Source organism: Plecotus auritus, assembly GCF_963455305.1.
Source record: "Plecotus auritus genome assembly, chromosome: 3".
Classification (NCBI taxonomy): domain Eukaryota; kingdom Metazoa; phylum Chordata; class Mammalia; order Chiroptera; family Vespertilionidae; genus Plecotus; species Plecotus auritus.
The window spans coordinates 130,692,345-130,980,702 of record NC_137772.1 but is presented as its reverse complement, the minus strand read 5'-3'; the positions used below and the strand labels follow the sequence as shown (position 1 = coordinate 130,980,702).

The window sequence follows — 288,358 nt, the reverse complement described above, 5'->3', positions numbered from 1 at the left end:
TACATCAAATAATATATATTTTATACTTAGATTGTACCTCAATACTGACTTGCTATATTTCAAGTGCTCAATAGTCATAGAGGCTAATGGTTGCCATGTTCTGAAGAGCCAGAGTGATTTTTTAAAAAGTAAGTTGAATTACTTTTAATAACTTAGTGCTTAATAACTCCTTGGTGGCTTCTTGGTGCATTTGGGACAAAACCAAAACTCTTCACTGAGGCCTACAAGGGGATCCATGATCAAGCCCTATCTTGTCCACATATTCATCACCCTTGTGCCTCTTTTCTTGTTGTTCACTTTGCTCTAGCCACCTTGGCTTCCTTTCCGTTTTGAAAACACACCAAGTCTCTGTCTGTATGTATGTCATGGTTCCTTATCCTCAAATTTCAGCTTAAATATTATCTCCTCAGACAGGCCTTCCCTGCCTACATCTAAAAAGGTTCATCTGGCCCTAACCTGTTTGGTTCAGTGGATAGAGCATCGGCCTGTGGACTGAAAGGTCCCAGGTTCAGTTCCAGTCAAGGGCACGTACCCTGGTTGCGGGCACATCCCCAGTAGGAGGTGTGCAGGAGGCAGCTGATCAATGTTTCTCTCTCATCGATGTTTCTAACTCTCTATCCCTCTCCCTTCCTCTCTGTAAAGAATCAATAAAAAATATTTTTAAAAAATAAAATAAAAAGGTCCATCTATGTTATCATTTATCACAGTACTCTGTTATATTCATAGTGTTTTTTATTTCCAGTTTGTAATTATATTAATCAGTTTATTGTCTATTACCTCTATTGGGCTGTAAGTTTTGTGAAGGCAGGAATTATCTCTAGTGCTGTATACAAATCTTACCTCTAAGTGGCACTCAATAAATAAATATGTGAGCACCCTTCCCCCCTCACTAAGGGAATAGGAAACAAATTTATTTCAGTAGAGTTATGCATCAAATTATAATAAATGCATGATAAATAAATATATCATGGCTAGAAGATATTCTTTCCTATTAACCAAGGAAAGGTTTTAATGTAGGTAAAGCTAGATTTGGTTTATTATCTTTCTTTTTGAAGATAACTTAATAGTTTCTCTGCAGATAGGGCAATTTCCTTGAAAAATATTCTATTAAGGGGATGTGCTTCTGGAGCTCCCAAATCTTAATATAATGGTTCCTTGAAAGTGAAACTCTTACTCTATGAGACAGAACTAGAGACTCAAAACCTCTGGCTTTAGGGAAAGGTAACTGGAAGATGAATGGATCCTTGATGCCAACCTACAGTGATTACTTATTTGTTCACTCATTCAGCAAATGTTGATAAATGCCTTTATAGCAGGCACTGTTCTAGGCTCTGGGGATACAGAAGTGAGCCAAACAGACAAAAATTGCTGCTCTCTTTGAGTTTACATCCTTGTGGGGGAGATAGATAATTAAGAAACTAAATCTACAGTATGTTAGATGGTAGTAAACTCTACAAAGAAAAATAAAGCTAGGAATAAAAGTAGGGCATCCAAAACTTACAGTTTTAGATAGGATGACCCAAAAGGCCTCAGTGAGATAGTGATAGTTGCATAAAGAATTGAAGAAAGTAAGCCATGTGGCTAAGTTAAGAGAATTCCAGACAGCAAGGCCAATGTACCTGGTAGCTGGAGTAGAGTGAATGACAGAGAGAGAAGTTGGGAATGAGGTCAGAGATGTTGGGGATTGGTGAATAGATCAAATAGAACCAGAAGTCAGTCATAATAAGGCCTTGGGCTTTTACTCTGGGTAAGGTGAAAAATCAATGGAAGGCTATGAACAGAAGAGTGACATGGTTCTGATTTGCATTTTAGATGATCACTCTCACATATGTATTGGATGTGAGTGGATGAATGAGTGAAATCAATGAATGAATCAATCAACCAACCAATCAATTAATCAGGGCAAGAGAAAATAGGAGAACTAGTAGGCTTTGACTCAACTTGGGAACAAGAAACAATGTTTAGAAATAACCCCTAAAAAGCAGTGAACCTCCTGATTTCACTTTTTTGTTAGGTTAAAGACATAAAGACTCAGTTGAGGTGCCTGCACTATTTACTGCAGATCCTCTTTGGGCTTGTATCTATATCCTAAGGAGGGGCAGGCAAGACTCTTGAGCTTGTGAGAGGAAAGCAGCAGGCTGCTGGTGAGTATGGTGGAGGATCTCAAGCAGCTCCTTTGTCACTAGAAACCTGACTCCTTTTGGTTTAGATAGACAGTGACAGGCTTGGCTGGGGACCAATAGAAACCTGCCAAGTTTACAGTCTGCCTCTCTCAGCCCAAAGGTCGGCAAACTCATTAGTCAACAGAGCCAAATATCAACAGTAAGATTGAAATTTCTTTTGAGAGCCAAATTTTTTAAACTTCAACTTCTTCTAACGCCACTTCTTCAAAATAGACTCGCCCAGGCTGTGTTATTTTGTGGAAGAGCCACACTCAAGAGGCCAAAGAGCCGCATGTGGCTCGTGAGCCGCAGTTTGCCGACAAGGGCCTAGACAATTTTTGAGAAAGGAGTGTATCTTTTGAATTTGCAAAAATGAGACAGCAGAGGGGAGAACTAACATTTCTCATTAGAATAACACTCAGATTGTGTCAAAATGTGTTGCTGGATCTATTTTGTTCTAACTGTGAGAAAGCAAGACTTATCCATAAACAGCAGGGAAGATATAATTGTGGGGTTTGGAATTGAAGGAGCTCCAAAATGGCTCATCTAGAAAATTCATCTCTGCTAACCATTGTTTACCACTGCTATGTTCTTTTCTTTTCTTTTTTTAGAATGAAATGAATTTTCTAATTATAAAAAAATAATACATGTACATGGTTAAAATTCAAGTACAAAAGAGTAAAGGATGCTAAGAAACAATGTAGACATATAAAGTCTCAATAATATAAGCATGTAAAAATCTTCCTAAAATCAACTATGTATTTGACCCTATCCCAATATTAGAATATTTTTAGAATTAGACAAAGAAATGCTAAAGTAAATGCTGAAAAACAAATGTGCAAAACTAATGATGAAATTTCTGAAAAAGAAAAATAACAGGGCAAGATTAGCTTAATCTGATTCCTACCTCATTCCTTATGCCAAAACAAATTCCAGATGGATCAAATATTTAGATGTTAAAAATAAAATCATAAAAGTACTGGAAAAAGCATAGGAAAGTTTTAAAAAATAATCTTGAGTTATGTTATGATTAAATTGTGTTCCATCAAAATTCATATGTTGAAGTCCTAACTCCCAGTATAGAATGTGACTGTTTTTGGAAATAGAGTCTTAAAAAAGGTAATTAAATTAAAGGTCATTTGGATGAGTCCTAATCCAATCTGACTGGTGTCAATATAAAAGATGAGATTTGAAAATAGACACACACAGAGACAAGACCATGTGAGGACTCAGGGAGAAGGCAGCCATCTACAAGCCGAGGACAGAAGCCTCAGAAGAAACCAACACCTTGATCTTGGACTTCTAGGCTCCAGAACTAAGAGGAAATAAATTTCTGTTGTGGTACTTTGTTATGTCCAGCCTAGCAAACTAAAAACAGGTGACTGAAATCTTTCTAAGCAAGATATAAAATTCAAAAGCCATAAAATCAATTATTAATACATTTAATGACAGAATTTAAAACTTCTGCACAGAAATAAAAACAAACATCCAAAAGCCCACCACCCCCAAAAAATTAATAACCAGCTGGGAAAAATATTACTACCAAATGGCTAATTTCTTTAATTAAAGAAAAGAATGAAGGAACCCAGGATTGCCCGATTCTTCCTCCTTTTTTCCTTCCTTCCTTCCTTCCTTCCTTCCTTCCTTCCTTCCTTCCTTCCTTCCTTCCTTCCTTCCTTCCTTCCTTCCTTCCTTTCTTGTAATAGAAGCTGGAAATTCAAAGTCTTACGTGATATCACCTGATGGTTTCACATTGAATACTAATTTCCAATTTAAACACTGTATGGGCCAACGCTGTATGGGGCTCTGAGTTTAGAATCTCTAGTCTAGATTACCATCACAAGGGGCCTTCCCTTCAGCAGATCCATCCCAAGTGGGTTGTGAGTTCTTTTTAAGATCTCACTGCCATTGAGGGATGCAGTGTTTCTTCTTAGTCATCCAGAAGCATACTTACACACAAACACACACACATGCCACAAATGCATGCACACACACAGGCAAACCCAATTAATATTAACTCTCAAATACAGTAAAGGTTGGAACTACATTATAGAAGAAAACCATTTTCCAATATGCAAGATAATATTTACTAATCCTGCCATGCCCAAATGGGAATAGCTTTACATTTTTTTGTGCAGAGGTATGTCAGTCACTTCCTCTTCCCCTCAGTGGTAACACAGGTCAAGAGGCCTACCACGAGAAACAGGAGCCTTTACAGAGCTGTCTGTTGATTGATGGCTACACTGAGAACCTAAAGTAGCTTTTAAACACACACACACACACACACACACACACACACACACACACACACACACACACCCCTTCTCTGTTCTTTAATCCAAATCACATTCCCAAGCAGCCATCTCCAGAAAGGAGAGGAAATGAGAGAATTTATGATCTACTTGCACAAGAACCTCCTCCTATGAGTACCAGTAAGTGTGAGGCGAGGGATAGTGTGCCTGGGGTGGGAGGGTTATAAAAATTATAATTAAAAATTTTAACTATGGTTAATCGTGGGTAATAAGATTTGGGATGATTTTGCTTTTCCTCTACATAATTTTCTGTAATTTCTACAGTGAACTTGTATTGCTTTTAAAAACCAGAAAAAGAATAATAAATGTTATAAAAATAATTTTGTATGTTAATCTTATCTTTCTAACTCCTTTGAGTAAGGGGTCACATCTTTTTTTTTTTTGTATCCTATCTCATACTATAATTTAGGGCTCATGGTTGGCACTTAATATACTCTTGCTAATTATCATTAATTTGGAGTCTTTTCCACAGCTAGTCCTGATCAAAGCCACCTAGGCAGAAGTTTTGCCTGGGTAAGAATGATCCTCATGGAACTGTCTGGAAAGCAGAACCTATGGGGAGGATGTGTATTGCCTATTCGGATTTTATAGGCACTTCAGTGGGTAGCCAGCCTCATAATGCTGTATCCCAGAAATCTGCTCCAGGAGTCTATTTGGCATTATTTTAAACTTTTAATAGTACTTATTGGTTTAGAAGATTGCCATTCACAGATGTAATACTAGATGGTGTGCATATCATCCATCAAATGGAATATTATTTTATCCATGCTCTGATTTCCTCACCTAGAAGTAATCTTTCCTTCCTCTAATTTTTATTACACATGATTTCTAACTCCATATCATGCATCATTTTCTAAATTTTTGTTATAGTTATTTGTGCATACATCTTATCTCCCCTCCTTGATTCTGTATTTCCTGAATTGGGATTCCTTCTTCAGTCACCGTGTTTCTCCAATAAGAGAATAGCTACCTTTGATCAAGCAGTTGTTTGTGTGCTAAGCTCTTCATGCTATTGGTGGAAGTGTAGTTCTTGCGATGTCACAAGGAAAAGAATTTCCTGAGACTTGCATGGGAAGATGAGTAATATTCATTTGGGTGGGAATAAACCCCTGGGTTTCCAATGTTCCATTTCCCTCCAACCTGTCATGGAGAAAGTCCAACTGTGTCTTCAGCAGGGCCAGAATCAAGGCCACTGCCCATAGTTTCTGCTCCATATTAAAGTCCAGTCCAGTCCAGCATCCTGTGTATGGAGTCCACACAGCTATGGGTCATGTGGCTGCTAAGACCACATGGCTATGGAGAGAGAACGTGTGAACGCACAGGTGAGCAAGAGAGAGAACAAGAGAGAGGGAACAGAGAGAGGGAACTCTGTCTGGGGATTTTAATCAGGAGCTTCTTCAAACTAACCAATTAACTTTACAAGATTTTACATGCATCTCATGGGGTTCACCCCCTAGCCAATCCATTGTTCCCCAGGCTAGACTAACAGACAAGCACCTCCCCTGGGCCACCCCAACTTCTACTTCATATGTGCCTATCTCTCCTTTCTCCCCTCCCCACCCCAACAATCCAGTATAGGAGTTGGGGAGGGAGGGGTGTTAATTTCCTTGGAGAAACAATGCTGTGTGAAGCTGTAGCTTCCTGGTGAGGATTCCCAGGTGACCATGCTTATAATGTCTGACTTTTTACAATGTTTGCTTTCTTTCCTTTATTAATATTAACTAGCTAATTATGACGATAACATTCACATGGACAATCCCACTTAAACTTCATAACTACTCCTAATGAAGTAAGTATTCTTTATCTCTATTTTATAAGTGAAAACATGGGGACCTAAAAGATTAATATCTAGTACAGCAGATACCTGGTAGGTCACTAAGCAATGGAGCCTCGATTAAAACTCAAGTAATCTGACCTCAGAGCCTATGCTCTTCATTACTGGGCCATAGGATCACCTAATAATACTTCCTGCACATTGTAGGCAATAAAGATGTAGTAAATACTTGTTAAATGGATTCATTAATTAGTTAGTTAAACAGTGATACAAGAATGTTGGTCAACTGTTAGGAGACCTTCTCAGTTTCAGATACCTCCTCTGACCTATGGTATTGGGACTGTAAAGCATTTAGGAGCAAAATCAGGGGATATTCAAGGGTTAGTTATCTAGACCACCACCAAACCAAGTTCTACCAATACTAAATTAGTAACATTAGAATTAATTTAGAACACTGTTTCACAATCCTATGCAAACCTAGCTGAGATTGATAACTTACTAAAGAGGAAAGATTACACATCTTAAAGAACTAAATTTTGAACCTTGATGTTCAGGGGAGAGGGCAGATATTGATATATAGAGATATAATATCTATATACAATATAATATCTATATCTATATGTATCTTATAAGGTTATTTGTGAGGTTTATTGAGATAATGTGAAATATCCGTACAGTGTTGGGTACATAGTAGGAACTCCATGCATATCAGCACTACCCTACACTTTATTCTCATTTCCCACTTAGCAGTTAGGTTGAAAGAAGGCACAAAGCCAAAGCAGAGATGAATGGGTAACAGCTGGCAACAGGAGATGTTAGTCACATTCCACAGGACTGAGTGGTTGTGAATCAGAGGTGTTAAGGTTCACTCCCAAGATTCCAAAGAGCAGCTTTTAGTCTTACAAAAGTAGTTGGGAGGGTAATAAGTAAGAGGCCTACAAGAAGACAGAGAAAGTCTTATTCCTATTGGAGGGTGAAATTGTTTTTTAGGATTCCTTCAAGTAATGAGTGACTATTTTGTAGTAAGAATTGGGTTAGCCCAAGGCAATGCAGAAATGCATGTATCTCACTGGACCATCTGCATTTTACTGAGGAATAGAAAGATTAATTGCAGGCACCTGCCAGGCTGGTCATCCCACTTAGTGTAACCAACCCTGGAGAGTTCCTCTCACATTCCAGAAACTGCTCAGTCTCCTGCTTCTGTGAAGTTTATGTATCTGTCTGGAAAAAGGCAGTTCAGGCCACATTTTCCCCAAGTAATAGAAAAAACCTATCTCAACAAGCTAGAAGTTTGCTGACAAATCTAGGTTACTTAAGAGATATTTCAACAACCTATGTCTTTGGCACAGGTTCCCTGAAAAAGAGTCCTAGATGCAGATATACATGCAGGTTTTTTGTTGTTTTTTTTAATCTTTATTGTTGAAAGTATTACAGATGTCACTTTTTTTTTCTCCCCATTGTCTGCTCTCCACCCAGTTCCTGCCCCACCTCAGGCCTTCACCACTCTATGGTCTATGTCCATAGGTAATGCATATACTGGTATGCATATAAGATCTTTGGTTAATCTCTTCCTGACACCCACCCCCAAAACCCTTCCCTCTGAGATTTATCAGTCTGTTCCATGTTTCCATGTCTCTGATTCTATTTTATTCATCAGTTTATTTTGTTCATTAGATTTCTTGTTTGTTTATTTTGATTTTTAGATTCAATTGTTGATAGATATGTATTTATTGCCATTTTATTGTTAAGATTTTTTATCTATTTTTTTCCTTCTTATTCCTCTTCTTAAAGAATACCCTTCAATATTTCATGTAATACTGGTTTGGTGGTGATGAACTCCTTTAGCTTTTTCTTGTCTGTGAAACTCTTTATCTGACCTTCAATTCTAAATGATAGCTTTGCTGCGTAATCTTAATTGTAGGTCCTCGCTGTTCATCACTTTGAATATTTCTTGCCACTCCCTTCTGGCCTGCATAGTTTCTATTGAGAAATCAGCTGACAGTCATATAGGTGCTCCCTTGTAGGTAACTAACAGCTTTTCTCTTGCTGCTTTTAAGATTGTCTTTAACCCTGGACATTTTAATTATGAGGTGTCTTGGTGTGGGCCTCTGTGGGTCCACTTGTTTGGGACTCTCTGTGCTTCTGGACTTGTAAGTCTATTTCTTTCACCAAGTAGGGGAAGTTTTCTGTCATTATTTCTTCAAATAGGTTTTAAAATCTTGCTCTCTCTCTTATCCTTCTGGCACCCCCATAATGAGAATGTTGGTACACTTGAAGTTGTCCCAGAAGCTCCTTACACTATCTTCATATTTTTTAATTCTTTTTTCTTTTTCATTTCTGATTGGGTGTTTTTTTGCTTCCTCATATTCCAAATCATTGTTTGATTCTCAGAATCCTCTACTTTACTATTGAATCCCTGTAAATTATTCTTTATTTCAGTTAATGTATGTTTAATTCCTGACTGGACTTTTTTATGTCTTTGACATTCTCACTAAGATACTTGAAAGTCTCACTAAATCCCTTAAAGCTCTCATTAAGTCCCTTCAGTAACCTTATAACCATTGTTTTGAACTCTGTATCCAGTAGCTTGCTTGCTTCCATTTCTTTCATTTGTAACATGTTTCTTTGTTTCTGCATTTTGGCTATTTCCCTGTGTTTGTTTCTGTGTATTAGGTAGAGCTGTTATGTCTCCTGGAATTGATAGTGGCCTTGTGTAATAGGTGTCCTGTAGGGTCCAGTGGCTCAGCCACCCATGTCACCTGAGCTGGGCAATTGAGGTGTGCCTTTGTGTGGGCTGTGTGCACAGTCTTATTGCAGTTGAGCCTTGATTGCTGTTGGCATCATTGGGAGAAACTGGCTGTGAGGTCCAGATGCATCAGTCTCAATGCACTTTCTTCTTTATTTCTCTATTTGTAGGACTTCCTGAATTCAGCCAGATTTCAGGTGGTTCTGAATGATGGTTGTTCTGTATTTTAGCTGCAATTTTGATGTGGCTTTGGGAGGCAGCGAGTACCAGCATTTACCTACGCCACCATCTTGGTTCCTCAGGTTTTCTCCAGGGCTTTTTTGTTTTTAGTTTTTTTGGTGGGGAGTCTTCTTAGGAACAACACCTGTACAGGAGTAAGGGAAGCAGAATTGGGCAGAGAGAGAGAAGTTGAACTCCAATGCCCTTGTAACAGCTAAGCTTATAGAATGCTTGATAATAGTGCACAGTTGTCCCCAATAAAATAAGGTATGGCTTTTGTATCCCCTATTGAATACATTTGATTCTGGCTGCTTGGGGAAGGGGGTATAACTTGTGCATGGTAACCCCTTTGTTCAAGGCTATTCAGAAGGGGACTCAGCTGTAAACCACCAATAGCAAATACCTGCAGCTGTGGGAATCCATCCATTATAACCTGCTATGCCACTGGGAGTCATGTTCAAAATCTATGGGAGATTTTGACTCGTGATAATTTTCAAAGGTAGTAATAGAGGAAAAAATGAAGAGAACTGTTACCAGAGAGCTGCCTGAGTTAGAGGGGACTCTCCCCAGCTCAGCTCTTGTCACACTAGCAATAAAGAATTCATAGGAGTGACAGAAAGCAGTATTGAAACAAAGCAAGCAAATTTATTAAGAATACACTTGGACCCTGACTGGTTTGGCTCAGTGGATAGAACGTTGGCCTTCAGACTAAAGAGTCCTGGGTTCAGTTCTGGTTGAGGGCATGTACCTTGCTTGCGGGCTCAATCCCCAGTAGGGGGTGTGCATGAGGCAGCTAATCGATGTTTCTCTCTCATCAATGTTTCTAACTCTCTATTCCTCTCCCTTCCTCTCTGTAAAATCAATAAAATATATTTTTTAAAAAGAATACACTTGGCATAAAGCACAAGTGGGAAACTCAGGTAGTCTGAGCACCCTGCTTAGTGGGGGTTCAAGGGTTTTATACTTTACCCACTATTGGATTCAAGGTTCCCCTGCTGGATATCTTGGGCAAGAGACTAGGTTTCAAGGTCTCCCTTTTACATTATTGTGGCTTTTGCCAGAATTTATAAGAACATCTGGTGAATTTATCTTGGCAAGACCACTGACTTCTTTGTTCAGTTGGTGAGATGACTCCCCATTTCTTCCCACTCTCTTCCTCTCCCCCTGCCCTATCAGCTATCTATACTGCCTAACAAAACATCATCTAGAAGTTGACGTTTGGAAAGGGGTGAGATAAAGGGACATACTGTAATTTTCAACTTTCTGCAGCATAGACAAGCAGAGCAAGAATTGGATGACCCTCAGGGTACACTCCAGCTACTTTTATGGCTGATGGAGAAATCTGTGCATTTATTCTTGACTGCAGAAATTAGGGAAGTACAATAAGTGGATTTCTACACCTGGAAACTTAACGCAGTAGCCTAGAATTATAGACATCACAGAGAGTAGGTCCTCAATAAGTGTCTTTTTAAATTGAATTATAGTTCATTGATTTGGAGTTCCTAACTGAGGGATCCATTGTCTCTCTTTGCAGAAAGTGTGGAGAGAGATTAAAAATGGTGGTGGAGTAAGTGGATGCTACACAGACATGCTCCAAGGACCAAAATGGAATTACAACTAAAATACAAAAACAAACTAACAAACAAACAAACAAACACCTAAACAATCAACTGAAGACTAGCTAGAGAGAACCCTGATAATGAAGAATGTAAAGTGGAGACCACATAGAGACTGGTATGAAGGGTGGGGGCATGAAAGGGCTGGTTGTGCTCCCATAGACAGCTGCTGAAGTTCCAGAGAGATATCTCAGCTATGAGGAGCTTCCATTGAGAACTCTGAGGTCTAATCCCCAAGTTGGCACCCCCAGCAGAGAGCACCAGAATGGAGAAAGGTGCCCACATAACATCTGGCTGTAAAAAGCAGTGGGGTTGGAGAAACCAAGATGGCGGCATAGGTAAGCACCTAAACTGCTGCCTCGCACAACAATTTCAAAACTACAACTAAAAGACAGAACGGACATCCAGAACCACAGGAAAGCTGGCTGAGTGAAAATTCTACAACTAGAAGGAAAGAGAAAAGCTCACAGAGAATTGGAGGTACGGCAAAGGGTCTTTGTGTGCACAGAGAGGAAGGGCGGCTGAGAGCCTGGCTGACTTTCTCTGGCGGAAGGGGGAAGGAAGCCCCCGACCACACTGAACCCCAGTTCTGACTGCACTGAACCCCAGTTCCGGGTGAGCCCCTGGGGACCCACGCTCTTCTGGGGGGAATCTGGACTCTCGGGCGGAGACTCGGGAGCTGGGGAAGGCAGAGGTCTGAAGGCGCGCGCGTGCCAGTGCGCACAAAGGCTGTGGAGGTTGCCACAGGCTTTCCCTAGTGGAAGGGAATCGGAGGCTCCTGACGGCACTGAGCCCCAGTTCTGACTGCACTGGACCCCAGTTCCAGGCGAGCCCCTGGGGACCCATGCTCTTGTGGGGGGAGTCTGGACTCTCAGGCGGAGACTCGGGAGCCGGGGAAGGCAGAGGTCTGAAGGCACGCGCGTGCGCGCAAGGGCAAGGCTGACGGGAAGCCAAGACTGTCTGCTCCGCCCTGAGACTCCACCCCATCCAAGCTGAACACAGAGGCTATTGCAATTTGGCAAGTCTAATCCTATAAGGCTGTCTCCAGCACCGAACTTCTCCCAGCATAGACATAGCTGATCCTTACAGCCAACTGGCCTGGAGGTCAATTCCTCCCAGTGATACCAACAACAATTAAGACTTAATTACAACAAGGCTGTACACACAGTCCACAAAGGGGTGCACCAAGAGTGTCCACCTCAGGTTAACTGGGGAGGCCGACCCACTGGGCCATATAGGAAACCTAGCACACAAATCTACCCTACCAACTCAGGGAAGCAGTGAAAATGCGGCGTCAAAGAAACAGATCACAAACGAAAGAAATGGAGGAAAACAAACGACTGGATATAGAATTCAAAACCACGGTTATAAGGCTTTTCAAGAATATCCTAGAAAAGGCCGATAAATATAATGAGACCCTCGAAGATATGAAAAAGGACCAACTAGAAATTAAACATACACTGACTGAAATAAAAAATATTATACAGAGACCCAAAAACAGACTAGAGGAACACAAGAATCAAGTCAAAGAATTGAAATACAAAGAAGCAAAAAACACTCAACCGAAAAAGCAAAAAGCAAAAAAAAAAAATCCAAAAAGTTGAAGATAGTGTAAGAAGACTCTGGGACAACTTCAAGCGTACCAACATCAGAATTATGGGGGTGCCAGAAGAAGAGAGAGAGCAAGATACTGAAAACCTATTTGAAGAAATAATGACCGAAAACTTCCCCCACCTGGTGAAAGAAATAGACTTACAAGTCCAGGAAGCGCACAGAACCCCAAACAAAAGGAATCCAAAGAGGACCACACCAAGACACATCATAATTAAAATGCCAAGAGCAAAAGACAAAGAGAGAATATTAAAAGCAGCAAGAGAAAAACAGTTAATTACCTACAAGGGAGCACCCATATGACTGTCAGCTGATTTCTCAACAGAAACTATGCAGGCCAGACGGGAGTGGCAAGAAATATTCAAAGTGATGAATAGCAAGAACCTACAACCAAGATTACTCTACCCAGCAAAGCTATCATTCAGAATTGAAGGGCAGATAAAGAGCTTCACAGATAAGAAAAAGCTGAAGGAGTTCATCACCACCAAACCAGTATTATATGAAATGCTAAAAGGTATTCTTAAAGAAGAGGAAGAAGAAAAAAGTAAAGATAAAAATTATGAAGAACAAATACATATCTATCAACAAGTGAACCTAAAAATCAAGTGAATTAAAAACCTGAGGAACAGAATAATCTGGTGAATATAATAGAATCAGGGGCATAGAAAGGGAGTGGACTGATAATTCTCAGGGGGAAAAGGGTATGGGGGGTTCATGAAGAGACTGGACAAAAATCATACACCTATGGATGAGGACAGTGGTGGGGAGGTAAGGGCAGAAGGTGGGGTGGGAACCGGGTGGAGGGGAGCTATGGGGGGAAAAAGGAGAAACAATTGTAATAATCTGAATAAAGATTTATTTTTTTAAAAAAAAAAAAGCAGCAGGGTTGCTGTCTGTCAGGAAATGCAGGCACCCTCTTAAAGGGCCAACACACAAAATTTCATGTGCAGTCACTCACTTTGTACTCTGCCAGAGGGAGGGAAGAGTGGGCTGGATCTGTGTGAGCAGAAGCCAGGGGTGGGGTATCTGGGGTTAGAGATTGGAAGGCAGACACCCCAGTTTCCTGTGCTGAGTCATTCTGTCACACTGCAGAGGTCATCTTTCTCAGGCAGACCTTTGCTATTCAGGCAATTTTTGCCTAGGGGGGAAGACAGTTGACCCACCCTATTGGAAAATCCTTTTCCCCACCCTGTGGAGTTTCTGAGGTACATTAAGAGACTGAGAATAGGCCTAACTGGCTTGGCTCAGTGGATAGAGTGTCGGCCTGTGGACTGAAAGGTCCCAGGTTCAATTCCGGTCAAGGGCATGTACCTTGGTTGTGGGCACATCCCCAGTAGGAGTTGTGCAAAAGGCAGCTGAATCGGTGTCTCTCTCATCGATGTTTCTAACTCTCTATCCCTCTCCCTTCCTCTCTGTAAAAAATCAATAAAATATATTTTTTTTAAAAAAAGAGAGACTGAGAATAAAACAATTAGCCTCCAGGAAGAAGCAATTGCCCCACCCTGTTGGAAAACCTCTCACCCCACCTGTTGACCATTGCCTGAGGTTACTCAAGACTAAATCCAATCAGTCTGAAGGTAGAGGCAGGTCTTTGGAGGATTTGTATCTTTACCTGATCTAATTAGTCAGAAAGAGTGTTTGACACTGTCCTGCACTAGAGATTGGAAGGTGTAGCAGATCTGAGTAATACATAGTCACAAACCCAAACAGGAAGCCAAAATGGGGAGACAAACAAAAACAAAAACAACCCGCAAACAAAAGAACAAGAGAATTCTCCAGAAGCAGAGCTAAATGAAATGGAGATAAGAAATTTTCAGACATAGAGTTTAGAATAATTATGGAAAAGATACTCAACAGCATAAGAAAAGATATAGTAACTATGAAGAATGACATAGCACTAATAAAGAACATAGTGGAAGAAATACACAACAGATTAGGAGAAGTAGAGGATCAGATCAGTGAATTAGAAGATAGAGTAGAAAAAAATATGACACAATCAGAGAACCAAAAAGAAAAAAAAAACGATTAGAAAAACAAGAGGACAGTTTAAGAGAGCTGTGGGAAAACATGAAATGTAACAATATTTGCATAATAGGTGTACCCGAAGGAGAAGAAAGTGACCAAGCTATAGAGAATATGTTTGAAGAAATATTGGCAGAAAACTTCCTTAACATGGTGCAGGAAAAAGTCACACAAGTCCAAGAAGCACAGATAATCCCAAACAAGAAGAACCCAAACAGGCTAATGCCCAGATACATCATAATTAAAATGCCAAAAATTAAAGACAAAGAAAGAACTTTAAAGAGAGCAAAAGAAAAGCAATGTGTTACCCATAACTTACTGGCAGCCATCGCTGTTTGTCATCTGCTTTCTCATCAGAAACTCTATAGGCCAGAAGGGAATGGCATGAAGTACTCAAGGTAATAAAAAGCAAGGATTTGAAACCAAGACTACTACATCCAGCAATGCCATCATTCAAAATAAATGTTGAAATAAAGAGCTTCCCAGATGGAAAAAAAAGGCTAAAGAAGTTTATCACCACTAAGCCAGCACTGAAAGAAATGCCAGAGGGACTGCTGTAATGAGAAGAAGAAATAGAGAGAGAAACATAGGCATGCAGAATTAAAATGGCAATAAATAAGTACCTATCAATAATAACCTTAAATGTAAATCGATTAAATGCTCCAATCAAAAGACATAAAGTAGCTGAGTGCTTACAAAAACATGATTCAGGAGGATCCAAGATGGCGGCATAGGTAAATACCTAAACTGCTGCCTCGCACAACAATTTCAACACTACAACTAAAAGACAAAACATCTATCACCCAGAACCACAGGAAAGCTGGCTGAGTGGAAGTTCTACAACTAGAAGGAAAGAGAAAAGAGCATTGAGACGTGCACAAGCACTGAAAAGCTGAGGTATGGAGGCGCGCGAATTGGGCTGGCGGCGGGCAACTGGGAGCGCTGCTTTTTTCAACCCAAAGGGAGACAAGCTCCCAATTACTCCGAACTCCAGTTTCTGGGAAGACGCGGGGGACCCAAACTCCTACGGGGAGAAGCTGGACTGTCTGCCATTGGGTTGGAAAGTGAGGGTGGCTTGCTTGCAGGGCTGCACGCAGGAATAATTGTTTACTGCGCTGGGGCACGGGACGCGGGGACGCAGTCGGAGACGCAGAGCCGGCTTACTGGCAGCCATCACTGTTTGCCACGCCCTAGCCTAGTGACACCCTGAGACTACGCCCCGCACAATCTACAAACCCAACCAAGCTCCAAGCAGCGGCTTTAGCATATGAATGGCTTGCCCTATCACAGCTTAACCTAGCAAACTTGCAGCCCGGGTCAGACAGCTCCAAAGCCAACAAAACCCCAAGCAAAGAGGAGAAAACTGTAGTTCTCGCTGTAGCGCCTGCTGGGTGGCCTCAGATAGTAGATGACCTGCACCCCATTGGAGATCCAGAAGCCAGTGTACCTAGTGGTCAGTGTGAGACACCAGATTTCAACTCTTCATATCCATAAGTGACACATTCAAGAGCAAAAATGCCCCACTGAAACAAGTCCTGCACCATAAGTGCATCTCCAGCACAGCAGTTCTTCCATTATAGACACAGCGGGTCCTCACAGCCAATTGGCCTGGAGGTCAATTCCTCCCAGTGTACCAACAGCAATCAAGGCTTAACTAAACCAAGACTTTGCACTCAGCCCACAAAGGGGTGTACCAAGAGAGTCCACCTCAGGTGATTGGGGAGGCTGAGCTACTGGCCCCTATAGGTCACCTACCACACAAAGCCACTCCATCAACACAGGGAAGCAGCAAAATGCGGAGACAAAGAAACATGTCACGAATGAAAGAAATGGAGGAAAGCAAACTATTGGACAACATAGAGTTCAGAACCACATTTATAAGGTTACTCAAGAATCTTCTGAAAACCGCTGAGGAACTTAGTGAGACCTTTAAGGATCTTAATGAGAATGCCAAAAAAAATGGAAAAGGACCAGTCAGAAATTAAGCATACACTGTCTAAAATAAAGAATATACAGAAACTCAACTGTAGACCAACATACCCCAAGAATCAAACCAAAGATCTGAAATATGAGGAAACAAAAAACACCCAACCAGAAAAACAAAAAGAAAAAAGAATCCAAAAGTATGAAGATAGTGTAAGGAGCCCCTGGGACAACTTTAAGCATACCAACATCCGAATTTTTGGGGTGCCAGAAGAAGACAGAGAGCAAAATATTGAAAACCTATTAGAAGAAATAATGACTAAAAACTTTCCCTACCTGGTGAAAGTAATAGACTTACAAGTTCAGGAAGCGCAAAGAATCCCATACAAGAAGAATCCAAAGAGGACCACACCAAGACACACCATAATTAAAATGCCAAGGGCAAAAGACAAAGAGAGAATCTTGAAAGCAGCAAGAGAAAAACAGTTAGTTACCTACAAGGGAGTACCCATACGACTGTCAGCTGATTTTTCAACAGAAACTATGCAGGCCAGATGGGAGTGGCAAGAAATATTCAAAGTGATGAACAGCAAGAACCTACAACCAAGATTACTCTATCCAGCAAAGCTATCATTCAGAGTTGAAAGTCAGATAAAGAGCTTCACAGACAAGAAAAAGCTAAAGGAGTTCATCACCACCAAACCAGGATTACATGAAATGCTGAAGGGTATTCTTTAAGAAGAGGAAGAAGAAGAAAAAGGTAAAGATAAAAATTATGAACAACAAAATGACATCAAATACATACCTATCAACAAATGAATCTAAAAATCAAGTGAATAATAAATCTGAAGAACAGAATGGACTGGTGAATATAATAGAATCAGACATAGAAAGTGAGTGGACTGGCCCTGACCAGTTTGGCTCAGTGGATAGAGCATCGGCCTGCGGACTCAAGGGTCCCAGGTTCGATTCTGGTCAAGGGCATGTACCTTGGTTGCGGGCACATCCCCAGTGGGGGGTGTGCAGGAGGCAGCTGATCAATGTTTCTCTCTCATCCATGTTTCTAATTCTCTATGCCTCTCCCTTCTTCTCTGTAAAAACTCAATAAAATATATTTAAAAAAGAAAGTGAGTGGACTGACAATTCTCAGGGGGAAGGGGGTGTGAGGGGTGCGGGAAGAGATTGGACAAAAATCTTACACCTATGGATGAAGACAGTGGCAGGGGGTAAGGGCATGGGGTGGGGTGGGGAATCAGGTGGAGGGGAGCTATGGGGGGGGAAAAAAGAGGAACACCTGTAATAATCTGAACAATAAAGATTTATTTAAAAAAAAAAACACACGATCCAACTATATGCTGTCTACAAGAGACCCACCTCAAAACAAAAGACTCACACAGGATGAGAATAAATGTATGGGAAAAATCTCCCATGCAAATGGAAACAATAAAAAAGCTGGGGTATGCCCTAACCAGTTTGGCTCAGTGGCTAGAGCGTCAGCTTGGGGACTGAGGGCTCCCGGGTTCGATTCCGGTCAAGGGCATGTACCTTGGTTGTGGGCACATCCCAGTGGGGGGTGTGCAGGAGGCAGCTGATCGATGTCTCTCTCTCATCTATGTTTCTAACTCTCTATCCCTCTCCCTTCCTCTCTGTGAAAAATCAATAAATTAAAAAAAATAAAGCTGGGGTAACATTACTCATATCTAACAAAATAGACTTAAAAATGAAGGCTATCATAGGAGACAACAAAGGTCACTACATAATACTAAAGGGATTGATCCAACAGGAGGATATAACTCTGGTAAACATATATGCACCCTGTAAAGGAGCACCTAAATATATATATTTTAAAAACCTTCTACAGGGCTTTAAGGGAGAGATTGATAACAACACAGTCATACTAGGGGACTTTAAAAATATTTTTATTGATTTCAGAGAGGGAGGGAGAGGAAGAAAGATGAAAACACCAATGATGAAAGAGAATCATTGATTGGCTGACTCCTGCATTCCCCCTACTGGGGATTGAGCCCCAACCCAGGCATGTGCCCTGACTGGGAATTGAACTGTGACCTCCTGGTTCACAGGTTGATGCTCAACCATGGAGCCACACCAGCCAGGCATACTAGGGGACCCTAACCCTCCCCCCTACAACTTCACTGGATAGACCTTCCAGACAAAAAATTAACAAGGAAACAGTGAGTCTAAATGACACACTGGATCCAGTGGATTTCATTGACATTTATAGAACATTTTGCCCCAAAGCTGCATAATTTGCATTCTTCTCAAGTGTACATGGGTCATTCACAAAGATAGACTACATGTTAGGACACAAAACAAGTTTCTGCAAGTTCAAGAAGATTGAAATCATATCAAGTATCTTCTTGATCACAATGGAATGAAATTAGAGATCAACTACAATTAAAAAAAAAAACCACTCAAAAACATTTAAACACATGGAGGCTAAATAGCATGTTATTAAACAATGAATTGGTTATCAATGAGATAAATAATGAAATAAAAAACTTCCTGGAGACAAATGAAAATGAACACACAATAACCCAAAACCTCTGGGATACAGCAAAACACATCCCAAGAGAGAAGTTCATAGGACTACAGGCCTACCTCAAAAAACAAGGAAAATCAATAATAAATTATTTAACCCTAAAACTTAACGAATTAGAAAGAGAACAACAAGAAAAGCCCAGAGCAAGTAGAAGGAAGGAAATAAAAAAGGTTAGAGTAGAAATAAGTGACATAGAGACTAAAAAAAACAAACAAAAAACAAACAAACAAACCAACCAAAAACAAACAAAAAAAAAATACAAAAGACCAATGAAACCAAGAGCTTGTTCTTTGAAAAGATACGTAAAATTGATGAACAGTTAGCCAGACTCGTCAAGAAACAAAGAGAGAGGACCAAAATAAATGAAATCAGAAATGAAAATGGTGAAGTGACCACTGCCACTATAGATATACAAAGGATTGTAAGAAAATACTATGAACAAATAGATGCCAACAAGCTGGACAATGTGGATGAAATGGACAAATTCCTAGAAAAATACAATCTCCCAAAACTGAATTAGGAAGAATCAGAAGTTTTTTATTTCGTTATTCATCTCATTGGTAACCAATAACAACTGAGGAAATCGAAGCAGTAATAAAAAAACTTCCAGCAAACAAAAGCCCTGGACCAAATGGTTTCACAGGCAAATTGAAAGAAGAACTAACACCTATACTCTTCAAACTATTCCAAAAAATCCAAGAAGCAGGAACACTTCCAAGCTCTTTTAATGAGGCCAGCATTATCCTAATTCCAAAACCAGATAAAGACACTACAAAGAAAGAGAATTACAGGCCAATATCCCTGATGAACATAAATGCTAAAATCCTCAACAAAATATGAGCAAATCAGATCCAGCAATATATTTAAAAGATCATACACCATGACCCAGTGGGATTTATTCCAGGCATGCAATGCTGGTACAATATTCACAAATCAATAAACGTGATACATCACATAAACAAAGTTAAATACAAAAATCACATGATCATATCAATAGATGCAGAAAAAGCATTCAACAAAACCCAACACCCATTTTTTATAAAAACTCTCAGCAAAGTGGGAATAGAGGTATCATACCTCAACATAATAAAGGCCATATATGACAAACCTACAGCCAACATCATACTCAATGGGCAAAACCTAAAAGCATTCCCTCTAATAACAGGAACAAGACAGGCATGTCAATTTTCACCACTCTTACTCAACATGGTACTGGAAGCTTTAGCCACATTGATCAGACAAAAAGAAGAAATAAAAGGAATCCAAATAGGAAAGGAGAAAGTAAAACTCTCATTATTTGCAGATGACATGATATTGTACATAGAAAATCCTAAAGACTCCCTCCTAAAACTACTAGATTTAATAAATAAATTTGGCAATGTAGCAGGATACAAAGTCAACACCCAAAAATCAGTGGCTTTTTTATACATCAACTAGTGGCCCAGTGCATGAAATTTGTGCACAGATGGGGGGGTTCCCTCAGCCCAACCTGTACCCTCTCCAATCAGGGACCCCTTGGGGGATGTCTGACTGCTGGTTTAGGCCTGAGCAATCTGGGACCGCTGAATCCTAGCCACTCACCTGCCTGCCTGCCTGATCATCCCGAACTGCCTCTGCCTGTCTGCCTGATTGCCCCTAACCTCTCTGCCTGCCTGCCTGATTGCCCCTCACTGCCTCTCCCTGCCTGCCCTAACTGCCCTCCCCTGCCAGCCTGATCTCACCCCCAACTGCTCTCCCCTGCCAGCCTGATCTCGACCCCAACTGCCCTCCCCTGCTGGCCAATTTGGTTCCGATTGGTTGGTTTCTCTGCCAATCAGCGTCAAAAGCTCCGCCTCCTAGGCAGCCATTGGCTCCTAACAGTTGACCCAGATTTGGTTCTGATTTGTTGGTTTCTATGCCCATCAGCATCAAAAGCTCTGCCTCCTAGGCAGCCATTGGCTCCTCACAGTTGACCCAGATTTGGTTCTGATTGGTCGATTTATATGCCAGTCAGTATCTCCGGACCTATCTCCGGGTCTGATCAGAGAGGTAGAGCTGATCAGCAGCCCCCGTGGAGGCTCAGTGAGAAACAGAGGCGCAGCTGCTGGCAAAGCCTGGAGAGAAAGAGAGAGGCAACGGCTGATCAACAGCTGCAACGGAGGCTGTGGATCAGACCCTGCCTCTCTCTCTGGGCCTCTCTCCGGGCCTGATCCACAGCCCCCTGGGCAGTCAGTGCTGGGTTGCTGCGCCCACGCCAGTGGCAGTCAGTGCTGGGTTGCCACAGCAACCCAGCACTGACTGCAGGACTGACTTCAGTCGAGCCTTTGGTCGGTCATTACAGACCCTGGGTTTTTATATATTAGGATCATGAATTCTCAGAAAGAAAAACTAAACAAACAATGCCATTACCATTGCAACAAAAAAATTAAGATACTTAGGAATAAACTTTGGAGGTAAAAGACTTGTACTCAGAAAATTACAGGACATTAAAAAAAGAGATAGAGGAAGATATAAACAAGTGGAAGAATATACTGTGTTCATGAGTTGGTAGAATTAACATCATTAAAATATCCATATTACCCAAGGCAATCTATAGATTCAATGCAATCCCTATTAAAATGCCAATGGACTATTTCACAGATTTAGAACAAATACTCTAAAATGTATATAGTATAGAACAAAAAAACACCACGAATATCCACAGAATTCTTGAGAAAGAAGAACAAAGTTGGAGGATTTACAATATCAGTTATCAAGTTATACTACAAAGCCACTGTAATCGAAACAGCCTGGTACTGGTACAAGAATAGGCATATAGACCAATGAAACAGAACAGAGAACCCAGAAAGTGACCCAAGCCATTACGCTCAATTAATATTTGACAAAGGAGCCAAGGACATACAATGGAGTCAAGACAGTCTCTTCAATAAATGGTGTTGGGAATATTGGATCACATACATGCAAAAAAAAAAAAAAATGAAACTAGACCACCCACTTATACTATACACAAAAATAAATTCAAAATGGATAAAAAACTTAAATGTAAGTCATGAAACCATAAAAATTCTAAAAGAAACCATAGGCAGCATAATCTCAGACATCTCTTATAGCAATATGTTTATGGATACATCTCCTAGGGCAAAGGAAACTAAGGAGGAAATAAACAAATGGGACTACATCAAATCAAAAAGCTTCTGCACAGCATAAGAAACCAACAAGGGAGCCCACTGTATGAGAGATCATATTTGCCAATGATATATCTGATAAAGGGTTAATATCCAAAATATATAAGGAACTTATAAAACTAAACAAAAGGAAAACAAACAATCCAGTTAAGAAATGGGCAAAAGACCTGAATAGACACTTCTCCAAAGAGGACATACAGATGGCCAAGAGACATATGAAAAAATGCTCAAGGTCACTGATAATCAGAGAGATGCAAATTAAAATGATAATGAGGTATCACCTCACACCTGTCAGAATGGTTACCATCAACAAATTAACAAATGACAAGTGCGGTCAAGGATGTTGAGAAAAGGGAACCCTAGTATACTGCTGGTGGGAATGCAAACTGGTACAGCCATTATGAAAAACAGTATGGAGTTTCCTCAAAAACTTAAATATGGAACTGTCATTTGACCTAGTGATCCCACTTCTAGGAATATATCCTAAGAAACCTGAAACACCAATCAGAAAGTATGTATGCACCCCTATGTTCATAGCAGCACAATTTACAATAGCTAAGATCTGAAAACAGCCCAAGTGTCCACCATGAGTGGATAAAAAAGCTGTGGTACATTTATACCATGGAATACTGTGCAGCAATGAAAAAGAAGGAACTCTTATCCTTCGAGACAGCATGGAGGGACTGGAGAGTATCATGTTAAGTGAAATTAGCCAATCAGAGAAAGACAAGTATCACATGATCACACTCATATGTGGAATCTAATGAACAAAATGAAATGATGAACAAAATAGATCCAGAGACATAGGAGCATAAAACAGAATGCGGAATTGCAGAGGGATGAGGGGAGAAGATGGGAGGGTGGGAAGTGATCAACCAAGAACTTATATACATACTAGAGGCCCCGTGCACAAAATTTGTGCATTCAGGGCAGCGGGGGGAGTCCCTCAGCCCGGCCTGCACCTTCTCGCAGTCCCGGAGCCCTTGGGGGATGTCTGAGCTGGCAGTCGGAAATCCTTAGTGCTGTTAGCTGAGGCAGGAGAGGCTCCCGCCACTGCCACTGCGCTCGCCAGCCGTGAGCCTGGCTTCTGGCTGAGCAGCGCTCCTCCTGTGGGAGTGCACTGACCACAAGGGGCCAGCTCCTGCATTGAGCGTCTGCCCCCTGGTGGTCAGTGTGTATCATAGTACCGGTCGTTCTGCCATTTGGTCATTTTGCATATTAGCCTTTTATTATATAGGTTATGTATAACCCATGGACACAGACAATAGGTGATGAAGGCTTGGGGTGGGGGGCAGGGGCAGGTTAGAAGGAGTCAATGGGGGGGGGGCATTTGTAATACTTTCAACAATAAATTTTTTTTTAAGTGGGGAAATTTTTCTTGTAATATACATGCCCAAATATGACCATCCTGATATAATCTTACAAAGGTCCAAAAGTCTTATTTGTGTAATTTGTCAAATCCTAGGAAGAAAAGGTAAGAAGATGAGTGTTTATTATACTTTGGCAAAACAATGAAAAAATCCTAAATATCATCCAATCAGTTGTTCCCTCTGTACCCTTATATTGACCCCTTTAAATTAAGTCTCCATACCCAATTCCACTGTGTGTGTGTGTGTGTGTGTGTGTGTGTGTGTGTGTGTGGCAGGGGTGGGAGAGGGCGGCATCCCACACACAAACAAACAATTCTCAGATATCAGCAGGGTGCTTGAGAATCAACTCAATTCTGACTGACATTGTCTACCCCAAAATAGCATCAGATTCCACAGGTTAAGCATTCAGTCCTACTAGACTGCCCTCCACCTCCACATACTCTTCAGATGCCGGTCTCAAGCCCAGGCTTTCTGTGCTTCTGACCAACCAGCTATAGATTGGAGGTTCCAATGATCCCCTCCAACTCAGAATGCCTATCCCAAGTCCAAGTTGCTCCTGACCAGCTGGCTATAAATCAGAAGTTCCTACAATCTTCTTCTTGAGTTCAGTTGATTTGCTAACCAGCCCACAGAACTCAGATAAACATGTTACTAGATCACTGATTTATTGTAAAAGGAAATAACTCTGAAACAGTCAGATGAAAGAGAGGCATAGGGCAAGATATGTGGGAAGTGTCCTCTCTAGGTGTGCACCACTCTTCCCACATCTCCTTATGTTTACCAACTCAGCTCTCCAAATCTCTAAGTCCTCTGTGCTCTTCGGTTTTTATGGAAGCTTTCTTACATAGTCATGATTGATTAAGGCAAGCATGTCAAACTCAAAGGCTAACACGGGCCAAATAAACAAGGTTTAAGTTTATGTGGGCCGCAAAATAACAAAAGCTTCAATTTTCATAGAAATGTATGTTTATTTCGCCGAAACCGGTTTGGCTCAGTGGATAGAGCGTCGGCCTGCGGACTGAAGGGTCCCGGGTTCGATTCCGGTCAAGGGCATGTACCTTGGTTGTGGGCACATCCCCAGTGGGAGGTGTGCAGGAGGCAGCTGATCGATGTTTCTCTCTCATCGATGTTTCTAGCTCTCTATCCCTCTCCCCTTCCTCTCTGTGAAAAATCAATAAAATATATTTAAAAAAAAAAAAAGAAATGTAGGTTTATTTTGATAGAGACATGCTGAATACAAAGAGCTGAAATAAATGAGTAATCGTTAACATAAAATAATAGAACATTTTAATAAAAATTAGTATTTTTTTCTTGATCGTTAACTTACCAGACACTGAATAACTGCACAAATTAATAAGTGTAACGCAAATGAACCTATATTTCTTGTTCTCCGAAAGTGAAATATTTCCTGTTGCGCACACCAAACAAGTTAGTCCAAGACTAATGACGTGGCAGTTGGCTGCTAAAATACTCGCTGCTAGTATTAGTGGAGAGAAATGGTGCGCCTGCACATAATGTGTGTAAGGGAAATGAATGCAACAATATTATAGTAATCAGTCATCAGCGAATGTTGTAGTTTGTTAATATTTTTTCTTTTATATATATATATTTATTGTTTTCAGATAGGAAGGGAGAGGCAGAGAGATAGAAACATCAATGACAAAAGAGAATCATTGATTGGCTGCCTCCTGCATGCCCCCTAATGGGGATTTAGCCCGCAACCCCTGGCACATGCCCTTGACCGGAATAGAACCCGGGACCCTTCAGTCTGCAGGCTGACACTCTATCCACTGAGCCAAACCAGCCACTTATTAATATTAATTATTAATAACTAGTGGCCCGGTGCACAGATTTGTGCACAGTGAAAGGAAATTAATTAGAAGAAATATTTTAATATCGCTATTCGCCCTTTCTCTATAATAGAAGTGTCAACCAAATTCACGATCGACAATGACAGATCGAAACACATGCAAGCGATTGGTGCTAGCGAGTGCTTTATATGTATCGCGCATGCACAAGTCAACGTTTATTTTTAAATTGCCAGTGCTTGTCATATGTACTGGCTGGTCAGTCGGACGGTCGGATGGACTGATAGTTGGTCATTTAGCCTTTTTTATATATAGATTATGTATAACAGGATATTGTAAAAATTAAGTTACGAAATATTTATTAAAACGTTTCTTAGATCCTTTTATATTGTCTGGGTTGCAAAAATATTTGTTGTGGGCCCTAGCTGATTTGGCTCAGTGGATAGAGCATTGGCTTGCAGACTGAAGGGTCCCAGGTTCGATTCCGGTCAAGGGTATGTGCCTTGGTTGCTGGCACACCCCCAGTAGGGGGGTGCAGGAGGCAGCTGATCGGTGTTTCTCTCTCATTGATGTCTCTAACTCTCTATCCTTCTCCCTTCCTCTCTGTAAAAAATCAGTAAAATATATTAAAAAGAATATATTCGTTGTGGGCCTTATGCGGCCCACAGGCCACGAGTTTGACATGCTTGGATTAAGGCATTGGTCATAGGCAATTGATTCAACCTCCAGCCCTTCTACCCTCCCCAGAAGTGGGGGGTGGGACTGTAAATTCTAACCCTCTAATCACATGGTTGGTTCTCCTGGCAACCAGCCCCAAACCTTAGGTTACCTGGGGGCTTTCCAAAAGCTGCCTCATCAGCATAACAAAAGACACCTTTTTCATTGTCAACAATGAAAATTTTGAGTTCCAGGAGCTATGAGATAGAAATTGTAAATGAGAAATACGGATCAGTTGCCGCCTATATGTGCCCGGACAGGAGGTTGAACCTGAAATCTGGGTATGTACCTTGACTGGGAACCTAAACTTTGACCCCTAAGTGCACAGGATGACACTTCAACCAACTGAATCACACCGGCCAGGGCTATATTTTACAAGTCACAATATTGCACCTTATGTTCCCATAGTATTTTCCTCATATATATCACTTAATATCTGTCTCAAATTAAAGGATTTTTTGTTTTATTTTGTTTGTTTTTAGAGTTGGTGTCTACTTTTCTACTAGGTTATAAACTCCTGGAGAAGAAGATAACAACCTATCCCTCCTTGTTTTCCTCCCAGTCAAGGATAATTTTCAAAACAATTAGCACCCAGTACAGCACAGGCACCAATCAATTCAAATGGACACTGGTCTTAAGCAATTTGTATGGCCATACTGGGGTGTACAGCTGGATATGTTCTGCATACAGAAGGCATCTAATAATCAACTTTGGTTTGAATTTCCTTGGTTTGGTAATCTTGGCCCTGGCATCTAATGACTTTCTTTAAGAAGACAGGCTATATTTTTATTTCCAAAATATGATCATAACAATTTCTCCTCCTTGATTTAATCCTACAGAAATCTTTGAGTAATTTCGAAAACTTTGCAATAAACAGGACAATTCATCCACATCCACATTGTCTAATATGGTAGCCACTAGCCACATGTATAAAATATAAGACACTCAGTTAAATTTGAATTTCAGATAAATGAAAAATAATTTTGTAGTGTGTGTTCCATGCAATATTTGGGATATATTTCAAACTACAATATTATCTGTTGCTTATCTGAAATTAGTAATTAACTGGGGCCCTAGCCAGGTAGCTCAGTTGGTTAGAGTGTTGTCCTACTTCACCAGGGTTGTGGGTTCGAGCCCTGGTCAGGACATATGCAGGAATCAACCAATGAGTACATGAATAAGTGGAACAACAAACTGATGTTTTTCTCTCTCTCCCTTCCTGTCTCTAAATCAGTAAGTTAAAAAAATTAAAAATATATAAAATAATTAACTGGGCATCCTATATTTTTATTTGCTAAATCTGATAACCCTACACATGTGCATATCTAAATTCAGGTTAATTAAAATTTAATAAAAGTTTAAAATTTAGTTTCTCAGTCTCACCAGCTGCATTTCAAGAGCTTAATAGTCACACATGTGGCTAATGGTTACCATCTTGAACAGCAGAGATTGGAACATTTACATCATTGCGGAAAGCTATATTGAACACCACTTTTGCCAAGCAAAAAATAGAAGAAAAATTTTGTGCATTTTACAGGTTATAAAAAATTACATTTGGGGTTGGGAAATTGCCAGCAAACCCTAGGAGAGTCCTTTTAACATAGCCAAGAAGCCACAGTCTTTATGTTCCAGTCTGTTACTATGACTGCATATGCAGGATATTTGATTAAAAGGGAGGTGAGTCTATATAAGAAAAGCAGCTCTCATACATCTACATGGTAGATTCCCTTGTTCTGCTTTTCTCCTGGGACTACCAGGAAATAAGTTATCAGATCAGAACAAACCAAAATTTAAAAGATCCTAAATAGAAAATAAATGTGTTGTTATTTGACTTATTAATATCAATATTCATATATTTTCTTAAATTAATAATCAGAGAACATCATCAATTAGAATATCTGTTTATAAGCCAAGTCAGTGATGAACTTGGTAAACACAGAATTATTCCCTTTCTTAATTAGCCTTTTGGGAGAAACCTGTAGCCCTGTGAGTCTTATAAGAAGCAGGAGAAGATTAAAGTCTAGCAGAGATATGTGCTAAAAGCTGATTTTTATATATGACTTAGTGAATCTAAAAAATAAACTGGCTAACATACCAAATGTGACCAACTAAAAAGTGAGAAGATTGTGTAACCATCAAAGGCAGGAAACATAAAGGTCTTGACACAAACAAGTCGTTTGGTCATCCCACACTAACCCCCCTGCCGGCCTGGTCGTAGGCAGCCATCTTGTGAGGGTGTGAGGGTTAATTTGCATATTACCTCTTTATTATATAGGATACTATAAAGCTACAGTAATTGAGATAGGGTGATATTGGCATACAAATATACATATAGATCAATAGAATAGAATTGAGAGTCCAGAAATAATAATCCCTTATATTTATGATCAGTTGATTTTCTTTTTTTAATATTCTTTTTTATTTATTATTTTATTATTATTATTTTTAATCCTCACCCGAGGATATTTTTCCATTGATTTTTAGAGAGAGAGTGGAAGATAGAAGTAAAGACAGAGAGAAATATTGATGTGAGAGAAACACATTGATTGGTTGCCTCCTGCACCTGCCCCAGGAGGAGCCTGCAACTGAGGTACATGCCCTAGACCGGAATCGAACCTGGGACTCTTTGATCCTCAGGCCGATGCTCTATCCACTGAGCCAAACCGGCTAGGGCTATGATCAGTTGATTTTCAATAAGAATGTCAAGACCACTTAATGGAAAGAATAGTCTTTTCAACAAATGATGCTGGAACAACTGAATAGCCACAGGCAAAAGAATTAAAATGAATACCTACTTTACACCATTTATGAAAATTAACTCAAATCATAGACCAAATGTAAGAATTAAACTTGTAACACAGAAGAAAACATAGAAGTGAATCTTTGTGACCTTTAGTTAGACAATGGTTTCTTAGATGACACCAAAAGCACAAGCATCAGTAAAGAATAGATATATTGGACTTCACTGTTGGTAGAAATGTAAAGTGATGTAGCTGCTTTGGAAAACAGACTGGGACTTCAGTTACCATGCAATTCTAGCAGTTTCAGCTGGAATTAGGCTATTTAATATTTGATGAATGGCGATAAGAGGATAAAGAAGCTTAGGTAAATTCCATTCTAAGGTACATACCCAAGAGAAATAAAACAATTCCACACAAAAATTTGAACATGAATGTTCATAGAAGCATTATTCATAGTAGCCAAAAAGTAGAAACAACCCAACTAATGAATGGATAAATGAAATGTGGTATGTCCACACAATGGAATATTTTTGAAGCATAAAAAAGATTGAGGTACTAATACATACTATCACATGGGTAAACTTGAAAGCATTATGGATAATTTGCCATTAGTCCCATTCAGTACAGTCATCATCTCAGACATAGTTTTCATTTCTTTCTGTTTTTAATTTTTATTTAATGATTGACTTTAGAGAGAGAGGAAGGGAGGGAGAGAGAGAGACACATCAATTTGTTGTTCCACCTATTTATGTATTCATTGGTTGAGTCTTGCATGTGCCCTGACTAAGAATTGAATCCACAATCTTGGTCTATTGGAACAATGCTCTAACCAACTAAGCTACCCGACCAGGGCTAGTTTTCACTTCTAAAAGTTCAATTTGGGTCTTTCAAAATACCTTCCATGTCCTAATATACCGGTATTTAATTTTTCTCCTAGCCTTTGAACATATATACTAGAGTTATAATGCAATACTAATATCTGCATCAGTTCTGGGTCAGTTTGATTAATTACTTTCTTCATTATGGGCCATATTTATCTGCTTCTTGGTATGCCCCATAATTTTTAAAATATGTTTTGATTGATTTTTAGAGACAGAGGAAGGGAGAAGGATAGAGAGATAGAAACATTGGTGAGAGAGGAACATCATCGATCAGCTGCCTCCTCCATGCCTCCTACTGGGGATTGAACCAGCAACCCAGGCTTGTGCCCTGACTGGGAATCTAAGCGACGACCTCTTGGTTCCTGAGCCGATACTCACACTGGCCTGGCCAGTAATTTTTTTTTTTTTTAATTACACCATTCATTATGAATTTTCCTTGTTAAGTGCTGAATATTTTTATAGTCCCATAAATAATTTTGAGTTTGTTCTTGAGCACGGGTATTTGGAAACTATTTGATCCTATCAAGTCTTCCTTTTAAAAGTTGTTAGGCAGAACCAGAGCAGCATTTAAGGCCAACTTTGCTCCACAACAGAAGATCCTTCTGAGTATTTAACTCCCTGTGAATTATGAGAGTTTCAATCTGGCAAGTGGCAATAGGTGCTATGCTGGCCCTATGTGAGTTCTACTTATTGTTCCCACAATACTCTCCCAGGTGGTTCTTTCCCAGGCCTTGAATAATTTCCTCACATTTATGTGCTCGTGAATATTCAGCTGAGTACTTGAGGGGGACCCTCTAAAGATCTCTAGATTTTTGTTATTGTTAAGTCATTTTTTCTCTGTATGTAGTTCTTTTCTATCTGGTATTCTACTTTGCAACCTCTTGGTCTCCCTGGACTCTCAGCTTCATCTCCTCACCTCAAAGAAACTGTCAGGCTCTATCCAGAATCCATCTTTCTGTGCCACCATCTATAAATTCTCTTAAAGCAGTAAGCTGGGCGATCAATGGGGCTTACCTCATTTGTTTCCCATTTTCAGGGATCATTGTTCAACGTCTGATATCCATTGTCTTAAAAATGGTTGTGTAGTTTTTTTTTAAAGAAAGAAAATGGTTATTTTTTTAAATCATCACCCGGGGATACGTTTATTGATTTCAGAGAGGGGGGAAAGAAGAGAAAGAGAGAGGGAAAAAGAGAGAGAGAAGGAGAGAGACATCAATGTGAGAAAGAAACATCAATCGGCTGCCTCCGTAGGTGCCTAGACCTGGGATTGAACCTGCAAACTAGGCCATGTGCCCTGACTGGGAATCAAACCCACAACCTTTTTGGTGTACAGGACCAACTGAGCCAACCAGCCAGGGCAAGAAAATGGTTATTTAAATTGTTTCCTAGCTGGTTTGGCTCAGTGGATAGAGCATCAGCCTGCGGACCAAAGAGTCCTGGGTTTGATTCTGGTCAAGGGCACGTACCTTGATGGCAGGCTCCTCCCTGGCCCAGGCCCTGGTCAGGGGTCCTGCAGGAGGCAACCAACTGATGTGTTTCTCTCACATTGATGTTTTTCTCTGTCTTTTCCTCTCTCTGCTACTCTCCCTAAAAATAAAAATATCCTCGAGTGAAGATTAACAACAATAATATATCCTATCTAATAAAGAGGGAATATGCTAATTGACCATCACGCCCTCACAAAGATGGCAGCAGCCACAGCCAATAAGGAGGGAATATGCTAATTAACTGCCATGCCCTCAAAGATGGTGGCGCCCACAGCCACAACATGGCGGCGCTCAGTCCCCTCAGCCCTGCCGGTGTGGCAGGCGCACGGCATGGCTGGGCCTGCCCCCAGGTGGGTCCGGCTGCTCAGCGCACCTGCCTCCAGAGTCCCCCAGTCCCCTCAGCCTCCAAGCTGCCCGGGCTGGCCCAAGGTGCAGGCAAGCCTTGGATGTTGGCTGCCCAGCTGCCAGGGTCAGCCCGAGGGACGACCAAATGACTGAACAAGCAGGCTGTGTGGGGCGACCAGGCTGGCAGAGGGTTAGTGAGGTACGACCAAATGACTGAACAGCAGGCTGCGTGGGATGAACAGGCTGGCAGGGGGGGCAGTTTGGGGCGACCAGGCCAGCAGGGGAGGCAGTTGGCGGCAACCAGGCCGGCAAGGGGGGGCAGTTAGGGGCGACCTGGCCGGCAGAGGGGGGCAGTTGGGGGCGATTAGGCTGGCGGGGGGGGCAGTGAGGGGCGACTAGGCCGGCGGGGGGGAAATTGGGGGTGACCAGGCCAGCCTGGAGGCAGTAAGCAGTGACCAGGCTAGTGGGGGGGGCAGTTAGGAGTGACCAGGCCTGCAGGGAGGGGGCAGTTGGGGACAACCTGGCCAGCAGCAGGGGGCAGTTAAGGGTGACCAGGCCAGCAGAGGGGGAAGTTAGGGGCTATCAGGCCGGCATGCAGAGGCAGTGAGGGGTGACCAGGCCAGCGGGGGGGACAGTTAGGGGCTACTAGGCAGGCAGGCAGGTGAGCAATTAGGAGCCAGTGGTCCAGGATTGTGAGAGGGATGTCTGACTGCCAGTTTAGACCCAATCCTTGGGATCGGGCCTAAACTGGCAGTTGGACATCCCCTGAGGGGTCCTGGATTTGGAGAGGGTGCAGGCTGGGCTGAGGGGACCCCCCATCCCCCGTACACGAATTTCGTGCACTGGGCCTCTAATGTGTATACACATGTGTGATTCATATATATATTGAATCATATAAGGCATTTATTGAGAAGGCCAGGCAACCAAGAAGACAGAGTGCTTACAAGCATTCAAATCTTGTCTTCCCAGTAAGGTGTAAGGAACAGGATTATAAAGGGAAGGCGCTAGGGTGAGGCAGCCCTGGAGGTATGCAGAAGTCAGCTGGTATCCTTTAGTCATCAGGTGATGAGAGGATGTTGATGAGATGATGTTTTGACTCCTGGTGGGTTGGTCTGACCCTGCTTATTGGTTCTGTTTGCTGGATTCACAGCTGAGTCACCTCCTTAATCGCTTCACATAAGCCTTGAAAAGGAAACTTAAGAAAAACTTAACCCGCTACGCCAGTGGTCGGCAAACTGCGGCTCGCGAGCCGCGGTTTGCCACTCTGTTGACTAATGAGTTTGCCGACCACTATCATATACTACCCTTTATTTCTTTGCACACAATATGCCACAATTGCCTAATCCTCACAGCTTCCAACTACACGGTAACATTTAGTCTAGTCCAGTGGTTGGCAAACCCATTAGTCAACAGAGCAGTAAACTGTGGCTCGCGAGCCACAGTTTGCCAACCACTGCTCTACGCACATATAAGAAACTTAGCCCCTATTCCCATAAGTATATGTGTTCTAAAATTTAAAATAATGTGATTATTTTTCAGATTAATTAAGGTGCTCTATCAGATTATAGGTCTCCCCTATCAAATTCCTTCACTCCTCTTCCCCTTTACCACCACCCGCTGTCTGCCTGTTCTCTATGAGTCTGTTTCTATAGCTTGTTCTTTCTCTGACTGGCGTATTTCACTTAGCATAATGTTCAAATAAAGTTATTTGTGACATACCTTAAGGAGACCAAAGTGAGACTCCACTTAACATTTGCAAGCATAAACTTGAGTGCCTTTGTCCACCGCTCCTTCATGTTCAGGTGGGTTCTGATGGAGTAGAATTCACCAGTTCCCGGGTCTCCCATCAGGCCGCCCTTCACGTAGCCAGCTTGCCCTTCTATGCTTCCTCCTTGAACTGCTGCATGTAGTCCAGGAAGGCCACCATTGCCTCGTCAAACTTGTTATCCAGGAGAACGCTCTATCCCCAGGTGCAGAACAAGGGCAGCTCAATGGGGTCATCTGTTAATGACTTCATATAGGAGTGGTCTCCGCAGGGGTTGAGCCAGTACCTCTGAAACTGCAGACAGACTGTGAGGCCCAGGAGCAGCAATGCCATGTACCCCCAGGCTGCATTGATCTCACTCCAGCTCACGTGGGGAATCAGCTCGGCCTGAAGCTATTGATGATAGCCACGGGGCCATCACAGCAGATCTCAAACACAGCCTTGAAGGTGTCGGTTTTCTTCAGCCAGGTGAGCTGGGTCTGGGCATACAGCAGCAGGTCCACACTCCACAGCTCTTCGTGCAATTCCAATTGTTGCCATTGCAGTTCATTGAGGTCCCTGTAATAGTGCCTTTCCTGCTGCTTCAGTGTCTCCATCTCTGCCCAGGCTGCCTCCAGAGCCACAGCTGCCCTTTCTCAATTCTTCTCCACCTCCTCCATCTCCTGGACCAGCCTCTCTTCCTCCAGCTCCACGACCTTCAGCTCCTGCTGCAGTGTCTCCCTCGCATCCTCACTATTTAATCCACCCCTGGTCTCCAAACAGTGTTTTTAGTTCTGACTGTCAGATTCTGAGATCCTGAGCTGGGTGTCCAGCTGCTCTAGGAAACTGTCAGTACAGTCCTCGCATAGGGCGTGGTCCAGCTCTTCTTCACAGGTTAGGATGTGAAAAACACCCCTCGTGGCCCTCTGGATGCTACTGAGAGTCCTCCCAGAGCCCAGCTTCCTGAGCAGGGTGAAGGTGCTGGGACCATACCCCGAAATTTCATCATCACCAAGGATGGGTTCAGCCAGAGGCACTATCCTAGAGCTCTTCAAGGTCTGTCTCCATCCTGGAGGCAGAGTCTTCCTTCAGAGTTGCTCCTGGATCCCCCTGAGCTGAGGAGAACTTTGAAGCTGCAGGTTCTTGGCTGAGGTCAAGACCCAAAGTCTCCATGGAACTAGTCAGCTTCAGGGGCCCACAGCAGAAATGGCACAGGAAGCGGATGGAGGACATGGTGGAGGTTTTGTCCACTGCTCCTCCGTGTTGACTCTAAGTTTCCTCTATACTATAGTATAGAGTCTATAGTATATTTTAAAAATCAGAAATTGTGAATGCTTTAAAGGTATTCTTCTTTTTCAAGATTGTGTTTGCTATTCCCTTGAAATTCCATACAAATTTTAGGATCAGCTTATCAATTTTTTGCAAAGAAGCAGTTGGGATTTTGATAGAGATTATGGTGAATCTATAGTTTAATTGGAAAATATTGCCATCTTAAGAATATTAAGTCTTCCAATCAATAAACACAGGATGTCTTTCTATTTACTTAGGTCTTCCTCAATTTCTTTTCACAATGTTTTGTAATTTTTAGAGTATAACTAGTTTTACACTTCTTTTGCTAAATTTACTCATAAAAATTTTATTCTTTTTGGTGCTATTGTAAGTATAATTGTTTTCTAAATTTCATTTTTGGTTTATTCATTGTTACTGTATAGAAATACAATTGATATATTTTTTAAAATACATTTTTATTCTTCAGATTATTACAGTTGTTCCTCTTTTTCCCCCCCATAGCTCCCCTCCACCGGTTCCCACCCCACCCTTTGCCCTTACCCGCCTTCCCACACTGTCCTCATCCATAGGTGTACGATTTTTGTCCAATCTCTTCCCACACCCCCCACACTCCTTTCCCCCACTGAGAATTGTCAGTCCACGCCCTTTCTATGTCCCTGATTCTATTATATTCACCAGTTTACTCTGTTCATCAGACTTTTTATTCACTTGATTTTAAGATTCACTTGTTGATAGATAGGTAGTCGTTGTCACTTTATTGTTCATAATTTGTATCTTTACCTTTTTCTTTTTCTTCCTCTTCTTAAAGAATACCTTCAGCATTTCATATAATTCTGGTTTGGTGGTGATGAATTCCTTTAGCTTTTTCTTATCTGTGCACCTCTTTATCTGACCTTCAATTCTAAATGATAGCTTTGCTGGGTAGAGTAGTCTTGGTTGTAGGTTCTTGCTATTCATCACTTTGAATATTTCTTGCCACTCCCTTCTGGCCTGCATAGTTTCTGTTGAGAAATCAGCTGACAGTCGTATGGGTACTCCCTTGTAGGTAACTAATTGTTTTTCTCTTGCTGCTTTTAATATTCTCTCTTTGTCTTTTGCCCTTGGCATTTTAATTATGATGTGTCTTGGTGTGGTCCTCTTTGGATTCCTTTTGTTTGGGGTTCTCTGCACTTCCTGGACTTGTAAGTCTATGTTTTTCATCAGGTAGGGAAAGTTTTCTGTCATTATTTCTTCAAATAGGTTTTCAGTATCTTGCTCTCTGTCTTCTTCTGGCACCCCCATAATTCGGATGTTGGTACACTTGAAGTTGTCCCAGAGGATCCTTACACTATCTTCATATTTTTGTAAAAAGGCGAAAGATTTATATGGTCTGAAGAGAAACCAGAGCATCATATTTTTGGATACTTTTTTCTTTTTGCTTTTCTGGTTGGGTGTTTTTTGCTTCTTTGTATTTCAAATCTTTGACTTGATTCATGGGATCCTCTAGTCTACTGTTGGATCTCTGTATATTATTCTTTATTTCAGTCAGTGTATGCTTAATTTCTAGTTGGTCCTTTTTCATATCCTTGAGGGTCTTACTAAATTTATCAGTGGTTTCTAGAAGATTCTTGAAAAGCCTTATAACTGTGGTTTTGAACTCTATATCCAGTAGTTTGCTTTCCTCCATTTTTTTCATTTGTGACCTATTTCTTTGTCTCCACATTTTGGCTGCTTCCCTGTGTTGATAGAGTGGCTTTGTGTGCTAGGTGTCCTTTAGGGCCCAGTGGCTCAGCCTCCCTAATTACCTGAGGTGGACCTTCTTGGTGCACCCCTTTGTGGACTGTGTGCTCAGCCTTGTTGTAGTTAAGCCTTGATTGCTATTGGTATCACTGGGAGGAATTGACCTCCAGACCAATTGGCTGTGAGGATCAGTTGTGTGTATGATGGGAGAACTTCTGTGTTGGAAACACACTTATGGAGGCTCTGGGACTCTTTGACCCAGCTGCAGTATGTTAAGTTTCAGATTGCAAAGGGCCAGGCCATTCATATGCAAAAGCCTCTGTGCATATCTTGGATGGGGTTGTAAATTGGGTGGGGCAGGGTCTCAGGGAATCACCAGGGTGGAGCAAACAGCAATGGCTGACTGTAAGCCCTGCCTGGAAGAGGTCCTGTGTCTCTGTGTCCCGCGGCACCATGCAGGAACAATGATTGCTGCTAGCACCTTTGAGAGAAAGCCACCCTCGAGTTCCGCCCGATGCCAGACAGTCCAGTTTCTCCCCGTATGAGTCTGGATCCCCAGAGTCTCACCCAGAACTGGAGTTCAGAGCAGTCAGGAGCTTGTATTTCCCTCCCAATTGAAAAAGACAACAGAGTACTCAGTTGCCAGCCCTTTCCATGCGCCTCTGTACCCCTGCACTTCACTTCTGCACCTCTGCCCCTCCTCTGAGTCTCAGTGTGCTTTTCTCTTTCCTTATAGTTGTATAATTTCCACTCAGCCAGCCTTCCCATGGTTCTGGATGATACCCATTTTGTCTTTTAGTTGTAGTTTTGAAGTGGTTGTGTGAGGCAGCAAGTTCAGGCGTTTACCTATGCCACCATCTTGGTTTCTCCACAATTGGTATTTTTGTATTGATCTTGTATCCTGTGAACTTAATGAGCTTGATATTATTTCTCATAGTTTTTTAGTAAATTCATTAAGTTTTCTATATACAAGATTATGTCATCTGCATGTAGATATACGTAATTTTACTTCTTTCTTTCCAATCCATTCTTGTTTAATTGCCCTGGCTTGAACCTCCAATACAATGCTGAATAGACTTGATGAGAGCAGATATTTTTGTCTTGTTCCCAATCTTAAGAGGAAAGCATTCAATCTCTCATTATTAAGTATGGTGCTAGTTGTAGGTTTGCATGATGTTAATTTTTTTAAATTAAGCATTTTGATAAATTCATCCTGGTCCTCCACCAACATTTTACACACAACTTTGAGATTTACTAATCTCTCAATCATATATTGAATATTCAGAACAAACAGAACTAGTTTTATCCTTTGAATGTGATGTACAAATGCCTGAGCCCAACTAAAAGTTTGTTTCCATTTCATGCTGGCAGTAACACAAAAAAAAAATGATATTTTGACCACAACATTAACCTTCTTCAAGGATACATTAAGCTTAGTGCAAAATCAGTGGAGGCATGGTGTGGTTTTTATAATCCCTTTGTTGGCTATTTGGATGATCACAATAGGTAATGTATAATTGTGGGTAAGGGGAGAAGAGATAACATGGAAAAATAAAATTCAAAGATAATCCAAAATTCAAATTTTGGCCAGTAATTTTTTTCCCAGCATTTCACCCTTCATTTCCCCCCCTAAGCTTCTTTATATTTTCCTCTCCTTAATCAAATATATAAGTAGCTTAAAAGATAGCAGGCTGAGAAGAGAGGGAAAGGGTATAAGTAATCCACAAACAGTCTAAATATGAACCTGAATTATGAAAAGGAGCTGCTTTACAATTATATGATCTTATAACAAATCCTTACCATCGGCAGAATTAATTACCCATTGGGACTGGGAGTCTTTTTTTACTCAGTAAACATTTGCCAGTTTAAGAAGTAGTACTATGGATTTAACATGCCTGGCTAGTAGAAGAATGTCAGAATCTTGGGACAAATAATTTGGTTTCCTTAGGCCATAGTTTCTTTACCTATTTTTAAAAGGGAAGGGGGGTTCATTGGGGAATAAGACTAAATTATCTCTAAGGGCTCTTTAACTTCTTTCTAATGGCCTGTTTTATTATTCTGTTTAAGTTGTTGTGTCGTTTTTTTGGAAGGTTCTTTTTTGCATGTTTTATTAAATGTAATTTAAAAAATACAAGGTAGGTAAAAAATACTTTAAAAAATTGATTGAGCCCTAGCTGGTTTGGCTTAGTGGACAGAGTGTCAGCATGTGGACTGAAGGGTCCCAGGTGCCACAACCTTCATGGTGGGGGTTCAGGATCTGAAGGAGGGGCCGATGGACAAATGAAAATGCTATACAAGACATATGAATTTAGAAGCCATTGGGGGCCAGGTGGAGTCCTCTTTCTTAAAGAGACCCACCAACTTCTGGCCTGGTCCGCTATTTATTTACTTGAATACACATTTGCCCTTTAGCAATCATACAGGCAGATCAGAGGTAAAATTTGGTAAACAGTATAAGGATTATCAGGTTAACAAATTGCCTTGAGCCATTGAGCCTACAGCAGGGCAATATTATGCTGATTTTCAGCCTGCTGAATATCAAAATCCATGGGCCTTTTAATGATTCTTTTTGCATTTTTATGCTAACTGCTGTTTGCTTTAGCCTTTGGCACCGAGGTTCGATTCCAGTCAAGGGCACAAGCCTGGGTTATGGGCTCATCCCAGGTAGGAGGTGTGCAGGAGGCAGCCGATCAATGATTCTCTCTCATCATTGATGTTTCTACCTCTCCCCTCCCCCCATCTCCCTTCCTTTCTGAAATCAATAAAAATATATTTTTTAAAAAGTTGATTGAGAATTGGGCGACCACAGTGCGCCACTCTGTGTCCTATGGCACCATGCCTCCAAGTGTCACCTCCAGACCTGCTTGCTGAAATGGCCATGTCCACTCAAGGACATTTTGAGTCAGTGAACCTTGCAGAATTTGGTAAAAAGCAGCCAAGGTGGCGCAAACTGTTTGGCCAGGAATCTGGGCACTTGGCTGAAAAGTATAGTGTGGCAACCCAGCTGTTAATTGGAGGTGTCACTGATGGTGCACGGGTTTCATATTCCAGATGGTCGGAAAGTTGGCTGCAACAGCTGTGGGAGGAGGATGTTTTCTTCAACTTACAAACCATAATGGGTACAATACATCTAAGTTGACGGGCAACGAGTAGAGAACAACATGAAGAAAGCCAAGGAACAGCTGAAGATCCATGAGAACAACCACATATCTACAGAGGTGAAAAGCAAAGCTGACGAGATGGTGTCATTTGTGAAGAAGAACGTTCTAGTGACTGATGGAATTTTCAGAGGCTTTCTGCTTGTCATAGCATCCTAAGGAGGATGACTTTGCTTCCACAATTCCTGGTTTTTCCACCTACCAGCCTCTTCACTCCATCATAGAACATCGAGTCTCCTCTTCCTCCTTCTCTTCTGTGCCTTCCTCCCTGTTGTGGCATATCTGAATGGCTTCTATAAGCCTCTGTTGGTACAAACTGATACAGTCCTACTGTGAGCCTCACCACAAGAACAGAAGAGACAAATTCATGCTCTCCTCTCAGAAAACTTCCTACCTGACTAATCTGTAAGTCAGCAAGAATGTTCCTTTCCCCCTTACATAAGATACTACCAGTAGAACATAGTGCAAGATGGTTCACTCTGGAGGATGAGTTGATCCTCAAAGGTTGTCCCAAACTTGATATGGAAAAGGAATAACAATCACATAGATACCTTATTTTGTGCTGCATAGAAAGGAACTGGATACATTTGCCTTTAAGCATGACAGATTTTGGTGTCCACCATTTTTCCTTTTCTTTTCTTTTTTTTAATTTATTGTTGAAAGTATTATATATGTCCCTCTTATCCCCCCATTGACCCTTCTAAGCTCACCCCTGTCCCCTACCCCAGGCCTTCACCCCCTATTGTTTATGTTCATAGGTTATGCATATATGCATACTCTACTTATTTTTTAGTTGGCTTTAGATTACAGAAATATTTATAACTGCTATAATTATCCTAACAAAATGGCAGCATAAACACTATAATGGGAAAAATTATGAATATAGCATGAACTTGTGCTAATCGTATATATGCTGAACTGAAGATATTGTGTTTGCTGGGAAAATCTTTAGGGAAATCACCCAATGGATACATAATTGGATAACCAGACTTAATGAATCATTTAGGGGCATTAAGATGGTATCCGGGGATGGGAAGTTTCCACTATACAGGATAACACAGATCTCATGGCTATTCCCAAAGGGTTTATATATGGTAAAATAAGTGACTTTAGGTGGGATAAGGTGGAAGCTCTTGGATTTTTATTTCTTACAAATGGTTTTAAGCTTTGAAATGTGAAGTATTCTTGACTTATTTTCAAAGCATTAGACTAGAGGTAGTGATAGCTCCTCTGTGCTAATTCTATTATTTCTTTATCCAGTTAGTATAAATTATGTAATATTTGAACCAGAGTTTTAAATAGGTAGCATTCCAGGTATTCAGAATTGAGAATGGTGGCAATAGCACCTGTGAAATAAAATATTTCCACCATGAAATGTAAAAAATAAATTGTTGATTAATTTTAGAGAGAGAGGAAAAAATATTGATTTTTTTGTCCCACTCATCCATTCACCTACTGGTTCACTCCTGTATGGGGCCTGACCAGGGATTGAACCTATTATCTGACTAATATTGACAAGGATCAGGGAATGAAAGAATATTAGAGTATGAAGAGTCCTTAGTGGTCATCCAGACAAACCTACTGTCCCGTATAAAAATTCTTCTCAATAGCACTGACTAAAGATCAGTTATCAGCTTCTGTTTGAACATTTCCTGTAACAAGGAGTTCACTGGCTTATGACAGTTGATTCCAATTTAGGGCAACCTTAATAAACAATTTTTTGCTTAAATTAAGATGAAATCTGTCTCCTTGTAACTTCTACCTTTCTGATCTTTGGAGCCACATAGAATAAATATAATCCATCTTACACATGAGTCCTTTATTTAAAAATATTTTTTATTGATTTCAGAGAGGAAGGGAGTGGGAAAGAGAGATAGAAACATCAATGATGAGACAGAATCATTGATCGGCTGCCTCCTGCATGCCCCCCATTGGGGATCAAGTCTGCAAATGGGACATGTACCCTGACCAGGAATCGAACCAAGGCCTCCTGGTTCATAGGTCATCGCTCAACCACTGAGCAGCACTGTTTGGGCATCACACACAAGTCCTTTAGATGTTTGAAGAATGTTATATCCTCTAACACAAATTCTCTTTCCCAGATTTCTACAACTGTTATTGTTGTTGTTTTAATATATTTTATTGATTTTTTACAGAGAGGAAGGGAGAGGGATAGAGAGCCAGGAACATCAATGAGAGAGAAACATCAATGAGCTGCCTCCTACACACCCACCACTGGGGTGTGCCCACAACCAAGGCACATACCCTTGACCAGAATTGAACCTGGGACCCTTCAGGCTGCAGGCCGATGCTCCATCCACTGAGCCAAACCGGTTAGGACTCTTCAATTGTTTTTATAGGTCATGATTTCCAAGCCATTTGCCATCGTGGGCTCTATTAATGGGCACTTGTTTTGTTTTTGTTTTTTTAAATACATTTCTTCTTTAAAAAGATTGCTCAGAACTGAACACACAGTAGAATGGATTATTGGTTTGTAAGCTGTTTTTCTTTGACAGTAGAGGAGTCAAAGACACCTTTGGGAATCCAATGAAAACTATGCACCTTTTCCCTAAAAAAATATAGACACAAAATTCTTCACTTGCAAAGGCCATGCAGGGTGTTTGAGATTTGACTAAAGCCTATTCATAGGCCCCAGTTATTAAACAGTATTTATGGTCTATTGCTTTTTTAAAAAATATACATTTCTTTTATTGATTTCAGAGAGGAAGGGAGAGGGAGAGAGAGAGAGAGAAAAAAACATCAATGATGAGAGAGAATCATTGATTGGCTGCCTTCTGCACAGCCCCTACTGGTGATTGAGCCCAAAACCAGGCAAGTGCCCTTGGCTGGAATCAAACCTGGGACCCTTCAGTCTGCAGGCCGATGCTCTATCCACAGAGCCAAACCGGCTAGGGCTGGTCTATCACCTTTCTTATTTGAATATTAGAGGGCCGGTGCATGAAATTTGTGCACAGGGTGGGTGTCCCTCACCCCAAACTTCACCCTTTCCAATCTGGGACCCATCAAGGGCAGTCGGACATCCCTCTCACAATCCAGGACTGCTGGCTCCCAACTGCTCGCCTGTCTGCCTTCCTGATTGCCCCTAACTGCTTCTGCCTGCCAGCCTGATCACCCCCTAACTGCCCTCCCCTGCAGGCCTGGTCACCCCTAACTTCCCTCCCCTGCAGGCCTGGTCACCCCTAACTGCCCTCCCCTGCAGGCCTGGTCACCCCTAACTTCCCTCCCCTGCAGGCCTGGTCACCCCTAACTGCCCTCCCCTGCAGGCCTGGTCTCCCCCAAATGCTCTCTCCTGCAGGCCTGGGTCCCCCCCAACTGCCCTTCCCTGTAGGCCCGGTCACCTCCAACTTCCCTCCTTTGCTGGCCTGGTCACCCCAAACTGCCCCCCCCCAGCAGGCTTGATTGCCCCTAACCGCCCTCCCTTGCAGGCCTTGTCACCCCCAACTGACCTCCCCTGCTGGCCATCTTGTGGCTGCCATCTTGTGTCCACGTGGGGGCAGCCATCTTTGACCACATGGGGGCAGGCATCTTGTGTGTTGGAGTGATGGTCAATCTGCATATTACTCTTTTATTAGATAGGAAAGAGTCCTGTTGCACAGGTGGGGGTGCCAGCTGGTTTGCCCTGAAGGGTGTCCCGGATCAGGGTGGGGGTTCTCTTGGGGCGTGGGGCAGCCTGGGCGAGGGGCCTGTGGTGGTTTGCAGGCCGGCCACGCCCCCAAGCGACCCAAGCGGAGGCCCTGGTATCTGGGATTTATTTATCTTCTACAATTGAAACTTTGTAGCCTTGAGCAGAGCCAAGCCTCCTGCTTGCTCCATGGCTGCAGCCATTTTTGTTGGGATTTATTTATCTTCTATAATTGAAAGTTTGTAGCCTTGAGTGGAGGCCTGGGCCTGCCAGTGTGTGTGGAAAGCTTGGCTTCCTCCATTGCTGGGGAAACCCAAGCCTCTTGCTCTTCTGTGGCCACAGCCATCTTGGTTGGGTTCATTTGCATACTCGCTCCTGATTGGCTTGTGGGTGTGGCTTGTGTGTGTAGCAGAGTGATGGTTAATTTGCATATTACTCTTTTATTAGATAGGATTTGATAAAGTCTAAGGTTTGTTTTACACCAGGTTTATTCATTTGAGTATTTAGCTTGATAATTTTGGCAAATGGTGTCCTTTTACCTTCTTTCCTTCTTTCCTTCTTTCCTTCCTTCTTTCCTTCCTTCCTTCCTTCCTTCCTTCCTTTCTTCCTTCCTTCCTTCTGTCTTTTCTTTCTTCATTTCTTCCTTCTTTTTGTTGTTTTTAATATTTCCGCTTACTTGTGCAGATAATTATTATTTTTTAGTTTTTAAAATATATTTTTATTGATTTCAGAGAGAGAGAGACAGAGATAGAAACATTACTGATGAGAGAGAATCATTGATCAGCTGCCTCCTGAATGCCCCCCACTGGGGATTGAGCCTGCAACCAGGCATGTGCCCTGACAGGGAATGGAACTGTGACCTCTTGATTCATAGGTTGATGCTCAAACACTGAGCCACACCAGCTGGGCTCTTTCTTTCTTTCTTTCTTTCTTTCTTTCTTTCTTTCTTTCTTTCTTTCTTTCTTTCTTTCGGGGAGCGGGGGCTAATTATTTAAATGTAAGTTTGGAACTTTTATATTTATCTCTGTTAAATTATATTTTTATTATTTTGGCTCATTATCTAAGCCTGTTAAGATCTTTTAAAACCTTGGTTTGATGCTCATGGTATTAATCAGCAATCCCTCTAAGCATCATGTCATCTGAAATTTAATTTTTTTTATGTTTGTTGAAGGCATTGATTAAATTGTGGAATAACAGGTCAAGGACAGAGTTATGTAGCATGTGCCTGAAGACCTCCCTCCAATATGACAGTGATATTCTTCTGATATCTTTTAGTTCACATTTCTTTACCTTGTCCATAAAAATAAATAAGGGACTTTATAGTAAGCCTTGATAAAAATAAAAAGTCACTATGTCTTAATGGCACTTCCTTGACTTACAAGGTTAGTACTCCTATCAGAAAAGGAAATGAGGATTATTACAAGGAGTTAATTTTAGGGCTGATACATATTTATCATTTTATGCAACAGTTGCATTCCTAAGAAGATTCATGCAAATAATACCATATTAATAATAATGAGTTGTTATATAGATAGAACTTACAGTCAAGGACTGTTCTAAATTTTTTATATCCACTTACTTATTTAACCTGACAACCCTATGAGGTAGGAAAAAGGATGAGGGAGGTTAAGGTACTTGCACAAGTTAAGTAGCTATTAAGTGACAGTCAAGGTTTGAGCTCAGTTTGTCTAGAGAATTCATGTATTTATACAGCCTTGTATTTTAAAAATTCCAGATTCAGTGTAAAGAAAACTCTTGGGTCATTTTCTGCACATTTAGTTTCCTCTCTCAGGATTTCTACCCTGGTTCCACATTACATATCAATCCAAGAGAATGAATAGAGCACCCTTAGTACTTGCTATTTGCCCAGAAAAGTATGTTTTGAGATAGGCAAATTTCTTTCTAAGCAGTAAGTATGAGAGGGGGGAGAGGATCCTAGGATTCACTAAGACCCAATGCCTTGATGGAGTAATTTGGACATTAGATAACCTAGTCAAATTTAGTCACTGGCTGGGCCAAACTCCTCCCCTTTCTGTGTCACAGTTTCCCCATCTGCTTTATCCCATTCTCCTCCCTTCCTTAGAGGGATTGTGAAATGAAAATAAGAGTATGACTATGTGAAGAGCTTCAAGTTTGAAAGATACTAGGAAAATACAAAATGCTATTAGAATTTATCTGCCCTGACAAATTAACACACTTTAACTATTAAAACTAATTTGATTATACCACTGCACATCACCTTTTTAAAAACATAGAAAAACTATTTAATCCTAAATTAAATGTGAGGATTAGGACTCTTGGCCTAATTTAAATTAAAGGTCGTGTAAATTGCCAGCTGCAAGTTCAGGGACTATTATTAATGCAGGATTTTAACTGTAGAATAAATTCTTATCAAGATTAGGCAGGTGATAGTTTACTTGATACAACATTGACTGTCCCTGGTGCCTTCATTTTTATCTGGGGAATAATATAAACATAAATATAAATATAAATATAAATATAAATATAAATATAAATATAAATATAAATATAAATATAAATATAAATATAAATATAAATATAAATATAAATATAAATATAAATATAAATATAAATATAAATATAAATATAAATATAAATATTGTGTCCCAAGAAATGTATACACACTTGGAATAATTATAAAGTCAGTGTTTATTAATTTACAGTTCATTTTCAAAATTTAAAAGAATCTACAGAAATAAAATCTTTTTTTTGGTCAATGCCTGTTTTCAAACTGATGACCATTCTGGTCAGGCACTGCTGATAATGCAAAGCAATGGAATCACAAACATCAAGAATCATTTTGGCCCTAGCTGGTTTGGTTCAATGGATAGAGTGTAGGCCTGTGGACTGAGGGGTCCCAAGTTCGATTCCGGTTAAGGGCACATACCTGGGTTGGAGGCTCAACCCCCAAAAGGGGCTGTGCAGGAGGCAGTTGATCAGTGATTCTCTCTCATCATTGCTGTTTCCATCTCTCTCTTCCTCTCCCTTTCTTTCTGAAATATATATATACTAGAGGCCCGGTGCATGAAAATTCATGCACTGGAGGGGAGTTCCCTCAGCCTGGCCTGCCCCCTCTCACAGTCCGGGAGCCCTCAGGGGCAGGAGGCAACCCGGCGATCAGGGGAAGGCAACGCCCCATCACACCTCTGCTGCTCCACTGCCGGCAGCGCAAGCCTTGGCCAGCCCTGGTTACCTGAGCCCCGGACGGCCCTGGGCAGCTGGGCAGCCACCATCCGAGGCTTGCTTTTGCCTTGGGCTGGCCCTGGGTGGCTGGGGGACTGAGGGGATTTGGGGACTCCGGAGGCAGGTATGCAGAGTGGCTGGGCCTGCCTTGGTGCGGGCCCGGCCTTGCCGTATGCCTGCGGCCCCGGCGGGGCTGAGGGGACTGGGCACCACCATCTTGTGGCTGTGGGCGCCGCCATCTTTGAGGGTGTGGCAGTCAATTAGCATATTCCCTCCTTATTGGCTGTGGGTGCCGCCATCTTTGAGGGCAGGGTAGTCAATTAGCATATTCCCTCTTTATTAGATAGAAATATATATAAAGAATCATTTTGTTTAGTACTTGTGTGTATATATAGGGGGTCCCCCAAAATGTATAAATGCCTTGAATAATTATAAAGGCAGTGTTTGTACTTCAACAGCATTTTCAAACTTCCAGTAGCATTTTAGGATAAATTTTCATTGTCCAAAGCTTAGTCTGGCTGAAAAGAAAAAAAGACATCAATTAAGCTATCAGCTGTTAAAGTGTATAAACATGTATACCTGCCTCAAAAACATGTGTATACACTTTGAATAATTATAAAGTCGGTGTTTATTAACATACAGCTCATTTTCAAAATTTTTTAAAAGAATCTACAGAAAGAAATAATTATGTGTGTGTGTGTGTGTGTGTGAATGTCTGTTTGTAAACTGATGACCATTCTGGTCCAGGCACTGCTGATAACTCAAAGCAATGGAATAGCAAAGAACTTAGATACATATATGCATAACCCATGGACAGAGATAATAGTGCGATAGGCTGGAGCGGTGCGGGGGGGGGGGGGGGGGAGCATGGGCAGGGTGGAGGGGCTCAATGGGGGGAAAAAGGGAACATCTGTAATACTTTCAATAATAAAGATACATTTTTTTAAAAGCATCATTTCATTTGGTATTTGTGCTCCCTCAATTGGTCAACTGTTGTCAGTTTTATACCGCGAAGTATATTTTATGTATCACCATAAAAAAAAGTTTAGTGGCACTTTAGGATAAATTTTCTTTGTTCAAAGCTGAATCTGGCTTCCCCCATTATTTCTAATCAGTTAAACCTGAAAAGACATGAAAATTAAGTGAATTATCAGCTGTTAAAGTGTGTATACATTTTTTGGGGGACATATATATATACACACATACATATATACACACACTGACTGACTGGGAAGACTTTTAAAAACCCCATTTAGTATTAAATAACACTAAAAGATAATAGTGTGTTAGAAGCTGACAAGGTATCATACTATCTAAATGGATTTGTTGACCTTTAAAATAGACCTTGGCTCTCATGTCTGTTTGTCACAATTTCCTACTTATTTCCTTCCCCACCTTTTCCTCATTGTCAACTCTTGTTATTCTCAGTGGTCATGGAAAAAAGGTCATGAGGGCCTTAATGTGACCAAAACAACATAGCCTGGCTGGTCATCTCTCTTCCTTACTGAATTATTTCTTTTTCTTTTTGTTAAATATATTTTTATTTATTTCAGAGAGGATGGGAGAGGGACAAAGAGATAAAAACATCAATAATGAGAGAGAATCATAGATTGGCTGCCTCCTGCATGCTCCCTACTGGGGATCGAGCCCGACACCCAGGCATGTGCCCTGACTGGGAATCAAACCGTGACCTCCTGGTCAACCACTGAGCACACCAGCCAGACTGAACTATTTCTTTTTCTAAAAATGTTTATTAAGGGATAATTGATGTACAACATTATATTGGTTTCAGGTATACAAAATAATTCAATATTTGTATATATTGTGAAGTGATCACCACAATAAGTTTGGTTTAATACCTGTTTACTAAACTATTTCTAATTGGACTCATTACAAAACTTCTAACAGTAAGAGTAAAAGCCTTTTAAACACAAATCTTGTACCAATAAACAGGATTTCATTAAGAAGTTCATTTGGTGCAGGAGCACCCAAATACATAAAAAAAACTCCTGGAAGATATCAAGGGAGAGGTCGACAACAATACAATCATAGGAGGGGACTTTAATACACCACTGACATCACTGGCTAAATCCTCTAGGCAAAAAATCAGCAAAGAAACAGCAATTCTAAATGACTCACTAGATCAGATGGACCTAATTGACATCTTCAGAGCATTTCACCCCAAAGCCATGGAATATACGTTCTTCTCAAGTGCACATGGGACATTTTCAAAAATAGACCATATATTGGGTCACAAACAAAGTCTCCCCAAATTCAAAAAGATTGAAATCATATCAAGCATTTTCTCAGACCACAATGGCATAATAGTAGAAATAAACAACAATAAAAGCATTACAAAAAATTCAAACACTGGGAAGCTGAATAGCATGCTAATAAACAATGATTGGGTTATCAATGAGATCAAAGAAGAAATTAAAAACATCCTGGAGACTAATGACAATAAAAACACAACAATGCAAATACTATGGGACACAATGAAAGCAGTCCTGAGAGGGAAGTTTATAGCTCTACAGGCCTAGCTCAAAAAACAAGAAAAAATGGTAATAAATAATCTAACTCAACATCTCAAAGAATTAGAAAGAGAGCAACAAGAAAAGCCCACAGTGAGCAGAAGGAAGGAAATAATAAAGATCAGGGCAGAGATAAATGACATAGAGACCAAAAAGACAATACAAAAGATCAACAAAACCAAGAGCTGGTTCTCTGAAAGGATAAGCAAGATTGATGAACCTCTAGCCAGGCTCACCAAGAAGCAAAGAGAGAGGACCCAAATAAACAAAATCAGAAATGAAAGAGGAGAAATAACAACAGACCCCACAGAAATACAAAGGATTGTTTAAAAAAATACTATGAACAACTCTATTCTAACAAACTAGACAACCTGGAGGAAATGGAAACATTCCTAGAAAAATACAACCTTCCAAAACTTACTCAGGAAGATACTGAAAATCTCAATAGGCTGATAACTATGGAAGAAATTGAAGCAGTCATCAAAAAGCTTCCAGGAAACAAAAGCCCGGGGCCAGATGGCTTCACAGGGGAGTTCTACCAAACATTCAAAGAAGAACTAAAACCTATCCTCCTCAGACTATTCCAGAAAATTCAAGAGGAAGGAACTCTTCCAAGCTCCTTCTATGAAGCCAGCATCACCCTAATACCAAAACCAGATAAAGACAACACAATGAAAGAGAATTACAGACCAATATCCCTCATGAACATAGATGCCAAAATCCTCAACAAAATTCTAGCAAATCGGATCCAGCAATACATCAGAAAGATCATACACCATGACCAAGTAGGATTTATCCTGGGGATGCAAGGATGGTACAAAATTCACAAATCAATAAACATGATACATCACATAAACAAATTGAGAGATAAAAATCACATAGTCATATGAATTGATGCAGAAAAAGCATTTGACAAATGCTTGATAAAAACTCTCAGCAAGGTGGGAATAGAAGGATCATACCTCAACAAAATAAAAGCCATATATGACAAACCCACAGCCAACATCATACTCAATGGGCAAAAACTAAAACCATTTCCCTTAAGAACAGGAACAAAACAAGGATGCCCACTCTCATCACTCTTGTTCAACATAGTGCTGGAAGTACTAGCCATTGCAATCAGACAAGAAGAAGAAATAAAAGGCATCCAAATTGGAAAAGAAGAAGTAAAACTCTCCTTATTAGCAGATGACATGATTCTGTACATAGAAAACCCTAAAGACTCCATCAAAAAACTATCAGACTTAATAAATGAATTTGGCAATGTAGCAGGATACAAAATTAATGCCAAGAAATCTATGGCATTTCTATACACCAACAGTGAACTTACAGAAAGAGAGACTAAAAAAGCAATCCCATTTACCATCACACCAAAAAAATTAAGATACCTAGGAATAAACTTAACTAAGGAGGTAAAAGACCTATACACGCAAAACTACACGACACTGAAAAAAGAGATAGAGGAAGACATAAACAAATGGAAGAACATACCATGTTCATGGATTGGTAGAATCAACATCATCAAAATGTCCATACTACCCAAAGCAATCTATAAATTCAATGCACTTCCCATTAAAATACCAATGGCATATTTCACAGACCTAGAAAGAACTTTCCAAAAATTCATCTGGAATAAAAAAAGACCTCGAATAGCTACAGCAATCCTGAGAAAGAAGAACAAAGTAGGTGGGATCTCAATACCAGATATCAAGCTGTATTACAAAGCCTCTGTTCTCAAAACTGCCTGGTATTGGCACAAGAACAGACATATAGACCAATGGAATAGAATAGAGAACCCAGAAATCAACCCAAACCACTATGCTCAATTAATATTTGACAAAGGAGGCAGGAACATACAGTGGAGTCAAGACAGTCTCTTCAATAAATGGTGTTGGGAAAATTGGACAGATACATGCAAAAAAATGAAACTAGACCACCAACTTACACCATACACAAAAATAAACTCAAAATGGATCAAGAACTTAAACATACGACGGGAAACCATAAAAATACTAGAGGAATCCATAGGCAGAAAAATTTCTGACATATGCCAAAGCAATTTCTTCACTGATACTGCTGGTAGGGCAATGGAAACTAAAGAGAAAATAAACAAATGGGACTACATCAAAATAAAAAGCTTTTGCACAGCAAAAGAAACCATCAGCAAAACAACAAGAAAGCCCACTGCATGGGAAAACATATTTGCCAATTATACCAACGATAAGGGTTTAATCTCCAACATTTACAGGGAACTCATGCAGCTTAACAAAAAGAAGTTAAACAACCCAATCAAAAAATGGGCAACTGATCTAAATAGACACTTTTCAAAAGAAGACAGAAGGAAGGCCAAGAGACATATGAAAACCTGTTCAAAGTCACTAATCATCAGAGAGATGCAAATCAAAACAACAATGCGGTACCATCTCACACCTGTTAGGATAGCTATTATCAACAAGTCAACAAATGACAAGTGCTGGCGAGGATGCGGAGAAAAAGGAACCCTCATGCACTGCTGGTGGGAATGCAAACTGGTGCAGCCACTGTGGAGAACAGTATGGAGTTTCCTCAAAAAAACTAAAAATGGCACTCCCATTTGACCCAGTGATCCCACTTCTAGGAATATATCCCAAGAAACTAGAAACATGAATCAGAAAGGATATATGCACCCCTATGTTCATAGCAGCACAATTCACCATAGCTAAGATTTGGAAACAGCCTAATTGCCCATCAGCAGATGAGTGGAATAAGAAACTGTGGTACATCTACACAATGGAATACTACGCTGCAGTAAAAAAGAAGGAGTTCTTACCATTTCCAACAACATGGATGGAGATGGAGAGCACTATGCTAAGTGAAATAAGCCAGGCAGAGAAAGATAAATATCACATGATCTCACTCATTTGTGGGATATAATGAACAACATAAACTAATGAACAAAAATAGATCCAGAGACAGAGAAACATCAATCAGAACGTCAAACCTCAGGGAAGGTAGGGGACAGTGTGGATAAGGGGAAGAGATCAACCAAAGGACTTATATGCATGCATATAAGCCTAATCAATGGACACAGACAACAGGGGGCTGGGGGCATGAATTGGAGGTGGAGGGTAATGGGGGAATAAGAACACATATGTAATACCTTAATCAATAAAGAAATTAAAAAAAAAAACACAAGTTCAAAAAAAAAAAAGTAGTTCATTTGGTCTTCCCCCCAACTCCTCAAGAGAATGCTCTAATGATAATATTCAGTCCAATATAAATTTTCTACATGCAATTAAATGCAACAGGATTATTAGATTGCAAAACTTGGAAGTGGTCATTTTATGAAGTAAATTGTATGAAGAGAGAAAACAATTTTTAGAAGAGAAGAATGAATATAAGATGAGTTAGGACAAATTGACTGTGAGAGTCAAGCTGGAATGGAGAGGTAGAGAAAACGAAGCTCTGTATTTTATATTTAGTATTTAAATAATAGTTCTAAATTCTTTTTTAAAGGAGATCTGTTAATGTGCCAAGCCTGGAAGAGAGGGAGGAGTTCTCTGTGACAGTGGTGTCAGTTTACATTTACCCTATGTCAATTCCGCATTACATGTAACTTCCACTTAAAGACCTGGGAATAGAGACAGATCTCCCCCAAAAGTATCTTAAAAACAGCAAAATATTAGTAACAAATTAAAAGTCTAAAATTGAGGTAGTGTTTAAACAACTTTTGGTTCAGCCATGTGATGATAGCCTATGCTATCCTTTAAAATGATATTGTTAGTAAAAAAAATAGTAAAAATTTTATAAAAATACTAGAGGCCCCATGCACCAATTCATGCATGGGTGGGGTCCCTCAGCCTGGCCAATTGGGGGCATCTTGACCAGTCCCAATTGGGGCCAATGAGAGCCAGCCAGCTGGGAAGGGGCCACGGGAGGGCTCCAGGGCATGTCCAGTCCATCTCACCCAGTCCCGATCATCTGGAACCCAGCAGCAAGCTAACCTACCGGTCGGAGTGTCTTCCCCTGGTGGTCAGTGCATATCATAGCAACTGGTAGAGCAGTCGACCAAATGGACACTTAGCATATTAAGCTTTATATATATAGAAGATGACTGTTTTGTTAGGTAAAAAATATAAAACAGCATGTACAGTAAAAAACAAAAGAAGAAGAAACATATACATAAAAGCATAGAGAAATATTGGAAGAAATATATCAAAATGTTAATGTGGTTATCTCATCAATCAGGCTGGCAGGGGAGTGGTTAGGGGGTGATCAGGCTGGCAGGGAGAAGCAGTTAGGGGCAATCAGGAAGGCAAGCAGGCGAGCAGTTGGGAGCCAGCAGTCCTGGATTGTGAGAGGGATGTCCACCAGGATCGGGCTTAAACGGGCAGTTGGACATCCCTCATGGGGTCCCAGATTGGAGAGGGTGCAGGCTGGGCTGAGGGACACCCTCCCCACCCCCCCAGCACGAATTTCGTGCACCAGGCCTCTAGTGAAATAAATAAATAAGAATCTTTCCTGAACTTTAAAGTGAAAAATAATGTAATTTTAAAAGTTTGTCTTTTACTATTATGATGAACAGAATTTATTTAAAACCTAGTTTGTTGTGTGTATAAATATGTGTGTAGGGGGTGGTCTTGGATACACAAGGTTACATTTAACATTTTTTTTGTATTAAATATATCTTTATTGATTTCAGAGAGGAAGAGAGAGAAAGAGAGATAGAAACATCAATGATGAAATAGAATCATTGATCAGCTGCCTCCTGAATGTCCCCTACTGGGAATCAAGCCCACAACCCAGGCATGTGCCTTTGACCGGCATCAAACCTGGGACCCTTCAGTCTGCAGGCTGACACTCTATCCACTGAACCAAACCAGCTAGGGCACATTTAACATTTTAAGTTAATTACATAGTTAACAACCCTCATAGATTTTGTAGAAGACAATTCATTATGAGACACAGAACTTGTTTTCAGCAGGCTAACATCTGATTGTGGGAATAAGGTTTAAACATGTGGAAATGTCAATAATAATCCCCATGGCTACCTGGTATGTTTTTCTACAAGTCATCACACGATGTTTTATTCTCATAACTTCATGACCAGAAGAGTATTTTTGTTCATCAGTTTATGTTGTTCATTATATTCCACAAATGAGTGAGATCATGTGATATTTATCTTTCTCTGCCTGGCTTATTTCACTTAGAATAATGCTCTCCAGGACCATCCATGTTGTTGCAAGTGGTAAAAGTTCCTTCTTTTTACAGCAGCACAGTATTCCATTGTGTAGATGTACCACTCTTTTTTAATCAACTCATCTGCTGATGGGCAATTAGGCTGTTTCCAAATCTTAGCTATTGTAAATTGTGCTACTATGACCATAGGGGTGCATATGTCCTTTCTGATTTCTTGGGATATATTCTTAGAAGTGGGATCACTGGGTCAAATGGAAGTTCCATTTTTAATTTGTTGAGGAAACTCCATACTGTTTTCCACAGTGGCTGCACCAGTCTGCATTCTCCCCAGCAGTGCAAGAGGGTTCCTTTTTCTCCACATCCTTGCCAGCACTTGTCATTTGTCAATTTGTTGATGATAGCCATTCTGACAGGTGTGAGATAGTACCTCATTGTTGTTTTGATTTGCATGTCTCGGATGATTAGTGACTTTGAACATGTTTTCATATGTCTCTTGGCCTTCTGTATGTTCACTTTTGAAAAGTGTCTATTTAAAGTCCTTTGCCCACTTTTTGATTGGATTATTTGTCTTCCTTTTGTTAAGATGTGAGTTCCCTATAAATTTTGGTGATTAGGCCCTTATCAGATACAACATTGGCTTTCTTGTTGTTTTGTTGATGGTTTCTTTTGCTGTGCAGAAGCTTTATATTTTAATATAGTCCCATTTGTTTATTTTCTCCTTAGTTTCTATTGTCCTGGAGCTGTATCGGTAAAGATATTGCTACAACAAATGTCTGATATTATGCTTATGGCTTCTTCTAAGATTTTTATGGTTTCCCATCTTATGTTTAAGTCCTTTATCCATTATGAGGGGTTTTTTTTGTGTGTATGGTGTAAGTTGGTGGTCTAGTTTCATTTTTTTTTTTTGCATGTATCTGTCCAATTTTCCCAACACCATTTATTGAAGACACTGTCTTGACTCCATTGTATACTCTTGCCTCCTTTGTCAAATATTAATTGAGCATAATGGTTTGGGTCGATTTCTGGGTCCTCTGTTCTGTTCTGTTGGTCTATATGTCTGTTCTTGTGCCAGTACCCAGGCTATTTTGAGAAGAGTGGCTTTGTAATATAGCTTGATATCTGGTATTGTGATCCCTCCAACTTTGTTCTTCTTTCTCAAGATTGCTGTGGCTATCTGAGGTCATTTTTATTCTATATGAACTTTTGGAGAGTTTGTTCCAAGTCTTTGAAGTATGCCATTGGTATTTAAATGGGAATTACATTTAATCTAAAGATTGCTTTGGGTAGTATGGACATTTTAATGATGTTGATTCTACCAATCCATGAACATGGTATGTTCTTCCATTTGTTTATATCTTCCTCTATCTCTTTTTTCAATGTCCTATAGTTTTCTGAGTATAGGTCTTTTACCTCCTTAGTTAAGTTTATTCCTAGATATCTTAATTGTTTTGGTGCAATGGTAAATGGGATTGTTTTTGTTTGTTTGTTTCTCTTTTCTTTGAGTTCATTATTGGTGTATAAAAAAGCTATAGATTTCTGGGTGTTAATTTTGTATCCTGCTACATTGCTGAATTCATTTTTTAGGTCTAGTAGTTTATTGATGGAGTCTTTAGGGTTTTCTGTGTACAATATCATGTCATCTGTGAATAGTGACAGTTTCACTTCTTCTTTTCCAATTTGGATGCCTTTTATTTCTTCTTCTTATCTGATCACTATGGTTATCACTTCCAGTACTATGTCAAACAGGAGTGGTGAAAGTGGGCATCCCTGTCTTGCTCCTGTTCTTAGGTGAAATGGTTTCAGTTTTTGCCCATTGAGTATGATGTTGGCTATAGGTTTGTCATATAAGGCTTTTATTATGTTGAGGTATGATCCCTCTATTCCCACTTTGCTGAGTTTTTAATCAGGAAAGGGTGTTGGATTTTGTCAAATGCTTTTTCTGCATCAATTGATATGATTATGTGATTTTTATCTCTCAATTTTTGTGTGTGATATATCACGTTTATTGATTTGCAGATATTGTGCCATCCTTGCATTTCCAGATTAAATCCCATTTTTTTCATGGTGTATAATCTTTCTAATGTAATGCTGGATCCAATTTGCTAGGATTTTGTTGAGGATTTTAGCATCTATGTTCATCAGGAATATTGGCCTGTAATTCTCTTTCTTTGTAGTGTCTTTATCTCGATTTGGGATTAGGGTAATGCTGGCTTCATAGAAAGAGCTTGGAAGAGTTCCTTCCTCTTGAATTTTTTGGAATAGTCTGAGGAGGATAGATTTTAGTTCTTCTTTGAATGTTTGGTAAAACTCCCCTGTGAAGCCGTCTGACCCAGGGCTTTTGTTTGCTGGAAGTTTTTTTATTATTGCTTCAATTTCCACCATAGTTATCAGCCTATTCAGATTTTTTTATTCCTCCTGGTTGAGTTTTGGAAGGTTGTATATTTCTAGGAATATATCCATTTCTTCTAGGTTGACCAGTTTGTTGAAATAGAGTTGTTCAGAATATTTTTTACAATCCTTTGTATTTCTGTGGGATCTGTTGTTATTTCTTCTCTTTCATTTCTATTTTGTTTATTGGGTCCTCTCTCTTTGCTTCTTGGTGAGCCTTGCTAGAGGTTCATCAATCTTGTTTATCCTTTCAAAGAACTAGCTCTTTATTTTTTGTTTTGTTTCTTAATTTAATAAATTTTTATTGTTCAGATTATTACAATTGTTCCTCTTTTTTTCCCCCATAGCTCCTCTCCACCCGGTTCGCACCCCACCCTCTGCCCTTACCCGCCCCCCACCACTGTCCTCATCCATAGGTGTATGATTTTTGTCCAGTCTCTTCCCGCTCCCCCCACACCCTTTTCCACCCAAGAATTGTCACTCCACTCCCTTTCTATGCCCCTGATTCTATTATATTCACCAGTTTATTCTGTTCATCAGATTTTTATTCACTTGATTTTTAGATTCACTTGTTGATAGATATGTAATTTGTTGTTCATAATTTTTATCTTTACCTTTTTCCTCTTCTTCTCTTCTTAAAGAATACCTTTCAGCATTTCATACAATACTGGTTTGGTGTTGATGAACTCCCTTAGCTTTTTCTTATCTGTGAAGCTCTTTATCTGGCCTTCAATTCTGAATGATAGCTTTGCTGGGTAGAGTAATCTTGGTTGTAGGTTCTTGCTATTCATCACTTTGAATATTTCTTGCCACTCCCTTCTGGCCTGCATAGTTTCTGTTGAGAAATCAGCTGACAATCGTATGGGTGCTCCCTTGTAGGTAATTAACTGTTTTTCTCTTGCTGCTTTTAATATTCTCTCTTTGTCTTTTGCTCTTGGCATTTTAATTATGATGTGTCTTGGTGTGGTCCTCTTTGGATTCCTTTTGTTTGGGGTTCTCTGCACTTCCTGGACTTGTAAGTCTATTTCTTTCACCAGGTGGGAGAAGTTTTCGGTCATTATTTCTTCCAATAGGTTTTCAGTATCTTGCTCTCTCTCTTCTTCTGGCACCCCCATAATTCGGATGTTGGTATGCTTGAGGTTGTTCCAGAGGCTCCTTACACTACCTTCAAATTTTTGGATTCTTTTTTCTTTTTGCTTTTCTGGTTGAGTGTTTTTTGCTTCTTTGTATTTCAACTCTTTGACTTGATTCTTGTGGTCCTCTAGTCTGCTGTTAGATCTCTGTATAATATTTTTTATTTCAGTCAGTGTATGTTTAATTTCTAGTTGGTCTTTTTTCATATCCTCGAGGGTCTCGCTAAATTTATCGGCCTTTTCTAGGAAATTCTTGAAAAACCTTATAACTGTGGTTTTGAACTCTATATCCAGTTCTTTGCTTTCCTCCATTTCTTTTATTTGTGATCTGTTTCTTTGTCTCCGCATTTTCTCTGCTTCCCTGATTTGGTAGAGTAGCTTTGTGTGCTAGGTGTCCTATAGGGCCCAGTGGCTCAGCCTCCCGAGTTACCTGAGGTGGACACTCTTGGTGCACCCCTTTGTGGACTATGTGCACAGCCTTGTTCTAGTTAAGTCTTGATTTTTGTTGGTATCACTAGGAGGAATTGACCTCCAGGCCAGTTGGCTGTGAGGATCAGCTGTGTCTACTCTGGGAGAACTTCTGTGCTGGAGACACCCTTATGAGGTAAGACTTGCAAAATTACAAAAGCCTCTGTGCTCAGCTTGGATGGGGCAGAGTCTCAGGGCTGAGCAGACAGCCTTGGTTTCCCATCAGCCCTGCCCTATGAGGTCTCTGGGTCTCAGTGTCCCTAGGTAATTGCTGCAAGCACCTCTGAGAGAAAGCTGCCCTCGAGTTTCACTCGCTGCCCGACAGTCCAGTTTCTCCCAGAATGAGTCTGGGTTCCCAGAGTCTCGCCCGGAACTGGAGTTCAGCGCAGTCGGGAGCTTCCGTCTCCCTCCCGCTTGAGAAAGCCAGCCACACACTCAGCAGTCAGTCCTCCCCGTGCGCGCGCCTTGGTACCTCTGCCTTTCACAGCTCCCCTGAGTCTCAGTGTGCTTTTCTCTTTTCCTGACAGTCCAGATTCCCCCATATGAGCCTGGGTCCCCAGGGTCTCACCCGGAACTGGAGTTCAGCGCAGTCGGGAGCTTCCATCTCCCTCCCACTTGAGAAAGCCAGCCACGCACTCAGCTGCCAGTCCTCTCCGCGCGTGCATCTCTGTACCTCAGCCTTTTGCACTCCTCTGAGTCTTCGTGTGCTTTTCTCTTTCCTTCTAGTTGTAGAATTTCCACTCGGCCAGCTTTCTTGTAGTTCTGGATGATGTCCGTTTTGTCTTTTAGTTGTAGTTTTGAAATTGTTGTGCGAGGCAGCAGTTTAGGTGTTTACCTATGCCGCCATCTTGGTTTTTCCCAGCTCTTGGTTATATTGATTTTTTTTTTTTTTGGTCTCTATGTCATTTATATCACTCTGATCTTTATTATTTCCTTTCTTCTGCTCACTCTGGGCTTTTCTTGTTGCTCTCTTTCTAATTCTTTAAGTTGTAGAGTTAGATAATTTATTACCAGCTTTTCTTGTTTTGTTTTGTTTTAAATATATTTTATTGATTTTTTTACAGAGAGGAAGGGAGAGGAATAAAGAGTTAGAAACAATGATGAGAGAGAAACATCTATCAGCTGCCTCCTGCACACTCTCCACTGGGTATGTGCCCACAACCAAGGTACATGCCCTTGAATGGAATTGAACCTGGGACCCTTTAGTCCGCAGGCCGACGCTCTATCCACTGAGCCAAACCGGTTAGGGCTGTTTTGTTTTTTTAAGTAGGCCTGTAATGCTATGAACATTCCTCTCAGGATGGCTTTCACTGTGTCCCAAAGATTTTGGATTGTTGTGTTTTCATTGTCATTTGTTTCCAGGATGTTTTTTTATTTCTTCTTTGATCTCTTTGGTAACCCAATCATCTCTATAATAAAGAGCCAGGGTGTAACACCATTGCCACCGAAGCTCCACCAGACCAGAAGTCAACCCAGCCTTTACTCCTTCCGCTACAGGCACGATGCCCCAGCACTGAATGCTGAGGGGGCTGTGAATCAGGGCCAGAGAGAGACCTGAAGAGGGAAGCAGGGACTGATCTGTTGCCTCTGTGGCAGCTTTTGACCAGCACTTGCCTCTCTCTTTCTCTCCCAGTCTGGCCAGCAGCAGTGCCTCCATTTCTCTCCAGAATTCCACCCAGGCTGCTGACCAGCCCCGCCTTTCTGATCAGGCCCCGTTGGTAGGCCCAGAGATGCTGACTGGCATAGAAACTGACCAATCAGAACCAAATCTAGGGGCTTAGAGGTGTTTCTGTTCAGGGAGAGCGTTGATCCTGAGGCTGGCTCCAGCAATGGCCCTGGAAAATCTACAGAAAGTGCTCATCAGTGACAGCCTGGACCCTTGCTGCTGGAAGATCCTGCAAGATGGAGGGCTGCAGGTGGTGGAGAAGCAGAACCTGAGTGAAGAGGAGCTGATAGCTGAGCTGCAGGACTGCAAAGGCCTTATTGTCCGCTCGGCCACTAAGGTAACCGCGGATTTCATCAACGCAGCAGAGAAGCTCCAGGTGGTGGGCAGAGCCGGCACTGGCGTGGACAATGTGGATCTGGAGGCCTCCACGAGGAAGGGCATCCTGGTCATGAACGCTCCCAATGGGAACAGTCTTAGTGCTGCGGAGCTCACCTGTGGGATGATCATGTGTCTGGCCAGGCAGATTCCCCAAGCGATGGCTTCGATGAAGGATGGCAAATGGGACCAAAAGAAGTTCATGGGAACCAAGCTGAATGGAAAGACCCTGGGAATTCTTGGCCTGGGGAGGATCAGGAGAGAGGTGGCCATCTGGATGTAGTCCTTCGGGATGAAGACTGTAGGGTACAACCCCATCATCTCACCAGAGGTCTCGGCTTCCTTTGGTGTTCAGCAGCTGTCCCTGGAGGAGATCTGGCCCCGCTGTGACTTCACTGTGCACACCCCTCTCCTGTCCTCCATGACAGGCCTGCTGAATGACAGCAACTTTGCCCTGTGCAAGAAGGGCATGCGTGTGGTGAACTGCGCCCGCGAAGGGATTGTGGATGAGGGTACCCTGCTCCGGGCCCTGCAGTCAGGGCAGTGCTAGCGCGCAGCACTGGACGTGTTCACGGAGGAGCCCTCTCGGGACTGTGCCTTGGTGGACCATGAGAATGTCATCAGCTACCCCCACCTGGGTGCCAGCACCAAGGAGGCCCAGAGCCACTGTGGGGAGGAGATCGCTGTCCAGGTTGTGGACATGGTGAAGGGGAGAGCCCTCGCGGGGGTCGTGAATGCCCAGGCCCTCACCAGCACCTTCTCTCCGCACACCAAACCTTGGGCCAGTCTGGCAGAAGCTCTGGGGACTCTGATGCGAGCCTGGGCAGGGTCCCCCAAAGGGACCATCCAGGTGGTAATGCAGGGCTTATCCCTGAATAATGCCAGGAACTGCCTGAGCCCCACAGTCATTGTCGGCCTCCTCAAAGACGCTTCTAATCATGAGGTTGTGAACTTGGTGAACGCCAAGCTGCTGGTAAAGGAGGCCGGCCTCAATGTAACCACCTCCCATAACCCCACTGTGCCAGGAGAGCAAGGATGCAGGGAAGGCCTCCTGAGTGTGGCCCTGGCAGGTGCCCCATACCAGGCTGTGGGCTTTGTCCAGGGCACCACACCTGTGCTGCAGGCACTCAACGGAGCTGCCTTCAGACCAGAAGTGCCTCTCAGCAGGGGTCTGCCCCTGCTCCTGTTCCAGGCTCAGCCCTCTAACCCTGCTATGCTGCATACCATGATTGGGCTCCTGGCAGAGGCAGGCGTGCAGCTGCTGTCCTACCAGACCTCGGTGGTATCCGATGGGGAGACCTGGCATGTCATGGGCATCTCCTCCCTGCTGCCCAGCCTGGATGCCTGGAAGCAGCATGTGACCGAGGCCTTTCAATTTCATTTCTGACCTTGGGGCTCACCAGGACCAGCCTTGGGGGCTTTGTGATCAACATTGACACATCACATTCCCGGGCTGACACCACTTATGTGGTCTGACCCTTGTAATAACCATTTAATAAACAGCCCACCTTCCACTCCCCCCCAAAAAAAGAACCAAATCTGGGTCAACTGTGAGGAGCCAATGGCTGCCTAGGAGGTGGAGCTTTTGACGCTGACTGGCATAGAAACCGACCAATCAGAACCAGATTTGCTGGCAGAGGAGGGCAGTTGGGGGCAACCAGGCCAGCAGTGGAGGGCAGTTGGGGGCGAGATCAGGCCGGCAGGGGAGGGCAGTTGGGGGCAACCAGGTCGGCAGGGGAGGGCCATTGGGGGCGAGATCAGGCCAGCAGGGGAGAGCAGTTGGGGGTGAGATCAGGCCGGCAGGGGAGGGCAGTTAGGGGCAATCAGGCAGGCAGGCAGAGGGGTTAGGGGCAATCAGGCAGGCAGGCAGAGGCAGTTAGGGGTGATCAGGCAGGCAGGCAGGTAAGTGGTTAGGAGCCAGCAGTCCCAGATTGTGAGAGGGTGCAGGCTGGGCTGAGGGAACCGCCCCCCCCCCCCCCCCCCGCCGCCCCCATGGACAAATTTTGTGCACCGGGCCACTAGTTGTTTAATAACATGATATTTTACCTCCAAGTTTTTGAATTTTTTAATTGTTTTTTTATTATAGTTTAATTCTAATATTATGCCATTGTGATCTGATAAGATGCTTGATATGATTTCAATCTTCTTAAATTTGAAGAGACTTTGCCTGTGTCCCAATATGTGGCTTATCTTTGAAAATGTCCCATGTGCACTTGAGAAGAATGTATATTCTGTAGCTTTGGGGTGAAATGCTCTGAAGATATCAATTAAGTCCATCTAATCTAGTGAGTTGTTTAGGATTGCTCTTTCTTTGCTGATTTTTTGTGTAGAGGATTATCCAGTGATGTCAATGGGGTATTAAAATCCCCTACTATGATTGTCCTACTGTTGATATCTCCTTTGATATCTTCCAGAAGGTTTTTTTTGTTTTTTTTTTTAATGTATTTGGGTGCTCCTGTATTGGGTGCATATATGTTTAACAAAGTTATATCCTGTTGTTGTATCGATCCCTTTAGTATTACAAAGTGGCCTTGCTTATCTCTTGTTATGACCTTCACTTTGAGGTCTGTTTTGTCAGATATAAGTATTGCTACCCCAGCTTTTTTTTTTTTTTTTCATTTCCATTTGCCCAAAAAACATTTTTCCACCATTCACTTTCAGTCTGTGTGAGTCCCCTGTTCTGAGGTTGGTCTCTTGTAGACAGCATATGTATGGGTCATGTTTTCTTATCTATTCAGCCACTCTGTTTTTTTTATTGGAGCATTTAGTCCATTTACATTTATGGTTATTATTGATAGGTACTTGTTTGTAGCCATTTTTATTCTTTATGCCTGTGTTCCTTCTTCCCTATCTATTTCTTCTTTTCACAATAGTCCCTTTTGCATTTCTTGCATTGATGGCTTGGTAGTGATAAACTCCCTTAGCCTTTTTTTGTCTGCGAAGCTCCTGATTTCCCCTTCAGTTTTGAATGATAGCCTTGCTGGATAGAGTATTCTTGGATTTAGTGCCTTGCTTTGCATCACTTGGTATATTTCATTCCATTCCCTTCTAGCCTGATGTGTTTGTGTTGAAAGAAATCATTTGATAATTGAATGGGAGATCCTTTGTAGGTAATTCTCTGTGTCTCTCTGTGGTCTGGAGTGGGGCATGCTCTGGGTTGCTGCGGGTGGACCTGATATCAAGTCCTGGGGCTTGGTGTGGAGTGGATGCCAGGTGGCTCCGGCTAGCAGCAGGGTTCTGGGGTCCGAGGCGTGGGTGGGGTACAGGGTTCCCCCTGGCTTGCACTCACTGCAGGGTCTTGGAGCTAGATCCTAGGACGCTGGTGAGAAGGCCTGGTGCGGGAGCTCACTCAGGCAGCATGTGCTCCCTGCAGACATCTGGGAGCCTGCCAAAAGGTGCTGCGCCACTTACTGCCAGCACGGTGGTGGTTTCACGCAGGTTATGGCTGGCAAGCGGTGTTCTCTAGGCATCCTCTGCCCTTCCTTATTGAAAATTGTTTCCTCAGCTGTGTCTAATTTGTTAATTCAGGGTGGATGTTCTCCGACTTAGTTGCTTTTCTGGCCTGGCTCTAGGAGAAAGTGCACCACACTGCTGCCTGTCAGCCGCCATTTTCTACCCTATCTACACTAATTGTTTTTGTATAAATTGATTTTTTGAATCTTGGTGTAAATAAAACTTGGACAGAATGTATTATCCTTTGTTAAAAATATTGCTGGATATAAGTTACTAAAATTTTGTTCATTTTTGCATCATGTTCAGGATAAATATTGGTCTCTAGTTTGTTTTTTATGTAATGCCTTTGTCTGACTTTGGTAACTGGGTAATGCTGGCCCTTTAGTATGAGTTGGAAATCGTTTTCTACTCTTCTGCTTGCTATAATTCACCAATTAAGCCGTTTAAGCCTGGAGTTTTCTTTGTGAGGAAATTACCTATAAATTTAATTTTGTTAGTATAAAACCCCAGTTTTCTTTTTCTTTCCTTCAGTGAACTTTGATAGTTTGTGTTTAAGACATTTCTTCATTTCATCTTATTTGTTAAATGTACTGACATAAAGTTATTCATTTGTTCCAATTATCCTTTTAATGTCTGTAGGATCTGTCATGATGTCCTCTCTCTTGTTCTTGATATAGGTAAGTTGGTTCCTGTCTATTTTTTATTAGTTTGGCTAGAGGTTTATCAATTTTATTAATCTTTCAAAGAAACAGTTTGTGATTTCATTGAGTTAATCTTTTGTTTTTCCACTTTTTATTTCACTGATTTCCATTCTTGATTTATTATTTTCTTATTTTTGCTTACTCTGGGTTAATTTTTCATTCTCTTTCAAAAATTTTAGGGTAGAATCTAAAATAATTAATTTTAGACGTTACCTCTCCCATATAAACATTTAATGTTATACATTTCCATCTAAGCACTGCTTTTAGGTTCATCTTATACATTTTGATATGTTGTACCTGATATTCTTAGTTTTATTTTTAATTTGCTCTATTAAATAATGAATGAGGAATTTTGAAATATCCAACTATAATTGTGGCCTTTTCTATTTTTTTCAGAGTTTTCACTTAATTTTTAAGCTCTGCTTTTAGGTGCCCACATATTTAGGACTAAAATGTGTTCTTGAGGAATTGACCCCTTTATCATTATGAGATATCCCTCTTAATAGTCCTTATTTTGTATTAATATATCCACTATTGTTTTTTTTAAATTAGAATTTGCTTGGTACAACTTTTTTCATCCTTTTCTTTTTCACCTGTCTTCATATTTAAAATGGTTTAAAAAATAGGCAGATATTATAGGATGTTGATGTTTTTAATCCAATCTGGGGTCCGACCTTTCAGGACTGAGTGTGATGGGCTGGACACACCCTGGAGCCCTCTCACAGTCCTTCCCCAGCTGACCAACCTCCCGTATCCCTCCCCAACCCCGATTGTGCACCAGTGGAGTCCCTCGGCCTGGCCTGCACCCTCTTGCAATCTGGGACATCTTGGGGGATGTCAGAGAGCTGGTTTTGACTCAATTCCACAGGCCAGGCCAAGGGACCCCACTGGTGCATGAATTTGTGCACCAGGCCTCTAGTAATTGATAATGTTATATGATGGAATACTATACAGCTATTAAAAATGATGCTTCCAAAGCATATTTGATGACATCAGAAATGTTTATAACATAATTATAAACTCTTTTTATCAGTCTGGAAATATACATAAATATCAAGGTTTGATATCTATGGCTAGAAAAATTGTTGGTGTTTTTTACTTTCACATTCTGTTTTGTACTTTTCAAAATGTCTGCAATAAGCAAGAATGTATTAAGAAATTCACAAAATACAGTTAAGAGTACTCCCCATAAGTACCCCCCTTCTTTTCATTTTGTTGTGTACTGCCTGGACTTTTCTCTGTGCATTTAAATATATAGACAGACATAATATTTTTAATACAACATATGATCTAGTGCATATTATTCAGTAACTTGAGTTTTTCACTTATTTTTATACCACCAAATATATATTTACCTCCTTCTCTTTTATTGCTGTCCAAAATATGAAAATGTGTAAAAATGGGAATCCATATCATGTGTTGCCCAAATTGGATATATCATACTTTAACTATTTTCTTAAAGCTGTACATGCAGATTCTTCTTTTCTTTCTTTTTGGGGGAAGTGGTAACAGACAAAATTGTAGATCTTATAGATATTTTTTAGTGCACATATTCAAGTTTTATTGTTTTTGTTTTACTGATTTCAGAGAGAGAAGAAGGGAGAGAGAGAAACATCAATTTATTGTTTCATCTATTTATGTACCCATTGATTGATTCTTGTATGTGCCCTGACCAGGGATTGAACCCACAACCAGGGCCACAAGTATTTCTTCTTTTCTCTTTTTAAAATACGAAACACTTCACGAATTTGTGTGCCATCCTCATGCAGAGGGCAGGCTAATCTTCTCTGTATTGTTCCAATTTTAGTATATGTGCTACAAAAGTGAGCACCTCCCAAATATTTCTTTAAGATAGGTATCAAAAAGGGAAACTGCTAGGTCAAAGGCTATGCGCATTGTATATTTTAATGAGCCCTACCAAATTGCCTTTTAAAAAGTTGTACTAATTTGTTTTTTATTTTATTTTATTGTTTAAAGTATTACATATAGTAGTACATATATCTCCCTTTTTCCCCCCATTGACCTTCCCCAAGCCTCCCCTAGCCCCTGTCGCATGCCCTCATCCCACCCCCCCAGTGTCTTGTGTCCATTGGTGTGCTTATATGCATGCATACAAGTCCTTTGGTTGATCTCTTTCCCCCACTTCCCAACACTCCCCAGCCTTCCCGCTGTAATTTGACAGCCTGTTTGGTGCTTTACTGCCTCTGTATCTCTCTTTTTGTTCATCAGGTTATAATGTCCTTTATTTTCCATAAATGAATGAGATCATGTGGTATTTTTCTTTCATTGCCTGGCTTATTTCACTTAACATAATGCTCTCCAGGTCCATCCATGCTGCTGCAAATTGTAAGAACTCCTTTTTTATAGCAGCGTAGTATTCCATTGTGTAGATGTACCACAGTTTTCTAATCCACTCACTTGCTGATGGGCATTTAGGCTATTTCCAAATCTTAGCTATGGTGAATTGTGCTGCTATGAACATAGGGGTGCATATATCCTTTCTGATTGGTGTTTCTAGTTTCTTGGGATATAGTCCTAGAAGTGGGATTACTGGGTCAAATAGGAATTCCATTTTTAGTTTTTTGAGGAAACTCCATACTGTTCTCCACAGTGGCTGTACCAGTCTGCATTCCCACCAGCAGTGCATGAGGGTTCCTTTTTCTCCACGTCCTCACCAGCACTTGTCGTTTGTTTATTTGTTGATGATTGCCATTCTGACAGGTGTGAGATGATACCTCATTGTTGTTTTGATTTGCATCTCTCTGATGATTAGTGACTTTGAGCAGGTTTTCATATGTCTCTTGGCCTTTCTTCTGTCTTCTTTCAAAAAGATTCTATTGAGGTCCGTTGCCCATTTTTTTATTGGATCATTTATCTTCCTTTTATTAAGTTGTATAAGTTCCCTGTAGAAGTTGGAGATTAAACCTTTATCAGTGATAAAATTTGCAAATATGTTCTACCATACAGTGGGCTTTCTTGCTTTGTTGATGGTTTCTTTTGCTGTGTAAAAGCTTTTTATTTTGATGTAGTCCCATTTGTTTATTTTCTCTTTAGTTTCCATTGCCCTAGGAGTGGTATAGGTGAAGAAACTGCTTCAGCATATGTCTGAGATTTCTCTGCCTGTGGATTCCTCTAGTATTTTTATGGTTTCCTGTCTTATGTTTAAGTCCTTTATCCATTTTGAGTTTATTTTTGTGTATGGTGTAAGTTGATGGTCTAGTTTCATTTTTTTGCTTGTATCTATCCAATTTTCCCAACACCATTTATTGAAGAGACTGTATTGACTCCATTGTATATTCATGCCTCCTTTGTCAAATATTAATTGAGCATAGTGGTTTAGGTCAATATCTGGGTTCTCTATTCTATTCCATTGGTCTATATGTCTGTTCTTCTGCCAGTACCAGGCTGTTTTGAGAACAGTGGCTTTGTAATACAGCTTGATATCTGGTTTTGAGATCCCACCTACTTTGTTCTTCTTTCTCAGGATTGCTGTGGCTATTTGGGGTCTTTTTTTTTAATATGTATTTTATTGATATTTTACAGAGAGGAAGGGAGAGGGATAGAGAGCTAGAAACATTGATGAGAGAGAAACATCGATCAGCTGCCTCCTGCACACCTCCAACTGGGGATGTGCCCGCAACCAAGGTACATGCCCTTAACTGGAATCAAACCCGGGACCCTTCAGTCTGCAGGCCAACGTTCTATCCACTGAGCCAAACCGGTTTCGGCCTTTTTTTATTCCAGATGAATTTTTGGAGAGTTCTTACTAGGTCTGTGAAATATGCCATTGGTATTTTAATGGGGAGTACATTGAATCTATAGATTGCTTTGGGTAGTATGGACATTTTAATGATGTTGATTCTACCAACCCATGAACATGGTATGTTCTTCTATCTGTTTACATCTTCCTCTATCTCTTTTTTCAGTGTCCTGTAGTTTTGCGGGTATAGGTCTTTTACCTCCTTAGTTAAGTTTATTCCTAGGTATCTTAATTTATTTGGTGTGATGGTAAATGGGATTGCTTTTTTAGTCTCTCTTTCTGTAAGTTCACTATTGGTGTATAGAAATGCCATAGATTTCTTGGCATTAATTTTGTATCCTGCTACATTGCCAAATTCATTTATTAAGTCTGATAGTTTTTTGATGGAGTCTTTAGGGTTTTCTATGTACAGAATCATGTCATCTGCAAATAAGGACAGCTTTACTTCTTCTTTTCCAATTTGGATGCCTTTTATTTCTTCTTCTTGTCTGATTGCAATGGCTAGTACTTCTAGCACTATGTCAAACAAGAGTGGTGAGAGTGGGCATCCCTGTTTTGTTCCTGTTCTTAAGGGAAATGGTTTTAGTTTTTGCCCATTGAGTATGATGTTGGCTGTGGGTTTATCATATATGGCTTTTATTATGTTGAGGTATGATCCTTCTATTCCCACATTGCGGAGAGTTTTTATCAAGAAAGTGTGTTGGATTTTGTCAAATGCTTTTCTGCATCAATTCATATGACTATGTGATTTTTATCTCTCAATTTGTTTATGTGATGTATCACGTTTATTGATTGCGGATATTGTAACCATCCTTGCATCCCTGGGATGAATTCTACTTGGTCAACTTGTATGATCTTTTTGATGTACTGCTGGATCCAATTTGCTAGAATTTTGTTGAGGGTTTTGGCATCTATGTTCATGAGGGATATTGGTCTGTAATTCTCTTTCATTGTGTTGTCTTTATCTGGTTTTGGTATTAGGGTGATGCTGGCTTCCTCTTGAATTTTTTGAAATAGTCTGAGGAGGATAGGTTTTAGTTCTTCCTTGAATGTTTAGTAAAACTCCCCTGTGAAGCCATCTGGCCCCGGGCTTTTGTTTGCTGGAAGCTTTTTGATGATTGCTTCAATTTCTTCCATAGTTATTGGCCTATTGAGGTGTTTAGATTCTTCTTGATTGAGTTTTGGAAGGTTGTATTTTTCTAGGAATATGTCCATTTCCTCCAGGTTGTCCAGTTTGTTGGAATAGAGTTGTTCATAGTATTTTTTTTTAACAATCCTTTGTATATCTGTGAGGTCTGTTGTTATTTCTCCTCTTTCATTTCTGATTTTGTTTATTTGGGTCCTATCTCTTTGCTTCTTGGTGAGCCTGGCTAGAGGTTCATCAATCTTGCTTATCCTTTCAGAGAACCAGCTCTTGGTTTTGTTGATCTTTTGTATTGTCTTTTTGGTCTCTATGTCATTTATCTCTGCCCTGATCTTTATTATGTCCTTCCTCCTGCTTACACTGGGCTTTTGTTGTTGCTCTCTTTCTAACTCTTTGAGTTGTAGGGTTAGGTAATTTATTACCATTGTTTGTTTTTTTTCAGTAGGCTTGTAGAGCTATGAACTTCCCTCTCAAGACTGCTTTCACTGTGTTCCATAGATTTTGGATTGTAGTGTTTTCATTGTCATTTGTTGCCATGATGTTTTTTTATTTCTTCTTTGATCTCTCTGGTAACTCAGTCATTGTTTAATAGCATGCTATTTAGTCTCCATGTGTTTGATTTTTTTGGATTGTTTTTATTGTAGTTGAGTTCCAGTTTTATGCCACTGTGATCTGAGAAGATGCTTGATATGATTTCTATCTTCTTTAATTTGAAGAGACTTTGCCTGTGACCCAATATATGGTCTATCTTTGAAAATGACCCATGTTGCCAAAACCGGTTTGGCTCAGTGGATAGAGCGTCAGCCTGCGGACTGAAGGGTCCCGGGTTCGATTCCGGTCAAAGGCATGTACCTTGGTTGCGGGCACATCCCCAGTAGGGGGTGTGCAGGAGGCAGCTGATCGATGTTTCTCTCTCATCGATGTTTCTAGCTCTCTATCCCTCTCCCTTCCTCTCTGTAAAATATCAATAAAATATAAAAAAAAAAAAAGAAAATGACCCATGTATACTTGAGAAGAATGTATATTCTGTGGCTTCAGGGTGAAATGTTCTGAAGATGTCAATTAATTTCATCTGGTCTAGTGAGTCTTTAAGATTGATGTTTCTTTGCTGATTTTTTGTTTAGAGGATTTGTCCAATGGTGATAGTGGGGTATTAAAGTCTCCTACTATGATTGTATTGCTGTCAATCTCTCCCTTGATATCCTCCAGGAGTTTTTTTATGTATTTGGGTGCTCCTGTATTGGGTGCGTATATGTTTACCAGAGTTATTTCTTCTTGTTGGATTGCTCCCTTTAGTATTATGAAGTGGCCTTACTTATCTCTTTTTATGTCCTTCATTTTGAGATCTAATTTGTCAGATATAAGTATTGCTATCCCAGCTTTTTTTTCATTTTCATTCACCTGAAAAACCATTTTCCATTGCTTCACCCTCAGCCTGTGTGCATCTTTTTTTCTGAGGTGGGTTTCTTGTAGACAGCAGATATATGGGTCATGTTTTCTTATCCAATCCGTTACCCTATGTCTTTTGATTGGGGCTTTTAATCCATTTACATTTCAAGTTATTATTGATAGGTACTTATTTGTCACCATTTTTATTCTTTACCCCTGTGTTCCTTCTTTGCTTCCTATTTCTTTTTTTTTACAGCAGACCCTTTAGCATTTCTTGCATTGCTGGTTTGGTGATAATAAACTCCCTTAGTCCTTTTTTGTCTGTGAAGCTCCTGATTTCCCCTTCAATTTTGATTGATAGCCTTGCTGGGTACAGTATTCTTGGATTCAGACCCTTCCTTTGCATGACTTTGTATATTTCATTCCATTCCCCTCTGGCCTCATGTGTTTCTGTTGCATAATCAGTCGCTAATCTGATGAGTGATCCTTTGTAGGTAACTTTCTGTCTCTCTCTGGCCACTTTTAAGATTCTTACTTTGTCATTGGTGTTTGCCAATTTAATTATAATGTGCCTTGGCATCAGTCTTTTGGGGTTCATTTTGCTTGGGACTCTGTGAGCTTCTTGGATTTGTGTGGGTTTTTTCTTCCTTATATCAGGGAAGTTTTCTGTCATTATTTCTTCAGACAGGTTTTCTATTCCTTGCTCAGTTTCCTCTGCTTCTGGCACCCCTATTATGTGATGTTGTTTTGTTTCATGTTGTTCCAAAGTTCCCTTAGGCTCTCCTCCTGATTTTTTATTTTTTTTTTCTAGAAGCTACTCTATTTGGGTATTTTTTCCTACCTTGTCTTCTAGCTCACTGATGTGGTCCTCTGCTTCTTCTAGTCTACTCTTGATACTTTCTATAGAGTTCTTACAGCAGCGATGTCATTTTTCATTTCTTCTTGGTTCTTCATTTCCTCTTGGTCCTTACACATATTGTCGAATTTGTCTTCCATTCTTTTCATCCACCTTATGACCATTTCTCTGAATTCTTTCTCTGACAGATTGCTTGCCTCCATTTCGTTTACTTCCTTTTCCGGTGATGCCTGCTTTTCTTTCATATGCGGGCTGTTTCTTTGTCTTCCCATGATCTCTCTTCTCCGGGTGTCTGGTTTTGTAGTTCTCTCTCTCCTTATCCCAGTCGAAATCTGCCTTTTCTGTGAAGGAGTGTAGAGCTCCTCTGAATCCGCATGCTTGTGCTGCTCGAGGACCAATGTTCTCGGGTTCACAGCTGTTCGGTGGGTGCTGTAGTTGTAGATTCCTGAGATGTGATCAGATCCAGACATCTAAGACAGGAAACCTGTGACCAGCGTGCGCGAGCTGGGGAACCCGTGGGGGTCACAACCTCCGGGCGAACCCGCCACTAATTCATCCTGAAGCCAAGTTGTACTAATTTGTGCTATCATTAATAGCACCTGAGTTTCTCCACAACCTTTCTAACACTTGATATTATAAACCCTTAATAATTTTGCTAATTTTATGAGCAAAAAATGTATACCTTATTTTAATTTGTATTTCCATAGTTATTAACCTTCAGCATTTTTCAAACTTATTTTTGTCCTTTGCATTTCCTCCTATCTTAGTTGTCTTCATATCCTCACCACCTTTTCTATAGGGCTGTTTCTTTCTTTGTGATTCAAGGTGTTAGTTTATATATTATGGATATTACTCTTTTGTTACACAGGTTCCATGTTTTTCTGCCAGTTTATCATTTGTGTTTCATTGAACAGAATTGTAAATTTTGATACAGTCAAAATAGTCAACTATTTTTCTTTATGGCTGAAGTCCTTTCCTATCCCATGTTTTCCTTAAAAAAAAATTCTTAGAGCTCATTTTTTAAAAAGTTAGCTCTTTCAACTATTTGGATATTAGTTTTGTGAATGGTGTGAGGTAGACATCTAACCTAATTTGTTTTTCAAATAAATAATTGTCCAAACACTGTTTATTACCTTTCCCTACTGACTTGAAATGCCATTTTCCTCATATATGAAATTCCCATAGATACATGAGACTATTTCTATACTCTGTTCTGATCCACTATATATGCTTATCTCAATACCATACAGATTTACTCTTATGGTTTTATAATGTGTTTTTTTTTAAAAGAAATCTTTATTGTTCAGATTATTACAGATGTTCATCTTTTTCCCCCCCATAGCTCCCTCCACCCGGTTCCATTCCCACCCCATGATCTTACCCCCCCCCCTCACTCTCCTCATCCATAGGTGTAAGGTTTTTGTCCAATCTCTTCCCATACCCCCCTGACCCCCTTCCCCCCAAGAATTGTCAGTCCATTCCCTTTCTATGCCCCTGATTCTATTATATTCACCAGTTTATTCTGTTCATCAGATTTTTATTCACTTGATTTTTAGATTCACTTGTTGATAGATATGTATTTGTTGTCACTGTGTTGTTCATAATTTTTATCTTTACCTTTTTCTTCTTCTTCCTCTTCTTAAAGAATACCCTTCAGCATTTCATATAATACTGGTTTGGTGGTGATGAACTCCTTTAGCTTTTTCTTGTCTCTGAAGCTCTTTATTTGACCTTCAATTCTAAATGATAGCTTTGTTGGATAGAGTAGTCTTGGTTGTAGGTTCTTGCTATTCATCACTTTGAATATTTCTTGCCACTCCCTTCTGGCCTGCATAGTTTCTGTTGAGAAATCAGCTGACAGTCGTATGGGTACTCCCTTGTAGGTAACTAACTTTTTCTCTTGCTGCTTTTAAGATTATCTCTTTGTCTTTTGCCCTTGGCATTTTAATTATGATGTGTCTTGGTGTGGTCCTCTTTGGATTCCTTTTGTTTGGGGTTCTCTGCGCTTCCTGGACTTGTAAGTCTATGTCTTTCACCAGGTAGGGGAAGTTTTTTGCCATTATTTCTTCAAATAGGTTTTCAGTATCTTGCTCTCTCTCTTCTTCTGGCACCCCCATAATTCGGATGTTCACTTGAAGTTGTCACAGAGACTTTTTACACTACCTTCATATTTTTGGATTATTTTTTCTTTTGCTCTCCCAGTTGGGTGTTTTTTGCTTCCTTGTATTTCAAATCTTTGACTTGATTCTTGGGATCCTCTAGTCTACTATTGAATTTCTGTATATTATTCTTTATTTCAGTCAGTGTATGCTTAATTTCTGACTGGTCCTTTTCCATTTTTTTTTTTTTTTTTTTTGGCATTCTCACTAAGATCCTTGAAGGTCTCACTAAGTTCCTCAGAGGTTTCTAGAAGATTCTTGAGTAACCTTATAACTGTGGTTTTGAACTCTATATCCAGTAGTTTGCTTTCCTCCATTTCTTTCATTTGTGACATGTTTCTTTTTTTCCGCATTTTGGCTGCTTCCCTGTGTTGATAGAGTGGCCTTGTGTGCTAGGTGTCCTATAGGGCCCAGTGGCTCTCCAATCACCTGAGGTGGACACTCTTGGTTGCACCCCTTTGTGGGCTGGGTGCACAGTCTTGTTGTAGTTAAGCCTTGATTGCTGTTGGTATCACTGGGAGGAATTGACCTCCAGGCCAGGTGGCTGTGAAAACCAGCTGTGTCTACAATGGAAGAGCTGCTGTGCTGGAGATACGCTTATGGGGCAGAACTTGCTTTAGTGGGGCTTTGGTGCTCACTGAGTCTGCCCCTTGAGTGTGTCACTTATGGATGTGAAGAGTTGTAATCTCGTATGGTCTCACATTGATCACTGGGTACACTGGCTCTTGGCTCTCCAAGGAGTTGCAAAGTCAGCCACTGCCTGAGGCCTCCCAGCAGGAGCTACAGCAAGATCTGCAGACTCCTCCTCTTTGTTTGGGGTTTGGAAATGCCCAGATGAGGCCCAGCTGTGAAGCAAGGCTGGCTGCTGCTTCTGAGCCTTGGGCCTTCTTTTGAAAGCTTTGGAGCTCTCTGACCCAGCTGCAGTTTGTTAGGTTTTAGGTTGCAAAAGGACAGGCCATTCATATGCAAAAGCCACTGTGCACAGCTTGGGTGGGGTTGTAAATTGGGTGGAGTGGGGTCTCAGGGAATCACCAAGGTGGAGCAAACAGCAATGGCTGCCTGTCAGCCCTGCACTGGGGAGGTCCCTGCCTCTCCGTGTCCCGCACCCCCATGCAGGAACAATGATTGCTGCAAGCACCTCTGAGGGAAAGCCTCCCTCGTGTTCCGGCCCAATGCCAGACAGCCCAGTTTCTCCCCGTATGAGTCTGGGTCCCCAGAGTCTCGTCTGGAACTGGAATTTAGAGCAATTGGGAGCTTGTATCTCCCTTCCAATTGAAAAAAACAACAACAGCGCATCCAGTTTCCTGCCTGTTTTGCACACGTCTCCCTACCTCTGCACCTCCGTACCTCTGCACCTCCTACAGTCTCAATGCGCTTTTTTCTTTCCTTCTAGTTGTAGAACTTCCACTCAGTCAGCTTTCCTGTGGTTCTGGATGATATTTGTTTTTGTTTTTTTAGTTGTAGTTTTGATGTGGTTGTGAGAGGCAGCAAGTACAGGTGTTTATCTATGCTGCCATCTTGTTTCCTCTCCTATAATATGTTTTGATATAGGGCACTCCCACCCCTTTTATTTCATTTTAATAAAAAAGGGTTTGCCTAACTGGTGTGGCTCAGTGGCTGAGGTTTGACCTATGAACCAGGAGGCCCTGGTTAAATTCCCGGTCAGAGCACATGGCCAGGTTGCAGGCTCAATCCTGAGTGTAGGAGGAAGGGGTGGCGGGGGGGGGGGGGGGCGTGCGTGCAGGAGGCAGCCAATCAATGATTCTCTCTCATCATTGATGTTTCTATTTCTCCCTCTCTCTTCTGCTCTGAAATAAATAAAAAAATATTTTTAAAAGGTTTTTAAAAAAACATTCTTCATTGTTTAACTATCTGATTCTCCAGTTTTCATCTTGAGTTCTAGATGACAAGAAGGTAAAATTAAAATTATCCACAGGCAAGACAAAGATGTATGAGAAATGAGGGAAAGGAGGAAAAAATAAAGAGAAATGCTTTCAAAATGATATTTTCCCTCTTACACTTCAAGAAGCTACCCTATGAATTATGTGACATATGAAATAAGGTATATCTTATGTGTTCAGCAACTGTCTAAGTCAAAGCTGGCTCTGGCTTTCATTGCTAGCTAGTTACAAACGACAGGGTGAATGGATGGGAAATACAAAGAACATGACTTTATGTGAGAAAATAAACAAGGACAAAAGTGAATAAAGAACGTGGTGTGAGAAAATAAATTACATGTATTCTTTTTATGGACCTACCTGTCAGGAAATCAAATCTCTGAGTTTAGTGCATCCATTGTGTCCTGGGGTCTTTTTGCTACCTCTTCTTTTATTACTTGACTAGAGGCCGGGTGCATGGATTTGTGCACCAGTGGAGTCCCTTGGTGTGCCCTGTGGAGATTGGGCCAAAACCGGCAGTCCAATGCCGCCTGCCGCTCCTGCCTGCCACTCCCGCTCATCCCAGCCCCGCTGTGCCTGCTGTGGGCTCGTGCCCAGTCAGTCCGGACCGGGAGAGGCTCACATCGCCACAGCGGCGCTCACCAGCTGTGAGCCCTGAATCTGGCGCCCGTCAGTCTGCTGAGCAGTGCTTCTGCTGTGGGAGCGCACTGAACACCAGGGGGCAGCACCTGCGTTGAGCGTCTGCCCCCTGGTGGTCAGTGTGTGTCATGGTGAATGGTTGACCGGTTGTTCGGTTGCTTAGGCTTTTATATATAGACTAGAGGCCCAGTGCATGAAATTCGTGCATGGGGGGGTTGTCCCTCAGCCCGGCCTGCACCCTCTTGCAATCCGGGACTGCTGGCTCCTAACTGCTCACCTGCCTGCCTGCCTGATCACCCCTAACCACTCTGCCTGCCTGCCTGATCGCCCCTAACCACTCTTCCTGCCTGCCTGATTTTCCCTAACTGCTCTGCCTGCCTGCCTGATCACCCCTAACTGCCTCTGCCTTGGCCCCCGCCACCGCAGCTTCATCTGGAAGGACGTCTGGAATGACGTCCAGAAGGTCATTCGGCTGTCCTGTCTAATTAGCATATTATGCTTTTATTATTATAGATCATTATAGATAGATGTTTTATGTAGAGTACAGAGGGATCTGTTCTTTACTCGATAATTGAAATGACAGAGAAAAGAAAAATACTCTTAGGGATATATTAATAAGTAACAGAAAATATGTTAATTGAAAGTTGGTAAGCATTAAAAAGGTGTCTGTAGTAAAATAATTACACTAAACATTTTAACCTTTAAATCTAACCATTGTACACAATATAGTTATACTCAACTTATAGTTGTACCTGTTTTCATAGTAAAGCTAATGTTGCACAAATAGGAAAGTCTGTCATGTGGGCAAGCAGGGCTTTCAATCAAGTTAATTATTTACAATATATTTAATTGTTCCTGGTTGAACTTACGTGTTGATAGGACATGGTGATTGTCCAGGGACTTGTGTCCAATGCATTGTGGCCAAAGTTTCAATGCAGAGTAAACAGGAATAGGCAATAATAAAGTTTTTAAATGACCATTCACACAGAAATAGCATCATTTTTTGTGGTGCCAACATTTGAACATTGTGATTTACTGATCTTCTTTTAACTCACCAATTTATAATTACTTGGATTATGTTTAAAATCAGACTATTTTTTCTAGTAAAGCAACAACTGAGCAAGTCCTAAGAATCTGCCTCAAGACGTACAATAAAAAAGTACTTTAAAGTCATTTCTTCCCTTGCTTTACATTAAAATTTAGGATTGGAGACAAACCACTAATTACATATACCATAATGAAATTTACCATTACCATAGCAAATGAGTTAACGATATATTTTCTAATAAATGGAACTCTACTATTTTAATACTCGAGTTGCCCCTACTGAATTTGTATTTTAAAATGTTCATAATCTGCTAGCTTCATGAAACCTAACAAATTGGTTTTAAAACAAACTTTTGTATGTCTGAAAGTGTAGCTTTTGATAAAGAAAAAAGCTGTAAACGTGTATAACTATTTTACTTAACAGGTAAATTAATATGAATTATATAGCAAACTTCTCTAAGTGGAGCTCATCCAGATAAGTTGTGGGCGTTTCCTAGGAAACTAGTGTTAACCAACGAATCTTCTGTCAAGTTGCATCTAAACTACTCGTAGTCTTAGCGTGGTCCTCCGCTAGACTGTGCGCTTCTGAGCTCCTTCCACAGTGGGCGCCGAGGAGAGAGAGAAAGGAGTGTGTTGCCGCTCTGATGCCCTTGCATACATTTCAGTGCTTCCCGCTCTTTCCTGTCGGGCTTAGACATTTTTAACTGCCATCTGGCTCCCCACCCAGGCTTCCAACTCTGTCTGGTGCCCCCTAGTGCTCATCACCTGTATAATCCTGAGTAGTTGTGAGAAGCAAAGGAGGCCAGAGAGCCCAAGGATACTTTCCATTACTGTGATGTGTGGATCCAAATTTCCTCTATGTCTAAAGCCATACATTACATGTGTACTTTCATACACCCCTAGAGAAAGAGGGGATGTTGTTGTACTAAGCCACCAAAGGAAAGATGGAAATTAGGTTTCAACCAACTACACAGAAGTCAACTCAGCTCTCTCAAGACGCCAAGTTCCACCTCCCTCCCTCCCCACACCATCTTTTTTATTCTGGCAAAGAGTTCACTATGATCCAAAGTAGGGTAGCCCATCTTTGAGAACCCGAATGTCTTGGAGCTGGAGCTGAGAATGCCCACAACTCATCTTGATTGCTATGGAATCAAGGAGGATAGAAGATAATTCTCCCTGTTTCCTTCCTCAACCCATTTAATCAATAGTAATCTCATGCGCAATCCACAAAGTTTCTTTTAACCTGCGGAAGGAGTCGTTAGATCTTCTGGCTGAGCCTGGGCTCTGGTTCTCCTGCTTTGCGTTCCCCCTCCACCCCAACAGCCCTACAGTCACTCAACACTTCAGCAGCTTTCTCCATTAAAGATGAACAACAGATCATTTTTCTTTGCATGGCAACTCTAAGAGTTTTCTCTAGCTTCAGTAGAACATGATGGGAATCTCTTCTCTCGCTTGCCTCCCTTTTCTTTCTTTTTTTTTTCCTTCCTTCCCTTCTTCCAGAATTAACCCCCAAATAATGATTTTCCCAGCTAGCGCTGATTTAAGGATAGGGTTTAGCGACTCACGGCGACGCTCCCATCAGCCTTCCAGAAGGGGCGGTTTCCAAAAGAAAACTACAATTCCCATGAGGCATCAAATTAAACTGCCGCAAGGCATCACGGAAGTCGTAGGCTCCTTCCGCCTGAACCCCTTTCATTCCTTAAGCGAGTAAACTACAAGTCCCAGGAGCCTCGGTACTGGCACGCCTGCGCGAGAGTCCTGAGAGTGAGGTGGGGGTGGGGCTGCCCCGGGCGGTGGGGGGCGGGGTCCGAACGGGCTGTGTGGAGCCTTCAGACTCCCGGCGCCATTTAGCGCGGCGAGTTTCTCTGTTGGACGCGCCTCTTCATACTCGACCACTCTGCACTCCAGTCTTCGGTGACAGAAGGTGCCTGTTGGGGTGACTACTCTTTTCTCTCCCTATCCCCCTCCACCCAGTCCTTTCGGTCTCCTCTGCTCTCGGCCCAGAGAAGCAGCGGAGCTCGGGCCCCGCGGCGAGCGGCCCTCCCCTCCCCACCGTTCCCTCCCTCCGTCAGCCCCCGGCACCGGCCCGGGAGGAGACGGGGGTTTGCCAGGCCCGGGGCGGGCGGGGAGGCCTCGGGGAAGGGGGGGCCCGCTTTTCAGGCACCGAGGCTTCGACCCTTCAGTCCCGGCGATGGACGCCTTGTGAGACTGGTCCCCCTCTCTGGGGGCGCGTTTGTGAGGCGGCGACCGACTGTCCGGGAGCCCCCGGGCCCGGCCCTCCCTCGCCCTCCTCGGCCCCTCCCACTCTCTTTGGCCCTGGAGCTGCCACCGCTCGGGAGTCCGTGCTAGTCCCTGCCTCGGGTTGCCGCCGCCCTCCGGGCCTAGCCCGCCCAGTCCGCGCAGCGGCGGCGGCGGGGAGCTGGAGTCGCCGCCGCATCCGCCGCATCCGCTTCTACTCGGTGCCGGCTCTTTGCCTTGCCCCTCATGACTGCGGCGTCTCTGCTGCTACAGCCTTCCCGCCCGCGGCTTGCCGCAGGATGGCTGCGGATCGCGAGGCGCTAACAACCCCTGTGGCTCAGCTCCTCGATAGACCGCCGACGAGCCCGCCTTGTGAGCCAAAGCAGCAGTCGCAGCAGGGCCGGGTGTCCCGCCTCGCCTTCGGGGTGACTTGTCAGTTCTAAGTGAGGAGTGGTCCGGTTTGATCCTAACCCGTCGGGAGCAGGATCCGTCGTAGCGGTACCTGCCGACCTGCACCTCTCCTCCAGGTCGACCCCTCACCCTCTCTTCATTCACAAATTCGACCCGGCTCGCCTCGCTCCAGGGGACCGACCATGTCCGGAGGCGCCGCGGAGAAGCAGAGCGGCACTCCGAGCTCCCTGTTCCTCTCGCCGCCGGCGCCCACCCCCAAAAATGGCTCTAGCTCAGATTCCTCTGTTGGGGAGAAACTGGGCGCGGCGGGGACAGACGCTGGAACTGGCAAGACTGAGGAGTACCGGCGTCGCCGCCACACTATGGACAAGGACAGCCGTGGGGCGGCCGCGACTACCACCACCACTGAGCACCGCTTCTTCCGCCGCAGCGTTATCTGCGATTCCAACGCTACGGCGTTGGAATTGCCCGGCCTCCCGCTTTCTCTCCCTCAGCCCAGCGTCGCCGCAGTGGTTCCACAGAGTACTCCACCAGAGCCCCATCGCGAGGAGACCTTGACCGCTACTGTCGCTGCTGAGGTAGCCCAGCAGCCTCCCGCCGCTGTTGCTGCCCCGAGGGAATCCGCTGCCCCGGGCCCTGCAACCACGACTGCCCCCAGCGCTATCAGCAAAGACCGCCAAATTTCCCAGCCCGACCATGTGGGGAGCAAAGAGGAGCCTCCATCAGCGAGAAGCGGCAGCGGCGGCAGCAGCGCCAAGGAATCGCAAGAGGAACGGAGCCAGCAACAGGATGATATCGAAGAGCTGGAGACCAAGGCCGTGGGAATGTCCAACGATGGCCGCTTTCTCAAGTTTGATATAGAAATTGGCAGAGGCTCCTTTAAGACGGTCTACAAAGGACTGGACACTGAAACCACCGTGGAGGTCGCCTGGTGTGAACTACAGGTATAGCCCCGCCTACTTTATTATACGGTGGTTTGGATCCCAAATGTGCTCGGTTAAGCCAGTTTATCGAGTTCACTCTTTACTTGTCATTCTTTAACTGTTCGCTCTGACTGGGGGGAGGCCACCTTTTGAAAGAGATTGAAACTAGATTTTGGGGCATTATTGATAGCCAGTGAGATTTGCTACTAGAGAAGGAGTGGTGAAAATCTTCGTACAAACGCATTGCCTATTTGTTATTATAGTATAGTGTCTGGCAGGAAACTTGGAATTAGTGGGGACGTTTTTGAGTTAGGAAAGTACAGTCTTCTTGACTTGTACATTTCAGACTCATCAAAGGCTCTGCAGTGATGACTTGCTGGTGTGTTACTGAGATCAGACTGTTCTTTTTTAATAAGAACGACCTTGTTCATGAATGACCTTCCTTTGGCTATATCTTTGTTGGCGGTTACACAGGCATTTAATAATAACTACTATAAAAAAGACTTTCTTCTCTGGCCAAATGCCTTGGGACTAGTAAGGTACAATAAGTATTCGATGTTGTACCACCTAATGATGCTTATGCCTTATGCTAGCTAGCAGTGATCTTACCTTGTTAATTAAAACTAATATGTCTTTAGCCCATAAACTATACAATGAATAGTACGAGCCCATGCAAAATTATTATTTTAATTTTGTTATAAAAGATTTTTAAGCCAAACTTTCCCAAAAGTTTATAGGAGTTACAATGCTTCCTTTTTAATCTCTTTGGGAGGTTTTCATGGTGTAAATAATGGTGTGTCATTCTGGTTGACAAGTATATTCTAGGTTTAAATACCTGGTTTTGGGTTACTTGTTGTTTGACCTGTATGAGCTTGATTTCCTCATCAGGAAGTGAACATAGGTTATTGGAAGAAGCAGTGTTTACACTGAATGGAAAAGGCAGGGTTTTTTGTTGTTGTTTTTTTCATGAAGAATGCCATTATCCATATTCTTTTTTTGCCAAGAAAAAGGACCAAGCTGAAATACGATATGAAAGTAACTGAATGATCTAGGAATTTTGATTTATCTAGTTAATAATACGGAAAATCAACTTAACGTGGAAGAAAATAAATTTAAAAACTGACAAGTTCTTTAGAACATAATATTGTAGGTTTTACAGCTAATGATATAGAACTTCTAGGCATTGTGAAATAACTACTCAGTTTTATAGTGGTTTAGAGTTGGAAAGGTGACAGATCTTTAAAAAAAAAACTTGTCAAACTGTAATTTTATTCTTATTGGTCAGTCTTATTCAAAAACTTAGGTCTGCCTGGCTCTACTGTGTGGGCAGTGGTTGAGCTTCCATGTATGAACCAGGGGATATGCGGGGTTGCAGGCTAGATCCCCAGTAGGGGGCATGAAAGAGGCAGCCCATCAGTGATTTTCTCTCATCATTGATGTTTCTATCCCTCTCTTCCTCTCCTTTCCTCTCTGAAATCAGTCAAAATATATTTTTAAAAAAACAAAACAAAACCTTAGGTCTGATTTCTTTTGGTTTACAGCAAAAATTAAGCTTACAGACACCTATTTCTTTTTTGTATCCAGGGTGCCTAGTGCTACTGAGCCTGGATTTTATTCTTTTGTTATGGTTTCATACTCGAATAGGTGGTTTTAAACATTTTTTTTCATTAATTGGTTACATTACCCTTTTAAGACTGGACCCAATAAATGTTGAGCATTTTATGGATTGACTTAGGTAGTTTCAATTATTTAACTTCTATATGTGTGTTTATCACCTGGGATTTTCTAATAGTTTATTATATTGGAACTAATGGTACAGTGGAAAACACTCAATTTATCTAATATCACAATAAGAATTATGTCCAAGCATCTCAGTTTTTCTTAGAACTCATGACTTTGGATTTTTGTTCTCTGTCTAGGCATGGACATGATCAAACTAAAGAATTCTTATCAGGATTTGGCTGCAGAACCTCTAGCTCATTGAGCTGTACTCTGGTTTAGAAACCAGATGCCATTTGACCCTGCTTCTATAATTTTTCATTTTGTTTCTTAGAAATGTGATTATTCTGGCCCCAAGATCCTTTATAGTAGTAGTACGTGGGCAGTGTTTTGACTAGGACATTTGCCTAGTAACCTATTCAGTAGATTAGTGTTTGAGTTTTTATTTTTGGATCCTAATTAAAGAATAAGCCAAGGGATTACTAAAGTATTGGGAAGAAAGGAAAGCTCTTTTCACTAAATGTATACTTCTAGTATATGTATTTTTTTGTAGGAAGACAGGAGAAATATTTTGTTCAGTTGTTAAGTTAAAATTCTTAATGCATTAAAACCAGAAGAAATCTTAGGTTATTCTGCCCACTTATTTGATAAAGAACCTAAAATCATAGAGCAGGTAAAAATGACTTGTTTAGGTAGGTGAAGAACACAAATTAAACTGGTTAGAACCTAGTAATTTGGGAAATGTTAGAGCATTTTGTAGTTTAGTATATGGCTAATTAATAAATCTCAAATGAAGCAATTCTGTTTTGGTGTGGAAGTCGTCAGATTTATGACTTCTGATATGGGTATTGATTTTATCACTTCAAAGGGAGGAATAGGCTTTTTGGGATGGAGAATGGGTAAGTATGGTATATAAATCAAACTTGTTTCCATCAAGCTTATTTTAGAGTAACAGTAAGCATAGGTATCTATTGAAACAAGTATCAATTCTTTAATAATAATAGGTAATGCTTTGATAACACAGGATCTTAAGTGATAACTGAGATCTCTTAAGATGAAAGATGATTTGCCTTGGTAAGAAAGTGTTATTTTGGTGGTGGTTGGTTTTTTATTTTTTATTTTTTTAAAAATTGATTTTAGAAAGGGGAAGGGAGGGAGGGAGGGAGAGAGAGTGAGATAGAAAGAAATATCCATTGGTTGCCTCCCCCATTCCCCCAAAGGTGGATCCACACTCCAACTCCAGCTGGGGCATGTGCTCTGACCCAGAATCAAACCACCACCTTTTGGTGTATACTAAGCAATACTCCAGCCAACTGAACCACACTGGCCTTTTGGTGTATGGATGATGCTTGAACCAACTGACCTTGTTTTTAAGAAATAGTATGATTGGCTTTAAGAAAACTTATTGATAGATTTAGAAATGATTTACTTTAAGCACTTTTCTCCCCAAGTTGTTTCTAAGTTTCTAAATATAGAGTACACTTGATACATTCACGTTATGTATTGATGTAATAGTCTCCAGATCAACTTGAAAGGGAGGTCAAATCATAAATTTTGTTTAAGGTCCAATATACTTAGTGCTTGCTTTTCTCTAGCTTTTAGTAAGTTAAGGCTCATGTTTCATAGTGAGTATATGATATTAATCTATATATATAGAAGCCTAAGTGACAATTCTGACCGGTCGCTATGATGCACACTGATCACCAGAGGGCAGACACTCAATGCAGGAGCTGCCCCCTGGTGGTCAGTGCATTCCCACAGCCAACCTCCCGTGGTCCCTCCCCACCAGCCGGCCAGGGGGCCCTGATCGAAGGCCAGGCTGAGGGACCCCACCTGTGCACAAATTCATGCACCAGGCCTCTAGTGTTTTATAAAAAGTTTAGCAGTGCTTCAGAAATGGGATGTGGTTCTCTGATTAAGAAACCATAATTTGTTTTCTTTTGTTCTTAAGATAATTCTTAAAACCTGATCGAACTGAACCTTTCCTTTTGCATATTGAGGATTGTTTTTACCTTTACTTTTTCTTTAGAGAGAGGGAGAGACAGGGAGAGAGAAAAAAAACATTGATATGAGAGAGACACATCTATTAGTTGCCTCTCGCACATGCTCGATCAGAGCCAGGGATTGAGCCTGCAACCGAGGTACGTGCCCTTGACCCCTTGATGGGAATCTAACCTGGTACCCTTCGTCCTCTGGTCAGCACTCGATCTATCTACTGAACCAAACCAGCTAGGGCTTTTACCTCCTTTACTTTTAAAATTTGTGCTACATTCCTTGTTTTTTTGGATGAGAATTTGCAGTCCCACAACTAGATTTCAGGGAATAGTCCTCGGAGTTTTTCTTTGTTTATTTTCAATTCTCAGAGCCCCTGTTGAGTATGGATAAAATTGAGATAACTCAGTGGTAGCTGCTATGTAGAATGATTGGTGACTTGTTTGAAATAATCTGTCCTCCTTTGTAAACAGGGCAGAATGGAATTAAAGACAGGATAATTTTGGTTAGATAAGATTTGATTTAAAATAGATGTAGATTTACTGCTGTGGGAAGTAACCTTGGTGGTACAGGAATTGAAAATTACATTTAGATTAATTTTTAATGATGTAGTTAGTTCTTACTTAGTTTTAGGGGTTTATAAATGTTTTCCTTTTTCCTTATTTACCTTTTTTCTTTTCTTTTTGGACCTTTAGTATCATAGTTGTTCTTAGTATAAGAACTTGAAAAGAAGTTTTTTTGTAAAACAAATTGGGAATCTTGTTGCCTGGTGACTGAGTTTGTTTTTTGACATTCAGATTTTAGTGAAAGATTCTGGTGATTTGAAAATCATCCTAGTTAAACCCTAGGAAAGCATTCAACTAAAACTGAGTCCTCATTTTCAGAAATCACCCTAAACCTATTATTATTTGGGTTTTCTAGTAACTTTCAAGTTTTTTAGATAAAGCTGTAAAAGCAGCAGAAATGGTTATGCTCAAATTGCAATTTCTGAGAATATTAATACTAATTACAGTTATTAGGGTTTTTTTTGGTACCAGTTCTTACATTTGTTTATTTTTAGTATCTTACATTTTATTTGAGGTTATTTTCTTAACCATAGGTCCAATCTAGTCTGCAGGAATAGATAAGACTTACCATGACCTGAATTTGGATTGGAAGAGGACACTATTTTTCTGCAGTATAACATAGTAATTAAGACCTAATTGATTAGTCTAGTTTCTTATCTGTAAATAGAATAAGTGCCTATTTTATAGAGTTGTTGTGACAGTTAAATGGAAAATATATACATACATATATATATATATATATACATATATATATATATATATATATATATATATATATATATATTATGATGATCCAGCATCTCTTTTAGGCTATCTTTTTGAGGTATCTGTGCAGATTTTGTTTTATTTGTTTACATCCATGAAAAATCATGTAGCAAAATTCTTACGGTTGTTACCATTCTTATAGGAGGAAGTTTGGAGATGAACATGGTGTCATCAGTGCTTTCAGATTCTTTAGCTTTACCTATTTTCTGCCTAATGTTTTAATTTTACAACCTGTCACTTTCCCAAATGACAGCCTTTTTTAATTACTAGTTTCCAGAATTTGCTAAAATCTTTTTTCCTTTTGGGATCATTCTTATATTCTTCAAATTGATTTGAAGTCTTTACCTTCTTTGTCTACTCCAGTAGTCTTTGAGCTCTTTGAAGATATATGTAGGTGCTCAATATACTTTAATAAATATTAAATTTTTTCTGTTATCAAGTTAGAAATAGTAATAGAACTCAGGTTTGTTTTATCCATATTCCTTGCCTTTCTTTGGTCCATAGCAGATTCTCTAGTCTTGTACTGGAAGAGTTCAGTGTGATCTAATGCAGTACTATATGATAGAAAAAAGCTCCAAGGAAGAACACTTGGATTCTAGGTTACCCAGTTATCTAACCCTGAGTAAGGAACTTAATCTGTGATGCTGACTTAATAATATGTCTTACCGACTTAACAGTATTATTGAGGATCAACTGAAATACTGTATGAAGGTACTTTTCAAAACTAAAAGAAGGATGATGGTGCTTTAAAAAAATCCATTTTGAAAACCATAAGTTGTCACATGTTACAAATTGATTGAATATTTAAAACATCTTAATTAAAATTGGGTTTTAGGAGATTTTGCTTTGTCAACTTTAGGACTTTTATCCAATCTTAAGACAAAAGGGAAATAGCTTTTCAGATTGAAGAGAAATTACCAGAATTATTTCTTCTTCGGACTGTTTTTAAAGATGCCTGTACCTTTGACAGGTGGCACACTTAGTTTTGTATGTGTTTTTAAAAAGATTGGTTATTGATACAATGTACATAGGAGGAAAAGTCAGTAATTTGCTTGATTTTGTGGTTGACTTAATTCAGGGGTCCTCAAACTACGGCCCGCGGGCCACATGCGGCCCGCCGAGGACATTTATCCGGCCCGCCGGGTGCCGCTGCCTGTCCTGCTTAGCAGCCGACTTGTCCCGGGCCCGCAGTGCGCATAGGAATTTTTTCATAGTTTTTTTTTTTTAAACTATAGTCCGGCCCTTCAACGGTCTGAGGGACAGTGAACTGGCCCCTGTTTAAAAAGTTTGAGGACCCCTGACTTAATTGATTGTATAATATCTCTACCTTAATTTATATTTAGATTTTTTTCAGATGGGGTTTCATGTAGAATTTACTTTTTTGATCTTATGACTTGAATCTTGGCCTTGGAAGATTAACATATTAAATGTGTTCTGCTAAATGAATGTGTTTAATGGTTTTTTAGAAAAGAACCTTCAGATAAGCTGTTTGTTATCATGAGCAAATACAGTTTTCCCAGAAATTTAAGAGTTCTTTTTTTTTAAGCAGGCTTAAATTCACTTTATTTTTCTTGTACAAAATTATGTGGCACTATAGTTGGAGCCTGGGTTCTCTGCACAGCAACTCTGGTGTGATCTTTACAAGATGGTCAGTGAATTCCTGATAGGGAGAGTTGGGGAACATGACCTCTTTTCAGAGGCCAGAGGTGAGATAACTGTAGGTTTTGGAGATGACATCAAAGGTAGCCTTGGCAAAATTGCCCAGTGCGGCAGTGCAGCCCCTGGCCAAGGTGTAGACATCCTCGATTACTGGCTTCCTTGGCATGGGCAGAGACAGTGTCAGTGTCCCTGGGGGCGGGGATGAGGCCACCAGCTCAGAATCAGAGTGGCCAATCATCTTTAAGGGATCATGTGGTACTTGTGGATCTTGTTCCCCAAGTACCGGTAGCCTCATGCACAGGGACAAAGAGCTTGGCCAGGGATGGCAGTGGCTACTTCCTTAGAGCACTTAAAGCTCAGACCAACATGTCCATTGTAGTCCCCAATGGCTATAAATGCCTTGAACTGGGTCCTCTAGCCAGCCTGGGTCTGCTTTTGCATGACATAATCTTCAAAACCTGTCCTTGAGCACGGTCAGAGTGGCTCAGTGGTTGAGTGTCGACCTATGCACCAGGAGGTCATGTGTGATTCCTGGTCAGGGCACATGCCAGGGTTGTGGGCTCGATCCCCAGTGAAGGATATGTAGGAGGCAGCCAATCAGTGAATCTCTCTCATCATTGATGTTTCTATCTCTCTCTCCCTCTCCCTTCCTTTCTGAAATCAATAAAAATATATTAAAAACAAACAAACAAACTAAAACCGTGTCCTTGAGGGCTTCCCCCAGAAAAAGTCAGTGATCTCAGATTCCTTGTTGGGCTGGGAGAAGAGATAGAGCTCCATGGACTTGATCTTCATGTCCTTAACGAGGCAGCCTACCTTGCTGAAAGACCTCAGCCCCATATTCCGCTGCCACATTCTCCACAGAAGCGCCCGGGGTCTCTGGGTCTCCTGGAGCAGCAGCGTCATCTGCCATCATCTGCCATTTGGAGAAGCTTAAGAATTCTTAAGAAATTTCAGAGTAATTTAATAATGAGCGGTTTGGAAATCTAGTTGTTATATCATAATATTCAGTTTAGTTAAGAAAAACCACTCTAATTATTTCTGTAGATGTATTTTGTGCAGCCAAGGTTTAGCGCAGCCGTGGGCAAACTACGGCCCGCGGGCCGGATCCGGCCCGTTCGGCTGTTCTATCTGGCCTGTGGAGCCGAAAGAGCGGAGGGTTCTCTTGCTCTCCCCTCCGCTCCTTTACTTTGAATTTATATTAGTTCACACAAACACTCCATCCATGCTTTTGTTCCGGCCCTCTGGTCCAGTTTAAGAACCCATTGTGGCCCTTGAGTCAAAAAGTTTGCCCACCCCTGGTTTAGCGTCTCAGAAACAGATGATCTTTTTTTTTGGTCAGCATGTATGCAGTAGATGGTATTGTGTTAATCAAACACAAACATATGTAAACCAAACAGTGAGAGATGAAACTAATTAGTGAATCAAATGATAATTAATGTGCACATTTTCTATATTAGTATATAGAAGCAAACTGATTGCTTAGGATAATGACAAGATCATCTTGATAACTAATAGTTTTGAGCTTAATAACCTGATATATTCATCTCTCTGTGGATACTCTCCTTACTTGGACTGGTAGGTCATTGTGGATTAAGGTAAATTTGGAAATGTAACAGATTATCTCTTTTACATGCTGAAGAGTTCCAGGCATTCTCATTTATACTAGAGGTCTGGTGCACGGATTCGTGTACAGTAGGGTCCCTCAGCCTGGCCTGTGCCCTCTCGCAATCCAGGACCCCTTGGGGGATGTCGGTCTGCCGGTTTCGGCCTGATCCCCACAGGCCCCTGGGATCGGGCTGAAACCAGCAGTCCGACATCCCCTGGGGGATATAGTAGTGTGCAAAGCAGCAGGCGGTGGGGATGAGCCTGGGCCAGGCGCTGTGCCGCTCCCACTCTCCCGATGCCAATGCTGGTCCTGATCCCAGTCCCGGTCCAGATGGGGAGGGGTGCACAGGGGGAGTGTCCACGGGAGAGACTTGCACTGCTGCAGCTGCGCTCGCCAGCCATGAGCCCATTGTCTGGCACCCATTGGTCAGCTGAGTGCCGCTCCCACTGTGGGAGCACACTGACCACCAGGGGGCAGCTCCTGCATTGAGTGTCTGCCCTCTGGTGGTTAGTGTGCATTATAGCTACTGGTTGAATGGTCGAGCGGTTGCTTAGGCTTTTATAAAAATAGATGCTCTTTAACTCTGCATTTACCCCTTCCACACAAATACTCAGCTATAGGTAGTAAAGAGTAGCTAAAGAATTCTAAACAAAGAAGTAAATTGGTTAGATTTGCATATTAATAATTGTGGAGAATAAATTTAAAGAGTACAGAGGTGTGGAGTTTAGTTAGGATATGAATATGAGATATATAGGGCCTGAACAAGGGAAGTAATAGAGGAATGGCATCTTTACATATTTAGGAGATAAAGTATGCAGGGTTTAGTGATTAATTCAATGTGGAGGAAAATGAAGAATGGGTAAGAGGGTGGGGCTAGATGATGATGCTGTCAATTGAAGGAGGGAATGAGAAAAAATAGCGGTTTTAGTTTTTTTGACATGTTGAGTTTGAGGTACTTGTGAAATCTCCAGGAAGAAGTTCAATTGTCAGTTATATTACATCAAAGAATAGGTCTGAGGTAAGATAGGGGATGATGATTCCCAAATGTCTATATTAGTCATAGCTGAAATAATGAAAGTAAATGAAATCATCTAGAGAGAGGAGATATATGTATAGTGAGAGAAAGGAATAGAGGAAGAGACTGGAGGATAATGGTTCCTAGGGAAAATTAGGAATAACTAATGGGTGGGCAAAGGAAAAAAGAGCCCAGGGGTTAGACTACTAGTAAATAGAACACTAGAAGAGTAGTAATATCAAGGGAATAAAATTTCAAGGAAAGAATATAGCAGAGAAGTCCAATTTGCTTAGCAGTAATTGTTGAGAATGAATTTTTGAAGGAGTAGGATAAGGAGTATAGAGATTAGGCTATTGAAATTGTATATTGCATTTGGTTATTAAGTCATTAACAGTAAAATTTAGGACTATCTAAGTAAGAGAGATTAAGGAAGAAGTGCATAAGGAGATATAAATCACTGGTAATATCCTATATTTCTCAATTAGTTTGAGCAAGGAGAAGAAATACAAAAATCTATATCATAAATGCCAACGGCTCTTGCGGCAGGTGGGGCACAAGCTACTTGTGGCAGAGAGCTACTAGCAGTGGAGAGCTACAAGTGGCGGAGGGCGGGGCAGCGAGCTACAAGCAGCGATGGGCGGGGCGGCCAGCTGAGGCAAGGGGAAGTGAGCTACTTGCACATGATTTCGCATGCACTGGGCCTCTAGTAGAATCTATAAGTAACTCATGTGACTATTTAAATTTAAATTAATTGAAATGAAATACAATTTTAAAAACATATATAGTTTTAAAACTCAGTCCTTTAGTTGTACTAGCCACATTTCAAGTGTTCAAAAGCCACATGTGGTTACCATATTAGGTGGCACAGTTCATACTACACTCACCCTGGCCAGGGATCAAACCCGCAACCTAGGTATGTACCCTGACCTGAAATCGAACATGTAACCTTTTGTTGTAAGGGATAACATTCTAACCAACTGAACCACCTGGCCAGGGTGAGTTGTATGTGTTTTAAATGGCTTTATTGAGATATAATTCACACACTATAAAGAATATACAGTACTACTATTTTATAATTTAAGTTACAATTTAAAACATCTATACTCTATCCTACATAATAAAAGTCTAATATGCTAAGTGTCTGGTTGTTCGGTCGGCTGTTCAGCCAATCAAAGTGTAATATGCTAATGATATGCTAAGGCTGCTCAACCGCTCACTATGATGTGCACTGACCGCCAGGGGTAGACGCTCCAACCAGTAGGTTAGCTTGCTGCTGGGGTTTGGCCGATCAGGACTGAGTGAGACAGGCCGGACACACCCTGGAGCCTTCCTGCGGTCCTGCTCTGGCTGGCCAACCTCCTGCGTCCCTCCCTGGCCCTGATCGTGCACCAGTGGGGTCCCTCGGCCTGGCCTGCACTTGCTTGCAGTTCGGGACCCCTCGGGGATGTTGTAGAGAGGGTTTTGGCCCAATCCCACAGGCCAGGTGGAGGGACCCCACTGGTGAATGAATTCGTGCAATGGGCCTCTAGTTAGTAATAAAAAATAGCCTTCCCTTTTTTGGAAAATATGTACAAAGGATGTTATCACAAACTCACATATACATGTAGAATTGACAAAGATTAACATTATATGTTACATTTGCTCCAAATATTTGGTGACCTTATAGTTTCAAAAGAGTGGAAAATTTGTGGTGGATTTAAAGAATAGCTGAGGAAGGTTAAGAAGTAGAGGTAGTAAGAGTAGGTAATTTATTTTTTAAATTTATCTTTATTGTAGAAATTATTACAGATGTTTCCTCCCCCCATTCCCTCTGTATCCTTACAGAATACTCAAGCACTGGGAGCAATGTGCTGATTTTTAAACAGTTTGCTTTTCTCATATAATCTGGCATTCATGCTACATTTGCATATCAGTATGGTGATGTGTAAGTGGAGCAGCTCTCTGAAATTACCATCCTTGTTTGCCACTTTGAGGAAACAGCCAGATTTCTTGTAATTCCATTGCAACAAAGGTTCTGAATTATTATACTACTAGAGGCCCGGTGCACGAAATTCATGCATGGGGGGGTGTCCCTCGGCCCCCCCCTGCACCCTCTCTAATCTGGGACCCCTCGGGGGATGTCCGACTGCCGGTTTAGGGACATTATCTCCAGCAACTAGGAAAATCACACAGAATGTCCTTGACATACAAACCATGTGGTATTATGAGTTGTTTTAATAATAATGGCCATTTATTTATTTTTAAAATGTATTCTTTTTTTAAAAAAATATTGATTTTTTACAGAGAGGAAGGGAGAGAGATAGAGAGTTAGAAACATTGATGAGAGAGAAACATCGATCAGCTGCCTCCTGCACACCTCCTACTGGGGATGTGCCCGCAACCAAGGTACATGCCCTTGACTGGAATCGAACCTGGGACCTTTCAGTCCGCAGGCCGACACTATCCACTGAGCCAAACCAGTTAGGGCAATGGCCATTCCTTTAAATAATATCTGCTTACATACAATACAGCTGGTACTGTGTGAATTCAGAATGTTAATAGCACAAAATCATAGAAGGTTGTAGTGGAAATAACCTTGAATTGTCTAGTCCAAACTTTTATAAATATTGGAATTCCCTTTTTGAAGATTTTGAATGCTTTTTGTCCTAAGAAGCTTAACCAACTTTTGAGGCAACCCATTTTCTGTGAAAGAACTGGGGACTCTGGCAGCAGGCGCCCCCCGGCTGGCCTGAAAGGACTGGGGGACTCCGGTGCCTGCCGCTCCACCTGCAGGACTGAAAGGACAGGGAATTCTGGCGGGGCTGAGGGGACTGGGTGCCACCATCTTGTGGCTATGGACGCCACCATTTTTGTGATGGCTGATGGTCAATTTGCATATTCCCTCTTTATTAGCTAGGATTTCTAGAATATGGTCAAAATGGACTTTTCTACAAAAGTAGAGTTTGACATGCTTGTGAGGGTGCCAGGGGAGACTTTACTACTCATGGTTACTCGCACCAGCAAAACTGGAAAAGAGCAAGACAATTCTTTTAGAGCAGTTTTAAGTTTACAACAAAATTGAAAGGGAAGTACAGAGATTTCTTATGTACCCACTACCCACTCCCCCACATGCTAGCTTCAATCTTCCCCATTATCAACATTACTCACCAGAACAGTACTTTTTACTTTTTAAGCCAAGGATGAACCTATATTGACAAATCATAACGAAAAGTCTATAATTTAACTTCAAGTTCACTGTTGGTGTTGTACATTCTGTGGATTTGGACAGATATATACTACATATATCCATCATTATAATATACAAAATATTTTCACCGCTCTTCATTGTTCTATCACCCTGACTGACCCCTGGCTACCACTAATCTTTGTTACATCTCCATAGCCTTGCCTTTTTCTGAATGTCATATAGTTGGAATCAGATAGTACATGTAGCCTTTTCAGATCAACTTCTTGTGCCTAGTAAAGGCAGAAAATTAACTGGTAATTTTGTGTTTGAGTCATAATTGTTGACTAGAATGTTTACAAAGACCAAGTCACACAGAGTAGGTTGAGGATAAAGGATTGGATTAAACAACCCTTTTAATACTACTATTTTGTGATGTGTTGAGAATTATGTGCATAGTTATATTCATCACATGATGTGCAGTGTTACTTTTAGTTACTATTTTTATTGGATAAAATCAGTTAGTATCTGTGCCTTTCATTTGCAGCTTTTTGTGTTGTTGTTTTTTTCCGATGTATAAATATATTTAATTTAAGGTGAGATGGCTTCTTTTTCCTGGAGTTCCAGTAGGGAAATAGTAGGCTTCTCTGCCCAAAGTAAAGATGTCTACCGACTGCAGGGATTCTGGACAAACATGTTTGCATCCTGCTTGTCGATGACCGTGTTAGGGGTGGGTCAGAATTTTCCAGCAGTGAATTCATTTGCAGTTTTTAAGTAACTGAAGAGTTATATTTGTTTCTGCATGAAAGACAAGATTTTATCATGGAATTAGATGCTTGTGTTACTTTTGGCCAAATGTAGTCTACTAGAATTTTGATATAGAGCTAGATAGGGTCTATCACAGAAATATTATTATCCAGCTGTATAATTTCTCAAGTATAATATTAATATTTGATTTGAAGAGAAATAGTGAAATCAATGCTTACTATAAGTATGGTACATCTTTTGAAATGATAAGTGGTAAATATTTAGTATCAAAGTTACTGTAGTTTAGTTGTTCAATGAAACAAATATTAATATTACACGATAGCTATTTAAAAAAATAATTTACCACAGACTCAGGAAACTTTAGACTGTTTAGCTTCCAAAAACTGACAGTATTTTTCATCTGTCTTTGTGTCTGGTTCAGATATGGCAGAATTATACTATTAAATGTAAGCTTTGAGTGGTACTTAATTTTGAGTTGTAGCCACAGGTAACTATGACTGAAACATAATTCAAAACTTTTGGCAATGGATATCTTGTTAGTTGCTTTAGAAGGATTTTAAGCCTTACTTCGTATTTAGTGCTCTAACTAGAAATATGTAAGTTGCTGGCTCATGGTTTCCTAGTGATTTAAATTAAGTTGGAATTAGCTTCCAAATTAAGTGATTTCACATTAGGGTTAAATTTTGTTTATGCTGTTTACATGAGCTGTGAGAAATCCGAAGGAGGGCTGTTATGGTATTTAATATTTAGATTTGATGCTTGAGTTTTTAAGAAATCTTATAAAGATGTTAAGATTTGTGTAGATGTGCTAGTGGTAAGATATTTTTTAACATTAGATATTACATATAACATAAATCTAGAAAAGTTAACATATCGTGACTAATTGATTATCATAGTGAGTGGGTAATTTGTTATTAAAAAGTGAATTGTGGAAATTGTCAAAGGAAATATATTTTGATTGTAAGCAAAAATATTAATAAGATGTAAGATATTCAGACATATGGAGAATAATTTTAATGTGTCAATGAAAATGAAAACTCACACTCTGTAAGTCTGGGTTTTGGACAACTAATAAATTCCTTCTGTAAAAAATGATTTGTGGAAATTGGAAGGAAACAGTCATTGTGCTAACACTTGTGATTAGGGCTTGAGATTATGAGTGACTTAATAAAATAATATGGGACAGGACATGTCCACTTTTTAAAAAGAGATTGGATGAAGTCTGATTCCCACACCTCCCCACCATAACCCTCAGTTCAGGAGGACAGCATTCTCTTCCTTAAAACTGCCACTGACTCTATTTCTCTTAACAGTGATGATCATATTGTTAATCTTTCTTAAGAGTTGAATAATACATTTAACATATTTTCATTATATTTTAGAATAATTAGTGAGTGAACTTTGGCAGCTCATATTTGGCATGTGAGTGGTAGTTGCTTTCCGATTTATAATTCCCAGTTGGGAAAATAATCTAGGTTATGTTGTTGTGAATATAACTTATAAATACTAGTATACTCATAACACATATATAGTTATCTGTAAATTTCCTTAGTCTTCTAAGAAAAAAATTCATATGTAATCTCATGAATTGACTGAACTGTGGAATAAAAATTTGGGGTTTTTTAATGTCTCTAATACTATATTCTGCAGGTTTGAGAAATAAAGAATAACAAAGACATTTTCTCCTCCTTGAGTCTGACAGACACTAACTCAGTCAACTTCTATTTCCTCTTTCTGCAATTGTTTGAAATTTCTATTTACTACACTGATTTGACTAATCTCCATTAGTCTCAAAAGTCAGAAGAAATAACTTCCTATCTGCCATTTCTAATGTTTAGTAAGTTTAAAATCTGGAAATTTGTTAGTAATCATTAACAGAATTGTTTAAAGGTAAACAATTAAAGTTGTTTATAGAAATAATTTGAGGTACCTTTTTGGGTTCTTTGCAAGTAATGTTATGACTTTATTATAGCTATCAGGACAGGATGTAGAAATAAATATTTGCTTTATTTATGAATCAGTGATAATCTGCTCCCACCCACAGTGCTTAATTTTTTTTAGCTCTTTGTAGAGAGATCACCTCTTCAGTTCTTACATGCTAGACTTCAGTCCTTATATGCTTCTTTTCTTACTCCTGTTGTTGGTGAAGATTTACTTGTCAAGAGATGGGAATGAAGGATTTCAAATTTTTACTGTTTTTAAATGAGGCCTCTTAAAATATATATAATGTCTAAAAATATATATAATGTCTAATACTGAGTAAGGCACACAGATTACAAAAATATGGCCTCTTTTAGATTTTTATAGTACTTTGGTTTTAAAATTTGGACAGAATATAAAAATTTAGGAAAATTTCAGTTATATTATGGCCCCAGCCATGCATTTTCAAAAGCAATGTGTTGCATTCCTAAAGCTAGTGCCTTGCATGCACCGCTGAGCATAATGGGAAAAGAAAAGTGCCATAAAAAGCTAAGTACCAAGTAACTAGCTGGAAAAAGCTTTTAATGGGAGAGCTGGTACGATCATTAATCTAGTAGAGTAGTACTTGAGGAAATGGTTCCTTGTGTTAAACTGCAATTTCTTTTAGTTATTAGAGACCAAAATAGAAAATTCAGAATTAGCACTTAAATGCTGATATAGGGGTTGTTGTTTTTTAAAGTGCCTTTCTGCAGCCCAATTTAGTACAAAGAAAATTAGGATGGGAGGCTTGGTTCTAATGCTAACTATAGAAGAATGACCTTGAGTAATGTTGTCATATTAGTAAAGTGAGTGGTAGAATTGTTTAAGGATCCTTTCAGCATATTCTCTTGAACAATTGATAAGGAGGATTTTTACCTTGATTCAGTCTGATTTCCCCTAACACTCCTCCAGTTAGTAAATGTATAGTAGTTTTGATGTAGATAGACTACTTCGCAGTGACTTTCAAACATTTTTGAGTAAGACCCATTCTAATCTAATAATTAAATTTTACATTATGACCTAGTACATGCACACATAAAAAGACAAAGTTTCACAAAACTTAGGTTTTCTGTCCTATTTCATTTAAAAAGTCTATTTACAATCTACTCCGAAAAAAACCCTACTTTATTTAGAGGTTTTTTTTACTTAACTTGTTAAATCAAGCAGCAAGTTGATTAAATATTTGCCATAAAATGAAAATATAGTGGCTATATGAATTTTAGCTCCTGCCATTGTTAATCATAACACAAACTCTGAACAGTATTCATTTTTAGGAAGGGAACAAATGATGGTGATTTTAAATAATAGCTTGTTAGGCACATGTAAAATTCTATAGTTGCTGGTTTACAATGTAGATAATTTAGTGATTTGTTAGTTTTATTTCTACTTTTTATTATTTAGTCCCTTATTAATAGATACAATACTGGCATTTGCTGTATCAAACCAGTGGGACTAAAATTCTTTAGCACCTTTTTTGGATTTGAGTATTTAGAAGGTATTTTGTGGTTAATTTAAATGAGTTTTCTGCTTTTGCGTTCTAACCACGAAGATACATTTTGTAAAAAACTTGCCAATCTTATAGTTCTGTCAGATTCCTTTATTCTGCTACTCCATGACTTTCTTATGGGATTTGTGTCCTTTTAAATCTAAGAGTTAAAATAAAAATTTCTGGGAATATTAATATTTGTGTGACCTTGGACATCCCACTCAACCTAAATCCTGAGCCTTATTCATCATCTGAAAATGATAACTTGTGCACTTGACTGGGTTATTTTAAATAACAAAGAAAAAAATGCACTACACTCATTTACTCAAATGATGTAAAATCCTATATAATGAAGAGGTAATATGCAAATTAACCCTCACACCCTCACAAGATGGCTGCCTATGACCAGGCCGGCAGGGGGTTAGTGAGGGATGACCAAACGACTGAACAAGCAGGCTGCGTGGGGTGACCAGGCCGGCAGGGGGGCAGTTGGGGGCATACAGGCCAGCGGGGGGTGTGCAGATGGGGGTGACCAGGCCGGCAGGGGGGGCAGTTGGGGGCGACCAGGCCGGCAGAGGGGGGCAGTTGGGAGTGACCAGGCCAGCAGGGGGGACAGTAAGGGTTGACCAGGCCGGCCGGGGGGGGGGCAGTTAGCGACCAGGCTGGCAGGGAGGGGGCAGTTGGGGGCGACCTGGCCAGCAGGGGGGCAGTTAGGGGTGATCAGGCCAGCACACAGAGGCAGTGGGGACGATCAGGCCGGTGGGGGGGGGGGGCAGTTAGGGGCGACCAGGCAGGCAGGCAGGCAGGTGAGCAATTAGGAGCCAGCAGTCCAGGATTGTGAAAGGGATCCTGGATTGGAGAGGGTGCAGGGAACCCCCCTCCTTCCCCCGTGCACAAATTTCATGCACCAGGCCTCTAGTTTTATATAATTGTAAGTCATTATTATAGACTTGATGTTAGACATTAACCTCTGAGTTTTTTGGCTTAAAATGACACTAAAAGTTCATAACTTAATTATCATTTGGTTAAGACTTTGAATCCTGAATTCTTTAAGAAAATAATAAAAGTGGTGACATAGCTATTTAACCTAGCAAGTTTATAACAATGCCACCTACTTGCTCTGTAGTACATTATCTCATTAAATTCTCTCAGTAACCACATATATAATATGTGTCATCTCTATTTTTTAGATGAGGAAACCAAGGGAACTATTTGGTGGAATAGTGTTTCTAAAATTGGGGATCCTCATGGAGCTTTTAGTTGTGTATCATTGAATATATCACTTTGGGATTCCAAAATATGTGAAATTAATTAGAATTTAGAAATCTAATTAAAATCTGAGGAAAACATGATGGAAATAAAATTGTAATGAGAGACTTTATCTTAATGTCACTAATCATCAGAGAAAAGACCATAATATTTTTATCTATGACAAATTAAGTATATTAAAAAATAAAAGTCCTAAATCAGCACTGTCCAATAATATGTGTACCACATGTGTAGTTTAAATTTTCTAGTAACCACATTAAAAAAAATGCTGGTGGAATCGATATGTATTTCCAAAGAGGACATACAGATTAGATGGTCAAGAAACATATCACCTTACACCTGCCAGAATAGCTACCAACAACAATCAAAAGAATGTATATTTTGCTGCTCTGAAGTGAAATTCTTTTTTTATCCATTCAGCCACCCTATGTCTTTTGATTGGAGCATTAATCTATTTGCATTTAAAGTAATTATTGGTAATATGTAGTTATTGCCATTTTATTCTTACTTATGATAGTTCCTTTCCCTTTTTTTCTCTTAAATAAATCTCTTTTTTTAATGAGGCCATGGAGCCTTATTTTTTTAAATTTTACTTTTTGTTGTTGTTGTTGTTAATCCTCACCCAAGGATATTTTTCCATTGATTTTTAGAGAGTGCAAGGCAGGGGTGGAGAGAGAAAGAGAGGGAGAGAGAGAGAGAAACATCAATGTGAGAGAGACATAGATTGGTTGCCTCCTGCTTGTGCCAGGCCAGGGCTGAGGATTGAGCCTGCAACTGAGATACGTGCCCTTGCCCAAAATTGAACTCAGGACCCTTGGGTCTGAGGGCTGACGCTCTAGCCACTGGGCAAAACTTGTGAGGGCTCTTAAAGAAATCTCTTAATCATTTCTTGCAATACTGGTTTGGTGGTGATGAGCTTCAGTATTTTCTTGTCTAGGAAGCTCTTTCTCTCTCGCCTCTAAATGATGGTCTTGCTTGGTAGAATAATCTTAGTTGTAGTTTCTTGCTTTTTATCACTGAATATTTCCCACCAATCCCTTCTGGCCTGCAAAATTTCTGTTGAGAAATCAGCTGGCAGTCTCTGGGAGTTCCCTTGTTTGCAATTAACTGCTTTTCTCTTGCTGCTTGTAAGATTCTCTCTTTGTGTTTAACCTTTGGTATTTTAATTATGATGTGCCTTGGTGTGGGCCTCTTTGGGTTTATCTTCTTTGAGACTCTGCACTACCTAGACTTTTGTGTCTGTTTCCTTCTCCAGGTTAGGGAAGTTTCTAGTCATTATTTCTTCAAATAAGTTTTTTTTTTTTTTAAATTTAATAAATCTTTATTGTTCAGATTATTACAATTCTTCCTTTTTTTTCCCCCCGATAGCTCCCCTCCACCCAGTTCCCACTCCACCCTCTGCCCTTATCCCCCCCCCGCCACTGTCCTCATCCATAGGTGTACGATTTTTGTCCCGTCTCTTCCCGCACCCCCCACACGCTTTTCCCCCTGAGAATTTTCCGTCCACTCCCTTTCTATGCCCCTGATTCTATTATATTCACCAGTTTATTCTGTTCATCAGATTTTTTATTCACTTGATTTTTAGATTCACTTGTTGATAGATATGTATTTGTTGTTCATAATTTTTATATTTACCTTTTTCTTCTTCTTCCTCTTCTTAAAAAATACCTTTCAGCATTTCATATAATACTGGTTTGGTGGTGATGAACTCCTTTAACTTTTTCTTATCTGTGAAGCTCTTTATCTGGCCTTCAATTCCGAATGATAGCTTTGCTGGGTAGAGTAATCTTGGTTGTAGGTTCTTGCTATTCATCACTTTGAATATTTCTTGCCACTCCCTTCTGGCCTGCATAGTTTCTGTTGAGAAATCAGCTGACAGTCGTATGGGTGCTCCCTTGTAGGTAACTAACTTTTTCTCTTGCTGCTTTTAATATTCTCTCTTTGTCTTTTGCTCTTGGAATTTTAATTATGATGTGTGTTAGTGTGGTCCTCTTTGGGGTTCTCTGTGCTTCCTGGACTTGTAAGTCTATTTCTTTCACCAGGTGGGGGAAGTTTTCTGTCATTATTTCTTCCAATAGGTTTTCAGTATCTTTCCCTCTCTCTTCTTCTGGCACCCCCATAATTCGGATGTTCGTACGCTTGAAGTTGTCCCAGAGGCTCCTTACACTACCTTTATATTTTTGGATTCTTTTTTTTTTTTTTGCTTTTCCGGCTGAGTGTTTTTTGCTTCTTTGTATTTCAACTCTTTGACTTGATTCTTGCGATCCTCTAATGTTAGATCTCTGTATAATATTTTTTATTTCAGTCAGTGTATGCTTAATTTCTAGTTGGTCCTTTTCATATCCTCCAGGGTCTCGCTAAATTTACCGGCCTTTTCTAGGAAATTCTTGAAAAACCTTATAACCGTGGTTTTGAACTCTATATCCAGTAGTTTGTTTTTCTCCATTTCTTTCATATGTGATCTGTTTCTTTGTCTCCACATTTTGGCTGCTTCCCCGAGTTGATAGAGTGGCTTTGTGTGCTAGGTGTCCTATAGGGCCCAGTGGCTCAGCCTCCCCAGTTACCTGAGGTGGACACTCTTGGTGCACCCCTTTGTGGACCGTGTGCACAGTCTTGTTGTAGTTAAGCTTTGATTGCTGTTGGTATCACTGGGAGGAATTGTCCTCCAGGCCATTTGGCTGTGAGGATTAGCTGTGTTCTCTGCTGGAAACACCCTTATGAGACAAGACTTGCAAAAAGCCTCTGTGCTCAGCTTGGATGGGGCGGAGTCTCATGGCGGAGCAGACAGCATTGGTTTCCCGTCAGCCCTGCCCTAATAGGCCCCTGTATCTCAGTGTTCCTAGGTAATCGCTGCAAGCACCTCTGAGAGAAAGCCGCCCTCAAGTTCCGCCTGCTGCCAGACAGTCCCAATTTCTCCCCGAATGAGTCTGGGTTCCCAGAGTCTCGCCCGGAACTGGAGTTCAGTGCATTCGGGAGCTTTTGTCTCCCTTGCGCTTGAGAAAGCCAGCTGCGTACTCAGTTGCCCGCCCTCTCTGCGCACGCGCCTTGGTACCTCTGCCTTCCACAGTTACTCTGAGTCTCAGTGTGCTTTTCTCTTTCCTGACAGTCCAGTTTCACCCTGTATAAGTCTGGGTCCCCAGAGTCTCGCCCGGAACTGAAGTTCCGAGCAGTTGGGAGCTTTTGTCTCCCTCCCGCTTGAGAAAACCAGCTGCGCACTCAGTTGCCAGTCCTCTGTGCGTGCGCGTCTCAGTACCTCTGCCTCCTGCAGCTCCTCTGAGTCTCAGTGTGCTTTTCTTTTTCCTTCTAGTTGTAGAATTTCCACTCAGCCAGCCTTCCTGTGGTTCTGGATGATGTCCGTTTTGTCTTTTAGTTGTAGTTTTGAAATTGTTGTGCAAGGCAGCAGTTTAAGTGTTTACCTATCCGCCATCTTGGTTTCTCCTCAAATAAGTTTTTGATCCTTTGCTCTCTCTCTTCTCCTTCTGGAATCCCTCTGATGCAAATGTTGGTAAGCTTGGTGTTGTTCCAGAGGTTCCTTAAACTATTCTCATTTTCTTGATTCTTTTTTCTTTTTGCTGTTCTGATTGGATTTTTTCTGCTACCTTGTTTTCTAAATCACTGATTCAGTCCTCTGCTTTATTTCCTCTGTTAGTGATTCCTTCTAGTGTATTCGTCATTTTAGTTATTTTTCATTTCTGACTGGTTCTTTTTGTTTGGTTTCTATGTCCCCTTTTCTGTTTTCTCTCTCTTTGCTGAAGTTCTCTCTGAGTCCATCTATTCTTCCCCTAAGTTCATTGAGCATCCTTATAACCAGTGTTTTGAACTCTGTATCTGGTAGATTGCTTTCTTCCATTTCATTTAGTTTGTTTTTTTTCCTAGAGTTTTGACCTGATTACTTTGGGACATGTTTCTTTCTTTGTCTTTTTTTTTTTGTCTGCCTCTCTGTATTTGTTTCTATGTATTAATCTATGTATTAGTTCTGCTAGTGTCCCATTCTTCACAGGGTGGCTGGCTTTATGTAGTAGGTGTCAAGTGGGGCTGGGTCCTGTCCCACATTCTCCATGTTCACATGAGGTGGGTGCTCCAGAAGAGTCTCTTGTATAGCAGGTCCTCGAATAATGTTGATCTATTCAGTGTCATTTTGCAAATAATGTTGATGAGATGTCATAGGAACTTAACTCTTGTTTTTATCTATTAGCTTACCGTAAAATTGGTTTTGTTATATGTTGTTTCACTTAAAGTCACATAACCTATGTACTATGTTGAGGATTTACTATACTTGAGTGATTATACCTTTCATCAACATAAAATATGCATTTTCTCAAATTTTTTTACTTAAATTTCCCTTTTTATATAGTCATTTTTTTTACTACCATTTATCTCATTTATTTCTACATCTTCTTCCTTCCTGTATCATTTTAATTTAGATGTTTCTTATAAACAACACATAGCTAGATTTAAAAGGGGGCAGAGAAAGCCTGTTTCAAAGGTCTCTTTTAATAGAGGACTTTAACGTATTCACATTTATAATGATATTGATGAGTATGGAGTTGGTCTTCTTCCTGCTTTCTAAGTGGTTATTTCTTCCTTTCCTTTCTTTAGCCTTATTTTCTTTGATGCGTTTTTATCCCTAGTGGTCTGTATGTTAAATATTTTTAATTATTCAAGTGATTACTCTAAAATTTATTTTGAAATCGAACATTTTAGAACTAGGTTGTTTTAGAAAATAAATACTATTTTTCTTATTTCTTATGTGGTATTGTATAACAAAAAGAGTACAGATTCAAGATTAAGACAGGTTGTGCTTGGATCTTGGCTTTGTTTGCTACTTTTTGATAATGACTCTCTTATGTGTCTATTCCTCCATCCTTAAAGAGAGAATAATAACAGGGATGTTAAGTTCATCTTCTATAATAATAAAAGAGTAATATGCTAATTAGACCAGGCGTCTTCTGGATGTCCTTCCTGACGAAGCCGGGGCTGGAAGAATGCCAGCCCAGGTCCCGGGTGCCTGCGGGCGGCTGGAGGAGGGAAACAGCCTGGGTCCCAGGTGTCAGAAGGAAGCCAGTGCCGGCAGCTGGGGGAAGAAAGGCCTACTCTTGCACGAATTTTCGTGCATTGGGCCTCTAGTATATATATAAAGCACTGACACATAGTAAGGACTCAATAAATGTTATCATTATTAGCTGTCACTTATTAGCAAAAGCTTGAAACTGCATTAGGTAGCATAGTTCTTAGGGGTTGCCTGGTTCTTAATCTGTATTTGCTATTGTATTGTTTTAATAAATTCATCTTTATCCATTTTACAATTCTATTTTCATTATTCTGTAATGTGCATAGTCTGTTCTGTAGTACAAAGTCAAGTCTGTCTTCTGTTCAGCTGAGTTTTCTGCTTTTTATTTCTTTCATTTTTACCTTTGTGTATTCTTTTTTTATCCTTCTATCCTCTTAATCTCTGGACAGGTTCTAACAAAAAAAAGTTAACATCTTGGATGGTGTGATGGTGTCATGGTTATCTGAATTCCTTTTTACATGCTTATGTGTGTATGTGTAATTTGGGTATGAGGGATAGTGTATCAGTCAAGATTCTCCAGAGAAAAAAACTAGTAGGAGATATCCCCACCTAGTGCCCAATAACTTAACTCAATTCTGACACCAGTTTCATAGGATTAAGGGTTCAGTCCCACAAAACTGCTTCCTCTCCTATTTCAGATGCCAATTGCAAGTCCAGATAGTTACCTATGTGCTTTGGCTGGCTATATAGATTAGAGTTTTTAACTATCCCATCCTGGGGTTTGATTAATTTGCCAGAGCAGTTCACAGAACTCAGGAAAACATTTACTATGTTATTGGTTTATTAAAAGAAATTATATAACTCAGGAATAGCTAGATGGCAGAGATGCATAGGGCAAGGTATGGGGAAGGGGCATGGAGCTTCTATACCCTCTCCAGTATGCCACTCGCTCCACATCTCCACATGATTCCCACCTGGAAACTCTCCAAACCCGGTCCTTTGGGGGTTTTATGGAGGCTTCATTATATAGACACTAGAGGTCCGGTGCACAAATTCATGCATGGGTGGGGTTCCTCAGCCTGGCCTGCAGGCGGGGTCAATCGGGGCTGGGAGGTTGGCCAGGGGAAGGGGCCTCAGGAGGTTGACCGGCCAGGGGGAGGGGCCACAGGAGGTTGGCCGGCCGGCCCAATTTGGGCCAGGGGGAGGGGCCACGGGAACACACTGACCACCAGGGGGCAGCTCCTGCATTGAGCGTCTGCCCCCTGGTGGTCAGTGTGCGTCATAGCGACTGGTCGTTCGGTCGCTTAGGCTTTTATATATATAGATTAGAGGCCCGATGCACGAAGATTCATGCAAGAATGGGCCTTCCTTCCTCTGGCTGCCGGCACCACCTTCACTCTGGCTGGAGCCACTTTTCCGCTCTGGCCCGGAGCCACCTTTCCATCTTCCCACGCTGCCCAGAGGCCCGGAGCGGCTTGGATGGAAGTGTCCCACCCCCAGCTGCTTGGCGCCTGTGTATGCAAATTAACCAGCCATCTTTGTTGAGTTAATTTGCATACTCACTCTGATTGGCTGGTTGGCATCACGAAGGTACGGTCAATTAGCATGTAACTCTTTTATTAGGTAGCTACTTGGTTAAATCATTGGCCTTTGGTGATTGAATTCAATCTACAGTCCCCCCCCCCCACCCCCCACTATTCCCTAGGAGGTTAGAGGGTGGTACTGAAAGTTCCAATATTTTAATCACATGGGTGGTTCCCCTAGCAATCACTCACCATTCTTAGGTTACTAAGAGGCTTTCCAAAAGTCACATCATAATAAACAACACAAAAGACACTTTTTATATTGTTTGTACCACTTAGGAAATTCCAGGGTTTTAGGAGCTCTGTGCCAAATACGTATTTCTTATTATAAATCACAGTATTACATATTATGGATTTATTTCATTTCAAAGAATAAGCTTATATGATTGTTGGGGCTGGCAAGTCTGAAATCCACATGGCAGGGCTGGCCATCACATTGGGAATCTCTTGCAGAACCTTATACTGCAGTCTTGAGACAGAATTTCTTCCTCAGAAAGCTCAGTTTTGCTCTTACTGCCTTTCAAATGATTGGCAAGACCCACCCAATTATTGAGGATAGTCTCCTAATTACTTAAAATCAACTGATAGTAGGTGTTAACCACATCTACAAAATAATTTTACAGTAACATCTAGGTTAGTGTTTGATTGAGTAAGTGGGTTCTATAGCCAATTGGACACCTATAGCCAAGTGAACACAAACCCTTTTAGATGGTCATACTGTTTAAGGATCAATTGTCCTTATCCATCAGCCTCTCGAAATTAAAAACAAAAGTTTTGTACAATACTACATGGAAATTAAGCATTATCCAGGTTTTTAGTAAAATATAGTTTATAGTTATACCTCACTGACATGAGGTCAACTCACATACCAATGAATTGTGGGACATTTGTTTGACTTCTAAGTGAAGAAGACCTATAATACTAGTACAGGAAATGATTGTTTCTAGAATAGCCAGCAAAAGCCGATACCCACACAGTGTCTGAAATGTATTACATACAGAAGAGTAATGTATTGTAAAATGGATGAGACTAACATTAAATGCTGTACATCTGTTTGGTGCCAGTAATGTTAATAATTGTTTAGACTTTAACCTTTGTTTGTAACACTTTCTGTGGGACTGTTTATTAGTTGAATGCTCCGAGATGAAAACCACATGTTCTCTTCAATTAAGACATATAATGAAAGAGAATACTGAACTTACATTACATCTTTGTTGGTGAAATCAGGAGTGAAGGAAAGGGTAGTGAAACCACAATAGAAATAGATTGGGAGGTTAGTAGGTAAGATTTATAGGCAGCCCATAATTTTGGGAGAGGCTACCTTTTTATTGATGGCACCGAACAGAACTGCTGATTTATTATAAGATTCATAAATCTAGAAAAAGCTGTAGCACAAAACCCCAGTGTTTTTCATTCTAGTTAAGTGAGAAGCATGACAGTGTACTATGTATATAGTAACATCCTATATAATAAAAGGCTAATATGCAAATTGTCCCCTCTAGAGTTCGACCAACCGGGAGTTCAAACGCTCACTATGACGTGCACTGACCATCAGGGGGCGGTGCGGAACAAAGGAAGGCCCTGGCTGGCAGCTGGAAGGCCCCGGCCAGCCCTGATTGCTGGCCAGGCCTAGGGATCCTACCCATGCATACATTTCCTGCACTGGGCCACTAGTTAAAGAATAAAATAAAAACCACAGAATGTTTTGCTTTTAAATAAAGCATAATCTTTAACCAGTATAGTATGGTGTGGTAAATGATACACCCAACTAATCATAGAATTTAGTTTCTGTCCTCAATTCTACTACCTGTATTAGTCTTGCTTTCTCTATTTAGTGTTCAGGTTAATTGTATCACTTTTGCCTTCCATTTCCCTGAGATAGAAACTGTGTGGTTATAACTCAACTGTGTCTCTTCCCATTTCATTAAATCCTACCTATCTTTCCGCAGAAATGTCTCTTTTCTATTCTCTCCTTTCTCTCTAATGTCTTAATTTAGGCCATCATTTCATGTTGATGTTTTGATAATCAAAACGTTTCAGCATCTGTTACCCTTGTGCATGCACTCTGCACAACCCCATCCAATCATACTTATAAATCTGTCATTTCCTATACTGCCACCAGAGTCATTTTTAAAAAAAATTTTTTAAATATATTTTATTGATTTTTAACAGAGAGGAAGGGAGAGGGATAGAGAGAAACATCGATGAGAAAGAAACATCGATGCCTCCTGCACACTCCCTACTGGGTATGTGCCCGCAACCAAGGTATATGCCCTTGACTGGAATCGAACCTAGGACCCTTCAGTCCGCAGGCCGACGCACTGAGCCAAACTGGTTAGGGCCACCAGAGTCATTTTTATTAAACAAAACTTCAGTTTCATGTTATTTGCCATTGCCTAAAGTTGCATTTTCCTGACTAACATTTGGGAGTTGAGAATGAATATTGTAGGTTCATAAGAGCTGCTTTGTAGAAACCTGTTTTACCAATTGATACTCTTAGTATGTCTTCTAACATGCCAGAACAGTGCTCTGTGTGACACCATTTTGTGAAATCCTGGCCTGTTAAAAGATAAAGTCTAAATTCCTTTGCTTGGTCAGGTAATTTTAGTCTTATTGCAGCCAACATTTTTAGCCCCATCTTCTCTCTACTTTACACACATTTACAAACATAGTTATTCAAGGAACACATAACTGAGGATATTCTCTCAGTTTAGAAAGCAATCTTTGCCTTTATGTTGCAAATAATCTTTGTAAAAAGTCCTATGATAGTATTCTTTGTGTTACTTTTGCTTTGATAGAGTACTAGGATCTTCTGAAAACATTGAGTTCAGGATGTTTTTGGCTACAAGTAGCAGAAAGTCAACTTTAATCAATAAAAATTAATACTCTTTCTTAAGAGGTAGGGCATTCCAGTAGGTTAATTCAGTTATGGCATTAAAGGTCTCTTTGCCGTTCTCAGCATGTATTTCAGATTAATGCTCTTAGTTTCTCATTCCCAAGTATCACATGCAACATGAATAACATTCAGCAGTGGAAGAAACAGTTTCTTTATGATTGTTTCATGTCTCACTGGTCAGAGTTGTGGTCATGCCCTTGCCTAAATCAACTACTGAAAATGGGACCTCTATGATTGGCTTAGGGCAGTGGTCGGCAAACTGCAGCTCGGGAGCCGCAGTTTGCCGCTCTGTTGATTAATGAGTTTGCCGACCACTGGGATAGGGGCTTAATCACAAGGAACAACAACAACCTGTAATTATTGGAATCAAGAGTCTAGGTCAGTGGTCGGCAAAATCATTAGTCAACAGAGCGGCAAACCGCAGCTTGCGAGTCGCAGTTTGCCGACCACTGGCTTAGGGGAATCATCATTTATTCCCTTGGACCAGAAATAGGGCCTATATCACTTGAATCAAATAAGTGATTATGATTAGCAATGTGAAGTGGGTTAGGGAACGGCTGGTAGATAATTAACAATGTCTGTTACTTAACTCAGTCTTGAGGGATGGGAAGGAAGCAGTAGAGTAAAGGAAACAACTTTTTGGATAAAGTGATTTTTAACCCGAGCTTTGTGGACCAGGGGATATTAGTAGGAAGATTTTTCCTTATTCTAAGCCATTCTCTTTATGCTTGTGTTTTTCTTTTTAAGAATATTAAGCATGTCTAATATATTTCCCTAGGAATCTACCTTAACCTATGTATATGTAAAAGCTGTGTCATGGGCTTACTTAAAAAGAACATGCAGCAACTGGTTTAGTTTGAATGAAGCATGTTCTGTGAGATATAGACCTTATAGGAAACTGCTCATCACTGTTTCAAAATGATAAATCTTTTGATGTCCCATACCTTAGTGTTAACTTTTTTTTTTGAAGTTTTGTTGTTTTTTACTTAGGAGTAGGATATTCTTTTCTTTTTTTTTAAATATATTTTTATTGATTTCAGAGAGGAAAGGAGAGGGAGAGAGAGATAGAAACATCCTATATAATAAAAGCTTAATATGCTAAGTGTCCGGTCATCCAGTTGGCTGTTCAACTAATCAAAGCATAATATGCTAATGATATGCTAAGGCTGCTCAACCCCTTGCTATGATGTGCACTGACCACCAGGGGGCAGATGCTCCGACCAGTAGGTTAACTTGCTGCTGGGGTCTGGCCGATTGGGACTGAGCAAGATGGGCTGGACATGCCCTGGAGCCCTCCTGTGGTCCCTCCCCGGCTGGCCACCCCCCCTGCATCCCTCCCTGGCACCGATAGTGCACTGGTGGGGTCCCTCGGCCTGGCCTGCACCCTCTCACAATCCGGGACCCCTCGGGGGATGTTGGAGAGCCAGTTTCGGCCCGACGGCGGAACAATCATTCTCTATGATGCGCACTGACCATCAGGGAGCAGATGCTCAATGCAGGAGCTGCCCTGTGGTGGTCAGTGCGCTCCCACAAGGGGAGCGCTGCTCAGCCAGACGCCAGGCTCATGGCTGATGAGCACAGTGGCGGGAGCCTTTCCCGCCTCCGCGGCAGCACTAAGAATGTCTGACTGAGAGGGTGCAGGCCAGGCTGAGGGACTCCTCCCCCCTCCCCTCCCCACCGAGTGCACAAATTCATCACTCTAGTCACTGATGAGAGAGAATCATTGATTGGCTGCCTCCTCCATGCTCCCTACTGGGGATTGAGCCCACAACCCAGGCATGTGCCCTTGACCAGAATCGAACCTGCAACTCTTCAGTCCGCAGGCCGATGCTCTATCCACTGAGCCAAGCCGGCTAGGGCTTAACATTTTTTTTTTAAACTTTGGGAGATGTGAGTTTACAGCCTAAGGATTATTTTGTTTAGTTTTTATTCTCTCCCTCTTCTGTTTCTTCTCTCCCTCCCTCCCTTCCTTCTCTTCCCTATCTTCATTTTCTTTTTTCTTTTTAGAATGGAACTTGAGTACATCTTTTGATTCTCTCTGCCTAATCTTGTTCTAATTTTAGAGATAAAGATGTAGAATTCCAAAAAGATTAGATGATTTTCTCCAGATCACTTTGGATAATAGAGCAAGATTTAGAAGTCAAATTGTTTAAGGAAATGAATTGCAGGGGCAGTGGAAAACTAAGAGAAGTGTATTATAATAAGACTAGAGGTCCGGTGCATGAAGTTTGTGCACTGGTGAAGGGGTGTCTCTCAGCCCGGTCTGTGCCTTCTCACAGTCCAAGACCCCTTGGGGGATGTCCGCCTGCCAGCTTAGGCCTGCTCCCTGCCAGGTGTGAGCCTAAGCTGGCAGGCAGACATCCATCTCGCAGTGTGGAACCCCTTGCTCCTTATTGCCTGCCTTCTCACTGTTCCTTATCGCTCGGCTTGCTGCTCCTTAGCACTGCCATGGAGGCAGGAGAGGCTCCCGCCACCGCCACTGCACTTGCCAGCCGTGAGCCAGCTTCTGGCTGAGCGGCACTCCCCCTGTGGGAGCACACTGACCACCAGTGGGCAGCTCCTACATTGAGCGTCTGCCCCCTGGTGGTCAGTGCGCATCATAGCATCTGGTCATTCTGCTGTAATGGTCACTTAGGCTTTTATTATATAGACTAGAACAGCCTTGGGCAAACTACGGCCCGCGGGCCGGATCCGGCTGTTCTATCCGGTTCTCTTGCTCTCCCCTCCGCTCCTTTACTTTGAATTTATATTAGTTCACACAAGCACTCCATTCATACTTTTGTTCCGGCCCTCCGGTCCAGTTTAAGAACCGATTGTGGCCCTCGAGTCAAAAAGTTTTCCCACCCCTGGACTAGAGGCTCGCTGCACGAAATTTGTGCATGGGGGTGTGTGTCCCTCAGCCCAGCCTGCACCCTCTCCAATCTGGGACCCCTCAAGGGCAGTCAGACATCCCTCTCACAATCCAGGACTGCTGGCTCCCAACCGCTTGCCTGCCTGCCTGCCTGATTGCCCCTAACCGCTTCTGCCTGCCAGCCTGATCACCCCCTAACCACTCCCCTGCCAGCCTGGTTGATGCCTAACTGCTCTCCTGCTGGCCCGATTGCCCCTAACTGCCCTCCCCTGCCAGCCTGGTCGCCCCTGTCTTCCCCTGCAGGCCTGGTCGCCCCCAACTGCCCTCCCCTACCAGATTGGTCATCCCCAACTTCCCTCCCTTGCCAGCCTGGTTGCCCCTAACTGCCCTCCCCTGCCAGCTCGATTTCTCCTAACTGCCCTCCCCTGCCAGCCTAGTCACCCCTAACTGTCCTCCCCTGCCGGCCCGATTTCTTCTAACTGCCCTCCCCTGCTGGCCTGGTCACCCCTAACTGCCCTCCCCTGCAGGCCTGGTCCCTCCCCCCCCCAATTGCCCTCCCCTGCAGGCCTGTTTCCCCCCTACTGCCCTCCCCTGCAGGCCTGGTCCCCCCCAACTGCCCTCCCCCTGGTGACCATCTTGTGTCCACATGGGGGCATCCATCTTTGACCACATGGGGGCGGCCATCTTGTGTGTTGGAGTGATCGTCAATTTGCATATTACCTCTTTATTATATAGGACTAGGAGCCCAGTGCATGAATTCATGCACCTTGAAAGGAACTGTGGGCTGTGAGGCTGCAGTGGGCACAGTGGTGGGTCTCAGCCCATCCTCTGTGCCCCCACCTGGCCCCTCCCGCCGCGGGTCCCTGGTCCTGTCTGCCAGCAGCCCCACTCCTGCCACCGCCGCTCACACCTGCTCACTGCGTAGAGCAATTGGGGCTGGCGACGTCAGTGGGGGCGATTGGGACAGCAGCTGCCGCTCGCACCTGCTGACAGGGCCGAGTGATTGGCACCGGTGCTAGGTGTGAGTGGTGATTCTGGTGCTGGCTGCGGGTGCGAGCAGGGCCGTTGCCAGCATCGGATGCGAGAGGCAGCTACCGGCCCCACTCACCCCTCAGGAGCAGGAGGAAGTGGAGAAGCCCTGAGGGGCAATTGGGGCCAGCAGGCGCCACTCGCACCTGCTGACAGCGCCAAGCGATCGGGGCCGGCACCAGGCACCAGCAGCACGTGCAAGCAGCCGCTCCAGTGCCGGCAGCGGGTGCAAGGGGGGCCATCACCATCATTGGATGCGTGAGGCGGCTGCTGGCCCAATCGCCCCTCAGGAGCAGGAGGAGGTGGAGAAGCCCTGAAGGGTGATTGGGGCCGGCGGCCACCACTCACACCCACTGACAGAGCCAAGGGATCGGGGCCAGCACCAGGCGCCAACAGCAGGTGCGAGCGGCGGCTCCAGTGCCTGCAGCAGGTGCAAGCGGGGCTGGTGCCAGCAGCAGGTGCGAGGGCCGGGCAGGACCGCCACGCATGGGAGCAAAGAATTTTCAGTAACTACCAGAGGCTCGCCCCGATGACCGTGACTGGCGCCCCACCTTGGTCTGGCACCCCCTCTCACTCTGCCATGTTCCACACTCTGCCACCTGCTGCCCACACTCACCATGTTCCACGTGCGCCCTCTGGTGGTCAGCACACGTCATAGCAACTGGTTGTTCGGTTGTTCCACTGTTCAGTCTATTTGCATATTAGCCTTTTATTATATAGGATTCTATAGACAATTGTCTTAGGCTCTTTTTAAACCCAAGAGAGCCTGATATTTTTAAAAGGGGTATAGAATTGTTTTGGTTAGGATTGGTGTGTTATGAATTTTATGGATGTCTTAATACTACACTATATAGTAGTAATTAAATAACATTCGGAAAAGAAACATATAAATGTCAGTAACAGATTTTACTATGTTTTAAAAAATATTAACACATAAAACAAACAAAAAACCCCCATATGTAACTAAAAAAAAAAAAAAGAAGATAATTCCCACATGAATAGTGAGGCCTATCTGGAAATTTTCATGTATATACACAGATTTTAGCAATATCATAATGCTGTGGTAAATATTGGTTCTTTGTAACACTTACATGATAAGAACTTTGTGTACAATGTAATCCTTAACTTACCTAAAACCTAGATCTGTGCTTTTCTATAATTCCTGGTTTAAGTTTGTACTTGACCCAGAGATACTGAGAAAAAGCTTTTTAAGGTTTAATTTCATATGTAACCTGCTACCCTAACATCGTAACCTACTTTAGTTCATCAGGTATGTATTAATGATTCACTTTGTGAAAGATACTGTGAAGGGCAGATAAAATGGTCTGTGTTTATAGCTAACTTAGTTCAGGACATTGTACTTAAAATTAAAGTATATAACATTAACTATTAATGTGATTGATAGGCCATTTCCTGATAATTTTCTTTCCATTTATAATCTTAAATTTGGGAAGAATGTTTGCTTTTTTCAGTCTTTTAATTTTTATACATATGGCAATGCAAGAGTCATTTATTAGTCCAGGTTTAAAGCATGTCATAATACAGTTGAGCCTGAACAATGTAGGGATTAGGTGCATCAACATCCCTGAAAACCTTCATATAACTTTTGACTTCCCAAAAACTTAATCACCGTTGTCCCTTGGTGTTGTTGGGATAAAGGTAAGGAGAATTGATATGAGCACTCTGGTGCATACCAAAATCTGGGGATGCTCAAGTATAAGGTGGCATAGAACAGTGCTTAGTTAGCCCTCTGCATTCATGTGTTCCCAACTGTTGAGTGAGAATATGTTTTGGATCCGTGGTTGGTTGAATCCAAGGATGCAAACTCAGAGATATCGAGGGTCCACTTGGTATTTATTGGGGGGGAAAAATCTCAAACTCACGTTGTTCAAGGGTTAGGCTCCAATGGGGAATAGAAGTTTTATTCTACCCAGGATCTGCAGCCAATTACTCACAATGGAAGAGAGGAATTATGGGATTTCCCATTATACCAATCTGCCTACCTGCCTGCTCTTCTCTCCACCTAGACCTAAGGAGAGGAACTTACTTTATTTTTCATTTTATTATTTATTTATTTAATTTTTAAAAAATAATTCTTTATTGTTGAAAGCATTGCATATGTCCCCCCCACACATATGTCCCCCCACATTGACGCCCTCCAGCTGCAGGCCCTCACATATCCATTGTCTGTGGCCTTTGACTTGTTGCTGAAACCATGATACTAACTAAACAAATCTGACTTCACTTCAATCTTTTTTTCCTTTAGAAATACAAGAAGGCAATAGGAAAAAAAAAATCTTTATTTAATTTTCATTTACTCTTTGACTACAAGTCTGGAAGTGTAGGGGATTGGAACTGATCTCTTACGGCAGTTCAGAGGTTCAGTGGCAGAATTTAATGGTTAAGACTGGGGAATTACATTTATTTCTAAGTAAAGGTATTATGATTCTACATAAACTGAAACTTCATTGGCCAGATGTGTAGTAAATAAGATACTGTTGAAGCAGCAATTGATGTGTGTGTATATATGTTTATATATGTTTTTATTAATATATATATTTTTTAGAGAGAGAGGGAGAGGGATAGAGAAACATTATCGATCATTAGCTGCCTCCTGCATGGCCCCTACTGGGGATCGAGCCTGCAATATGTTGATTCAAATTGTAGTTTTATGTATTGCAAACTATAGTTAGGTAAATAATGGTTACTTTGAAAATCCATAGTTATTGCTGACTTTTTGACAAGTATGTTTTATTTAGTCAGATAAACTCTGAGGATGGCCTTTTCTATTGGGATCATAAATTAGTTCATTAAAAAAATCATAACCAAAACAAGATTGAGAAAAAGTTCAGAGATAGCATTTACACAAAAATAAAAATATTTAAAACAATACAGTATATTATTCATGAATGTACATATGTTGTCCCTCCACTGGAGTGATAAATGCCATAGTCCAGACAGTGGCTAACTATAGAGAGAGGGAGAAAGGAATGGTTTTATTTTTATTTCAAAGAAATATTAATTTGAATTTCAGAATTAGTAAAACATTACATTAAACTAGTCAGACCTTGCCAACATGAAGATATCAAGTGCTTATTCTCAATATAAAATTCTGATAAGGCAGGTACACTTGTGCAAATCAGGCTTTCTGTTTTTGTTTTTCTTGACTTCGCAAATCTAACTGCTTACTGAATTCTAGATATCCATGTAAAGTTGAAATATTTATTCCCTGACCCCCAAGAAGGTATGGGAAAGAGGGAAAAGTTAAGATTGAGTTGATAAGGAGAGAATCCTAGAAGAAAAGCTGACATAAAAATATTTAATTTTTTGTTAATCCTCACCGAGGGTTTTTTTCCATTGATTTTTAACAAGAGTGGCAGGGAGAGGGGGAGGGAGAGAGAAAGAAAGAGAAAGATTGGTTGCCTCCCATACACGCCCCAACTGTGCCAGGGATCGAACCTGCAACCCAGGTACATGCCCTCAATGGGGTACCCTCAACTCATCAGTGTGTGAGCCAATGCTCTAACACCTAGCCACACCAGCCAGGGCGCCAAAAGTATTTAAAGTTCATATGAATGGGTATATTACGCTTCCCTCTTTTTTTTTTTTTTACAAGTCCTCCCTCTTTTTTTTTTTTTAAAGCTTAAAAAGTTTCTTATTTCCTTAAGTCAGTGGTTGGCAAACTGGCTCGCGAGCCGCCGCAGTTTGCCACTCTGTTGACTAATGAGTTTGCCAACCACTGCCTTAAGTGAATACCTCATTATGCACACTGAAAAGCTAATGTATTGTTGTTGTTTTTTAAATATGTTTTTATTCATTTATTTATTTTACTTATTTATTTTTTTAGAGAGAAAGGGATAGAGGATAGAGAGAGAGAGAAACAGAGAAAACATTGACGTGAGAGAGAAACATCAACTGGTTGCCTCCTGCCCATACCCTGACCAGGGATGGAACCCACAACCTGGCCATGTGCCCAGATGGGGAATTGAACCAGCAACCTCTCGGTGCATAGGAAGATGCTCAACCAACTGAGCCACACTGGGCCAGGGCTTCATTGTGTTTTTATATACTACTTTATTGATTTCTTTCCTGAACAAAATGAAGTAGTTGTATCAGGCTCAGTGAATTCTTTGATAAGATTCTGTCTTTGTGACGTGCACCTACCACATATGTGTTCCTGTGGTGGCAGATTCTGAACAGGATAATCCACTAAGTTTCAGTGCTAATAACTCCATTTGAGTTTTTCAATTCTGTGGTCTCCCCTTTGGCATCCTTCATTACTCCATTAAAAAAAAAAACACAACTTTGGGAACTGTTTTTCCTATTCTCTGCAGAATAACAGTTGTCTTTGAAGTATAAAATTTCCTTTCTATAATGACCAAGAATTTTTCTCTTTGTGCCTATCCACATTCAGTTTCCTTTCTTGTCCCCTTTTGTGTTTTATTGCTTTCTTTAGAACAAGCATGTCAAACTCAAAGGCTAACACAGGCCAAATAAATAAGGTTTAAGTTTATGTGGGCCGCAAAATAACGAAAGCTTCAATTTTCATAGAAACGTAATTTTGATAGAGACATGCTGAATAAAAGGGCTAAAATAAATGAGTAATCGTTACAATAAAATAATAACTAATGACGTGGCAATTGGCTGCTAAAATATTCGCTGCTACTATTAGTGGAGAGAAATGGTGCGCCTGCACGTGAGGCACATAAGGGAAATGAATGCAACACGATTATAATAATCAGTCATTAGTGAACATTGTAGTTTGTTACTAATAACTAGAGGCCTGGTGTACAAAATATGTGCACTCTGGGGGTGGGGCGGGGGAGTCCCTCAGCCCAACCTGCGCCCTCTCACAGTTCGGGATGTCCGACTGATGGCTTAGGCCCATGTGGGGAGCGGGCCTAAGCTGTCAGTTGGACATCCTTAGCACTGCCATGCCAGCTGTGAGCCCCAGCTTCTGGCTGAGCAGCGCTCCCCCTATGGGAGCGCACTGACCACCATGGGGCAGCCCCTGCGTTGAGCATCTGCCCCCTGGTGGTCACTGCACATCATAGTGTTCAGTTGATTTGCATATTAGCCTTTTATTATATAGGACTAGAGGCCCAGTGCACGGATTCATGCACCGATGAGGTCCCTCATTCTGGCCTGCGGATATCCCCCGAGAGGTCCTGGATTGCGAGAAGGCACATGCCAGGCCGAGGGACCCCACTGATGCACGATCGGGCCGGGGAGGGACCACAAGAGGGCTCCAGTGCATGTCTGGCCTGTCTCACCCAGTCGGAGCATCTGCCCCCTGGTGATCAGTGCACGTCATAGCGACTGGTTGAACGGTTGAATGAATGGTCGGACACAGCATATTAGGCTTTTATTATATAGGATTATGTATAACAGGATATTATAAAAATTAAGTTACAAAACTCTTATTAAAACGTTTCTTATATACTGTTATATTGGCTGGGCCATAAAAATATTCATTGTGGGCAGCATGCGGCCTGTGAGCCACGAGTTTGACATGCTTGCTTTAGAATGTTTTAGTGTAAGTCACAGTAAATTTCCTTCAAATTCAAATGATCTAATCTATTTCATTAAAAACTATTTGCATTTATGTGAATGGCGAGATAGTGTTCTGAATTTTGCTTTGCAGTTGATATTGATAATCATTTAGTGAAAATAGTTTACCTTGAGCTAAATGTGTTGACTGTCTTTTTGTGATTCAGCTATTATAAATATCTGCTATATTTTTAGCATCCACATAAAGCTTTTTATATGTGCTAAGTTCTAGATATTTTTTAATTATGTTTGGCTTTTGTGTCCCTCCAGAAGAGAGGGGTGAAGAGAATCTATTAGGCCCTAAATTTACATATTTTTGGCACAGATTTGGGAGATGAAGTGAAGAATATACTTAACTAGAGGACCGGTGCACGAAATTAGTGCGTGGGGGGGTGTGTCCCTCACCCCAGCCTGCACCCTCTCCAATCTGGGACCCCTCGAGGGATGTCCAACTGCCCGTTTAGGCCTGATCCTACCGGAATCATCCCTCTCACAATCCAGGACTGCTGGCTCCCAACTGTTCGCCTGCCTGATTGCCCCTAACTGCTTCTTCCTGCCAGCCTGATCACCCCCTAACCATTCCCCTGCCAGCCTGATTGATGCCTAACTGCTCCTCTGCCAGCCCGATTGCCCCTAACTGCCCTCGCCTGCTGGCCTTGTCACCCCTAACTGCCCTCCCCTGCCAGCCTGGTCACCCCTAACTGCCCTCTCCTGCTGGCTTGGTCGCCCCCAACTGCCCTCCCCTGCTGACCCGGTCACCCCTAACTGCCCTCCCCTGCCAGCCTCATTGCCCCTAACTGCTCTCCCCTGCTGGTCTGGTCCCCCCCCAACTGCCCTCCCCTGTAGGCCTGGGTCCCCCCTCAACCTCCCTTCCCTGCAGCCCAGTCGGCCCCAACTTCCCTCTCCTGCAGGCCTAGTCCACCCCAACTGCCCTCCTCTGCAGGCCTGGTCCCCCCGAACTGCCCTCCCCTGCAGTCCTGGTCACCCCTAACTGCCCTCCCCTGCAGGCCTGGGTCCCCCGCCCCCAACTGCCCTTCCCTGCAGGCCCGGTTGCCCCCAACTTCCCTCCTCTGCCGGCCTGGGTCCCCCACAACTGCCCTCCTCTGCAGGCTTGATCGCCCCCAACTGTCCTCCCTTGCAGGCCTGGTCCCTCCCAACTGCCCTCCCTTGCTGGCCATCTTGTGGTGGCCATCTTGTGTCCACATGGGGGCAGGATCTTTGACCACATGGGGGCAGCCATCTTGTGTGTTGGAGTGATGGTCAATCTGCATATTACTCTTTTATTAGATAGGATGATAGAACTGTATAAATTAGTACACATCTGGTTTTAGAAAGCACCCATCTTTCTTGTGTAAGTGGATCATATTTTCTTGCTGCTTTGAACCTTTTAGTAAATAAATGAAATGCAAATAAAGATGATCCAGATTTCAAAGAAGGCATGGATGGAAAAGGCGATTGTAAACAACCAGGTTCTCTTTCCTTCCTCCCTCCCTCCTCCCCTCCCTCCCTCCTCCCCTCCTCCCCTCCCTCCCTCCCTCCCTCCCTTTCTTCCTTAAAACCTTCGTCTAAAGTTTTATATATGTCTCCTTTTTCCCCACTTGACCACCCCCTCCGCCATTCCCACCCCGGGCAAGCCCCCACCACCCCAGTGTCTGTGTCCATTGCTTATGCTAATATGCATGCATACAAGTCCTTTGGTTGCTCTCTAACCGCCCCCCTCCACTGCCATTTGTATCTGGATCTATTCTTGTTCACCAAATTATATTGATCATTATATTCCACATATGAGTGAGATCATGTGATATTTATCTTTCTCCGACTGGCTTATTTCGCTTAGCATAATGCTCTCCAGTTCCATCCATGAGGTTGCAAATGATAAAAGTTCCTTCTTTTTGATAGCGGCGTAGTATTCCATTATGTAGATGTACCACAGTTTTCTAATCCACTCATCTGCTGATGGGCACTTAGGTTGTTTCCAAATCTTAGCTATTGAAAATTGTGCTGCTATGAATATAGGGGTGCATATATCCTTTCTGATTGTTGTTTCTGCTTTCTTGGGATATAGTCCTAGAAGTGGGATTACTGGGTCAAATGGGAGTCCCATTTTTAACTTTTTGAGGAAACTCCATACTGTCTTCAACAGTGGCTGCACCTGTTTACTATTCTTTTGATGACTGTTTTTGTCCTTTTGAAACTAGTACTATTTCAGAATAGTTCTTAGAAGACTCCATGGAGAAACAAGGACTCAATGTCATTTTTTTTTTTTTTTTTTTTTTTTAAAGGTATGTTTTATTTTATTTATTTTTTTTTTTTTAAATAAATCTTTATTCAGATTATTACAATTATTTCTCCTTTTTTCCCCCATATTTCCCCTCCAGCCATTTCCCACCCCACCTTCTGCCCCCACCTACCCCCCACTGTCCTCATCCATAGGTGTATGATTTTTGTCCAGTCTCTTTATGAACCCCCCCATACCCCTTTCCCCCTGAGAATTATCAGTCCACTCCCTTTCTATGCCCCTGATTCTATTGTATTCACCAGATTATTCTGTTCCTCAGGTTTTTAATTCACTTGATTTTTAGGTTCACTTGTTGATAGATATGTATTTGTTGTTCATAATTTTTATCTTTCCTTTTCTCTTCTTCCTCTTCTTTAAGAATACCTTTCAGCATTTCATATAATACTGGTTTGGTGGTGATGAACTCCTTTAGCTTTTTCTTGTCTGTGAAACTCTTTATCTGCCCTTCAATTCTGAATGATAGCTTTGCTGGGTAGAGTAATCTTGGTTGTAGGTTCTTGCTATTCATCACATTGAAAATTTCTTGCCACTCCCGTCTGGCCTGCATAGTTTCCGTTGAAAAGTCAGCTGACAGTCGTATGGGTGCTCCCCTGTAGGTAACTAACTGTTTTTCTCTTGCTGCTTTTAATATTCTCTCTTTGTCTTTTGCTCTTGGCATTTTAATTATGATGTGTCTTGGTGTAGTCCTCTTTGGATTCCTTTTGTTTGGGGTTCTGTGGGCTTCCTGGACTTGTAAGTCTATTTCTTTCACCAGGTGGGGGAAGTTTTCTGTCATTATTTCTTCAAATAGGTTTTCAGTATTTTGCTCTCTCTCTTCTTCTGGCACCCCCATAATTCTGATGTTGGTACGCTTGAAGTTGTCCCAGAGTCTTCTTACATTATCTTCAACTTTTTGGATTTTTTTTTTTGCTTTTTGCTTTTTCGGTTGAGTGTTTTTTGCTTCTTTGTATTTCAATTCTTTGACTTGATTTTTGTGTTCCTCTTGTCTGTTTTTGGGTCTCTGTATAATATTTTTTATTTCAGTCAGTGTATGTTTAATTTCTAGTTGGTCCTTTTTCATCTCTTCGAGGGTCTCGTTATATTTATCGGCCTTTTCTAGGATATTCTTAAAAAGCCTTATAACCGTGGTTTTGAATTCTATATCCAGTCGTTTGTTTTCCTCCATTTCTTTCGTTTGTGATCTGATTCTTAGACGCCGCATTTTCACTGCTTCCCTGAGTTGGTAGATTTGTGTGCTAGGTTTCCAATTTGGCCCAGTGGGTCTGCCTCCCCAGTTAACCTGGGGTGGACACTCTTGGTGTACCCCTTTGTGGACTGTGTGTACAGCCTTGTTGTAATTAAGTCTTTATTGTTGTTGGTATCACTGGGAAGAATTGACCTCCAGGCCAGTTGGCTGTAAGGATCAGCTGTGTCTATGCTGGGAGAAGTCCGGTGCTGGAGACAGCCTTATAGGATTAGACTTGCCAAATTGCAATAGCCTCTGTGCTCTGCTTGGATGGGGTGGAGCCTCAGTCTTGGCTTCCCATCAGCCTTGCCCTTGCTAGCACGTGTGTGCCTTCAGTCCTCTGCCTTCCCGGCTCCCGATTCTCTGCCCGAGAGTCCAGACTCCCCCCACAAGAGCGTGGGTCCCCGGGGGCTCGCCTGGAACTGGGGTTCGCTGCAGTCAGAACTGGGGCTCACTTCAGTCAGAACTGGGGTTTTGTGCCGTCAGGAGCCTCTCACTCCCTTCCGCTAGGGAAAGCCTGTGGCAGCCTCCCGCAGCCTTTGTGCGCACTGGCGCGAGCGGACTTTCAGTCTTCCGCCTTCCCCGGCTCCCGAGTCTCCGCCCGAGAGTCCAGACTCCCCCCACAAGAGCGTGGGTCCCCGGGGGCTCGCCTGGAACTGGGGTTCGCTGCAGTCAGAACTGGGGCTCACTTCAGTCAGAACTGGGGTTTTGTGCCGTCAGGAGCCTCTCACTCCCGTCAGGAGCCTCTCACTCCCTTCCGCTAGGGAAAGCCTGTGGCAGCGTCCGCAGCCTTTGTGCGCACTGGCGCGAGCGGACTTTCAGTCTTCCGCCTTCCCCGGCTCCCGAGTCTCCGCCCGAGAGTCCAGACTCCCCCCACAAGAGCGTGGGTCCCCGGGGGCTCGCCTGGAACTGGGGTTCGCTGCAGTCAGAACTGGGGCTCACTTCAGTCAGAACTGGGGTTTTGTGCCGTCAGGAGCCTCTCACTCCCTTCCGCTAGGGAAAGCCTGTGGCAGCCTCCCGCAGCCTTTGTGCGCACTGGCGCGAGCGGACTTTCAGTCTTCCGCCTTCCCCGGCTCCCGAGTCTCCGCCCGAGAGTCCAGACTCCCCCCACAAGAGCGTGGGTCCCCAGGGGCTCGCCCGGAACAGGGTTTCAGTGCAGTCAGTACCGGGGTTCAGTTCGGTCGGGGGCTCCCTTCCCCCTTCCGCCAGAGAAAGTCAGCCAGGCTCTCAGCCGCCCTTCCTCTCTGCGCGCACAAAGACCCTTTGCCGTACCTCCAATTCTCTGTGAGCTTTTTTCCTTCCTTCTAGTTGTAGAATTTTCACTCAGTCAGCTTTCCTGCGGTTCTGGATGGTGTCCGTTCTGTCTTTTAGTTGTAGTTTTGAAATTGTTGTGCGAGGCAGCAGTTTAGGTGTTTACCTATGCCGCCATCTTGGTTTCTCCCTCAATGTCATTTTTTTTTTAATGTCTCATTGCTCCCTAATCCCCATAATTATATCTATTGACCTATTGAGGAAAATTGATATAGACTCTTTTCTCTGGGATAGATCCAGTTCCTCTCCTTCAGGGTACCAAACAGGAAGATCATTAAAGAAATTTGTATTGGCAGTTTACTCTGTTTGTTTGGCCACATAAAATCCATGTTTAATTTTTATATTGTATTTCAAAACACCTTAAAAACCTGTCAAACTTTTTGTTGTTGTTGTTAACAGTTGAATTTTTACATGAGAATCATTTATTTTGTTTCTATTATTTATTTCCCCAGGCCTTCAATCTCTAGTTATTCTGGAGATTTCAAAAGAAGAAAAATTACCTATAGATGAAAATGCAATATATTTAGTAGGTAGATATAGTTAGAAGTACAAAAAGAAATGTGATATTGAAGTTTTTATTAACTATGTAGGCCTGTGAACGAGAGATATGCCAGACTTAAGTAATTTTTGCGATTTTAAAAATACAGAATAATTCTTTAAAAATATTTTTTCTGGCCCTAGCCGGTTTTGCTCAGTGGATAGAGCGTCAGCCTGCGGACTGAAGGGACCTGCGTTCGATTCTGGTCAAGGGCACATGCCTGGGTTGTGGGCTTGATCCCCAGTGGGGGGCGAGCAGGAGGCAGCCGATCAATGATGCTCTCTCCTTTTGAAACATCCATGATGCTTGTCCTTAATGCTAGTTTCAAAAGGACAAACATCATGGTGGTTTCTATGTCTCTCTCCCTCTCACTTCCTCTCTGAAATCAATAAAAATATATTAAAAATAAATAAATAAATAAATTCTTTCATGTAAATTGTAACTGAAATCTATGTTTCATTGGAAAGCAAGTGTTTTAAGCTGCTGTTCTCTCTCCCTGAAGACAAGTTTTTATTTTTGTATCCCAACACCCAGCAATTTGTATCACTTTAAAAGATGGGATAGGTAACCAGGTCTTTGCTAAGTCAGTGTGGTGTAGAAAACGATAAGGAGGGAGGACTCCAATATTGGCCTAAAATATTTTAATCAAGGAATTCCAGGCACTTATCTCCACCCATATTTTGATATGTAGACTTATCATATAAGGTCTTAATTTAGCAGTAAAACTTTGAATATTGCCTAAAATAAAGTGCTACTGACATTTAAAAGTTATTAGGACTTGAGGGCCAGATATATTTTTTTTTTATGTACAGCTGTTTGCTAATTAAGTGAATATTTCAGGTTTAATTAATAAAAACCAATCTCATTGTTTCAGTCACAATTTATTTGGAAGGTTTGCTTCTGGGTCTAATAAAATAAGCAATAGGAAGGCATAGAATTGCTACTTAAGAAAATAATGAAATTTAGGGATAAAGAGAAAATGTCTCTAGGGGATATTTAAAATAAAATAACATTAAAAACAAGGAACTGAAGATGTGTAAATTGCTATAAGGCCATTGTACCAAATATCACCATTGTGTTTCCTACCCAAGAAGAAATTGCATCATCAAATAAATATACTGAGCACTATTATTTGGATGGTACTGAGATGAACAATTGTTTCAGTTGTTGCCCAGCTCCTCGCTCTAACTCTCAGCAGCCTGGAACTAACTGTGCATGTTATGGAAGTTCATGTGACAATGATTCTTGGTTTTGTTCATTTAGCTTGTCAAAACAATTTTATGTAGGTGGAAAGAAATGAATGAAATGAATAGAGTGGGTTAGCTGCATTAGCTCTAGCTGCACTGAAGGTAATGAATGCTGCAATTGGAATAGTGTTGCAAGCCCCCAGAAATACCCAGTTTGTTAATGCTGGAAAGAATTACTAAAAAGCAATAGTGGCTAATCTGTTCTAAATGTAATTTGATATCATAGTCTTCATGATAATTTGATCAACAGTTATAATATTTAAACAATGTATATTCCTCTTATTTTACCTTCAGTAATTTAGTAAAGTACTTAGTCCTTTTCAATGATCCATAGTTAATAACCAAAATATCAACATGGCTTATGTCTGTTGCTATGTCAAAAGAAAGTAATATTACCACTCTCAACAGGGTTTTGTTTTTTTTTTTGAGAATTAATGAGAACAGAAGTAAAACAACCAGCTAGTAAATGGTAAACACTTGGCAAATATTTTAAAGCCCCAGTTGTTCTAACTGGTCTGGGTGCTTATGTTAATTTTCATCTATTTTACTATTGTCTTAAAAATTTTTGGGTGTTAAAATAATGTACTTCTCTGAGATATTGACAAGTTATTGAAAGAAGTACCAAATTATTTGTTTGTGTTATTTTCCCCAGTTAGTTGATAATCTTTACCCATCTAACTATATTTCTTTTTTTTTCCCCTTTAAAGATACTTTAATAAAGATTTAATAAGCAAGGTTCTCAAACCCCTTAAAATCATAAATAATTTCAAGGAGGATAAAAATCTACGGATATATAAAATAGCTTCTATTTACAGTATAGATGGTTTCTATGCAAAATTAGATAAAAGTTAATCTCACTTCGATAGAGTTTCAAGAATGCCATTTAGTGTATTCTCAAGAAAAAATGGTTGTAGATTTTTGGTGAGGAAGAAGTCCCTGTTTATTTTTCCTCTTTATACTTTGCTATACATAAGTAATTGGCATCTTTTTTACAATGGTAATTAACACCTTTGACTTTTGCAAATTGGTCATTGTGTTTGCCTTGTGTTAGATTTACCAACACTCAGAGGCCCAATTTCAATTCTCACCTTTCTTTTAATTTCTTTTGTCCCTGGGGGAATGCTAACTGCTTGTTAAATACATACACAAACTCTTTTTTTATTTGGAAAACACATTCATAGATTCATTCAACACGTGGTTATTGAACAGGTCCTTAAGCTAAGATGCTAAAGATGGAACACTGAAAAGCATTTGTCACTGCTTCTAGAATAAGCCTCAATATAATATTATTTGTGACTAGAGGCCCGGTGCACGAATTTAGTGGAGTCCCCCGGCCTGGCCTGTGAGATCGGCCAAAACTGGCTCTCCGACATCCCCCAAGGGGTCCCAGATTGCAAGAGGGTGCAGGCCAGGCCAAGGGACCCCACTAGTGCATGATCGGGGCTGGGGAGGGACTGTGGGAGGGCTCCTGGGTGTGTCTGGCCTGTCTCGTTCAGTCCTGATCCACCAGACCCCAGCAGCAAGCTAACTTACCGGTTGGAGCGTCTGCCCCCTGGTGGTCAGTGCACATCATAGAGAGCAGTTGAGCAGCCTTAGCATATCATAAGCACACTAGAGCCCTGGTGCACGAAATTTGTGCACGGGGCGGGGGGGTTGTCCCTCAGCCCAGCCTGCACCCTCTCCAATCTGGGACCCCTCGAGGGATGTCTGACTGCCCATGGATCAGGCCTAAATGGGCAGTCGGACATCCCTCTCATAATCCAGGACTTTGGCTCCCAACCACTCGCCTGACTGCCTGCCTGATTGCCCCTAACTGCTTCTGCCTGCCAGCCTGATCACCCCTTAACCACTCCCCTGCTGGTCTGATCGATGCCTAACTGCTCCCCTGCCGGCCCGATTGCCCCTAACTGCCCTCCCCTGCTGGCCTGGTCACCCCTAACTGCCCTCCCCTACCAGCCTGGTCGCCCCTAACTGCCCTCCCCTGCAAGCCTGATCGCCCCCAACTGCCCTCCCTTGCAGGCATGGTCTCCCCCAACTGCTCTCCTCTGCCAGCCCGGTAACCCCTAACTGCCCTCCCCTGCAGGCCATCTTGTGGCGGCCATCTTAGGTCCACATGGGGACGGCCATCTTGTGTGTTGGGATGACGGTCATTTTGCATATTACTCTTTTATTAGATAGGATTATGCTTTGATTGGTTGAACAGCCAACCGGTTGACCAGACACTTAGCATATTAGGATTATATAGGATTAAATGCTATAAAAGAGGTATATACATTGTTTATAAAAACATACAGTGTGAAGGGGGGATGATTTAACCTACAGTGAGGGGCAGTCAGGGAAGGTATTCCTGAGGAAATGAACTGATCTTTGATGACTGGGCATTAACTAGGCAACTAAAGATGGACAGAGGGGCATTCCAGATTGAAGAAACAGTATGTTTAAAGGACCTGAGTTGGAAGAAGAATGGCATGTTTGAGAATGGAAAAGATCAGAGTGACGAGATTAGGTTAGAAGAGTGGGCAAGAACCATATAATGTGGGACCACATAGGTCACAATGATTTTCACCTTTATCCTAAAGGCTGTAGAAAGCTATTTATTAAAGAGTTTTAAACAGAGTTATGGTATACATGATTTCATTGAATCTAAAACTCCTCTAATAGTATGACATTCTAATTTTAGAGAAGTTAAAAATAGGAAAAATTGTATTTCTAAGAATTAGTCAGCATACCTTAGAATTGATTAAAATGATATAAAATATTCTGGCTGTATATGGACAAAGTGGAAAATATACTGTACATGGAAAGATTTGATTTGTGGAAACGACTTAGTAGGTTATTGCAGGAATCTAGAAGAGATGATGATGGCTTGAAATAGGATAGTGATAATAGAGAAAGACATAAATAAATTAGAGTAAGTTTTCATCAGAGAATTTACAAGCCTTGTGCACTTTAGAACATTGTTAAAAATTTGTAATTTTAGATATCCTTTAGTATATTTTAAATTAAAATTTAAGTAACAGTGTAGAATGGTTTATGCTACAGTGTCAGTTCACATCTAGTGACTGTTTCTGTAAAGTTACATATAACAGTTGAGAGAAAACATTTACAATTGAAGGTTTGTATGTCTTTAAACTATATAAGGGATTGTGTAAAGGCCCTGTGCAGAATATTATTCAGACTTAAAAGTTAACTTTCTGTTTGTACAACAGTGGATATATGTATTTACATAATTTATTTAAGCTGTTCCACTAAGAACTATACTCTACCTTATTCTGTATAATATTTATTCAAAGTTTCAGCTACAGTGGTCTAATATCTTTTCCAGCAGTTAGTTCTAAACTGTGAGTGAAAACACACATTTAAATAGCTAAATTTAAATTTCCTAGCTCACTGTTACTAATGTTTTGAGTCTTCACTCCTCCAGTCTGCATCCTATATTCCCAGGTTTACCTTTAGCAAAAGGTCTTAAGCATTTCAAGTATTATATGACAAGAACTATGGATGCTTTCATACCCAGGATCTCACTTAATCCTTTGATTAGCCTGCTGATAGTGGTTCTTTTCTTACATGGCTAACTCTAGTTAACACATACTTGTGAATAAAGAATTGAGTGTTTTATGATATGCTCTCAAAGTACCCAATGCCTTTCTCTTCATCATACTTAATAAAATTAATGCCTCTGCCTCTTAACACTGTAAGGTCTAGGATAGCAGAAATCTTATCTCTGATGCTCATAATATCCTGTTGCCTGACACAGGGTACCCAAATATTGTTTACAATTTAAGCAAACATTTATGAAAGTGTACAAAAATTGCTAAAACTACAGTGAATGTTGCATGCTATACAAGAGTTCTTATCAAGACAATCAGATAGGTAGACTGTATATTAAGTTATAAGAATTAAATATCACTTAATAACCTGTGGAATATACTTCATTTGATTTAAAATAAGTTTTCTTTTTAAAAAATATATTTTATTGATTTCAGAAAGGAAGGGAGAGGGAGAGAGAGATAGAAACATCAATGATGAGAGAGAATCGTTGATCGCCTGCCTCCTGCATGCCCCCTACTGGGGATCGACCTGCAATCCAGGCATGTGCCCTTGACCAGATCGAACCCGGGACCCTTCAGTCTGTAAGCTGATGCTCTATTCACTGAGCCAAACCAGCTAGGGCTAAAATAAGTCTTCTTGATACAACTATTGTAAGGGTCAGTAATAGATAAGGGAGTCAACAAGAGATCTAGATTTTTCTTTTTTCTATATATTTCCCCTACATGAGGAACATTTAAGAGTGTATTGTGAGCCCTGACCAGTTTGTCTCAGTGGATAGAGCATCCACCTGAGGACTGAAGGATCCCAGGTTCGATTCTGGCCAAGGGCACATACCCAGGTTGTGGGCCCAATCCCCAGTAGGGGGCGTGCAGGAGGCAGCCAATCAGTGATTCTCTCTCATCATTGATGTTTCTATCTCTCCCTCTCCCGTCCCCTCTGAAATCAATAAAAATATATATTTTTTAAGAGAATATATGGTGAATAAGCTCTTTTAAAAAACATATTGAGAAGCCCTATTGTCAGTAGAGGGAAAAGCAAACAAGCTGAAAACTTCCTACTGTAAAACATGAGATACTTTGAAAATTTTGATGAAAAGAACAACAAAAACCTATTATCTTCAATGCATAGCTGAGTTTGTTACAATGTAAGGGTAATCTCCAAGGTCTGAAAACTAAGAAGAAACGTAAAACCAGAGCAGGAAAAGTGTGAATTGACCCTAGGACTTTTCTGGGACAGTTGCCAATCTGTTAACTAAGGGGCATAGTTTTACTATCTATCTGAGGATAGATGAAATCTCAAGGCCAAGCAGTTCTTAAAATTGAGATCCAATAAAGTTTTTCTTTGAAGAGGAAAATGAAATGAAAAACAGACTAGAGATTGTGGGATACATTCACAACTGAGGATATTCCAACAAACATCACAATTTGAAATAACCACATAAAGAAAAAAAAACAACAGAAGTGAATATTAGCAGCCAAAACAATAGCAAAATTAGATCCCCAGTAACTCAGATAAAAGTGGCAGTGAATTGAGTCTGTAAAGTAACTTATGTTATCAGGAAAAGGACTGAAAACTAAAAAAACAAAAATCAAGATGGTGTTGGAAGGAGTAGTGAATGATTGATTTGATAAAGACCCAAATAGAGCTTCAAGGATCAAAAATGCATTGCGATTAAAAACTAAGTGATAAATATCATCTTCCTCAGTCATCATGTCTCAGATACTTTGACTTGTCTGTTGGCTGTCTGTCCTCCAGGAAAGGAATGTTTTAGAAGGATAATCCAGGATGAAATAGCTATGCTGCCGTGAATCTTGAGTCTTAGTGGATGAGGTATGTGACTTTGTGGATGGTCACAGCTTCCAGTTGGGAGTGGGAATAAAGTGATAAAAGACTGTGAAAGGGGGTGTTTACGGAACTTTGAGAGACACCAATCTTGCAGTGATAATTTGGAGATGGAACAGGACCCAGGGAGAAGAAATTCTGAGGAGGAGGCTTGGCAAACCTGCCTATTCATGAAGCAGGCAGCGGGTGTGGAGGTTGGCGGGGATCTTTGCAAATTGAGCTGTCAGTTATCATAGCTTATTCAAAACCCCATGTGTAGGGCTACAACTGAAGGTGAGGGTACAAGCTACAATTGAGAAAATGTATTTGCAAATCATAAAATCAACGAAGAATTAGTATCCAGAATATATTAAGAACTCCTACAAATAAGATAAACAAATTATATGATTGGGTAGTTCACAAAAACACAAAAAGCTTCGAATGCTTATTGATTCTAAAAATGTAAATTAAGCAACAGGATGTGATTTTACACTATCACATTGACAAAAGTTGATGTCTCATAATGGTAATTATTGGTGACTATGCTTTTAGGGGAGTATATTGTATAGTCACTTTGAAAAGCAATTTGTTGATCCCTATGAAAAAAAAAGCTGCCTATCCTGTATGATCCAACAATTCTACTCTTAGCCATGTATTCTAATAATTGCTCTTATATTTTTTTGTGCCTCAGATCTTTTTTTGAAGGCTGGTGAAAGCTAGAATAATGTTTTAAGTTTATATAGAAATACATTGGATTATAATGGAAACTAATATTGAATAGTTATCAAAATTTTAAATTTGTGATATATTATGCATTATTAGTGCATAATAAAACCTACTGAAAATCTAATAGCTATCATAATTTCAAAATAATGATTTGTGTAAATGCTATTTTGAGATAATCTGCATCTACTGTTAGGTGATATGAAAATAATCTAGGTCTGTTGGTGACAAAATCACAGTTACTATTGTGCTATTAGGTGTACACATTAATAATTCAAGGAGAGTGCCGAAACTGGTTTGGCTCAGTGGATAGAGCGTCAGCCTGTGGACTGAAAGGTCCCAGGTTCGATTCCGGTCAAGGGCACGTACCTTGGTTGTGGGCACATCCCCAGTAGGAGGTGTGCAGGAGGCAGCTGATCGATGTTTCTCTCTCATCGATGTTTCTAACTCTCTATCCCTCTCCCTTCCTCTCTGTAAAATATCAATAAAATATATTTTTTTAAAAATAATAATTCAAGGAGGTATTAAATTTCAATTCATAGTAAATGAAAAATATTTGTTTGTTTTCACACATATTCACAAACCTTCCTTAAAGGGTTTTGTGGACCCTAAGTTTAAGAATGAGTGTTCTGCCTTGGCCGGGTAGTTCAGTTGGTTAGAGTGTCATCCTGATATGCTAAGATTGCAGGTTCAGTCCCTGGTCAGAGCATATAAAAGAGTCAACCAGTGAATGTATAAATAAGTGGAACAACAAATCAATGTTTCTCTTTTTCTTTCTCTTTCTCTCCCTTCCTCTCTCTCTAAAATCAATTAAAAAATAAAAAAGAACACGTGTCCTATTGATACCCTTAAATGTATGTCGAAGATTAACATTGCAACACTATTATTACAGTATAGTAGTAACAAAAAATGGGGAACAACTTGAAGATTCATTAGTAGGAGATTTTATAAATTATAATACAGGATGTGGCAAAAGTAGGTTTACAATTGTGAGTACACAAAACAGTTTATTCTTGTATTATTATTTATTAATGTATTATTTTTCATATGAACAACTGTAAACTTACTTTTGCCCCATCCTGTATATTCAGACAAAGAATAACTGTAAAGCAGTGATAATGAGTGGAGCCAAGTTATAATAATAAGATAGATATATCTTGTCATATCTCCATGTATGCCATCAAAGATTATCTCAATATTGAGTGAAAAAGAAGCAAACTTCCAAAAAATACATACTGTATACCATCATTTTATGAAATTTTAACATTTCATATAAAGTGTGAAAACCCAGCCCTAGCCAGTTTGGCTCAGTGGATAGAGCGTCAGCCTACGGACTGAAGGGTCATGGGTTTAATTCCGGTCAAGGGCATATACCTGGGTTTTGGGCTCAGTCCCCCGTAAAGGGCATGTAGGAGGCAGCTGATAAATGATTCTCTCTCATCATTGATGTTTCTCTCTCTCCCTCTCCCTTCCTCTCTGAAATCAATAAAAATAAATTTAAAAAAAATAAAGTGTAAAAACCCATATAGGAATGGTATGTTCAAATTCAGGGTAGTGGTTATTCAAGGGTAAGGAATTGTGATGGGAAGGGCAACCTAATTGCACAGAGGGCTTTAAATTATGTTTGTGATGTTTAATTATTTGACTGTATGATGGACACATTACTTTATTGTATACCTGGAATATTTTGTTAAAATATGTATTACTTGTTTTGTCAGAATATTAATGTGAGATAGTTTCAATTTAAATTTGCAGGACAATTCAGAGTACTTGTATATAGGACCTTGTTAAGGGAAAACAACAAATTAATTGCTTTTCCCCAGTTTATCTCAGGTAGGAACTAATCTGTGAAGTGCCAGGTGCTTTAAACATGTGATAAAAGCATACCTAATAAATTATTTAATTCTTACAACAGTCCTGTGAGTTGGAGGTATGTATTCATAAAGGGAATTCTAACCAAAGCAAAGACAGAACTAGAATTTATATTTAGACTTTTCTACCTCTAAAACCCATACTTGTTTCCTGATATTAAATTGCACATCTCTAGCAATAGATGACTTATTTTAGAAGTGGTAAGTTAACTCACATACAAAATGAGATTATATCTGAGGCATATTTAATAGTACAGATACTAAAATAATCTTAAGCATGACTTTATCATCCAAAGATTTCTTAAACAAACTTTAGCCTGTTTCCACACTCATATGATAGACTGATGAAATTGTTATTAGTAAACTTGTTGTAGTGTTTCTATTTTAACACTGTTGATCATTATAATTTAGTACATGTTTACCATCTAAATTTAACTAATTTGGTGTTTTATTATTTTAAACCACATTCTGGTTTCATTTTTGATTGTAGGATCGAAAGTTAACAAAGTCTGAGAGACAGAGATTTAAAGAAGAGGCTGAAATGTTAAAGGGTCTTCAGCATCCCAATATTGTTCGATTCTATGATTCCTGGGAATCCACAGTAAAAGGAAAGAAGTGCATTGTTTTGGTGACAGAACTTATGACATCTGGAACACTTAAAACGTAAGTCCATCAATATAAAAGCTGACCATGAGCTATGAGAAAACTTGAGTTTTCTTATTTTAGGCCTTATCAGTCCTACTTTTGTTGCCTTAGGAGGGAACTGTTCCTTCAACTGTTAGTACATTAGCACATTTTTCTGTCCACAAAGTCCTCTGGTGTATAAAGTGATTTGATAATTATTTATTGGTAAGTTTTAAAATGAGATGTTATTGCCCAGCCAGCGTGGCTCGGTGGTTGAGTGTTGACCTATGAACCAGGAGGTCATGGTTCAATTCCCAGTCAGGGCACATGCCTAGGTTGCGGGCTCAGTCCCCAGTGTGGGGTGTGTAGGATGCAGCCAATCGGTGATTCTCTCTCATCATTGTTGCTTCTGTCTCTCTCTCCTTCTCTCTTGCTCTCTAAAATCAATAAAACTATATATATATATGTATTTTTTTTAAGAGATGTTGTTGCAGAATAAACCCAGTTATTTTAAGTCATTGTACTTGGTGTTTCTAAAATTTGAGTGGCTAAGGAATCAGAAATCAAATGATGATAAGGGAGCCCTCTAGTGGTCGAAATGAAGTTGAAATTTACTGAGAAGCTTTACTCATTATTTTATCAAGCAGTATTAGGCAGTTTTTGTTGCACCTATGCAACTATTGTATCAAATGCACACTGTATTGTGAACATTATCACTACATAATTTCGTTTCCCATAGCATCAGAAATTGAAAAGCCAAAACAGCTAGACCTATTATTTCTTTCTGGAATACAGATAAGTCAAATGCAGAAATTCCTTGTTTCCTATTATAAAACGTTTTAAGGTAAGAGTTGGAGTATGCCTCTGGAATCTCAGGCCTCTTTTTTGTACTCAGTATCTATTTGTACTCAGAGAGGAAATTAGTATAAATTATGTGGTGTAAATTTTTTACTGTGGAGGAATTGGATTTTAAAAAATTGTCTCTCTAGTGTATATTGATTATTTATTACTTTCTTTATTTAATACTACTGAGCTTATTAATCCAAGATCTTAGAAGCATAAGTCTTGTATCTCCTGGATGTAGTCACTTGCATGTGCTCTTGGATGCTTCAGACTAACAGGTTGAAAAGCCAACAAAATTTCCCCCCACTGCCAATTCTATTTTCTACTCAACCTCTGTAATATTTATGGCAACACCCTTATCCTAGTTATCCAGGCTTCTTGGTATACATATGTCTCTTTCTTCTACTACACTGTGGTCCCTAGCACTATGCCTATAACTTGTTAAGCAGTTGAATGAATTAAGGAGATTTGTATGATAGTAGTTTTGTGTATATCTGCATCTTGAAATTCTTTTCACTGATTTGTATACTTAGTGGATTGTCAGTAGTCTATCAGGTACACCCTACAATAGTTTACTTGTTCTAAAAACTGTAATAAGGGGCTTTGGGTAACATAGTGGACTAAGTCCCTGTTGGATGGCCTCCCCCCATACCAACAAACTAAAGTGTAGAATATCATTAAAGCTCTTTCAATATGCATCCAAGCTTCAGAGAGAAAAAAAAAGATAATTTCCAGATAAAAAGCAAAGGAGAAGTAACTCAAGGCCAAAACAGGAGCTGATGCACTGGCATTCTGTGGGAATTTCATACCACTTATGCGATTTGAGAATTGGGTACTAGAATTTTAATGTCCATGCGAGGACTACGAGCCTTAGAACTCAGTAGAAAGGAGAACTGGAACTTAGCTTCCGTCAGAAGACTGAATTACCCATTTAAGAGAGAACTCTGCATCCCAGTGAGTGAAAATTATAAGGAATTTTGCCCATCTGCCCAGGACTTTGGATGGGAGGAAAGTTCCTATGAAAAATAGAAATCTCAGCCTACATAATATATAATATATAACATAAATTTGTACTACCTACTTGGTGCAGGAATCCCAAGACTAGGAATAAACTTCATAATTGTTTTAAAATCCAATGACAACTCCCAGGACATTTTCATACTTCATTGGTCATAGTATCCATGGACAAAACAGTCTCTAGTGAAGGTGACTTCATAATTAAATTACTAGCCAGTAAAGATGATCAGATACAACTGGAAAATAGTACCACAGGAATTAAAGATACTATAGACAACTCTGAAAGTGATTATAAAATAAATGTGTAATTATTAAAAGATTTCAGTAAAGATATATGTAGGTATATAAAGTATATGCAAGCATATAAAATGATCAAAGAAGGAATAGAAACCATAATGAAGAAATATAACTCTGTCAAAAACAGTTAAGGTATAATTAGAAAAAATGCAAAGAACTAGAAATAACAATAAGTCATTAAAATTAAAACTTTAATGGTTAGGTTCAACAGCAGACTAGATTGAATAGAAAGAATAAATATGAAGGTGTTCACTTCGGCAGCACGTATACTAAAATTGGAACGATACAGAGAAGATTAGCATGACCTCTGTGCAAGGATGACACACAAATTTGTGAAGTGTTCTATATTTTTTCTCAGCGGGAAGGCCGGAGTGGATGGGTGGGTAGGAAGAGATCAACCAAAGAACTTGTATGCATATATGCATAACCCTCGGACACAGACAATAATAATGTGGTAAAGGCCTGGGGTGGGGCATGGGGGCGGGCTAGAAGGTGTCAATAGGGAAAAAAGGGGACATATGTAATACTTTCAATAATATTATATACACATATATATATATATATGAGGCCTGGTTTTTGGATCTGTGCATTGGTGGAGTCCCTCGGCCTGGCCTGTGCCCTCTCGCAATCCAGGACCCCTTGGGGGCTGTTGGAGGCCTGGTGCATGGATTCAGCCCAATCCCTGCAGGCCAGGCCGAGGGACTCCACCGGTGCATGAATCTGTGCACAAGGCCTCTAGTATGCATATAAGATCTTTGGTTAATCTCTTCCAGCCCTCCCCCCCTCTCCCCTTCCCTCTGAGATTCATCAGTCTGTTCCATGTTTCTTTGCCTGTGGTTTCCACTCCTGCATTGAGCGTCTGCCCCCTGGTGGTCAGCATGCATCATAGCTACTGTACAAACAGTTGCTTAGGCTTTTATATATACTAGAGGCCCAGTGCATGAAATTCATGCACTGAGCAGGGCCCTCAGCTGGCCTGCGCCCTCTCACAGTCCGGGATCCCTCTCGCAATCCAGGATCCCTTGCTCCTTACTGCCCGCCTACTCTCTCCTTACTGCTCGGCTCGTTGCTCCTTAGTGCAGCTGCAGAGGTGAGAGAAGCTCCTGCCACCAGCCACCACCGCTGTGGTGCGTCTGCCCCCTGGTGGTCAGTGCGCGTCATAGTGCCATAACGGTTGCTTAGGCTTTTATTATATAGACTAGAGGCCCGATGCATGAAGATTTGTGCAAGAATGGGCCTTCCTTCCCCTGGCTGCCAGCACCGCCTTCGCTCCAGCCAGAGCCGCCTTTCCACCTTCCCATGCTGCCCAGAGGCCCAGAGCAGCTGGGGCGGTGCAGAACGCAAGCGTCCCACCCCACCCCCGGCCGCTCGGCATCTGTATATGCAAATTAACCCTCCATCTTTGTTGGGTTAATTTGCATATTCACTCCTGATTGGCTGGTAGGCATCGCAAAGGTATGGTCAATTTGCATCTTAATCTTTTATTAGTGTAGATTAGTGTAGATAGATGCATATATGTTCATATGTATACACACATGTACATATATATATCACATAGATAATAAAAATCTTTGAAATTTGCAAAAAGAAAAGTAAATATTAAGGAATCAGAAAAAGGTGAAAGATATGAGAAAAGATGAGAAATAGAGTGAGAATTAGATTTAATTTTACTCTAGAATGAAAAAAATAAAAAAAAAATTAGGAAAGACAACATTTGAGAACAGGATGGCTCAGATTGACAATGTGTATATAGTCCAAAGCAAATAGATTTAAAGCAAATCTAAATTCATACTTGTAATAATACAGAACAATGAGGAACATTAGTAGCTTTTGGAAAGGCAAATGGGGTGAAAGGGATGGGATGTAGTTCCAAAATACATGCATTTTGGACTCTCTGAGTTTCTATCTTTGTTCCACATATATAAATACTTAAATCAAAATAAATACCCATGCCTGAAAAATAAGATGGGAATATATGGATTAGAAAATTTTGTTCAAGTGATGCAAATAAAGTTAGGTTTTTTAAAATTGAGGTGAACTTACTAACATAAAATCAACCTTTTTAAGTCTACAATTCAGTGGCATTTAGTATATTTGCATTGTTTTGTGGCCACCACATCTACTAAGTTCCTGAACATTTCATCACCATCAAAAGAGCACCTGGTACCCATTAAGCTGTTACTCCCCATTCCTCTTCCTACACAGTATATCTTGGTCATGAGGAGTTGCTTCTCTTGGTGATTTCAAGATTCTCTCTGTGTCTTTGACTTTTCAGCAGTTTGAATGCAATATGTCTCATGTGGATCTCTTGGATTTTGTTGAGCTTCCTGGTTGTGTAAATTCATGTCTTTTATCAAATTTGGAAAGTTTGTGGCCATTATTTTATAAAATACTAGAGGCCCGGTGCACGAAATTTGTGCACGGGGGGGTGGGGGGTGGGTGTCCCTCAGCCCAGCCTGCACCCTCTCCAATCTGGGACCCCTCGAGGGATGTCCGACTGCCCATTTAGGCCTGATCCTACCGGGATCAGGTCTAAACGGGCAGTCGGACATCCCTCTCACAATCCAGGACTGCTGGCTCCCAACTGCTCGCCTGCTTGCCTTCCTGATTGCCCCTAACCGCTTCTGCCTGCCAGCCTGATCACCCCCTAACCACTCCCCTGCCAGCCTGATTGATGTCTAACTGCTCCCCTGCCAGCCTATTTGCCCCCAACTTCCCTCCTCTGCCGGCCTGGTCACCCCTAACTGCCCTCCCCTGCAGGCTTGATCGCCACCAACTGCCCTCCCTTGCAGGCCTGCTCCCTCCCAACTGCCCTCCCTTGCTGGCCATTTTGTGGTGGCCATCTTGTGTCCATATGGGGGCAGCCATCTTTGACCACATGGGGGCAGCCATCTTGTGTGTTGGAGTGATGGTCAATTTGCATATTACTCTTTTATTAGATAAGATAGAGGCCTGGTGCATGGGTTGGGGCCAGCTGGTTTGCCCTGAAGGGTGTCCCAGATCAGGGTGGGGGTTCCCTTGGGGCATGGGACAGCCTGGGCAAAAGGCCTGTGGTGGTTTGCAGGCCGGCCATGCCCCTGGCGACCCAAGCAGAGGCTCTGGTATCTGGTAGTTATTTATCTTCTATAATTGAAACTTTGTAGCCTGGAGCGGAGCCAAGCCTTCTGCTCCCTCCGTGGTGGTAGCCATTTCTGTTGGGATTTATTTATCTTCTATAATTGAAACTTTGTAGCCTTAAGCAGAGGCCTGGGCTGGCCAGGGTGTGCGGAAAGCTTGGCTTCCTCCATCGCCTGGGAAACCCAAGCCTCCCTCCTGCTCTCTCTGTGGCCACAGCCATCTTGGTTGGGGTTAATTTGCATACTCGCTCCTGATTGGCTAGTGGGCGTGGCTTGTGGGTGTAGCGGAGTGATGTTAATTTGCATATTACTCTTTTATTAGATAGGATTCATTCTCTTCCTTTTCTCTCTTATTTTGGACTCCCATTTTGTGTATGTTGATCCACTTGGTATCTCACAGGTTTCTATCTCTTAAGCTCTGTGGATTTTTTTCTTTATTCTTTTTTCTTTCTGCTCATCAGATTGGATAATTTCAATTGACTGACTTTGGGTTTGCAGCTTCTATCTTTTGCTTGCTCAAATCTGCTGTTGAAGTAAGTGAATTTTTCATTTCACTTACTGTGTTTTAGCTCCAGAATTTGTTTGGTTTCTTTTTATAATTTCTGTCTCTTTATTGATATTCTCTTTGTGTTGAACTAAAATACCCTATACTTGCCCTGGCCACGTGGCTCAGTTGGTTGGAGCATCATTCCAGACACCAGAAGGTTGCAGGTTAGATCCCCATTTGGGGTACTTTTGGAAGACAACTGACTGGCTCTCTTTCTTTCTCAGCAGTAAAGCATATCCCTGGGTGAGGATTAAAAAATAAAATAATAATAAAATTTTCTACTCAAATATTTGGCAACCATTGTTCTTAGCATTTAGTCTTCCAATTCTGTGGGATAAGTACCATAATTACTTATCCCACATTTAACCATAGTTGGTTATGAGTTTACATGAACTATTTTAGCACTTAAAAGCTGATTAGGAGCTATGGTTATGAGGCTGAAAGTTTTCAACTATTAGGCTTTTCTTCAGTGCGATTGGGCATGAGCGAACTGTAATTAAGGACTCAAAAATGTATCAGGAAGATCATTTATCTATCTATCAATTAATTATTATGTCTTTTCTGCACTGCTGATGCCTGATTATCACATTTCTTATTTGGTTGTGGTGGTTTTAATAATGTTCCTATTTTTATATAAAATAGAAATAATAAAATTTTTAATGATTTTAAGTATTTTTAATGAGGCATAGTTGATATACAACATTATATTAGTTTCAGGTGTAAAATACAATGGTTCACAATTTGTATATATTGTAAAATGATCACCACAGTAAGTCCAGTTAACATCTGTCACCATACATAAGACATTTTTTTTCTTACAATGAAGACTTTTAATATCACTCTTAGCAACTTTCAAATAAACAGTATAGCATTATTAACTATACTGTATATGAAATCCCCATGACTTCTTTATTTTATAACTGGAAGTTCATACCTTTACTGCTTTCATCCTTTTTGCCCACTACCACCTGTGCCTTGGGCAGTCACGAATTTGTTCTTTATGAGCTTGTTTTTTTGTTGTTGTTCGTTTCTTTCTCTGTCTCACTTATTTCACTTAGTGTAATGTTGTCTGGGTTCATTCATATTGTCGCAAATGGCAAGATTTCATTCTTTTTTTATGGCTGAATAATAGTTATTGTAATTTTTTTATAACTAGAGGCCCGATGCATGAAGATACGTTCAAGAATGGGCCTTCCTTCCCTTGGCTGCCGGCACCACCTTCACTCCGGCCGAAGCTGCCTTTCCACTCTGGAGCCATCTTTCTGCCTTCCCACGCTGCCCAGAGGCCCAGAGCAACTGGGGCGGTGCGGAACACCTGTGTTGTCACCATGGCGACGCAAGCGTCCCGCCCCGCCACCGTCCAATCGGCACCTGTGTATGCAAATTAACCCACCATCTTTGTTGGGTTAATTTGCATACTCACTCCTGATTGGCTGGTGGGCGTCGCAAAGGTACAGTCAATTTGCATCTTACTCTTTTGTTAGTGTAGATAGCTATTGAGAACACAATATCACTTCCTGCTGGCTAGGGTAATCTTGAATGTCTTTGTCATAGTAATAGGATTAAAATTAGGCTTTAAAGGATAGATAGCTCTTCTGTAAAAAAAAAGATGCTGCCCTAGCTGGTTTGGCTCAATGGATAGAGCGTCAGCCTGTGGACTGAGGGGTCCCAGGTTCGATTCTGGCCAAGGGCACATGCCCGGATTGTGGGCTCGGTCCCCAGTAGGGGGCATGCAGGAGGTAGCCAATTGATGATTCTCTCTCATCATTGATGTTTCTATCTCTCTTTCTCCCTCTCCCTTCCTCTCTAAAGTCAATAAAATATATTTTTTAAAAAGATGCTATGAGAGCCGAAACCAGTTTGGCTCAGTGGATAGAGCGTTGGCCTGAGGACTGAAAGGTCCCAGGTTCGATTTCCAGTCAAGGGCATGTACCTTGGTTGCGGGCACATCTCCAGTGGGAGGTGTGCAGGAGGCAGCTGATCGATGTTTCTCTCTCATCGATGTTTCTAGCTCTCTATCCCTCTCCCTTCCTCTCTGTGAAATATCAATAAAATATATATTAAAAAAAAAAGATGCTATGAGAATTGTATAAAAAGAGAATAAAAGGTTAACTTCTTTGGTTAAAAACAGAAAGTTTATAAAGAGGAATAATGACAAAAAAAGGCTCCAGTAGCTATATATGTTAAAGATAAAATGTAGAGAGTTTTGAATGCAGAGCAAAAGATTAGCCTCTGATTTAATGTAAGGATGGTAGGAAACCACAGAATGGATTATGACCTAGCAGTGATACAGTGCTTTGAATTATTCAGAAAACAATTGAGCACCTACTATGTGACAAGGACTAATGGTAATAAATACATAATAGATTAGTGTAGTCAGTCAAGCAATAGCAGTAGCACAAGCTTAAGAGTTCACTTACCTTCTCTCTTGAAATTAGCTGTGTAACCTTGGGTTCACTATCCTCATCAGTAAAAATAAACTTAATATTATCTACCAAAAATGGAGGTGACTTTGGTTCTTAGCATTGCCTGAAATGTATGCCAGATCAAATGCTTTAAAATCCAGTGTGTTTAAAAGTGAAATTCCTGAAAATTATAAACTTTTTGTTTATCAAAATATGTTATCAACAGAGTAAAAAGCAAATCAGAGAATGGAAGAAAGTATTTGCAAATCAGATAACTCAAAAGGGATTAATATATAGAATATATAGAGAATTCTCTAAACTTAATAACGTAAAAACAAACAACTTGATTCAAAAATGGGCAAAGGACTTAAATAGACATTTCTCCAAAGAAGATATACAAATGGTCAACAAGTAGTACATGAAATGATGTTCCATGCCACTAGTTATTAGGGAAACACAAATGAAAACCACAATGAAATACCACCTCACACCTGTTACAATGGCTATTATAAAAAAGACAAGAAATAACAAATTTTGGCAACAATGTGAAGAAAAGAGAGCCCTTGTGCACTGTTTTTGGGAATGTATGTTGGTGTAGCCACTATGGAATACAGTATGGAGGTTCCTCCAAAAATGACAATCACCATATGATCCAGCAATTCTACTTCCAGTATTGATCAACATGAAATGAAAGCAGTAACTTGAAAAGACATGTTACCCCATGTTCATTGTATCATTATTTATCGTTGCCAACACATAAAAGCAACCTAAGTGTCCAGTGAATGGATAAATACTATCTACACTAATAAAAGAGAAAGATGCAAATTGACGTACTTTTGCGACACCCATCAGCCAATCAGGAGTGAGTATTCCAATTAACCCAACAAAGATGGTGGGTTAATTTGCATACACAGGTGCCCAGCGACCAGAGGTGGGACGCTTGCATCGTCGCCATGGTGACAACGAAGGCGTTTCGCACTGCCCCAGCCGCTCCAGGCCTCTGGGCAGCATGGGAAGGCAGAAAGGCAGCTCCAGGCCGGAGCAAAGGCTGTGCCGGCAGCCAGGGTAAGGAAGGCCCATTCTGCACCAATCTTCGTGCATCGGGCGTCTAGTCCTATATAATAAAAGGCTAATATGGCAAAGCAACCAAATGGCGGAGCGACCGGTCGCTATGATGCACACTGACCACCGGGGGGGCAGACACCCTGGTGGTCAGTGCACTCCACCAGGGGGAGCGCCGCTCAACCAGAAGCTGGGCTCAGGGCTGGCGAGCGCAGCAGCGGTGGTGGGAGCCTCTCACGCCTCTGGCAGCGCTAAGGAGCAGCGAGCCAAGCAGTAAGGAGCAGCGAGCAGGTGGTTAGTAAGGAGCAAGGGGTCCCGGACTGCGAGAGGGTGCAGGCTGGGCTGAGGGGACCCCCTCCCTGAGTGCACAAATTTCGTGCACCGGGCCTCTAGTTCATCTATAAAAATAAGTAAATCTTGCCATTTGCTTTCAACAACATGCATGGGTCTTGTTGGCATTATGCTAAATGAAACAGAGAAAGACAAATAGAGTATGATCTCACTTATGTGTGGAATCTTGAAAACAGCCAAGCCAAACAAACAGGGAAGTCCAAACCAACAACAACAAAATCATACTTACAGAGAACAGATCCTTGGTTGCTGGGGTGTGGGGAGTGTGGGGTAGGGGGTGGAGATGAGTGACACTGGTAGAAAGATACAAACTTCCAGTTATAAAATAAATAAATCTTGCCCAGCCAGCTTGGCTCAGTGGTTGAGCATCAACCTATGAACCAGGAGATCGTGGTTCAATTCCTGGTCAGGGCACATGCCTGGGTTGTGGGCTCAATCCCCAGTGGGAGTCGTGCAGGAGGCAGCCAATCAATGATTCTCTCTCATCATTGATGTTTCTATCTCTCCCTTTTCCTTCCTTTCTGAAGTCAATAAAAGTATCCTAATAATAAAGAGGTAATATGCAAATTGACCATCACTCCAACACACAAGATGGCCACCCCAATGTGGTCAAAGATGGCTGCCCCCATGTGGACACAAGATGGCTGGCAGGGGAGGGCAGTTGTGGGCGATCAGGCCAGCAAGGGAGGGCAGTTGCGGGGGGACCGGGCCAGCAGGGGAGGGCAGTTGAGGGCGACCAGGTCGGCATGGGAGGGCAGTTAGGGGTGACCATGCTGGCAAGGAGGGCAGTTAGGGGTGATGGGGCCAGCAGGGGAGGGCAGTTGGGGGCAACCAGGCCTGCAGGGGAGGGCAGTTAGGGGCTACCAGAGTGGCATGGGAGGGAAGTTAGGGGTGACTAGGACAGCAGGGGAGGGCAGTTGGGGGCAACCAGGCCGGCAGGGGAGGGCACTTAGGGGTGACCAGGCCTGCAGGGGAGGGCAGTTGGGGACAACCAGGCCGGCAGGGAGGGCAGTTGGGGGCAACCAGGCCGGCATGAGAGGGCAGTTAGGGGTGACCAGGCCTGCAGGGGAGGGCAGTTGAGGGCAACCAGGCCAGCAGGGGAGGGCAGTTAGGGGTGACCAGGCTGGCAAGGGAGGGAAGTTAGGGATGACCGGGACAGCAGGGGAGGGCAGTTGGGGACGACCAGGCCTGCAGGGGAGGACAGTTAGGAGTGACCAGACCTGCAGGGCTGGGCAGTTGAGGGCAACCAGGCCAGTAGGGGAGGGCAGTTGGAGGGGACCAGACTGGCAAGGGAGGACAGTTAGGGGTGACCAGGCCAGCAGGAGAGGGCAGTTGGGGGTGACCAGGCCTACAGGGGAGGACAGTTAGGGGCAACCAGGCCAGCAAGGGAGGGCAGTTAGGGGTAATGAGGCTGGCAGGGGAGGGCAGTTAGGGGCAGTTGGGCTGGCAGGGGAACAGTTAGGTGTTGATCAAGCTGGCAGGGGAGTGGTTAGGGGGTGATGAGGCTGGCAGGCAGAAGCGGTTAGGGGCAGTCAGGCAGGCAGGCAGGCAGGCAAGCGGTTGGGAGCCAGGAGTCCTGGATTGTGAGAGGGATGTCCGACCGGGATCGGGCCTAAACGGGCAGTCAGACATCCCTCGAGGGGTCCCAGATTGGAGAGAGTGCAGGCTGGGCTGAGGGACACACACACACACACACACACACACACACACACACACACACACCTGTGCACGAATTTCGTGCACCGGGCCTCTAGTTAAAAAATAATAATTAAATAAGTCCTGGAGACTTCATGTATAGCTTGGTGACTTTCCTGTAATAAAACCCTACTATGCAAATCGACCAACTGGCGGAATGACTGGTTGCTATGACGTGCACTGACCATCAGGGGAAGACGCTCAATGCGGGAAGTGCCCCCGACCAGCATCTGGCTCACATCTGGCTTCCGGATTATGAGAGGAAATAGGCCGGGCTGAGGGGCCCCCTACCCCATGCACGAATTTCGTGCACTGGGCCTCTAGTCCTGTATAATAAAACCCTAATATGCAACTCAACCAAATGATGGAATGACTGGTTGCTATGACGCACACTGACCACTAGGGGCCAGACGCTCAACGCAGGAGCTGCCCCTTGGTGGCCAGTGCGCTCCCACAGGGGGAGCCCCGTTCAGCCAGAAGCCGGGCTCACAGCTGGTGAGCGCAGTGGCAGAGGCGGGAGCCTCTCCCGCCTCCACTGCAGGCAGGTGGTAAGGAGTGAGGGGTCCTGGACTGCGAAAGCCTTGGACTGCGAGAGGGATATCTGACATCCCCAAGGGATCCTGGACTGCAAGCAGGCACAGGCCAGACTGAAGGGACACCCCCTCCGAGTGCATGAATTTCATGCACCAGGCCTCTAGTCTATATGTACACTGAGTGGCCAGATTATTATGACCACTCCATCAGTACTTCGTTGGGCCACCTTTTGCCTTCAATACTGCAGCGATTCTTCTTGGCATTGACTCCACAAGATGTTGAAAGGTGATGCGAGGAATCTGACACTATACCTAATGAATAGCACTGTCCAGTTCTGTGAGATCTGATGGCTCTTTTAACTTCGTCCCACAAATGCTCAATTGGATTGAGATCTGGTGATTGTGGGGGCCACCTAAGCAAGGTAAAGTCTCCCTCATGTTCTTGAAACCACTCCTGCACAATACAAGCACCGTGGCATGGCGCATTGTCTTGTTGGAAGAAGCCATCTCCATTGGGCTACGCCATCAACATGATAGGATGAACTTGATCAGCAATGATACTTAGGTATGTTGTGCTATTCAGACATAGTTCCATATCCATGCGATGCAGTGTACGGCTAATTTGCCTACAAAAGTCAGGTGGTCATAATAATCTGGCCACTCAGTGTATAAAACTCTAAGCAACCGGTCCGGTTGATCGTTTGACTGGTCGCTATGACATGCACTGTCCACCAGGGGGAAGACACTCAATGCAGGAGCTGCCCCCTGGTGGTCAGTACACTCTCACAGTGGGAGTGCCGCTCAGCTGACAGATGTGCTCCACATGCCGGGCTCATGGCTTGCGAGCACAGCTGCAGCGGTGTGAACCTCTCCCGCCTCCCCGTGGTAGTGCTACCGAGCTGTGGCAGGCGCAGCAGGGCCAGGATGAGTGGGAGCAGCGCCCGGGCCCAGGCTTGGGCTCCTCCCCAGCTGCCTCCCACTTCACACACTACTATATCATCCCTCGAGGGGTCCTGGATTGTGAGAGGGCACAGGCCAGGCTGAGGGACCCCACCAGGCCTCTAGTAGTTCTAATAATACTGTATTGTATATTTGAAAGTTGCTAAGAGAGATCTATAAACTTTTCATCACAAGAAAAGAGCATCCATGGAAAAACCTATAGCTAAAGTCATATCTAACTGTCATACTTAACCTTTTACCACAGAGACTTGGAACAAAGCAAGGATGCCTGTTTACATTCAGTGTTGTGCTAGAGGACCCATGCATTGCAATGAAGCATAAAAACAGTGGAAAATTAGTAAAAGGCATGAAATTAGAAAGAAAGAAATATGACTACCCATGTTTGCAGATTATGAAATTATTTACATGGAAAATTCCAGTTGATTCTACCAATTTTAGAGTTATGTGAGAAATGCTCGCCTGTCTGAATTCAAATAATGGACTCAGAGACAGAAATATGGCAAAAATGAGACTTTTAATATGTTCTCGAGAGCGGGTGTCCCTCCGGTTGTACAGGCACATATAGAGTAGCTATCAAAGCCTATTTATTCAGTCCCTTTTCCAGTTCCTCATTGGCTGAGTACTATGGGTTCACCTGTTTCCTCATACATCGCCTAGGTCTTATCATCTCCCATTGGGCCATTTAAAAAAATTGGGCTGAGGCCTTTTCTAGTTGCCTCCACCTACCACTGTCATGGCGCCTAGGAGGTTTCCACTATGATGCTGGCTCATGTCCAAAGTTCTTTGTTCTTAAATCCTATTCCCGCCTCCCCACATTCTGTTTTCCCTGGGGAAATTCAGTAACTATTTTCATTAAAAGTTGACTGTGCTAGAGATGGATCACAGAGGCTGATTTCCTACAGTTATAAGATAAAATTTTGCAATAATCTATATTTTATATGCTTTATTATTTTATACATGTGAAAGACATACAAACCATTGTCAACTTTCTCCAACATGTTATACAATTTTTCAATTGCACAGAAAAGTTGAAAGAATTATACAATGAATGCACACATAATCACTGTCCAGTTTCTTGAATTTTATAGCATTTGCTTTAACATATGTTCATCTAGTCATTCCCCTCCCAATCTATTTTAATTTTATTCATCACAAAATAAGTTACAGACATTAGTATGCTTCACTTGTAAACATTTCAGTACCCATTTCATTAAAGTTCCAATATCTGTATGTTTTGTTTTTCCTTATGGTAAAATTTACATACAGTGAAAAGTATAAATTATCATTGTATCATTCATTGGAGGAGGTTTTGTTTTGTTGTTGTTGTTTTTTTAATCCTCACCCAAGGATATTTCTTTCCATTGGTTTTTAGAGAGATTGAAAGGAAGGGAGGGGGAGAGAAAGAGAGGAAGACATTGATGTGAAACACATGGATTGTTTGCTACTCACATGTGTCCTGACTGGAGCCAGGAATCGAACCTGAGACCCTTTGAGAGTGCAGGCTGATGCTCTAACCATTGAGCATACCAGCCGGGGTTGAATGAGTTTTGCCAAAGTAATTTACTCAATCAGAACTTTATTAAGCTATGAGAACATTTCCAGTATCTCATTAAATGCCCTTATGCCTCTTCCCTGGCAGCCTTTCCCTCACCCTTCAGAGGTGACTGTTTTGATACTTACTTATTTATTTTTAAACTAGAGGCCCAATGCACGAAATTCGTGAAAAAGTAGGCCTTCCTTCCCACGGCTGCCGGCACCGGCTTCCCTCTAGCACCTGGGACCTGGGCTTCCTTCTGGCCACCAACAGGCACCTGGGACCTGGGCTTCCCTCTGGCCACCTGTAGGCACCCAGGACCCAGGCTTCCCTCACAGCCCCAGCTTCGTCCAGAAGGTCATCCAGAAGGACATCCAGAAGGATGGCCAGTCTAATTAGCATATTATGCTTTTATTATTATAAACTAGGGCCACAGTGCATGAATTCGTGCACCTTGAAAGGAACTGTGGGCAGTGAGGCTGCAGTGGGCACAGGGGCGGTTCTCGGACCATCCTCCGCGGCCCCGCCTGGCTCCTGCCACGCCCCCCCCCCGAACCCTCCCTGCCGCAGCCCCGCCTCCTCCTCCACCGCCACTGCTCCCACGCGCTTACCACACTGGCTCAGCTTGCACCCATTGATGGCGCAGAGCCATTGGGGCTAGCACCTGCAGCGGGTGTGAGTGGCGGCTGCTACCCTGATCGCCCCTTAGGAGCAGGGGTAGGCGGAGAAGCCCTCATGGGCAATCGAGGCTGGCAGCCACCACTCGCACCTGCTGATGGCGCCGAGTGAGCGGGACCGGTGCGGGGCACCGGCAGCGGGGCGAGTGGCAGCTCTGGTGCTGGCTGCGGGTGTGAGATGTGGCTGCCGGCCCCAATCGACCCTCAGGAGCAGAGGGATGTGGAGAAGCCCTGAGGGGTGATCGGGGCTGGCAGCGGCCACTCACATCTGCTGAAGGTGCCAAGTGATCAGGGCCGACGCTGGGTGCCGGCAGCAGGTGCGAGGGCCGGGTGGGACCGTGGTGCGCGGAAGCAAATAATTTTCATTAACTACTAGAGGCTCACCCCAATGACAGCGACCAGCGCCCTGCCTTGGTCTGGCACCCCCGCTCACCTGCTCCACCACCCTGCTGCGGCCAACGCCTGGCATGTTCCACGTGCCCCCCCCCTGGAGGTCAGCAAATATCATAGCAACCGGTTATTCGGTTGTTCTGCTTTTCGGTCTATTTGCATATTGGGGTTTTATATATATAGACTAGAGGCCCTGTGCACGAAATTCATGCACAGGGGTGTGTGTCCCTCAGCCCAGCCTGTACCTTCTCCAATCTGGGACCCCTCGAGGGATGTCCAGGTAGGGATCAGGCCTAAACGGGCAGTCAGACATCCCTCTCACAATCCAGGACTGCTGGCCTTCCTGATTGCCCCTAACCGCTTCAGCCTGCCAGCCTGATGACCCCCTAACCACTCCCCTGCCAGCCTGATTGATGCCTAACTGCTCCCCTGCCAGCCTGTTTGCCCCTAACTGCCTCCCCTGCAGGCCTGGTCCCCCTCAACTGCTCTCCCCGGCAGGCCTGGGTCCCCCCAAACTACCCTTTCCTGCAGGCCCGGTCGCCCCCAACTTCCCTCCTCTGCTGGCCTGGTCACCCCTAACTGCCTCCCCTGCAGGCTTGATCGCCCCCAACTGCCCTCCCTTGCAGGCCTGGTCCCTCCCCTGTTGGCCTGATTGCCCACAACTGCCCTCCCTTGCAGGCCTGCTCCCTCCCAACTGCTCTCCCCTGCTGGCCATCTTGTGGCAGCCATCTTGTGTCCACATGGGGGCAGCCATCTTTGACCACATGGGGGCAGCCATCTTGTGTGTTGGAGTGATGGTCAATTTGCACATTACTCTTTTATTAGATAGGATAGAGGCCTGGTGCACGGGTGGGGGCCAGCTGGTTTGCCCTTAAGGGTGTCCTGGATCAGGGTGGGGGTTTCCTTGGGGCATGGGGCGGCCTGGGTGAGGGGCCTGTGGTGGTTTGCAGGCTGGCCACGCCCCCTGGCGACCCAAGCAGAGGCCCTGGTATCTGGGATTTATTTATCTTCTACAATTGAAACTTTGTGGCCTTGAGTGGAGGCCAGGGCTGGCCAGGGTGTGCGGAAAGCTTGGTTTCCTCCATTGCCAGGGCAACACAAGCCTCCTGCTGGCTCGGTGGCTGCAGCCATCTTGGTTGGGTTAATTTGCATACTTGCTCCTGATTGGCTGGTGGGCATGGCTTGTGGGTATAGTGGAGTGATGGTTAATTTGCATATTACTCTTTTATTAGATAGGATTGATTTCAGAGAGGAACATTAGAGGGAAAGACAGAAACATCAGTGATGAGAAAGGATCATTGATCTGCTGCCTCCTGCACACTCCCTACTGGAGATTGAGCCCACAACTGGGGCATGTGCCCTGAACTGGAATTGAACCGTGACTTCCTGGTTCATAGGTAGACTCTCAGCCACTGAGCCATGACAGACAGCCCTTTAATGTAGTCTTCATTTCAGTTATTATAGTCTTCATTTCTGACTGGTTCTTGTTTATGTTTTCTATGTCCATTTTTGTGTTTCCTGTTTGTTTTATATATATGTATATATATATATATATGTATATATATATGTGTGTGTGTATATATATACATATATATATAATTGATTTCAGAGAGGAACGGAGAAGGAGAAAGAGATAGAAACATCAATGATGAGAGAGAATCATTGATTGGCTGCCTCCTGCACACCCCTTACTAGGGATCAAGCCCACAACCCAGGCATGTGCCCTGACCGAGAATCGAAATGTGATCCTCTGGTTCATAGGTCGATGCTCAACCATTGAGCCAGGCCATCTGGGCCCCTATTTTTTTTTTTTTAATTAAAATCATTGAGCAGCCTTATAGCCAGTGGTTTGAACTCTGCATCTGGTAGATTGTTTGTCTCTATTTTGTTTATTACTTTTCTGGAGTTTTGTTCTGTTCTTTCATTTAGGAAATGTGTCTTTGTCTCATTTTGGCTACCTTCCTGTATTTTTTTCTATATATTAGATATAATTGTCACAATGTGGCCTTATGTAGTATGTATCCTGGGATATCCAGTTGCACAATCTCCCTATTACCTGAGCCTGGTGCTCTAGATGTATCCCTTTGTGTAGGTTATGTGTGCCTTCCTGTTGTAGTTGAGACTTGATTGCTGTTGGTATTTCAGTGAAAGGGATTGACCCTCAGGCTGATTGGTTGTGAGGACTGGCCATGACTACAGGAGAGGTGTTGTTGTTGTGTGGGGGTTGACCCTGTGGAGCAGGGTTTGCTTTTGCTTTAACTGAGCTCTGGTGCCTGCCGATTCTGCCTTTGGAGTGTCATTTGTGGAGGTGGTTGGGTGGTGGTATCTGAAGCTGTCTACTCGGTTTCTTTGTTGGGGGGCCTCTTGGGAGGTGTAGGCCAAGGCCAGCTGCAGCCTATGCCCTGCGTGGGCCCACCTGACCTAGTAGAAGCTACAAAATGATCTGCAGATGGTTGCTTCTTTTTCTGGGCGTGGAGGTGCCTGGGAGAGGCTAAGCTGTGAATTGAGGCTTGCTGCCACTAGTTTCTGAGTTGGGGCTGCTTATTTGGGGTTTGTGAACTTCTGAGATTTTTTATTCACAGCATGAGCTCTTGGTAGGGAAAAGCCACTAGAAGTGACTTAGGCTAGGCCTACAAGTTGGGTGGGGTGGATCCTCTGGGAATGGGGATGGGAGAACAATGTTAGCCAGGTTAATGGAGACTCAGATATGATTCTCATCTGTTCATGCAAGGGAAGGGCTCAGCAAAGGAACAGTGGCTTCTGCCAGCACTTCTGTCTGGGAGGAAGCTGCCCCTCCAGCCCTCATCATGAAGCTGGTCAATTCAGTTCCTCCCCTATGTCTCTGGCATCTTTCAAGCTGCTGCCCCAGTACTGCAGGTTAGAGTGAGTGAGTCTTAGTAAGTCTGTGAGCAGGTTTTTTAAGAGGAACACCTGAGACTCGAGCAGCCCTCCATCTTACTCAGCCACAATCCCTGTGGGTCTTTACAGCCAGGAGTTACGCAGACTTCTCTTTCAGGCACTGGAGCTATTGGTGTGGGGCTGGGAACACTTGCTCCTTGGGGAAGAACTTTGCAGCCAAGGTTTCCCTTTCAAGTTTTAAGCACCGCACATGGGAGTGGGACCTGCCAATTTCCACATCTCTGCCCCTCCTACTAATCTCTGGACCTGAATTCTTCTGTATATCCTTAGTTATAGGACTTCTGTTTAGCTAGTCTTTAGGTGGTTCTCAGTGATGATGGTTCTGTAGTTTAATTGTATTTTGATGTGGTCGTGGGAGGAGGCTAGTCCCGCATTTACCTGCTCCACCACCTTATCCGGAATCTGATATTTTCTTTTTTTTAATGTTTTATTTATATTTTAGAGAGAGGGAGGGAGAAGGAGGAAAGGAAGGAGGGAGGGAGGAACATAGATGTGAGAGAGAAACATCGATCAACTGCCTCCTGCACACCTCTACTGAGAATCACGCCTGCAACCCGTGCATGTGGCTTGACCACAAATCAAACCAGCAACTTTTGGTGCATGGGACGACGCTCAGCCAATTGATCCACACCAGCCAGGGCTGATATTTTCTTGAACCATAAAAGCAACTTTCATCATTAATGTTCTTTATGACATGAATAGAATTTCATTTTAGTTCTTGTATTAGCTTTTTAGTTAACATCCTTGTGTATGGTGATGGTGGTGGTGGGAGGGTGTTTTAAAGCAGTTGTTCTAGAGATTGCAGTTACATCTTTAACTTTTCACAATACACTTTGGGTTGAAACTGTATAATTTCTTGTCAAAGGAACTTTGCTCAAATATAGTTTCATTTATCCCTGATACTTATTCTTTATGCTGTAATTTTCATATGCTACATTTACATATTCTTTAGACCCTATATACAATGTTATGAATTTTCCTTTAACTAGTCATATGTATTTTGAAAATACATATAGTGAGTAGGTAGCATCAGCAGAAATCTATTCTATTCTTTTAGCATTAACTGGTCTGCTCAGAATCCTCCCCACATGTACATATTTTAGAGATTTGCACAGAGTGAATATGCAGAATATAAGGCTCCCCTTCCATACTTCATTTCTGGGATTTCTCCCCTTTACTTTTAGATTTCTGCTGTCCAATAGAACTTTTTGTGGTGTTGAAAATGTTTCACAATGGTAGCCACTTGTCACATGAAGCTGTTGAGGACTTGAAGTGTGGGTGGTGCACCTGAGAAATTGAATTTTTAATTTTAATTAGTCTCCATTTAAACATGAATACTCACATATGTCCAGGGATACTGTATTGGATAGACAATTATTGCAAAAAATTCTATTGGACAGCACTGTTCTAGATGCTGTGGTCATCTTGAACTCTGTCCTTATTTTTCTGAACTAATAAGACAATAGATTTCTATCTAGATTTGAACTGATCTGCATAGTCAGAATAAAGCCTTCCCTCAGCTTAAAAGGTATAGAAAGTAGGAAGCTCAAAGCAGTACTTTCTGTTTTCCCTCATGTGAACTCCCTTCCAATTTATGCCAGATTATTTTTTTAAGATTTTTAGAAAGAGAGGAAGGGACAGGGACAGAGTGAGATGGAGGAAGGAAGGGAGGGAGGGAAACAGAGACATCGATGTGAGAGCAGAACATCAATTGGCTACCTCCTACATGTCCCCTACCAGGGATCAGGCCCGCATGTATCCTGACTGGGAATCGAACCAGCAACCTTTCGGTGTATAGGCTAATGCTCAACCAACTGATCCTCACCGCCAGGGCTTATGCCTGATTTTGATTGCTCTCCAGAGCCTTCAAGTAGTTGTTTTGTATACATTTTTACTCAAGTTTATAATTATATTAGAGGCCCAGTGCACAGATTCGTGCACTGGTGGGGTTGTGGCCTGCGGGGATCAGCCCACTGTGGGAGCGCACTGACCACCAAGGCACAGATCCTGCATTGGGCGTCTGCCTCCTGGTGGTCAGTGCACATCATAGTGACTGCCATTCTGTCGCTGGGCTTTTATATATATAGACTAGTGGCCCGATGCACAAAATTCATGCACAGGACGGACTGGTGGTGTTCCCTCAGCCTAGCCTGCACCCTCTCCAATTGGGGATCCCTCTTGCAATCTGGAACCACTAGCTCCCAACCGCTTACCTACCTGCCTGCCTGCCTGATCTCGTCCCCAACTGCTCTCCCCTGCCAGCCTGATCTCGCCTCCAACTGCCTCTACTGCCTGATCACCCCTAACTGCCCTCCCCCGCCGGCCTGATCTTGCCTCCAACTGCCCTCCCCTGCTGGCCTGATCTCACCCCCAACGGCCCTTACCTGCTGGCCTGATCTCATCCCTAACTGCTCTCCCCACTGGCCTGATTGCCCCTAACTGCCTCTGCCTGCCTGATCGCCCCTAACTGCCCTCCCCTGCTGGCCTAATCTTGCCCCCAACTGCCCTCCCCTGCCAGCCTGATCGCCCCTAACTGCCCTCCCCTGCTAGCCTGATCTTGCCCCCAACTGTCCTCCCCTGCCGGCCTGATCGCCCCTAATGGCCTCTGCCTCGGCCCCCACCACCATGGCTTTGTCCGGAAGGAAGTCTGACATCCGGATGATGGCCTGTTGACCTGGTTTAATTAGCATATTACCCTTTTAGTAGTATAGATAGATTATATAAGATAGGATTGTTTAAATGGCGGGGGGAGCTTTTTCATCAGGAGGAGATGCTCTTGGCAGACAAAAATACATAATCTCTATATCTGGACTGATAGCCAGCCATATGCACTATACTGCCAAACCAGTCATTAAAAGGTTGAATTGCTTTCTTATACCTTACACCAAACAGCTGTTGCCCTTAAAACCCCTCCTAAGCCTCCACCTTAGGTTCTGCCTTCGCAGTTCACCCAGATTTGGTTCTGATTGGTCGGTTTCTATGCCACTCAGGGTCAAAAGCTCCGCCTCCTAGGCAGCCATTGGCTCCTCACAGTTCACCCAGATTTGGTTCTGATTGGTCTGTTTCTATGCCAGTCAGCGTCTCCGGGCCTATCAACGGGCCTGATCAGAGAGGCAGCACTGATTAGGAGGCCCGAGAGAAAGAGAGGTGCGGCTGCTGGCCAGGCCTGGAGTGAAAGAGAGAGGCAAGGGCTGATCAACAGTTGCCACGGAGGTTACGGATCAGACCCTGCTTCTCTCTTTGGGCCTGATCCGCAGCCAGCTGGGCAGTCAGTGCTGGGTCGGGGCGCCCGCAGCAGTGGCAGTCAGTGCTGGGTCACCACGGCAACCCAGCACTGATTTCTGGTCAGTCAAGCCTTCGGTCGTTTTGGATGTTACGGACCCTGAGTTTTTATATATTAGGACTAGTGGCCCCGTGCACTAAATTCGTACACGGGGGGCGGTGTCCCTCAGCCCGGCCTGCACCCTCTCCAATCTGGGACCCCTCAGGGGATGTCCGACAGCAGTCAGACATCCCTCTCGCAATCCGGGACCGCTGGCTCCTAACCACTTGCCTGCCTGCCTGATCGCCCCTAACCACTCTGCCTGCTGGCCTGATCACCCCCAACTTTCCCCCCTTCCAGCCTGATCACGTCTAACTGCCCCCTCACTGGCCTGATCGCCCCCAACTACTCCCCCAGCCTGATCGCCTCCAACTGCCCTCTCCTACCGGCCTGATCGCTCCTAACCGCCTCTGCCTTGGCCCCACCACCATGGTTTTGTCCAGAAGGAAGTCCGGAAGGTCTCCTGGAAGGTCTCCCGGTCTAATTAGCATATTTCCCTTTTATTAGTATAGATATGCATCCAATAAGAATTGCTTCACCACTTACCAGAAGTTGAACTCCACCTCTTAACTTTTAAATGATTTTAGTAATGATTTAATTTTAAGGTATTAATTTTTGTGTGTTTTGTTATTAGACTCTACTTACCAACCACTTATTATCCATGCCCTTTAACCTTCCTAAAAGTATTATGTACCTTTAAGGTTACTGAATCTTAATATTCTAAATTTGATATTCCTATCTCAGATATGCTAGAATTTAATGGAATTCTTCAAAGCAGTAAACTCATATCATTGATAACCTGTTTGGTATACCTTGCCTTTTCTAGATACCTAAAAAGGTTTAAGGTGATGAAGATCAAAGTTCTACGAAGCTGGTGCCGGCAGATCCTTAAAGGACTTCAGTTTCTTCATACTCGAACTCCACCTATTATTCACCGAGATCTTAAGTGTGACAACATCTTTATCACTGGCCCTACAGGCTCGGTCAAGATTGGAGACTTAGGTCTGGCAACCCTGAAGCGGGCTTCTTTTGCCAAGAGTGTGATAGGTATGTTTCAAGTGTACCTTGCAGCCTAACTGGCTTTCTGACATACCTTTTATTTAGAAGCTCAACCCTCTCAGAGCTTTTATTATGTAACATAAACCTTTAAAAATTCATAACATGAATTTAGGAAGTGATCAGTTCTACTTAATGAGATGTGTAGCTCTCTGTATTTACGCTTCTAGAATCATCTTCTGTCAATGTTTTTATAAATTATAAACAAGTAAGGTGAACTCTTTTAATAAAACTTACGTTAGCTATCAATCTTATTGGGTCATTCTGTTGATATTTAGTATTATATACTTATTTCTTTAATAGATATAGTGAGTTATTTCCCATGTGAAGGAAACAATTTATATGTATTTTAGTTACTAAAATAGTCTGTTTGATTTATATGTATATTGAAAAATATCAGCCTATTAAAAGTTTATTTTTTAAAGTGTGAAAATATGAGTTCATTCTGAAAGTTTGGTTTTATCAACTTTTTTCCTTATTCCTACTCTTCACAAGATATGATATATCTAAAACAGGATTTTTCAACTTAAGTACTATTGAAATTTTGGGTCAGACAATTCTTTGTTATAAAGATTGTCTTGTACATTGTAAGATTATTTAGCAGCATTCCTGGCCTCTACTTACTAATTGCCAGTAGCACACCCCTTGTTCTCCCCCTAGTTATAACCAAAAATGTCTCTGGAAATTGCTAAGTGTTAACCTTACAGCTACCATACAGTAGGGGGCAGACAAGTATTTTGATCTTTTTTAACCCATCATCCTGTCTTACAGGTAAATGCCATTATGTTTACTTTATTCCTTGCTAGTTTCTTACCTTTTCCTTTTATTTGTTTTCAATGTGAGATATCAGTTTATCTTTTATTTCAAGGCTCTGCTTGGTACAGCAGTAATCCATTTGAAATAGTAAATAAGGACACTTGACCCTGTTTTAGTTTCTTTTATAAAGGCCTTGCAGTGAAAGGTCTGTAATATATTTGATGAAACAGACTAAGATTTTGTTCCTCTTTCTAATACCCCTCCCTTCCTTCCCTCTTCCATTTTATTCTCTTTCTCAGGTCAACTCCTGCTTCTTCCCTGGGTGAGTAATATCTGTAGCTTCTACTTGCATTGAGTCTGAATCATTCTTTTAATTTTTAAAGGTACCCCAGAATTCATGGCCCCTGAGATGTATGAAGAGAAATATGATGAATCTGTTGACGTTTATGCCTTTGGGATGTGCATGCTTGAGATGGCCACATCTGAATATCCTTACTCAGAGTGCCAGAATGCTGCGCAGATATACCGTCGCGTGACCAGTGTAAGTCTTCCTCTCATTGACTGATGAACTTAGGTCACATTAAGAAGGAATCCCAAGCTGGAGAACATCAAATAATGCAGAAGGGAGCAATAGTTAAGGCATACTGAGATGATGGAAGAAGAGGGAGTTAAGGTATTTATTGCTCATCATCATACAGTGAGAGCAAACATAAAGAAGCACTAGTTTATTCTGGACCCTCCTTGCATTCATTTAAATGTTTATTATGAGATATGTAAGTTCTCATTTTCTCCCACCATAAAACTTATTTGAGTTATGCTCTTAAACTAAGCTGGTTTGTTCACAGACTTTTTCTCTGAATGGCTTAAAATTGATATACTAATTTGTTAAATCATTTATTAATATCCACAGTGTTTAAGGTATAAATTTAAACCATATTCTATTTACACATGGTAATTCATCTGTGCCAAAAGAGGTATTTCCTAGAGTGTCCAATGGAAACCTGAAGCATAGTTGTTAGGTCCATAATATAAAGCACTGAAAGTTTACTATAATGGAGGCTTTCCACAAAAGGCATAACAGGTGAGCAAAGTAATTTTATTGACTATTTTTATAACTTTTTCTTTTATGAAAAAGTTTAAACATACACAAAAATAGAGAGAATCATAAAATGAATTCCCATTTATTCAATGCAACATGAATATTGGGGCCATTTTTGCTACACTTGCTTCATCTGTTCTCTTTCTCAATTTCATTGTTTCATTTTACCACTATGTACTTCATTATGCCTCTATAAAAATTAAAGATTTTTATATTATATAACCATATCATACCTCAAAAATGTAATAGTAAATTTCTGGATCATTTAGTACCCTAACCTATTAAGATATTTCCCTTATTGTTTCAGAGATGTCTGTTTACAGTCAGTGTTCAAAATAGGGTCCATCAAGGTCCACAGAATACATTTTGTTGTCATGTGTCTTTATCTAGAACTATTGCCCTTGCTTTCTTTTTCTGTGTTTTATTGATTTGTTGAAGGAATTAGATGAATTGTTTTGGGAAATATTTCACATTCTGGATTTGTCTATTTGCTTCCTTATGATGTCATTTAACTTGTTATTCTATCTTCTACATTTCTGTAAACAGAAATTTACCTTAAAGTTGTAGACGGGTGTCTGTGATATAAAAATAATTTGTCTTTTTAACTCATTCATACAAAAGTGTAGTGTCATTTTCTGGAGGCTAAATAATGTGTGATATTGCAGCAGATTAAATACAGAAGCAAGATATGACAATCCATTTGTCTTCCTTTAAGCCATATTCTCACTAAATTTTTCTTTTTTAGGGGGGAAAATATTGGATTTTTTATTTTAAAGGTTGTATATTATTAACATTTAATGAGGTTTACTATAAGTGTTTTATAATAAATTGTTGGTTTTTGTTGTTAATCCTCACCCGAAGATATTTTTCCATTGAATTTTAGGGAGAGTGGAAGACAGAGAGAAACATCGATGTGAGAGAAACACATTGATTGGTTGCCTCCTGCACAAGCCCTGACCAAGGCCTGGGTTGGGGAGGAGCCTGCAACCAAGGTACGTGCCTTTGACTGGAATTGAACCCGGGACCCTTTGTTCTGCAGGCCAAGGCTCTACCCACTGATCCAAACCGGCTAGGACTATTATAATCTTTAATGAATTAATATTTTAAAACTTTCCCAGTTTTAATTTCTAACACGGTAAATAACAATACTATCATACATAAGCAAAAGTCTTTGGGGTCCTCAATCATTTTTAAAAGTGTAATGGAGGACCCCAAGAGAAACAAGTTTGAGACCACTAGTTCCAAATGCTTGAAATTTAGGTTCATTCTGGCTGGTGTGGCTCAGTTGGTTGAGTGTCATCCCATGTACCGCAGAGTCTCAGGTTTGATTTCTGGTCAGGGCACATAAAAAAACTAGGTTAAAAAAATTTGGCAAGAATAAATATGTGGTTCTGTGTATTTTGTATTACACTAGAGACCCAGTGCATGGATTCATGTACCAGGGGGAGGGGAGGTCCCTTGGCCTGGCCTGTGGGGATTAGGCAGAAACTGGTTCTCTGACAATCCCCCGAGGGGTCCCGGATTGCGAGAGGGTGCAGGCCAGGCTCAGAGACCCCAGGCCTCTAGTATGCATATAAGATCTTTGGTTAATCTCTTCTCGCCCTTCCTCCTCAGCCCCTTCCCTCTGAGATTCATCAGTCTGTTTCATGTTTCCATGCCTGTGGTTTCTGCTCCTGCATTGAGCGTCTGCCCCCTGGTGGTCAATGCGTGTCATAGATACCAGTCAGCCCATTGCTTAGGCTTTTATATATGACTAGAGGCCCAGTGCACTTCGTGCACGGGGGGGGGGGGGGGGGGGGGCAGCGGCTTGTCCCTCAGCCCAACCTACACCCTCTGCAATCTGGGACTCCTCAGGGGATGTCCAACTGCCTCTCACAATTCGGGACTGCTGGCTCCTAACCACTCGCCTGCCTGCCTGCCTGCCTGATCGTCCCTAACCCCTCTGCCTGCGTGATGGCCCCTAACCACCTCTGCCTGCCGGCCTGATCGCCCCTAACTGCTCCCCTACCGGCCTGATTGCTCCTAATCGCCTCTGCCTCGCCCCACACCCAGGGCCCAGGATTCCCTCCTCCGGCTGCTTGCAGGCACCCAGGATGCGGGTTTCCCTCCCTCTGGCCGGCCATAGGCACCCAGGACCCAAGCCGGCTTCTCCTGGGTCAGCTGTCCCTGCAGGGGACCATGGGCGGGCAGCTTTGCCCAGGCCACAGCCACAGGCGCTGGTGCCCGGGGCCACGGGATGGGCGGCTTGTTCATCTCCTGGGCTGTAGCTGCAGGCACTGGCACTGGCACCCAGGACCACAGGGCAGACAGCTTGTCCCTCTCCCAGGCCGCAGGCGCAGTCGCTGGCACCTGGGACAGTGTGGACTGTGGGGAATGGCTTGTCCCTCTCCCAGGCCGCAAGCGCAGGCGTAGCTGCTGGCACCCGGGACTACAGGGCCAGCGGCTTGTCCCTCTCCTGGGCTGCAGGCTGGCTGGTCCCCATTTCTCTCTCGCAAGTTCATTTGTGCCTGGCTGATCCCCATTTCTCTCTCACAAGCTCATTTGTGCCTGGCTGGTCCCCAGTCCTCTCTCCCCAGTGTTGAGTGTCTGAGCCATTATGGTGTGAGGGTGTAACAACCATTTACATATTAGCTCTTCATTATATAGGAGGATTAAGAGGCACATAGTATCTAGTTAACTCATTTTTAGTGATGCAGTTTCATTGAACTTTTATATATTAGAAGATGTGATTATAAGTTGTTTATTTAGATTTTGATAGCTGATTTGAATGGCAATTTAATATACTTCTAAAAAACTTATGGCACAGTGGTTGAGCATTGACCTATGTATCAGGAGATCACAGTTTTATTCCCGGTCAGGGTACATGCCCAGGTTGTGGGTCGATCCCCAGTGTTGCGGGCGGGCAGGAGGCGGCCAGTCAATGATTCTCTCTCATTATTGATGTTTCTGTCTCTCTCTCTCCCTATCCCTTTCTCTTTGAAATTAATAAAAATACATTTTTTTAAAAAAAACTTAAGAGATGTTTTTATTAGGGAGACCAAATTAGTTTTATGTCTTCACAAAGTTTTTGGACATATCTTTGATTACTTCACTAATTATAATTGCTGTGAATATTCCTATAATGTCCTTTTTTTGTAATTTGTATGTGATTCTACTGTGTGATAGGTATGCAACTACTTTGGACAGTTAATTTATTTTATTCAGCATGAATGGTAAGAACCATTAGGGTCTTTATACCCAATAAAAATAATAGATATTGTTTGTATGGAAAAGAGCATTACTCTCAAGTTATTCTCAGCTTTGTAACTTTTGTGGTATTTTGTCAATTACTAGAGGCCTGGTGCACAAAATTTTACATTTGGTGGGGAGGGGTCCCTCAGCCTGGCCTGCGCCCTCTTGCAGTCCGGAAGCCCTGCGGGGATGTCCGACTGGCGGCTTAGTGGGCCTAAGCTGTTAGTCGGACACCCTTAGCATTGCCACGGAGGCGCGAGAGGCTCCCACCACTGCCGTTGTGCTCACCAGACGTGTGTCCGGCTTCTGGCTGAGCAGCGCTCCCCCTGTGGCAGTGGTCGGCAAACTGCGGCTTGTGAGCCACATGCAGCTCGCGAGCCGCGGTTTGCAGCTCTGTTGACTAATGAGTTTGCCGACCACTGCCTTAGGGAAAAACACTTAAAAAACATTTTAATAATGTACTAATGTCTTTAACCTGAAGTCAAAACTTCTGGGTTAGGGTAATGCCTTACGCAGTGGTCGGCAAACTCAGTCAACAGAGAGGCAAACCGCGGCTCGCGAGCCGCATGTGGCTCGCGAGCTGCAGTTTGCCGACCACTGCCCTGTGGGATCACACTGACCACCATGGGGCAGCTCCTGCATTGAGTGTCTGCCCCCTGGTGGTCAGCGTGCATCATAGTGACCAGTCATTGCACCATTCAGTCATTTGCATATTAGTCTTTCATTATGTAGGATACCCTGTAGATGAGGCCCCCTAGAACCATAAGAAATGCAAAAAATTCACTGTTAACTCATTCTCAAATTGCCCCCACTTAAAATCAAATTGCCCCCTCTGTGGGGCGTGTGCTGCACCTTGGGAACTAGTGGGCTTGACACTTTTCCTCTCTGAGCTTCATTTCTGAATACATACCCATACCATGGGAATTGTAATCTCTTCTCCGCCTACCTCACTGGGTTGTCATGAGGAGGTGCTGAGCTAATAAACCTAGAAATGTTTCATCAAGTCAATGATGTCTAAACAGGAAGGGATTGTTATTTTTAAGCCCACGTGTACCCTCGCAGGTGGCAGTGCTGATTAGGGGAGGAGGGCATGATTGTTTCCTGGGACTGTAGCTATGGAAGCTTTGCAGAAGGTTCTGCAGGCCTCGGAGGAGCGGGCTCTGACCAGCTGCCCTGTAGCGGTAGTCATCCCTGGAAGCACTGCCGGGGGAGCCGGGCATTATGGGGGTGCTAGGGGGGCGGCGAGGCCGAAGTGGGAGTAACTGTCAAACCTTCCCACTTGGCGCCATTCTTTAAATTGTACATGGCTGTTTTGCAGCTGTACCTGTTCAGGGTGGGGCTCCAGTCTCCTGGAGCGGGGTGGGGGCTGGGCCAGCGTGGAGCCAGGTGGGCTAGGAGGGCGGGTTTAGTCGTGCCCCCAGCAAGGTTCAGCGCACTTCCTCTGCGGAGACGGAGCTGCTGCTGTGGGGGGTGGGGAAGGGTCTGACCCTGGGGGGGCCGCCGCTCAGGCCTGACTCCACCTGGGTCTGGAGTTGTAGGGAGGAGAGGCGTGCCCGGCCCCACTGGACCCCGGGTGCCTCAGGGGTGCTGACGGGTGGTCGCCAGCATGTATTGTTGTGGGCACTCTTGGTGGGGGTGGCGGGGGTAGAGATCGGGAATCAGAGGTGCAGGCTGCAGCTACCCCCTAGGCTGGGTCTTCTCCCCATCTGGTCAGCCTTCTCATCCCCCCGGGGGTGCAGGGGCTTGGGTAGGGTGTCTGTCCGTCCCCCCGGGGGTGTGGGGGCTGGGGTAGGGTGTTCGTGCAGGGGGAACAGAAGAGCTCCCCGTGGCCGCTTCCTCTTCCTTCTTTGCAGTCCTGGCTCCTGTCAGGCACTCTCCTCAGACCCCTAGGAACTGGCTCTGGCCGCCCACCCCTTGCTGCGCGCACAGCCTCCTGCTGGTCTGTCAATATGCAAATTGGTCCTTACTGTGACACAGTTAGGACCAATTAGCATATTACCTCTTTATATATATATATATATATATAGGTTGTTACTATCTCCACGTCTCTCTCCTGAGTCCTTACTGTTATATTCATCAGCCTCTTTTCAACACACATTCTCCATCCCACCCCAGTTTCTAATTCATGGTAGCGCTCTCTAAAGCATTGATCTTCAACTCAGGCAGGAGAAATGTAGTTTCTTTAGGCTTCAGATAATTGTAATAAGTATCTTAATCATTATTCTATACTTTTTCCCTTAAAAAGCTCATCTGGCTGAAACCGGTTTGGCTCAGTGGATAGAGCGTCGGCCTGCGGACTGAAGGGTCCCGGGTTCGATTCCGGTCAAGGGCATGTACCTTGGTTGCGGGCACATCCCCAGTGGGAGGTGTGCAGGAGGCAGCTGATCGATGTTTCTCTCTCATCGATGTTTCTAGCTCTCTATCCCTCTCCCTTCCTCTCTGTAAAATATCAATAAAATATATTTAAAAAAAAAAAAAAAAAAAGCTCATCTGCTTTGCCTCTTAGAGTTCTAGATCTGTATTCCAAGTTCAGGTCTTTTATTATTACCTTTTTTTTCCTCAATGCATAAAATAATTTCCATTTTTTCTTTGGAGATAGGGTGGCTTATTTACTGGATGACTTTCCCCTTTATTTTATTTAGAATTCTTGAAACCTCAAGAAGTATATATGACTCCTTGTTTTTTTACTCTCTACTTCCAGTTTATCAGATTCTTGCTTCAGAATAACTCTTAGATGCAAGCCTTTATTCTCATTGTCAAAACTCTGATTTTACATCTTATGTCACACCTTAACATTATCTTCCAGAAGTAGTTTATATTATAAATTAATTTTTTTGCTTATCAAAGCATGTACAAATTTTTAACGTTCTCTTTTGCTATTCCTTATCTTCTTCTAAATACTTTTTTAGTTAAGCTAGTCCTCTTTATTATCTTAAACATATTCCACATACTTTCCTTTATTTCTGCACATTTGTACATGCTATTTACCTTCTCTCAATGATGAGAGAGAATCATAGATCAGCTGCCGCCTATATACCCCACACTGGGGATCGAAGCATGACCTCCTGGTTCATAGGTTGACACAACTACTGAGCCATGCCGGCCGGCCAGTTTTTACATTTTTTAAATCGTGAAAATCAAAAGAATATGTCATAACATGTGAACATTATACCAAATTCATATTTCAGCATCATAAATAAATTAACAAAACCCAGCCATACTCATTCATTTCTGTATTATCTATGTCTGTTTTTACATATTATAGTGACATTAGTGACCTGGTGCACAGATTTGTGCACATTGAAAGGAAATTAGAAGAAATATTTTAATATTGCTATTCACCCCTTCTCTATAATAGAAGTGTCAGAGATGAAAGAAAATTAGTAAAATGTATATGAAAATAATATATAAATTAATAAATAAACAATAACAACATGATATAACAACAACAAAAACATGATATAAAAACATTGATAAAAACAATGACTGATAAATTGATTAAACTTATTCTAATATCTCCCTGTATACCACATTAAGAGTAAAAACACTTTCAGAGTGCTTAACTAATTTTCCTTGTGATGAAGTATTTACAACTTTAACGTCACATGCTCTTTGAACTCGAGAGAAAGCAACATATAACTGACCATGTCCGAAAATGGGTTCAGGTAGGAATATTCCTACTCTGCCTAGAGTTTGTCCTTGTGATTTATTAATAGTCATCGCAAATGCTGGCATCATGGGAAACTGTCTTCAAATTAATTTAAATGGGAGGCCAGTGTCAGACAGGGACAAATCAATTCTTGGAATCAGAACAAACTCTCCTTCCGCAGATCCTGTTAATACTTCAGCTTTGAGAAACACACACGTGCGATTGGCACCAGTGAATACTTTATATGTATCATGCTTGTGTGAGTCAACGTTTATTTTTATTTTATTTTTTTAATATATTTTATTGATTTTTTACAGAGAGGAAAGGGGGAGAGAGAGAGAGTTAGAAACATCGATGAGAGAGGAACATCAATCAGCTGCCTCCTGCACACCCCCTACTGAGGATGTGCCCGCAAACAAGTACATGCCCTTGACCAGAATCGAACCTTGGACCTTTGAGTCCACAGGCCTACGCTCTATCCACTGAGCCAAACTGGCTAGGGCAACATTTATTTTTAAATTGCCAGCATGCGTCATATGTACCGGCTGGTCAGTCGGTCAGATGGACGGACAGTCGGTCACTTAGCCTTTTAATATTTCTTTTTTTTTAAATATATTTTTTATTGATTTCAGAGAGAAAGGGAGAGCCTTTTATATACATAGACTAGAGGCCCATTGCAGGCAGATTCCTGCAAGAATAGGGCTTCCTGCAGCCCTCTTCGCCGCCCTGCCTGCTTCCCTACCTTCTCTGCTGCCCCGCTTGCTTCTCCGCAGCTTTGCTCCCTTCTGCAGCACTTGGCTTCCTTCTACACTGTCTTCAGTCTTCGCTCTGCGCCTGGGTATGCAAATTAACCTCCATCTTGGTTGCGTTAATTTGCATACTCGCTCCTGATTAGATGGTGGGCGTGGCTTTTGGGTGTAGCAGAGGTACGGTCAATTTGCATGTTTCTCTTTTATTAGATAGGATAGTTGAATAATTGCAACAGACTATATGGATCAAAAAGCCTAATAAAATGCGTTCCGTCTAGCTCTTAACAGAAAAAGTTGCTGCTCCAGTCTTAACACATGTCACCACAATGTCTTAAAATTTTTCCCTTTAAAGAATTCTGTAAATAATTTCTAATCTGATATATGATAATATTATTACTAGCCAGCTTCTGTACTTAGAATATATATGAGAATCTTGGTACAGACAGGTAGCTACTTAAATTATTAGCTCTGAAAATTTGTGAACAGTCTTCTCTCCGTTAAGAGTAGAGCTGTCATTTTAATTCTTTGATGAAAACGTAAGAGGTTTTAATGTAATAACCATTTTTCATTGGCCATACTTATTCTTAGTATTGGCCTAAGAATAAATGGCATCTTAAACAAACCCAGGATTACTACTCAGGTGATCATTCTGGATTTTAAGCAGCATAAGTGTTTATGAACCAGTGTCTTTATATTACCTTCCAATAATTCTGAATGTTTTGATATCCAACAGACTAAAACAGTGGTCGGCAAACTGCGGCTCGCGAGCCGCGGTTTGCCGCTCTGTTGACCACTGCCTTAGGGAAAAACACTTAAAAACATTTTAATAATGTACTAATATCTTTTTTAAAAAAAACACATTTTATTGATATTTTACACAGAGGAAGGAAGATGGATAGAGAGTTAGAAACATCGATGAGAGAGAAACATCGATCAGCTGCCTCCTGCACACCCCCTACTGGGGATGTGCCCGCAACCAAGGTACATGCCCTTGACCGGAATCGAACCTGGGACCCTTCAGTCCACAGGCCGACCCTCTGTCCACTGAGCCAAACTAGTAAGGGCTGTACTAATGTCTTTAACCTGAAGTCAAAACTTCTGGATAAGGGTAATGCCTTATGCAGTGGTCGGCAAACTCATTAGTCAACAGAGAGGCAAACTGCGGCTCGCGAGCCGCATGTGGCTCGCAAGCCGCAGTTTGCCGACCACTGGACTAGAAGAATAAAGTATAAATAAGATAGCCATATTTTTAAACATTCTCTGCTCTCTCTCTCTCTCTCAGCCACCAGCCTTCTTTGTTACTCTTGCAGTATTTCTAATTTGAAATTGGGATAGATTTCATTATGTAACAGCAGACAAGGGCTCCACTGTTTTGTAGGCTGCTGTTAGAGTATGCATTGATTGGGCTTTCTCTATTATTAGTGATCAGTGTCTTTAATTAATCTTGTGAATTCACTTCCTGATCATTTCATTAAACAAAGGTTGGTACTTAAAATGTTTCAGAAGATCATGGAATCTTAGGTTTCTTTATATAAAATGAACTATAGCCCAGCTGGTGTGGCTCAATGGTTGGGCGTAGACCTATGAACCAGGAGGTCACAGTTCAATTCCCAGTCAGGGCACATGCCTGGGTGGCAGGTTTGATGTCCACTCGGGGGGTGTGCAGGAGGCAGCCGATCAATTATTCTCTCTCATCATTAATGTTTCTATCTCTCTCACCCTCTCCCTTCCTCTCTGAAATCAATAAAAACAGAAAAAATAAATACATAAAATAAAATGAACTATAAAAATAACTCCACTGTTTAAAAAAATCAAGTCAAATTATATGGTAGAACTAATTATCTAAAATTTATCTCCGTTCCACACCTAACAGAGCAAATATAATTAACTGGTTAAAAATAATGACTGTGTAGGATGAGTAGGTGAAAAATATGACAAAACCCTATTGATTAAAAATTTGTTTACTGGAGGCTAATGGTAAAAGCACTATGTTTCAGACTGTCAGGCACAGCACCACCGTAATATTAGATAAAAATTTATATAAGCAATTATTTGATAGAAATAAATTGATTTTTTAAGAAAAAGTAGTTGAGAGTGCCTAATAAACAAATGCATCTTTATTTGCAAATGGTAACTCCAGCTCAGTTGAAAAGAAAATTTCTTTCTCAAATGAATGAAGTATTTGGTATTAGTTTAATAGAACCTAGAAAGACGAGTATCACTGTTTCTGTATTCTTTTGTAGAGTACTTACCCTGTTGTCAGTTTTTCTTTTTTTTGAGATAAAATTCACATCATAAAATTCATCATTTAAATAACTTTAAGGTGTTCAATTCGGTGGTTTTTGGTATATCTACAATAGTATATCTGCAGTCATTGCCACTAATACCAGAACCTTCCATCACCCCCAAAAAAGAAACCCCATGCCCATTAGTAGTCGCTCTTCATTCCCCCTTCTACTCAGCCAATAGTATACTTTTGTTTCCATGGATTTGATTGGTCTGTTGTGTACATTTCATACAAATGTAATTATACAGTATATGCCCTTTTGTATTATGCTTTGTTTTTTGTGTTATCTTTGACTTATAATAATGCTTTCAAGGTTTATCCATGTTGTAGCATGAATCAGTACCTCATTCCTATTTATGGCCGAGTAACATTATATGGCTAATACCACAATTGTTATGTTCAACAGATTTTATTTCCCTTTAGTTCTGTAGTTTCTTCCTTCTTTTCTCATTTTTAAATTGTATGAACCTATAAATGGCACCTTCAACTAGTTGAATTACAATTGGAAACAGGAAGGATGAAATATAACAAGTATCTTAAAAGGTATTGTCCTAGAAGTCAGTTTATTAAACCTTTGTTTATACATATTGTGTTTATTACATAGCATATGGTACATTGTAGGCACTCAGTAAATATTTTGAAGAATAAACATTTCAATGAAAGGAATCCCAAATATTGTCAAACACTATGTAAGTTTGAGAGATTAATTTGAATTCCCTGCAAAAGAGGAACTCAAGGTCACCTTTGAAATATTAGCAAAATTATCCTACTAAAATGAAATTTAATATTAGCAAGTAGAAACGGATTCACATATACAAGCGATACATTTTATAGAATAGGAGAAACATTTTGTACAAATAGAGCAGAAAATAATAACTTTAATAGTTAAAATCAAAATTCCAGGACTAGAAAGCATTTGAAAGAATGTTATCTGTTCACATGCTCTTCCTTCAATTTGTAGTTCTCATAGTTATAATTTCTAAATAACTAGTTCAAGTAACTTTTTGCATTATGGGGGTAGGTCTGTGTTTTGTTTTGTTGAATTGCTTCCCCATAACTTTTACCCTATAATTACTTACTTTGGTCTCTGAATTTCATAGGGAAAAAACAAGTAGCCCTAGCTTGATTGGTTCAGTGGACAGAGCATTGGCCTGTGGACTGAAGGTTCCCGGGTTCGATTCCAGTCAAGGGCACATGCCTGGGTTGCAGGTTCCATCCCCAGTAGGGGGCCTGCAGGAGGCAGCCCATCAGTGATTCTCTCTTATTAATGATGTTTCTATCTCTCCCTTCTTATCTAAAATCAATAAAAATATTTTTAAAAAAACAAATTATAATTTCATAATTAGTCTGAAATGTTTTAAGACAATTCCTTAAGTCATGAGCCCTTTCTGATTGAGACCCATGAGTTTCAATTTTTAGAACTATTCCTTTTAATTTCTTGGGGGAAGAGGCTTATATGCATAATTGGAAGAGGGAGGTGCTCAGCAATTGTTTTCTTGACTTGGAGGAGACTAATAATAAGCCCAGAAAAATTTTAATTGGACATAAAGTAAATTGGCAAAGGAAGCAATTAGAATAATGGATATCATTTTCTTACCTGTGCTTATATATTTACTAGAGGCTCGGTGCACAAAATTCATGTACAGGCGCGGGGGGGGGGGGCCTCTCAGCCAGGCCTGCACCCTCTCCAATCTGGGACCGCTGGCTACTAACCACTCACCTGCCTGCCTACCTGATCGCCCCTAACTACCTCTGCTGCCTGCCAGCCTGATCACACCTACCCGCCTCTGCCTGACGGCGTGATCGCCCCCTGACTGCTCCCCTGCCAGCCTGATCACACCCTAGCTGCCCTCCCCTGCCGTCCTGATCGCCCCTAACTGCCCTCCCCTGCCATCCTGATCACCCCTAACTGCCCTCCCCTGCCATCCTGATCGCCCCTAACTGCCCTCCCCTGCCAGCCTGATCGCCCCTAACAGCCCTCCCCTGCCAGCCTGATCACCCCTAACTGCCTCTGCCTTGACCCCCGCCACCATGGCATTGTCCGGAAGGATGTTCAGAAGGTGTCCAGTCTAATTAGCATATTACCCTTTTATTAGTATAGTTGAGTGCATATATGTATCAAAATATAAAAATGTGTATATTTCAAATTGTGTAGTTTATATTACATCAATTATACTTCAATAAGTACTTAAAAAGTGGGGGGGGGGCAAAAAGAGCTTGGCAAGATTATTTTTAGGCATTTTAAAGGCCTACTGGTAGAGATTTGAGATCTATCCATTAAGATCTTTTGAGAAGTGATCAAAAGATAGAAGCTATCAGACTTAAATGATTTAGCTCATGAGTCTCAAATTCTCTTGTATCAGGCCCTCTTTATACTATTAAAAATTATTAAAGAACCCAAAGAGCTTTTGTTTACTTATTTTATACTTAGTTTACCATATTAAAAATTAACATGGAATTTTATGATTAATTATTAAGAAATAATATAATAAGCTCAATATATGTTGACATCAGTGACATTTTACCAAAAAAATTCTTTCCATAACTTGCTTTTAAAATGAAGTGAAAAAGTAGCATTTTTACATTTTTTACAGATCTCTTCAATGTCTGGTCAAAAAAGGAGATAATTAGATTCTCAAACCTGCTTCTCCATTCAATCTATTGCAATAACATTGTTTTGATTGAAGTGTATGAAGAAAATCAGGCTTCATGCAGATATGTCCTTGGAAAAGGAAGTACCTTGCAGGTCCCCTAAAAGGATCGTGGTACCATACTTTTGAGAATCACTAGTATTTAGATCTTTGCTATGCAAAGTGCAATCCTCAGACCAGCATAATCTGCATCTTTTGGACACATGCTAAAAATGTAAAATTCTTGCCCCATCACAGGTAGATTGAATCAAGACATTCATTTTACAAGATCCAAAGATGATTCATGTACACATTAAAGTTTGAAAAGGGAGCCGAAACCGGTTTGGCTCAGTGGATAGAACGTCGGCCTGAGGACTGAAGGGTCCCGGGTTCGATTCCGATCAAGGGCATGTACCTTGGTTGCGGGCACATCCCCAGTGGGAGGTGTGCAGGAGGCAGCTGATCGATGTTTCTCTCTCATCGGTGTTTCTAACTCTCTATCCCTCTCCCTTCCTCTCTGTAAAAAATCAATAAAATATATATTAAAAAAAAACACGTTTAAAGTTTGAAAAGGGAGAGCTGAAACAGTGATCACCTGAGGTCCTGTTCAGTTCCGTGTAACATATTTTTGGTTAAATAAATAAAAAGTAGGGTAAATAATGTAATACCAAACATTATTTGAATAAATTATTATCCTCCCATTCATGAAACCTTTTTAAGTACCCAAATTCACTAAGGAATTTAACCCTATTTAATTACATTTTTCTTCCTTATTCAGGAGTTGCTTTTTAATAAAGTAACATAATAAGCCAGGATGTAAAAAAGAATAAAAAGCTTGAGGAATTCTTTAAGTCAGTTGGAACTGTGTTAGAATCCTTAGTTTCTAAGTATATAGCAGGCATATACTTGTGCTTTATTTTTCCTCTCAGCTGTAAAAAATTTAGTTCTGTATTATCTACAGTCCATTATTCTATACTGTCAATTATATTTCTTATCTGGATAATGCGTTCTTAATTTCACCAAACTCAATTTCTGGCTTCCAATGAGGATAAAAAGAGCTATGTCCTTTTTTAATTTCCTAAAGTTTTCTCCTGTTTTTGGTGCTGAGATAAATGGGGGATTTAAGTAAGTGCCTAGATTAGACAATGATTTATATGATTATATAAACGATAGTAATGACTGTGTTGAAATATGCCTTGAAGTATTGTAATTTCTTTTAAATCCGCTTTGAATGTAATTCAACTAGTTTTTTACAAGTATGTATTACATTAGTCTACCTAACCTATTGCACATTTATTAATGAAATCTGCTTTCCATCCCAGATTTACTGTGTATAACCAATTAATCATCAGTAAATTGCCCCCTCCTAAATCTGTAGGTTTAGTACTAACTTAGGAAAGGAAAGAAGAATCCCTCTTTAACAGCTTAGGATTACTTTTTTAGTTCCAAAGATCACAGAACTTTAGTCAGTTGAACCATAAGCTCTAGTTTCACGTTTTTAAAAAATTTGTTTCAACACTTATTCACTTATTTAACATCTATCGTCTATGTGTCAGTTTGGGGATACAGATAGTATGTTTTGTTCTTCCTCCCACTTTCTAGTTGGGAAGGTAAACATGGAAGTAGTATTTACAGTAAAAAGGATGGATTTTATAGACATAATGAAGTAGGGGTTTTGATCTCCTTGAGAGGCTCAAAGACAGTATTCCTGAGAATGTATATTTAAAACTAGAGCTTTATTGGCCTGCTATAACAGGGATGCTAAAGCAAATCTGTATGAATGTATGAGTCAGTATCCTCAGTCCTCTGGCACTCTTCACCAGAAGTATTTCTAGGATTCTTAGAAGGAAGTCATGCCGGTATTGTTCCCTCTTCTGTTCCTACCACACTCTACCTGTATTTTATTAATAAAATAATAATTATATTGATATTAACTGTTGTCCCCCCATAAAAACCGAGCCTCTCAAGGACAGGTTTTTCTTCTGTAGATCAATTTACTGTAACATATCTGACACTGCAGTGGTACACTGCCATGCAAATAGCTGCTTATAGCAATGTGCGTATTAATAATATATACCCTCTGTGCTAGACATTGCATAAAACGCTTTGCATGTATTATGTATTTTAATTCTTCCAGCAAGTCTGGAAGGAGGTATACTACTATTATCAACACTTGATAAATAAACAGTCTGAAGCCCAGGATGGTTAGCTTAAGATTACATATTTACAAAATAACAGAGTTATGATTCCAGATCCCCTGCTCACATCAAAATGCTATACTGAATCCATAAATGTCAATTATAATGTCATTCTGTGACCTGAGAGCATTTGAACCTGTCTGTAAGTGCCAATGTGAAGGGGACAAATGTAGACGATGGTTTAGCAATCATATATAGTGCACTGATGATAAATTGCTGTATGTCATTGTTTTGTACATGCAATTAATTCAAGTCTAAGTGTTAACTTGCTCAGAGAGGCCTTCCCTGCCTACCCTATCTAAAACATTCTTAAGTGTTCACACATTTTACTTCTATCCCTTTGTGGCTTTATTTTCCTTATGGCTTTTATCACAGCCTTACAATATTTAAAGTCCCAATTAGAATACAAATTCTAAGGGTTGGGGGTTTTATTTTACTTGTTCTTTGCTGTATTCCTTAGTGTTTAGAAACTGGCAAGTCATAAGCACTCTGTATTTATGAAGTGAATACAGAATTGTAGGGAGTGAAACACAATTTTATGTTGCCTCTGGAGGAAATGTGCTCTAGAGTTGGGTCTGCTTGAATTAGGCAAGTTACTTAACTTCTCAGAGCTTAAAATTTTTATGATGATTAAGGATATAGAACATAGTAAAGTGCCTGACATGCACTTATCAATCAGTACTTATTAGGTATTGCCATTCTTATAATTAACATCATTGTGAATGCCTAGCAGTGAAATAAGTTGTCTCTTGTTCTAGTCTTTTATCCATTGACATTCAGCAAATTGCAGTGATTAAAATGTGTTTAATGAACTTAAAGTACAATTTTAAATGAGAGCAAATGAGCTTACATTTACTGTAATCTTGCTTGTTGCCAATCACCTTGCAAAGTGTTTTTCATATACTATCTTGTTTTAATCTTTTGTGTCCAGATAAGTAGTCAGTAGATTATATCTTCACTTCACAGGTAAGAAAATAGGTTCAGAAGTTAAACATTTTTTCCAAGGAAATGCAGGAGAAATAATAATAATAATCCTATATAATAAACTAGAGGCCCGGTGCATGAAAATTCATGCACTGGAGGGGGAGTCCCTCAGCCCGGCCTGCCCCCTCTCACAGCCCAGGAGCCCTCAAGGGCAGGAGGTGACCCGGTGATCAGGGGAAGGCGACACCCCCCCATCACACCTCTGCTGCTGCTACTGCTGGCAGCGCAAGCCTCGGCCGGCCCTGGTTACCTGAGCCTCGGGCAGCCCTGGGCGGCTGGGCAGCCACCATCCGAGGCTTACCTGTGCCTCGGGCCTGCCCTGGTCAGCTGGGCAGCCGACATCTGAGGCTTGCCTGTGTCTCAGGCCTCGGCTGGGTGGCTGGGCAGCCGACACCCGAGGCTTGCCTGTGCCTTGGGCGGGCCCTGGCGGGCTGAGGGGACTGGGGGACTCTGGAGGTAGGCACGTGGAGCGGCTGGACACACCTGGGGGCAGGCCCAGCCATGCCTCGTGCCTGCCGCCCCAGCAGGGCTGAGGGGACTGGGTGCCGCCATCTTGTGGCTGTGGGCACCGCCATCTTAGAGGGTGTGACAGTCAATTAGCATATTCCCTCTATTAGATAGGATAGCTAATATGCTAATTTGACCAAACAGAATAACCATCCAGACATCCTTCCGGACGACCTTCTGCAGCTCGAGGGACTATAAGGGCCAGCGGAGGATGTGAGGGCCTGCAAGGGCCGGCCAAGGCTGCAAGGGCCGAGCCCCTTCCATGAATTTCATGCATCAGGCCTCTAGTAATAATAATAACAAATGTAGAAATCAAGCATCGCTAACATGACACAAATACAAACTTTGAAATTATTTCCTTTACCTGTTTCTGGTTTTTAACCTTTTTTCTAGACCTCAAGAGCAAAAAAACTTTGGGTTACATAGGTAGCAGGTTTGAGCCCTGTGTAAAGGGCTAATTGATCCCTGTTCAAAGAAATCTTCAGTTAACTTGAAAATTTCTGCCATTGGTAACGAAAAGATCCAAATAAGCGTACTAATATACTGGGCACAATTTTTGTCCACTGTTAAAAGAATAGAAACTGCAATAAACAATAGCATCAATGAAGGATATCTGAAGGATAGTGCATTTTAGATTGGAGCAGTATAAAGGGCTTTCATGTATCAGAGAGTAATGAGCCTTGAGGAATTGCGAGGTAAACTAATTTTCTTTGATAGAACTAGCTGGATTTGGTAGGGAGTTTGAAGAGCCTTGTTTTCCAATGGGATCATAAGGTATGTTCAAATTCCTCTAAACTAATGGTTCATACCAGTAAGAATCTAGCTGAATCCAGCCTCATAACAACCAAGTTAGAAATAATGGGGAGTTTTAATTACTTTGTTTGTGTAATTTGACTTTGTCACTAATTCTATTAGCCTTTCGATTGCAAGGTTTGAACATTCTGTCTGGGAGGAAACAGAATTAAAGCAGTTAGGACAAAATTCCTTTTAGTTTTTATATAACAGATTGCAATTCACCCCCTTTTTTTTTCCAGAGAGAATTGAGGCTGATTCCTGATTAGATAGGGTTTGAAAAGTTGAGGGAAACATGTTGTTTGTTTGTTTGTTTGTTTGTTTGTTTTTTATTTAGCAGCTGGAATTTTTGTGCTAGCTCAGAGATCTAAATCCACTGGAATTAGCTGAAATTGTTCTGGTTGTTTTTTTTTTAATAAATTTTATTTCTGTTTCCATTCAGTAAATTTGGGTTATAGATGTAAAAGAAAATTGTGTATTATGGGCTATTACTTGGGAACATTGTGAATGATTTTCAGAGTCATTCAATTACTCTACTGTGATTTGATTAAGATTAAAAGTTCTTAATATTAATCAGACTGTTAATCTTAAACCAGGCAGTTCTGGATATCATTCCCAGTGTTTTAGGTGCTAGAGAACAATTGTGAAATCCTTATTTCAGAATTTTCCAGGAAAGCTAGTTTTACTTATTTACACTGAATGTTGATCTATAATTCACAGGTTTTATCCTAAAAGTCATTAGACTATAGAATAAAAACTGGTAGGGTATAAAAAGATGGTTTGTATATTTCAGTACATTATAATAGTAATTAGTTTCCTAGTATTTTGTAGATAACTTACGTGCCAAAAGAGTCGTAATTCAGCCTTCTCATTATATGTGATTTGAAGTATACCTTGAAAGAAGTGTAGGACTCAGTTGGCTTAAAAAATGTAGGAGTAGGAAGAGAATTCTTGTTGGTGAAAACATGTGTTAAGTATTCAGTGAACAAGTAACCAGCTTGATTGGACTTATCTTGGGTAGATAGGAGTAGAGAAGTATATAGAAGTTGGATTGTGAGAGCTTTTTCACACCAGATTAAAGACATTAAAAGTACTTTAACATGGACTAAAAGTAACATTGAACCCCAGGCATTGTGGAATTTGTATTTGCTTTACCCACCCACTGGAATATAGACTCCATTTCTTTTATTCTAGATGCTAAAGATAATGCAGTGTATCTAGTGGGTGTCTGATACCGACTAGATTAGACAAGTCTAAACTAGACTCTCCATACATGCCAGTTGAATTAAGGAATTAATTCTAACTTTGACATAGTATTAATTTCTGGCCCATCATTGTCATATTTGGATGGGGGTGACGGGGGAGGACTTCCACTGAGATTTTTTTTTTTTAGAGCTGTGATTCTGTGGCCATCTTGTAGATATGAACTGTTAGCCATTTTTGAGCAGTGTGATGTTAAATGATGTCAGATGATTGGAAATGGTTAAATATCAGATGATTCAATGAAGCCAGATGGTTGAACTAGCCACAACATAAAATACAAATTGGAGACAGAGAGAATGGAAACAGTGAGGCCTGTCTTAAATTGGTCTAAGCTTAAAGAGGTTATTACAGTTTTGATCATCTGGACTTGGGTGATTACAACTGTTATACAAAAGAAGCAACAATTTTAAGAGGTAATAGGTCAGTAAAAATCGCATTTAGCTTGAGCATCCATCTTTAGCTGTTGGAGGGGATAGTAGGAGTATTAGTTGCAGAACTGCTTACCAGCAGTTTTAAACATGTATCTTTGTTAAAAAGCTCATCCTATCTAATAAAAGAGTAATATGCAAATTGACCATACATCCGCTATACCCACAACCCACGCCCACCAGCTAATCAGGAGCGAGTATGCAAATTAACCCAACCAAGATGGCTGCGGCCACGGAGCTGCAGCAAGCAGGAGGCTTGGGTTTCCCCGGCAATGGAGGAAGCCAAGCTTCCCTGCCGTCCTGGCTGGCCCAGGCCTACACTCAAGGCTACAAAGTTTCAATTAGAGAAGATAAATAAATCCCAACAAAAATGGCAGCATCCACGAAGCTGGAGAGAACAGGAGGCTTGAGTTGCCCCCAGTGATGGAGGAAGCCAAGCTCCCGCAGCCCTGGCCTGCCTTGGCCTCCGCTACAAAGTTTCAATTATAGAAGATAAATCCCAACAAAATGGCTGCGGCCACGGAGTGAGCAGGAGGCTTGGCTCCGCTCAAGGCTACAAAGTTTCAATTATAGAAGATAAATAAACCCAAGATACCAGGGCCTCCGCTTGGGTCGCCGGGGGGCGTGGCCAGCCTGCAAACCACCACAGGCCCCTCGCCCAGGCCACCCCATGCCCCAAGGGAACCCCCACCCTGATCCAGGACACCCTTCAGGGCAACCAGCTGGCTCCTACCCATGCACCAGGCCTCTATCCTATCTAATAAAAGAGTAATATGCAAATTGACCATCACTCCAACACACAAGATGGCTGCCCCCATGTGGTCAAAGATGGCTGCCCCCATGTGGACACAAGATAGCCACGACAAGATGGCCAGCAGGGGAGGGCAGTTGGGAGGGACCAGGCCTGCAAGGAGGGCAGTTGTGAGTGATCAGGCCAGCAGGGGAGGGCAGTTAGGGGTGACCAGGCCGGCAGAGGAGTGAAGTTGGGGGCGACCAGGCCTGCAGGGGAGGGCAGTTGGGGGGGACCAGGCCTTCAGGGGAGGGCAGTTAGGGGCAATCAGGCTGGCAGGGGAGCAGTTAGGCATCAATCAGGCTGGCAGGGGAGTGGTTAGGGGGTGATCGGGCTGGCAGGCAGAAGCGGTTAGGGGCAATCAGGAAGGCAGGCAGGCAAGCAGTTGGGAGCCAGCAGTCCTGGATTGTGATAGGGATGTCCGACTGCCCGTTTAGGTCCGATCCTATGTGGATCGGACCTAAACGGGCAGTCGGACATCCCTTGAGGGGTCTCAGATTGGAGAGGGTGCAGGCTGGGCTGAGGGACACCCCCCCCATGCACGAATTTCGTGCATTGGGCCTCTAGTAGACAATAATCGTACTTATATTGTAGGAAGAAGCATCCAAGAATGACTAAGTTTTCTGTCTGGAACATAGAAATAATGATGATACCATTGAAGAAATGGGGAAATCTAGAGAAAGGCATGGACTTTCTGAACAAGGAATTAGAATTTAGACATGTAAATTGTTATCTGTATGTGAATGGTATTTTTATTGTATATATTGAAAACTCTTATTTTGATATGTAGAAAAGGCCGGTCTTCATAGATCTACATTATAACTTTGTCCTAAAAAAGCTACTGCATTTTGGTTTTGTTTGTTGCTCAATAGAGTTTAAAAACTTACCCACATCTTTATATCTGATAAACCTGTGAAGCAGGCACCTGTTTTCTAGCTCTTCCATTTTCATTAGCTAACCATAATCCTGAACAGGCTTACTTACACACTTAAGTTAGAGATAATGCTATATTTCTGACCAATACCTGACATCCTATACTACCTACTTGGTAGCGATGAACTGTGTTGAGCCAGAGATCAATGATAACTACTTTGAAATAGCTTGTTATGCCCTGGCTGATGTGGTGTGGCTCAGTTGGTTGGAGCATCGTCCCATACACCGAAAGGTGGGTTCAATTCCCATGCAGGGCACATACCCAGGTTGTGGTTTCGCCCAGTCAGGGTGCATATGGAAGGCAACTGACTGATGTTTCTCTCTCCCCCTCCTCCTTCTCTCTGGAATCAATTAAAAAAATAAAAAAGAAGAAGTAGTAGCTTGTTAGAATTCATGGTCATTTCTAGCCTTTAGAGTAAAAAGTATTCCTACCAAATAGCTTCCAAGCCCTTGTCTTATGCTACTATTGTTTAGTAATTGAAGCCTTAGTACCCACAGGCTTGATGGGGATTCAAGCTTACCAAATTACAAGCGATAGGATTTGATTCTGTTATATGTTAAAACAATGCAATGAACAACACTTTTTCTACTATCTTTGTTAATGCCATGAACAAAACCTTTCCTTAATAACTAAAATCAAAGAAGGAGTTATTTGGGCCCATGAGTTCTTCCTGGCAATGGATAAGCATATCGAGGCTTTGTAATAGAAGAGAAGGGAGAAGAATAAATTCTTACTACTTCTGTGTACCAATTCAAAGCTGTTTATTTTTTAATGTACCATGAGAGAGTGGTGAGGCATTTACCATAATATTACCACTTTTTAAATTAGGTAAACAGAGGAACTATTATCCACACTTTTCAAGTGAATTTAGGGGATATAGCTCAGTTCACAGACTTGGTTTTTGAGAGCTTGAACTGAGCAGTATTATGATCTCCTTGTCCAGTGTACTTTTGGCTACATGTTCTGAGTTTACAGCTTGATCATTGAATTCAATCCCCATTTTCTTTTAAAAGCATAGTTTCAACATGATTAGGGGAAAGGGAGTACTTAGATAAATAGTTTTCTAGTGTAGGTTTTGATGTCAAGGAGGCAGAACTTGTGGACATAATGGGTGGAGCTTTGAATAAGTAAAAATCTCATTTTGCTTGTCCAGGAATCTGTTGCTGTTGGAGGAGAAGCAGGAAGAATAGTAACAGAACAGTTTCCCAGCTGTGTAGAATGTAGTTTTTTTTAAAGGGCCAATCTAAGATAACTAGATCGTTGGTTGAGCAGAGCAAACTCATATCTGAGAGTTGGGGAAGCATGGCTAGTGTGAAACAAGAAATTATGCTTCATCCTGACTTTGATGTCTGCCTTGCTTATGCTGTGGGCTAATTTACTCTATTAATTTACATTGTCATTTTCCTCTGTAACAAGTCTATTTTGCTTTTCTGATGGATTTTACAAAGAAAGATTTTTGCTCAGTGTTTGTCATCGTAAATTCTCATTGCTGCTGCTGCCCTCAAAAGGATTGTGTAAATGAGGTGGGTAAGAATTTTCAATATACAGAAGATACATGTGTGTGTGTGTGTGTGTATATATATGTGTGTATATATATATGTATATATATATACACATATATATATATTTATATTTGGTGGTATGTGTAGAAAGTTTCACTTAAAGTGTTGAAATCGTTGATTTCAGAATGCTTTTTAAAATATTTAAAGTTTTATAGTTTAGTGAATTGTACACTATATTGTATGGGAAGAGGCTTTTCTCAATTCTGAATGGTTAGGAGAAGTTTTACTTTTATGTAAAAATAGTTAAATGTTACCTAAACACATTTGAAATGTAAGCTTTTAAGAAGTAAGTGCTGATGATTTTTTAAGAACTAGAAGATTGAGCCAGAAGAATACTATATAATGACTATTTTTCCAGCAGATTAGTTGGCAAATTATAACTATATAAAATTCAAAGAAAAACTGAGAGTCTGTAAAATGCATGTACATGTCTTTGGGGTTTTGTGGGTTTTTTTTTTTTAGTTATAAAAAATAAAATAACATTTTATAATCATCTTATATCAACTCATGCAGTTATTTTTGTGTACTCCATTTAAAATTGCATAAAAGTGGCCTTTGTTTTTTGTTTTAAGAGAATACATAATCTTGTATAACCCCAAAAGTATCTTAAACATTAGATGTTCAAGAAGTAATTTTGTTTAATGTAGAGAAACATAGCTACTGTCCCATGTCAAAAAACATAATATGGCACTACTACCTAGAGAGAAGACCCTGTGAGTTACAAAAGTAAACAAGAATATTTCTGAAGCCAGTTGGTTGCTGGCTGAGGAAGACTGGACTAAAAGGCTGTATATCTTTTAACTATTAATTTTTCTTATGTGTAAAATATTAGCTAAACTTATCTACCTTATTATTCGATTCTGTTTTGTGTTTTTGAACTTCATTCACAACAGGTGAGCAAAATTTTACTTTTACTGGTCAGAACAGGACTAGAATAGGATTGTGTGTGGCTAAATAAAAAAGTAAAGAAAAGAGCCAAAACCGGTTTGGCTCAGTGGATAGAGCGTCGGCCTGCAGACTGAAAGGTCCCAGGTTCGATTCCGGTCAAGGGCATGTACCTTGGTTGCGGGCACACCCCCAGTAGGGGGTGTGCAAGAGGCAGCTGATCGATGTTTCTCTCTCATCGATGTTTCTAGCTCTCTATATCCCTCTTCCTTCCTCTCTGTAAATATCAATAAAATATATTTAAAAAAAAAAAAAAGTAAAGAAAAGAGAAAAAAAGGAAGTAAAGAGGTGGCAGGATTTTTTTAGGGTCTAAATTGACCACCCTATTGAAGTATATGAACCAAAAGGAAAAAAAGATGAAAACTTTTTTCATTAAAACATTTTCTCTTCATTATTTTGTCCTGTCTGGTACTTAAAATCATGTTTTAGAATAATCTCAACCAACTTTTAAAAAAATTATTAAATGTATTGGGGTGACACTGGTTAATAAGATCATACAGGTTTCAAGTGTAGATTTCTGTGGTACATCATCTGCATACTACATTTTATGCCCGCTACCCAGAGTCACATCATCTTCCATCACCATATATTTGAACCCCTTTATTCTTTACTACCCCTCAACCTACTTTTTTACATTAAAAATTATTTATTAAAATTTTTGAAAATACATTGAGTTTTCTCATCTCCTAAGAACAAGAAACCTGTGAGTATAATGTGTATATGGAAACCTGTACTTGTTTCTTTTAAGCAGCTTTCTATTTATATGTACCAGGTGACTTTTCTGTAGGCCACTTTAAGGATCATGAGATTTCATACTAATTTTTACATTTTTGGGTCTTTTTAAATAAACAACCACTATAAAGTCTTGCTTCTCAGATGATTCATAATATCTCTGCTAGATATTTTTATAATCTTGACTTCTTGATGGTAGCTGACTGGTGAAATATCTTTTTATTCTTTTCATTACCTAAGTGAGTAACAGTAAGCAGCCTTAATCTTTTAATACCAGCTGCTGGACTGGTAAGGTGTGTCTCCATTTTATTGGGCTACCTTGGCATCTGCAATACATTTTTGAAGGCAGCAGTGACATTTGAATATGTAGAGTTTTACTGCCAGAAAGCCAAACTCATTCCAATAAATGTATATGTTTTATAGCATTGGTATGGAATTTTCCATACCTAAATCTTAGAGGTTGAAAAAGTAGCATAACCTAGTAGAGTAGTTCAGGGTGTTATACAATGCACAGTTGGTTTTGCTATTGGTGACTTTATATCTCATTTGTTCAACTATTATTTCTATTTGTAAGTAGGATTTGATTTCTTATTTGTAAAGTCATGAGTGTATATATGTTTGCATGGATAGGATTAACAAAAGGACCAAGGATTGAAAGCACATTCACAGTGGATCTTAGTGATTATTATTCAGGAGAATTCTCTGCTTCCTTTTAACTCTAAACTTTACTATCTTTGCTGATTACCTTGAAATCCAAAGTGGCCTTAGATCAGCAAACTTAATAATTCAAAGAGCTTTGAACCTAGATATTACATTTGTTTCTAGCTGCTGTGAAAATAGATAAGTGAATTGTGCAAGTGTTCCCATTTGCTTGACAAGGAATCTGAAGCTCAGCTGTTTCTCTTTACCCAGTTCACACTGAATTCAGCTTTTCTATTAAATCCTTTTATCTTTCCAATATGCTTAAGCTAAATTGAAATGTCTTTTGATAGAAAAGATATATATATATATATATATATATATATATATATATATATATATATATAAATTAATATGTAGATTTTTTTAATTAATATGTAGATTTTTACTGCCAGAAGGCCAAACTACATTCCCCTAAAATGTGTTTATGGAAGAAGGAACATTTTCCTAATCATATTCTATATTCTCTTTTGCCGCTTTTCTGTAGCATTTAGAATGTTTTTACATGCAAAGGCCAACTATATATGTGTCCACTTTTAGCAAAGAATTGTCTTTCAGATAACTTTCTGCCAATAGTGAATGTTCTACGAACTCAACATATAGTATTTTAGATTGTTTTTCCATTATATTTATGAATAGCATTTTAAAATTTGCTTTTAGCCCCCCTGGCGTGGCTCAGTGTTGGAGCGTCAATCTATGAACCAGGAGATCACTGGGGCAAGCAGGAGGCAGCCGATCAATGATTCTCTCATCATAGATGTTTCTATCTCTCTCTCCCTCTCCCTTCCTGTTTGAAATCAATAAAAATATATTTAAATAAATGAATAAAATTTGCTTCTTTTGGTTTGCTACAGTAAACAGTTCTACATGTTTATTGTAGAAAATTATAAACAAATATAAAACAAAATCTCTAGTGTTTCTACTACCAGAGAACTTTTAGTGTGCATCATCCATTTTTTTCTTAAAACAGTTCCTATTTTCTTAAGCCTTAGTTTGAAATACCATACCCCCTTGCTCAATTAAAGCAGCCTTTTGCTTCAGCAGCATTATTTTCTTATTTTTATTAGAATTCAAAGACCAGTTGGGAAAACTTAATTTGCTGGATTTGAAAGTAAGCAAAATACAAACTGCTATCTTTTTAGTCATTACTCAGAAGTGAACCCTTTTAATACATTGATTCAATTTTAGGATCAGCACTACTACACAGTTCCTTGCTGTGGAAGGTTAGCCATAGAGGCAGAATCCTCCAAATTAGGACTTTTGAATAATGCATTGAGTAAATAATGAGAATTATTTCACTACAACTCTAGTATTTGAAAACTTCTTTGAGCTAATTATTTGATGTAGAGTTGACCCTTGGAATAACACAGGTTTAAACTATGCAGGTCCCTTTATACGGTTTTTTTTAATAAATACATATAGTACTATAAATTTTGTCTTCCTTATGATTTTCTCTAGCTTACTCAATTGTAATAATACAGTATATAATATATATATCATACAAAATATGTGTTAATCAACTGTTATTAATAAGGTCAACAGCAGGCTATTAGTTGTTAAGTTTTGGGGGTCAAAAGTTGCAAGTGATTTTCAACTGCCCAGGGGGGTCAGTGCCCCAAGGGTCAACTGTATTTCATTTCAATCTATGAGAGATTACATGCATTTCTGTGATCTATCAAATTATCATTAACTTTCGTTTAATATATCTTGTCACTGAGACTATAGATTATTAAAATTAATATATATTCTAACTTTTCTAGTTCCTCTGCCCTATTTTCCTGTGTTTTGTGTATTTAGATGCCACTTAGATAGTGTATCAGTGTGGTTAATCAGATGAGTTGGGAATAATGAGATGGCTCTGTCCACATCACCTCTCAGATAGGGGTATTTTGGTATTCTTGTATCTTTCAACACATTGCTGAAATTTTTATTTGCAAAGAATTTACACGTCATGAAGATTCTAAAATATCACTGTGATGCTATTTAGTATTATATGTAATAGTTGCATTGAGTGTTCTTCTGAAATTAGACAGTTTGTCTTTCTTATGGGTCTAATGTATCACTTTTCATTTTATGTTTCATATGTATAAGACAGTTTGCTCTTCAGTTCTCATGCCAACCAAACCTGTCCAAATCCTTAACTCCTTCTATACTTGGTGAGTTTGTTAAAGAGTACTATAATCATAGAATACCTGCCAAACTGAGCATGTGAATTCATGCCCACACATGAGTTCACTGTTCAAAACAGTTAATTGCTGTGTTGATTAATGTGTTAGGTAACAAGGTTGAACAAAATACATTCTAACCAATTAGAATATTTGACCTTCTTTTTAGCCAGTAACTTCTTTTACTTAAAACACAGCAGAAAATGTTGACAACATTCTAAAATTTTCGCTAACCACATATAGAAGCCATGGAAGTAAGTGACCCCTACTCTCTGTTTCTTTCTTTTGTCTTGTGGGAGTCAAATTGTCACTACTCAACTCAGCCTGCATGAACCAGCTCCTTCAGACAAATCGGTGGGGGAAAGCCAGGTTTATAAGTCAGTCTAATGGAACCTTAAAAGTCGATTGAAAGTCAAAGTTCAAAGGCTCTGCTTTTATTAATGTGTTCTTGTCACTGTTTTTGTGGTTTTCAGGGGGTGAAGCCAGCCAGTTTTGACAAAGTAGCAATTCCTGAAGTGAAGGAAATTATTGAAGGATGCATTCGGCAAAACAAAGATGAAAGGTAAGTTGCCTCTTGACCTGTTGCTTAAACAAAAACCTAAAATGTAACATGCTGTGAATATAACACTCAATCTAAGGTGTATTTTACTTGTGATTAGTTTTTCAATTAATGTCATAATATCTTTAAAAGTAGAGTTTTGTCCATTGAAGTGTTCAAATTTGATATACTGAAATGTTGTAAAACTGGAGTTTAAGTAAACCAGAATTACCTGAAACATCAACATTTAATGATAACTTTGTATAGCATCAGCATGATGTATAAAACTCAGTAGGGTTCAGTCCTGGTCAGTGTGCTCAGTGGTTAGAGAGTCGGCCCATGCACCAAAGTGTTGTGGGTTGGATTCCCCCATCAAGGGCATGTACCTGGATTGCAGGTTCCATCAGGTGTGTGCAGGAAAGGCAATCAATCGACGTGTCTCTCTCACTTAGATGTTTCTCTCTCCTCCTCCCTTCCTCCCTCTCTTACACTGTCTCTAAAAATCAATTGAAAAACTATCCTCACGTGAGGATTAACAATAAAACAGAAAACTCAGTAGGGTTCCATCTCTAATGCAGCAGATCCATTCCTTAGTTTTTTATTCATTGAATTCTAAAAGGTAAAATAAAATCTTGGTTCTTTAAAATCAGCTCAACTATACAGGTCTTGATTTGCTTTTATTATGCCAGAATTGAAGAAGAGCAAAACATCAAAATTCCTTTGAGTAAAAGGAGACAACTTCCCCCAAAGCTTAGGAGGAGATCTGGCTTAGTCATTTGTACTAACAGAGGACTTTTCTCAGAGGAGTGGCAAGTATCTGATCTGCCACATAGCTGATTCATCACCCGTTAGGCATGGCAAAGGTCCAATGTCTGTTTTTGAAAAATAATCCACTTTGAATGTCCCCCCTTACCCTCTTAAAAAAAAAAAAAGATCAGCCTGTACAAATATAAATTGTAAGTTGAGCATAGTCTACCTCCAGAAGAATGTGAGCAATCAGGTATATCAACCAAATTAAAGAATTCCATATCTTCCCTTCTCCAGTCTCATGCTCTTTTCATAACTTCATTATTTGGAAGAGGTTAACATCATGATCTTTAAGGCTTTTTAGTAGAAATTTAATTTGGGTTTCTATTTTTATATGCACTGATTGGAGAGTCCTTAATCTCTTTAAGGACTTTTTTTTTTACTATAAACAAAGGAATATTTGTTTCCCAGTCTTCAAACATATTACTCTGTTTCTTTTCTGGATGGACCAGTTCACTAGATAACTGGTATTTTGAGACCATTTATCTAAAGAAGATTGTTCCACAATCAGACTTCTGCTTGCCTAGTACACAAATTGTTGAACTAGAATTGAGAGAATTTTGGGGGGTAAATGAAGCTTGCTGTAATAGAAGGTAATGAACTTGAAATCAAAAGACTTATTTTCGAGTTTTAATTCCACCATTTACTACTTTTATTGTAACTATGAGCAAGATTTTCAGCCTCTCTGAACTTCCATATCCTAATTAGGATATCTTATTGAATGTTGGTCAAGGATTAGATGAAATCATACATATGAGGATTTTTTTTTTTTTTTGGTAACTATAAGTGCTATATAAACAATTATATGGTATTTTGAAGCTATGATATTCTTTGTATTACTTGGTATTGTTAGTACACTATTAACTTAAATTAGATCATTATATTAAAAAGATAACACTTTCCATTTTTATTCATAAATGATATTGTTATATATGAGATTGTTATGATGTTCTGTAACGAGAGTAAAACTCTATAATCACTATTCAAATGGAGCAATGTAAAAATGAGTTATGAAATGTACCTTGTTTTTTGTCAATCCTTTTTCATTATTCTAAGCATAACAATCAATAATTAGCCACACTTGAAAATTATCTTTTAAATCTAATGGCGCTTTATGTGTGTTTTTTTCCCCTTCTCTCTTTGGAAGATATTCTATCAAAGACCTTTTGAACCATGCCTTCTTCCAGGAGGAAACAGGGGTACGGGTAGAATTAGCAGAAGAAGATGATGGAGAAAAGATAGCCATTAAGTTATGGCTACGTATTGAAGATATTAAGAAATTAAAGGGAAAATACAAAGACAATGAAGCTATTGAGTTTTCCTTTGATTTGGACAGAGATGTGCCCGAAGATGTTGCTCAAGAAATGGTAAATTATCACTAATCAGCCATTTAAAAATTGATGCAGATTTATGTATATTGACATTATTGAGCAAAAAAAGCAGTTTATGAAGCAGTGTATATGGCATATCCCATTGATAGAAAATTGTGTTGATTAAATGGCCCCCAAATTATTTTTGTGGAAAAGATATATAGACTTAGATAGGTATAGATGGATGGATCTAATAGAATAGAATATGAATATGGAAATAAAGAAACTAGAATACATTCTGAAGTAATTTTGAGAGTTTAATGTTGAATGACTTCTAGTTTGTATTAAGCATATTTAGTGAGAATGAGAAGTTATGCCTTCTAAATATTGATACATTCGCCTTTGACCAGTCATCTGTATAAACCCTATAAATAGATCATAAATTGTTTTTACTTTTAAGGGAGTTTTCAAGATAAATTATTTAGATAGCCTTTGGTGAATTATTTTTTGAAGTATTGTAAAAGATCACTTCAAAAAGGAAACACTTCACCAATTTTAGGCTTGCCATAATGCCTAAAAATAGTCATTTACTATGTAAAGATACTTACAGAATTTATAAGAACCATTTAATAATAGTTGCCTAAGTATGAAAGGGATACTTATTTTTGTGAATTTTTTCGTACTGTTTGACGTTTGTTGTTTTTTTAACCTTTACATATTTACCACAGTTGTTTTATCTGGTTAAGTGGTTGCCTAGTGAAAGGAAGTACAAGCAACACAGGTTACTAGTAATGGTATGTGTGAGTGGGAAATAGAGTGAATAGAATCTAATGGGACTTAATTTGGTTTAAAAACTTTGGTTTTAGGTTTCTCGTTGTTTTGTTGTTGTAAGAAGTGAAAGTATATTCACCTCTCGAGTTTCTACAAAGATCTTGGCACCCATCCCATGAGTATCTACAAAAATGGTGGGAAAATGCATAATGTTAGACCAGTAATTTCACAGTTTGGTTAAGATCAAGTCTTAGAGAGCCCTTTCTTCTCCTTCTCTACTTTTCTCCCAAAAGGGCCTTTTTTGTTTTATATTTGGTTTGTTTACTTTTGATAACCTACTGCTTCCTAATGCACATTTTTATCCTATAGGTAGAGTCTGGGTATGTCTGTGAAGGTGATCACAAGACCATGGCGAAGGCCATCAAAGATAGAGTGTCATTAATTAAGAGAAAACGGGAGCAGCGGCAGTTGGTGCGAGAGGAGCAAGAAAAAAGAAAACAGGAAGAGAGCAGTTTCAAACAGCAAGTAGAACAACAATCAAGTGCTTCCCAGACAGGAATCAAGCAGCTCCCCTCTGCTAGCACTGGCATACCTACTGCCTCTACCACTTCAGCTTCAGTTTCTACACAAGTAGAACCTGAAGAACCTGAGGCAGACCAACATCAACAACTACAGTACCAACAACCTAGTATATCTGTGTTATGTAAGTATTTTGGGAAGTGGGCAAGTATGCTAAGGATACTCCTAATTGACTTTAATAGAGGGCTAAATTATTTTGTTTTACTGTAATGGGGGAACTATCTTTTCTGATTCTAGATTTATATTCAGGTCCCGTTACTTACTATGGATGCAGAGTTGTATCGTCCATCTCTAAGAATACTTTAATAGCCACCCCATACTTCTTAGGGCCCATATCTGGATGATACCATTTTCTCTGCCTCTCCCCTCTGGCCTCTGTTGTTGTTTTTAAAAATTTTTTTATTTAATTTAAATTCTTTATTGTTTAAAATATTACATATGTCTCCTTTTCCCCCTATTGATCTCTCCCCACCTGCTCCCACACCCCAGCACATGCCCTCATCCCCTACTCTCTGTGTCCATTGGTTATGCTTACATGCATGCAAGTCCTTTGGTTGATCTGTTACCCCCTCCCCTCCCCTGCCTTCCCTCTAAGATTGGATGGTCTGTTTGATGATTCTATATCTATGGATCTATTTTGGTTCATCAGTTTATATTGTTCATTATATTCCACAAATGAGTAAGATCATGTGATATTTATCTTTCTTCGATTGGCTTATTTCACTTAGCATAATGCTCTCCAGGTCCATGACTTTTTATCTTCTTATTAATGATGTTGCACTGGCCTCTTGGTTTTGAATTATGAATGTAACATATAATAAGTTTGAAATGGTTGCTATCTACCTTTTTCTATTCTTATGTTCATGACTAATAGAAAAGAAGGATGGGGCAGTGAGGAAATATGAAAAGGATATAAGATGATTTTACAGGTTCCTTCATCTTGGAAATTCCAATTTATAGATTTCTACTTTTCACAATTCCTTAAAATGAAATCCTATATAATAAAAGGCTAATACGCAAATGGACCCAACGGCGGAACAACCGGTTGCTATGATGTGCACTGACCACCGGGGGGCAGACGCTTAACGCAGGAGCTGCCCCCTGGTGGTCAGCGAGCTCCCACAGAGCCTCTCCCACCTCTGTGGCAGTGCTAAGGATGTCTGACTGCTGGTTTAGGCCCCCTCCAGGGAGCAGGCCTAAGCCATCAGTCAGACATCCCCCAAGGGCTCCCAGGTTGCCAGAGGGTGCAGGCTGGACTGAGGGACACACACACACACACACACACACACACACACACACACACACACGCACAAATTTCATGCATCGGGCCTCTAGTATAATTAATAATGAAAAATGAACAAGTTTGTGTTAGCTACTTATAATTTAAGAGCTAAATTACATTAAACACATTAATCTGGTTTAGCTCTTAACAAAGCTGAATAATGTATAAATTGGAAACTATTGAGACTGCTAGAAGTTAATAGAACTACCTGTTTAATACTAAGAACCCACTGATCTCCAAATTCAGGACTTTGAAAGTTATGTCAAACTTAAGGCTATAACAACATTCTATTTAATTCCTTTATTTGTAAGATAATAAGAGTCTGTGATAGCCAGGGATTTTTTTTTAAGACATTAAAACTTTTTTTATATGCATCTCTCATTTAAACATAGAAATATACTTAGTAAATTAACTAGTATTCATTATTTATTTAGTTCAGGTATGTACAAAGAAAAAAACTATTTGATCCTAAAGTCAAACTCCATTTTATGATTTGTCTCTCTCTGTTTTTCTCCTTCAGCTGACGGGACTGTTGACAGTGGTCAGGGATCTTCGGTCTTCACAGAATCTCGAGTGAGCAGCCAACAGACAGTTTCATATGGTTCCCAACATGAGCAGGCACATTCTACTGGCACAGTCCCAGGGCACACAGCTTCTGTTGTCCAAGCACAATCTCAGCCCCATGGGGTATATCCACCCTCAAGTATGGTAAGTAACAGCATAAGAGAGTGTAAACCTGTAATGAGAGCCAACAGATAATGTGTTAAATTTAAATTATTTCTTATATTCAAGTAATAGCATGAGTCTGAAGTAGAAAATATAAATGGTGTATTTCTGAAAGAAATAGGTTTATTATTGAGTATATTAAGAGTAGTTCAGGCAGGGCAGGGAATACACACATACACATATGGAAAGTTCAGCTGTGTACAAGATTTAGGCTGTTCTGCCTTTGATTAAAGATAATGATAATGTTCTTTTTAGCACTTTAGAGTTAAAACTGTTCAGAGCAGCATAAGTTGGATATACAAATGTTTGGGGGTTGGGGGTAAGGAGAATTTTTCAAAAGCTTACTTATTAAAAGAATTACTATGTATTTTCTGTAAGAATTTTTATTGTATAAAACACAGGTAAGACCTTCAGACCATTATAGAATGCTGCATGTGAGTACTCTAGAGTGAAAGAATCCTTTATTTGTATGACCATTTAATTTAGCGCTTGTGTTTAATCATTAGTTGCTGTGTATGTTCCTCCTTAAGTCTTTGTTGGACACAAGTTCCTTCCTTATTATATGTTCATGTGCTGTTTCCCTTTATTTGGTATCTGTTTCTTACTGATTTATTTTTAGAATCAACTTATGGAGATTATTTCCTAAAATGTTTTATACATTTATATATACATACATACACAGACACATATATACACATTATTACCCCATGTTTTACATTAGCCACTTTTGCTTCTCATAATATTAAAGTAGACCATCAGATAATATCCCATTTCTTTTGATTATCTTCTGTGAAGTCTTAAGAGGTAAATAAAATACACCATCTGGCTCAGGAAGGAATTGGAGAATAACTAGTCATTATATAACACTTGTTTAATAAAATCTTTATACAGGTAGATTTTCCCTTTCTCAGAAAGCTTTTAATCTGAATTTTGTGGAACTCCTGCTCTTCAATAAATGGAAATCTTTCTCTGTTAAGAAAATACTTCTGCTTGCTCTTGTCTTTTATCCTACAGCTTGGGATAAAAGGTGTTTATACTTCAGAGTCCATTTATCAGTCCTACAGTGGCTAGGTCTCAAGATGAATGGCCACAGTAACACAAAGAAAACTACTAATGTACTAATGTTTTAACAATCTACTTTTCTGACCTTTAAGATAATTAGGTAGGATAGAAAAACTTTATAAAGAGTGTATAGATGTATTTCTGTGATCTGGCAAATATTATTTGTCAGAATTTCTTGTCAGTTTCTACTCTTGTTATAATTGACTTTTTTCTGGATCATCACACTAGACTTTTTGAAAACTGTTTTTAATTTTTTGGCTTCATTCATTCATTACAGGGCTGTGGACATTGGGTCCCTTCTTTAGAAAAGGAAATGGAGTGATCATTTATGAAGATTTTAACTATTTGAGCCACAAACATAGTTATATTTATTGATGTGCTAAAAGCATGCTGCTAATAACATTCTTGCCTTTTAATGACAATATTCTGTGGAGGTATCATGAAGTTATTAAATATTGAGGACTTAATAAATTTTTATAATTTTGTTCTTATTCAAGAAAGATTTTATTGTAACTTATAATAATATATCAATTATATGTAGAATTTAGAAATTAGAATAAAAGAGAAACAAGGGTGGAGAAAAATAGAGCCAAAAATGAAATACGTAATCATACAATAGTTCTTATATACTTGCTGCTGGCAGGCCATAAATTTGGCTCATAGCATTCTATGCAGCCAATTTTAGGAGAAAAAATGTAATTAGTTGCAGTTTACAATATCCGAAAGGAAATAAAAATCTTGCTCAGGACAATCTTACAGTATTAGATGTACTGTTTTGTAGCTGTATTATAACCTTTGTGTTAAGGTGCCTTAAACTTTGTAAACCTAAATTGAATCTCTGATGTACCTGAAAAACTTTTTTAAAGTTAATTTTTAAAGATTCACATTTAAGATATTTTCCATTGACTAATATAAATACACAATATTTCTTGTATCTATTGTGAATTACTACTAGAATTAATACTAGAAAGATAAATGCTTTTCCTAGTAGAAAAATGACTTTTTAAATTGCCTTTACAGATAAAGATAGGCAAGCGAAATAAATAAAATACTGTGAGCCAATAACTTTTTTAATCTGATGCCTACTCAAATAGAATTGAGAAACCTTTTCTGAGGCTTCCAGAGCTCCTGCAAAGTAATCCAGACTTAAAATCTTCTATATCTTATAATGTGCGTTCAACTAATAGAATTCATTCTTGTTTAATCTTTAGAAGTTTGCAGAAACTACAAGCCAATATTCATTGTTTATCCTGTATGTTCTGCTACCTCAGTCACTCATTCTTATTCATACAATCATAATAATTCATGTTATTTTAGAATACTTAGGAAGATAAGTGATCATTATCATGGTTGTTCATTAAAAAACCTGTACTTGACCAACAGTGTAGAGAGAATAAATATGATCAGCCAGGTGCGCTTTCTGGAATTATCTCTCTCCAAAAAAAATTGGCTTTGTGGAATTGGGGGGAAAGAATGTTTCTTTATGTCAGCTTTGCCCTGTTACCATTGTACATTTGGTTATTTTGTTTTCAAAGTACTGTGTTTTTCATGTGTGTGTTTGTTTTCTGTTTAGCCTCGTCGTGGCCGTAGCATGTCGGTTTGTGTTCCCCATCTTTCTGCTGTTCCCTCTCTGTCCCGCATCTCTCCCAGTGCTCCTTCCACCCCACCACCAGTGCAGTCTGCACCTCTTTCTCCTTCCCTCCTTCGGACTGCCCCTGAGGAAACTTTTGCCGAAAAGCTTTGTAAAGCATTGGAGAGTGTCCTGCCTATGCACTCTGCCTCTCAGCGCAAGCACCGACGCTCCAGCCTGCCTTCCCTCTTTGTCAGTACTGTATGTAACCATAAACTTCCTGACAAATGAAAATTTATTACCAATGAATACATCCAGGCATCAAGAATTTTCATAAAAATTAAAGAACAGGACTGAACTTGGTATTACGTTATGCTTTAGGATACCATTTCTTCTGTAGAAATATTTTTTGTTATAAGGTTTTATGGGGGAAAAATGCAAGGAGGTAATGAGAGAGAATGCTTATAACACCCTTGACACATATCAGTGTGTGCACAATAAAATTTAGCTTTTTAAAAATATTCTTCTATCCCCCACTGACCTATACAAATCCTTGCATTTTCATATCCTAGTAAAGAGTATGTGTGTTTTAAACTCATTGTTGGCTTAATCAAAGGCAAATTTTCTCTTTATCAAACAATACCCAAACATGTTTTCTCCTCACTTTATTCTAAAGAGATGCTAATGAAACTGGGTGAATTTATTTTTTCCCCATAGTCAGTGAATAATAATTGAAGAGTGAAAGTTGATTTTAATTTCTTAGCTGTTTGAAACGATGTGTCAGCAAAGAAAAAGGACACGTAATGTTCCCTCATGAAAGTTTTTTTTCTTAGATTGATTAAGGTGGAATCTTGACTCTAATGAATACATTAGTCACATATATAGTACATACGATTTTCTTTGGCCCATCCATGTCTATAAAAGATCTGTCTTTTAAAGTTTTAAACACTGTGGGACCTTGCTGTTGCTTTTCCAGATAGAGAATATAGTTAACATTCTGATCTAGCAATGCCCAAATCTTCAGATTTTTACCTACGAGAGTGATATGGCTTTTGAATACTAATAGATGTTGTGAAGAAATAACAAAGAGCTACTTTGCTAACTTGATAGGGGTCTTCCCTATTGAAAAAATGAAACCGTTCTCTTTTAAAAAGTGAACCTTTGAAAGTAAATTATTACAGTGTGCACTGTTTGCACTTGGCAAGGGCAAGGTAGGATTCTAAAGTTAGAGTTTTAAATCCAGAACTGCTTCTTTGACCCCAAAAAGTATTGTTGTATCAATCAGCTGCTATTTATATTCCCTACTGATTTGAACACCAAATTATTCAACCCTTAACTAGGACCAGAAAAGTGGACATTTAGTAATTTGGCATCTGTCACATGTTTCATGTAGTAAAATTAACTGTATCTGGTTTGGGATAGACCAGAAAAAAGACATTATTGTCACTAGTCAAGTTGTGTATTTTTTACTATCCACCAAAAATCTCTTCTGATTTCTACTTAGAAGACATACAATTACTTGATAAGAAAATGACACTGAAGCCTCTAACAGGAGAGGATAATAAAAATATAGAATATAGGGAAGACTTTGTACAGTAGCTTAAATTAAAATGCATTCCTTATATTATAAAAGTGGTTGGGTTTATTGTTTTCCCTTAACTCTTTCTCTACTGATGTAATTTATAATAAGTATTAAGAGTAAGCATGTTAATTGTAGGTAAAAGTAAAATAATAACTTAGAAAGTTAAATTCTTTTGAGAAAGGAAAGTTAAGAAAGGAAATTTGTGGAAAAGCAGCTTTTATCTGAGGCAAAAAATCCTACAAAATAATTACATGGACCCTGGATGTATTTAATGGAATTTCACTATGCACATAATTTCTACAAGTATTGTTATTTCTTTATTAATTATAAATTTGGTGTAACCATTTCATAGGGTTACACTGAGCTATCCAGTTGTGCATGTCAAATGTAATTTCACATATGAATGTATGAATTACTTGTCTTATTCATGTTGATACAGCCTCAGTCCATGGTGCATCCGTGTGGGGGGACCCCAACATACCCAGAATCACAGATATTTTTCCCAACTATTCATGAACGTCCAGTTTCTTTTTCACCACCTCCCACCTGTCCACCGAAGGTGGCCATTTCCCAGCGGCGTAAGAGCACCTCCTTCCTGGAAGCCCAAACTCACCACTTCCAACCCCTGCTGAGGACTGTTGGCCAAAATCTTCTTCCACCTGGTGGCAGCCCAGCTAACTGGACACCAGAGGCCGTAGTTATGCTGGGTACTACAGCCAGTAGAATAACTGGAGAGCCATGTGAGATACCGGTCAATCCTTTGTTTGAACCACCTCAAGTTTACAGTGACTGTAGACCTGGACTAGTACTTTCAGAAGAAGCTCACTGTTTTGTTCCTCAGGAAGCATTGTATCTAGCTGGGGTACAGTACCAGGCCCAGGTGGCAGAACAGTATGAGGGTATTCCATACAACTCACCAGTACTCTCAAGTCCTATGAAACAGATACCTGAACAGAAGCCAGTACAAGGGGGCCCTACCTCAAGTTCTGTCTTTGAATTTCCATCTGGACAGGCTTTCTTGGTAGGACACCTTCAGAATTTAAGATTAGATTCTGGATTGAGTCCAGGATCTCCCCTCTCTAGTATTTCTGCACCTATCAGTACAGATGCTACACGTTTGAAATTTCACCCTGTCTTTGTTCCTCATTCTGCGCCTGCTGTGTTAACTCATAACAATGAGAGCAGAAGCAATTGTGTATTTGAATTTCATGTTCACATTCCAAGCTCCTCTTCAGGAGAAGGAGGGGGAGTTTTACCTCAGCGTGCTTACCAAAATCGACAGGTTGCAATGGACTTGAATCAGGAAGAATCACCTCCTCAATCAGTTGGATTACATGGCCGCCTGCAGCCTGTGACTGAAGAACAGCATAATTATGCCCCAGAATTGACCGTTTCTGTGATAGAGCCTATCGGACAGAACTGGCCAATAGGAAGCCCAGAATATTCCAGTGATTCCTCACAAATTACTTCTTCAGACCCCAGTGATTTTCAATCACCTCCCCCTACAGGGGGAGCAGCTGCACCTTTTGGCTCTGACGTCTCACTACCCTTTATCCGTCTGCCTCAGACAGTGTTACAAGAATCCCCACTTTTCTTCTGTTTCCCCCAAGGAACCACATCTCAGCAGGTTTTATCTGCCTCATATTCTTCAGGAGGATCTGCACTCCATCCACAGGTTATAGGAAAACTTCCACTATTTTAAACTACCCTACTACGCATCATTACATTTAAATTTTCTATCCCTCCTTTCCATTTATGAGGAATATTATTTAATTTAATTATTATTGAATTTCTTTATTTGGGGGTATTATAAACTATTTGTATTTAAGACCAAAATATGAGATAGAAGCTGCCTAATTTACTTATAATATATGCAGACCCTTAGAAAAAGAACATAAAAACTAGAATTTTAGTTGATTATCAAAATCAATTACTTCTATCCATAGATAGCATATTTAAAACTAGTAGTAAAAAAGTAGATGTCTATATTGTGATGTTGACTCAACATTAATTATTTATAAATACTAATGTGAAGTATTTCTTTCTCCCTATAAATAAGCATGGCTAGTTTAAAAAAAATCTTTTTTTTACCTAGAATTAACAATACACAGAATTTTCATTAGTGTGGAAGGATTTTAAAAGACAGAAAGGAAACGTCTTAAGAATTTGTTTTAACAAAATGAAGATGCCTTTTTAAAAAGGCATCAATCAAACAAGTCACTGTATATGTCCAAATAAAATGTTAATCCATAAAGTTAACTAATTCTAGTTTGTAGCAACTAAGTTAGAATCTAGTGTGGGTGGTGGGGTTTTTTTAAATTTGTTTTAAGAACTTGTGATATATGTTGCAAGCTAAGGAACATTACATATCTCAGGCCTTGGTGTTTTCATCAACAAATACAAATTTTTTTATAAGTCTTATTAAGATCTATGTAGGAGATTATACAATTATATATTTAAGACATAGTTTGGATCTTTTAAATATTTCACTCTTTTATAAAGAACTGTATGTTCTCCTTTGTACTTTCTTCCTATGTGGGCATAAACAACCCTGAAAGTGTACCTAAAGTATCACTTACTTAGAATAGTACCAAGAATCAAAAAGGTCCAGAAACTTGAAAATTATACTGCATGGGTATGCAGTACACTTATAACATTACACTAGTTAGTTGTCAGTCTGTACTGTAAATCTTAATGCACTGCCAGCCATTCTTCTTTAAACTTTCCAAAATAAAATTTCAAATATCAAGTAGTTAATTTACAGACATATTGCAGAAACAATGAATGTGTATAGGGGTTAAGATGTAGTGGCATATTATATCCAAGGAACCTTCAAAGAAACCTCTTGTAAAGCCCCACATTTTGTTATTTTAACTTAGACTTTTGTAGGTCAGGTTTTCTCAAATTCAACACTATTGATGTTTTACTTTGGATAATTGTTTGTTTGGGATAGCTGTTCTGCACAATGTAGGATATTTACCAGCAACCTTGGCCTCTTCCCAGTAGATGCCAGTAGCATCAACCAAAAACGTCTCCAGATACTGCCAAATGTCCCCTGAGGTGAGGGCAAAATTGCCCCTGCTTCAGAAATAATACTGTAAGCAATTTATGATAACAGATTTTTTTTTACATTTTTCATAAAAGTCACCATGACACTACAAGAAATAGCAAAAGGAACCAAATTAGCATTATCAAATATTCTTTTTTCTTTCGTTGTTCACTTATAGAGGGGTATTTTTTACATTAATATTCTTATTTTTTCCTGATTATTATCATTAACAATTGTATTAGGAATCTTCCATTTTTTAGCTAAAATTATAGCCTGAGCAGAAATGGTTAGGTTTTAACTATCAGTGGTTTTTGCATAGGATCAGAATATGTTCTTCTCTTAACCTTTTCTTACAAAATATTCCCCAACAGTCTCTTCCATATATACTTTATCAAGCTAATGTTTTATCTTACTCAAGCAAACTCTCAGGAGCTTAACATTTATTGCCAAAGCCTAACTTCTCTGTACATTTACTTCAGGGATTTTCTAATTTATTGTATTTACTTTTTTTTCTCTAGGCACAGGGGCAGAGCCAGGGTCAGCCATCCTCAAGTATTGTAACAGGGGTTTCATCTTCCCAACCCATACAACATTCTCAGCAGGTGAGAACAATTCATTGCTACATTTTATGGACTAGCAGTAGCCAATACACTTTTTTACATCTTTCTTGAATTGAATTTTTTTTTTTTTTTTGAATTGAATTTCTGATGTAAATAGCCTACTAAGTTTTTGAAAGGAAAATCAAGAGGCATAACATATCTCGTATTCAGTAACATTTTAGAAAATCTCCTTTATTTAATGTATTTTTGAGCAATCTACTAGATTAAAAGAATCATTGATGCTGGTCAAATTTATCTGCCTTCTTAAACAGATAATTCAATACATATTTTAATAATATAAAGAATATCAATTTTATTTCTTATATATATGACTTGTTCTTTTGTGAGCATCATCACTAGTGATATTTATAATAATTATTTGCATGGAAATAATGCTTTTTGGAACAATTGAATATTAACTGTTTCAAATAAAATTTATATGGTACATAGTTTCCTACAAAGTGTGTTTTTGAACCACCAAATTGTAAGTTGGCTTCTGTTCCTATTGATTTTTTTTAATTTAATCTTTATTGTTCAGATTATTACAATTGTTCCTCTTTTTTCCCCCATAGCTCCCCTCCACCCGGTTCCCACCCCACCCCCTCACTGTCCTCATCCATAGGTGTACAATTTTTGTCCAGTCTCTTCCCACACCCCCCACATCGTTTTCCCCCTGAGAATTGTCAGTCCACTCCCTTTCTATGCCCCTGATTCTATTATATTCACCAGTTTATTCTGTTCATCAGATTTTTTATTCACTTGATTTTTAGATTCACTTGTTGATAAATATGTATTTGTTGTTCATAATTTTTATTTTTACCTTTTTCTTCTTCTTTCTCTTCTTAAAGAATACCTTTCAGCATTTCATATAATACTGGTTTGGCGGTGATGAACTCCTTTAGCTTTTTCTTATCTGTGAAGCTCTTTATCTGCCCTTCAATTCTGAATGATAGCTTTGCTGGGTAGAGTAATCTTGGTTGTAGGTTCTTGCTATTCATCACTTTGAATATTTCTTGCCACTCCCGTCTGGCCTGCATAGTTTCTGTTGAGAAATCAGCTGACAATCGTATGGGTGCTCCCTTGTAGGTAATTAATTGTTTTTCTCTTGCTGCTTTTAATATTCTTTCTTTGTCTTTTACTCTTGGCATTTTAATTATGATGTGTCTTGGTGTGATCCTCTTTGGATTCCTTTTGTTTGGGGTTCTGTGCGCTTCCTGGACTTGTAAGTCTATTTCTTTCATCAGGTGGGGGAAGTTTTTAGTCATTATTTCTTCAAATAGGTTTTCAGTATCTTGCTTTCTCTCTTCTTCTGGCACCCCCATAATTCTGATGTTGGTATGCTTGAAGTTGTCCCAGTGGCTCCTTACACTATCTTCATATTTTTGGATTCTTTTTCTTTTTGCTTTTCTGGCTGAGTGTTTTTTGCTTCTTTGTATTTCAACTCTTTGACTTGATTCTTGCGATCCTCTAGTCTGCTGTTAGATCTCTGTATAATATTTTTTATTTCAGTCAGTGTATGCTTAATTTCTAGTTGGTCCTCTTTCATATCCTCGAGGGTCTTGCTAAATTTATCAGCATTTTCTAGGAAATTCTTGAAAAACCTTATAACCCTGGTTTTGAACTCTATATCCAGTCATTTGCTTTCCTCCATTTCTTTCATTTGTGATCTGTTTCTTTGTCTCTGCATTTTCAATGCTTCCCTGATTTGGTGGAGTAGCTTTGTGTGGTAGGTGTCCTGTAGGGCACAGTGGCTCAGCCTCCCCAGTTACCTGAGGTGAACACTCTTGGTGCACCCCTTTGTGGACTGTGTGCTCAGCCTTGTTGTAGTTAAGCCTTGATTGTTGTTGGTATCACTGGGAGGAATTGACCTCCAGGCCAATTGGCTGTGAGGATCAGCTATGTCTACGCTGGGAGAACTTCTGTGCTGGAGACAGCCTTATGAGACAAGACTTGCAAAATTGCAAAAGCCTCTGTGCTCAGCTTGAATGGGGTGGGGTCTCAGGGTGGAGCAGACAGCATTGGTTTCCTGTCAGCCCTGCCCTAATAGGCTCCTGTGTTTCAGTGTCCCATGGTAATCCCTGCAAGCACCTCTGAGAGAAAGCTGCCCTCGAGTTCCGCCCGCTGCCAGACAGTCCATTTTCTCCCCAAATGAGTCTGGGTCCCCAGAGTCTCGCCTGGAACTAGAGTTCAGTGCAGTCGGGAGCTTTTGTCTCTCTCCCGCTTGAGAAAGCCAGCCGCGCACTCAGAGTTACCAGTCCTCTCTGCATGCGCGCCTCAGTACCTCTGCTTCCTGCAGCTCCTCTGAGTCTCAGTGTGCTTTTCTCTTTCCTTCTAGTTGTAGAATTTCCACTCAGCCAGCCTTCCTGTGGTTCTGGATGATGTCCGTTTTGTCTTTTAGTTGTAGTTTTGAAATTGTTGTGCGAGGCAGCAGTTTAGGTGTTTTCCTATGCTGCCATCTTGGTTTTTCCGTTCCTATTGATTTTTGAAACAGAGCCTTTAATTCTTTTTTGTTGTTGTTTTGTTCATCTTTACCTGAGGATATGTTTATTGATGTTTGGCAGGAGGGAGGGAGAGAGAGAGAAACATCATCGAACTGTTGCCTCGCATATGCGACCCAACTGAGGATTAAACTGGCAACCTTTTTTGGTATAGGTGACGTCACTAAGCTTGTAATTCTTATTACAAATTGCCTGCTTTTGGTCCAGCATGTGACCGTGTAGTAATATGATACTAGTTTAAGATCAGGTGTTCTTTGTACAAGGTTAATATGGCTATATACACATTTAACTCTGTGAACACCTCTATCTTATAGAATGTGGGTGTTGGGAATTATATGCTTTGTCTTGCTCCTGCTGTTTCTTCCAGACAAATATTTAAATGTATATATATTTATAGTTAAGTTGAGTAGTTACATTTTTGCCAACCTTAACTAATTCTATTTTAATATTAACAACTCCCAATAAGAATATAGATTAAAAGTTATATAAAGCTGGTTGAGGATAGAAGCATTATTGTGGATACCAGTCTCCTAATTTGTCTGTCTTTGGACACAGAGCGAATACCAATAAACTGAGCAAATATAAGTGTGTACTCTGTTTTTCCCTTTCTATAGGAATTTCTTATGTATCTTACTCTGTTTACACAATTCCATAAATATCAGGTTAAAAGAATTGGGTAGTTGACTCTTCTATGGAAAAAATATGGCTAAATGACTATCTCTACAGTACAAATAGGAATCAATTTATGTTTGTGATCTTTTAAGATAATTTTTATTTTGTGACTTATTTTAAATATAGCATGATATTTAAGTTAAGTAGAATCATAAAATTGAGTCAAGTATTTGTGGTTTAAAATACTTAGTTTTTCCACGGTCATATAAACCTGTAAATGGATAGAACTAAAAATTACAAGTCAGAATTCAAGGTTTCTATAGTGTTCTTTTCTTCTATATTAAAGTTCTATAGGGACTTAAGATTCTGTAGAGGTACCCAAGAAGCTGCACTTATTTGTTTTAGCTACTGGGGTTCCATAAATTTAAAAAAAAGAAAGATTTTTAATCTCTTGTACTATATGAGTAGAGTCTGTTTTTACATATGATTTTTATTTTACCCCTTAGGAAACCATATCTCTAGTTTTATTAGAGCTAGGCAAGAAATGTATTTTAGCTGGAATTTACTTTATTTCATAGGTTTCTGAAATATAATGGATAAGGGACTTGTTTTTATTTTTCATGTTTTTGTTGAGTACCTTTTAGCGGTATGAGATACTAAAAAATAGCTTCTTCTTTTACTGGAAAACTTAGTTTGTTGCCATAAGAAAACTCATGAGCTACTCTACTTAGTAACTTCTTCTGTAGGGCACATGTAAAATCTTCAGGTATTTCTTAGTTTCCGTTTAATTGAGGTTCATGACTATATTTTTTATTCAGCACTCATGTCCAACAGATAGTACACAGTCAGGATAGGTTGGTTTGAACCAAAAGAAAAAAAAAAGGCTGATTGGAATGAGCTGATAGAGTCCAAATCTTGATGTAAGCATGGTTCTGCATTTATGCTGTTGGGAGAGATAATCATATACCCAAATATAAGATAGGGATTTTTTTCTCAAATTTATCCATTTTCTTTAGTATAAAGAAGGGAATCACCATATATTCAAACCTTTATCATACTTTCATATCACAGACCTCTTAATGTCCTTTATTTTGAACAATAACCAAGAAATATTAATGGAATAAAACTGGTGAGAACAAATGTAAGGATCTTAAAAGTAGTGTATGTGTTTGGAAATATTTATAGACAAATTCCGACAGAATTGGTTTTAAAATAAAAGTCAAGAAATTAAGCATAGACTTGGTTCTTATCATGAATATAAGTCTATAAGACAAATGCAAAAAAATCACCTCTCCCAATATTACTCAAACAGATGCTTATCACTGCAAATTTTACCTCAAGATGCAAAGGGAAAGTATTATGTTACGCTCCAGAACACTATAGCGTAGCTTCAGTGAAGACAAAGACACTGATGTATTACATACAAAGAGTTTGAATGATGGAGGAGGTAGCAATACTTCTAAATTACTATACTTATATAATATGCAATCTTATTTAGGTATATAAATTAATACCTTTGATAATTATAGTATTTTCATGTAAATTCCTTAAAGTTTAAATATATTCAAGTTGACCAAAAAGGTTTACCAGTTTTTTGTTGTTCTTTTCAGTGGGAAAACGGAATTTTCTTATATTCAGAGATGCCTTATAGTTGCATACATATGATAGATATATTTTAGTTGCTGAAAATATTTTACATAATTCAACAGCCACTTGTCCCTCATTTGTTTTAAGTTAAAGTAAGAAAACTGCATTTTCAGAAATAGTTAAATAAGAATAAAATGAACATGACTAGTGGTGATTTTATTTTTCTAAAAAATCAACCAAAATAGTCATCATTGGAACATTCATGCCATTGATAAATGAAATGAAAACATATTAGAGAACACTTTTTATGTAACAGGCATGTTTTTATTTTAACAAAGAAAAATGTACTTACACATGTAAAAAAATCATAAAGGTGTGCACCAAATAATAGTGGTTGCCACTGAGAAATGGGGTTGGGGTTTTTTCACTTTAACTTTATAATCTGATGTATTGGTTAAAATTTTTATTACAAACAGGTATTGTTTTTATATTATAATTTTTAAATTAGTTACAGGTATTAGAAAATCTTAAAGTTCAGATTTTTGTTACACAAAAGGTAGCCATTAATTTATTATAAAAATTAGTATTTGAGTACAAATATGTGTCATGAATTAAGTTTAAGTGTGTTACACCAGAGTGCCCAGTATATGGTTGACTCCCAAATGTCATTCCCTTTGTCCTGCTTTGAGTTGAATTGACAGTGTCCTTATTTTCAAAGAAGGAAGCTTCATTTTGGCAGTAAAGTGAACAGTGTCTAAGGTATTACAGCTAGTAAATGCTAAAACTAAAATTGCTAATACAGTGCTCTTCTCACTATTTTGTAGCTATAATCAGAGCTATTTTTCAAGTAAATTAATTATACAGTTTATAAAATAGATTAATGGAAAGATTAAAGGGGGAGATTGGATTAGTTTAATAGAGGACCAAAGTGAGAGCTGATAATGGAGAAATGGGGAAAAAAAAAGGGGTAGTGGGGTTGGAGGAGGTAGGACCTATTTGGATATGGTATCTAAAGATATTTATAAATGACCTGCTATTGAGGCAAGAGGGAATGTTGAGTGAAGAACCAATGGTGACTCAAGTTTTGAAACATTGGTTAATTGTTCTTGGTGGTACCACACAAGTAATGAACACCAGAGGAAAAAAAGAAATGTAAAGGGAAATTGATGAATTTGGGTTTTGTATGTCTTGATTACTCAAATCATTTTCAGACACTGAAGGCCTTAGGCAAACATAATTCCTTAAAAACATGCTATTAATGACTTGAAATAAAACTGAGTAATTATATTTTATTCTCAGGCACAGGGAATACAGCAGACAGCCCCCCCTCAACAGACAGTGCAGTATTCACTTCCACAGACAACAACCTCCAGTGAGGCCACTACTGCACAGCCAGTGAGTCAGCCTCAGGCTTCACAGGTCTTGCCTCAAGTATCAGCTGGAAAACAGGTAAATAGTTTCTAAGAGTATGCTAAAGGGAATTCCATATAACCTGTTCTTTCATGTAGATAGACTTCTACCTTCTCTAATGGTGAAATATCAAAGTTGGTGTTTTATTGGTTTTTTTGCAAAAAAATGCTCTTTTTGTGCATATGCATTGTTTAATGTAAATGGATACATACTGAGCAGTGACCTTCTAAAAATGTTTAACTTTTAGGTTTGACAAGAGTTAGAACTGATGAGTTAATAAATGGTACATTTTCTAGAGTTGTGTCAGCTATCTAATATTCCAGGGAATATGCTGTATTTTCATATAGATTTATGTATTGTTTTATCCCTCATTGCCTAATGACAGTAAGTCATAAAAACCCCTTTTATGGAATGCTTTCTTTTCTAAGGCATTCTTCCAGTCACTTGAAAAGTGCCCCATAGAAGGAATACTCTTCTGAATTACCTTTTTCCAATTTTAACACTGCGGCTTGTTGTGCTTGTATTTTGTCACAATTTATTGTTTCTGTCATATTTTATTGCTCTGAGATACTATCAATTGTAAAATGCACCATTGTTTTATGTATCACTAAGTACTGACACACCATTAATTGTAAGATATATCTTAGTTTCACAAATGTTAAAATGACAGAGTGCTGGAGAGGGATGATTACCTCAAGAATCAGTGAAATACGGTAAATATAGCTACTTTTATAGGCCTTTGTTACAGGCAATATTGATGAAATATAATTCCACTGGGAAGAAAGAAATTAATTTGAATTTCAGTAACTGTTGTAATAGCAGTCATAGATTTAGTGACTGTAAACCTGCCAATGAATTATGGTATGGGAAATATATCTCAACGCTATAAACAAAAAAAGCCTTGCCTGTTTAAGGGTCCTCATTTTATTGTTGAACAATGAAGCATTAGTAAACTTCCCTACAAAGATCTGGAACAGTAGCCAATCAGCCTCTTTGTATCCTGCAATCCTTTCCCTATTTTTATGTGGCATATTAACTTACACTAATGTATCCAGGGTTTCTTTTTATTGTTTTCTTTTTAAGTTTTCATTCCTTTGAGCTAATACATAAATCTTGCTTTGGTGGCCTTGCTTTTCTTTTTTTTTAAATCTCTCTGTTTTGTTTTCTTTACCTTCTCAGCTTCCAGTTTCCCAGCCAGTACCAACTATCCAAGGCGAACCTCAGATCTCAGTTGCAACACAACCCTCAGTTGTTCCAGTCCATTCTGGTGCTCATTTCCTCCCTATGGGACAGCCACTCCCTACTTCCTTACTCTCTCAGTACTCTGTCTCTCAAATTCCTATATCAGCTCCTCATGTGACTGCGGCTCAGACAGGTTTCTCAACCCTTCCCATCACAATTGCAGCTGGCATTAATCAGCCTCTGCTCACCTTGGCTTCATCGGCTACAGCAGCTGTGATCCCAGGGGGATCAACTGTGGCTTCTAGTCAGCTTCCAACCCTTCTGCAGCCTGTGACTCAGCTGCCAAGTCAGGTTCACCCACAGCTTCTGCAGCCAGCAGTTCAGTCCATGGGACTACCAGCTAACCTTGGACAAGCTGCTGAGGGTCCACTTCCCTCTGGAGATGTTCTGTACCAGGTATTGTGTTGCCTAGCAAAAAGGAGGGCACCAGAGGCTTTGGTTCTTATAGTAGAACATCAAGGACTTGAGAATATAGTAGTTGAATGTCAGAATAACTAGCATAAACAGTAGTTGCTGATCTTTCCTAGAGAAACTAAAACAGTAAAATTCTGAGAAAGAATAGGTGATGATGTCTAACCATTGATTCATTTCCATTTTTCTAAAGGTACCTCTTGGGAGAAAAATGGTTCTCTTAAAACTCAGTGTAAGCTAATTGAATGCTAGATGTAGCTACTAAGAGTATAAATAGAGTAGCTAACATGGTATCAATAAAAAGCTTCAGGGTTTGGATTTAGAAGATTAGCAGGTCATGATATGACTGGAATGACTGATACCTTGAAGAGCTTTTTCATTCTTCCACTAAGATTGACTAGAAAGTAGATATTTTTTTCTGGAAGGAATTATGTGTATTCCTCCTATTTAAATAATCTTCAGGAGGGAAAAAAACAAACAAACAGCAACTTAAAGTACAGTTGTAGAGTCCTGTCCCCTAAATTGAAATCAGAAATCTTTAAATTATTAGAAAAAGAGTGGGCTACTATTCTTTGCTTTGTGCATTCTCTCTCTCTCTTTTTTTTTTTTTGGCATGTCTTGCTGTTTTACTAATTTGATGACCTGTCTTGCACTAACTCACCTTCCTCATTTCTATCACAGGGCTTCCCACCTCGATTGCCACTACAATATCCAGGAGATTCAAATATTGCTCCCTCTTCCAGCGTGGCTTCTGTTTGCATCCCTTCTACAGTCTTATCCCCTCCCATGCCTACAGAAGCATTAGCTACACCAGGTTACTTTCCTACAGTGGTGCAGCCTTACATGGAATCAAATCTTGTAGTTCCTGTGAGCAGTATAGGAGGACAGGTTCAAGTGTCCCAACCAGCAGTGAGTTTAGCACAAGCCCCCACTACATCCTCCCAGCAAGCAGCTCTGGAGGTAAATGGAATTTCTGCATGTTTACATCTAAAACATATATATAATGGGGTAAAAATTACAGAGCAGAAACATAGGTTCGCTGGTTTACAACTCATTTGGAGACTATTTCTAACTTCTGAATGACTTTTTCTTACAGCAGAATGAAATGCCAATGTGGGGGCCTTGTTGCCACTGGCTGTTTTGTTGGGAAGTGAGTGTGCCTTGGAGAAGATTAACCCTGTTAGCACTTCACTTCTCTAGCTAGTACTTTAGCCATTATTCTTCTCCTTTCACAAATTCTTGCCATTGGCAATCGTAAGAATATCTTACCCTGCTGTGCTCCCAGTAATCATTTTTGCCCTGCTAGGAGAAAGATCTGAATCATATTTGCACTTTACTCTGCCTGCCCTATTGCACACTTCTGGTAAGATGCTGGCTGCATGGCAAATTATAGTTTCTCACTATCTAGCAACTATGTTGGCTGGTATCACACCATGCAGTCTATATCAGAGACTAGCTTTAGAAACTTCCTTTGGAATTTTAAGACCACTATCTCTAGATGCTGAATATTGAGAATTACTAGTAAATTTAGTGCTTCTAGGACTTAGGGGAGGGATAAGAAAAATAAAAAGAATAGCTTTTTGGGAATGGTGAATAGTAAATAAAATGTATTACTGCCAAGATTTGAATTATCCTTTCTATTCACAGAGTACTCAGGGAGTCTCTCAAGTTGCTCCTCCAGAGCCAATTCCAATAGCACAGCCACAACCTACCCAGCCTACCACTTTGGTCTCTTCTATAGACAGGTAAGTAAAATCCTCTATCCTTGACTGGTAGTAGGATGGTATGAAACTTAAAAATATCAAAACTTTAAATCTTATATTGTAAACGGAACTCTTTTTTTGAAGTGCACATTCAGATGTTGCTTCAGGTATGAGTGATGGCAATGAGAATGTCCCATCATCCAGTGGAAGGCATGAAGGGAGAACTGCAAAACGGCATTATCGAAAATCTGTAAGAAGTCGATCTCGTCATGAAAAGACTTCTCGCCCAAAATTGAGAATTTTGAATGTAAGTATTGCTGATATGTGAGTTTCATATCATTTATATTATGTAGATATTTCTAAGTCTCAGGTATATTGATGAAATTTTAGGACTTTCTAATCACTCAAATGATACTGTTAAATTTCATATTTCTATAATAAGACTCTATTTACCTTTTAGAAAAAGAACAGTTTTAGTTTACATTTCTTTCAAACTCTTCAGTGGGAGATGAGTATGTGTCTCAAAGGCTAATATTTTCTTTATACCAGTTTAAGAAGCAGAGTATCGGTGCCAGGAATACCAGTGGTAACATCAGGCTTAAGTTCAAGTGATAATCTGTAATACTTTCTCTAATTCAGTAACAAAGGTGAATGTGGTCTTCCAAGATACGAAGTACCTTTTCTTTTTCTTTTTCTTTTTAGGTTTCAAATAAAGGAGACCGGGTAGTAGAATGTCAGTTAGAGACTCATAATCGGAAAATGGTTACATTCAAATTTGATTTAGATGGTGACAATCCCGAGGAGATAGCAACCATTATGGTATGTCTCCATTTGGAGTTCCAATTTTGCTTTAGTACTTGATCTAAGTAGCCACTGCCCTAGCCAAATATACAGTATTTTGTAATCAATTTTTACACTTATTTCTATGTGAATATAACTAGTACACCAAGCCTGTGATTTGGATGTTTTTGTCTAGGACATGTCTAACTAGTATTGAAGAATTTTCATATCAAGTAAGTAATAATATAGGTGTTATGCAGATAGGGCAGAGTCATGAAGTTGGTAATTGAATGACTTAAAGCTTGAGAAACATTGTACTAATCAGACTGACATCCCATTTCTTTTACAGGTGAACAATGACTTCATTCTAGCAGTAGAGAGAGAGTCTTTTGTGGATCAAGTGCGGGAAATTATTGAAAAAGCTGATGAAATGCTCAGTGAGGATGTCAGTGTGGAACCAGAGGGTGACCAGGGATTGGAGAGTCTACAGGGAAAGGATGACTATGGCTTTTCAGGTTCTCAAGTAGGTTCAACAATCCCATAGTGAAGGTTTGTTTATTTAACATATTACTGTAGTGCCAAGCAAAATGTCCAGTGATCATCTGTCTGAGATGATCAAACATTTATGTTCTCTTTGCATGTGGTAATTTGCCTAATTCAGATTGCATTGAGAATGAATTGAACTATTTTTGTTTGTTGTAGAAATTGGAAGGAGAGTTCAAACAACCACTTCCTGCATCTTCCATGACACAACAAATAGGTGAATCTCTTTTCTTTCCATGTTTGCTCTTACTTTTGACCAAAGTGTGCTAATAATGAAATCTTAAAGCTTCATGTCAGTGACAGTATATACAGTATAATAATAATGCAATCAAATGGTTTGTTTCTTTTAAACTAGGCATTCCTACCAGTTCTTTAACTCAAGTTGTTCATTCTGCTGGAAGACGGTTTATAGTGAGTCCTGTGCCAGAAAGTCGATTACGAGAATCAAAAGTTTTCACCGGTGAAATATCAGATACGGGTAAGGAATTGCTTCTACCACATAATTCTATAAATTTTGTGGCATCTCTGCTCTGTTGGAAGCTAGGTCATCTATTAGTAGTTCAAACAATGACACAGACAATAAAAGAGAGTAGAAAATTGGGATTATAACCAACAGATAAACATATGAAAAAAGGAAATAAGTAATGAATAGAGAAGATTAAAGAAAAAGAGCCAAAAGGGACAGCCATGACTAGATACAGTCCACGTAATAAATACTGTGTAGATACAGTAATATGTGTTTGCTTTTCCATTTAGTACTATTGCATATGCTTTGAGGTTACTTCATGGTTTTGTGTTTGTTTTCAGAAATAGGTAATCGTATACACTAACTTACTTTGATCTAACTACTTTGCTGTTTTAGAGCCTATCATTTCCTTGGGAGAGTTGTTGTTGTTTTAATATATTTTTATTGATTTCAAAGAGAAAAGGAGAGGGAGGGAGAGATAGAAACATCAATGATGAGAGAGAATCATTGATCGGCTGCCTCCTACACGCCCCACACTGGGGATCAAGCCCACAGCCTGGGCATGTGCCCTGACTGGGAATTGAACTGTGACCTCATGGTTCATAGGTCGACTGAGCCATGACAGCAGGGCCCTTGGAAGAGTTTTTAAACATTGTTGGTATGTGGCCTAGTTGATAATCCAAAAATAGATTGCTAGGACAATCTTTTGAATCCACCCTTTAACAATGGACTGATTCTGAATTTTTTCTTTTCCTTTGCAGTTGCTGCCTCTACGTCTCATGGAATGAACTTGTCTCACTCTGCTTCATCCCTTAGTCTACAGCAGGCCTTTTCTGAACTTAAAAATGCCCAGATGACAGAAGGACCCAATACAGCACCTCCCAACTTTAGTCAGACAGGACCAACATTTCCAGTAGTACCTCCTTCCATAGGTAGCATTGCTGGAGTCCCCACCACAGCAGCAGCCACGACTTCAGTATCAGTCCCTGTAACTAGCTGCCCTCTTAATGACATTTCCACATCAGTAATTCAGTCTGAGATTACAGTGCCCACTGAAAAGGGGATTACCACCTGCACGAGTGTAACTTCAAGTGAACTCTCCATACCACCTGTGTCTGAAGAATCACCAGTACTTTCCAGCGTGGTTTCAGGCATCACGATACCTGCAGTTGTCTCAACATCAGCAACATCCCAGTCAGTTCTGGCTCCCACATCTGGGAGTGCTGTTTCTAGTATAGGTACTTTCCCCTCTAGACCAGTTTCAACAACTTCAGCCTCTGCAGTGAGCAGTGCTGCTGCCCCAGGGGCTAATCCTCCACCTGCATTATCTCAGCCATCAGCAGGCAGTACTACTACAGGGGCAGCCACATTAACCTCAGTTTCTACCACCACTCCATTCCCAAGCATAGTTTCACAGCCATCTCTTCAGCTTAGCAGCAGCACCTCTGCTCCTACGCTAGCTGAGACAGTGGTGGTTAGTGCACACTCACTTGATAAAATATCTCATAGCAGTACAGCTGGACTGGCTTTGTCCCACTCTGCACCATCCTCCTCCTCTTCCGCTGGAGCAGCAGTATCTAGTTCCATTTCTCAACCTGGTGGGGTGCATCCTTTGGTCATTCCCTCAGTTATAGCTTCTACTCCTGTCCTTCCCCAAGCAGCAGGACCTACTTCTACATCTTTATTACCCCAAGTACCTACTATCCCACCTTTGGTACAGCCTGTTGCCAGTGTGCCTGCTGTACAGCAGACACTAATTCATAGTCAGCCTCAACCAGCTTTGCTTCCCAACCAGCCTCATTCACACTGTCCTGAAATAGATGCTGATACACAGCCCAAAGCTCCTGGAATTGATGACATAAAGACTCTAGAGGAAAAGCTACGATCTCTCTTTAGTGAACACAGTTCATCTGGAACTCAACATGTTTCTGTCTCATTGGAGACATCACTAGTAGTAGAAACCAATGCCACACCAGGCATCCCAACCACTGCTGTTGCACCCAGCAAACTCATGACTTCAACTACGAGTACTTGCTTACCACCAACCAGTTTGCCATTAGGAACAACTGGATTGCCTGTTATACCAGTGGTAACACCTGGGCAAGTTTCTACTTCAGTCAGCTATGTTTCAGCCCCAGTCAGCACTACACCAGGAGTGAAACCTGGAACTGCTCCGTCAAAGCTACCTTTAACTAAGGCTCCAGTAAGATTCTTGTTTTGAAATAATTTAATAACTATAACCACTCTTTTTCCTCCTAATATATGCATTTTTTCCACTCAGCCTTGCAAATTATAAATGAAGTTATAAAAATGTCTGGCTGATAATAGGCACTTGGTATCCTATATAATAAAGAGGTAATAAATATGCAAATTGACCATCACTCCAACACACTAGATGGCTGCCACAAGATGGCCTGCAGGAGAGGGCAGTTGTGGGTGATCAGGCCAGCAAGGGAGGGCAGTTATGGGGGACCAGGCCTGCAGGGGAGGGCAGTTGTGGGGGACCAGGCCTGCAGGGGAGGGCAGTTGGGGGCAATCAGGCTGGCAGGGGAGCAGTTAGGCATCAATCAGGCTGGCAGGGGAGTAGTTAGGGGGTGATCAGGCTGGCAGGCAGAAGCAGTTAGGGGCAATCAGGCAGGCAGGCAGGCAAGTGGTTGGGAGCCAGCAGTCCTGGATGTCCCCCAAGGGGTCCCAGATTGGAGAGGGTGCAGGCTGGGCTGAGGGACACACACACACCCCGTGCACAAATTTCATGCACCGGGCCTCTAGTTTTTTAAATAAATTGATTGATTTATTAATAAATCATTTATAAATAAGTTATTTTAGTGTATATGTACATTGAACATGAGGTATTTTTCCTTTTGAAATATGGCAGGATTTGGCAGTTATCTATACTGCACAATTTTCTTAGAATATAATAATCAGGTAAAATTACAGGCTTTTCTTCCCAAATGGTACAAATTGAAGGAATTTATCCCAAAAGAGAGCTAAATGCTTCTACTGGCAATTATACATAGTAACAGAAGTTCATAATCTTTGTTTCAATGAGAATGAAGCAAATTATCTGCTTTGCTTAGATTCCACAGGTGTATAATATGGGGTCAATAAGAAATTGGAAGTTAATAATAAATGTGATACAAAGGAGGAGAAAAGAATCTAATCTTAGTAATAAAATAACTAGAAGGTGTTTTCAAATTCTGCTATGGTGGGTTTCCTCTCATTCTTCCATCTTCAATCTCTCTGATCTTTTCCAAGTAATAAGGCTGTACTTTCTTTCCTCCTGTATTATATGCATTGCCATTGATAGGAAATTCTTTTAACAGTAGAAAAGAATTGCTTCTACCACATAATTCTATAAATTTTGTGGCATCTCTGCTCTATTGGAAGCTAGGTCATCTAGCAGTAGTTCAAACAATGACACAGACAATAAAAGAGAGTAGAAAATTGGGATTATAACCAACAGATAAACATATGAAAAAAGGAAATAAGTAATGAATAGAGAAGATTAAAGAAAAAGAGCCAAAAGGCTCCCCACCCCCCTCTTTAATATAGAGGCTTTACTCAGAAAACAAATTGCTTGATAGTATTGGATTTCTGATGTCTTTTGTTATCAGGCCTGACCCTTGGTTACTTCTGAATTGTTTTTGTTTTCTCAGAAAAGTCTTGTTTGTTTTAGGAAAAGCCTTATACTGTACCAAAGAAGTGGTTCAAAAATATCTGGACTGTGCCTCTCATGTCCACACAACCTTTGTTCCCTCTATTTTCCCTAAAGAATAACTTCTTATTAAATTTTACTATTTATTTTATTGGTATGTCACAGTAACCCCTATAATAGTATCATGGTTACAGTGTCCTTTATTTAAGAGTGTAACCCAGGTGACAAGCACGCCTTAACTAGATACATGTTATTCTTATGCTTCTGCAATTTAAATTGTTGGTTTGTTCTCCAGTCTTTACATTTCAGTGTCTCATGGACTTGAATTTCTCTTCATTGTCTGTAGGTTGTGTCAGTGGGTACTGAACTTCTAACTGGTATTCCTTCCAGTGAGCAGCTGCCACCTTTTCCAGGACCTTCACTATCTCAGGTGCCCCAAGACTTGGCATATTTCTTTTTGTGCCCCTGTTTTCTTTCACAAAGGGTATTTAAATTCTTCATTGCGGGATCATGACTTCTGGTTTCTATTTGGTTTTGACTTTAGTAACAGCTTTCTTTTAAAATAGTATAGCTAATAACCCAAGCCCTATTTAAAGTAAGAAGCTTCATAGTTCTTTTATTTGTAATGTTGCTTCAAGTCATCCAGAAAACATTTAATATTAATATTTTTCATATTTTACAAAGGAAGAAAATAGCAAAGTTGACATTTTGCCAAACAAATATAATTCCTTCTCTTATTCGTAGAATAGTGAAATTGCATCTTAAGTATGAGATAATTTGCTCTAGATTATTGTGAAAGTAAAAAATTACATGTATACAGAATTAACTTTGAAAGTTCCTTAGGAAAGGGTACCATACTAATAATTGATAATACCCTTTTACTATGAGTTTAGTGCAGCCATTTTTTTTTAATTTGACATTTTTTTTAATGACCATAGAATTAAGTAATTGGCTTATATGTAGGTGGTTATAGGGTGATGTTTCATGAAAAAGATATATCTTTAAATACAAAAATCACTCCGCTCAGGTGAAATGAGATTCCTCATAGAGGAACTGAGACCTATGACCTGAATGTGAGATTCCTGTCTCATAGTTCTGCCCACTGGGTAGAGTGATGGTCAGAATTGCTTACAGTATTTAAATTCTTTCCTTTTCCACCCTACTCTACCACCCCACACATTTAGTTGAATTCCCATAGGAAGTACTTGTTATGCACCCATTGTAACCATGAAAAAGCTTCTGTGTGGGTCAAGCCTAGTAAACATTGAAACTAAATTAGGAATTTATTTTAGAACAAAATAAAAACATAGTAAATTGCTAATTTGAAAAGCCTGAATTTGTCTTTACTTCTTTAATCCCAGATATACAGTAGCACATAATTTAATGAACTTACCATAATAAAGTTTTAACTCCAACAAAGAACTCACTTCATCAGCCACTAAGTTTTGAAAAAAATTGCATTGTGGAAGTCTGTAAATTGGGAGTTTCAAACCTATTTTTTCATTAGAAGCATCTATATATATAAAAGCCTAAGCAACCGAATGACCAGTCGCTATGATGCGCACTGACCACCAGGGGGCAGACACTCAACGCAGGAGCTGCCCCCTGGTGGTCAGTGTACTCACACAGTGGGAGCACCACTTAGTTGACCAATCCGTCCTGGCGGCCCACCAGCCTGGTGGCAGCCATTCACTCCCTCAGTAGTCCTGCATGTCCAATCTCTGGAGAACGGGTCAGGTACCCAGTGCCATCTGCATGATCCCAACAGCACTGTTGGCCTCCTGGAAGTCGGCCTCAAGCACCGCGGCCGCTTCCCCTCCCTAGATGCTCAGCAAGGAATAATATAAAAGTTGCTGCCAAGTGGCTCCCAACAACTGGCATGAATGTCAGTGGGACAGATCCAGATCCCTGGCTGGCAAGGGCATCCCGCCGCCTGCCCAGAGGGCCAATCACATCCCAGCCCCCACCCCCCAACCTCTTCAGGACCCCACCCATGCACAAATTTGTGCACCGGGCCTCTAATGTATTTATAATTTCTAACAGAGCTGTAAGTGTGATGAGAAACAGCAATAAGACATGTGGAGGGGTAAATGGATAGTGCCTACATATAGACAGGGAATAATAGCATAAGTAAAAGCTATAGAAGAATAGGTTGCTGGAAGCCAAGATAGATGGATGTTAAGTGACTGTGGCAAGAGAAAAGTTTATGGCCTTAAGATGGATGGTAATAAGACCTGATTAATAGGATGGAATACTCAGACCTCCAGTTCCTCCTTGCTGTCATTTATAGGGCAGGTATAAGAGTATAGGTTATTAAGACTTCATGAAAAAAATAATATTCCTTGATAGTGCCATCTTTTATTTGTAAGGCCAAGGTCTCAGAAAGATTTACCAAACTGAAAAAGAAAATAGGGAACATGTGATACTCTTAATCTACCAATAGACCTTGATACATTTTTCAGAATATATTTTAAGGAGAGGACAAATAGACAACTTTTCTATCACTTTAAGTAACATTAAACATAAAAGGTAAGAAAGAAAACTTAGAAACTGTAAAAACATAAATGTAACAGTTTCTCTAAGGTTTGAGGTTGACATAACGTTTTTGAGAGACTGGTAAATCATTCAAGCAATATATCTAAGTTGAACTTGGTATATTGAGTTTCATATTCCGTGAATAGATATACATTATGTCATGTCAATCTAAAGCATAAAACAGTATGTCCTGTGTAAATGGACTATACATAGGGGCTCTGAATATGCCAAAAAACTATATTTATTGTGGTTGTTTCCATTCAATCCCAGCAACCTCTGGAAGATCTTGATGCTCAGTTGAGAAGAGCACTTAGCCCAGAGACTATTGCAGTAACATCTGCAGTTGGTGTAAGTTTTTAAAATCTTGATAAAATCTTCCCATAACCCTAATGTATTATGTTCCTGGAACATAAACTGTAAACTGGCCTATTAATACCTTTAACACCTATTTTGTCTTTCTTTGTTCAAGCCAGCAGAAATGAAACCAGTTAATGAAAAATTGACACTGACCCAGTTGTGTAACTGGAAAAGATTTTATTTGAAAAATACTTTTCTTTTTCTCTGGTTAGAATTATACCAAAGATTTTGTATTTATGATTCAGAGGAGGCTATAAAGTTTTAACTTCTTCCTTTCAGGCATGTGACATAATAATATTCTGATTAAAACTAGTTTTCTATGAATATTCAAGTTATACTCAAGTATCCATGAGAAAAAAATTAAGAAAGCCATGTACAAGGGTTAAGACTCAATTTCTTCATTAAAATATGTCTTTCTTTACATTAGACCTGTGTTAGGCTGTTAAAAAAAAATTCCCTCAGACATAAGTGTTTTCTTCACATATGCTCTTTATAAGAGGAAAAGCAGCAGGCCAAATTTTAAGACTGACCAAAGCTAAAGATTCTGTGGTATCTGTATCTGTGTTTTGCAGCCTGTGTCCGTGGTGCCTCCAACAGCAGTTACAGAAGCAGGAGCACAGCCTCAGAAGGATGGTGAGAAGGATATTATATAAGTATAGTAATTTAGAAGTATTGCTACCTCCCTATACATGATTACTATCTCAAAGACACATTCTTTTTTTTCTTTTTTTGGGGAGACCATGCAAGGAATAAAGATAGTTTCTTAGCATAAAACCCTTTGTTATTAGTTAGGCCTAGGTTCTTGCTAAGAGAGATGAAAAAATTCAAGCACATATAAAAGTTAATTTACTGATAACTTCTTGGCTTTTGTGACACTAAATATATAGAGATAAACTTGAATAGCATAGATGGTAGAAATACAAATGTAAGATTTCAATTAATCAGTTTAAACATTTTTATCTCTTTTTGGAGTCATTAGAATTGGCATGTCCATAAAATATAATCTCTTTAGAAAGGCATACTTCCAACTTAATTTTGCAAAAATTACCTATATCATCAACTTAAATATTTTATTAGGACTTTTATCACCCTGTGCTTAGTCATAAATCTGTATCAATTACTGCTATTCTAAACTTTTGTAGTGAGTCTCTTTTCATTTAAATCATCAGTCCCACAGAATCTAGGAAATTTAGAGGTTCTATTTTTTTGTTGCCTTTTCCTTCAGAATCAAGTTTAATAGTGAAAATACTTAAATGTGAGCTATACTTATGCAATGTGATTTTTGCATACCACATGCTTAATATTAATTTTCCCTTTTTATAAAAATATATCAATACCACCTGACATAAATGTACTTCCCTGTATAACTATTTTTAAGATATATATATGCCATTTAGTCCAAAGATTTCAGAGAGGAAGTGAGAGAAAGATAGAAACATTAATGAGAGAGGATCATTGATTGGTTGCCTCCTGTGTGACCCCTACTGGGGATCAGGCCCACAACCTGGGCATGTGCCTTGACCAGGAATCGAACCATGAACTCCTGGTTCATAGGTCAGTGCTCAACCACTGAGCTACACTGGCTGGGCCTCCGTATAACTATTAATAAGGTTACCTAAGTGCTCTTCTTCTTATCTTTCCTAAATGCTAAATTTTACTTAAAACCTCTCAAAATATTTTCAAGGGAATTGATTCTCTTGTAAAATAAGTGATTCGAAAAATCACTGGAACAAATGATAAATTCTAGAAATGGACAAACCACAGGAAAATAGAATATTAAAAAGGTGACCTTTCAAATCATAACGTGATGGGATATTTCAGTAAATGGTTTGGGACAATTGGACAGCCATCTGGGAAAAAAGCAAAGATCACTAGCCTTAGACCAAAATAAATTCCAAATGGATCAAAGATAAAAAAAAAAAAAAAAAAATGATGCTATACGAATGGTGCTGTAGAGAGACAAAAGGAAAATTTTCCTTTTTTCTTAAATTTTAACTGTCTAGATCAGAGTCAACAAACTTTTCCTGCAGAAGGCCAGAAAGTAAATATATTAGTCTTTGCTAGCCATACAATCTCTGTCACAACTACTCAAATCTGTTGTAGCTCCAGAGCAGCAATAGATAATACATAAATGAATGAGTTTCACTGTTTCCAATAAAATTTATTTACAAAAACAAGCAGTGGGCTGAATTCGTCCATGCATTGTAGCTTGCTGATCCCTCATATAGATAAAGGTGTTGTTGTGTTTAATACCCAGCCCAGAAGTGGTAATAGATTTCAGTTTTTCTGCTTGGAAAACAACATGCCATTTAGTCCAAAGATAAATGAAAAACTGGGAAATGTATGCATGTGCATGTATTTGTATCCCAAAAAGGGCTACTTTGCTAATATTAAGAGTTCTATAAATTGAGCATGGACAAGAAATAAAAGATTAAGAAAAAAGAAACATAGGCATGAAAATACTTTCTTTATGATAACAGAAATGCAAAATAAAACCACAAGTGATAGCACTTCTCGTTTCTCATTGGTAAATTCAGACATTTAATAGCCACCACTGACTTGGTATAGTCTCTTTGGAGATAAATTTAGTTGTCTAAATAAATGGCAATGATTCAGTCCTTCCATACCTAGATATTTATTCCACAGACCTATAAGAAAATATTTATTAGAGCATTTTTATAATAGCAAGAAGTTTGAATAACTTAAATGTTCAGTAGAGTCCTGGTTAAAATGTGGTACATTTTTTAAAAAATTATACCTACTTTTTGCATATATTCAGTCAACACTATGCAGCCATTAAAAAGAATGAAACATCGATACAGAATGATCTCTAAGTTATAACATTATATGAAAATATCAAAATCAGTATTCTACTGGTTGTGTGAAATAAAGAAAATGCCAGTGTAGATTCTACATTTATCTCTAGAAAGAAGCTCAAACAAGTGATTATTCCTAGAGAGGAACTAGGCTTTAAAGTTGCTCAGAACTGCATGTTAATGGTTCTAACACCTTTACTATCTTGTTCTATGATTTTGCCTAAGTGTTACCTAACCAGTTTGCCATAGCTGGTTTTCATTTAAAAATGGGTCTTAATAGCCCTAGCTAGTTTGGCTCAGTGGATAGAACATTGACCTGCAGACTGAAGGATCCCAGGTTCGATTCCAGTCAAGGACACGTGCCTGGGCTGCAGGTTCGATCCCTAGGGATCGAGCAGGAGGCAGCCAATCAATGATTCTCTCTCATCATTGATGTCTCTATCTCTCCCTGAAATCAATAAAAAAATTTATTTTTTTAAAATGGGTCTTAATATCCTAGGTGAAATCTCAGTGTTCCCTTCATTTATTTATATCTTTGAGTTAAAGAGTGAATAACAGTATAACTGCTTGTTAACCTTAGTTTCATAATATCTGCTAATTTTGTAGTTAAACTGCAAAGCTACTTTGGTTATACAATACTCAGTATTACCAGTGGGGGATACGTACCAAGACGTATCCAGTAGACGCCTAAAACTGCCAATAGTTTGGAACCCTATATGTATACTATGATTTTTCCTATACATACATACCTATGATAAAGTTTAATTTATAAATTAAGCATGGTAAGAGACTAACAATGACTCATAAAAAATAGAGCAACTCTAACAATATATTATAATAAAAATTATGTGCATGTTTTCTCTCACTTTCTCTCTCAATATCTGGAATTACTGTGGGATAACTGAAACCACTGAAAGTGAACCAGTGGATAAGGAGGACTTCTGTAGGAAATTTATTCCTTCAAACATGCCATACATGTATACAAGTAAAGGCAAGGGTAAATGATAAATTTTCAGACTTTGACAGTTTTCCCCAAACAATAGTCTTTCATACTAAAGGTATCTTCTAGGAGAGCAAACAATAACTTTTCCCTTGTTGGACAAAGCCCCAGGGGAAAGGGAGGTAAGGAAATTTTCCTTGCCTCTAACAACTTTCATCTGATATGTAGTTTCATTTTGCTGTATCTCTGGCCAGTGGGAAAAGAAGCTAACTAGAGATGCTGATTTAAGTTCTTTTCCTCCTCCATTTATTTGTTCTAGTGTCACAAGTCACAGCAGCTAGTTCAGGAACTGGTGTTTTTAAGACGGGGCGATTTCAGGTAAGACAATCACTTTTCCTTGATTTGATTCCCCTTTTTGGGGGAATGTATATTTAACAGAATTATTACCTGCCTTTTGGGACCTAATTGCCAATTTGAAGATATATTTCTTTTGTATAGAACTTTATAGCTCTTACTATTTTTCCCTATTCAAAATAATACATGCTATTAAAGAAAATATGGGATATTTAGAACAGTAGATAAATAATAGAAAATGATACTATCTGCCTATCCTTCCACCCTCCCCAGGATTACTTTTTGGGGTGTTATTTCCTTCCATTCCTTTTTTCCTGTATATGTGTATACCTAAAATTGCCCTTGCTTTACTGAACTCTGAATGATACGTTATAGTTTTTCCCCCATCTAATGATTTATTTATCTAACCATTCACCTGTTATTAGTCATTAGGTTGCTTTCCAACATAATGATTAAAGTAACAGTAAACAACTTTGTATATAAAATATTTTCCATGTTTAGGAAAATCTTTTAGGATTAATTTCTGAAGTAAAAATACTGAGTCAAGTGATCATTCATTTTATTTTCCCAGTTGGCCCAACAAGGGAACATTTTCTGGCTGTTAGGATACTGTGCCAAACAAGCTTGGAAAATCATTTTTATTACGGATTTAACAACTACTTTTCAATTATTCTTGTCAGCCAATGGTTGTTGGCACCAATTCAACAGCAATAGGAATCCCCAATTTGGGGTGCTGTGAGAAGGAAACTTTATTCAGTGCAGAACACCTCAATTGTGATACAGCATGGCTGTGAAAACAGCATGGCTGTGAGGCAGCCCTGGGGTCAGGCCCCACTCTGGCTAGACAACTCTGCTCCTTGCTGGTCTGCTCTGCTCCATGCTGGTAAACTCTGGCCTTCACTGGTCTGCTTTGCTCTGCTCCGGTGAGATACCTTCAGCTAGGGAAATGCAATCATCAGCCTTTGGTGGAAAGGGAAAGTATGCTTCCAGAGCCAGAAAGGAGCTGATTTATATAGACTGGAGTTCCCCCACCTTTGGTCGCTGATTGATCCATCCTCATGCAAATGAGGACTCCCAATTCCTCACAGTTTGGTCCAAAAGGCACAGGACAGAATAAAGCCACTCTGATTGGTTGAAGAAGTTGTTAACTACTCAGCTCTGATTGGGTGGGGAAAGCTTCTGTCCTATTGGTTAAAATAGTATTCTAAGAACTCTTTCATAAGGGCTGGATCAGATGGCAGAAATAATGCAGGCAGGTTGCTCAATGCAGGCTTCTCCCTAAAGCACAGTTTGTGTGAGAGGCCCCTGTATGGAAATGGCTGCTAGGCTCTGTATTTTGTTTTGTTTTGTTTTGTTTTGTTTTGTTTTGTTTTCATATGAGGCCAGTTAGCCACCAGGAGCCCTTCTTAGTAGGCATCTTTTTCTCAGGGTTCACATTCTCATGATAATGCTTGGTTGTGTTGATTCTAGAAGCTTAACTGGCATTTAACATTTATTGGATTTAATCTTTGCAGTTTTTCTTATTCACAAGCAATCCCCAACATTTCATGACCAGTTGTTATTTCTATTTTTGCTAAAATTTGAATGTGAGTCCTGTGCATTAGATATAAAAGTAGTAATTTACTTAGTAAGCTTAGCCAGGCACTCAGAATATACATCTAATCTGTATATCTCAATACAGATGTGTGTTCTCTATAATGGTATTCTATTTATTTTCACAATCAAAATTGGAGGGTCTATGTAAACAGATAATCAGCCTACTTATTGGCTAGGAAATAAAGTGTTTCTCTTATTTTCTTTTTTTATGGTCCATTCTAAAAAATGAATATTAGGGACTTTTAAAAGAATCTTACTTTGGTCTCTTTCCATCAGGTTTCAGTTGCAATGGATGATGCCCAGAAAGAGGGTAAAAATAAGTTTGAAGATGCAAAGTCTGTTCATTTTGAATCCAGCACTTCAGAATCCTCAGTGCTATCGAGTAGTAGTCCAGAGAGTACCCTGGTGAAGCCAGAACCTAATGGGATGACCATCCCTGATATCTCTTCAGATATGCCAGATAGTGCCCACAAAACTCCTGCCTCAGAAGCAAAGTCAGAAATTGGGCAGCCTACCAAGGTTGGACGTTTTCAGGTGACAACTACAGCAAACCAAGTAGGTCGTTTCTCTGTATCAAGAACTGAAGATAAGGTCACGGAGGCAAAGAAAGAGGGACCAATGGCATCTCCTCCTTTTATGGATTTGGAGCAAGCTGTTCTTCCTGCTGCGATACCAAAGAAAGGAAAGCCTGAACTGTCAGATCCTTCACATCTGAATGGGCCATCTTCTGACTTGGAGGCTGCCTTCCTAAGTAGGGATGTGGATGATGGTTCAGGTAGTCCACGCTCTCCCCCTCAACTGAGCTCGAGGAGCCTTCCTATCCAAAATCTAAGTCAAAGTCTTAGTAACTCACTCAACTCCTCTTACATGAGTAGTGACAATGAGTCAGATATTGAAGATGAAGACTTAAAGTTAGAGCTGCGACGACTACGAGAAAAGTACGTATGTTTTCTCCTATGAAGAATAATGGCAGAATTAAGACCTAACTCCTGGTGTCTATTAGTATTCTTTTCACTACGATATGATTATGTCTCCATTTCTTTTATTTATTTATTTATTTACTTACTTACTTACTTACTTACTTACTAGAGGCCCAGTGCACTTATTTGTGCACAGGTGGAGTCCCTCAGCCTGACCTGCACCCTCGCGCAATCCAGGAAACCTCGGGGGATGTCGGAGGCCCATTGCACAGATTTGGCCCAATCCTTGCAGGCCAGGCTGAGGGACGCCACTGGTGCATGAATCCATGCACTGGGCTGGTTTTGGCCTGATCCCCTCAGGCCAGGCCGAGGGGCACCTAGTATGCATATAAGATCTTTGGTTAATCTCTTCCCCCTCACCTCCCTTCCGCTTCCCTCTGAGATTCATCAGTCTGTTCCATGTTTCCATGCCTGTGCGTTGAGCATCTGCCCCCTGGTGGTCAGTGCGCATCATAGCTACCGGTCGACTGGTAGCTTAGGCTTTTATATATAGACTAGTGGCCCGGTGCATGAAATTCGTGCGGGGGGGGGGGGGGGGGAGCCACGGTGTCCCTCAGTCCGGCCTGCACCCTCTCCAATCTGGGACCCCTCAGGGGATAACCGACAGTCGGACATTCCTCTCACAATCCAGAACTGCTGGCTCCTAACCGCTCGCCTGCCTGCCTGATTGCCCCTAACTGCTTCTGCCTGCCAGCCTGATTGTTCCTAACTGCTCCCCTGCTGGCTTGATTGCCCCTAACTACCTCTGCCTCGACCCCACATCCAGGACCAAGGATTCCCTCCTCCAGCCAACCACAGGCACCCGGGATCCAGGCTTCCCTCCCTCTGGTCAGCGATAGGCGCCCAGGCCGGCTGCTGCCTTGGGATGGTGGGCAGGTGGCTTCACTTGGGCTGCAGCAGCAAGTGCTGGCGCCCAGGACCATGGACGGCTTCTTCGTCTACCAGGCTGTAGCCAGCCACAAGTGCTGGCGCCTGGACCGCAGGCGGGCGGCTTCTCCGTCTTCCCTGGGATGCAGTGTGGGCGACTTCTCCAGCTGGCTGCAGCCTGGGATCATGGGGCAGGCGGCTTCTTGGTCTCCTGGGCCGCACCCAGCCTCAGGCGCTGGGGCCTGGTTTCTCTGTCTCCCCCAGGACGTGGGTTGGGAGGATGTGGGGTGGGCAGCTACTACTGTTGGCTGTGGCCTGGGATCACAGGGCAGGCGGCTTCTTGGTCTCCCTGGCTACAGCCAGCCTCAGGCGCTGGTGCCCGACTTCTCCGGCTCCCACAGGCCCAGAGGGGCGGGGGGTGGGGGGGGCTGCTGCCGTGTTTTCAGGTTAATTTGCATACTCATTCTGATTGGCTGGTAGCAGAGTGATGTAATTTGCATGTTTCTCTTTTATTAGTGTAGATTTTTTAAAATATATTTTTATTGATTTCAGAGAGGAAGGGAGAGGGAGAGAGAGATAGAAACATCAATGATGAGAGAGAATTATTGATTGGCTGCCTCCTGCATACCCCCTACTGGAAATCAAGCCCACAATCTGGGCATGTGCCCTTGATCAGAATTGAACCTGGGACCCTTCAGTCTGCAGGCCGACACTCTATCCACTGAGCCAAACCAGCTAGGGCTATGTCTCATTTCTTTTAAAGCGAGGGTAATGGGCAAAAGCTAGTTATCTGAATGTAGTTCTCATTGGGTCTCCTGTACTCATCAGGACCCACAGCATTTCTAGTTATAGAACTTTGTCAGCATCTTCTGTGTTATTGTTACTATATTATTTTTATTAATAGCACTTTTTATAATTATTAACCAAGTCTTAGCTATTTATTAGTCTACCAAATGAACCAGTGTTGGAAGGTTTTGTTGATCATATTTGACAAACTGGATCAGAGTACCAAAATCAGTACTCCTGTGTATAATCTCAAAAGCCAGGAAATCTTTTTCTCCTACTGCATCATCAACCATTTGTTGGCTGGGAGCTTGTTGGATTTTGGCTTGGGTAATGGAGGCCAGCAAGATGAGTTGACAAACTAGAATCTCAAGGTGTAGTAGAAACTAGATTAAATACATTTGGGGCAAAGATTTAAAAGTAAGTACTTCAGTGGAGGTTAAAGAATATGTGGTTAAGTCTTGTTTGAACAAAGGTGGTTTTAATATTTTTGAATTATGTCTGGTTATCTTTCATAGACATCTTAAAGAGATTCAAGATCTGCAGAGTCGCCAGAAACATGAAATTGAATCTTTGTATACCAAACTGGGCAAGGTTCCCCCTGCTGTCATTATTCCCCCAGCTGCCCCTCTTTCAGGAAGAAGAAGGCGACCCACTAAAAGCAAAGGCAGCAAATCTAGTCGCATCAGTTCTTTGGGCAGTAAAAGCCCCCAGCTTTCAGGTAAGAAGCCCTGGACCAGGTCAGCCATGGCTGTCCCATCTTTTATTTCTGTCTTCAACAGTGTATATAACCTATTGAACATTTGTTGTTTTTGTTAAATTTCAAAAGAATTTAATTGACTTTCCTAATATTCTTACTTCCTTGAATTCTCTACTCCCCATATTTATAGTACCTCTTTTTTAATTTATGGAAGTAGACTGGGTGAGTTCAATGGCCTATTCCATTATAATCTATATTGCTATCCATGGGTAGTCTTCATTTATAGTAGTTCTTAAGGATAAAACATTAAGCTTTGCCTGGTAACTAATACCTCATATTTCTCTGAACCCTTGGGCAGTTAGAAGAAAATATATTTCATCTGTACTTTGTAAAGTTCAGGTAGGTTCTTCCTTTCAATGAATGAATTGGTCATAATTGTGACTGGAATAAATACAAATTTCATATAGATATTTGAGTATGTCTTAAGTGATAATTTCCTTGTTTTTATTTTATTTGCCTATATTGGGATAAAGAATTTCCTAGGGTTTGCAACTAAAAAATAGTTTAATCATAATCCCTTGTAATGAATTGTACATCTATTTTAATTGTGATAAACAGTGTTTACCCTTTGGTGAAATTATGGTAATGTTAACAGATAATTAGTTGAAAAGTAAAAAAGTATGAAATAAGTGTATACCTCATATTTGCTCTGTAAGGCTAACATAAATATGTTGGAGAGCAGTTGCAAACTTTTTAGCAGCTTTCCATTCTCTGGAAATATTAGAGACCAAATTTTCTCTAGCACATTAGAACCAAATCAGTAGTAGAGATGTGATTATAAGGAATAGCAACTATTTTTAATACCTCTTTTGTACTTGATCTGACATATGCTTACAAGAAAAATTAAGCAGACAATGCTTGCCAAACCTATTTGTATCGTGATCCAACTCAGTGTTTTATAGTAGAGTTGTGGAACTGCAAAACGGAATTCTCTTGTATCTATGTATTCTAGACCAGCGGTCACCAACCTTGCGGACCACCGGTTGGCCACCACTGTTCTAGACTTCTTACTCAGCTCAGATTTGTGATCCATCTAGGTCTCCTAAAGCTAAAAAACTTTTGGGATAGTTTCCTATGGTCCTATTAACTGTTGATTCTCATGCCATTCTTCACTTCCCTCCTATTCATTAGTTATAGCTTTTGGCCCATTAATCACTTCAATGAGACAAATTGGAAGAATAAGGACAGTGCCTATTAAAGTGCATTGGGAAATCTGTACATGTTTCTTCATGCCACTTTGTCTTCTGGCAGGTAATTTATCTGGTCAGAGTGCAGCTTCAGGCTTGCACCCCCAGCAAACCCTCCAACCTCCTGGCAACATCCCAGAGACTGGGCAAAATCAGCTGTTACAGCCTCTTAAGCCATCTCCCTCCAGTGACAACCTCTATTCAGCCTTCACCAGTGATGGTGCCATTTCAGTACCAAGCCTTTCTGCTCCAGGTCAAGGTAAGAAAGCAAAGCAACCATCATCTTCCAAAAACATTCAAATGGAGATATTGCCGTGTCTGGGACAAAAGCCTAATGAGTAGCTTATTGTTAAGGTGAGTTGGAAGACCAGTTAACCAGAACATCGCCTGTGTGTTGTACACTTCCAAGGATCTATGAGCTGAAGGCGTGGGAAGTGATTAGATAGGTGCACTCATCGCTCCTATCAGGTGAAATAGCTTCTTTTCAAAGGATTACAACAAATGGTTAGGTTTGTGACCTATATGAAGAACTCATTTGGGATTTGCAACTTATACTTATGACTAGACAGATTTCCTGCACTAAATTCTAAGGAGTTTTAGCTGTTTCTGAAAGCTAACTTGCTGGATTAGCTAATGAAGTATGGGAGTAGCATACTAAAATGAATTGCCCTACAATTCAATTTTTATATAAATTATTTACTTTTCAAATATAGTTTTATTTATTAATGATTGTTCAAAACATTCCTGTAGAGGAAAGAGCTTCTAGTAACCTTAGAACAAGTATTGAAAGGAGTTCAGTGTCTGGGTAGAAAAGAATGGGAAAAAATATGAATAGGTCGCTTAGGTACCTTTGTCACAATTTCACTCAAATTAAAGATTGGATTGTCTTTTCACAAGATAAATGTACTTTTTGGTAAGAGCTCAAACTAGCTAGCATTATTCCCACTGTGAAAGCTTTTGGCAGGTGGAGGGAATTGAGGCCTAATTTTCCTGTCCTGTATATTTGACCTTTCCCTAGAAGCTTGTTCTGTGTGTCATTGTAGCGCATTTCACCACTCCAGCCTCAAGTTTCTAACATCTTGTAGTTGTGTTCTGTCTCTTCTCTCTCTGTTCTTCCCTGTTTCTCCCCTCCCACAGGCTGTGCGAAGTTTAACTGTGCATCTGAGCAGGTGACATTCAAACCTGGTGGCAGGAGGACCCGATTTCTGAGTACGCCCTGCTTGGCTCTTTGTGTGTAACACCTTTACTCCTTCCTCGCCCTTGTTTTTCTGCTGCTTGGATCTGATATTTCACGCAGTCCATTTTCATTTGTCTTTGTATATCATTTACTCAGCGGCTTGGCTGAACTGTTACCCTCAGAAGTTTGGGTCCCTACATTAATTATTATAAAAGGTGTAGAAATAATAATAGGTTTCTATAAACTTCAAAATAACCTTCTGATAGAATTGCTTCTTCATAGATCCATTTGTATGGTATTAGGTTAAATAGATTGCTGGGTCTTTTAGAATAATGAAGACTGGACCCTGGTCAGGTACTCATTGGTTAGAGCAGTGGTTTCCCAATTTTTGGGGGGGCCATGCCCCACCTAAGCATCTCTAAAATCCAGATTCCCCCCCATGACATACAATTCTTATTATTCAAAAAGTAAACTCCTATTCATGTGAAGGAAGTCTAAAAGGCCATTAACTTGGCCTAAACAAGCTTCCAAAGAACATGGCATCCATGAAAGAGAAAAATAAAAGGACGAAAGGACAACTGAAGTACTGAGGAAGAAATCACTAAGAAAGTGTTAAAAAATAATAATATGAAGTGATACGAAAAAATAGCAAATAAGTTTCAAAATATATAATAGAGAACTGGAATGCATAAATATGTCACAATATATATTTATATACTGTATATGAGGCCCTTAGAACCATAAGAAATGCAAAAAAATCACTCTTAATACCTCATTCTTAAATTGGCCCCCTTAAAAATCAAATTGTCCCCCTGTGGGGTGTGTGCCCCACGTTGGGAACCACTGGGTTAGAGCATCTTCCTGATAAACACCAAGGTCAAGGGTTTGATTCCCAGTCAGGGCACATACAAGAATCAACCAGTGAATGCGTAAGTGGAACAACAAATCAATGTTTCTCTCTATCTATCTATCTATCTATCTATCTCTCCCTTCCTCCTCCTTACTCTCTGAAATCAATTAGTGAATTTTTTTTTTTTTTAAAGAAAGAATAATGAAGACAATTTTTGTCCTATTCAGTGAGAAGTGACAGAAAGCATCTTGACCACTGATGCACTTAGATCCTGGCAGCAGGTAAAAGTTATACCCTATTTTTCAGAGGAGGCTGGAATCTTTTTCTGGTCAATTAAGCCTAACCATCAGCTGAAAAGATGCAAGAATTTCCTCATTGGATCCTTTCACCACTACTACCTTCTAATTTCATAAAATCAGGTGTTGAAAGGGTTTCAGTGTAGTTACTCTCATAAAGCATTTATTCTGCTAAAGACCAAATCCCAGTAGCTGCAAGTGAAAATGATTGCTGAGATTTCCAAGCCTTCTCCTTAAAGGCACAATAGCAAAACCTCTTCAGCCCATCTTTCCCAACTGTGACATGAAGATGACACCTGTCCTCTAGGGTTGTTTTACAAATCACAGACATAGAAACAGGCAGCACAGGGGAAGCACACATCATTGCCCTCTGATTGGCCAGTAATTGTAAATTGAAATAAATTTTTAAAAATGAAAGTAGGACTCAAGTAGAAAATGTTTGTTAGAGTTTAAATAAAGGTCTCTGTTAAGGCCTCAAACTTCTGATGTGGTTATTGAAGTGCTTTTTAAATGCATGTGCTAAGGCCATCACTATTTCCGAGTATGGTTCAGAGGTCCTTGGACCTCTCATATCACTAGCCAAAGCTAATTAACAAAAGTGTGGTAGGCATTACCCAGTTTGGTAGTTTTCCAAGCATGTGCGATTTTTGAGCATTCATATAAATAGCTTTCTGGTTAAACTAGGCTGGACCAAGCATACTAACATTTTGATGCTTAAATAAGCATTTAATTAATATGTCCAGCTAGAAAGATGAAAAGACATTAATAGTAGGAGGCAAGTGTTAATACAGCCTGAAATGTCTAACAGAATAAAGAGAACCAAGGCTTTTTTGTAAAGTATAATATGGTAGATATCACTTCAAATTAATTCAGTGAATTCTCATCACACTCTTAAAGGTAGGTGGTATAATAATGCGTTTGAATAAAAGTGTTTAGAAATATTAAAATCTTATCGCTTCCTGCTGGGTCTAAAATGAAAGGCGACATCAGTGTATTAGTATATCTTATAAGCCTTGGTGACCAAATTGCAGGAGGTAGATTTAAAGCAAATGTGGAAAGAAAAACCAGGTGCTTTTAGACATGGAGGTCTTACTAGTTTGGGATGCATTATTCTATGCTCTCCAAATAGATAATGGTTTGGAAGCATGGCTTGCCTTAATGCTTTATTTATGTTCAAACGTTGCTTGTTTTCCATATACTTTTAAAGATCTTTCTAAAGGGGAAAGTACTAGTATGTATGTCTAGGATGTGGAAATATATTAGCCTATTTAAATTAAGAGAAAACTGTAACAATGGTAATATTGATCAGCCCACTGTGGTAGAATTGCTAATGCATTTAATTGAGTGCTTTTTAACATCCCAGCAGGAGAAACAGAAAGCGGGACAGGGTCAATGGAAAGACTGCTTGGGTATTTGAAATTCAAGCAGTGAGATCTGAGAGACTGGAGTTCCTCCCCTCACAGAACCTTAATGCAGGGCATTGCTCTTCTAGATACAAAGATTGGGTATGGAAATCCAGCTTCTGTCAGCTAGGTACCACAGCCCATCAGGTAACCAAGTCAAAGCTAACAGCCAGTAAGATACGTCCCATGGAACTACATCTGTGGCAAGGGCTCCAGGTCCTACCAGTCTGTCTCCCCTCCTGCTTTCTCTTGCTGGGACTTTGTATGCTGTTTGGAGATTCTAAATATTTTACACTGATGTTTCTTTATTTTTAACACATTGCTCTCTCTTTGTGCTTCAGGGAAGATGGTGAAAAAAGTCTGTCCTTGCAACCAGCTCTGTAGTAATTATCTTTTATTTTTCTGTTACTTTTGATCCTTGATTGCAAAGCCTGTTATCCTTGAGTTCTTTGAACCTTGAAGCCTCACAACTCCCTGATTCCCAATTTCCATCTCTCTAGTTCCACACCCTTTTCTGATATATTCGTTAACATGCTTATTTGCTGACCACTGGCTATCCTCTCAGATTAAGAAATCACCTCATAGTCAGTGTTTTCATTGATGACCCCCTGCAAGCCTACCTCTGTGGCATTATGGCTTGATAAGCTGATGGATATGTACAGAGAGATCAAGGACTCCTGACTCCTTTGCGAAAGAACTTGTTAGTTAACAAAAATGTGCCGGCCACTGGAAAATCAGCAGTGGTCACAGCATACAAGAGCCCATTACCCCCGTGTCTACTAGGTTGGTGAGGTGAGAGGCATAACTTTGTAGAGTTTGGCTTCTTAGATTGGTAGTTTCTCATTAAAGTGCAGGCAATTCAACAACCCCACAGGCCACCTAGAGGGTCAACCAGAAAACGCTATACTTGGAATATACTGGGCAGTAAGTGTGGCTACTAATAGGTTTTTGTTACTAGGATCTGGCGGTGTGGGGTGGTGGGGGCAATGTATTATAGCAGGAAAAAACTGAAGAACAGATTTTGGGTGGTTCAGCATGCACTTTTGAGAGCTTTTCAGCAGAACTGAGAAAGGTTGAGAGGTTAGTCAGTCAGTATACTCTGGAAGGCACACAGTGTTCTCAGAAATATTTGCATTAAAAATGTTCTTAGAAACTTTATTACTGAAATGGACTAAATCCACGACGTATTCTAGTTTTTATAGTCAACTTCTCCCAGGAGTTTATTTCTAGTCATAAAAGGATGTGTTTATTTCCTTTAATGGGAAAACTGTTTTCAGAAGCCAGAATAAAAAGGTCAACTGTATGGTTGACTCTCGCTCAAGGTATAAACCTTACCTTCAGAATCCAGTACTGTATAATATATATTAAAGTGAGAAATGAGATTTGGTCATAAAGGGGCCTCAGAGCATGAAAGGCAACAAGCATGAGATCAGAACGGTGGGACTCCCAGCACGAGCTTTGTAATTGGTGTTCACCTCAACAGAGCTTCTTGTATTTGGCTTTGACAGCTCTGCTCACTTGGGATAGTGTCTGGTTACCATCAAGCTCACTAAGCAATCACCATTCGAACCGGATGGTGGTCCTCATGCATGACATGCTTGCCTTCTGGACTTCACCATCATGACTGCCATCCTCACTGCTCTTCCTCCCTCCCATCCCACCACTGTCTCACTCTCGCTGTTCGAGGAAGGCTGTTTCCTGTGCCATAGCGGAACTTACTCTTCCCTTTACACTGTATGTGCAAGAGCAATTCCCTGTGGCTCCTGTGGGCACTGAGAAGGGAGCTAGCACACACTACAGTAGTTCCATGTCAAGCCTTGGTGGTAAGAAGCATGTGACCTTCCTCTGCAGCTTCACCTCCGAATTAGCCGTTTCTCAAGTACAGACATGCTTGTTTGTGCCATCCCTGGATAGTGTGGTATAAACTTGACCAGCAATGGATCATGAAGGGCTTTTCAATGGCAGAGTTGCTTCAGGTATGCGGCTGTGCTCCAGTGCTGCTTTGACCTTGAAAGCAGGAAAATGTATGCATTTATGTAGCCCCCAGCATTCCTGGGATATCTTAAGGCCTAGTGCTCACAACTTAGTAGCTTTTATTTATTCTTTAGCAAATGTGATATCTGCTAAGAAGGTGGGGTGAGGGTAAACAAACAAGACCATGACTCTTCTCTCCCTCTTCCCTAAAACTTGCCTCTTCGCATAATCTTCAGTGTGCCCTCCAGCAGAGCCGAAATCAGGCAGGACACAGACTCCTTTCTTCTCATCAAACTATAAAAATAGAACTCCTTCATTGCACCTCAAAGCTTCCTCCTCCCTTTTGCACCCCTGCCTCAGCTGAGTGTTCCTATTGCTTCCACATAAGAGAGCTTGCTGTTCTGGGAAAGGTGGGGGAAGGGCTGAGGATCCTTGAACCAGTTGAAACAGGTCATCTTCAGGAAAAGCATGCCTTCTTGGAGTTGAAAGATTCAGGCAAACAATAAACCTTCCTCACAAGTAAACTTGGTTCTTCACTCATAGGAAACTGGGAGAGGTTGAAGCCTTAATTCCTCTCAAGTTTATGTTTACAAATTGTGTTGATGGGGTCTAGGTGAAAATGTTTTTTTAAACAGAGCATGCTGTTTCTCTTACCCCCTCTTTCTATTAAGGAATGGCTAAAGATTATGGCCGAGTCCACATGGTTTGGGAACCATGTCTTTTCCTGGGCCAAACACCTGTCTTTGCGTTTCTCTAACTCCTACTTGAACCCTGGCCCAGTGCTCCAGAAATCATCTTGTTTGCCCTGCATTCTGTAACACTCTAGAGCAACTAGCCCAGTGGTCGGCAAACTGCAGCTCGCAAGCCGCGGTTTGCCGCTCTGTTGACGAATGAGTTTGCCGACCACTGACCTAGACTCTCGATTCCAATAATTACAGGCTGTTGTTCCTTGTGATTAAGCCCCTATCCAGTGGTCGGCAAACTCGTTAGTCAACAGAGCGGCAAACCGAGGCTCGCGAGCTGCAGTTTGCTGACCACTGAACTAGCCTCACTGACCATCCCACTCTTCCCTCATCGATGCAATGCTGAAAACGTTTACTGGCAGTACGTTCAATACTATGTGAATGGGCTGAAAGAGGGCCCCGCCCTTTGTACCAACCATAGTCCTGAGTTCTTTAGCCTTCCTTACCTGCAGCTCCTGAAGAGAATCTGGTTTCATTGCCCTGTTAGGCAAAACATTTGGCTAAATAAGGCCTTGGAATCTTCCTTTCTTGCATGGCTTCCCAATCCATCCTCCCCATTCTGTGGCTTGCCATTCATCATTCTGTGAAGCTTTTCCTGTTCATTAAATTATAATCCAAACACCATGTAATGGTTATATTCTGTTGCTTCTTCTAACTCTAGGGACCAGCAGCACAAACACTGTTGGGGGAACAGTGAACAGCCAAGCTGCCCAAGCGCAGCCTCCTGCCATGACCTCCAGCAGGAAGGGCACATTCACAGATGACCTGCACAAGTTGGTGGACAATTGGGCCCGAGATGCCATGAATCTTTCAGGCAGGAGAGGAAGCAAAGGACATATGAATTACGAGGTAAGTTTTCCCTTTTTGCCATTTTCCTACTCTGTTCATGTCACTTAGCACATCTGAGACCATGCTTAACATTTCAGGCAGTGATCTACTTCAGTGGCTCATTAATTTTAACACTTTTTTAAAATACGGTTTTATTGATTTCAGAGAGAAGGGAGAGAGATAGAAGTATCAATGATGAGAGAGAATCATTGATCGGCTGCCTTCTGCACGCCCTCTACTGAGGATTGAGCCCGCAACCCTGGCATATGCCCTGTCCGGGAATCGAACCGTCAGCTCCTAGTCCATGGGTTGACGCTCAACCACTGCGCCACACCAGCCAGGCAATTTAAATACTTTTAGAAAAACAAGACAAAAATCACCCAGGTACCCTTTTATTTTTACTTCCCTGAATCCTTTACTCCCTATTGGTCAACTCCGTTTTTTCTTCCCTTTCCTTTATTACCCTGAACTGCATGCCCACCATCATACACAGACAGACAGACACACACACACCCCACCACCCAGTTCCAGTCGGAATGGTTATTCTCACTGGTTAGGTAAGTGTGAAGAGCCAATAATAATTATTATGAAAGGTTTTATAAGATTAGAACAGCCCCAGTTGTAAAATATTTTAGCATTCCCATTTCGCACTCATGCATGTTATGCCCACACCACACTTTACAATGAGTTGTTTTGTTTTCAGGGCCCTGGAATGGCAAGGAAGTTCTCAGCACCTGGTCAGCTGTGCATCTCCATGACCTCAAACCTGGGTGGCCCTGCCCCCATCTCCGCAGCATCAGCTACCTCTCTAGGTCACTTCACCAAGGCTATGTGCCCCCCACAGCAGTACAGTTTTCCAGCTCCTCCCTTTGGCACTCAATGGAGTGGGACGGGTGGCCCTGCACCACAGCCACTTGGGCAGTTCCAGCCTGTGGGAACTGCCTCCTTACAGAATTTCAACATCAGCAATTTGCAGAAATCCATCAGCAACCCCCCAGGTTCCAACCTGCGGACCACTTAGACCTAGAGACATTAGCTGAGTAGATTTGGGGACAGGAAAGAGTGCTGAGTGATTGGGGGCGGAGGGGTTAGTAGCCTATATACTAACTACTAGTGCTGCATTTAACTGATTATTTCTTGCCAGAAAAGGAATGTTTTTAATACTGCTTAGAGCCCTCAAAATGGAGAGTCTTCCTCCCCTTCACCATTAATTGGAGTGGGACAAGAAGGAACGAGCAGCTTTCTTGTGGGGTAGCTTCAACGTGTGCTTTCCTGTTTACCTGTACCCAATAGTGAGGGCTAGGAAAGAGAAGGGCTTTTATCAGGAAGCTATTCGAGTGCTCAAGGGAAAACCAAACCCCATCTGTATTTTTAAGTGGGTGTAGCTCTTAATTTTGGTACCCACCCCAAGTCCCTCATTCCCTCAAGAATCTAAGCCACAAGACAAAAGTATTGGGTTCTTTCTTACCCTGTCCCCCCACCCACCCCCACTCTTTTCCCCTTTCCTTTTTTTCTCTCTTTAGAACCCAGTGAAAAACACCAGAAGACTGAGGTTTCAGCCCTTTCTTATGATAGGTCATTAGGGCTTTAAGCAAACAATATTAGCAGCTTTGACTGCAGCACTAGCAATTAGGAAAAAAAGTTCCCTGCGGACATGTAACTTTGCCATCAGTTTTGATGTGGAAACACTGTGATATATAAATGTTGTTGGACAACAGTAGTTTTAAGATGAAAATATGAAAGGTTTAAAAGGTTGAAAAAAAAGCTAGCTCTGTCCTTTACTTATTGAGACACTTTAACTTTTTCCTTTGTATTTCCATTGTATTAGATAAATAAATGTGAATGTAAAATTGTATAAATTACTTACTTGAATACTTCTGTTCTCCCAGTATTGCTTGCTGGATATTTTAGTGCCTTGGACTTCTATTGCTTTTGCCATTAGCATCAACTTCTCATCAGACCCCAGATCAGCAAAGGGCATGTGGGAGGAAATCTAAGGCCCAGGTGACCCCAGCAGTGGGTCATGCCAAAGGGAAATTGAGTGTTCTTGTCATTTAACAATTTTGTCTAGAGCAGGTGTGAGATGAGCAGGGTGAGAAGTTAAGTTGACATCAGTGCTTGAAAGCAGAAAGTTCTGTTTCAGGAATAGTGAGAAGGGGTGCTGTAATAAAATTGGGCAATTTAAAAGATTAAAGGAGGCGTGGGACAAGTGAAAGAAAACGACAAAGGTATGGGAGAACAAACTTGTTTGAAGATATGTGATGCCTACCAATGGATGCCATAGCCTTACTCATTGAGCTGGGCTTGAACAGACCTAGAACAAATGGCTGAACATGGGAAGCGAGAGGGGGTTGGTTTTGAAGTTGGGAAACGTGATAGTGAAAAGTGTCACAGGTGGAGAAAGTTGCTCTAAGAAAAACCGTTTGGATTGCTTTCCTCTTGTTGCAAATGTACCAGGCATTTCTCAGCTTGGAGTGTTGTATTTTTGTGGAAAGTGGAACCACATCTGAAGTTAAGCATTATAGGAAAGAATCATATTCTTCCTGTTTTTCTATGTCCAAATGGTTGCAGGATCATAATCGGTTGTGCCACCTTTATTTCTGCAATTACAACTGATATTCTCACATTTCATTTTAACAAATATTCTCCTTAAGTAATAACTGCAACCAACCAGTGTTATTTAGTGATATGCCTAGTTATAATGGGCAGTTCTATTATTTTCAGAGCTTTCAGGAAATACTCTCCTAATTGGCTGAGGGTCTCTATTATCTCTGAAGATGGGGGGAAAGCTAGGACTCATAATTTTTTGGGTGCTTCTTGTCTTGACTCTTGAGTTGGGAAATTGACATATTTCCAACCTCTTACCCACCTCAATGGCACATCCCAGGAATCACCACAATAGGAACAGCCTCGTTGGCTCTCCTATCCTGTTGTCCCTTCGTGGGCCCTGTTTCTTTACAATAGCCTGGGCCACGATGATGCAAATGAAAGCTGAAGGTTTTAGGAAGGTAGAAATGAAAAGGGCCGAGGTTCCAAGCCCTCCTTCGAAATTGTTTACTTATTCATTCTCTGCTTATAATTCTTGGGGAGATGGTAAGAGTAAGGAATAGAACAAAGAAGGTGGCCAAAATAATGAGAATTGGACCACCTAAGACAAATGAAACAATACTTTTTACTAGAGAAACAAGCAAGCCAAATGCAGCACATTGTTTGTTATTTTGGTTCAATAATTTTGAGATCTCTTCATTCACAAAAAAGAAAGAACTGGTTTTATTTACTGTTTTTTTTTTCCTTCCTGTGGATGAAATAACTGAAGCCTAGAGGAATCAACTAGCTACTGAAATGTTTAAATTATTTTTGTGTTAATAGTACACTTTGAGTATCTTTTTCCACATTAAAAAAATCTTTCTGAATTATAAATGTTTTCCTTACATTATTTAACAATGTATACTGTTTAAAAAAAATGAATAAACAATTCAAACCTTGGGTTTCTCCGCAGCCGTTAATTGTACATTTTGCACTAACTCTGGGTGTTGCGCTTCTTGTAAGATTGCGCTTTGTGCTTCAGTTTGTAACCTTTGTAGACTTATTTAATGAAACCATTCAAATAAACCAAACTTGCTTTTGATGAGTTGTGGGGTTTCATTCCCAGCCAATTCATTTTTCATGATTTCATTAGCTGTTGTGTGCAATTTATAACTGGATTCCTAACTTTAGTTCTGACCTGAACTATGGTTATGCTGCAGACAAAGATGATATTTATTCTGAAGATGATAAGGATATCAAAATCAAAAGATGGCTATATCACCAAATCTGCACAATAGGTGAGGTAAAAGAGAAATCAGCCCTACCCGGTTTGGCTCAGTGGATAGAGCGTTGGCCTGTGAACTGAAGGGTCCCGGGTTCAATTCTGGTCAAAGGCACATACCTCAGTTCCAGGCTTCTTTCTGGCCTGGGCCCTGGTTGGGGCTCATGCAGGAGGCAACCAATTGATGTGTTTCTCTCACATCAATATTTCTCTTTCCCTTTCTCTTCCACTCTAGCTAAAAAGCAATGGAAAATTATCTTCAGGTAAGGATTAAAAAAAGAGACAGACAGAAATCAGGGTAAGCCACTGCCTCTTCATCTTCCCATGAAATAGAAATGGATTACTGCCTTCTGTTCTTTAAGTGTTTCTTGCCTCAGGTTTCCAGCTTCCCACAGATGAATGTTACTCAAAAAAATAAAAGCCACTGCTTCAAGTTTAGATTACTAGTAAAAGGTACAGCCCAAAATGCACCTTAAAAAGTAAACGCAAACTCAGTATTTGAGGGAAAAATTTGTGAAACATCTACTAAGCACTATGGAAAAACAATTTATGTTAGACGGGTTTATCACACATCTGAATGGGGAACTATATACAGCAACTTCTTTTCAGAGCTTTCAGGAAATACTCTCCTAATTGGCTAACTGGGGGTCTCTAAAGGTTTAAAAGGTTGAAAAAAAACATGAAGATCACAGCCTGGACTCTGATGCACAGGAATCAAACACCACTCCACGTTTTGTTCTAAGCGTGACGCACAGTCCTTGTGTGAGCAACACTGGAACTTGATGCCCTAACGTGAAAGAAGGCAGAGACACCCAGTAATGTAAAGTAGGTCGTTGTTAAAAGTTGGTGCTTGGTAGTATGGCTTATGTTACTTTCAGCCATTGGTGATTCCTAAAAGTTCTGTATTTATTAACATAATAGTTAGGAATAAATAATGAGTATCAAGTGCCCAAGAAAAGGTATTTTATCTACCCAAAGCCTACTCAATGTGCAACAAGCTTTTTTTTTTTTTTGCTTTTTTTTTTAATATATATTTTATTGATTTTTTACAGAGAGGGAGGGAGAGGGAGAGGGAGTTAGAAACATCGATGAGAGAGAAACATCAATCAGCTGCCTCCTGCATACCTCCTACTGGGGATGTGCCCGTAACCAAGGTACATGCCCTTGACCGGAATCGAACCTGGGACCCTTGAGTCTGCAGGCCGATGCTCTATCCACTGAGCCAAACCGGTTAGGGCTGCAACAAGCTTTTTTAAAGTACTTGTTTTCCAGCTGCTCAGCTTTATCTGCAGTAGGCTCCAGTAGTCAAATCCTCTGGAAAAGTTCAGAAGGAAGCAAAGTAAATCCTGGGAAATAAAGCCCATTCCCTAGGAATAATGAACAATGTCATGGCCAAAAAGCAGTTTTCTCAAGTCCCTCTGTGAGAGTCTGGTGAGGTAACCTGAGCCTCTGTTAAGATGGATCCAATTTCCTTTTCTTCAACTCCTGGTTCTTTCTGTAGGAATCACAGTTTCCTATGCAAGAGAAAGCTGTTAAAATATAGTTGCCATGATTTTCAAATGAACTCAGTAATTTCTGAATTAGTTAATGATCCTAAAAACCTAAGAATGAAAATTGTTCTGAAGACATCCCTCTGTTAATTCTAGACCAAATTGTAGTAATCATGACGGGCCCACTTTTCATAGGAAAAGCTCCTAATACAGTCATGCCTAAGCTTCCCACTAGGACCCCAAAGCACAAGTTCTGGCTCTCAAACCAATTATCTTCTATTTTCTGCTATTCCACCTTTAAAATTCATAGAACTAAACCCAGGTTCTCCAATATCTGTTCCTAAAACACTTTGCTACCTATTATGTGCTGGTTAACGTTGGGAGTTTGGAGGTGCAATTTTGCTTGTGGATTCTGGTGGCAAAGGCTTTGCGGGGTCCGGCTCCGGGTCACCATCTGGTTCTTCAGGACTGGTGTGGCAGCAGTCTGGTGTGATTCTGGTCTAGACAAGGGCTTAACACCACTGTCCCCTACATCTGGAGCCATATCCCATATTTCAAAACTGTCTGCAAAGACAGAGATCACAGGAAAATGTATCAACAAAGAAGGAGCCGAAACCGGTTTGGCTCAGTGGATAGAGCGTCGGCCTGCGGATTGAGGGTTCCCAGGTTCGATTCCGGTCAAGGACATGTACCTTGGTTGCGGGCACATCCCCAGTGGGAGGTGTGCAGGAGGCAGCTGATCGATGTTTCTCTCTATCACTCTCCCTTCCTCTCTCTAAAATATCAAAATATATTTAAAAAAAAAAAGAAGAAGAAGAAGGAAGTGTTCTCACAGTACAGGAAAAGCAGGTCATAAGAAATCACATGCTATCATAGAAAAACAATCTATGATAGTTTATAGATTCTCTATCCCCAACTCCTAAAAGTACATTGGAGCTTCTGTTAGGACAGTAGGGAGCTAAATCTGTGCTACCAGTCAGAACTGCTATCAGCTACTCTGGGTCCTCTTTCTCCTAAAACTTCATGGGTCTATAAAGCAGAAGGGATTTTTATACCTTTTTGGTTTTTTTAAATCCTCACCTGAGGATATTTTTCCCATTGATTTCCAGAGAGAGTAGAAGGGAGAGAGGAGGGGAGAGAGAAACATCTATGTGAGAGAGATACATTGATTGGTTGCCTCCCATACGTGCCTCTATCAGAGCTGGGGAACCTGCAACCGTGGTAATGTACCATTGACCAGGAAGCAAACCCCCGACCCTTCAGTCAGAGGGCCGATGCTCCAACCACTAAGCCAAACCAACCAGGGCTTTTATGCCTATTTTTTTTTAATAAATCTTTATTGTTCAGATTATTACAATTGTTCCTCTTTTTTCCCCCCATAGCTCCCCTCCACCCAGTTACCACCCCACCCTCTGCCCTTACTGCCCACACTGTCCTCATCCATAGGTGTACGATTTTTGTCCAGTCTCTTCCTGCACCCCCCACACCCCTTTCCCCCTGAGAATTGTCAGTCCACTCCCTTTCTATGCCCCTGATTCTATTATATTCACCAGTTTATTCTGTTCATCAGATTTTTTATTCACTTGATTTTTAGATTCACTTGTTGATAGATATGTATTTGTTGTTCATAATTTTTATCTTTACCTTTTTCTTCTTCTTCCTCTTCTTAAAGAATACCTTTCAGCATTTCATATAATACTGGTTTGGCGGTGATGAACTCCTTTAGCTTTTTCTTATCTGTGAAGCTCTATCTGCCCTTCAATTCTGAATGACAGCTTTGCTGGGTAGAGTAATCTTGGTTGTAGGTTCTTGCTATTCATCACTTTGAATATTTCTTGCCACTCCCATCTGGCCTGCATAGTTTCTGTTGAGAAATCAGCTGACAGTCGTATGGGTGCTCCCTTGTAGGTAACTATTTTTTCTCTTGCTGCTTTTAATATTCTCTCTTTGTCTTTTACTCTTGGCATTTTAATTATGATGTGTGTTGGTGTGGTCCTCTTTGGATTCCTTTTGTTTGGGGTTCTCTGCACTTCTTGGACTTGTAAGTCTATTTCTTTCACTGGGTGGGGGAAGTTTTCAGTCATTATTTCTTCAAATAGGTTTTAAGTATCTTGCTCTCTCTCTTCTTCTGGCACCACCATAATTTGGATGTTGGTACGCTTGAAGTTGTCCCAGAGGCTCCTTACACTATCTTCATATTTTTGGATTCTTTTTGCTTTTCTGGTTGGGTGTTTTTTGCTTCTTTGTATTTCAAATCTTTGACTTGATACTTGCAATCCTCTTGTCTGCTGTTGGATCTCTGTATATTATTTTTTATTTCAGTCAGAGTATGCTTAATTTTTAGTTGGTCCTTTTTCATATCCTCGAGGGTCTCGCTAAATTTATCGGCCTTTTCTAGAAAATTCTTGAAAAATCTTATAACCGTGGTTTTGAACTCTATATCCAGTCGTTTGCTTTCCTCCATTTCTTTCATTTGTGACCTGTTTCTTTGTCTCCGCATTTTTGCTGCTTCCCTGAGTTGATAGAGTGGCTTTGTGTGCTAGGTGTCCTATAGGGCCCAATGGCTCAGCCTCCCCAGTTACCTGAGGTGGACACTCTTGGTGCACCCCTTTGTGGGCTGTGTGCAGAGTCTTGTAGTAGGTAAGCCTTGATTGTTGTTGGTATCACTGGGAGGAATTGACCTCCAGGCCAATTGGCTGTGAGGATCAGCTGTGTCTACACTGGGAGAACTTCTGTGCTGAAGACACCCTTATGAGACAAGACTTGCAAAAGCCTCTGTGCTCAGCTTGAATGGGGTGGAGTCTCAGGGTGGAGCAGACAGCATTGGTTTCCTGTCAGTCCTGCCCTAAGAGGCCCCTGTGTCTCAGTGTCCCACGGTAATCGCTGCAAGCACCTCTGACAGAAAGCTGCCCTCGAGTTTCGCCTGCTGCCAGACAGTCCATTTTCTCCCCAAATGAGTCTGGGTCCCCAGAGTCTCACCCAGAACTGGAATTCAGAGCAGTCAGGAGCTTTTGTCTCCCTCCCAATTTAGAAAGCCAGCCACGTACTCAGTTGTCAGCCCTCTCCACGAGTGCCTCCGTACCTCTGCCTTCCGCAGCTCCTGTGAGTCTCAGTGTGCTTTTCTCTTTCCTTCTAGTTGTAGAATTTCCACTCAGCCAGCCTTCCTGTGGTTCTGGATGATGTCCGTTTTGTCTTTTAGTTGTAGTTTTGAAATTGTTGTGTGAGGCAGCAGTTTAGGTGTTTACCTATGCCGCCATCTTGGTTTCTCCTCTTTATGCCTCTTTAAAAATGCATTTCTAACTACCCAAGGTATCCAATACAGTAACTTACAAGCAATTCATAGGTATTTCCTGATTAATACTTAGCATCCCTTTAGCACCTACTGACCTGCAGGGAAGTCTTTCTCGGTGAGTGGTTCTGCTCCATCAGTTTTGGGAGAGCTGTGATTCAAAGGAGGCACCAGTGGCTCTGCTACACAGAGAGAGACCGCAGAACTCAATTGTGAGAAGGTGCAGCCTCAGAAGTGCAAAGCACCTAGAGTTACACTGGTTCATAGCACAGCCAATAGCAGAATTCAAGATTCCTGAGTCCCAGCCCACCTATAGATCTATATGAGGTTTAAAATTGCCTTTTCCCCCTACCAAATTGGGGAGAAACAGTTTATTTCTCCTTTAGGGGCATAAATAGAAGGGTTATTAGAAGACATCTGGCCAAGTTTTTACTTTTTAAAGCTGTAACCTTTGTTCCAAGAAATTCTTAAGTAGAGATTCAATATAGAGAAACCAATATAATCAATGACTATCTGAATATAGGGGCAGGGGAAAGGCCTGGAGAACTCTCCTCCACCACTCACCCTCAGGGACTTCTGCAATGGTTTGGAAGCTAAAGATCTAGAATAATTCTTATTAAGAACATACGAGCCCAGTAAGTTGATGTTTTTTTCCCCTCTACATTAATTTCAGCCTCAGTGCTGAGGGGAATATTAATGAAAGCAAGTCCTCTATAGACTTCATAATTCTTAGGGAGAAGCTGAGCAAAAATCCCACTGATCTGGGATTAGCCTTTCTGTTTCTACTCTCTGGGAAAGACTCCAAAATAACCTCTATATACTACTCCCACTGCATCTGAACTCTGAAATAAACAAGTTCATAGATAAGTAATTACCAGGAGCCCCCATTACCTTCAAATGCAAATCTTCCTTATATTCAAAATCAGCTCAGAAAGGCTTTGTAATGCAGAGGCAGTCAAAGTAACTGGAGCAAAAAACCCTCTGTACCGAGAAATTTCTAGTTCCGGATTTTGTCAAGGCCCATTCCTTGTCTCCCTCCCACCCCCAAAAGATTAGTGTCTTTAGAAATGGGGAAAATACACAGCAGGATTTCACTCTTAATTTTTTTTGACTCATCTATCCTGTGTGTAACTGGAGCTCTGGTTTGGACCTAACCATACTGTGCTGGCAGAGGATCAGGGTACTCAGACCACAAGCCTTCCCTGGGGTACTGAGTACATCTCCCTGGGGCTTCTGCTCCCAGCCTTCTCACGAACCCGGATTTTTCTTTTCAATGGATGGAGCAGTTAGCTGAACTCGCTGCTGTTTCTCCATTTGCTCCCGGAACTGCTGCTGCAGCTGTTTTTGCCGGAGCTTGCGCTGGAAAGTGGCATCACTCTCCGCAGCAGAGGATGCCAGGCTTCTGCATTGGGAGCAACAAGGTGGGAGTGAGTTCCTGAGTTACCTGAACAAACAATATACAGTTCTGAGGGGCAAACAAACCAACTTGCTGGCTCTGAAGGTAGAGATGGAGATAACTTAGACTACATGAGAAGGCCGAAGAGGAAAGGTGGGAACTTGGGCCCTGTACCTGGATCTGCTGTCCTTATCCCCCTGCATCATAATGTGGGGATCATCTGGGAGGCTCGGTCTGCAAGGAGAGGTTGCCTCCTGTGGTTTTGTGGGTCCCAGAGCCATGTTCTGTCGGCAGCTGCTGTATCTCGCTTGTTCCACAAATGGTTCAAAATCTTGTCTCTTTGCTTTAGTTAAATCCACTTCAAGAGGCAACTAATGAAGGAAGAAAAAGGGTGGATAACTTCCTCCAACTGCTCTTCCCCTTCCTTCCTTTCCCTGCCTTAAAAGATCTAGATTCCTAGAAAACAGCATGACAATCCTCTATTCATCATGCCTTCCAGGTCCTGAGAAGCTCAGACAAAAGATCCAACACTTCAAGTAATATTTCTAATTACATGAGGAGTAAACAATTTCACTTTCTACTTTGGGTATACTGGTCAGTATTAATAAATTTGATAAAAAGAAATCTTATTTTAGGTTTGATTTAGGCAAATGGTCTGTAAAATCTAATTTGAATCTTTCCTTGACAACTGAATCTGTCTGGTGCTGTCTACTTTTTTCTCTCCCCCCGCCTCTTTTTTTTTTAATGGAAATGATCACACAGTCTTTGTGGAAGCCTACACCTTCTCTGCCCTTTCTGCCACAACTCCCCCCTGCAAATACAACACTCATCCCGGAGAAAGCCTTGGGTATGTCATGGGACCATTATGTGTCCTTCAAATGACAGGAAGAAGCAGCTTGAAAAGCCAAAAATAGGGAATCGCCCAGTTGGGGTTTCTAGATCTGACCAAATGAAAGAAGCAAACTGTATTTCATGGCACAGGGCAAACTGTTTGACTTCCCAGACATGAGCACTACAGAAACCCAGGCCATTCACTTGGGAAGAACTTCTCTCCCAATTCATAATATGGATACTGAAACAATAATTGAAAATGAGGGATTGAGTTGATAAAGATAACCTGAAAATGAAAATTACACTGAAATTTCTTATCTACATGGGAAAGTAAATGAATAGGTTAAAAAGGAATGACCTTATGCTACAACATTGGTTGAGAACATTATGCTAAGTAAAATAGCCAGTCACAAAAGGACAAATACATATGATTCAATTTACATGAGGCACATATAATAGTTAAAACCAGACAGACAAGAGAAGAAAAATGGCAGCTGAATAGGCAGAAGTGTTGCACACCTCCTCCTGCGGCCAGGCCAGAAAAGCAACTAAATCGGAGAACATTCCCCCAGAATTAACAGGTTAGACCAGGGGTGGGCAAACTTTTTGACTCGAGGGCCACAATGGGTTCTTAAACTGGACCGGAGGGCCGGAACAAAAGCATGGATGGAGTGTTTGTGTGAACTAATATAAATTCAAAGTAAACATCATTACATAAAAGGGTACGGTCTTTTTTTTTTTATTTCAATAGTTTTATTCATTTCAAACATTTTAACAAGAAGAATGTAAACACTAATTATTATAATTTGAAACTTCAAAAAATGTAGGAATCATAGCACAATAACATACCTTATATTGAAGATGGCAAAGGCAAAATAAAATTGCCTAACAAAGGAAAGGTACAAAAGCCTTTCAAATTAAACTTAAATATAATAAAATAATTTAAAACTAAAACAAATAGAAAAGAACAAAATGTGTAAACAGTAAATTAAACATTTTCTTTAGTGCAACTTCCAAATTATGCCCGGGACGTAGATGTAGATGGCAATGTAGACTGGATTGAAAGGTTTTTGGTCTTTAAAACATCAACTTCAGTGGGAACAGTGTTGTTGGTCTCCTTTTTAGCTAATGCTCTGATACTGTGCTCTCCAGGGGCGTGTCTCCCTACATCACCACAATAACGTGTCTACGCATTCCCAGGGTGATGTCGGGGGACGTGTCCGTGGGCATTACAAGGAGCCTCTGGAAGATTGAGAGGTTGTTCCTTCTACTGAATGGGCGGATATAAATCCGCCCACTCAGAAGAAGGAGCTGCGGCCGTGTTTCCTGACGTTGCCATGTTAACACTGCTGCTGGTGAAGGAGCGGAGGGGAGAGCAAGAGAACCCTCCGCTCTTTCGGCTCCTCGGGCCGGATAGAACAGCCGAACGGGCCGGATCCGGCCCGTGGGCCGTAGTTTGCCCATGGCTGGGTTAGACACATCTGAGGAGACCATTTTCAACAAGGAAGGGCAGAGGACACCTAAAGAATGCAACTTGCCAGCCATAACCCAAGTGGAACCACTAACATACCCCAGCAGTGTGTGGCACAGTACCTCCCGGCAGGCTCCCAGAATTCTGCAGTGAGCACTCGCCAGAGTGACCTCTGGCACCAGGCCTCCTCACCAGCCCGCCGGGACCCAGCATCCCAGGATCTGGCTCCAGGACCCCGCAGTGAGTACAAGCCAGGGAGAACCCTGTGCCCCACCCCTACACTGGGCCCCAGAACCGTGCTGCCAGTCTGATCTGGAGCCACCCAGTGCCCGCTCCACCCAGAGCCCCGGGACCTGCTGCCAGGTGACCTGGAGGAAGCCAGTGCACACCCCACTCCAAGCCACAGGAGAGCTCTGACTGTGCAACTCAAAGCAACCTGCGCCCGCTCCACCCTGGCTCCGGGACAGTCCTGCTGGGGCTACCTGGAGCAACCCAGTGCGTGCCTCACTCCGGGACACAGGAGAGCGCTGTTGGAGCAAACCAGAGCAATCCTGTGTGCCCAGCCAGGGGCCATAGGACTGTGCTACAAGTGTGCTGACAGAGGTATCTAGGGTGCCACCCTGCCATGGGTGCCGGGGCTGCAAAGCGAATTGCATGTCAGAGAGCGCTGGGTCCTCACAGGCAGTCGCACACCAGAGGAACTGTGCACATGCTCTCACCACCCGGAGCATCTGAAGCGCACAACTGAGGGACCAGATCTGTGGGAGAAGGGAATACAACTCAGAGCAGAGACAATAAAGGAAGAGACTCAAGGCAGACCCAGCCTCTGGGCTAACCATTTCCAGACCATTGGCCTGATTGGGTCTTCAACCTCTCAAACCCCAAGCAGGGTGCCCAGGACCAGAAGGAGACAGCAAAAATGGGGAAACAAAGAACGCTCCAAGGAAAGAAAAGGAACTAAATGACATGAAGGCAAGCAACATGTCAAAGAAAGAATTCAGAGTAAGGGTCATAAGGTTCCTAATGCGGCTGCAAGAAAAAATCAACTTATGTAAGAATCAAGAGGAAATGGAAATTGATATAGCTGCAATAAAAAACACACTGGAAGGTTTCAACCAGGGGTCCTCAAACTTTTTAAACGGGGGGCCAGTTCACTGTCCCTCAGACTGTTGGAGGGCTGGACTATAGTTTAAAAAAAAAACTATGAACAAATTCCTATGTGCACTGTGGGCCCGGGACGAGTCGGCTGCTAAGCAGGACAGGCAGTGGCACCCGGCGGGCGGGATAAATGTCCTCGGCGGGCAGCATGTGGCCCGTGGGCCGTAGTTTGAGGACCCCTGACAGTAGACTAGAAGGAGCAGAGGATTGAATCAGTGAGTTAGAAGACACGGTGAAAAACACACCCAATCTGAACAGCAATTGGAAAAAAAATTAAAAAGCAGGAGGAGAGCCTAAGGGAGCTTTGGGACAACATGAAACGAAGCAACATCCACATAATAGGGGTGCCAGAAGGAGAGGAAGTTGAGTAAGGAATAGAAAACCTATTTGAAGAAATAATGACAGAAAACTTCACTGACTTGGGGAAGAAAAAATTCACATAAGCAGAGTCCCAAATAAGATGAATCCAAAAAGACCCACACCAGGACACATAATTACAATGGCAAACATTAATGACAAAGAAAGAATCTTAAGGGCTGCAAGAGAGAGACAGAAAGTTACCTACAAGGGATCTCCCATTAGACTATCAAATGATTTCTCATCAGAAACACATCAGGCCAGAAGGGAATGAAATGGAGTATACAAAGTGATGCAAAGCAAAGGACTGATTCCAAGAATACTCTATCCAGAAAGGCTATCAATCAAACTTGAAGGTGAAATCAGGAGCTTTGCAGACAAAAAGAGCCTAAAGGAGTTTATCACCAATCCAGCAATGCAAGAAATACTAAAGGGATTTCTATAAAAAGAAGTAATAGAAAGGGAAGAAGGAACACAGGCATAAAGAATAAAAATGGCAACAAATAAGTACCTATCAATAATAACTTTAAACATAAATGGATTAAAGCTCCAATCAAAAGACACAGGGTGGCTGAATGGATAAGAAAACATGACCCATATATATGCTGTCTACAAGAGACCCAATTCAGAACAAAAGACACACAAACTGAAAGTGAGGGATGGAAAAAAAATTTTCATGAAATGAAAAAAAAAGGTTGGGCAGCAGCAATACTTATATCTGACAAAATAGACCTCAAAGTGAAGGCCATAACAAGATATAAGGAAGGCCACTTCATAATACTAAAGGGATCAATACAACAAGAGGATATAACTCTGGTAAACAGATATGCACCCTATACAGGAGCACCCAAATACATAAAAACACTTCTAGAAGACATCAAGGGAGAGATCAACAGCAATACAATTATAGTAGGGGACTATAATACCCCATTGACATCACTGGATAAATAGTCTCGAAAAAAAAAAAATCACCAAAGAAACAGCAATCCTAAATGACTCTCTAGGTCAGATGGAACTAATTAACATCTTTAGAACATTTCACCCGAAAGCAACAGAATATACATTCTTCTCAAGTGCACACGGGACAGTTTGAAAGATAGACCACATATTAGGACACAGGCTAAGTCTCTCCAAATTCAAGAAGATAGAAATCATATCAAGCATCTTCTCAGATCACAATGGCATAAAATTAGAAATCAACTACAATAAAAACAGTAAAAAAAAAAAATCAAACACTTGGGAGGGTAAATAGCATGCTATTAGACAATGATTTATTTACCAAAGAGATCAAAGAAGAAATAAAAAGCATCCTGGAAACAAATGGCAATGAAAACACAACAATCCAAAATCTATGGGACACAGTGAAAACAGTCCTGAGAGGGAAGTTCTTAGCTCTTCAGGCCTACCTAAAAAAACAAGAAAAAATGGTAATAAATTATCTAACTCTACAACTTCAAGAATTAGAAAGAGAGCAATAAGAAAAGCCCAGAGTAAGCAGAAGGAAGGAAATAGTAAAGATCAGAGCAGAAATAAATGACATAGAAACCAAAAAGCAATACAAAAGATCAATAAAATCAAGAGCTGGTTCTTTGAAAAGATAAACAAGATCGAAGAACCTTTCGCCAGACTCACCAAGAAACAAAGAGAGAGGACCCAAATAAACAAAATCAGAAATGAAAGAGCTAAAGTAACAACTGACCCCACAAAAATACTATGGATTGTAAAAAAAATACTACAAACAATTGTACTCCAACAAACTGGACAACCTAGACGAAATGGACATATTCCTAGAAAAATACAATCTTCTAAAACTTAATCAACAAGAATAAAAAAACCTGAATAGGCCGAAAACTGCAGATGAAATTGAAGCAGTGATCAAACTTCCAGCAGCTCTAGGTGGTTTGGCTCAATGGATAGAGCGTCAGCCTGCAGACTGAAGGGTCCCAGGTTGGATTCCGGCCAAGGGCACATGCCTGAGTTGTGGGCTCCGTCCCCAGTAGGGGGCGTGCAGGAGGCAGCCAATCAATGATTCTTTCTCATCATTGATGTTTCTATATCTCTCTCCCTCTTCCTTCTTCTCTAAAATCAATAAAATATATTTTTTAAAAACTTCTAGCAAACAAAAGCTCTGGTCCTGATGGCTTCAGAGGGGAGTATTACCAAACATTCAAAGAAGAACTAAAACCTATCCCCCTCAGACTATTTCAAAAAATTCAAGAGGAAGGCACACTTCCAAGTTCTTTCTATGAAGCCAGCATTACCCTAATCCCAATCTGAAGACAGGTCATTTTAAATAATCTAAGAAGAGAAGCAAAAAGAAGAGAGAAATGAAGAGAAGTGAGGAGAGATTAAGGGACTGATAGGATATTATCACACAATCTATATATATAAAGAGGTAATATCCAAATTTGTCTGGGATGCCTTAACAGTCACAACCGGCTCCAAGCCTTAACAATCACGGCCGGCGCAGCTCAGTACAGATACACACAGGGGGGCCTCTGCATGTGAGCTACAGAGGAAACACCTTTTCTGACTGCTCATTGGCTAAGCTCCCTGTACACTGCCACTCACAGTGTTCTTGGTAACTTCGGTAATAAGAATCCAAGAAGGTGATCTAGCGTTTTTCCACCTCACTCCTAGAGGAAAAAATGAAGGTCTGCTGCTGGAGGGGCTAAGAAATGTCATATCCTGCCCTAGCCGGTTTTGCTCAGTGGATAGAGCCTCGGCCTGCGGACCGCAGGGTCCGGGTTCAATTCTGATCAAGGGCATGTACCTAGGTTGCAGGCTCCTCCCTGGCCAGGGCCCAGGTCAGGACTCATGCAGGAGGCATCAATCTAAGTGTCCCTCTCACATTGATGTTTCTCTCTGTCTTCCTATTTCTCTTCCACACTCTCTAAAAATCAATGGAAAAATATCCTCAGGTGAGAAGGAAGGAAGGAAGGAAAGGAAGAAGGGAGGGAAGGAAGGAGGGAGGGAGGGAGGGAGGGAGGGAGGGAGGGAGGAAGAAATGTCATATCCTATGAAAGAGACATCTTGAAAATGCCTAAAGAAAGTTGTCATTTTTTTAAGGTGAAGGGATTGGAGTCCGTGTTGATGAAAACACCTTGGCAGCTGCGGTGGCCAGCAGTGGCAGCAGCAGCGGGGTGATGGGGGTGGTGCCTTCCCCTGATCAGCCCGGTCGCCTGCTGCAGAGGGAGGCCAGACTGCAGGCCTAAGGGGAGCGGGCCTAAGCCATCAGTAGGACATCCCCTGAGGGCTCCCGGACTGTGAGAGGGGCAGGCTGGGCTGAGGGATGCCCCCACCACCCTCAGTGCACGAATTTCGTGCACTCTGGACCTCTAGTATATTTAAAGAATCTCAGAAGAAGAGAAAGAGAATGGGGCAGAGAAATTATTTATGTTATTAGGAAAACTGGACAGCAACATGTAACAGAATAAAACTGGATCACTAGTAACACCATACACAAAAATTAACTCAAAATAAAATACAGACTTGAATATAAGACCTGAAACCATAATTCCTAGAAAAAAAAAAAAACAGACAATAAACTGTTTATTATTAGTCTTGGTGATGACTATTTAAATTTGACAATAAAAGCAAAGGTAATTTTAAAGAAGAGAAAAAATAAACAAGTGGAATTACATCAAATTAAAAAGCTTCTGCACAGCAAAGGAAATTATCAACAAAATGAAGACACAACCTACCAAATAGGAGAAAATGTTTGCAAATTAGAAATCAACTATAATAAAAACATTATGATATACCTGACAAGGGGTTAATATCCAAAAAATACACAGAACTCATATAATACAAAGCAAAAGAACAAACAATATGACGGAAAAATGACAGAAGATGTGAATAGATATTCTTCCAAAGAAGACAAACAGATGGCCAATAGGTACATAAGAAGGTGCTCAACATGACTAATCATCAGGAAAATACAAAACCACAATGAGATATCATCACCTCACATTGTTAAAAATGGTATTATCAAGCCCAACCAGTGTGGCTCAGTGGTTGAGCATCCACCTATGAATCAGGAGGTGATGGTTCAATTCCCTGTCAGGGCACATGCCTGGGTTGTGGGCTCGATCCCCAGTAGGGGGTATGCAGGAGGCAGCCGATCAATGATTCTTTTTTATCATTGATGTTTGTTTCTCTCTCTCTCTCTCTCTCTCTCTCTCTCTCTCTCTCTCTCTCTCTCCCCTCCCTTCCACTCTCTCTAAAAATCAGTGGGGGAAAAATATCCTCAGGTGAGGATTAACAAAAATAATTTTTCTTTAAATAACACTATGATATGATCTAACAATTTTACTTCTGGATAGTTATCTGAAGAAAATGCAAGCACTAACTTGAGAAGATATCCACACCCCCCATGTTCACTGTAACATTATTTACAACTAGAGGCCCAGTGCACGAAATTCGTGCAGGGTGCAGTGGATCCCTCAGCCCGGCCTGCACCGTCTCCAATCCAGGACCCCTCAGGGGATGTCCAACTGCCAGCAGTCAGACATCCCTCTTGCAATCCGGGACCTCTGGCTCCTAACCGCTCATCTGCCTGCCTGCCAGCCTGATGCCCCTAACTGCTCCCCTGCTGGCCTGATTGCCCCCTAACCGCTCCCCTGCCGACCTGAGCCCCATAACTGCCCTCCCCTGCCGGCCTGATCCCCCTAACTGCCTGATCGCCCCTAACTGCCCTCCCCTGCTGGCCTGATCACCCCCTAACTGCTCCCCCCTGCTGGCCTGATTGCCCTCTAACTGCTCCCCTGCCAACCTGAGCCCCATGACTGCCCTCCCCTCCTGGCCTGATCCCCCTAACTGCCTGATTGCCCCTAACTGCCCTCCCCTGCTGGCCTGATCACCCCCTAACTGCTCCCCCCTGCCGGACTAATCGCCCTTAACCACCTCTGCCTCACCCCCTGCCACCATGGCTTTGTCTGGAAGGGTATTACCCTTTTATTAGTATAGATAGCCAAGACATGGTAGCAAAGGAGGTATCCCCTGATGAATGAATGGTTAAATAAAATGGTTAATGAGTAACACACAATGGAATGTTGTTTACCATGAAGAAGGAAATCTTGCCATTTATGATAACATGAATAGACCTTGAAGGCATTATGGTAAATAAGTCAAAGATAAATATCAATCTCACTTATTTGTGAAATCTTAAACAACAACAAAAAAACATCAGCTCCTAGGTACAGAGAACATATTATCAGAGGCAATACAGGGTGGGAACAATGGATGAAGTGGGTCAAAAGGTACAAACTTCTAGTTATAATGTAAGTTATGGGGATATAATGTACAGCATGGTGACTAAAGTTAATAATACTGGGTTGTATGTCTGATACTTGCTAAAAGAGTAAATCTTAAAAGTTCTCATCATAAGAAAAAAACTTAGTACTGTGGTGGATGTTAACTGACTTACTGTGGTGATCATTTTGTAATATATACAAATATTGAATCATTATGTTGTACACCTAAAACTAATAAAATGATATATGGCAATTAAAAGTCAAAGACAAAGAGAAATCTCAAAAGCAGCAAGAGAAAAGCAAATCATTATATATAAGAGAGCCTTCAAAAGATTATAGAATTTCTCAGGGAGTAGGATGACTATATCCAGAAAAACCATTCTTCAAAATTGGAGAAATTAAGACTTTCTCAAATGAACAAAAGCAGAGGGAGTTCAGTAGCTCTAGATCTGCTCTTCAAGAAATACTAATCGGCCCTAGCTCAGCCGTGGGCAAACTACGGCCCGCGGGCCAGATCCGGCCCGTTCGGCTGTTCTATCCAGCCCACGGAGCTGAAAGAGCGGAGGGTTCTCTTGCTCTCCCCTCTGCTCCTTTACTTTGAATTTATACTAGTTCAAACACTCCATCCATGCTTTTGTTCCGGCCCTCCGGTCCAGTTTAAGAACCCATTGTGGCCCTCGAGTCAAAAAGTTTGCCCACCCCTGCCCTAGCTGGTTTGGCTCAGTGGATAGGGCATCAGCCTGTATGACTGATCAAAGAATAAGTCACAAAGGGGAATTAGAAATTACCTTGAGACAAATGAAAATGAAAACACAATTTTCCAAATCTTATGGATTGCAGCAAAAGCAATGCTAACAGGGAAGTTTATAAGATAGCAGAAGAAAGGAAATAAATACAGCTTAGAGCAGAGACACATGAAATAGAGAACAGAAACATAATAGAAGAAAATCAATAAAATTAAGAGTTATTTTGAAAAGAATAACAAAATTGAAAAACCCTTAACTAGTTTATCTAAGAAAAGATTACATAATTAAAATCAGAAATGAAAGAAAATACATTACAACTGAAGCCATAGAAATATAAAAATATATATGAGAATACTATGGACAATTGTACAGCAACAAATTAGATAATCTAAAAGAAAGAGATAAATTCCTAGAAGCACACAACCTAGAAGACTGAATCATGAAGAAATAGAAAATGTGAATAGACCAGAAACCAGTAGAGATTAATTGAGCAGTAAAAAACCTACCAACAAAAAAAGCCCAGGTTTAGATGGCTTCACTGGAGAATTCTGCCTAACATTTTAAGAATTATTAACACAAATCCTCCACAAACTCCCAAAAAAACTGAAGAGGAAGGAACACTTCCAATCTCACACTGTGAGGGCAGCATTACTCTGATACCAAAGCCAGACAACATTAAAAAACATTATTCACCCCATCTGCAGTTTCACTTTCCACAGTTTCAGTTTTCCACAGTCAACTGCGGAAAAAATTTGAATGAAAACTTCCAGAAAAAACAATTCATACGTTTTAAATTGCATACCATTCTGAGTAGTATGATGAAATCTCACACTGTCCCACTCCATCCCAACCGGAACCTGAATCATCTCTTTGTCCAGCATATCCATGCTATTATAGGTTACCCACCCATTAGTCACTTAGTAGCCAACTCAGTTATCAGATCAACTGTTGTGGTAACACAGTGACTGTATTCAAGTAACGCCGATTTTTACTTAATGCCCCAAAGCGGAAGAGTAGTAATGCTGGCAATTTGTATATGCCAAAGAGAAGGTGAAAAGTGCTTCCTTGAAGTAAAAAGGTAAAAGTTCTCAACTTGGCTTAATAAGGCATTTTATCATCTCACATTGTCACAAGAAGAAGGTGAATACAGTATAATCAGATATTTTATTACTAGGGGCCCAGTGCACGAATTCGTGCACCTTGAAAGGAACTGTGGGCCGTGAGGCTGCGGTGGGCACAGGGACAGGTCTCGGCCCATCCTCCACACCCCTGCCAGGCCCCTCCCACCGTGGCCCCTGGTCCCCTGTCTGCCAGCAGCCTCGCTCCCATGCACTGTCAGTGCCAGCCCTGCTCGCACCTGCTGACAGTGTGGAGTGATTGGGGCCGGCACCAGCAGCAGGTGCAAGCTGCAGCTGCTGCCCTGATCACCCCTCAGGAGGAAGGGGAGGTGGAGAAGCCCTATGGGGCGATAGGGGCCAGCAGCCGCCACTTGCACCCACTGACGGCGCCAAGCGATCAGGGCCGGCACCAGGTACCGGCAGCAGGTGCAAGCGGTGGCTCCGGTGCCAGCAGCAGGTGCAAGTGCCCAGCGGGACTGCAGAGCACAGGAGCAAAGGATTTTCAGAGGCTTGCCCCAATGACAGCGACCAGCGCCCCGCCTTGATCTGGTGCCCCCGCTCACCTGCTCCACCATCCATCCACAGCAGACACCCACCATGTTCTGCTCTCTGCCACCTGCTGCCGACGCCCACCATGTTCTGTGCATCCCCCCTGGTGGCCAGTGCACATCATAGCGACCAGTTGTTCAGCTGTTCTGCCGTTTGGTCTATTTGCATATTAGGGTTTTATATATATAGATTAGGTACTAGAGGCCCAGTGTACAAAATTGGTGCACTGCGGGGGGGGGGTCCCTTAGCCTGGCCTGCACCCTCTTGCTGTCCAGGACCCCTCGGGGGATGTCCGCCTGCCAGCTTAGGCCCAACACCCCTGGGCTCAGCTCACCAGCGGTGAGCCTGGCTTCTGGCTGAGCAGCGCTCCCCCTATGGGAGCTCACTGACCACCAGGGGGTAGCTCCTGAGATGAGCATCTGCCCCCTGGTGGTCAGTGCGCATCATAGCGACCGGTCGTTCCGCAGGTCGTTCCACCATTCAGTCGATTTGCATATTAGGGTTTTATTATATAGGATTGTTAATCTCTTACTGTGCCTAATTTATAAGTTAAACTTTATCATAGGTATGTACGCATAAGAGAAAATATAGTATATACTGGTGGCCCTGTGCACAAATCCGTGCACGAGTAGCTCGCTACCGCTTGCCTCAGCTGGCCGCCCCGCCCACCACTGCTTGTAGCTCTCCGCTGCTCGTAGCTCATTGCCCCGCCCTCCTGTAGCTCTCCGTAGCTTGTAGCTTGCTGCCCCGCGCTACTGCTAATTGGTCATTACCATCATGGTATAAGAACCATTTGCATATTACCTCTTTATTATATAGGATAGGGTTCAGTACTATCCATGGTTTCAGGCACTTATTTGGGATCTTGGAATGTATCCTCCATGGAAAAAGGGGACTACTGCCCTAACTGGTTTGGCTCAGTGGATAGAGCATCGGCTTGCAAACTGAAGGGTCCCAGGTTCAATTCTGGTCAAGGACATGTACCTTGGTTGCAGGCACATCCCTAGTAGGCGGGGGTGCAGGAGGCAGCTGATCGATGTTTCTCTCTCATCAATGTTTCTAACTCTCTATCCCTCTCCCTTCCTCTCTGTAAAAAAATCAATAAAATATATTTTTTAAAAAGGGAGGGGGACTATTCTATAAGGAAAAACCATAGACCAATGTTCCTAATAAATATTGATGCAAAAATCCTCAACAATATGCTAGCACACTGAATTCAACAGCACATTTATTTCTCTCTCTTTTTTTTAGAGAGAGAGAAGGGAAAGAGAAAGAGAGAGAAAAGCATCAATGAGAGAAACATAGATCAGTTGCCTCCTGTACACGCCCCAACTGGGAATCTAACCCACAACCTGGGTAAGTGCCCTGACCAGGAATACAACCCAACACCTTTTAGTCTACAGGACGATGCTCCAAATGAGCCACACTGGCGAGGGCTCAACAACACATTAAAAGGAAGATACATCAGGATCAAGTGGGATTAATTCTTGGAAGGCAAGGATGGTTCAACATTCACAAATCAATCAATGTCATACACTATATTAATAGAAGGAAGGACAAAACCACATGTTCAATGCAGAAAAAGCATTTGACAATATTCAATACCTTTTCAATGGTAAAAACATTCAACATACCAAGAATAGAAAGAAACTACTTCAACATAATGGCCACATATGAAAAGCCTATAGCTAATATCATATACAATGCTGAAAGATTGAAAACTTTTCCTATAAGATCAGAGAGAAGGCAACAATGCCCACTCTTCCTACTTCTATTCAACATCATTGAATAGAAGCCCTTCCAGAGCAATTAGGCAACAAAAAGAAATAAAAGGAATCCAGATTGAAAAAGAAGAAGTAAAATTATCTCTGCTTGCATATGACATAATCTTATATGTAAAAGACCCCACACTCCACACCAGAAAACAAAAAAAAAACTTAGAATTAAATTCAGCAGTTACAGGAAACATAATTAACATACAAAAATCAGTTGTGTCTTTATAGAAACTAGTAATAGATAATCCGAAAAGAAAACAATTCCATTTACAATAGCATCAAAAAGATTAAAATAATTTAGGAATAAACCTAACCAAGAAGGTGAAACACTTCTATACTGAAAACTACAAAACACTGCTGAAGGAAATTAGACACAAATAAATGGAAAGACATCCATGTTCATGAATTGGAAGACTTAATATAGTTAAGATATCCTTACTGGCCCTAGCTGATTTGGCTCAGTGGGTGGACTGAAGAGTCCTGGGTTCGATTAAGGTCAAGGATGAATACCAGAGTTGCAGGCTTCATCCCCGCCCAGTTGGAGCAAGTGTAGGAGGCAATCAATCAATGTGTCTTTCTCACAACAATGTTTCTCTCTTTGTCTCTCCCCCTCCCTTCCATTCTCTCTCTAAAAATTATCCTTGGGTAAGGATTAAAAAAAGAAGAATACGAGACCTTTTCTACAAGAGACTCACTTCAGATCGAAAGACACACAGACATAAAATACAGGGATGAAAAAAGGTATGTCATGCAAATGGAAACAAAAAAAAAAAGAATAATACAGACTTTAAAACAAAGACTATAGCAAGAAACAAAGAATCTATAATAATAAAAGCATAATATGCTAATTAGACCCAACATCCTTCTGGACATCCTTCTGGAGGACCTTCCGGACAAAGCCGGGGCTGCGAGGGAAGCCCAGGTCTCGGGTGCCTGCCGGCAGCTGGAGGGAAGCCTGGGTCCTGGGTGCCAGAGGGAAGCCGGTGCCAGCAGCCAGGGGAAGGAAGGCCTTCTGAATTTCGTGCATTGGGCCTCTAGTAGTATATAATGATAAAGGGATCAATCCAACAGGAGAATATAACCCTTGGAAACATTTACACACCCAACATTGGAGTATTTAAAAATACAAGGGAAATACTGACAAACATAAAGGGAGAGAATGACAGTACAATAGTCACAACATGAGAATTTAACACCCAAGTAACATCAATAGATAGATCATCCAGACAGAAAATCAACAAGGAAACAGTGGCTTTAAATGACACATTAGACCAGGTAGATTTAATTTATATTTTTAGAACATTTCATCCCAAAGCAGCAGAATGTAAATTCTTTTCAAGCACACATGACACATTTTCCAGGATATACCATATATTAGGCCACAAAACAAGTCTCAATAAATCTACAAGGACTGAAATCATATCAAGCATCTTCTATCACAATTGTTTGAAACTAGAAATTAATTACAAGAAGAAAACTGAAAAACACAAACACCTGGAGGCTAAATAACATGCTACTAAAAAATGAATGGGTTAACAATGAGACCAAGACAGTCATCAAAAGATACCTTAAGACAAATGAAAATGAAAATACAATACAAAGCAGTGCTAAGAGGGAAATTTATAGCAATACAAGCTTACTTTAAGAAGCTACAAAAATCTGAAATAAATAACCTAACCTCACATCTACAGGAACTAGAAAAAGAACAAAGCCCCAGTTGAGTAGAAGGAAGTAAACAATAAAGATCAGAGAGGAAATAAATGAAATAGAATCTAAGAAAACAATACAAAAAGACCAATGAAACCAAGAGATGGTTCTTTGAAAAGACAAACAAAATTGATGTTTCTCCATCCTTTCCTCTCTCTCTAAAATCAATAAAAACATTTTTTTAAATGGGCAGAGGAATTGAAATAGACATTTTTCCAAAGAGTTAATACAGATGGGGAATATATATATATGAAAAGATGCTCAACCATCAATCATCAGAGAACTGAAAATTAAAACCACAATGAGACATTACTTCACACCTATCAGAATGGGTAACATCAATAAATCAATAAACAAGTGCTGGCAATGATATAGAGAAAAGGAAACCCTTGTGAACTTCTAGTGGGATGGCAAATTGGTGCAGTCATATGGAAAACTTATGGAAGCTTTTTAAAAATAGAACTACCACATTACCCAGCAATCCCACTTCTAGATATTTACACGAAGAAATCCAAAACACTACTTGGTTGCCAGAGGGCAAAGGGGTGGGAGACTCATAAAAAACGTGAAGGGATTAAGAAGTTCAAATTGGCAGTTACAAAATAATCATGGGGATGTGAAATACAGCTTAGGGAATATAGTCAATAATAGATATTAATGTATCCCTATGTGCACTGCATCATCATTATTTATAATACCCAAGATATGGAGTGCCTAAATGACCACTGATAGACAGTTGGATAAAGAATATGTGGTACATATATAATAAAATATGTTTTGGCCATAAAAAAGAATTAGTTGCTTAAGTGTAGTCCCAGGCACCAAGAGGTCACTGGTTTGATTCCCAGTCAGGACACAGGAGGCAGCTGACAGATGTTTATCTCTCTCTCTACCTCTACCTCTACCTCTCTCTCTCTCAAATCAATAAAAACATATTAAAAATAAAAATAAAATAAAAAAGACAGAGAAACCAAGATGGCGGCATAGGTAAACACCTAAACTGCTGCCTCGCACAACAATTTCAAAACTACAACTAAAAGACAGAACGGACACCATCCAGAACCACAGGAAAGCAGGCTGAGTGAAAATTCTACAACTAGAAGGAAGGAGAAAAGCTCACAGAGAATTGGAGGTACGGCAAAGGGGCTTTGTGCGCGCAGAGAGGAAGGGCGGCTGAGAGCCTGGCTGACTTCCTCTGGCGGAAGGGGGAAGGAAGCCTCCGACGGCACTGAACCCCAGTTCTGACTGCACTGAACCCCAGTTCCGGGCGAACCCCTGGGGACCCACGCTCTTGTGGGGGGAGTCTGGACTCTCGGGCGGAGACTCGGGAGCCGGGGAAGGCGGAGGACTGAAAGTACACACGCGCGCGCACTCCGGTGCGCACAAGGGCTGCGGAGGTTGCCGCGGGTTTTCCCTGGTGGAGGGGAGTCAGAGGCTCCTGACGGCACTGTGCCCCAGTTCTGACTGCAGTGAACCCCGGTTCCAGGCGAGCCCCTGGGGACCCACGCTCTTGTGGGGGGAGTCTGGACTCTCGGGCGGAGACTCAGGAGCCGGGGAAGGCGGAGGACTGAAAGTACACACGCGCGCGCACGCCGGTGCGCACAAAGGCTGCGGGGGTTGCCACAGGCTTTCCCTGGTGGAGGGGAGTCAGAGGCTCCTGACGGCACTGTGCCCCAGTTCTGACTGCAGTGAACCCCGGTTCCAGGCGAGCCCCTGGGGACCCACGCTCTTGTGGGGGGAGTCTGGACTCTCAGGCGGAGACTCGAGCTGGGGAAGGCGGAGGACTGAAAGCGCACGTGCGCGCAGGGGCGGGGCTGACAGGAAGCCAAGACTGAGGCTCCACCCCATCCAAGCTGAGCACAGAGGCTATTGCAATTTAGCAAGTCTAATCCTATAGGGCTGTCTCCAGCACCGGGCTTCTCCCAGCATAGACACAGCTGATCCTTACAGCCAACTGACCCGGAGGTCAATTCTTCCCAGTGATACCAACAACAATAAAGACTTAATTACAACAAGGCTGTACACACAGTCCACAAAGGGGTGCACCAAGAGTGTCCACCTCAGGTTAACTGGGGAAGCAGACCCACTGGGCCATATTGGAAACCTAGCACAAATATCTACCTTACCAACTCAGGGAATCAGTGAAAATGCGGGGTCAAAGAATCAGATCACAAACGAAAGATATGGAGGAAAACAAACGACTGGATATAGAATTCAAAACCACGGTTATAAGACTTTTTAAGAATATCCTAGAAAAGGCCGATAAATATAACGAGACCCTCGAAGATATGAAAAAGGACCAACTAGAAATTAAACATACACTGACTGAAATAAAAAATATTATACAGAGACCCAGAAACAGAATAGAGGAACACAAGAATCAAGTCAAAGAATTGAAATACAAAGAAGCAAAAAACACTCAACCGAAAAAGCAAAAAGCAAAAAAAAAAATCCAAAAAGTTGAAGATAATGTAAGAAGACTCTGGGACAACTTCAAGCGTACCAACATCAGAATTATGGGGGTGCCAGAAGAAGAGAGAGAGCAAGATACTGAAAACCTATTTGAAGAAATAATGACCGAAAACTTCCCCCACCTGGTGAAAGAAATAGACTTACAAGTCCAGGAAGCCCACAGAACCCCAAACAAAAGGAATCCAAAGAGGACCACACCAAGACACATCATAATTAAAATGCCAAGGGCAAAAGACAAAGAGAGAATATTAAAAGCAGCAAGAGAAAAACAGTTAATTACCTACAAGGGAGCACCCATACGACTGTCAGCTGACTTCTCAACAGAAACTATGCAGGCCAGACGGGAGTGGCAAGAAATTTTCAATGTGATGAATAGCAAGAACCTACAACCAAGATTACTCTACCCAGCAAAGCTATCATTCAGAATTGAAGGGCAGATAAAGAGCTTCACAGATAAGAAAAAGCTGAAGGAGTTCATCACCACCAAACCAGTATTATATGAAATGCTGAAAGGTATTCTTAAAGAAGAGGAAGAAGAAAAAAGTAAAGAGAAAAATTATGAACAACAAATACATATCTATCAACAAGCGAACCTAAAAATCAAGTGAATTAAAAACCTGAGGAACAGAATAATCTGGTGAATATAATAGAATCAGGGGCATAGAAAGGGAGTGGACTGATAATTCTCATGGGGAAAGGGGTAAGGGGGGTTCATGAAGAGAATGGACAAAAATCATACACCTATGGATGAGGACAGTGGGGGGCAGGTAAGGGCAGAAGGTGGGGTGGGAAAGGGGTGGAGGGGAGCTATGGGGGGAAAAAGAAATAATTGTAATAATCTGAATAAAGATTTATTTAAAAAAAATAAAAATAAAAAATCAATAAAATATATTTTAAAAAACAAAAAAAAAAAAAAAGGAAGGAAGGCTTCACTAGGAGTTGGGGTTTCAGCTGGAGTTTGACAGACAACAAGGATTCTGATTGGTGTAGAATAGGAAAAGTCATTCGGATTCTGGAATAACAGTTTTATTACCTGGGAATAAAATTTTTATTGGCCCAGTGATAACACTAGCAACATGAATTTTGTGTAGTCATTTGGTAGAATACACATTAATTAAAGGGTTCTTTAAAATTTTTAATTAATAAATCTATTCAGCATGGAAAAAAAAAATAAAATAAAATAAAATAAAATAAAAAAGAATGAAAGCTTGCCATCTGTGACAGAAAGGACAACCTAGAGGGTTTATTATGTTAAGTGAAATAAGTCAGACAAAGAATCACAAATATCATGATTTCACTTATATGTGGAATCTAAAAAATAAATAAATAAATGAACAAACAAAACAGAAACAAACTCATAGACACAGGGAACAAATTGATAGTTGCCAGAGGGGGAAGGGGTGGGAGGCTCATAAAAAACGTGAATGGATTAAGTTCAAATTGGCAGTTACAAAATAGTCATGGGGATGTGAAACACAGCTTAGGGAATATAGTCAATAAATTTGTAACAACTATGTATATTGTCAGGGGGGTACTAGACTTATCAGGGGATTATATAAATATCTAACCACTATGCTATACACCTGAAACTAATGTATTAAATGTCAACTATAACTGAAAAATCAAAAAAATGTCTTAATAAATTAAATAAATAAATACCACTCTCCAATAAAAGAAACTAATGCTCTTATAAAATGACTGGCTCTAGAGTTGGGGCAAGGAATTTATAAAATGAGTCTGAAACATCTTTTAGTGTCAAAAAGTACAGAAATGTTGAAAAAACACACAACAGGAGTATTTCAACGAACCAACTGAATTAGCTCTAAAGCTAGACTAATCTGAGTAACAAAATAACACAGTATGGAATTAGAACTCAAAGTATAAAATAAATTCCCATGAGTCCATATATATATATATATATATATGAAATATGCAAATTAGCCGGAACACCGTACCAGTCACGACCAGTCAGGAGGAGGCTGCATGCGCAGGTGAGGCCCGGAGTGGAGACAGAGACAGACCGGGGGGCCTGCCCGAGCTGCCGGCCAGCTGCACAGGCCCACCCGGAGCAGAGACAGACAGACCAGGGGGCCTGCCAGCAGCAGCGCGCCGGCAGTCCCGCCTCTGCGCAGGAGCTGCAGAGGAAACACCTTTTCTGACTGCTCATTGGCTAAGCTCCCCATACGCCACTCGCAGTGTTCTTGGTAACTTCGGTAATAAGAATCCAAGAAGGTGATCTAGTGTTTTTCCACCTCACTCCTGGAGGAAAAAACGAAGATCCACTGCTGGAGGGGCTAAAAAATGTCATATTCTGCCCTAGCTGGTTTTGCTCAGTGGATAGAGCCTCGGCCTGCGGACTGCAGGGTCCGGGTTCAATTCTGATCAAGGGCATGTACCTAGGTTGCAGGCTCCTCCCTGGCCGGGGCCCAGGTCAGGACTCATGCAGGAGGCAATCAATCTAAGTGTCCCTCTCACATTGATGTTTCTCTCTGTCTTTCCCTCTCTCTTCCACACTCTCTAAAAAATCAATGGAAAAATATCCTCAGGTGAGGATAAAAAAAAAAAGAAAGAAAGAAATGTCATATCCTATGGAAGAGACATCTTGAAAATGCCTAAAGAAAGTTGTCATTTTTTCATGTTGAAGGGACTGGTGTCCGTGTTGATGAAAACACCTTGGTGGCTGCAGCGGCCGGCAGTGGCAGCAGCAGTGGAGTGATGGAAGTGGCACCTTCCCCTGATCAGCCCAGTCGCCTGCTCCAGAGGGAGGCCAGATTGCGGCTTAGGCCTGCTCGCCAGAGGGAGCAGGTCTAAGCCATCAGTAGGACATCCCCTGAGGGCTCCCAGACTGTGAGAGGGGGCAGGCTGGGCTGAATTTCATGCACTGGGCCTCTAGTACTAAAATAAATAAATAAATAAATAAATAAGTAAAACAGGAGAGAAGAAACAAATCTCCTGTGTAGAAGAATTTTGTATAATTTGTGTGGCTATTGCCCTTCAAGAAGGTAGAATTAACTCCTCACTTCTATGTGTAGTCTCACATACTGACAATTAGAACAGGGGAGAAAAACAGGGGGTTTACAGTGGAGAAACCTGAGAAACACTCACTCAGCCAGGTAACCAAGGTCAACATCAAATATGATTAGTCATGTTGATAGTATGTATCCTTGATGTGATAAAAATGGCACTTTACCTCTATGGCCTTCCTCCCAAAAACCCATAACCCCAGTCTAATCATAAGATAAATAGAAGACAAATCCCAACTGAGGGACTTTCTACAAAATACTTCTAGCACTTCTCAAAACTATCAGTCATCCAATCAAGGCAACTCTAAGAGGAGTCTGAGGAGACATGACAAGTATAATGGGTCTTCTGGGACAGAAAAAAACTAAGGAAATCTGCATATTGGATGGACTTTAGTTAATATCATATCAGTAGTAAGTCATTAGTGTGACAAGTGTACTGAACAACTATAAAAGGTTTATAATAGGGAAACCTGAGTGTGTGGTATACAGGAACTCTGTATTTAGGCTTTGCAATTTTTCTGTAAAGCAAATACCATTCTAAAATTTAAAGTTTAATACTTTGTCTAAAAAAAAATTTACGCTTGTTAAAAAAAAAGTCCACATTACCAAAGTGATCTACAGATTGAACACAGTCTCTATCAAAATTTCAATGGCATTTTTTGCATAAATAAAAAATTCACCCTAAAATTCAGATGAATCTTAAGGGACCTCAAATAGCAAAAATAATTTTGCAGAAAAAAAAAAAGAACAAAGTTGGAGGACTCACACCATTTCATTTCAAAACATATTACAAATCTACAGTAATCATAATGGTATGGTACTGCCATAAAGACAAACATATAGACCAATGGAAAAGAATACAGCACCCAGAAATAAACCCTTGCACATATGATCAAATGATCTTCAACAAGCATGCCAAGACCACTAAATAAGGAGAGTCTCTTCAACAAATGAAGCTGGGTAAACTGGAAATCCACATCACATACAAAACTAAATTCTACATCTTCCTGTCAGCAACCTGAGGTGACCTCTAAAAATGGTTTGCTATTCACTTGATCCAGAAAACCTCTCAAAATCATGCAAATCAAAAGGTTCAAATCATCATGTTTACTTTAAGAACACTCGTGAAACTTCCCAGGCCATCAAGGGTATGCATATCTGAAAAGCCACTGAGTATCTGAAGAATGCCACTTTACAGAGCGATGTGTACCATTATGTCATTACAATGGTGGAAGTGATAAGTGCTCAGGCCTAAGAGTGGGGGTGGACACAGGGTTGGTGGCCCAAAAAGAGTGCTAAATTTTTGCTGCACACACTTAAAAATGCAGAGTAAGGCTGAACAGAGGGATTTAGATGTAGACTCCTTGGTCATTGAGCTCCTCCAGGTGAACAAAGCTCCCAAGATGCAGTGCAGAACTTACAGAGCTCATGGACACATTGAGATGATCCTTAATGAAAAAGAGCAGATTGTTCCTAAATCAGAAGAGGTAGGTTGAAAAGATTAAAAAAAAAAAAAGATATCACAGAAGAAAAAAAAATGAAGAAACAAAAAGTTATGGCCAGGAAATGAATTTAGCATAAAATAAATGCTAATGAAAGTAAAATAAATAGCCCTAGCAGGTTTGGCTCAGTGGATAGAGCATCAGCCTGCAGACCGAAAGGTCCCAGGTTCGATTCTCGTCAAGGGCACATGGCTGGGTTGCAGGATCAATCCGCCCCCTGGTTGGGGCACTTGCAGGAGGCAACCAATCAATGTTTCTCTCTCTCTGTCTTTCCCCCTCCCTTCCACGCTCTCTAAAAATCAATGGAAAAATATAAAAAGATCTAAAACTCATAAAAGAAAACACAGAGGAAAACTTCATGATGTTGATTTTGGCAATGATATTTTGGATATGACACCAAAAACACGGGCAAAAAAAGCAGATATATACAAAAGGGACTACATCAAACTTGAAAACGTAAAAGGTAATCACATCTTTGATAAGAGGTTAATATTCAGCCCTAGCTGGTTTGGCTCAGTGGATAGAGCATCGGCCTGCGGACTGAAGAGTTCCAGGTTCAATTCCAGTCAAGGGCACATGCCCGGGTTATGGGCTCGATCCCCAGAAGGGGGCTTGCAGGAAGCAGCCAATCAATGATTCTCTCATCATTGATGTTTCTTTCTATCCCTCTCCCTTCCTCTCTGAAATCAATAAAAATATAAAAAAAATAAAGAAAAAGAGGTTAATATTCAGAATATGTAAATGACACCTACAATTCAACAACAACAAAAATCAAATAGCCAAGTTTTAAAAATGGGCAAGGGACTTGAATAGACATTTCTCCAAAGATGACATACAAAAGGCCAACAAGTATATGAAAAGATGTTCAACATCAGTAATCATCAGAGAAATGCAATCAAAACCACAATAAGATATCACCTAACCAGCATGGTTGGAGTGTTAGCCTGCGCATCAAAGGGTCACAGGTTCAATTACGGTCAAGGGTACATAATTAGATTGTAGGTTGGATCCCCAGCCCTGGGAGGCAACCAATCTCTCTCTCTCTCTCTCTGCTCCTTTCCACTCTCTCTGAAAATCAATGGAAAAAATATCCTTAGGTAAGTACTTACCAAAAAATATGTATTTTTAATTAGATTAAAATTTTAAAAAAGATATCACCTCACACCCATTAGGAAGGCTACTGTAAAAACAATGAAAAAAGAAAATAGCACGTGTTGACAAGGATGTGGAGAAATTGGGACCCTTGCGCACTGTTGGTTGAACTGCAAAATGGTGCAGCCTTCATAGAAAACAGAATAGAAGTTCCTCAAAAATATAACTACCAAATGGACCAGCAACCCCACTTCTGGATATGTATCCAAATTAATTGAAAGCAGAGTCTCGAAGAAGTAATTGCACATCCATATTCATAACAGCACTATACACTACAGCCAAGTGATAGAAGCAACCCAAAAATATGATACTAACACACATGGAATATTATTCAGCCTTTAAAAGGAAGGAAATTCTGACACCAGTTACAACATAGATGGAACCTTGAGGTCATTATGCTAAATGAAATAAACCAGTCACAAATGAACAAAAACTGTATGTTATCACGTTAGGAGGCATCTAAAGTAGTCAAACACATAGAAACAGAGAGTAGAATGGTGGCTACCAGGTACTGGAAGAAGGGGAAAGGGTTTTATGGGTAGTGAGTGTCAGTAATCCTATCTAATAGAAGAGTAATATGCAAATTAACATCATTCTGCGACAAAATGGTGGCACCCATAGCCACAAGATGGCAGTGCCCAGTCCTCTCAGCCCCACCGGAGTCCCCCAGTCTCAGGGAGGGCTGCCACTGAGAGCCAGCAGAGTAAGCGGCCTGGCAGAATGCTGCCCAGAGGCCCTCCTGACCCTTTATAAAAAAACAAAAACAAATTCACTCCCCACAGTGTGATCCCCTCCCAGCGGCAGCAGCCTGGGCTGGGGTCTCAGCCTGGGAGGGGCGTGCACCCCCACGGCACGATCCCCTCCCAGCTGCGGCAGCCTGGGGTCTCAACCACTGAGTCACACCAACCAGGCAGATATGGAGGAATCTTAAATGTTTCTCTTTTTTTAAAATATATTTTATTGATTTTTTTACAGAGAGGAAGGGAAAAGGATAGAGAGCTAGAAACATCTATGAGAGAGAAACATCGATCAGCTGCCTCCTGCACACCTCCTACTGGGTATGTGCCCCCAACCAAGGTACATGCCCTTGACTGGAATCAAACCTGGGACCCTTGAGTCTGCAGGCCGACGCTCCATCCACTGAGCCAAATGAGTTAGGGCTGTCCAACATGTCAAAGAAAAAACCCTATCTAATAAAGAGGGAATATGGAGGGGAGGGCATATGGGAATGACCGGGTTGTCAGGGGAGGGCAGTTGGGGACGATTGGGCTGGCAGGGGAGCAGTCAGGCGTCAATCAGGCTGGCAGGGGAGTAGTTAGGGGGCAATCAGGCTGGCAGGCAGAAGAGGTTAGGGGTAATCAGGTAGGCAGGCCAGCAGTTGGGAGCCAGCAGTCCCAGATTGTGAAAGGGATGTCTCACTGCCTGTGGGATCGGGCCTAAACAGGCAGTCGGACATCCCCCGAGGGGTCCCAGATTGGAGAGGGTGAAGGTTGGGCTGAGGGACACCCTCCCCTGCCAGTGCACGAATTTCATGCACCAGGCCTCTAGTACAAGATAAAAAAGTTCCAGAGATCCGTTTCACTACTGAACTGTGCATTTTAAAATGGTTAAAATGGTAAATTTTATTATATTTTTTTACTATAAAGAAAAAAAGAAAAGAAAAACTATGACTATTATCTGTTGTAAACATAGATGCAAAAATCCATAACAAAATATTAGCAAACTGAGTATATATAATAATGTATAAAAAAATTTTTAAAAAAAGAAAATAAATGGAGTTTTGACACATGCTAATTGACACACACCTCTATTAGGGGTTCCAAAATAAAAAGTACCCCAAGAGAATGCTGCCCCAGGTGGCAGCACTGTAGGGACCTCAGAGAATGCCACAGAGGAACAGCCACGCTCGGCCAGCAACAGGTACACTCCAGATCCAATTCTCCAAAGGCCAATGCTCAGATCACGGGATAGGCATTGACAGAAGCAAGGGAGCTCTAACCCTGACACCAAGACTAAGAAAAAGCAAGAAGGTTGGACAGGGGAGGCTCTGAATGCTTCTGAGAAATGACAGTGGTGCAGCTGAGGGTTATGTGCTCCTTTTAAGATTTCACAGACCACTGCCAACCACAGTTCTCTATGTATAAGACAGAAATAACATTCTCTAGACTTCAATTTCTTCAGCTGTGAAATAAGGGGATTGATTCCTACAAGCTCTGATAGTCAGAGTCCAAAATACATATTCCAGACCCTCTAGAGCTGTGTCATACTCAACCCATGGCACAAGGGAATTAGTTATATCTTTACTGCAACGCATTCCATTCATCCATTTCTAACATACCTGGCGTGGAAGTTTATTTAGTGACCTCAGATAGTCTTTGTCCAGAATACAGTTTCCAAGTGCATTCCCAAAGCTTCTAAGGGTAAGAAATAAAAAGGGAAACAGGGTTGAGAATTGTTACATGTAAGTATCAGAGAACAGAGTTACAACTCTGTGCAATCTGCTTCTCAACGGCAGCAGAGGAAATAGACCCTAACATGCCTTTAAAACTGGTTATTGAGCATCTGCCATGTTCCTGCACGGTGTTAGATTGTGAGAATACAGCAGTAGACATAACAGTCACAAATCCCTGTGCTCAATGAGAGGCGATGAATATGAAGATTCAGACACCATTCATAAAACCCCATTAGCTACCTCCTGACATGGAGCGCAACTTCCACAGCAGAGATCTTTTATCTCCCAGGACTGCTCCAATTCCCCAATAATAGGGGACACACCCTTAGGGGCTCAATCCTCCATTAAAGTTTTTTACTCGGGATATACTAGGACACACTCCCTTACAGGCTATGGTATTGCAAATTTTTAGTGCAAGTTTATACATGTACTTTTCTGGTGATCCAATTCACTTTAAATTTCAAAGATATCTATGACCCAAAAAGGTTAATAACTAAGTTAACTAAGTGAGCCCTGGCCAGTTGCTCAGTGGTTAGAGCATCAACCCTTGGACAGAAGGGTTGAGGGTTCGATTCCCTGTCAAGGGCACATACCTCAGTTGGGGCACATGTGGGAGGCAATTAATCAATGTGTCTCTCTCAAGTCGATGTTTCTCTCTCTCTCACTCTCTCTCTCTCTCTCTCTCTCTCTCTCTCTCTCCCCCCCCTCTCTTCCTCCTCCTTCCTCCCTTGCACTCTCCTCTAGAAATCAATGGAAAAAAATACCCTTGGTGAGGATTTTTAAAAATTAATTAATTAGTTAATTAATTAACTAAGTGACGTATACACAATGAAGAGGTGTCTAGCTGTGTTAAAGAGAATGAGGAAACTATCTATGTACTCATATGGAAAGGTCCCCAAATACCTTACTGAGTAGAGGAGAAGCAAGTACAAAATCAAGTACAAAACAGAGAACATAGTAATCTACTACTTATTCTCAAAAGCAGAGACTTAAGCATAAAATAGCACTGGGAAAATATAAGAGAGAATAGAAAAGCAGGGCAGAGAGGGAGTGAGACCTATGTATTTTGATTTTTGGACAATCTATATATATAAAAGCCTAATATGCTAAGTGTCCCCTCAGGAGTTCGACCAACTGGGAATTCGATTGCTCGCTATGATGTGCATCAGAGGGTGGTGAAGAACGAAGGGAGGCCCGGCCAGCAGCAGGAAGCTGCTAGGGACACTACCTGTGCATGAATTTCGTGTACTGGGCCTCTAGGGTGAATAAATTACTTTTTCAAAAAAAACAAAACTGCTTTGAAAAAGGGACCGAAATGAAGCAATTAGACTCCAACCCTTTTTGCTTACCTCAGTGCTCGTTTCAGCCCATCCGTCACTGCCTCCTTCCTTGCCTTCTCCAAAGACAAGGCTTTTGACTTGAGGCCCTCACTAACACCATAGCCCACATCTTCATGATATGAACCATCCTGGAGGTAGAAAAGGAGTTCAAAGTCTAACATGAAAGTCTGCAGCTGTCTCTCTGGTTCTATAGCTCTTCTTTTCCTCAAGCAGCAGCGTTCACACTGGGCACATATAAGCCGGGGCCCTGCTAAAGGGCACATGGGCACAGAGAGTTTAAGAGAATCAATTTCCAGTAGTATTTCCCAAATCTGATCTGCTTGGAAACATGGCTGTGGTTAAGACAATTCTTTCCCACTTCTTCTTTTACATATCCAACCCACCCCAAATCTCACTAAGATGCCCTACCTAAAGGTATAAAAACCTCTGGACACCTAACAAAAGGACAATTTTCAATATTGTATTTAACAGAATCTAATGATGGGACAGCAAATCCTTTCGCAAGTCATGTGGTATCCATGTCTTGGCCTTCACCACCAGTGAAGGTGGATCTGATCAAGTTGTAGCATATAAAGAACTGAATACAATTTCTGATGATAGCACTGTACGATTTTTTGAAATATAACTCAGAAAGCATTCAAAGTAATGAGTGATAATATAACGAAACTCTTTCCATTCCCAGTTAATTTATATGACTAAGGCTTTTCAATACTACTTATAAAATAAAAAGTCAGAATAGAATTAAGGCTGAATGTTCTGTCTAGGAATAAGTAACATTAAATAATGGATATATAAACTAACTAAAAAAAAAAATCAGCTTAATCCACCTTAGTAAGAAATGCCTTTTCCATAAAATTTTATTTTTATTAAGTATAAAAATTTTGATGGAGTTATGTTGTCTCTTCCAATAAGCAAAATTGACTGATCAATTGTATGCTAATACTATCTATAACAATAACTCAATTCATAAAAAAATTTTTATTTAGATCCTTCAAGTCACTGGAAATTTACCAAAAATTTTTAATTTTATATACACACACACACACACACACACACGAGACAGAGAAGTATGGTAAAGTTATTAATAAAAAAAGTTTTCAGCCCAGCCAGTGTAGCCCAGTGGTTGAGTGTCAACCAATGAACCAAAAGGTCAATGGTTTTATTCCTGGGTTGCAGGCTCAATCTCCAATAGGGGATGTGCAGGAGGCAGCCAATCGATGTTTCTCTCTCATCAATGTTCCTATATCTCTACCCCTCTCCCTTCCTCTCTCTCTCTCTTTAAAAAAAAAAAAAAAAGTTTCTACGATAAATATATATTATATTAGGATAAAAGCCAGCAGAGAAATAGAATGGAAATATGAGTTCAAGAAGAAACAATGTAAAATTTCTTATGATTAAAGAATAGCTTGCTTAAAAGTAAAAGAATAGCTTGCTCATGTATTTTTTTAATGGATGATAGTATTTAATACTCTATGATATTTAGAATCATTTGGTACATTATAAAAAGATATAACAGATTTATTTTAGAATGTAAAATTTTAAAATATATAACTACTTGTATTTATGGTGAAAACTTGTAAGTGTCAACTTAAAAATGTGCAGAGAACAGACTTTTTCAAAATTCTTTTAGGGGACACATGGGAAAAAATGTTTGAATACCACCATCTTAAGGAACACTAACTAAGACCCAGCTCTGGGCCCCATTTGGCAGCTTAGTTGTGCCATTGCCCAGAGACTTCCCTACTTGCTCCTTCTCTCTCACCACCCTCCCCAAGCCTTGGAGGCAGCAAGTGTATTTCCTCACCCTCACCTTCAACTGGACTCGCACAAACGCACAGACTCCCACGTAGAACTTCCCGTTGTTAAAGTCAACAAAATCTAGGAGTGGGAAAAAAAAACCAGTAGGAGAAGATACGGATCCCTGGGCTTCACCCATATTCTTCCAGCTGGCAACCAAATACACCTACCCAACAAAATACTTTTATCAGAAATGAGACAATGCCAAGTAAGGGAAATGAAGAGGTCACCATTGCTCACCCACATTCTGCTGTGTGATAGAGTGTGCCCAGCCATTGTAACCAAACATCTCATTGGCCAGATTAATTACCCTGTGACCTTCGATGTAACACACCTGGGAAAAAATTAAAGAAAAAATAGCTTGTTAAAATTTCTTACCATTATTATATGTAGATCAAAATTTACTTCATTTATTCCTTACCAGGTTTTGGGGAAAACTGCCCTTAAACATTCCAGGAAAATTCTCAGTGAACTTATTTGCAAAGGTCCTTCCTGAAGGAGCCAGTTAGAAGGGATTAGACTCAAGGGTAAAGATATCCACTTGCCTAGCAATTTCCAAAACTCAGTTTCCAAAAAAGTACATATCTCAGGTTGACAGATGACCAAAAACATACACAAAACTTAAAATGAGAAACAAATGGTAAGAGACACATTTTTAAAGGATTACGTAAAAATCCTATAATGCCAGGTATAAAAGTCTCAAGATGGCCGAAACCGGTTTGGCTCAGTGGATAGAGCGTCAGCCTGCGGACTGAGAGGTCCCGGGTTCGATTCCGGTCAAGGGCATGTACCTTGGTTGCGGGCACATCCTCAGTGGAAGGTGTGCAGGAGGCAGCTGATCGATGTTTCTCTCTCATCGATGTTTCTAGCTCTCTATCCCTCTCCCTTCCTCTCTGTGAAATATCAATAAAATATATTTTTTAAAAAAAATTTAAAAAAAAAAAAAAGTCTCAAGATGCTTGGGGCACTTCTGATGACAATGAAGTCTAGAAGCCATCTCTTCCCAAAGACAGTAGGAAACATCAATAACAGTGAACAAGAGAATTTCTGAATCCATGAGGACCCAAAGAGGGAGTTGGCAAGATCATCTGAGAAGTCAGCCCTAGGGGTACCCACTATTCAGGAATATAAACTCTCCTACCTTCTGGCCTCCCCCAGCCATGCGGCTACTTATGTATTCTGGGCCCAGCCTCTGCCTCAGAGCACTCTGGATGGCCTGGTACTCCTCTGCTGTGTACTGGTACTACAATCCAGAAAGAAAATTAAAGTCACATTTCCAGCATTCTTTACATCAGCAAGTCTCCAACTTTTTGGTCTCCACACTCTTTCACACTCCTAAAAAGTATTGTGGACCCTAAGAGCTTTTGTTTATGTGGGCTATATCTATCAATATTAGGAATTAAAACCGAGACACTTTTAAGACACAGATTCCCCTAGCTATCAGAGCAATGATACCACTACATACTATGCAGTCTCTGGAAAACTCCACTGTTCATTCATGAGAGAATGAGACTGAAAAAAAGCAATTAGTATTTTAATATTATGAAAATAATTTTGATCTTATGGACTTTGAAAAGGTCTCAGAGATCCCTAGGGGTCACTGAACCACATTTTGAGAACCACTGCCTTAGATGTTACTACCATCCCTACAAAACTTTCTCAAGCTAGAATTGGAAAACTAAAAATTCCCACTTCTGAGTCTGTAGGCTAAGGAGGAGAGCAGAGAAAAAATGACAGGGAGTCTTTATTCCATTTTCTTCTCCAAAGTTGTGTACCTCTCCTTCAATTGAACATTTTCCCATCCTACACAGATAAATATACTACTACTTGTTTGGATTTTTATACCCTTGGATGTTCCCCCTTTACCCCATTTAGATGAAATAAATACTCACAAGCAGATCTCTGGTAGAGAAAGACAGAATTTGGGTGGACAAAGCAAGAATCTCTTTCATATGCACAGGATATCTCTACATAGAATGACACCTGAAATTCTGGCTGCCTCCATAAAAAGAACTGGTGAAGGTGGGCAGAATGATAGGGAAATAGTAAACTGTTCACATATCTTTGTTTCATTTTGAATGTTGTATCACATGAATATATAATCTATCCAAAAACTAAATAAAATTTAAAGCTAAATGTAATCCCCAGTACTGTTAGTATTTTAATGCTAAAGTTCCAAAATGCCCTGCATTCATCAAAGGCTCCCAAATAATGCATCTAAAGGAAAAACTAATAGCAATAAACAGCTTACACATGTGTACATGATGGTGCTTTACAAATTGCTTCCTCATACCTTTTTCACTTAACCTCATTCTTTGCAAGTGTGAAAAACCCAAACCGTTACCTGTCCAAAGCATAATACAGAGTTGCCACCAGCAGAAGAGGGATGACTGTCACCTCCTCCAAGAATTGCTTCCTCAGTCCCAGACATGTGGATTCTGGTTGACCTCTATATAAACAGAAGATTAAAAAAGGATCTCAAAAAATGCTAAAGTCAAAAGGCAAGAGCCACAACTAAAAAATCAGATAAAACATCCATAGGTAAGATTTTACAAGTCACTTTATTTACATACTTCTAAATACTGCCCCAATCAAGGATTAAATTCCTCTGTGCTTAGCTACGGTCTCATAGTCCCTGATTATCCTTTAGGGATTGCTTCTACTTTCTGCTAAAATTTTTGCTAGGATGATAGTGCTACTAAAGGTTATTTTTATAATGAGAATGTATTATAATTACATTTTATAATGTTTATAGATGAAAAGTCAAAATTACAAAAACACTCGAAGGGAGAGCAATCAACTTATTACTACCTACTACATGTGCAATATGATCCAGGCCTCTGTAGGGTCAACGAAATGCGTTAGACACAATAACTGAACTGTTTGCCAAGAGCTAACAAGCTAGCTAGTGGGAGAAGACTAATAGACATGAAACATGTAACACAGAGACTCCTGGAGCATTAACCCAGTTTGGTCCCTTCAGCATCAGCTTCACCTGAAACTTGTTAGAAATGTGAAATCTCAAATCCACCCCAGACCCACTAAATCAGAAACTAGACATGAGGCCCAAGAATTAGTGCTTTACCAAGCCTACCTAATGATTTTTATGCAAGCTCAAGTTTGAGAGCCAGTGCATTAGACTGAGGCTATGCAAATTTATAATCCATTAGAAAACAGAATTACTCTCAGAAAAGCACCTGCAACTGGCTAACCCACTTATCTGACTACTCCTGCATCTGTCTCACATCAAAATCAAAGTTGATGCCTCAGAAAATTTATATAAATCTTCACATTTGCTAATAGAACTACAAATCTATGAATGTCAACAAGTATGATTCTCCACATGGCATCTAGATATATAAAAGGCTAATATGCTGTGTCCCTCAGACCATCCAACTGGTCACTATGATGCACATTGACCACCAGGGGGCAGACATTTAATGCAGGAGCTGCCATGATGCACACTGGCCATTTAAAAATAAACGGCACCACGGACCTGGCACCGACAAACCAACACTCAGCTTCCCCCAAGTGGGACACAGGCCCCACCACCACCCTGGAGCGACAGCCCACCAAATCACAGCCAACGCTGCCAAGACCCCATGGTGCAAAATGCAGCCCACAGCCCAGCCCAGAAATGGTTGCTGTGAGCACCAGGCAATGATGTCACGTAGCAACACCTGGCTTCCTCTTCCTAGCAACTAGCCTCCTTGGAGTTTCTTCAGCTTAGGAACCTGACTTGCTTTATAGCCAGGTGCAAACATTTTACAGTTTAACCAAATGTTTGTGAAGCGTTTTCACATGCCTCATCTCATTTGATCCTCACAGAAGTCCTGGAGTAGGTAGATAGGAGACTTGGTAGAATCCTACTTTCTTTTCATTAGCCAGAAAATGGAAATTAGAATGTTTAGAAACTTGACCCGACTGAAAAGAAGAAATGGTGGAACTTGAAAATGAATTCAGGTTTTCTCACTGCACAGGATATAGTCAAACACGGCTACAGTTAAATATTGTACTCTTTGTTCTCCCTGCATGATCTATAATAATAATCTGCTTTGTGTTGATATTTACTGCTGTGTTGCTGACAATTACCTGAAAGAGAAGTTGGGGTGCTTCACTGAGCTGGGAAAAGTTTAGCTAAGTCAGAAAGCAGGTCTAATTAAGCAAGTTTATTCTATATCTATAAAAGGCTAAGTTGACTCGCCCATGCATGATACATATAAAGCTCTGGCTGGTGCCAATCACACAAGTGTGTTTCAATCTGTCATTGTGAATTTGGTTGACACTTCTAATATAGAGAAAGGGCAAATAGTGATATTAAAATATTTCTTCTAATTAATTTCCTTTCAATGTGCACGAATCCATGCACCAGGACACTAGTTATAATATAATGTTAAGAGCTCAAGTTCTAAATGTCAGTTTCTGGCTCTATCACCCACTAGGTGCTTGACCAAGGGCGGGGGGGGGGGGCAGTAGGAGAAGAATCACATAATCTCTCTAAATATCGTTTTCTCATGTAGAATATAGAGACAATAATGGTAAATATTCATTTAATCTTTATTTACTGCATGGAACTGAATTAGAATAGTACACAATATGCAAAATTAGAGACAAAAAAAAAGTCAGTGAACTTGAAGACTGAAAATAATGAAAGAGCTTCAGGGATCTGTGGAATAATATCAAAATGGCTAGCATGCATACAACTGAGGTCCCAAAAGAAGAGTTCAAGAGAATGGGAAAAATATTTTAGAAAATAATGGCCTGAAATTTCCCAAGTTGGGTGAGAGGCATAAATGTATGCATTTATGAAGCTCAGCAAACCTCAAAGCAGGATAAATACAAAGAAAACCACACCTAAATACATCATAGGCAAAATGCTAAAAACCAAAAATAAAGAGAAAATCTTGAAAGCAGTCAGAGAAAAATAGCACATTGCATACAGAGTAATAATACAAATGATAGCTCCATTTACAAGTTTTTTAAAAAAAACACTTTTGAGAGGAGAAACCAAGATGGCGGCATAGGTAAACACCTAAACTGCTGCCTCGCACAACAATATCAAAACTACAACTAAAAGACAAAACGGACACCATCCAGAACCACAGGAAAGCTGGCTGAGTGGAAATTCGACAACTAGAAGAAAAGAGGAAAGCACAATGAGACTCAGAAGAGCTGCAAAAGGCTGAGGTACAGAGACTCGCACACAGAGAGCACGGGCGGCTGTGTGCAAGGGCGGCTGTGTGCACGGGCGGCTGAGTGCGCGGCTGGCTTTCTAAAGCGGGAGGGAGAAGGAAGCTCCTGACTGAACTGAACTCCATTCCCGGGTGAGACGCTGGGAAACCAGACTCATTCGGGGGGGGATCTGGACTGTCAGGAAAAGAGAAAGCACACTGAGACTCGGGAGCTGTGGAAGGCAGAGGTCAGGAGGCACGCGCATGCAGAGAGGATTGACTGCTGAATGCACGGGTGGCCGAGTGCTTGGCTGGCTTTCTAAAGCGGGAGGGAGAAGGAAGCTCCAGACTGCACTGAACTCCAGTCCCGGGCGAGACGCTGGGAAACCAGACTCATTCAGGGGAAATCTGGACTGTCAGGAAAAGGGAAAGCACACTGAGACTCGGGAGCTGCGGAAGGCAGAGGTGCGGAGGCGCGTGCGCACAAAGGACTGACTGCTGAATGCACGGGAGGCTGAGTGCGCGGCTGGCTTTCTAAAGCGGGAGGGAGACGGAAGCTCCTGACTGCGCTGAACTCCGTTTCCAGGCAAGTTTCTGGGGAGAAACTGAACTGTCTGGCAGCAGGCGAAACTCAAGAGCGGCTTTCTCACAGAGGTGCTTGCAGCGATTGCCGAGGGACACTGAGACCCAGGGGCCTCATAGGGCAGGGCTGACGGGAAACCAAGGCTGTCTGCTCAGCCCTGAGACTCCACCCCATCCAAGCTGAGCACAGAGGCTTTTGCAATTTTGCAAGTCTTGTCTCATATGAGTGTCTCCAGCACAGAAGTTCTCCCAGCATAGACACAGCTGATCCTCACAGCCAATTGGCCTGGAGGTCAATTCCTCCCAGTGATACCAACAAAAATCAAGACTTAACTACAACAAGGCTGAGCACACAGTCCACAAAGGGGTGCACCAAGGGTGTCCACCTCAGATAACTGGGGAGGCTGAGCCACTGTGCCCTAGAGGACACCTACCACACAAAGCTACTCTACCAACTCAGGGAAGCAGCAAAAATGCAGAGACAAAGAAACAGATCACAAATGAAAGAAATGGAGGAAAGCAAACGACTGGATATAGAGTTCAAAACCATGGTTATAAGGTTTTTCAATAATTTTCTAGAAAAGGCTGATAAATTTAGCGAGACCCTCGAGGATATGAAAAAGGACCAACTAGAAATAAAACACACTGACTGAAATAAAAAATATTATACAGAGACCTAACAGCAGACTAGAGGACCACAAGAATCAAGTCAAAGAGTTGAAATACAAAGAAGCAAAAAACACTCAGCCGGAAAAGCAAAAAGAAAAAAGAATCCAAAAATTTGAAGATAGTGTAAGAAGCCTCTGAGACAACCTCAAGCGTACCAACATCCGAATTATGGTGGTGCCAGAAGAAGAGAGAGAGAAAGACACTGAAAACCTATTTGAAGAAATAATGACAGAAAACTTCCCCCACCTGGTGAAAGAAATAGACTTACAAGTCCAGGAAGTGCACAGAACCCCAAACAAAAGGAATCCAAAGAGGACCACACCAACACACATCATAATTAAAATGCCAAGAGCAAAAGACAAAGAGAGAATATTAAAAGCAGCAAGAGAAAAAACAGTTAATTACCTACAAGGGAACACCCATACGATTGTCAGCTGATTTCTCAACAGAAACTATGCAGGCCAGAAGGGAGTGGCAAGAAATTTTCAAAGTGATGAATGGCAAGAACCTACAACCAAGATTACTCTACTCAGCAAAGCTCTCATTCAGAATTGAAGGGCAGATAAAGAGCTTCACAGATAAGAAAAAGCTAAAGGAGTTCATCACCACCAAACCAGTATTATATGAAATGCTGAAAGGTATTCTTTAAGAAGAGGAAGAAGAAGAAAAAGGTAAAGAAAAAAATTATGAACAACAAATACATGTCTATCAACAAGTGAATCTAAAAATCAAGTGAATAAAAAATCTGATGAACAGAATAAATTGGTGAATATAATAGAATTAGGGGCATAGAAGGAGAGTGGACTGACAATTCTCAGGGAAAAAGGGGTGTGGGAGGTGTGGGAAGAGACTGGACAAAAATCGTACACCTATGGATGAGGACAGTGGGGGGGAGGGGTAAAGGCAGAGGGTGGGGTGCGAACCAGGTGGAGGGGAGCTATGGGGGGAAAAAAGAGGAACAATTGTAATAATCTGAACAATAAAGATTTATTAAATTAAAAAAAAAGACAAACAAATGCTATATGATACCATCTACATAAAGTATCTATAGTGAAGCCCTGGCTGGTTGGCTCAGTGGATAGGGCGTCGGCCTGCAGACTCAAGGGTCCCAGGTTCGGGGGACATGTACCTTGGTTGCAGGCACATACCCAATAGGGAGTGTGCAGGAGGCAGCTGATCGATGTTTCTAACTTTCTATCCCTCTCCCTTTCTCTCTGTAAAAAATTAATAAAATATATTTTTTAAAAGAAAAAAACACTTTTGAGTAACTTTAAAGATGTGTAAGACTGTTAATCTGAAAACAAAACAGTACTAAAAAAAAATTTTAATATATATATTTTTTATATCAAAGAGGAAGGGAGAAGGAGAGAGATAGAAACATCAATGACGACAGAGAATCATTGATCAGCTGCCTCCTACACACTCCCTATTGGGGATGAAGCCCAAAACCCAGGCATGTGCCCTGACCGGGAATCGAACCATGACCTCTTTATTTATTTTTAATATATATTTTTATTGTTTTTTTACAGAGAGGAAGGGAGAGGGATAGAGAGTTAGAAACATCGATGAGAGAAACATCGATCAGTTGCCTCCTGCACACCCCCTACCGGGGATGTGCCCACAACTAAAGTACATGCCCTTGACTGGAATCGAACCTGGGACCCTTCAGTTTGCAGGCCAATGCTCTATCCACTGAGCCAAACCAGTCAGGGCGAACCATGACTTCTTGGTTCATAGGTTGACGCTCAACCACTGAGTCAGCCATGCCAGCCAGGTCTAAAAGAAATTTAACAAGACTTAAATAGAAAGGGAGACGTACAATCCTATATAATAAAATCCTAATGCAGGGGTCCTCAAACTACGGCCCATGGGCCACATGCGGCCGGCCGAGGACATTTATCCGGCCCGCCGGGTGGCGCTGCCTGTCCTGCTTAGCAGCCGACTCGTCCCAGGCCCACGGTGTGCATAGGAATTTGTTCATAGTTTGTTTTTTTTTAACTATAGTCCAGCCCTCCAACGGTCTGAGGGACAGTGAACTGGACCCCTGTTTAAAAAGTTTGAGGACCCCTGCCCTAATGTGTAAATCGACCAAACAGGAATGACCGGTTGCTATGATGCACACTGACCACCAGGGGGCAGACGCTCAATGCAGGAGCTGCCCCCTGGTGGTCAGGGCGCTCCCACAGCGGGAGCACCGCTAAGCCAGAAGCCGGGCTCATGGCTGGCAAGTGCAGCGGCAATGGCGGGAGCCTCTCCTGCCTCTGTGGAAGCACTAAGGAGCAGCGAGCTGGCGAGCGGTAAGGAGCAAGGGGTCCCGGACTGCAAGAGGGATCCTGGACTGCAAGAGGGCGCAGGCTGGGCTGAGGGGACCCCCCCACTCCAGTGCATGAATTTCATGCACTAGGCCTCTAGTGTTCATATATTTGAAGGCTCAATACTGTTTAGATGTTAATTCTATTCAGATTGATCTAAAGATTCAATGCCATCTCAATCATAAGCCTACCAGTCTTTTTTGGAGAAACTGATGACTTTAATATTTATATGGAATATGCAAAGTATCTAAATTATCCAAATCAAGCTTGAAAAACAACAACAAAGTTGCTGACCTGCACTACATGATTTCAAGATTTATGATAACTACATTAATTACAACAGTGTGGCCCTAACCTGTTTGGCTCAGTGGATGGAGCGTCGGCCTGCGGACTAAAGGGTCCCGGGTTTGATTCCAGTTAAGGGCATGTACCTTGGTTGCGGGCACATCCCCAGTGGGGGGTGTGCAGGAGGCAGCTGATTGATGTTTCTCTCTCATCGATGTTTCTAACTCTCTATCCCTCTCCCTTCCTCTCTGTAAAAAATCAATAAAGTATATTTTAAAAAAATAATAATAATAATTACAACAGTGTGGTACCAATAAGGATTGATCAATGGAACAGAAGAGTCCAGAAATCAACTGCCATTTATACAGTCATCTGAATTTCAATAAAGGTACCAATGCATATAATGACATACCTCACTATACCCAACAGAATGGTTAAAAATAAAGACTGACAATACCCAAAGTTGGCAAGGATGTAAAGCAGTTAGAACTCTCACCCACTGTTGGCAGGAAATACAGTGATAAAATTACTGAGCTGTAAACACATGCTACCATTTATAGAAAAAGGGAGAATAACTTGAAGATGGAGCCACAGATCCAGAGAGTAAAGCAGCAGGCCTCACACCATTAGTCTCAGGCCTTGAACCTAATGGTTCTTTATATACCTTAGATATCAGCTCTTTGTCAGAAAGGTGTCAGTGCTTGCCTATTCATTTTCTTAGAGTTGTCTTTGATGAGACCTTTTCAATTTTAATGTAATACCACTGATCTTTTTTAAAGTGGTTATTGCTTTCCTAGTCTTGTCCAAGAAAACCTTTTGCACACCCCCAAGTCATGAAAATAGTCTTCAATATTTTCTAGAAGACTTACAGTTTTATAATTTCTAAAATAAACCTGATAATTTCTTTAGAAATTAAATATGCATCTGCCACGTAACCCAAGAATTCTTCTGATAGGTATTTTCCCAAAGAAATAAAAACATATGACCAAAAAAAAAAAGACTTGTGGGGGTAAGGAGAAAGAACTTAAAGTAGAATAGTGACTGTGAGTATAGAATAGATTAATTTAAGAGATATTAAGAAGGTAAACAAGATTGGGAAACATTTTTATTCTTATCCATTTCCTTATTATCTAAAAGCATTTCTAATTACATGTGGAGGGAGGCACACAAAAAATGAGGGAATAAAGCATATTATATAAGGAAATTTTCCTTTTGTCTGACCTCTTTTCATTTTTTAAAAATTTGATTTCAGAGAAGGGAGAGGGAGAGATAGATAGAAACATCAATGATTTGAGAGAATCATTGATTGGCAGCTTCCTCCACAACCCCTACTGGGGATCGAGCCCACAACCTGGGCATGTGCCCTTGACTGGAATGGAACCTGAGACCCTTCAGTCGGCAGGCCGACTCTCTAGCCACTAAACCAAACCAGCTAGGGCTTGTTTCATCTTTATTAAAGACAGGAGAGGACATAAACATGAAGGGTAATAGAAGCCATCTTTAAAAGTTCAGAACTTTTTTGTAAACCATGAGGAAGCAATGGAAATTTTAAGTTGAAAATAATAAGATGACATTTATGTCTCAGAAAGCTCTTCACCAACAGTGAATAACTGAGGGAAGAGTTCAGTTAGGAGTCTATGTTACAACAGTCCAGAAAGGAAATTATAAAGATTCAGGATCATAGAAATGTAGTAGAGAAAGGATGGACTCTGGATATGTATTACAGGAAGCAGAAATGACAGGACTCGATGATGGCTGAGGATCAAGAACAGCAGGATTGGATATCAAGGGGTTTTTTTCCTTTTATTTTTACTTACATATATGCTGCTATAATTTTTGTGACCCACACAAAAAAGAGTAGAAAAAAACTTTTTTTAAGAAGGAACTAGATCTCAAAATGTCATCTCACTACATTCTAAATAGAATGTGTTTCTGTTTAAAGACAGCTTATTTAATATATACTATTGACTTGTTCACACTGAATTCACTGCTGAACAGTTTACTAGTATCTAAAAGAAACTTTGTAAGGCCCATCACAGCCTTCCTTCACTTAAACAATAAACACACTTCAGCAATATGCCGGGAGGCCTTTACATTGTGTGTGGGAGGTAGGGGGAGATACCCAAAAACCTGGCACTAAATATACAAGGACTCTCATTTCCAGTATGAGAACTGAAAGAGCATCACCTGGTTTAACCTCAACTGAGAACATGAGCATGGGGCAACTCAAATTTTTCGGAATTCTGCACATCTGCAAAAGTGCCATGAGTATCAATTAGGGATTTGGGATTTCAAAGCTTAGCGAGTAAATAAATTCACAAATACAGATTTGACATATAAAAGATCGACTGTGGGTTTGTTTAAGGTAAAACCATTCTCCCACAGCTATCTCGGTTATTTTGTCATACACTCATCTCCAACTACACCCAGTCCGTTCATACACAAGATAACAGTCATGACATACATTACACAGCAGCATCTCCGATAAGAACTGCACACAAACATTTCTCTGCCAGTTATCACTACAATTAATGGTCTAATCAGTGCTGAACCGTGAACACTTTTATTATTATTGTTTCAAGTATTCCTTTTTTCCCGATTGACCCCCCCTCCGCCATTCCCGCCCCCCAGAACAAGCCCCCACCACGCCAGTGTCCGTGTCCATTGGTTATGCAGCTAATATGCATGCATACAAGTCCTCCGGTGGATCTCTTACCCCTCCCCCGCCTTCTCTCTGGGGTTGGACGGTCTGATCAGTGTTTCTTCGTCTCTGGATCTATTTTTGTTCATCAGTTTATGTTGTTCACAGAGAAGACTTTAAAAAGACAAACTTCCCTAAACTGAGGTCCCTGAAATACTTGACCCATCCCAGAGTTAAATTTAGTTTTAAAATGTTTGCACCTCAGACAGAGTTCTGCGGAGGAATAGACCTTAACAGGTCTAGGTCTCTAGGAAGCCTACAAGTCGGGGAGAGGGGGTCCCAAATATCCCAAAACTAATGGCGAAACAAAATGTGGTATATCCCTACACCTGAATATTATTATTTATATTATACAGCCATGAAAAGAAGTACTGACACATGCTACAACATGGATGACCCTTGAAAACATTATGCTGAGATAAACAAGACACAAATATTGTATGATTCCACTTTTGTGAAATATCTAGAACCGGCAAATTCAGAGACTAAGGGATTAGTGAGGCTGGGGTAGGGGATAATGAGCAGTGCCTACTAATGAGTTCCAGGTTTCTTTTTAGGGTGATTTAAGTGTTCTGGAATTTGACAATGGTGGTTTTACAACCCTGTGAATATACTAAAAACCACTGAATTGTTCTCTTTAAAAGGATAAATTTAAACATATATGTATTGTATCTCAATTTTTTAAGAACAGGTCTAAAAGGCTGAATACGCGGCTAAACTGAGTGTCAAATTCCTTCCAAACTGCAGCCACTCCTTCCAACTCCGCTCGGCCATTGACACAAACTTCAGCAGCCTTCCCCCGACCACAAGCAGCAGCCGGAGGCTCGCCCGCAGCGGGAGGGCCGCAGCGAACATCAGGCTGCCGCCATGCCGGGGTGGGGTCCTGGGGTTTGTGCCACTTGAGCTGGTGCAAGTTTCCTGTACCCCTGTCCCTCCTAACCGAACTCTCAGAAACCATGATCCTGAACCCCTACTGTAAGCCACTACAGGCCTCTGGACTCAGGATGACTCTGCTTAGGACGCGCTCAAGCCCGATCCCTGTGCTCTACTCGGACTCGAGCCGCCCAGCTCCACAACCCTAGCCGGAACCACCCCACTGGGCGTCCTCCCCACTTACGCGCCTCAGCAGCGCGCGGTGCACGCAGGGAGCTCAGTCTAGGCTAAATGAAGGGGGAAGGGAGTTTAGATAGAGCCGCGCAGAGGAGTCTGGGAAGGAAGTGCAAGGGAACTCTGGGAAGAAGGTCCTTCTCGAGAGCTAGGCCAGGGCGGAGCCAGGAAGAACAGGAGGAGGAGCCGTAAATCAAATAGGAAGGGGAGAAGAGCCGCAAAGCAATCTGCCGAAAGCCGTAAAGCAAGCTGAAGCGCGACGCTGATCTTTACATTCTTAGTCACGCTTATTGCTCCATCCAGTCCCTCACCGTCCCCTCAGGTTGTGCGGCGCCCGGATCTCTGCTGCCCCCTGGCGGGCCGGTGAGCTCGCCCGGGGCATGCACTTAAAGCCTCTTAGGGCCCACTCTTTCCGTGCCTTCCTGCAGGACTATACAAACCCATTCCTGGATTAGAATGCAGCAGTGGGCGGGGAGGAATTGCTCAATACCTATCCGTGCACACTACGGATATGGCAAGGAAAGAAAAACATGCTATCAAGTCTTATGAAGAAATGGTTATCAGCTCTAACTGGTTTGGCTCAGTGGATCAGGGGTCCTCAAACTTTTTAAACAGGGGGCCAGTTCACTGTCCCTCAGACCGTTGGAGGGCCGGACTATAGTTTAAAAAAATAAATATGAACAAATTCCTATGAGCACTGCAGGCCCTGGACGAGTCGGCTGCTAAGCAGAGGACCCCTGGTAAAGCGTCGGCCTGCGGACTGAAGGGTCCCAGGTTCGATTCCCGTCAAGGGCATGTACCTTGGTTGCGGACACATCCCCAGTAGGGGGTATGCAGGAGGCAGCTGATCGATGTCTCTCTCATGGATGTTTCTAACTTTCTATCCCTCTCCCTTCCTCTCTGTAAAAAAATCAATAAAGTATATTTAAAAAAAAAGAAATGGTTATCAGAGCCTGTCGTAGATACTTCCCAGACAGGTATAGCAAACCGAGGCACACCCCAATTATCACCTGATGGCTTCTTTTTTTTTTTTGCATAATAATTTTACATGCAATAAACATTAATATTTCAAGAAAAACTATTTTAAATAGAATGTTACATGCAATAAAAATTAATATTTCAAAAAAAAGATTTTAAATATAATAATATTACCAAAACTGTACTAACATAGTATAATATCACAAAAGTTGTAGGAAATATTAAAAATCTGCAAATAACAGGATTACTTCTATTCTAAAATATTTTTTTCCTCTAGCTCTACTTTGGTTCATCAGTTTATGTTGTTTATTATATTCCACAAATGAGTGAGATTATGTGATATTTATCTTCTCTGACTGGCTTATTTCGCTTAGCATAATGCTCTCCAGGTACATCCATGCTGTTGCAAGTGGCAAGAGTTCCTTCTTTTTATAGCAGTGTAGTATTCCTTTGTATAGCTGTACCCTGATGGCTTCTTAAATTAGCTATGACCGGAAGGAAATTACTGTGTGGCTGCTTGTGAGGAGGGAGTTCTTTAGAAAGTCCCTTGGAACTGTGCCTTGCCATTGAGTGATGATTGCACATCCTATTTGCAGTGCTCAAAAATAAGATTAAAAAAAGTTTAGCCATCACACTTCTAAATTAAATACTAAGAACAAAATAATTCACTTATGTTTTCAAATTGGTTGTTTCAATAAACCCCTTTTAATTAAACTGTTCATTATCTGAGTAGAAGTACTTCAGGGCAAGTCATTTCCTGGATGACTACTATCGAGTAACACTATCTGAAACTGAGTAAAGAGCCTAGAATCAGAACCAATGCATAAATAATTTATTTGATAAAAGTGGCATTTCATTGGGGGTGTGGGGGATAAGGACATGTATTTAATACCTTAATCAATAAAGAAAAAAAATACGTGAAAAATAAGTGGCATTTCAAGTCAAACAATAAAAGAATGCTTACTTTAAAGTGGTGTTGGGACAGTTAGTTAACCATTTGGATTAGATTTCTTATTAAAATATATACTAAAATAAATTACAACTGAATTCGAGGGTGAAATATGAAACACCTACAGATACACAAAAGGCAAAGTAAAAAATATACAGATGAATATCCGACCTCATAACGGAGAAGAGTCTTCTCAGTGTAAAAGCTGAGAAATAAATTCTAAACATTAATAAATGTAAGTACCTACATAAAACTTTTTAAACTTCTGGAAGTAGAAAATAAAATAAAACTTTAAACGTAGCCGAAACCGGTTTGGCTCAGTGGATAGAGCGTCGGCCTGCGGACTCAAGGGTCCCGGGTTCAATTCCGGTCAAGGGCATGTACCTTGGTTGCGGGCACATCCCCAGTGGGGGGTGTGCAGGAGGCAGCTGATCGATGTTTCTCTCTCATCGATGTTTCTGACTCTCTATCCTTCTCCCTTCCTCTCTGTAAAATATTAATAAAATATATTTTTTTAAAAAAACTTTAAACGTAAACAAGAAAATGGGGGAAATATAATTAACATGCATGGCAAAGAGAGTTCATATATAAAAATTCTAACTACTCAAGAAAAATAGACAAATGAAATGAATGGATATTTCACAAAAGGAAAAATATAATAAATATGAAAAAAGGTTTGACTTTAATAAAAGTAAAAAACATACAGGTTAAATTAAGTATATGATTTCACCCATTTCTGTTTTAAATTGGGAAATTAAAATATTTCTTTGACCAATCATACATGAAAAGTAGTCTTATTCTCAGAGTTAACAATTGTTATTAGTTGATGTATATTCTTGCTGACCTTGTATTGATGATCATACATTGATACAATTTTGTCTGATATTATCTAATTCAGATGATACTCATATTGCTTGTAGGACTGTAAACTGATGCACCCTTTGAAATCCCAAAGCAAGCTGGCAATATATATTAAAAATATAGAGACTTCCAGTCAAGATAGCTGTGTAGGTAAATGCAGTACTTGCATCCTCCCACAACCAGATCAACATTACAACTAAACTACAAAACACCATTATTCAGAACTGCCTGAAATTGAGCTGAAGGGAAGTCCTACAACTAGGGATTTCAAGAAGCCACATAGATGCTGATAGGAGGGGTGGAGATTAAGAATGGGCTGATCCTATAACTACCTGTGGTGGATAAAAATGGGGAGAGATATCACAGCTGTGGAGATCCCCCCTGAGGAAACAGTGGTCCCATCCCCACCCCAGGCCCCCAGTCCAGGGTTCCAGTGCCAGGAAGAGGAGTCCCCATAACTTCTGGCTATAAAAACTAAGGGGATTGTGGCTGAATAAGATAAAGGGCTGCTGGAGTCGACGGTAGTTCCTCTTTTTAGAAAACAATATGTTTTTATTGGTTTTAGAGAGAGAAGAAGGAAGAGGGAAAGAGAAACATCAATCAGCTACCTTCTACATGCCCCCTACTGGAGATCAAACCCAAAACCCAGGCATATGCCTTGACTGGGAATCGAACCATCAACCTCTCATGCATGGGATGACACTCAAACAACTGATGACACCCACACCAGCCAGGGCCCAGATAGTTCCCCTTAAAGGGCCCACACATGGACTTATTCTGACACACTCCCTCTGAGCTCCAGCACTGGAACAGCAGCTCAAAAGGCACTAGGAACATATAGGGAGGAAATGAATAATCTGGCATCAGGGTGCGAGCTAGGGGTGTGGGGCAGCTTTCTGCCAGACAAAAGTGCCGGCAAAGGCCATTGTTCCTTTTCTGGACAATGCCAGCAAGAGGGTACTATATCTGAGTCACACTGAGTCAACCTGGCTCACACTGTTCAACCTGCCCTGGTGATTCTCAAAGACC

General features: G+C 40.9%; 3 protein-coding genes and 2 pseudogenes across 25 annotated transcripts; 3 read left to right on the top strand and 2 right to left on the bottom strand.

Moving 5' to 3' along the window:
• Positions 1 to 33,152: 33,152 nt before the first annotated feature.
• LOC308244172 (beclin-2-like) lies at positions 33,153 to 34,435 on the bottom strand (annotated as a pseudogene). The gene has a single exon. The product of its transcript is annotated as a beclin-2-like (transcript).
• Positions 34,436 to 36,445: 2,010 nt separating this feature from the next.
• On the top strand, positions 36,446 to 39,528 carry LOC308244171 (FUN14 domain-containing protein 2-like; annotated as a pseudogene). The gene is made up of 2 exons: positions 36,446 to 36,478; positions 38,996 to 39,528. The product of its transcript is annotated as an FUN14 domain-containing protein 2-like (transcript).
• A 20,215-nt stretch (positions 39,529 to 59,743) lies between these two features.
• LOC308244787 (D-3-phosphoglycerate dehydrogenase-like) lies at positions 59,744 to 61,342 on the top strand (the record flags this gene model as incomplete). Its single annotated transcript, XM_080661058.1, is given in 3 exon segments — positions 59,744 to 60,235; positions 60,239 to 60,502; positions 60,506 to 61,342. Coding segments are annotated over 3 exon segments (1,593 nt in total).
• Positions 61,343 to 78,820: 17,478 nt separating this feature from the next.
• WNK1 (WNK lysine deficient protein kinase 1) lies at positions 78,821 to 236,657 on the top strand. Of its 20 annotated transcripts, none has more exons than XM_080662278.1 (33): positions 78,821 to 80,594; positions 132,541 to 132,713; positions 155,169 to 155,389; positions 156,538 to 156,695; positions 184,272 to 184,360; positions 186,291 to 186,510; positions 187,594 to 187,927; positions 189,606 to 189,793; positions 190,213 to 190,245; positions 194,465 to 195,700; positions 197,593 to 197,676; positions 203,670 to 203,819; positions 204,960 to 205,418; positions 206,115 to 206,393; positions 207,081 to 207,178; positions 207,281 to 207,443; positions 207,839 to 207,955; positions 208,266 to 208,439; positions 208,619 to 208,676; positions 208,815 to 208,937; positions 209,687 to 211,128; positions 212,927 to 213,010; positions 215,386 to 215,463; positions 216,045 to 216,105; positions 219,548 to 219,606; positions 221,455 to 222,116; positions 224,327 to 224,529; positions 225,820 to 226,014; positions 226,893 to 226,964; positions 229,823 to 229,864; positions 231,692 to 231,718; positions 232,860 to 233,047; positions 233,730 to 236,657. In XM_080662278.1, the coding sequence occupies exons 1-33, from the start codon at positions 79,833 to 79,835 to the stop codon at positions 234,045 to 234,047; spliced, it is 8,550 nt and encodes a 2,849-aa protein (XP_080518404.1). In that variant the 5' UTR covers positions 78,821 to 79,832; the 3' UTR covers positions 234,048 to 236,657. The 20 variants fall into 20 exon arrangements, with proteins under 20 accessions (XP_080518404.1, XP_080518393.1, XP_080518407.1 ...); XM_080662267.1 differs by having other exon boundaries at positions 226,893 to 226,985; XM_080662281.1 differs by lacking the exon at positions 190,213 to 190,245 and having other exon boundaries at positions 226,893 to 226,985.
• A 1,201-nt stretch (positions 236,658 to 237,858) lies between these two features.
• On the bottom strand, positions 237,859 to 284,596 carry RAD52 (RAD52 homolog, DNA repair protein). Of its 2 annotated transcripts, XM_080662265.1 has the most exons (12): positions 284,552 to 284,596; positions 274,059 to 274,163; positions 272,856 to 272,957; positions 271,955 to 272,048; positions 271,728 to 271,795; positions 269,927 to 270,045; positions 268,464 to 268,539; positions 243,184 to 243,380; positions 242,870 to 243,015; positions 241,712 to 241,795; positions 238,682 to 238,888; positions 237,859 to 238,348 (listed from the first exon to the last, which is right to left on the bottom strand). In XM_080662265.1, the coding sequence occupies exons 2-12, from the start codon at positions 274,143 to 274,145 to the stop codon at positions 238,287 to 238,289; spliced, it is 1,242 nt and encodes a 413-aa protein (XP_080518391.1). In that variant the 5' UTR covers positions 274,146 to 274,163; positions 284,552 to 284,596; the 3' UTR covers positions 237,859 to 238,286. The 2 variants fall into 2 exon arrangements, with proteins under 2 accessions (XP_080518391.1, XP_080518392.1); XM_080662266.1 differs by lacking the exon at positions 238,682 to 238,888 and having other exon boundaries at positions 237,883 to 238,348; positions 284,552 to 284,557.
• Positions 284,597 to 288,358: the final 3,762 nt, after the last annotated feature.

Bases quoted from the DNA above. Each gene is read 5' to 3' on its own strand.
- WNK1 (XM_080662267.1), top strand. From the start codon at position 79,833: ATGTCCGGAGGCGCCGCGGAGAAGCAGAGCGGCACTCCGAGCTCCCTG. The intron at 184,361-186,290 runs GTAAGTTGCCTC...TCTCTTTGGAAG, and splicing joins CGGCAAAACAAAGATGAAAG to ATATTCTATCAAAGACCTTT. The intron at 216,106-219,547 runs GTGAGAAGGATA...TATTTGTTCTAG, and splicing joins AGCACAGCCTCAGAAGGATG to TGTCACAAGTCACAGCAGCT.
- RAD52 (XM_080662265.1), bottom strand. From the start codon at position 274,145: ATGTCTGGGACTGAGGAAGCAATTCTTGGAGGAGGTGACAGTCATCCC. The intron at 270,046-271,727 runs GTGAGGGTGAGG...TTCTACCTCCAG, and splicing joins TTGTGCGAGTCCAGTTGAAG to GATGGTTCATATCATGAAGA. The intron at 238,889-241,711 runs GTCAGTAGGTGC...CTGTCTTTGCAG, and splicing joins CGAGAAAGACTTCCCTGCAG to ACAGTTTTGAAATATGGGAT.